General features: G+C 40.0%; 5 protein-coding genes across 18 annotated transcripts; 1 reads left to right on the top strand and 4 right to left on the bottom strand.

Annotated features, from left to right (window-relative positions):
* Positions 1 to 2,567: 2,567 nt before the first annotated feature.
* gc2 (guanylyl cyclase 2) lies at positions 2,568 to 16,520 on the bottom strand. 9 transcript variants are annotated; one of them, XM_047584787.1, is made up of 25 exons: positions 16,330 to 16,520; positions 15,122 to 15,598; positions 14,557 to 14,685; positions 14,287 to 14,466; positions 14,064 to 14,181; positions 13,594 to 13,895; positions 13,371 to 13,502; positions 13,032 to 13,135; positions 12,778 to 12,896; positions 12,514 to 12,598; positions 12,312 to 12,408; positions 12,043 to 12,165; positions 11,462 to 11,542; positions 11,034 to 11,210; positions 10,794 to 10,950; positions 10,566 to 10,715; positions 8,531 to 8,679; positions 8,270 to 8,433; positions 7,878 to 8,070; positions 7,621 to 7,795; positions 7,119 to 7,217; positions 6,869 to 6,963; positions 6,693 to 6,778; positions 5,489 to 5,589; positions 4,002 to 4,138 (listed from the first exon to the last, which is right to left on the bottom strand). In XM_047584787.1, exons 2-24 carry the CDS (start codon positions 15,524 to 15,526, stop codon positions 5,490 to 5,492), a joined length of 3,420 nt encoding a protein of 1,139 aa, XP_047440743.1. In that variant the 5' UTR covers positions 15,527 to 15,598; positions 16,330 to 16,520; the 3' UTR covers positions 4,002 to 4,138; position 5,489. The 9 variants fall into 9 exon arrangements, with proteins under 9 accessions (XP_047440657.1, XP_047440577.1, XP_047440290.1 ...); XM_047584701.1 differs by lacking the exon at positions 5,489 to 5,589 and having other exon boundaries at positions 2,568 to 4,138; XM_047584621.1 differs by lacking the exon at positions 5,489 to 5,589 and having other exon boundaries at positions 2,568 to 4,138; positions 10,566 to 10,950.
* A 15,852-nt stretch (positions 16,521 to 32,372) lies between these two features.
* Positions 32,373 to 39,647, bottom strand: rasl11a (RAS-like, family 11, member A). The gene is made up of 8 exons (XM_047583100.1): positions 39,138 to 39,647; positions 36,666 to 36,722; positions 36,483 to 36,565; positions 35,139 to 35,179; positions 34,930 to 35,059; positions 34,670 to 34,745; positions 33,801 to 33,877; positions 32,373 to 33,018 (listed from the first exon to the last, which is right to left on the bottom strand). The coding sequence occupies exons 1-8, from the start codon at positions 39,295 to 39,297 to the stop codon at positions 32,872 to 32,874; spliced, it is 771 nt and encodes a 256-aa protein (XP_047439056.1). The 5' UTR covers positions 39,298 to 39,647; the 3' UTR covers positions 32,373 to 32,871.
* Positions 39,648 to 42,289: 2,642 nt separating this feature from the next.
* usp12b (ubiquitin specific peptidase 12b) lies at positions 42,290 to 64,697 on the top strand. The gene is made up of 10 exons (XM_047595496.1): positions 42,290 to 42,433; positions 47,238 to 47,318; positions 47,488 to 47,571; positions 49,300 to 49,429; positions 49,879 to 50,174; positions 50,331 to 50,407; positions 50,518 to 50,601; positions 52,696 to 52,893; positions 54,527 to 54,605; positions 58,755 to 64,697. The coding sequence occupies exons 1-10, from the start codon at positions 42,386 to 42,388 to the stop codon at positions 58,854 to 58,856; spliced, it is 1,179 nt and encodes a 392-aa protein (XP_047451452.1). The 5' UTR covers positions 42,290 to 42,385; the 3' UTR covers positions 58,857 to 64,697.
* Positions 64,698 to 66,694: 1,997 nt separating this feature from the next.
* Positions 66,695 to 135,419, bottom strand: arhgap36 (Rho GTPase activating protein 36). Of its 2 annotated transcripts, none has more exons than XM_047599794.1 (12): positions 135,204 to 135,419; positions 97,082 to 97,238; positions 88,689 to 88,757; positions 79,810 to 80,123; positions 75,410 to 75,620; positions 75,231 to 75,286; positions 73,984 to 74,134; positions 73,465 to 73,613; positions 72,324 to 72,494; positions 71,430 to 71,518; positions 71,080 to 71,306; positions 66,695 to 69,205 (listed from the first exon to the last, which is right to left on the bottom strand). In XM_047599794.1, the coding sequence occupies exons 1-12, from the start codon at positions 135,219 to 135,221 to the stop codon at positions 68,880 to 68,882; spliced, it is 1,938 nt and encodes a 645-aa protein (XP_047455750.1). In that variant the 5' UTR covers positions 135,222 to 135,419; the 3' UTR covers positions 66,695 to 68,879. The 2 variants fall into 2 exon arrangements, with proteins under 2 accessions (XP_047455750.1, XP_047455758.1); XM_047599802.1 differs by lacking the exon at positions 135,204 to 135,419 and adding an exon at positions 107,106 to 107,854.
* A 7,009-nt stretch (positions 135,420 to 142,428) lies between these two features.
* On the bottom strand, positions 142,429 to 260,182 carry nhsl2 (NHS-like 2). 5 transcript variants are annotated; one of them, XM_047590021.1, is made up of 10 exons: positions 259,580 to 260,182; positions 179,686 to 179,931; positions 162,622 to 162,764; positions 159,720 to 159,969; positions 150,316 to 150,498; positions 148,845 to 149,937; positions 147,592 to 148,750; positions 147,155 to 147,464; positions 145,893 to 146,010; positions 142,429 to 145,265 (listed from the first exon to the last, which is right to left on the bottom strand). In XM_047590021.1, the coding sequence occupies exons 1-10, from the start codon at positions 259,878 to 259,880 to the stop codon at positions 144,929 to 144,931; spliced, it is 4,140 nt and encodes a 1,379-aa protein (XP_047445977.1). In that variant the 5' UTR covers positions 259,881 to 260,182; the 3' UTR covers positions 142,429 to 144,928. The 5 variants fall into 5 exon arrangements, with proteins under 5 accessions (XP_047445977.1, XP_047445985.1, XP_047445992.1 ...); XM_047590029.1 differs by lacking the exon at positions 259,580 to 260,182 and adding an exon at positions 245,319 to 245,719; XM_047590036.1 differs by lacking the exon at positions 259,580 to 260,182 and adding an exon at positions 209,587 to 209,903.
* Between the last annotated feature and the right edge of the window lie 4,068 nt (positions 260,183 to 264,250).

Below are 264,250 nucleotides of genomic sequence, written 5' to 3'. Positions count from 1 at the left end.
AGGAAGGCTGGTTCTGCTAACCTCTGTCTGGCGTGAGACCAGTCAATCCCCTAAAAAGTCCCCTCAACGTTTCATCCCTCCAACTCCACTGCTGGAAGAACAACTGAACTCATGTAGCCTCCCACCTTTCACCCCGTTTTGGTCCTGACGCTCACAAGGGAGCGTTTCATATCCACAAAACCACCTTGCTTGAGGTTCAAATATGATCAATTTTATGTATGCAGTGACTCAGTTGTGCTGTCATTTTGCGGTTTGTGTAGCTGTCTGTGGTGACTTTAAAGAGGTGTCTATCTGCAGACAGCAAGCCTGAGACGACAAAAAAGTTTGTGTTTTCCTGTGCCAGTCAATCTGTTCTTGCATCGTGGCCTTTATTTGGTGAATGTGTTGCAGACACCCAGGAAAGAAAATTTCACTCCCAAACCATCACTTCTAGCAGAATAATACTTTGAGTATGTGTCAAGGACAACTGTCTGTACAGACATATGGGATGGTAGCCGCTGATCCATGTAAATCAAACAATAATAAATGGTTATTGTTAATAATTGTTTAATAAAAGTGTCCTTGTTCTTGGTGTTGTGTTATTAGCTAATTAAAGTCTATTTATCATGCGCTTCTCTTCCTTTCATTGACAGTCACCAGGGTGCAGCTCCCTCTGCTGTTCAGCACCATCCCCTGCAGTACGCCCTTGGCTGCCATTGTACCCCCAACAAAGGAGCAGAGCCAACAAAGCTGAAACACACATACACACACAGGAAACACAAAGGAGAGCATGCTTCCCTTTGTTACAGACTCTGCCTGTTATTTCAGCATAGTTGCGACACTGTTTGCCGCTGTTGACGTTGCAATTTAAACAGTTTATTGAGGAACAAACTGTTAAAATGTCCAACATGTTCAACAGCAGTCTCCACGATTTGATGCTGTTTTGTTAAAGAAACGTCAGTGAATTAAAGTCATGCAACAAATATGTAAAATAAAAACATTAAAAAAAAAGAAAAGAAAAGAAAAGCCTTTCCCTGTGTTCATTGGCTACTTTTAGAAAACAAAATAGCTCTCTATGGAGGCACATTGTTCTTTGCACCCTGCACTACTGCAGCAAGCGCTTAAAGTAGATTAATAATAGAATACTTTTGCATAACATTTACAAAGACACACAGACTGTATAGTAGAAAGAAATGTAGGTTTAGGTGTTCATTAGTTAAACTGTTCATAGTTTTGTTTCTTTTTGATATGTTGTGGTTGGTTGTTTCACTTTTTTCTTAGTTAAACTTAAAAAATTCAGTTTTTGCTTTTCTGACCAGACATTGTCAGACATTTCCACACTTCCATGCTAATACTCATTTTCTTCAGTTTGATTGACATGGGTTCTTTAAGATGTTGTCTCTTTTTTTGTAGTTTAATTTGAAAGGTTTTGCTTTTCTGAGCAAATCAGCAGTTGTTGTATCTGTAAAGTCACCCTGGATGTATTCCTATTGTTGTTTTGTGATGATTTTGTTGCACATTTCCACATCTTTGCTCAATTTTCTGCAAGATCCACACACAAATGTATATTTCAGGATCCTATAGTAGGAATAGTTTTAGATAGCACTGAGTTTAATTTTTAATTTAAAGTTTAATTTCAAAGCATTTGCCTTTCTGACCATATCGGCAGTGTTCCAAGTTTTTGTTGCACAATTCCACATTGTTGCTCACACAAATGTCTCTTTCAGGATCATACAGTAAGAAGAAATCTGGATTTAAGCCTTCACCTTTAATTATTTTGGTTCGGCGAACCACTGACATGTTTTTTCCATAGTTATTATTATATTGCATAGAAATTTATTGCCTTTGTTACAAGATCAGACCCAGTTTCTGTCGCACATTTACACATTATTGCTCAGTTTTCTGCAAGATGCAACTACAAATATACATTTCATCATCATAAACTATAAAATAAATGTGAAATCATGTTTTTATCTCTTTAATGTTTTTCTAGATAAATAATTTTCAGTGACTTTAGGTATATATATCTAAGAGAGCCAAATTAAAAAGCATCTTCCATCTTACTGTATGATAGAAAACTCTGCTGCGCACTTGACTCAGGTCAAAATCACCTAAATAACCCTGTTCTAATCTGACTATCTATGTATGTGGTATATGATAATCTGTGGTTCTGTAGCTGTGACACATGCCAATGATTTGCTAAAAGAAAGGTGAACGTGTGAAGTTACAAAGGAATCATACATATAACTCCTGTTTTTCTGCATGACACGGTACACACTGAGCTGAACTAATACGAGCATGAGTAGTTATTTTAATTAGTGTTATTCTGACAATTGGCCCATGATGGCAGAGACAAGGATTTTGAACATTTGTTCCTCAGGACACTCAGCTCTACAACGTCTCCCTGTGAGTACACGACTGGACTTTGCTTACCAAATCCAGACTATAATCCTCCAGAGCATCCAGTGCACCAGCTGTTGCTTGAAATCAATTTATTCTCTATTAGACCACTAGAGTCCACTGTTGGCTGGTTTGAAAATGAAAAAAAAAAAAAAACTGCTGGCTTCCCTGACACTGTTTATCAGTTTATCCAGATTTATTTTTAGGTATCAGCACAGATGTGTTGAATAAACATGTACAGTATATTTACATGAGTCTGGTACACAAAGAGGAAAGCAACAACATAAAATTGTAGTGGTGGAAATAAGACTGTTTAAATTAAACCCAAGGATTACAGGTACATACAATAACACAATTGTCTACATGCAATCTGGCTAGTTCAGATGTAAGCTCAAAAACTATAGAGACTCTTATTATTTTCTTAAAACGTCTGACTTTGAAGAACAAGATACAACAATCACTTCTGTCTCATGGGAGCCTTGTCTGGATGTTTTCTTGATCCTCCTGGAAAGGGAAAGCATGAACTTTTCGATCACAAACTCATCATGTTTTGGGTACTGCTGGTTTGTGGCCATGCAATCAGAAAAAAAGACCAACTCAATCAGAACAGAAAGGTCTGATTCAGTGAGATGTAGGAGTGATGTAAATCTTGATGATAATAACCTTGGTGACAATAACTCCTAATCATCAAGTAAACACTTGATCGGCTGGTTTCTCTCTGGTTGGAATAAATCCATTCTTTCTGAGCTTGTTTACTCCACTTGGGATAAATATTAGATCATGAGTTTGCAGGAGACTGAGAAACACCATTGTCATTTTCTTCTGTTGAATGAACTCAGCGTTGTCCATAAAGTTGGGCAAAGTTCTTCTTCTTCAGTTACTTTTATGATGGTCAAAAGCTCATGCTTTGAGCTTTTTAGTCTGAACCCAGATCATACATGGGCAGTGTGGAATTAATCCACTAACAGAAAAACTAAATGCCCCAATTTGCGGGGTGCACTGTGGTGTAGTAATTAAAGAAGCAGCTTAGGACCGACCAGTCTCAGGTTTGCATCCCCTTGTGTCCATGGCTATAGTTTAATATTGTTGGGTTTCTGAAGTCAAACTAAACTATTTCTGGACACTCACTCTAATTGTCATGTTTGAAGGGATTTCTGTCACTTCCTGTCATCTCTCTATTCAAATATATTTATAAATACCTACAAAAGAACTGAAGTAGTTTAAGTACTTAAATTTGCCTTATTTTGTTTTTCTATTAATCCCACTGGGTGTCGCTGCTGACCTCCTCCAAGCTTCCTCCTCTGCCCTCCAGTCTCTTCTTGAAGCAGGTGGAAGAAATGAAGGAGAGATTATTTTTCCTCTGCTGCTGACGTTCCCTTCCCGCAGATCCCGGCTTTGCTGAGTCACCACTTATCGGCCTCCACGCACACTTCCACATTCAACTACATCTCCTCATGCCACACACACACAAACAAACACAGTGACTGTCATTTATCTGAAGTAACCATTTCACTAGCCTCCTCCTGACTGCTGAGTTTTGGATGGACATTAAAAATCTTCCCCCTTAGCAGTGTTTTGAAGATAAGTCTGTGCACACTTGAAGGTGCAGGTCGGTCAGTGGTGTGTCAACATGACGTTGCCATCGTCTTCAGGAGTGTAGAGCTGAGTCACGACGCGGACGTGAGCGATCTTCTTCACCGCCTTGTGAAAAACCTGCTTCATGTCCTTGGTCTCGCTCGGCAGGATGCTAATACGGGTGCTGAGAGGAGGAGCAGGAGGAGGAGGAGGAGGAGGAGGAGGAGGAGGAAAAGAGAGTCAAGGGGAAAAAGGATGGAAGAAGAAGAAGAAGGAAACGCAAAGTTAGATGGGAAGTAGGGACATTGTTCCCTTTTGAGAAGAAAAGGATTCATCAGAGGGATAGTTCAAGAATTTACTTTGGATTTACTTTCAGTCTGGAAGCATATGGAAATGATTCTCACTGTGAGGTTTCTAGATGAAATTCAATAAACAGTTTTTTGTCAGGTAAAAAAAAGATAGAGAATCATCCATTTTTTTTAACAATGCATCAAAAGATCATGCATCTTTAAAAGTGCACAGAGTCCATCTTCAGCTAACTGAGACTTGATCATTTGTCAAAGTCTTGAACTATTCCTTTAACGAGCAAAAAATAAGTGCCATGACCAAAAAAACAGGACGTCCAACAACTATTCAGTGTAATATCATTGAATCAGGGATTTAGTTGGAGTGTAAGTAAGAGATTTTAGATAAAAAAGGGGAAACGATGGAAAGCCGGTATGGATAGGTCATCAGGAAGAACTGACAGCTTTTAAGTCGCAATGGAAAAAGTTTCAGTATGTATTTCATTTTGTTATGAGCATCATTTGTCATGAGATGACAATCATTGTGATGGGACCTTTGTTTTTCAGTGCCGTAATAGAGAGGATCAATAATAATAACATAGAAAAAATGTTAAAGAGCACCATGGCATTTCAGACTTTTCATTTCAGCTCATCTCAGTCAGTGCTGCCACATTGCTGCTATCAAACGAAAAGCAAGTGTGAGGAAGTAACGAGACGATAGGACGAAAAACTTGTAAAGTAGAAGAACTGAGTTTTGTCATTGATAAAGAATAATATTTTATGAACAGAATTCCCCCACTACAGCCCTCGCCTGAACTGTCTGTAGATGTCGCCGCTGTTGTTTGCACTTCACTCGGATGTGACCCGTTCCAAAATCTCACAAGAAATCTCCCATAAATACACCGCAGCAAGAAACTACGAATCAGAAAAGGAACATGGTGCAAAGGCAAGATGGACTTAACTTGAACTGAAAGAAATTTTTAGTTAAAATGTCTTGACGTGTAACAATGATTATCTTTGTATCCGTGAAATGGAAAACAGTTAAACAGCCATTGCACCAAGTTTATCTGTGACAAACTTCTTGAGATTTCTTCTCAAACTTTGAACAGGTCACATTCAAGATGCAGCCAAATGCAAACAGACCACAGTGACACCTTCAGACAGTTTGTCCGCAGACTTTGCCAAAGAACGAGTCACGTTGCCCAACCAAGCCAGTAATGTTATACATTTTTTATAATGCATAACATTACCTCAGTTTTTCTTCTTTGCAAGTTGTTCCTGTTGTTGTTTCTCGGCTTTCCGTTTCTTGTACTGGGCTATCTCGGCCATCTGCAGCCCGTGGGCCATTTGCCTGTTGAGACGAAGCGAACAGTATGATCACAGAACACACACACATCTATAGTTGCTTTAAAGTTTTTGTACCCTTCAGAACATTTCTACAAAAAAATTACATCTGCTTTCATACAAACCATGAAAGTAGGCAAAACCCTATCAAACAATTGAAACAGTAATATAATGCTTTGGTGTTTATTCAAGAAAATGTTTGTGAGGTACAAACATAAGTGAACCCTTGTTTTTAGGTATCAGGTGGGTTTCCTCACATGAACTGCTTGCTTCAGGTCCTTTTGACTGGATTGAGGACAAGAGTTAGCCGTTCCAAAATCTGTGTACATTTTACTATTCATTGGCATAACTGAGAACTCTTTAGAGATGTTTTTGTAACCTTTTCCAGCCTGATGAGTTCGTCTGAGCTCCTTAGAGAGTTCTGTTGTCTTTATCATCCTACACTTCCACATACATGTGTTGTGAAATGATTGAGTTCTCTTTGTCTACTGTCAGTACGTTGGTTTGTAGATATGTAGACACGTCTGAAGGGTCCAACTCCTTTTAAGTGTATACTGTATTCCTGCAATGGTTGTGATCAGTGAATAATAGATGGATTCATATTCACAAACAACTTCTTCTTAAAAGCAGCCCGGAGAAGTTACTTTACATTGCTATCTTAATTTTGCAGTACTGTGTATGCTTATCTATCTATCTATCTATCTATCTATCTATCTATCTATCTATCTATCTATCTATCTATCTATCTATCTATCTATCTATCTATCTATCTATCTGTATATAACCCTAACATACTCTCAGTTAAGTATATTCGTATGTATTTTTTGGCCTGTATGACAACAACCATACAACCAGCCTGTATGTTTTTGGTCTTCATTCTAACTACCAACCCCTAACCTTAACCCGAACCCTAATAAAACATACCAAACCCATAAAAGTGAGGTTGCACCAAGAGCAGTGTAAAGGTATTTTCAAATATTAGCAATAAAGTGATGCGCTTAATTTTCAAAGACCAGTGCAGGATTCAGAACTTGGACAATACCGGGTGCAGAAACCTGAGGTAAATGAGGAAGAGGGAGTAAAAAGTGGAGAAAGGGCTTTCATTCCTACCCGGACTTGAGTTCTGGAGGAACAGGCAGGGGTTTATTGAATCCATCTTTACCTACAAGCCAGTAGGTCTCCTCTATCCCTTTCCCCTGAGAGAGAGAGAGATAATGCAACAATGAGAGACTATATTTCCTTTATATGTGATCACGAAGTATTGATTATCTGTGGGAGGGTTGTACCTTAACTTCTGTCCTGCCTCTTAACTCCAGTTTGTAGCCAAGGTGTAGTTCCTGCAGGACTTTGACTGTACTCTGGTGGACATGGATCCTGTAGGCTGTGGCAAACAAAAAGGATGAAGTGGGTGGGAAGGAAGACAATTTGAAAGTCAAGTATCCGCTTTACAGACAAACACTCCTGTCTGGCTATTTCACTCACAAACAGAGGATCAAAGGGATTTTCAGTCCTACATGTAGCAGGTGTATAACTTACGCATGCCGCTGGACTCCATACGAGAAGCAGTGGTCACCGTGTCTCCGAACAGACAGTAGCGAGGCATAGTGAGACCTACTACCCCTGTTACGCAAGGACCTGTAACACAAAAAGATTTTGTCTAGACCCAACTTTAAAGCAAGTTTTCAGACTCCAATTTTAAACATTTTGTGCCTCAATGTGACCGTAAACAGATTTCAGACTATTTATCAGTTACTTTTAGTGAGCTTTGTTGCCATTTCTTCTTTCTTGCCAGGCTGTTTTTACTGTGTTGTTTCCATATGTTACAACTGACTCAATGTGTCATTGTCTGTCTTTATGTCAGCACTGTTACTGTACAGTGAAGCCACCTGTCCAGCGAAGCTAGGATCAACTCCAGTCTGCAGCAACCTGCCAACAATACACTTTTTACACGTAAAACCCCTAACAACTGCAGGATTACACTTTCACCATACACTGTAAAACTGCCATAGCAGTAAGACATCATGGCTTCAATCCTCACCTGTGTGCAGTCCTATGCGTATCCTTACAGGAACATCAGGCATGTGTCTCATTTTGAATGTTCCCACAGCGCTTAGGATATCCAGAGCCATGTTGGCTATTTCTGCAGCGTGACGGTTGCCATTTGGGACAGGAACCCCTGAGGCCACCATGTAAGCATCGCCAATCGTCTCCACCTACAGCAGAAGGAGAGAGAATGAGCAATAATGCCATTGTCTCCCCCTCAACAGAATCAAATCAGCGATTCAAACTCAGCACCTTGTAGACGTCGTGGTTTCCTATGATGGCGTCGAAGATGGTGTAGAGGTCGTTGAGGAGGTCGACCACCTCTATGGGCTCGCTGTTGGCTGAGATGGTGGTGAAGCCGACAATGTCACTGAAGTAGAGCGACACGCTGTCAAAATATTCTGGTTCGACTACTCCGCCCACCTTTAAAGCCTCAGCAACAGACCTGTGGGAAGAAGGAAGACACGAGTTTAAAATATGATGTGTGCCATGTGAAAACCAGATGTAATAGCATGCACATTTCCTGCAGTCTAAATGTGTGACAAATGCTGACCTTATCTTCTGCCACAGACCCAAGAATCTTTATTTTATGCTATCAAAAACATCTCTACATGTTTAAGTTTTAACAAGCTTGTCTAACTTACGGAGGCAGCATTTGCGTCAGCAGCTTCTCTGTCTTCTGTTTCTCTATCTCCAGTTCCTCTGTTCGCTCTCTGATCAACTCCTCCAGGTTAGATGAGTACTGCTCCAGCATCCTCAGCATGGAGTCTATGATGTTGGTCTTCTTCCCCTTGTTGATGTTCTTAAACTGAGAGAAGAGTCCCCCCGCCCCCCCAAACAAATATTATCTCAATTGTCCAAAACAGTAGAAACAATAAGCTACTACTCCGTTAAACATATTGTACCTGGTCAAAGATCTCGTCAAAGCATGGTCTCTTGTCTGGTTGCTCATTCCAGCATTGCTTCATCAGATGGATACACTCTAGTGGAGCATAGTCTGGACTGACCACTGGGCGGCATAGAGGAGGAGGTTTACGCAGCTTCTCTATTATTTCTGCAACACAGAGAAGAGAATCAGCTGTTGTGTTGGGATGCTAGTTTTTGCCAGATGGTCCAACACTTCGATCCACAGCAAAGTATCATGCCTGTAAGAGATAAAATGATGTAAAATGATAACTCCCTCACCACATTCAAAACCACCTTAAAGACCCATCTATTCACTTTGGCCTACCCCCTCTCACACTAACTATTTTGATTTTATGGTCTCTCTATATTATTGTCTTCTTATTTATTTAATTACTTCTTTATTTATTTTTGATGATCTGTTATATATTACTGTTTTCATGTTTATTTTATTTTATATTTCACCTTAATTTTATTTCATTGTAAAGTGACCTTGAGGTTCCGAAAGGCGCTTATAAATAAAATGTATTATTATTATTATTATTATTATTATTATTATTATTGTGATTACAAGCGGATGCGTTTAGCTAAATGTAAAGTGGACAAACTGATTTATGCATTTATGCAATTCCTTCAATGTACCAACCCTGACAAGGGCTAGTTGTATCTACATTTTATCATCAAATAACTCAATCTGCTGGTGAAAAAGAATAAATCCCAAATCCCAGAGTTTTATGATAATCCATCCAATAGAGCTCTGAGTGTCACGTGACTTTTTGTTGACATCGCCATATTGGTAGGAAAACGGAGTGAAATGAACGGCGTCAGCGCTGACTTCAGGCTGTGTAGTTTACTGCACTTTAAACAAATTCAGAATGACCAGTACAAGGCAAAACTCAACAGGTTACATATCACGGACTGTTATCATGCTCCAGGTATGCTTTTTTCGAGCATTAAAACAGCCGGCAGGGTTGACAATGTCCCTGATCTACAGTATTTGGATACACAGACCTACCCCATTAACTTTCCTCGGTCCTACTCGGGAGTTACTGAAAGGAGTCCAAATGGACACATTCAGGCTTCCTGATGTACGTCCAGTTTTGGGGTTTGTTGGCTGAAACAGCGTCTCTTCGTCAATGTTCCGCTGTCATAACGACATCAGAATGTAACGAGCTAATCACTGAGCTAAGTAGCCTCTGTTATATGCCGTATCTTTTACGATGTTAACACAGTTTAATGTCTAAATGTACCACAACATCCTTAAATTATTATTATTATTTTATTTATTAAACAAGTGTATTTATTAGGTATACGTTGTAACGCAATCACAATAGCAAGTAACTGTTTAATCCCGAATTTCTTTCTCAGTTTTGATGCTGAATGAGCAACATCTCTGTAATCCGTGTTATAAACATTACCCTTACTTGACTTTATGAAAAGAAATCTGTTGGACATTTTGTTAAAAACATGCTAAATAAACAGGACATTACGCTTGGAAAACTCTGGATTCTGTACCTGATAGAAAGTGATCGCTACACAAGTCCAATCCGTATCTTGAGGGATGTCACTGCTCCGTTTTCTCGTTTTATTGTATTAAGTCACCTCTGCCGTCTTGCGGGATATTTGGAGATCCTATAAAACGATTTTAACTTTGCTTGCCCCTGACTATTCTGACATCCTGGGGCACAACAGTCCCAGGTTAATTAGTTAGTTGCTAGCAGTTGTCAACCGAATAGTCATTAGAGACGCGCACCTTCCTGCCAATATGGCGGCGTTGTGACAGACATCGGCTCAAGGAGTTCTATACTTGCTTAAATATCTTTAAACCACAGTAGTGGATAAGTAATTTTAATTAAGTGGATGTGTCTTAACATCCTGATGCTTTGACTTACCAGAAAATCTTGATGATAGATTTGCTTTGATTTATATAGTTTAACAAAACCAATTTTTGTGATCTGAAAAAAAACAAACAAGAGTCTGTCTATTGTCCTTCATACTCAGGTTTGTGGATATCTGTTTGTGAAGCAATGGTCTTGCCTGCATCGGATTGTTCCAGCATGCAGAACGGAGGCCCTCTGATCACCACTTCCTGCATTATGATGGCAAAGCTGTACACATCACCAGACAGGGTTCCGTGGAGCCCTGGCTGCCCACTCCTTAAGATCTCTGGAGCTGTCCACAGCAACTCTGGAAAGCAAAGACGAGTGTGAGTTTGCTTCTGTTGAGACATTACAGGACGTGATCGTGCTACATAATCTGTCTCACCCTCTGGAGGTGGTTCAACATAGGGAAACCTCTGGGACTCCAGAACCTCATTGTAGCCATAGTCTGTGATCTTGAGAACAAAACGCCCATCCACCACACAGTTACGAGACTTCAGACGGGTGTGGGAAACTCCGCGATGATGGAGATACTTCATTCCCTTAAGACAGAAAACAAATCAGCGTAATATAGATGAGTCTTGAGCAACTGCTCTAAAAGTAACACATGGCACCATCCACTCACCTTAATTAGATCAAGCAGCAGAGATGACTTGAACATCCAGTCGAGTTTTACATCATCGTTCAAGAGCAGGTCTTCCAGACTGCCTCTGGAGCAGAACTCGGTCACGATAGCAAACACGCCACAGTCATGAAAGAAGCCCAGGAAAAGGTTGACATTCTCGTGACGCATGTCCTTCATCTGCAGACAGAAACACCTGGGATTTTACTTTATTATTTCCAACAACAGGGCAAGGAGACAAAACATTACTTTTAAATTACTCGGTCATTTCAGTTCACTGTTTTGGCAAACTAAAAAGTGTCATCTACACACAATAAAATGTTTCATATTGTCAGTTAGTAGACAGAAATGTGCCTGTTTGACTTGCTAAAAGTTGATGTATGAAAAATGCCTGTGGATAAATATCTTTGTCTCTCAATAAGGGCATGTACCAGTTCAAACACATCACTGGTTTTGGGGTTGATCCTGCCAAACGTCCCATAAGGAAGTCTTTTCAGCCACGCCCAGTCACCCTGGTGGACAAAAACAGCAAACAGAAGTTAAAGTTACTACTAAACTCAGCTGATGGTGCTACATATAGTAACTGTTACCCTTTCCATTTGAGATGTTCTAATTTTTGCTCTTAAATTGAATGTTTATCGTGCTGAGACAGTTTTTCTTTATTTAAAAATTGCACCTCAGCCAGTATATTCTGACAGGTTTGTTTGGGTCATAGCTGCAGGCACAGTGTGAGAATGTGGTTATAAACACCTGACACCGTCTGAATTTTCTACAATCTCTCAGAAACCAGCCTGACGCTTTAAGACAGTAATGACATGTGTGTGCTATTTATAAGCAATTCTATAAATGGGTCACCATCTTTCAACTCGTTTCTCCATAACCATGATGGACCATTGGTCACCTTGACTCACATTGCCATTTAAGACTGTTCTTGATGACAGATTTTACGACATTCCTCTAATGACTTGCTGTATATTTGATTATACTGTATACTGTAAAATGAGTGTCTGACCTCATAAATTACAACATTGGAGTTTTCGTAGGTGGCTGGGGATAGGGTGGAGACAGGTGAAGCGACGCTATGTTCAGAGACGCTCTTCATGCCACTGGCCCTGCTGTCATCCAGGCTCATCTTCTGTGAAGAGGAAAGAGTTTCTAGTTTCCTCAGTAACACAGAGGACTGCCAGTCTGTGGACAGTTTTACTTTCACATTTGATACCCTTACTAATCCAGCTATCAGAGGTAAAAGTAAAACCAACAAGCTCATGGACAGAGGTTCACCTTATTGCTTAGTGATGGATTTATAAAAGTGACATCATCCAGAGTCAGCAGGATCTTGTCGGGACCTTGGACCAGTCGAATCTGGTTGATGCGCCGCCTAGGCAACAAGAAAAAAGGGAGGTAGTTAACAGTCTTGCAGTGTGCATATAACTTAATAGAAACATCCCTACAACATGGTTTAACACAACCTGTTGACTTGTACCTGATGAAGTAACTGAAAGGCACAGAAAGAACCAACACGACAATCACTCCAACAAACATGCTGATGGTTGAGAAGAGATCAACACCTGGAACAGATAAAGACTTCTTTAGTCGGCAAAGGATTGTTGTGGCAAAGGAAAAACAAGCAGGTTAAATACTTTCCCAGGAATTGTTCATTGGTAAATGTCCTAATAATGAACCTTAACATCCAAAAAACATAGATCCATGTTTTAGTCTGTATATTATCTGTGTGTTTGGCCCTCACCCCCTGAACAGATAACTCCAGGAGTAAACCAGCAGGAGGCGTCCTTCCTGGGTCCATACCCTCGAGGAAAGTGGATGTCTTGACCCAGGAAGTGAACCATTCCGATCTCCATGTCGACCCTGTCAATAATAGTTGGATCAGCGGTTTTCCCAGCTAGCTGTCTTCTTTGACTTTTCAATCTCCTCAAAGAGTCATTTTGTATGTCATTATTCCTTTGGACATTTGCTTCGTCGCGTGATGAAACACTTACATACCTGTACGTTGGCTTCAACTGCCAGGACAATCCATCAGTGTCCAGTATGAGATAGTTGAGCTGACCTACTCCAGAGTCACTGGTTTTGATGGGGTGGCTAAAGCCCTGCAACATGAAACATGAGTGTGTCTACAACTGTTCTTTTTATGGACTTGTCTTAATTTACTTTGCAAAGGCAGAGAAAACAAAAAATAAAAAAGCTTTGCACATTTATTCCACCATAATATGTATACAGAGCTGGAAAATGATGTAATAATGTAAAAATAAACGTTGGAAAATACAATCACAATATTTACAAAATAATATTTTGTGTCCTTTGGATGTCACAAAATAGATATACCTGGAAGTCCAGATTCCGGGTGTTTCGTGCCAGGTTTCCTCCTGACATCCACTCCCTAGACTTCCGTACACGGTGCACAGCATGAGCCATGAACATAACAGAGTTGTAGATGGTACCGAACAGAGGAGACACCTGCAGCCCATACAGAGATGTCAGCCTTGGTTGCCTTGCTCAAGGAAGTCAAAATAAAAATACAGAAATACAACAGAAACCTTTCTTTTACCTGCTGTGGCTTGAGAGTTCTCGCCACCTCTCCCCTTTCCATTGCCTCTCTGTAGGCCTCGTAGAATGACACCTTGGGGGAGTCAATAGTGATGGTCAGCACAGAGTCGTAGGCGCGGAGCAGTTTGCTGTTGCTCTTTAGAGCCGGGTAGGTGACATTGTGGTAGGGCAGGCTGTAGAGCAGGGCGTCATAGGGCACAAAGACCAGGGAGCCGTCGATCATCTGCATGTCATAAGCCGTCTCCAAGAGGTGCTTCTGGGTTGCCCCGCCAATCAGCGCAGAGTGCATGCAGAGGATCACAACTAGGACAAGACACTAAGCTTGATCATTGGCTCTTTTACACTAAAACAAAGGTCGAGGTAACAAAGTAAAGCAAGAAACACAAAATCACAAAAACCTTTCACACTTCAAAAAAAAAAACAAGACGATCCACATACACAGAAGCTCCAACGAGGCCGATCAGTACCAACCTCGTATTTCTCTCATCTTGCGGACCTTGGCCAGAGTTCGTCTAATACCGTGAGGTGTGTTCTCCATAAAACTGACCAGTCTGACTGACATACCGTGGCCCCTTAAGGAGTCTGCCACCTGGAGGAGACAGAGAAATGCAAAACAAATTAAACTGGACAGTTCCATCTTCAGCAGAAACTCTATTTTTATATTTGAGAAACATGAGAAGAGGAAAATTCAAACCTTGTTAGCTGTCTCCACCCATATGTCATCTGAGGAAGAGATGATGCCAACGTGGGCCCACCTAAAGTAGCTCAAGACAGTGTGCAGTACCGAGGTTGGCCTTGCCATGGAGCGAGCAAATGTTGGGTGACTCCGAACATCGTCCAACTCGTAACCAATGCAACCCCAAGGAAACAATGCCTGTGAAGATGAAAGTAGAGGAGAATAAGTCACAAAAGGAAATGAAAAATTATTTTCCACCCTTATAAAATAACATTCCCTCAAACCTACTTTGTTCCAGCCTTTGCTCAGCATTGAAGCAGCATCACAGTAGCCTGGGTTGGCTGGTCCAACGTACCCCGAGGCTTTGGTGTGGAAACCCACAAATGCCTCGAGTGCCCTTGATGTCTCACAAGGCTCCTAAAAGACATTCAGTCAGTCAGTCCAGCTGAAATCGAAGTTTCAACACCATGGTGAGGGCTACAGACTCAGGTTATTTATTTGCCCTAAAAGGTGTCATTCATGTTCCACTAAACATTTTGTGTAGTGGAAGTTTAAGCTTAAAATCTTCAGTAAAGTCGTCAAGTTACATGTTTTCCCTTGTTCCCAGCCGTACACTAACCTACACTTAATGCATTCATTATCAAATTAAACTAAGATTTTCTAAATGCAGCAACACAGAAATATTGAGCAATTTCTATACTATGAGATTTTCATGGCCCCTGCACATCTTTTTGTTCCCGATATACCTTGCTGCTACCACTGATAACCTACAGATGTTAGCTTATATAGTTTTCTTAGCTTCGATGATGTCCAACCATGACACTGTGCATAATAATGCTGATAATGATGGTACCTGCAGCACAGCATAGTCGAATGTTGCTGCGTAGGACAGCGAGGGGTCCCTGTTGATGCGGTTGACTGCAAGTTGGGCCGCCACACTGGGTAGGGCTTTAGCAAAAAGAGGGTCACATCCCCATGGTCCTACCACCCCAACCCGAAACACGGCTGCCTGTACCGGACATGGTAGTAACCACAGGAGAAAGAGAAACCCCAGGAGGCCATTAAGAGATGTATGGATCAGAGAGAGGGAAAGAGGCGAACGGAAACAAGGAGGAGGGTGATGAGTTAAAACAGGGTACGAAGTAGAGTGCAGATGAGGGGATGAAGGAAAGGTGGGAAGGTGGACGTCAATAGATTTCTCTGGTGTGCAGTTCCATGTTTGAGGCAAGGAGGTGAAGGCACGGTGCCGTTGTCGCATTTCAAGGCTCAGTGCCTCAGGAGGTCACAGGAAGTAGGGTGGAGACAGTCTAAAGGTGAAGATGGTGCTTTCCTGAAAGGAAGGATATGAATCAGTCTTTACTAAGTTCCAACTTCTAGGGTTGCAGTTCCACAAATTACCACTTGAGGGTCACTTCAATGGTGAGTCTATCCCCATAGACTTCCATGTTAAAATGCCCAACTTCAAGCTCATTCAATTTAGCAACACAAGCGCAGTGTGCCTATGCTGTTTATATACATGGAAAGGATCTGAAGACACATTATGTGAGTATTTTTTTTAAAATTTTTTTTTAAGCTTAAGTCCTGGCAGGAGTTGGATCAACCATCCGAGCCTGGCTTTTTGAAGCTCCACATATCATTAACATTTGGTAGGTTTGTTCTTAATCTGTTTTTAACCTGAGTTAAAAACTGTGTACACTTTGCACTTTATTTTCTCAAAGAAGGACCAGAGCATTAAAGTAGCATGAACTCAGTATCACACAGGAACTGTTTTAGTGACCCTACTCCGTCAGCTAAATCAGGATTATCTGGTGACCCTCTCACACTGTCTCATAATCCTCAAGGCTATGCAGAAAGAAAAGATAAACTGATTTATTTCCTGATTGTTACAGGGTGAAAACATGTTTCAGATGTTTGCAGTTGTTTGAATTTAGCACATTTTAGGATCCTGTTGTTTAATTGTACAATTTCCTTGAATGATGATGTTTTTCTAAGATCTTGAGGCAGTAATATTGAAATGAAACCACTGGTTTGCTGTCATTCTTTTTATTTAAACTTCCCTACCTTGCATTGATGATGTGGACAGGTGTGTCTTCTGCACCAAATCGCCTCAGTGCTGACTTGTTTCATCCCTTCTTCTACTGTTTACATCCAAATGGCCACCAAATGTTTTCTCATATTCACCTCTTCTTCATCGCTAACCAAAAAGTATTGCTCTTTTATGAAGATGTAAGTTAGTCGGTGCCTCTACTGAAGGTTTATGGTTCACGCGTTTGTGTGGATGGGATGACCTGGATCAAGTGTGTCACCTGCCCTGGCAGATTATATCAAATCCAATCAGGACCTCTACAGCCATAATCTGCAATGACTGAAAAATATTCATTGTTAACATCATGCATAAAAACATACTGATATACATGTTGGCTGCAGCCTGTGCCCCACAAATGAACAGTTTGAGTACATAATTAGCAGCAGTGGTTTGGACTTGAAAACACACTGTTAGATTTTTCACTGTAAATTTACAGCAAATTTAAGTGTGATTCATTCGCAGTATATTACTCACTGTGAAAGTAATGCAAATATTCAGCCCAGTCAAGGAGGGGGTAATGGCATTTTTTTAAGGAAAATAAGACATAAAATGTTTATGTCCATTATTTTCTATTATTTCTCTTTTATTATGCATCAATACATACATTTTTGTTATCTTCAAAACCAGCTGAACATTGCTCTCTGTTGCAACTCTGGTACCCTTGGAATAAATACAGTAAGGAAAGTAAGTAGTAGTAAGGAAACATGAGTATACACTTCATCTATCTACAATGTTCTCAGTTTTATGGGAAGGAATCCAAGGATGTGAATGTTCTGCACTGATATGTTCAATAAAATCTGTCACAGAAGGAGCAGCAAATAATTTAAGGAACAATAACTTTCAGTAAAGGCTTGTTTGTTTGTTTGTTTTATTAAATGTTGGATGCAGTTTTAAGTGTATCCCATTCAGGCCTTTTCCACACGAGGAACACTGACTTGTTTGGCATTGCCCTTTAAGATCTGAGAGGCAGGCGTAGAATCATGAACACATCAGAGTTTGTACAGTTGAACATGAGGAGATGTTTGATTATTTTGTATTTTTCCAACCCCATCGTCAGACCCAGTAAGTGTCAGGAATGGAGCAGCAGCAGATGCCGTGCAATTCAGCGGAATGCAGTGTTTTATATGGGCACACATGTTTATGAAGTCATTCTTACTTCAGGCAACAGATGTCTGGCATGTCTGCAAAAAGGATAAACTTAAGTCCAGTCAAAATATTTTAATTCTGATTTCCTTAAGACATTATGTCATTATTAAAATTATCCATAAATGACAGAACACAGGTAAAAGGTTTTAAATTAACCCTCAGGTGCTCTTCAGTCAGGGAGCTTACAAACAGAGAACTGAGGCACTTGTGAGGGTTATACTTAAAATAACTTTATTGATACATGGCTAATTTATTAAAAGCGTGCCTATGCGTTTTAAATTAAATGTTTGTTTTAGTACTTAGCAACATATCATTTATTGCTGTTTAATGTGCTATTTAATAATTAAAATTTGAGGTTAATTACTGTTAAAATGTCTTTGTCAAATGTGTTTATGATAATGATCAGTATCCCTGGTAAAGAACACAGCAGATAAACCACATTGGATGCTATGAGCATTGGAAAAGTACAGAAAAATAATGATTTGATTTAATTTTAATTCTTTTCTCTCTGATGCTCTTATTTTGACATTTAAAGCCTAAACTCTAATCCTAACCCTAACCTCCTGTCTGGTACAACAGGAAATAAGAACTTATTTTTTCACTAAATGAATACACACCGACTGACTCTGTTGTTGTTACCCCCATACACGCTAGAGGGCAGCACAGTCTAGAAACAACAGCTTTCTGTGAGAAAACACAACATTTATACAATTTCAATCCAAATGGGATCATTATGAAACAGATTTTGCAAGGATTTTATCCCTTCTCTGCTCTCCTTCAGTGTGAGGCAGTTATTGCAGAATGTGGCTGCACATATATGATAAATGGCGTTGCTCTTTTTATGTGGTTACTGGGTCTAAGTTGATTATCTGACTCACGGTATTAACCTTTTCTCTTTATTTCACATGTGTAACTCAAGAACGCAGTTTAAGAAAGCAAAAAATAATAATAATAAATAATAAGAAGAAAGACACTGTATAACAATAGGGCCTCGGGCCTTGCCCCGTAGCCCTCATTAATGTTAATGCAAGTAAAAGTGTTACTCTGTGACGCTTTTTAATAAATGTGTGGGTGCTGTGTGCTTTAAGTTGCAGACGATAAAGCCAACGTCATCAACTGTTTTCACAATAACGTTAAACTACTTCACCATAATCTCCCTTTCTGAACTCTGACTCTGACTCAAAACCAAGACGAATCAGTCCAGATGTTAAGAGGTGACCTGCCAGATGAACCCGCTGACACTGTTGCAGTAACAACACACAATCACATGCTGCTTTAAAAAACAAGTTTCTTTCAACTGACTGATGTGCAAAATATTGTTCAGCAAAGCCAGAGTATGGAATCAATTGCTGACAAAAGAAATAGTTGAAAGCTGCAGGGGATATGCAGCAAAATGAGATTGAGTTTCTTTTCTTTCTTTTTTTTTTTTTTTTTTTGTTGATGCTTTCACTGGAACTAAAATCAGGACTATGGTGTAACGGTTGGGTGTTAGCTTATGGGTGCATTATGGGGTGGGTTTTAACCAATAAAGAGAAAAAAAATACCTTCACTATTGGTAGTCCTATTTATTATTTTACTTTATTTTTTAGATTTACCCTGCTGAAAGGGTACTGGGAACACTCCACAAGAGCTGCAGTGCTCTAGTCATCACAATTTGGCCCTTGTCAAACTTTTACAAATCCTTACATTTGCCCATCTTTCCTGCTTCTAATGAGAGCAAACTGTTCATTTTACTGTCTAATATGTTGTGCCCACTAAGAGGTACAGAGAGGAAGAGAAAATCAGACTTCTTCACTGTCAGTGGTCATAATGCTCTACCCGACTGGTGTAAAATGTGTCACAAAATCAGCACTAACCCCTCTCTGCAGCGACCCCTGGTGTGTGGAGGCCAACATCCAGAATGTGTTTATAAGAAGTTGCTTAGAAACCTAAACTAACATACAGTCCGTCATGCAACTGGTCTTAAGCGTGTTAACATTTAATAAAGCAACAATTTTCTAAATTCAAAGCTTGTAAGTGAAACTACGATTTTGTAATTTATTGGTGTTTAATGTGTATTCTTAATAAAACAGTCTTTATCTGAATAAAAAAAAGGAGGTCAGCCATTTATTGTTGTCAACGTGTCAGCATCTTGGGCTCTAGTTTTTCGTGACACTAATTGGACCAGATGATCAGCCCAGAGAACCAGTTCTTTAGAGGAGAGACAGAAGTGACGAAAGCCAAACCTACACACTATAATTTTGTTCATGAGTTGTTCATCCGTACATTCATCAAGAGATTACGTCCACTTCTTGTGGATGACTTCTAGACAGCGATGCAACACTTAAGTCCCAAGCAAACATTACTTCATTTTAAGAAGACATATTATTTGGAGCCGCAGTGTCTGTGTAGAGACAGTCAATGTCATCTTGAAGTCTTTATTTACAGAATTGTTGCATGATCTAATAATTTTATTATTAGTATAAGTATCAGTACATTGTGAAACAGCACAACATTGTAGGATTTCCAAACATTTACTGTAAACTCTTTCAATGTTTAACTTCAAGGGAGTCTCTGTACCTCAGGTCTACCACAGAGTTCAACCACAGGTTACTGCACTATATAATATGTCCAGGTGTTGACAGTCCCTGACATATGCAACTCTTTGAATTGATCCTGAACTTTTTCCTTTCTGAATGGCACTTATCTTTATGAAACGGCCACTTAGCCATCGCTGACTGAGGGCCCCTCATTCTCAAGACGGGCTGGCACCGTGGTGCAAAGCTGGAGGTGTTTGAGGAGCTGAAGGGGTCCGAGGAGGCCTGACGAGGTCACGAAATGGGTTTTCACATTCCACCAGTGGCGACAGCGGCTGCACACAGGCCTCTCAGGTGACAATGCAACACTGCCGCTGGAGGCCATATTGACCATATGAGTGGCTATGAAACAACATGTACTTCAAACACTAACATCAGTGTTTTAGTGGTTCGAGGTAAAAACATCTCTTTTAGTGCAATTGTGGACCTTTTGTTCTTATGGTTAGCTCCTCTGTTATGTTTAGGCACAATCTTCTTTCTTAAGCTTAGAGAAAGATTGGTATAGATGTTGTATAAAGAGCCTCTTTGTCACTTTACTGACGTGTCCATCCACACCAGTGTTGTGCACGTTCACAGTAAACAAGAACTAGTTCAAAGTTCTGTTAGCATAGATTAAAGTGAACTAGTTCACGTTCATAGTTCACATTTTGTAAGGTCACAAAAATATGAACGCGATCAGTGAACGTTGTTCATGTAATGCATTCATGCACAACACTGATCCACATGAACCACCTTCTTATAAAGTGTCACACACAAGTCACTGACCTTCCTGGGGAAGACAGTTCGAGAAGTCTATTGCTGACATTTTTATGTACTAAAAATCAAAATAATGAGGTCAGGAATAAACCGTGCTTGATGTCAACCATATGGTTCCTGAAGAGCAGTTATGAAGCTCAGTGTGGCGTCTCCTGCCGGCGCCATCTTGGCAGCGCCTGAATCTTTTCCACTTTTTAAGCCAGCTGATCAAGTGGACACCTGAGGATGTGCTTTTCTCTGGTGTTTCCACATGATTTAATTTTTCAGCCATATGCATATTTTCTGTATTTTTCAGAAAAACCCAAACTATCTGAGACATCTTCTTTGTATGCAGAGGTCAGACATGCAAGGGTATATCTTTAAAAGACACCTCTTAGTCTGCGCTCTGCAAGTCATTGTAGTTTGTAAGTTTAATATGTAAGTTCTTCATGTAAATTAAATTAATGTGTGCAGCTCAACCACAAGTTTTGCTTTTATAAAAGCAGGACAGGATTTGAGACTCAGTCTATAATGTACATCTTGTGGAGTACTGTATTTAAATGGAGTCACTTCTTACATTGGTTCGTGTTGAAATATCCATTCACTGCCTTCCTATTCTTGCCTCAGTCGCCTCGGTCAGTATAAAAATTGTACTTATCTGATGTAGGCTGTAACTTGAATGCACATCAAGAGAAGAATGACACAAGGTCAGAAAAGTCGACATGACATGAGAAAAAAATCTGAATGGATTAAATAACAGCCCTGACGCAAAGTAGAAACCACCTTCAGGCCCAGTTTAAATGAAATAACATTTCAAGCTGTTGGAGGCCACTGCAGAACACTATTATTATTGTATGTGAGTTTCAGAACAAACCTCTCTCATAGAAATTCCTCTTTCCTGAATAATGCGTTTGATGAATAAGTAATCTGACTCATCCTCCAACTCCTCTCTGCCTCCCGTCTCGGCCTGTTTATGTTGGAGAGACAAAAAGACAGAGAGGTGTGTCGGTGTAATGGCCCTTGTGGAAAAGGCAAAATGTATCAGTGGTGAACTCCCAAACTTGCAGCAAAAGACAAGAAAACACTGAAGGCCAAACATAAATTTGGTGTTTTCATTTCCCTTTTGTGTGATCTTTCTTTGGCTTGTGAAGCCCCACCACTCCATCAGATAGACATGAAAGTGTCTGTGAAGCACACACAAAGTTGCAGTGGTTGCTGTTTATTTGTTATGGCAACTGGGGGAATCTCTGAACCTTCTCTCTAATCTCTCTCGTAGTTTATGGAAAGCACACACACAGCACTGACACCTATCTTAGAGTAAACAGAGTTATCTGAAAGGCTTCTCGTTCTGGGGGGGTGATACGATCAGATGTAGAATCTATGCTGAAGATTTAAAGAACTTCTTACGCTGCTTTCGGTTTCTTTTAGGAATCGCCATAAAAGCCTGCAGATTGTCCAGATAAAATTGAGATCAGACACTATGCTTTAGGCGATTTTTCTTTCTTTCTTTCTTTTTTGCAATGAACAAAGGCATGTTGCTCCTAGATGTTAATTTAAATGTAGCAGCCTTAACGTTTTGGCTTGGTTTTATATTAATTTTGTTATACGGATTATCCTGTTTTTATCATGTTCTGTATTGTTATGTCAACAAAGTTAGTTTTTATTTGATGTTAGGATTTAACTTTTACAAAATAAAATTGATAAAAAATAAATAAATAAAAAAAACTCCTGCTGTTGCATGATTCCAATTTTAGACAGCAGGGGGAGTGGTTTTTATCACAAGTTTTACTAAACCAAAAAATATTTCTGAACAAAGCAGCTTTCTCTATCATCGTTTTAGCATTGACTGTGTTTATGTAATTATTTATGTTGTTACTCCCACTACCAGCGCAGTGCAATGTTCTGCACTGCAGCTTCAACCTGACCTTTAAAACAGGGTTCTTCAACATTTTTCAGGCCAAGGACCCCCAAACAGAGGGACCACTAACCTACTATATGTGTTCTTTATTAAATTTAACCTAGTCTTATCTCCTCTTCTACTACCGCTTATCCTCACTAGTGTCATGGGGGTTGCTGGAGCCTATCCCAGCTGACATCGGGTGAGAGGCGGGGTACACCCTGGACACCAGTCACCAGTCCATCGCAGGGCTAACACTCGGCTTAGTGCTATTTATACATATACATCATTGTTATCATCCTTTTGCAGTCAATATTAAGCTATCCCTTATCCCTCTACTAAAATACGTTGGATACATGTTAATGTGTATTTAAAGTAATTTAAATTTGTGGGGGAAAATTAAAATATATAGACTTAGACTTAGTCAGACTTTAATGATCCACGAAGGAAATTACTTTGTCACCATAGCTTTGTTGCAAAATAAATCAAGAAATATATATATATTTCTTGATATATATATATTTCTTGATGGTGGTCATACCTATGCTTGTGGTTGCAGGAGCGGCTAGATATTTGCAAGTCAGGATCGCCAGCTTGTCTTTGTCTTGGTTTGTCTTCATTTGTCTCAGGCTGGGCAAGGCATTAGCCAAAGGGTATCCCAGACTACCGTATGCTTTGCATTGAGTATTTTGTGCTGCTTTTAAGCTACTTTGTTTTTCATCTTTATCGGTTGGTTCTGCTGTCTGTCACTACCAGATCACCTGCGCATATGTGCATGCGTGACAGAAACTCTACTTGGACAAACTGTCTGAAATGCGCTGGTTTATATTTGTCTGACAATACTTACATTTTATGTTCCTTAAACAAAGTAGAAAATACAGTGGATGCTAAAAAGTAAATATTAAGTTTGTGTGTGTCATTCCCTTAGTAGTATTTGCAACAGACACAAAACATAAGGAAATGTATATGTGTATACTTTTTTCCTAAGTGTTCAATAGTTACAAAAAGAAAGGAGCTCCTTTTTAAGTCTCCGATCTTTTTAAGCTAGCTAAAAGCTTGTTAGCTATAACTACATAGCTGGCAAAGAGACATCAAAGTGGTGTCAAAAATGAATTAGAACTAAGAATTTTCTAAAACAAATTGTCATGTCAGCAATCAGAAGCCATATTTTACAATGAAATGTGAGTAAATGCTGTAACTATGATAACACGAAGACTCCACATCTTATGGGAGCAAAAGTTCATACAAGAAGAGGAAAATATTTGTCACAGGGAAGTGGTGAAGTCTCTTAATGACCCTTTCAAAGCACACCACAGCTAACCACAGTTCCTTGCAATTCATCATCAGTTTCCAACTTGAGTTGTTTATCTTGAAAACAATCCAGAGCATACAGAGCAACTCAGGATTTGAGGTGATAAATCTGGCTCCTTTAACAACCATTAGCTTATCTTGAAAATATGACGTAAGATAGACAAGAGATGAAGCAGACAAAGCTAGGATTTGGATATAAAGATTACATTGCAGTCGGAATCCCTTTGAAAACTGTCGACCTGAGTGACTTTACAACCCCCGTGTTGGGCATTGGATCTCCGTCTCTCATGAAATGCAGCATGAAGAGGGGATGAGTGAGAAAAATGGCCGGCTGGGAGAGGGGAAATGGGAGGCTAAATGGGTTGCCCACTGGGAGCTTTGGAGCCAAAAATAGAGACAACAAACCGCAGACACTGTTTGTCCATTAACCCAATCCCTTTAGCCAGTAAGGAGAGTAAGAAGCAAAATGACACAAAAAAAGAAACATGGAGGTTGAAGTTTATTATCAGGGTGTTCTTGACAATGCTACACCAGATAAGAAGATGAATAATTTTGTAGTCTTTTGGGGAAAGTCCAATTCTAAGTTTCACCTTTCATCTCAAGCTGTATGCGAGAGATCTTATTCCAAGCCTCTAAATGCTATCACCCAACAAGTCTAGTTGCCATTTTTTTCTTATGGAAGGTTTTAAGTTTACAGATATGGTCAAGTCTCAAGTATGCCGGGTCACTCCCAAGGAAAAAGAACAATTGAGGTTTTATTTACGTTTATTTTGGCTGTTGTTGCTTTGCAGGTCATGCTAGCTTCGCTCTCTGGACTCCTATTGTAGACATTTGGGAAAATAAAAAATCTCCTGGACATAAGAGCAACTACTTTAGCTTTCCAGTAATTACCTTAAATGTATCTTTTTGAACAAAGACATCAGCCATCTTACTGGAAAAATGGACTTCGATATCAGTGTTGCCAGATACACCTGATGGCTTCCAGCTCAAAAAGCTGTTCAAAGATTACCATCTGGCTACTACGAAGCTATTTAATGACGTTATGTGGTCTACTGATGGGTCTACAGAGCTTTTGTAGTCTTCACAAAGCGATACAAGTGTGAACTATGTACATTTAATGCAATCAATTCAGCATTAAAGTAATTAGAAAGAAAACACAAATGATCCCAAAGAATTTTCTTTGTTTTTTCTCCAACAAAATAAAATTCAAAGTTGCTATGCTAGGTCGGAACTTTGTATCATAAAAAACTACATGCCTCATGCATCATTTCTTGCATTTAGATGCATCTCTTTTAATGTATCATTCCCCATCATTCTGTTGGCTCCCATTTTCTTTCAGTTCTCCACTGTTGCTGTTTGATAAAGGAGTTTAAAAAGCACCTACCACAAGTTGGCGATACCTTATCATGATTGAACTTTATTTCCTTTTGCATTTTTGACTCCTTGTGTATATCTTTCTTTTATGATCTGGTGTGTGACAATGTTTATATTGTAAAACATATGATTTATTGGATCTATGGCTGCAGCTCTGGGAGTGACAGTGTGATTTGTCCTTTCTGTTGTTCTGCTTCATGAAAATATTAACACTTCAAACGATGCCACTTTGCAGATTAAAATCATCAAGGACTGATGGTATTGATTTTTATCATCAAAAAGCTGCTGTGGCCTTTCACTGCGACATTTAGCTGTCACTAATAGCATTGTGTTGGGTAGCTCAGCATTTCCTATCTTGTCTTGTGCTGAAAGTCGACATGTCTGTTTGTTTTACGTCTTGACAAACAAGCTGCTAATCTTCCTATTTCCATGTTTTTCTGTCTCATTTTTATCTGTCTCCCTTCAGTGCCTGCCATCTTCTCTCTCCTCCTCCTCCTCCTCCTCCCTGTTTTCAGTCTCCCTCTCATTTCTTCTTCGCTGTCATGTTTTGCTTTAAAGTCTCTCGCTACCTATTTGTGCCTTGCTCCCTTTCTGGTTTGATGGTCTTGACTTCATCCCAGACGCGACCTCAACTTCCTGCTGCCTTCTACAAGATAACAGAACGGGGCAACACATACACACACACAGCTGGTTTCTGTCCTCCATACTGCTGTTGCCGCTGAAGTGCTTTCCCATGGTGGTCACCAGAACAAGAACACGCACATATTTGAGTTTGGTTGCCTTGGGAGGTGGGGGTGAGCTGTTGATAAGCTGATATAGTTTATCTCTGCTTGGGTTGCTCTCTACCGCTCTGTTTTCTCTCTATCTCTCTGTCTATTTACCCAATAATTGTGTTCCTCAAAGTTGTCGTGATCTTTTTACTTCTTTACGACTAATACAGCGTATTACAGAGTATCATCTGAAAAATGTGTCAAACCAAAACAAACTTTTCTCCTTGTAACTGCTCAGCAAAGCTATTTTCAATTTTTTATTTAAAGTTTTGATGTTCATTGTAGTGGTTCCCAACCATAAAGTCAAAGTCAGTGTTCCCACCATAATAATGTGTTCACACTGGCAGTGAGACAGGGCAACGGGAGGGCAAGTTATAATACATTTACAATAGAAACTAGCAAAAGCAACAACTGACTTCAACTGTCAGTGTCACAGTGAGAGAAATTTCACAGCAGTGGTCACTGTAGGACCCATTAACAACTCATAAGCAACTCAGATTGTCAGGGGTTGGTGGAGGTGAGGATCCGAATGCAGGACAAAAGGAGGTGATGATGAGGCCGGGGGTCAAACAAAAAAAAGGTATTTAATAAGCACAAAACTTAACAAAAGGCACTGCAGACGGCAAGTATTTCAAAACACAAAAACAAAGGGAGTCATGAACATGGCACAAAAAAAGAACAAAACCTTGGCAAGACAAGTTGAACATGAACACTAGAACATGGAATCTTGGACATGGGGAAAGAAACGATGCAACAGGGAACAAAGGGAAAGGCATGGCTATGCACACATGGGTAGAGGGATGACAAGACACAGGTGAAACTAATGAGGACAGAGCACACAAGGAGAAACCAATCAGCAATCAAGGAAAATACAGGCAGTAACACAAAACAGGAAACCAAGAAACTCAAAACGTGATCATATAAAAACAGACAAAATCTGAATCATGACACAAATACATGCTTATTGTTTCAAAACATACAAACTTAGTGCAAAAATAAATAAAAATTTGAGTGGAAATTGGACTGCAGCAGAAACTGGCTAAAAACTCTCAGCTATGTAGATGATGCAACCTTCTATATTGGTCAAAAACCAATTATGTGTTTAAGCTTGTTTTAAAATTAGCTATTATTAGGTTCCAACCAGTCTTTGCTATGCCAACAAGAACACCAAACTGGGACACAAAACAGAAGTTGGCGGCACATTTTGAAAAAAAATCATACTTGTTTGTGTTTGGCCAGGACAGTTTTCCTATTTGGGACATAAAGGCTAACGCCAAGGAAGTTCATGGGAACAGATTAGTTTTGGAGATTTGGTTCTCATCCTCTTTTTTGTTAGTTTCACACTGATCCAGTAATACATTCTAAAAACTGACAGTAAAATGCTTTAAGACTAACTCAAAGGCTGTGAATGGAAAGATGAATGACTTCCATACGCTTCTGACTGACCAGCTAGCATGAGTGGCATCTGTTGTGTACTTCTAAAGACTTGGAGCAAAGACGAAGCATTTATTAAATACACTCTTGGGTTTTCTGCTGGTATTTCTGTAGAAGCTCAGGCTGCCTAGTCAAACGCATATTAAGGAACCTTTCAAATGCCTGCACGTGTTTTCAAATCCCTGCAGATGTAGAAACCAAAAATTTTTTATAGGGAAACACTTTCCATGCAGTCAGTCAATGCTCGGTTGATTTTTCCTGGTTTATAATCACCTATAAGTCCTGTGTATGGATGTCAGTCTTCGCTTAAAGATCTGAGAACTAACACATTGGGATTAAACTTTTGTTATTGCTGTGCTTTGGGGATTTATATTTCGAAAAAGTGTGCCATACATTTTGGACAAAAATTTGACACAGAAATGTGAGTTTGGCCAATGGGTCTGAAATGTCTTTGTGTGATTACTTTCAACCCTGATTTTCCCTTGGCTTTTGTGAAGCTTCATGTATGGATGAGGATGGGCTCACAACTGGGAAAGAAAGCAGGGGTTCCAAACGCCCTATGTTCCCTCTTTATGAGTGCAGTCTGCATAATTTCATTAACAGCAAGTTTGTAGGAAGTTATGTTGAAGAACTGTGTTGTACACAGTGTTGTACTTTTTATAGTCCTTGTTTGATGCAAGAAATTCTGCTTTACTATCAGCTATTGCCATCATCATCACACCTGGCAATTATTGTCTTTAACAATCATAATTTATTTCTATTCTTTTCAATTAAACAACAGTAATGTGAAAAATGCTTCTGAAGTTTGAAAATATTCCTTTTAAAATCTCTGTGAAGGTTCTCATCCAGGTCATAGTATATCCGCAAAAAAAGGAAATAAAACAAGCTGAAACTAGGGCAACTGTTTCTTGAATACATTTGGCCGACAGGTCAAGTAGCTTCTTAATATATTTTAAAAATATTTAGCTTTCCAACTCTCCAACTGTTGTGAATTCTTAAATATCTTAATGATGACATGTTAAGTATACCGGTTGCTCTGTGGATGCTCAAGAAAATAATAAAACTGACTTTGTGTTAACAGGGTTAATGTTATAAGGTCAATCCGGTAATGTCGGTGCAGCATCCTGTGTATGTGAACTACATTTCCCATATGTTCTTTGACGAATAACCCAAAGTTTTGTTTTAAACTTTTGTCATCTCCACAGACAGCTGAGCAGAACTGGAAATTTAGTATTTTATATTTTTCTTATTTTTATAACAGAGCTCAGAAGTTCAGTTCAGCTCTCCACTTCCTCACCCAAAAAGGAAACAGTAAGCAAAGGCTGTTTCCTAAATCTAGCCTCATAAATGTCACATTAACTCTCCATCTCTCAAATAAACTCCCATTTAATATCTGGCTTCTTACTGGCTTCTAGGGTAAAAAAAAAAAGGAGGGCCACCTCATATATTCATCTGAGAATGTAGGAACGTTTGCTTCAGTGGCCCACAGGAAGGAGGTCCTTAAGACGGACCTCATGTTTGTCTATCTTTGTGAGGACCACGCTGGCCTTGAGAGTGAGGATATTTTTAGACAGTGACATCAGACTTATGAAGAGAATCCAAATAAGAAGATGAAACAAGGGCAGCGGGACTTGTTGGGTTTCTTGAAGATGTTTCATCTGAGTTTTCACAGAGTGCATTATGTGAGTGTGTCTTCACAAAGACATAAATACAGATGCGTGCTTAAGGAAAGTCAGATACTCTAACAAAAAGTGAAGAAATTGGATCTAAAGTAGCTGAAAATTACTATATTCACTTCATAGGACATTGCAGTGACTTGCATTAATTTAAAAGATGGAGAATTACCTTTAACCTGACCTTAAACCTCATGGTCTGCATACTTTATTTTGAGGATTTGTGTTATGGGAAGTTGCTTTCTGTTCACAGAAGGGAGGCTCAGATTTATATTGCCACAACAAGGGCAATACACACACTCATTGTCTTTGCATTCATCAAATAGAATCTCTGGCTTCTTCTCCTTTTTTTCCATGACTGATGGAGTGCCTCTGCATTTGGAGGTCAAAGGGTAAAAAGGTCATGAGTTGGGGTCATCAGACAATTTTTAAATCTGTGTGTGTGTGGAGTGCCAAAAGGTTAGAGTGGTGGTTCAGTGACCAGGAAAAAATTCCAGATGCTGAGGAATTTGTCTTCACTGGGAATCTTGTGTGTGTTTCAGTGAGAGTAGAGGTCATGAGAACAGCAGAAAACACACACACACACACACACACACACACACACACACACACAGATGGACACACAAACAACATGCACCCCAACTTCCTTTCAGTCAATTCCTGATTCCTCCCAGAGAGCACAGGCTCTGTTTTGCAGCATTAATTCGTAAATACAGGATTTGTGTTTCCTGTGACCGTTAGGTTCAACACGGTGTCTCAAGATACCAAGAAGCTGTGACTAGTGGAAAAGTTTACTTTATCACAATTACATGGAACCAAGGGCTTGTAAACGAGAACTGTTTTGGTTATAACCCTACTTAACTTGAAACTGTTTAAAATGTCTGATTCAAGCATTTAGAGGATCCTGTAGAAATAATTTTAAAGAAATAGCTGTAGTGTATGGAAGTCCGCGGCTGACAATATTGACATCAATTTAAATGTTAAAAAAGGAAATGCTGTTTTAGTTGAAGAACCGGAAAGAAACCGGAAGAACTTGTATTATTTTTTAACAAATCAGGTATCCATTGAATTTTTACACATCATCATAAATCATACTAAGCCATAGGTGGTAAAAACAATGTCTGTAATGATAAGAATGAAATTGATTATTTTAATAATTATTATTGTTATAATTAGATGTAAAATCGCCACCTGAAAGAGATGTGTAAGGTATTAATATGCGTCAGAGTTACCTACATGTCATTGACATTAAATGCGTAGCTGTTGACTTTAATTCCAGGTGTGCAAACATGATCATCTGCTGCAACTCATTTCCTTTGCACATAGAAGCAGTTAGCCTTAATAGCCTTCTGCCAATAGTTCTTTATGGCAAAAACTTTGCTACTATCACTGAAGACATGATTTGTTTCTAGATTTGTTTCATGTCACGATTATTGTGACCAAAAATATCATGGTTATCATTATTATCATGGTATTGTTGAAATGCTCAAAAGATTGAAAAGGTACTTGTACACACAATAAAATCATTTAACCAAATTTTATTTTGAAAAAAACAAAAAACAAAAATAAATGAGCACAATAAACCTGAGGATGTAGTAGCCATAGCATCGGTGTGTTTGCCTGCTGCACGCCCACTCTGTAAATAATGGAAAAACAAAGTTATCATTATTATTATCGTTATTATTATCTGACTGAGACACACACATTAACGTTCCTCCTGTAAAAACAAAACACATTTCAGTGTTTCCTTTAGGACTAGTTTTTAACAAGGAATGTTTTCTACTCAAAATTTACCTGATCGGTTATTATTTATTTTAAGGATCCCCAAACAAAGCATATTCAAATACCTGGATAGGCATCTGGCTGCAGACCTGTGGATACCTGGTATTCATGTTCATGTTTGAGGTGGAGCAGAGCTACTGCAGCACTGGAGCAGAAACAGACCAAACATGCATAATGAAGTGTCAGCGTTCATACACAACAGAAATACATGCTGCTCTGCTGCTATACGTGTAGTGTCAATAACATGTTTTTACATGAGTAATGTTACATAACACTTAAAACATCAGTTTCCATTAATGACGAACTCTAGGACAAACTATGACATTCTCCACTATTCTAAAGTCCCCACATCATGCATTCAGCTACAAGTTAACTTACCTTGCACTTGCTGTATAGTTGTGGGTGGTGTTCATGAAGATGTCTCATCACATTAGAAGTGTTACCTGCACCATACAGGTACCTTCCACTTTCAGTGCTAACTATTACTGTAGACACAAGTCTTGTGTATTGGTGTATTAATCCACGTTTTGATAGGTCTTATAGTTTTTGATCAAACACTGTTCAATGATCATGATCGTTTTTTGGAGAAATTCTGAGATTATAAAGGGGGTGTATTGCGCGGAATGTTCGTGCTAGAGTGGATGACCTCATCAGTTAGAGTGGGGGAAGTTTTGATTTTGTCCACAGTTGTAGACAAACTTGTTCTGTCTCTCACAATGTGCTCGTCAAAGCAGTGAGATGAACAGAATTGAAACTGTGAGCCTCTGAGTGCAGTCACGTCTCTCTCTGCTCTCTGGTGATTCTAATGACAGAGTTGGTTGGAATTTTGTTTTTTGTACTCCTGCTCGATCTAAGGGGTTTTAAATAGTTTAAAACATATCTGATTAAAACACCTAGAGAGGTGTGGGTTGAGCAACGCTGCTGGCTTTTCTTACAGACAGTGGTGGAGTTTTGCTACACTATATGGACAAGTTGTCAGCTGCCTACCAACTTTCAAATGTTGTACATGTGCATGACAGCCAGCATATTAGATGTCTTCAAAACAGCACTTTATTGGATTTTATTATTGGCCATCCTTACGGATCAGGAGTGGGACCTGTGTTTGTTTAGTTTTGATAGGATTTCCTTCCCGCAGTCAAATGTCATCATTTATCTCAGTGTTCATCCTTGAACGCTTGAATTTTTGGGGTCATTTCCTGTTTTGGTTTAAAACGCCTTGTTTGCAACAAAAAGGGCAAACTCATTTATTTGGTATGAAACAGAATTATGTCATCGTTCTCATGTGAACTGACTTGAATTGCATTTTAAAAAATCCAGACGTGCTTTGAGTATCATTTAATTCCCGAAACAAAGATAAAAATGTCAGTTAAAACAATGAAACAATAACTGTTTGGTGTCGTGATGAATTCGGCGATTTGCAGCTTCAAGAAAACAGCACATGAACTAAAACTTTGCTGACGCATTTGGTGCCCTCCGTGGTGAACACGCCAAGTTTCTGACACAACACAGGCTGTTTGTTTAGCAGTCTTTGACATGTGTGCCTGGAGCTGCGTCCTCGTTGTACTTGAGCCTGGGAAGAGGTCATGTTGACCGTAAGGCTTGTCTAGAGGAGCTCGACTGTCTGAGAGGCCCTTCAGTCTATGCCACCCATCTGCTGAGCAGTCCTTGTGCTCCTTGTAACGTTTTGATCACTGAAGAGACGTTCAACCAAGTCTTTTCATACAATTAACGCCGTCAAAACCCAAAATCGCATCACTTTAATACTTCCTCTTGAGCCTTAATTTTGACAGGTGTTGCCGTCTTTTTTCCCTTCCTGTGATCAGATGGTCGTGGCTGACTTGACTTTGGAGGAGAGGACCTGCCTGAACCGCCTCTTAAGCTCCTGCATGTTGGGAGATTTGGGTCTGGCCAGGTGGAGGCCTCCTCTCCTCTTCTCTCCATTTCCTCCTCCCAGAGCTCGGACCACCTGGAAGACATAGAAGCGAGGGACCCATGTCGGGTTAGAATGATTTAGGAAGAAAAATTATTTCATAACAATTTCTGAAATCAAATAAACGTAAAGTGTGTAATGGGTATATTAAGCCTATGTTTTGTTTTTATCATTGAATAACTCATATTAATCATTTTTCTTTTTGGCAGTGAAGTACATGTACAAGCAATTTCTGTTTTTTTAAGAGTATGTGGCTGAGACAAGGAGGGTTCTGTTTAAGAACATATTTTTAAAGTGGCTAATATTTCTTTTTTACAACTAAATGAAAGGACTAGGTGAAAGGGTATGCTCTTAACGGGTTGTCCTTGAGCAAGACACTAAATCCCCAGTTGCCCCCAGTGTGTGGCATTGGTGTGTCAGCGTATGGGTAGATGTGTCCGTGACTGTAAAGAGCTTTCAGTACCAATAGGTAGAAAAGCGCTATATAAAAGCAAGACCATTTACTATTTACCAATAAAGTGAGTTAAGGCTTGGGAATCTAGTCTAAATATATCCAAAATACAATCAGCTGCCGGGCATGAACTTTGACTACACAAAAACAAATATACAGAACAGAATCTGTTGTAGTACTCCTTTCTGGACAAAAGACAAACATGTGGTATTTCTGTATTTTCCCACAGAAAATCTCTGAGAGTTGTTTTAAAATGCACAACGCTCTGATTTTTAAATGAAGCTCTTCCGTTAAAAAGGGTTCTTCGGTCCTTGGTAGTCAAACATTTAAGACAAACTAAAATGCAACAGCAAATGAAAAAACCCACCTCCTGACAGAGATGTAGGAAGGCTGTATGGACTCCCTCATGGTTCTCTCTGGCCGAAGCCTCAAAGTAAACGCCTCCTGTGGTCAGAAGCAGATCACTTATACGTCTGAAAACATTTCCTGATTGATCGTGCAGGTTATTATAAATACACAGGGGAAGGCAAACAAGTTAGAAAAACTTGACTATATTGTCCAACTTCTGTTAATTTGTTCTATGGGAGAGCGAATCGTATCAGTTTAAAGTGATGTTCGCCAAGTAAAGGCTGTTGTGGTTTATAAGTTAGGTTTGTTTTCATATGACAAAATGTCACAACACTGTAACACTGACCAAAAGGAGTGTTCATGCCCTATGTCCATTCACTTTGATACATTACAGGTAAACCCAAATGGAGCGGCGTTGTCATTGACAATGTAGTCACAGTAAGTGCTATGTATATATGGGTACACTTTCCCTAGTTTCCCAACTAGAGCCAACTAGAGCCTGGGACATCCATTAGTGAGTTTGTCTATGCATGGCATTATCTCCTTTACATTCTCCTTTCCTGTATTCAGTCTTTGGTGATGAGCAATTTATGTCACAGGTCTTCAAGAGGGGGTCTGCGACCCCTAGGTGGTGTGAGGGGGTACTGCATTGGGGGTCCCAAAATCTTTGGTTGATTAGATATTTTTATATAATTTTTAATTTCCCCCCCATCTATCTATCCCTGCCCCATGTAATTTGAACCAGATAACATCAACATCTCAAAACTAACTTTAAAAAGTGTCTGCTTGCATGGATGCACAATAGTCAAATGTAGCTCCTGTTTTAATGTGTCATGCTAATTTCGATTAGAAGAAGAAATAAGAAAAAACAGCAGGAGGATGCCCCACCTAGTGAAGTTGCTAACGTCTCGCCTTCGTCTGCAGGCACTTGCCGGGCTCGGAGCAGGTCGCTCTTGTTGCCAACCTGGGAGGAGATTACAGATTACAGATTATATTGGATTATAGGATTAGGGTTAGGTAACTGGTATTGCCTACTGTGTCTAGAATACATTTTAAATAATGTCAGATCACAAGAGAACTGACTGTAAATCATAACATATCATTAAAGGCCATTTTTTCGTGCTCATGGCTTGACTTGACACACTGACCAGTATAACTGGTATGTTTCCAGAGGGGTGTATGCGTCTGACATGCTGGTACAGTGGTTGAATGGTTCTGTAGCTGTTGTGGTCTGTGATGGAGAAAACCAGCACGTAACCGTCGGCCCAGTAGATCGACCTGGAAGTCCAGTTATTAGAATAAGTTATCTGAGCATGTGAAGTTTACATTTATATTATGCATGTGGTTTCAATCCAACCTGTTGATCTGTTCCTGGCAATACAGGCCTTCAGCATCATCCTGCAAAACCACACAGACACATTTAGTAAACAGCAATGCTGGAGGGTCTTTCTCTGAATGTCAAGGCTGTCATTAGCAAAACACATGATTAGTTTTCAAGGATGTATCCACAATACCCACGATCATTTCAGTGCATCACTTAGAACCAGGTGGTGGTTTTCCTGAAAAAGCTCATTGCCAAGACAGATGTTTTTTTATGGACACACTACAGCTGTTTCATTCTTATGACTCCAAACCCATCAGACCACCCAGTTCAAGACCTAAGTCACTCTTTCTATTTTCAATTCCTTAAACTGACATTGCCTAGGAGTCTGCACACATGCCTCTTTTTGTTGTCTAATCTATCCTCCCTCCTGCCAGCAGGGACCTCCTCACCCTCCGTTATCTCCCCAGAGTAGGAAATGAGCAGTTCTGAGGCCTGGTTTTGTAAATAGACTGCCAGTGTCGAGCAGGGTTAGCAGTATGGCACGTTGCAGTCATTAAGCTCATCCGAGGTCACTTCCTCTCCCTTCAAATGCATTCCTGAAATTGCTTTGAGATAAGCTTTTTTTTCTTAGCCATCTCTTTGGGAGTTTTAGGAAGCTGGAATTTTAGATGTAAGAAAGAGATATCAAATTTTGAACTTTTCAACTTTAGATGTACATTGTATGCACTCTATCCAATTCCATGAACAATTCGTATCACCCACATCACCTCCTGCTAACTATGCATAATTCTGGAGCATTTATAAACAAGCAACAGTTAATACTTTTAACATGGCCAAAGCTAGCTTGCTAGTTATATGGCTCGCTCTGTTTTGGTCTCTTCAGCTCTCTACTCTATAAAAGCTCAACTGTCAAGATTGCACATCAGTAATTGTTCAGAAGCTGAAGATATACTCCGTATGTTTAATAGGAAGCTGTTCTAGACACCATGAAGTCATCTAGTTCATCTGATTTCAACTTAACAAGATGTCAAAATCCAGTTCTAATTGTACAAAGACAGCAGATTTATTGGACTTCAAGGGAAGCTATTGTATGTTTAAAGGTTTGTGTTGTAGTAGGAGTAGGTGTCCCGGTCAGAAAGTTTAATCCACCTGAACAACTGGGTCATAACGACCCCAAACAACACAACATTTTAAAAGAATGCCTTTTAAACTCTACAAGCACATTCATAATTTCCTCTTGTTAGCTGTATTAGCCCATACCAACAGTTATGACTCTATAAGGATAATGTTTTATTGTAATCACTGAAAAGAAACATTGATGACATATCTTTTCACTGGGATAGTAACTTGGCTGCTGTATCTGTTTCCATGAGTTACCTGGAGAGCGACGCAGGGTGTATCCTGGATCTGAAGCGACACTTCCTCCCCATCCAGAGTGACCTTTCTGGAGTAGAGCGCTCCTGTAGAGACAGAAAGATTCAGGTGGATGAATAGATCAATAGCTGGCTTTTTTCTACAGCAATCAGTGAGTAAATGCAAAATAAATGGACAGAGACTCACCTGTGTTTGCTTCATAGTCTCCAATGAACCTCTTAGTCAGAAATCTGACAATCAAAGCTAAAAGGAAAAAGAAAAATACATTGGTCACACAGGAGTAATATGGTCAAATAACACAAAATGTTCATTGAGTCAGTGTAGAGTGGCCAATTAAATGACAGTTTTTAAATCTCCCTAATCTGCTGCAATCTACTGACCTACGTAACACCCCAGTCTTACTGTGTATTACTGGAATTTCCCCTTTCACCGACACATATTTTAGATTTTCAAGATGTTAGTATCCGTTAACACAAACCAGCCCTAAAGTCTGAACAGAGAAAATGATTGACCAATACTCAGAATCTTATGTTGCATCATCTTTTATTGACAAAGGTTTTGCTCATGTTTGGATTCTGGCCTGTGTTTTCCCAACACAGAGCTTTAGGAGCTCATTTTATATAGCCATTTGTTTGGTCCCCCGGTTAGCTTCATTATCTTATGCTCCAGTACATACTGAATGGAACTCCACTGCTTGTTATGCAAATGATTGCAAACCTTTTTAATTATCTTGTGTAAGCTAAAATAGTAAATGGTAAAGTTAAAATGGTAAACCTTAGATTTGCACTACCACGGAAACATGTTTTAGCCATTTAATTAAACGTGACCTGTTTTTCCAGTACCTAGGCCTGGATACTTTCCTACTTTCTACTTTAATTACCTGTTTTATCTCACTACTTCAACATTTAAAAATATATATCTCTGATACATTCATTCACACCTCTCCTAGCATTACAATCAATGTAGCTATCCATATCTATTACTTTCAGCTACGCTAATTAATTAGCGTTAGCTCTGCAATGCCCTAGGCTAAGAAAAGAAGCCTTAGCCTGAAACTGCACTTCTACACTTAATACAGCTCATTCATTGCTTCTGGACTTCTCAGGTTTTTTGTTGTTTAGTTGTCATGGTATAGTGCAGACTAGCAGATATAGTAGTGCAAATACTATAGGGCAGATTGGTTAACCTAATCTTAATTAATCTTATTAAATAGAATTGGAAGCTACCAAATATGCACTGTTGATAGTACAAACCAGTAGCAAAAAAACTGGTTGGGGAGAGAACCAAATGTTTTCTTACACAGAATTTAAAATTTAGCAATTATTTAAAACAATATACTGAAACCCATCCTGAAGTGGCATAGAAAAATGTGTGAGCTTACCAGTTGACCAATGATGTGATATCTGACAAACAGGAACAGGAAATAAATGTGGGAATATTTTGTTGTATTTTTTTTGTTTATTTTTGGTATGTGTGCTTCTGGCTTGTGTTTGAATTGCAGTCATTTCTTATTTTTATATACTTTTTATTGAGAAAGATGTGATGTGATACATCACTTATGTATGTAAAATATACTAATTGACCAAATTTCTGCAGTCTTTTATTGTGTGTTGGACTATGGTCTTTCACAGCTACAGCAGTTTTTTTGTCACTTTGTTAGATACATTAGTCACTTGTTGTAATGTAAACTCACTGTTTTGACGTGTTCAGTCTATCACAAATTAGTGACAGCCTCTGTTTTACCTTTCTGAGCCTGATAAACCCCAGATCAAATCTTTCTGAAATCTAAAATTACAGTTATCGATTCTCTTCTTTCCCCATGGTGGACATTTTATTCATTTGATGGTTAGATTTCCTTTAGAGGTTGTGATTTAAAAGACATTTCTAATGGATAAGTCATGGCAATAAACTGGCTTTTTAAAAATGTACTTTATCAGAAGGTATTGTAGATGTCAGTGGTTGTTTCTCTTTTGTGCTGCTTCATTCTTCCACAAGGGTTTCAAAGGATAAACTCACTCTTATGACTACATTTACATTTAAGCATTTGCATGCAAAACTAATAAAATATTATGTTCTGTTATGCATTCAACTAACAACTAGTATTAAAAATCAGCTCCATCTCGACCTGAGGAAAGCTGACTCTGTGATCTTCTTTCGATCAGTCAAGCATAGTCAGAGGTTGTCAGAGGTTCCCTGGTTTTAAATGAGATGTTAACTGAATTTGTGTTTGTTTTTAGTTTTTATTGTTTGGTTTTAATTAACTTTGTCACATGCTTCTGTTTATGTGAAGTACTTTGTAATGTCAATTTGCAAAGAAACGTGTTAAATTAAATAAGTATTATTATTATTATTATTATTATTATTATTATTATCATTACATAACTGTGAAATGTGCGAATTGTCGCCACCTACCGTTCAGGATTTGTATTTTTATTGTAATTTTTTACTATTCAGTTTTTTCAGTTCACACGGTTATCTATTCCTTGCTATGTTCTATAGGATATTAATAATCATGACAACTTGTGTGCTGGGGTTGACATCATGTTTTTAATCCCAGCCACCATTTTAATTCCCGGCAAAGCAACAGGTGAGCTTTAATTTAATTCCGAATAACAAATTTAAGCACATCAGTTTCTCCATACATCCAAGCATAGCTACCGGTTTTCCCGACGTTGCTCGCTCCCAGCACCACAATCTTCACCGTCTTGTTGGGCACGCAGTCTAGCAGGGGATACTCCGGTATGGGGACCAGCAGAAAGTTGCCAGACCCGCTGCTGTTCATGGTTCCCGGTGCAGGGTCGCCGCCAGTCAGCCGCATTTAGCTCCCCTCTGCCCTCGGATCAGCTCCGCTCTGTGTGGCAAAATAACAACAAATCCCTGCGCGGAGAAAGAAAATCACTCCAGTACTCCCATTATTTTCTTGCAGGGCGGAGAAATTATTCCTCTGGATCTGTTCTTTATCCACAGCTGGAAATCACAAACGGAATACCAGTTTGTCTCAACTGTTAGTTTTCCATGTATCCACCTCAAAGCCTTCGTCCACTTCGAAAAAAACTTCGTGGATCTTTTCTTGTCTTGCTCATTTAACTCATGTCAATGTTTTGACGCCTAAATAGTGAAGAAGTATTTCGGTTCCAGATGCCTCTGAGCGCAGAGAGTAGAGAGAGAGAGAGGCGGAGAGGGAGGGATGAACACTTTGAACCGTCCCCTCTAATATTCCCGTGAGACTTGTCCAGACTGGGCTCCATTTTCCAGCCATCATTATGGAGCTCATAAACAAATAAATTACACTAAATAATAGCAAAGCTAAAAACACGGAATGTGCCAAGGTTAAGAAGTAAATTTTATCATCTAAAAATTCTTTCAGACTTTGAAGCGTAAATGTATGGAGACCCTTTAGTGGCAGTTTTAAAGTCAAACAAGTGAAATTCGCAAGTACATTTTGGCTGACGTTAATCCTTAGTTAATACGTCAAATATATAACATTGATTTATGACTTATTTTTCCTGTTCTGTAATTCCGTGTTTTAAATATATATTAAAATAAACTTGAAATATTAAAGGATTTGTTAAAAGTAATTGTGTCTAAAACTATTGTAGCCTTAAAGCTGGCTGAAGTAGTCCACTTTTCAGCAACAGTTATGGAACTAGACTTAATAATAGTATTATTGGGTATTATCATTAAAATATACTTAAATTATTAAAACCATTTGCTAAAAATATTCTGTCTAAAATTGTTGAAGCCTGGAAGCTTGCCTGAAGTTCTTTTCCCGGTATGTCTAAACAGTGAAGAAGTGTTCTGGTCCCCTCAAATGTTCCCATGAGACTAGTCCAGACTGAGCTCCACTTTCCAGCCATAATTATGGAACTCCTAAACAAATAAATTAGACTTAATAATAGTAAATAAAGTGAATGTGCCAAAAAACGAGGTCAATTTTGTCATTCAAAAGCTCTTTCAGGTTTTGATGTGTGGAGGCCCATTAGTGCCTGTTTTAAAGTCAAGTGAAATTCCCAAATACATTTTAATGGACAGTAATTTGTATCTCATACGTCAGATGATATTTCTGGAAAAACATTTATTTGTGACTTTTTTCCCTTTTGTGTAACCCTGGATATTATCATTAAGCTGTAATTGAAGTATTGACCGCATTTCTTGAAAGTAGATGTGCCAAAAGCTGTTGTAGCCTGGAAGTTGCCTGGAAGCGTATTTCTGGCAATGTGAACAGTCCATGTTTTAATGCCTAAATAGCAGGAAATGTTCTGGTCCCCTCTCATTTTCCCAGAGGACCAAATAAAAACTGGGCTCTACTTTCTAGCAATTTTTAGGATTCATCAAGTTAATTAACGAAGAAATGATGGTTAATAATAGTAAAGCTACGAAACAGTTGATGATTTGTTGATTATTTATCACGTAGTATTTGTGTGTAAAACTTTTTGTTGTTGTTGTTTGTTTTTATCCCTGGAAGCTGGCTCATAATTCCCTCACCCTCAAAAAGGGGAACATTTTTGTTTTGGAGTTACTCCAAAATTCACATATAATTTAGCAATACAATCGCTGCAATCCAAAAGTGAAATGTTTGCATTCTGCTGTCACTCTTATACAAATCACAATGACTAACATTGTTAGTTTAGACGTACAGTTAACAGCGATTGCTCTGACTGGTAGAAGAACTATCCAGTTGCTTGCATTTTTTGCGCCTCAATTGTATTCTTAAACATAGTATTTTAAATATGCTCAGGTACATTCAACCATTCAACAACAAGAGTGCGCCGCCCGCCGAAATCGGCCCCGTACGAAGAATCCAACTGACTAAATACATCTGTGTTGTGCGTTGGCGACACTCCCTCACAGCTTCACGGGCTGGACGGCAGGAAGCTGTAAAGGCAGTCACAGAAATCACAAAAATAAAGGAAATCACTTGATATCACCTTCAAAATAAGGCAAATATGGCCATCGAGTAATCATGTTTTTGACTTCAACCCTCTAGGTTGCTGCCAAACAAAAATTCGTTGTAACTTAATCTTAATTTTCTCTGTTACCATTATAACAGTATAATTAAAATACAAATTAATGCTAACTAGAAACTTGACACAGTTTGAATGTTTGTTGTTTATGTTTACTGTAATATTCTGAACTGTGGATGTGCACATTAGGTGGAAAGCTGTTTGGGTTAGTTTTGCACGAATATTACCTTGCGAGTGATTGTTAATGGCGATGCAAGTATAGTTATCCAAACTTTTTAAAGTTTCAGCTGATATAAGCATTTCTTCCCCTTTCAGGTCTGTGCTTTGCTTTCTGAAGGAAGAGCACATGGTTCTTGGCTAATGACTAATTCACAAATGTGTGTGCTAGTGAAGAAAAATAGCGCGAGGTTAACCATCAGATTGCCTTTAAATTCTCTTTTTGCGTAAGTGTTTTTGCACAGAGCACAGAGTTCAACACTTTTCAAGTTCATCTCCTGAAAGTAAAACAAGATTAAGAGGTGTATCTGCAAGGATTTATGAACAACTACTTCTTAATTTTTTTTTCTAATGCAAAAGGTTATAAAACAACTGTGATATGGCAATTTGAAGCTTAGATAATAAAGATATTATGTATATTTTGTTATGTATATTTCAGCTAGACAAGGAGGGGGTACTGTGAAAAATGTGTAAATACATAATTAAACTTCACAAGTATGCATTACACAAAAAATATTAATTAAAGCAGTGTTTTTAAGTTATGTTAAAATATAAGGCAAAGGGGAGTTTGTTATTCTGAAATAGGAAACCGGAAGTGAGCCCTGTCATTCCGCGTAACTTGACAGTATTAACAGCCAGGGGCAGAAGGCTCTCCCGGAACTCTGCAGCCGCAGCGGCTCTGATTATTTCAACATCGGGGGTTCGGTCCAACATGGCGGCTTACGGATGGAAATACTGATGACAGTCCGCAAGATCGCCTCGATTTGTACGATGGTGAGTACGCCGAGATTCGGCTCTCGTGGGTGGTATTTGTGCCCCCCCTGTCCGCGCCTGTGTCCGGTCCCCGGGGCCAGTCAGCCAGGACGCTGAGCTAGGCTAGCTGCTAGCCTGTTTGCTAACCTCTGAGAGCAGCATGACAACAACACACCACGGTTTGCAGAAAGTTAGAGAGCTTGCCCTGAAAAGAGAAACTGTCTACCCCTTTGGGTAATATGGTTGGGTTTAATAATAAGGCGGCTTTAAGCTAAAGCCGAGCTTCCTTAATAGTTTATCAGCTAGCTTGTAGTTTGTTTATATGAGGGCAGGGTTGACCAATGGACGAAACTACCTAGCTTAGCCCAGCGTTATCCCCCTGTGCTTGTCAAACATGGCTGTATGGCTAAAGTAGTTCACTGTCACGTGAAAGTGTTTTTGTGACAATTTCACGCCTATTAAAAAGACGAGTGAATCGCTACATAGCAGTGGATGTAAACACCCGCTGTCTCTTATGCCTGATGTATACTACTGCGCTAAATTGACGCAGATGATCCTGCGTTAACGCAGACCCTGAGCGGAAGTCGTTGGTAGCTGACTTGCGCCTGGTCACTATGCCCTGCTGGTACTCAAAGCACATGAACTGTGATTGGTCCGCCTGGTCATGTGTTTCTGCTTTGGTATTTCAGGCTGATATCCATGTCCGCGATATTCGCATTGATGGATTTGGGTTAACTGAGGAGGTTTGGCGATACATACATTTGTATGACTCGCCTTCAGCGAAATTTATGCGAAAGTTTCTGCACCATTTTTGAAAGTGAAATTGCAAATAGAAACAAAAATGAATTCACTGGCAAAAAAGACACAGCGCTGTATAGCGTTTGGGTGGCAAAGCGAGCCAGCTTGACGACCGGCACAAGTATAAATGACTCACACTGGCAGAACATTCGTGCACAAGTTCCTTGCATTGCCCTGTGCAGTAGTATAAATTAGGCATTAATCTGAAGAAGTCTTTCCTACCATGGAATACTCCCTGGATGTTTTTTTTATGGCTAATGTTCAGTTTTTTCTCAAAATATTTCAGCCATTATAATCAGGACTGGAATAAAGAGACAATTAGAAAGGGAGCAATTACGTGAATTTAGTCGTTGATTGTCTCCACCTTTGAACCAAAATTAACTGTGATAGGGTCTTGGCATGTAGACTCCAAATTTTCATTTTTAGTTTTCTCACGCTATAAAAACAGCATGTGACATGATGATGATTGACTGTTGCCAGTGGAAAAAACTGCTCCATGAAGCAGCCCCATAGGACATGGAGTAAGTAATATGGAAATAACAGTTTGAAACATACAAAATTAGAAGTTGCATTGTAAACTGTGCTAACCAGTCTAAATGATCTGAGAAATCATTGCAAACTTTTGTTTTGTGAGATTGTCAGTGAATTGAGATAAATAACTAGCTAGCTAAAACAATAGTCCAATGTAAGCTCTGTGAGGAAAAAAGTTGGCAATAAGTAGTTGGCATTTACGGTTTGAATCTCTAATGGTGCTTGCTTTAAAAAACAAAAACTGGCAGAGGTAGAGCAGGACGCAATATTAACCAAACACCAGTGAGTCTAAAGGAAGCTGATGATGTGACTCCACTCTTAGACAGTACCACACAGACTCTGGCTTCAAACTCACAAGATGGCGCCGCCCGTATACATGGAATTCTAGCCTCACTTTGTGAGGGAGGAAGGGCAGACTCACTTTTTAAGATTAATTGACTACTAAGAAAACAGTTGACAGATTAATTGAAAACATAATCGACAGATGAATCAACTGATCAGACAGCAATCGAGAAGAAAAATCACCTTGGATTGATTTATAAGACATATATTTTGCTGCATTCTCCCATATTCACATACGCAATGACGACATTAGGTTAGTGTTCAACATTATATATATATATACAAATATATATATAATAATATATACATATATACACACCTACTGACAAGATATCAGTGTTATGTCATGATGTTATGGCTGATTGGTGCACAATGCCGGGAAAAAGAAGCCTTTAATTACACATTGATCCTTGGACTGAGATGTAGAGTTCAGAAGTCAACTGCTTTAACACACTTTGTTTGTTCGACACCGAGATCAAGAGGTCATTATTTAGCTTTATTTCCTGTCTAATGCGATCGCTCTGTTATGTGTTGCAGAAGTCACAGTGCAGTTCAAAGCTCAAACAGTAACCTCTGCCTGTAGCGTTTCCTGTTTCCACACGGTACACCTTTCAGCGCTGACACACGCCGCACAGCAAGTCTTTTTCAATTTGTCGGCCGCTGTGTGCATGTATGTGCGTGTGCTGGAAGCAGTAAGCTTTTACTTAGCGAGCGTAACCCACTTAGTAAGTGTGGAGGTAGCATCATTTACCAGCAGCTTCCAGACAAATACAAGCTGCGCTGAACATTAGTGGGGGCTGACGAGTTTGTTTGCCTCTTTGGCAGCCCACCAGTTTCTGCCCATTTGTTTTTTTCCAGATAATCAATTTGGCTGGTGAAGCCGTGAAAGTTACAGACGGGCCTGCACAGTTCAGAGCTGAGCAGTGATGAAATCCAGTGTTTAGATAAGTGATTTAAGTATGCTGGTAAAGTGGTATATTAGGAAAAAATGTAGAAGATAAAGGATTATTCAGAGCAGTTGGAGACCATCTGATCATAGTAGGACTGAGGCTGAGAGACGCTAGCCAAGTCAACTTTATTTATATAGCACTGTATTTCATACAGCAGGCATATACTCAATGTGCTTCCAAATAATAAATTCTGGTTCTTAAAAACACATGAAACATTTAGTCTGAAGAGGGCAGTAATGAGGTCATTAAATCAAAATTTACAAAACTGGAGAAGAACTCAAGAAGACGAAGCTGAGAAGAAGACGCACCCAAAAGGAAGACAAACCTCAACAACCTGAAGAAGACACACCTGATATGAATCCAAAACGAAAACGTTAAGAAGGACCAAAGAAAGACTTTTCTTCATAGCGTCCTGTAGACTTATTGTCATGATAAATAAGCCTCATCGTAGAATTTAATAAAACAGTATCTCATCTCTACCATGCGGCATTTCCTGTCATGACTTTAAAGCTGCCTTCAGCAGCCGGCAGATTTCACTTTCACCTCCCTCAGTTCAGAACTCATTTCAAAGCAAAAACCTCATTAGCGTGTGCATTCTGAGGGTTTCTTGACAACTTTGTTTCTGCCTACCATACAGATATTTGCCGTCCCCTCCTGATTTGCCTCTCTATTTGTTGTACACACGCGTTTGGTTTACAGCCCGCTGCGTTTGGAAGTCATGTTTGTGAGATAAATAATCTGAGCCAGGCTTTCCTCCGCTTGCTCTCTTGATGACTTTACATGGACTGCAGTGCCAGTGATGTAGTGATTCAGTCCTAAATGAAAAGCTGAATCACAGTTATCATCATCAGCATCATCATCAACGTCATAATTTTCTTCGTTACTGTCTGGTTCTCTCTGTCGGCTTAATATAATACGCAAGTTTCTAAATGCTCAGTCTTAGTCACAGTCAGAGAAACTGTTTATGATTTAATATTTTATTTGGACACTCTTTTTTCCAAATCTTCAGAATTTTTTTTTTTGTTTTTGACCTGAAGCACTTGTTAGAGCTTAGCCTGTTTATGTGCCTATAAAAACTGTCACCCTGTTCTACTCCTTTTATTACTTAAACTAAATCATGATTTTTGCCAAGCAATGGCAAATGATTCAAAACATAATGTAACAATAAGTGATTGTACAGATATTCACCCACTTCAAGTCAGTATTTAGTTGAGGCACCATTGGCCAAAATCCCAGTACTCAGTCAGGATTGTCCTCCAGGATGTCCCTGTGTTTTGCTGCATTCATTTTGTCACCTGCCTTCATGTCCTCACAGCATGATGCAGAAAGCATTGCTAACATGCTAGCCTTTAGGATCTGCTCTAGAATGTAGAATGTGTTTCCAAAACACAAACTGAAACAAGGGCAACTGGACTTGTAGGTTTTCTTGGAGATGTTTCGCCACTCATCCATGTAGCTACTTTAGTTCGACTGAAGAAGCCCTGGTTTCATATTGCCTTTTGGATATTCCAAGACCTGAATAACTCAGATCGTAAACAGACATATTGCCACACACTTTGGGACAAGCACCCTTTGACTCGTGTGGGACTATGAGAGGAAAGATGGAACTTGCAGATTAAAGGATCCAAAGAACTAAAGCAGCTACATGGAGGAGCGGCAAATCATATTCAAGAAAGTCTATAAGTCCAGTTGGTCTTCTTTCAGCTTTATTTTTGAATGACTTGACCTATGTGACTGAAAACCCTCATAGTCATCTATAAGGTCTTAAGTCACCAGATGAGGACAAGCAAACACTTAGGCATTGATCACCCAACCAACAATTAAAATGTAATTGTCCAAATATGGAGCTGTCCTGTTGTTTTGTGCGTGGAAAGCTGACTTTTTTGCCAAGTTTGGGTTTAAAGAATTCCCACACTGTTGACAGTCATTTTTGGTGCCAGTGCTACTTTGAATGCATGATAATGTATGAATGTACAAACAGAGGATACGAATCAGGAAACAGATGGCTGAAAAGCTGGATAGAGACAAAAATCAAGCTGGAAAATGGAACACATTGAAGAGGAAATGAAGCACAAAGGAGTTTTTTTAAATGGACGATTGTACTGGTGTTTAACAGACTTCAATGTAAAACTGTGCTTTGCATCCACATTTGTGTGTTTAATCACAGACACTACAATAAAACATGTCAAAATGTTCTTTTCCAGGGCGCCAATGCCTCTGCCTTGGAAAAGGAGATTGGACCGGAACAGTTTCCCGTAAATGAACACTACTTTGGACTGGTCAATGTGAGTATCAGTCATTACACTGTGTATGGGCTGATTAGCTTGATTACCACTCTAAGAAATGGCAACTCAAAGTGCTTCAGTAACGGCACACACCCCCATTTAGTTGTTCATACTCCCAGTGATCTCAGACTCAATCGTTCTGTTTCTTCTTCTCTATTTTCTTTTCTAGTTTGGCAACACCTGCTACTGTAACTCAGTGCTGCAGGCTCTGTATTTCTGTCGACCGTTCAGGGAGAAGGTGCTGGCATACAAGGTAAGTGATGAGAGAAAGTCTGCATGGTGGTCCACCTGCTCACGCTTTAAGAATGCACTTTAGTGACCAAAAATACCACGGTGCTGTGGCTATGAGAAAATATTTGATCTGGGTCTTCGTGTGAAAAGGTTTTTACGACAACAGCATCGGTGCTGATGATCTTGTTACTGTGCATGACATGTTTGTAGTCTTAATGCTGCCGGCTTAGCTACTTCTTGTGCTGTTTTAAGAGACAGCAGTAGAAGTAGTCATAGTAGTAGTAGTAGTAAGGAATGCTGAGATTAAACATATGCATAACTTTTTTTTTTAGGAGATTATTTTTCCCAACTTTACTGAGAATACTTTTTTTTTGATTGTTGATGTTCATGGTTGCTGCCCACTTGGTTTGATATACATTTTTATAGTTTAACAGAAGAAACAAAGGACACAACTGAAGTTGAACAACAACTTGGTCTGTTCTGGTTATAACTAGTGCCTTTTTAAAAGCCATTCTTCCAAGTGGCGAACAAGTTTGACATTAGCTCAGCCGCTTGTGATGTAGAACGGAAAGCAAGCATGACTGAAATCTGGCTTATAGTACTAAATGTGAAGAAACATTCTAGGTAGGAAACAGAAGCTTCTGTTATATCAAAGCCACCACCCGGGAAGCCCAGAAATACAATGTGTTGAGGACTGTTTGTCTTCTTTAAGGAAGAAGTAATTTGTCATAATTTGTCTACATGATTGATTTTTGCCCCTACAAGACCCTTTTTAGCTATCATTCACTGTTTCTAGAACTTCTTTGTCTGTCATCGAGACAGACGTCCTGACTTACTGACTAGAGAAACTTAACCCTTATGCTCCAGCAATCAGCCAAGAATCCCTGGTGGAATTTCACTACCACTTCACTGTTTAGAAATATGTGTCCAAGGAATCTTTGTTGCTCTTGGAAGTCCACTTAGACAACCTGCACAAATGTGGAGTTCACAGAATGACATTGTTTGGTTTTGTTTTTATGAGTAAAATGCCGTTAGGAGTGAGAGGGAATCTGATAAAAGTCTGCTTCCAAAAGACTGTCCTCTCAGGCTCAGGCCAAAACAGTTGTGGTAATAATTCACAGACATTTCCTTAAGCTGTTGTCTTCTTGTTCTTCAGTGAGCTCTCCCTCTGATTAATCAGTGAAATATAAACTCCATAGAATCATAGAGTGTGAGTGGTGTGGTTCCATAGACAAGATAAAAGATCAGATATCAAGGGTCAGTCTGGCTGGATGATGGACCTGAGGACTGAGAAATAAAAAAAACAGTTTTTCTTCTTCTCCTCATCATCCTTTGTCTCCATTTTCATTTGTCATCTTCACTTTTTCTCCTTTTATTTCCTATTCTTCTTGTCCTTCTTCTTCTCCTCCCTTTTCTTCTCCTTCTCCCGCTTGTCCTGTTCCTTCTATTCCTTTTTATTCATCTCTTCCCCCACTTCTTTATCTGTCGCTTCTTCTCCTCTGCATTCTCTTCATCCTCCTTGTCCTATTTCTCCTCCCTCTCATTATCGTGGTCCTTTTCCTTCTTCTTCTACTCATCCTTGTCCCATGTCTTCTTCTTGTTTGTCTTCTCCTCCTCTTCCTCCTTATCATTCCTAATCTCCTGCTCCTTTTCTTTCTACATTTTCTCCTCCTCTGCCCTCATTCATCTTCATCCTACTTCTCATCTGCATCCTCCTCCTTTTCCTGAATTTCCTCCTCCTCCACTCCAGGTGCAGCCTCGTCGTAAGGAGTCCCTCCTCACGTGTCTGGCCGACTTATTCAACAGCATCGCCACTCAGAAGAAGAAAGTTGGAGTCATCCCTCCCAAGAAGTTCATCTCCCGGCTGAGAAAAGAAAATGGTAAGGATCCAAGATCCCCATAAAGAAAGATGTCTTTATATGTGGAAGATTCCTAGGACACTTGAGAATGTGCAGCTGCAGCTTATGTCAGACCATATGACTTCCTGTCACCAGGAAGACGTCTATCCACCACCAGGTGTTTGGAAATAAAATGTTCTGTCATGGAATCCTTCTTCAGATCAAGCTCAGTTTAGCAACGGTGAAAGGGATGAGGCGGAGAGCAGAGGAAAAGGAGTCTGAGCTGAAGAGAGGAGGAAAGGGAGGGAGGGTTATCTCGGCTGAGAAGTTAATGTCTCAGCCGAGGAAATGAAATTGCAGCCAAATCACTGAGCGGAAAGCAGATGAAAAAGAACTGATTCCTCTTATTGGCTATTTGCTGGTTTGTTCGTTTTCTTCTCCTCTCTTTATTCAACTATTCAACCTCTTCTTTCCACGTCGCTCCCTCTCAGAGCTGTTTGACAACTACATGCAGCAGGACGCCCATGAGTTCCTCAACTACCTCCTCAACACCATCGCAGACCTGCTGCAGGAGGAGAAGAGCCAGGAGCGACAGCAGAATGGAAAACTGGTACAGAACGGAGGGGGAGGAGGAAGTGAAGGGGGAGGAGGAGGAGGAGGAGGTGGTGTTGGTGGTGGTGGAGGAGGTGGTGAAGGGGAAGGTGGAAAGGAGACGCAGCAGACGTGGGTCCATGAGATCTTCCAGGGAACTCTGACCAATGAGACACGCTGCCTGAACTGTGAAGCTGTAAGTGTACTATTTTAATTTATTAACTTTTATTAAATTTTTTATTAGTATTAATAATGATTCTCCACAATTTGAGAATTCATCAGTTCATAATGTGGCTTCATCAATCATTTTTGCAAGCATCTCCATTGTTTTCTCTTTGAACTCATGCTGCAGGTGAGCAGTAAAGACGAGGACTTCCTGGATCTGTCGGTGGATGTGGAGCAGAACACGTCGATCACGCACTGTCTCAGGTTTGCTTATTGATCAGTCTGCTAAAGTCAAAGTATCCTTTCTGTCACCTCTTAAGGAAAGCTGTGGAAAAAGGGATCATCTCAGTGAATGAGTGTTTTCTGCTCAACAGGGGCTTCAGCAACACAGAGACACTATGTAGTGAATACAAGTATTACTGCGAGCAGTGTCGCAGCAAACAGGAAGCTCAGAAACGGTGGGTGACTTTTCATTTATTTTAATGCCTTCTTCTCTCTCCTCTTCTTTTCCGGCCTTAATTCTGGTATTTTAGATTTGTAAATTGCTGTCCAATGACAGTAAAATGAATTTATAAAAAATGTCAATATAGTATTAAACTGCTCGGGATAATTTGTCAGTAACTTTTTTGATCTGAATTTCTGAGTGGTGAGTTAAAAACTTCACCCTTTAAATAGTGGAGACAACTTGCACCATTCATCACTAATTGAAATATTTTCTCATAATGACATATTTAACAAGTCTACAAATGAATAACCTATTTCAAACGTTAACCTTTACCTGCTGAGTATGATTTAACTTTGATGACTGTAAGTGCAGCTGCAATATTTATCTAGCAAAGGCTGCTCTGACCCTCGTAGAGCACAACTTTAGAGGGAGTCAACAGAGTTCAGTTTTATAGGTCAGCATGCAGAAACAAACTGTTTACATCATATAAATTAACTGGAAAACCAGTGGTGCTATGCTAGCCGTTAGCATCTGCTCTGGAAGAGGTCTTTCTGGAAAAACATTAGATGATGTCTCGACTGTAAGTCCCAGATACTTACCACCAACCGATAATCAAAACCAGCGTAATAGTCCAAATACTGGCAGTGGTTGTGTTGCTGTGGTGGGTCGATGAGACACTTTGTGAAGCCTCTGTTTTGTTAGGTCCATGTTTAAAGATTTGGGGCTTACAACTTGGAAATGAACTGGAAAGCAACGCTGCCATGCTATCCATTAGCATACGCTCTAGAGTGTCTTTGTTGAGTTCTTTGTTGAGTCTAAAAAACAACAGAGGAGGACACAAGAGCAACAAAGCTCTGACCACCAACCAACAATTGGTGTCTGTTTACAGAATTGTCACACTTTTCATGGTCAGGTTTAGGCCTTTTTGGGGAATTTGTTGCTATCCTGGCAGTGACAGTGGCCTGGATGCAAACACTGCAATGTGTCAACAAATTCAGTGTATTTACAGACGAGTTGTCCTTGGAATAAACTGCTTCTGCCATGAGCAAAACTTTCCAACTTCACAGTTATGTTTGTCCAGTACCTAACAGAATAGTGTTTCTTGCAACATCAGTCGACAAAATGAATATAGTCGCCCATACAAAGATGGAAGTCCAGCTACGGTGTGTAAATGCCTTTTTTCAAATCCGGGTTAAATAACTATATTGTAAGTTTATTACAGCCTAAAATATGCAAGATCATACATTTAGTTTGGATTATTCCAGAAAAAAGCACGGTCATGCTAATTTACGTATAGTGTGATTTTTAAATCCACAAAACATCTCGATGCATCTTTCGCCATTTTGAAGCACGAACCAACATTGTGCGGTTTTATTTTCTGTCCCCTGACTCTTCATAGCCACAACGAGTGGTTGTCACCATCTATCAACTTTAACAGAGCTGTTACGACCTCAAACTTTTTTTTTCTGAGCACACAAATATGGTTAGAGTTTGTTCCATTAGCACCCCTGAAACCACATCTGATGTTTCTATGCCAACCTGTCTCAGACTAGTTCATGATGGTTGTTGATCTGTTGAGATGTCTATTTTTAACTACTGCGTGACAGTCTTTAATTTCACTTTTATGTTACTGTTTTCTGTACAGTTAACACAAACAGTCCGCTCACAAGTGCTATGTCTAGGTTCATACATACCAGACAGTGTTTTTGGAGCACCAACTAAGCGCACCAAGTAACATCCATTAAGGCCATGCCGTCATCAGTGACTGCAACTCGCCATTAACAAGGAGCAGAACCCTGAGAGTGCAAGCCAGAGGTCTGACCAAATTAGATGGAACACAAAGTGTCTAGAACACTCTTCTTGTTCCTGGTAGGAGGTCTGGAAACAGTAGTGGTGTCAACATGGAAAGCTTTTATCCCCTTTGAGTTTTTGTCTGGAACAAATGGCTCCAGTTTCAGCTTCCCTTCTGGTGTCTTTCCTATGAATGATTTTATTTTGCCTCGTGACAAAAAATACATTACAGTTCTGCCGAGTTGTACATTATATTCTGGCATTCCCTCACAAATTCTTCAGAACGCCATTAATAACATCTTCTTTTCTTTCCCAGGATGAGGGTAAAGAAGCTACCTATGATCCTCGCCCTCCACCTAAAGCGCTTTAAATACATGGACCAGCTGCACCGCTACACCAAACTGTCGTATCGCGTCGTCTTCCCCCTGGAGCTCCGCCTCTTCAACACATCTGGGGACGCCACCAACCCCGATCGCATGTATGACCTGGTGGCTGTCGTTGTACACTGTGGCAGGTAGGTGTTCAGACAAGTATTCCCCGTAGTTTTTCAGTCTCTTCAACAGTTGGAAAATAATTCTTTATCTGGGAAGGATTTTTGTCTTAGACTTAGACTGTAAACCATATTTAATGTCATTTACAGCAAGTTTTTGCACTGTAGTTTTTGATTCGTTTACATCCATTTCCCCATGAGATCAGGCTCCAATCTGACATTCTAATCTAAATAATATCCTGTAGCGTTCCCTCTGTTCTTTTCAAATCTTGTAGTGTGTCCATTTTGAAATTAGGTTGAAGAATGTCTGTTAAGATTAAGATAAGTGCATGATGCAACCAGAATCCAAAATCATGTAGGATTTCAGAATTCTTTAGCAGTAAATACTTGTGCGTTAAGTTGAAGCAGAAGCTACGGTGAAAACGCAGACACCTACGTTGAGCCTTTGCAGACCTGAGCACCACAACCTCCCCAAAAGTGTAACTACGCGCTGCGGCAACACAGAGTGCAAGAGCTGTGATTGGTCCATTTGGTTGTGTATTTCCACTTAACATTTCGCTTCTCCATCTCCGGTATTATCAAATAGTTTTGGATCAATAAAGATGGAACACATCAAGGAAAGGTCAACAAACATTTGTATAATTCCCGTTCGGCAAAATTTCGGTGAAAGTTGTCACTGTTTTAAGTGAAGCAGGAAGTAGAATCAAAATGAACCCGACTGGCAAAAGAAAAAAACACAGTGGTGACTACTATTTAGGTGGTGTTACAGATCCAGTCACACTGACAAGCACACAAGTATAAATGGCTCGCACCGGCACAGGTTACGTGCGTAGTTTACAGCGTCAGGGTTCCATAGTACTCAGCTTTACTGGAAGTTATCCAACACCAATGATTATTTCACAACATCTGGTTAATCACCCAGCCCTGTGATTAAGGTATCTAAGGGTACATGTTGTCCCATACCATGTTGAGGCATGAATGACACCCCCACCAAGCACCCACCCATCAAGCGGGCCGAGGCATGGTTACTTACCTACCGACCTCGTCATCACATTGATTATGACATATTCTTAGTAACTTAGTAACATTACCGGACCCCAGACCTCTTTTCAGAAGCTTTAATGCATTGAGTTTATCCATGAACTACTTAGTGGATTAAAACTGAGATGAATAAAAACAACTCAATAAATCCATTTATTCTCCCATACATGGCTCTGCGCCGCCTTCCTCAGGCTGCTTGAATCACTTTTGATTCATTGCGGGAGCCTCGTGGATGTGGGACGTCGTTTCAGGCTGATTACCTGACGTCAGCTGATGTGCAAGTTATTAGTCACCGTGCTGCAGGTGAAATTGATGTAATCTAACACCAGTGTTGTCCTCAGAAGGATATACATCATACATCAACAACGAAAACAGGCAAATCAAAAACATGTCACTAGCAGAAGGAGCAGCTAATTCATCACATACACATTTCAAATGGGGCTGTACGTTTCTAAGTATGTCTTCACCTTTTAAACATCTTTTGCTGACATGTTGATTCCAGCAGTGAAACATTTTACGGACTTTGCCGCAATAAAAGCCAGAGTCATAAAAGCACACATGTAGTTCCATTAAGGTATTATTTTCCTGACATGTCTCCTTTGGTTTTCTTCTGCAGTGGTCCCAACCGCGGGCACTACATCACCATCGTCAAGAGCCACGGCTTCTGGCTGCTGTTTGATGACGACATCGTAGAGGTGAGACAAAGGCTTTCACTGTCTGCCTCCAGAGGTGCACGACTCCGTTAAACTAGCCGTCTAGGCAAACCAGACACCCTTTGAAAGCTTTTTGAGATTTTTATTACTTCTCTCTGCTTCTATCTGGTTTCATTTCTCTGCTCCTCACGTCGTTCCTGAACGGAAAGACTGTTATTTAATAATAACAGAAATATGTCCCAAAATTACAAATGTAGTTATTAAAACAGCGGGAGAGTTAATATTTTATAACAACAATAGTTATTCTTATTGGCAAAAATAGCAATTGTACATATAGTATAATAATATATTATATTCATCTATACAGTTATTAATTATTTTTATATTTTAGATTAATTAACTTCTTGAAATAATAATAATGATATCAGTAATACTATTTCAATAGTATAAGAACATAATGGTAGAAAAAAATCATTTCAAAAAGATTAAAAAAATAGATACCAAATAAGACAAAACAAAAAGATTATATAATTTACATAAAACTAACATGAATCTCTCTATATGAGGTGTAATAAGATGAATAATAACAAGATTAGAAGTACATAGCAAGATTCACGCAGTTAAAACAAGTGTGACTGTATAACTAAACTGAATGTATCAGTTTGGTTCCCCATCTGACTGAGGTTAAGTCCTGTCATTGTCTGTCAAAACTCTCCACGCAGACGTTTCTCATCTTGTCCTGGCCCAACAGGAATCTCAAATAGCCGTCTTCCAGTCTCTGTGTACATCCTGGCCCTCCTGAATGTTTTGTCTGCAGTTGCTACGACTGGGCCGACCTAGATACCCGACCCCCTGTTAAATAACGAGACGGTAGTATTTGGTTTAGTGATGGCTAAATGGGTGAAAGTGGGAGATAAAACAAATAAGAAAACACCTGTTTTATGAAGGAGACGTGCAAAGAAAATAATGTGTAGCAGCTTGTCTGTCTTTCTCAGGGTCATCAGTCAGCCCAGTGCTTTCACAAAAGGTGAAGTTCTGTTTGATAAAACTAGAATAGACTGCTACCTTGTGTGCTCCAGCTCCAGCCCCCGTCGTCCGTTTAATTTTTAGAGCAGGTGATGCTGATATGGAGATCAGGCTCGTGACGAATGTTTCGGTTATTTTTGAGCTTGGCTTTTTCTCGCTCGGATGATTTTGTCGTGAAATCGCTGCTCCCCTGCTGCCTCTGCTGCCTCTGCTTCAAAACCATCTGCTTTTCCTCTGTGATGTGGCTACAGGGGAAAACACGGCAGCATATATAAACAACAGTCTGACAGCCTCGTAGCATGTGCTATAGCGCTCAGTCTCTGTTGAATGATTTCCCAGCCCCACACACACGGCAGCGGTCAAAGATGCAGCAGTTTAATAATTGAGCAATCCAAATAGGAATATTAGCCGGCATCTCATTCCCCTACAACATATAAAAAGCAAAGCTCTATTAGTACATAGTTTTAGCCAAAAGCGTGATGAAGCTTCAACACTACAAAGCCTCGGCGTGCCGCTGAGTTTCAGCTGCAGCCAAGCGACCTTTCAGTTTGTTGTTTTTCTTTCTTCACGCCAGACAGGACGAGCTGCCACAGCCTTCAAACTGACAGCAGTCGAGTGGCTATGCAGCCGTAGTAATGAGACATTCCAGGGTTTGTCAGTGTTAAGTCAAACTACAGAGACTAATGAGTTCTTTTGTTCCGCGTTGCTGCCGTATATTAACTCACTATCACTATTTTATTCAGACGCAGTCTGTTAGTTATTGAGGAGAACAGAGGTCACACATTCACTTAACTTAACCAAGTGTTGCAGATCCTAGTGGGTAGGCACCAGCTTGTGGGGGTTTCAAATGCAGCTTTTTGTAGCCAGTAGTTCGTTAATGTCAGTTTGGTTCGTGTCTACCTTTAAGATTATTGAAATGATTTCGAATGTTGAAATTATCCATCTGAGGATTATATGAATTCTCCTGTCTCTATCCAGCTGGCCCTAAGCACATGGGTCCCTCCATATGAGGTCTCAGGCTGGTTTTTGTTAAACTTTTTGAATTGATTATCAGATCTTTCAAGTCAAAGTCAATTTGAGTTGACCCGTCCTTATAATGAAGATAGAAACATTAAATAGCTTGTGCACTGTTAGTTTCCTCTTTATAGAGGTGAACTGAAGTTTAATGTAGTTCAACACAGCTGTCTGACATTAACAGTTATTTAACATTCATTTATATTTCCTCATATTTTCTGTTCAAACCCAAGGTCGTTATTCTGTCCAACACAGTCTTTCTGATCCAGTTCCATTTAGAGACACTGGAAGGATTTATTTACTCCTCTTCAGAAACATTTTCTCAATTAAAGCAGTTTATTTGACTTTAAAACTCCCAGGCGGTGGGATACGTCGCCCTGCTGGTGGAACACAGCTCAGTCGCAGTCATTGGGGAACTGATGTTTAAAACTGATCCCGGCACTGGCGTATTTTTCCACTATGGTTGGAACGAGGCCCGCTCACACATCTGGTCAGGAAGATTCTGCTGAGCTTGCAGGGCCGAAACACTAACTTATCATTTTTTTATGGTTTGTGGAAATTTACTCGCTCCGTCTGCCTCGCTGCTCTCTATTCATGCTTGAACTCTTTTGTTTTATTTTTGTGTCTTTTTTTTTGGTGCTGTGAAGCTGGTCTTTCCACCTGTAAAAGCTTCTCCATCGTCTTACGTTTGGTTTAAAGTTGATCATTTTCCCTTTTAAGAAAACAAACTGCTGCTCTGTATAAGAAACACTTATATAAGTATAAGCCTTATATGGGTATAAGACCCCGTGAATATTCATGAATTTGTGAATATCTGACTTGTCAGCTCAAGCCAAACGTCATTCTTTATATTATATATTCCAAAAACAGAAATTAAATCTAAAAAGTATGAAGAAAGACAATATTAAACCAGAAATACAATATATTTGTTATTAAATGGTGGTTTGAAAGGAAATGAAAAAATGCCTTAGTTGTACGAACAATTGTTCCAACCCAGACCTCCTCAAAGATCTTCAAGTCATTTTTATACAAAGGTTATAAAAGCTACTGGATGTCAGGCAAGGCTACTAGCTCCATTCTCTCTCTGCACAGAAATATGTATATTTGTTTTTCCAGTTATGTTCTACTGTATAATGTTACATATAGATCACTTTTCTCGGTTTAATAGGAATATTTTACAAATCAATTGATAATAGATGATTAACTAATTGTATTTTTTTTGCCAAGTTTGAGGTTAGTAATCAGAACGGTTTGTCAAAGCTACAATAAACTACGGTATAAAAACACAAAACCAGAATTATATAAATAGAAGAAAGAATAAGTTCTTCAAATTGTAAAGTCTGATAACCACAGGTACCGTGGTGCAACTTTGTCTGGTTCTTCCCCTCTTTTCAAACAAGCTCTTTGGAGACTAGGGATGTCCTCATCAAGCTTTTTGCCTACTGATCTGATCTGTCATTGCTTTGTGATGTAGTGAGGAGAGGCTGTCTGACTTCATATTCTAGAGAAAGAACTTCAAAACTGAAGAAACCTTTGTCTTCTTCTTCCTCCTGCTCTTCTTCTTCTTTGATTTTTGGCAGCTCTGATAATACCCAGCCACAATTAGGACAGAAGAAGTTGTTTTGACATTATAAGATGTGGTTTTGTTGTATAGACATTAAAAAACAATGGCAGAGTGAAGCGTGGAAAACAGGCACAGATGAAAGAGGCAGGTAGATGATGTGGGCATTTTTCAAAATAAAACAACTTTTTTTTTTTAAAAAAAAATTGAAATGAAATGTTTTTTCTTTCTGTCTGATCCAGTACCAAAGACTTACCCGGTACAGTAGCCGGTTGTGGACTTTTCATGTTGTTTTCAAGTCTATTGTATACTTAACGATACATGATATATTTTAAAACTTAAAACAGAACAAGGTTTTCCGGTTTCTCCTCCTTCTTGTTTTTCTGGTGCTTACTCTGCTACCAACATTTGGTCTCACTGTAGAAGAACTATCGATCACTACCAATGAAAGTACATGAAAGGGAAAGCTTTTAACAGCCTTATAAGCAGGAGGAATGATGACTGCTGTTCAGTTGCCAATAAAAAAAAGTTCTGCAAAGTGATGAGATCACTGATTATGTCTAATGTGGAACCTTCTTCTTCTCTTGTAGAAAATTGATGCGCAGGCGATTGAGGAGTTCTACGGTCTGACATCAGACATTTCCAAGAACTCTGAGTCAGGATACATCCTGTTCTACCAGTCCAGAGACTGAACCGGCCAGCGGTAAATCCCCAACAGACTGTCACTCAACAGATGGGAGGAGCTAATGGCGACCACTGGCACGGCCCAGTATGCTCACATAAGTATCCAGGCTTTATTTCCTGTAGGCGGAGCTTTGCACTGGAGCGCCACTCGGATGGGTTGAGTCGTGTGCAGGTGGCGTGCCAGCCTCCTGGATTACAGTCATGAAATCAGCACTGAGTCCACACTGCAACAAGCACCTTAAAACGCAAAAATGGCCGATTCCGCTCGCTTTGCACTGTGGTATCAGCTGGTGAAGACTTGGGTAACACCAATCCACGAGGCTGACATCGCCGTGCCCACTGTGGTTTGGAGGTGAAAGCAGTTGACACAGAGTAACCAGTCGACTGTTTGGAATGAGACGCGTAAGCAAATCGTCTCGGACGCCGCGGTTGCCATGAGTGTCATCAGAGTCTTCTTTAGCAGTTTTTCGTGTGACATATTATACCGTGCTAATTTAGCTCTCCACAGCGGCTGTAAAGCTTCTCGTGGCTTTACATTAACATACCTGTGTTTACCCTCAAAGCAAATTCCCAAAAGTAATATCTGAAGTTCCATTTGTCACAACAAAACCACTGACCCTACGTTCAGTGACTGAACAGCTTGAATGTGGGTTCGTTAGCTAGTTAGCGTTTGTATCATGAATTGGGGTTAATAGCAGGTGGTGTTACAGACAGCGTGGAATGAAAACCAGCCACCAGAGAGCAGTTGACACATCTGATCAGGATCCGTTATTTTCAGTTTGCATTTGTCTTTATTTTGAATAATAAAAACCTAATTCACTATAATTATCAGCGGTTTGTCAGGAGTTGATTTCAAATTATCTGGCATGTGTAACTCCACGGTTCAGGCTTAAATTAATAACAAGCCTTTTCTACTTTCTGTGGCTGGTTGTTTCGTGCCACAAAGGTGAAAAACTCAACAAGGGACGATACTGAATGAAGTATTTCAACAACATAAGCTAATTTTTTTCTTTCTTTTTTTTTTTTTACACAAACTCTGTGTGGCTTTGACAGTGAATCTCGTTTGCAGTTAGCTTTACAGGCTTCATGTTTTAAAATGCCAGAATATGCACATTTTTACCACTTTTTTTTTTGTTAACGAAGGCTTCCGATCTGCCACACTACATCCATGTTTTGTTGTGTCATGTGCAGCTGTTTCAGTACTCCTCATAAGTTCAGCCACTCTCTGGCAAATTTCAGGGTCTGTCTTGCAGCTGCAGCCCTGGCAGGAACTCGGATCTTTTACATAACTTGTTTTTCACTCCGGAATCATAAATTGCTGCCCTGTAATGCTGAGTGGTGGTAGCGGTCTGCTGTTGGTTGACTACATGGAGCATTTAATGCAGTACAACTGTCTCAGCAGTTTAAAATGGCTTTCTCTTCCTCTAAATATAACAGAAGAATAGTTGGAGTGATAGTTCTTCAGATTGTCTTTATGTATAAGCCTCTTAGTTTTCTCTCAAACTCAACTCAAGCAGAAAGTCCTCTTCATCTTCTACTTCTTCCGTACCTCTTCCATCTCCTTCTTCCTCCTTCTTCTTTAGATTATTCTACTCTTCTTCTTTTTACTCCTCTTTCTACATCTCAGCCTCCTTCTTTTTACTCCTCTGCCTACTTTCTCTCTTCTTCCAACTAACCCTCCTTGTTTTCTTCCTCGTTCTTCTTTGTCCTCTCCACAACTTCTCCCTCTTCCGCGTCCTCGCCTCCTCCTTCTTTACCGCTCTCTATTTCTTCTCCTCCTCTAATTCTTTGCATCCCTTTTCTCCTCCCTCACTGCCTCCTCCTTTGTCTCCTTTGCCTCTTTCTTCTCCTCCTCCTCCTATGCTTAGATATATGTATTCCAGACCAGCCAGCTAGTGTACTATGGGGAGATATTTACTGAATTTAGTAAAACCTCTATTAGATTACAATGACTTACTCCACCTTTAATCAGTTACATGATTTAACTCAAATCTGAAAAATGACTGTGAAAGATTTGTGTCGTTGTACTGCTTCCATTAGCATTATAAAGACCAAATATTAAACAGTCCCTGGCTGGTAATCCTCACGTTTTGTGTAATTACTGCGCTAGGAGTTTAGAAGAAAGCCATTTTAAAGCCTCTGCTCCCTTGAGCCTGCTGATCGGATCATTTTCCACTTGTGTTATTTTTTTTATCAAGTGCACAAGCTTAGTTAGAGTATATTTGACACTGCCAAGCCCATGAAGCTCCACCCAACTGGGGCTGTCTGGATTAACAAGTAAGCTCACCCTTCTAACTTCTTCATCATGACAGAGCTGAAGCAGATGGAAAGTGAGTGGAAAATTGTTCGCTGTGGCCTTTAACGTGTTTATATTATACAGTAGTTGAGCGAGCAGCCAGCAGATGAAGTATTATCTGAATGTTAAAATGTACAATTAAATGGAAATAGGAGTCCTGTAACAAACAGTGGATTTGGGAGCATTTCAATAAATCTGACGTCACGTCTGTTACGACGAGAAAAACTCCGACCGCAGCAGGTGTTGGGACACCTGGATGTTGCTGGTTTTGCTGACCGTTTTCACTTTACCGTATCCTCATCTGGGATGGCCATCCTCCATATAGACCCAGAAATCAAGCATTTTATAAATTAACCGAGATATTAAAAAACAGTGTGAACGGTGCAAAAGCTGTTTTTAAATACCTGCATGACCTAGGAAGTTGTAGGTTTTATCCTGCCTTGTTGGATTCAGGAGGGTTTAATGCAGCCCTAGCTTTGACCCAGTATGGCAAACTAGAAATTATTTGCGAAAAAAAAATCAAAATAGCCTCTCTACTTCATTTACTTTGAAGAGTATAATTAGCGCGATTGCTCTATATCTGCCCCGGTAATGTTAAAACAGTGGCTACGTTTACCTGGCCAATATGTTTTCAGTAAAGTCAAATTTATTCTTTTTAGATATTCCAAGTTAGCTGGTTAAGTGGGCATGGAGGGGGAGGGTTTTATTTCCAACTTCATTGACAGTGTTTTCAGTGTAGCTGCCCACATGGTGTTGTTGTTTCTCTCTGTCCTGGAACCTCATCACCTGATGTTTACCCCAAATGGTGCAAACCACCTCAGAAAAAAACTGACGCATTCCAAACAGAGAGAAACCAGCACACAAGTTATATTTTCCAAAAGAACAGATTATCAAAGGTGTACACCACCCCTCTGAACCTGATTGAGGTAGTTACATGAGGCATTTTTATTCTGATTGGGCTATTATTAGTGGAACATATGTGTTCATATAAACCTAGCAGTTGTCATGAAACACAGCCACAGTTTTTTAATTCAGACTACACCCGTCTCAGCTCTAAGTCTTGAACTCAGCGTAAATCACTGGAGATTTCACAAAGACAGTGCCTCCCAAACACTTCATTCACTGGGCTTTAAAATCAACCCTATTTCCTTTTCACATCCGTGCTGCTCTTAAACGAACTAATCAACACCAAGGAAACGTTCCTACGTTAAGGGAGCGTGTTGCGTTATAATTTCAGATGTCAGAAAAAGTTGTTTTTTTCGTTTGCTAATGACTTGAAGCACCAACAGAATCCGTGGACTTGTTAAACAGTTGCTTTAATGCATACCAAATAATATTTATACTTTAATCTTTTTAAACATTATCTACATGTACTCAAAGTATACTACGAACAAGAAACAAGCACAAACTTGCATTATTTGGGAGAGAGAGGTCCACAGATTCAGCTGGTTTTGGTTCTTGATGAAAATCATCAGTTCTCAAAATTGGTAGATTACTTTTTATTTTTAGCTATAAAAAAATAAGGCTCTTTTTTATTATTTAAATCCTATTAATATTATTATTCTGAATGTTCTTAACTTTTTTTCTTAGATGTTTCACTTGTTTTTGATATATTTTACTAATTTTACTAGTCTACAATTTGAGCGTAGGCAGCTGGATATTTGAGAATTTATTCTGGGAGGTATGTGATGAGAGATGTTGATGTGTACATAAATACAGATGTTATTATTGGAATATAAATAAGTTGCTTGCTTGAAATAATTAGCAGACCTAGATCAAAAATGTTATAGAGGCACTATATACTGGAGGTGAACCAGTACGCCTGGTGCTTAAAATGTAACAAGCCCCACCCATCTGGCATTGCAGGCAGCCTAAACCAAACAGCCCAAGGATATTCGCTCATATGTAATCTGACAGATGACCTGGAAACGGCAATCAAAATATATCTCTATATATATTAGGGACTGCAGAGCAGAAACTGTACTGCAATCACTGTGTTAAAGGAAAAATCCACTTTAAAAACATTGATACATTGTTTCTGTTTCTTTCATTTCTTGACCTGTCTTCAGTTTGAATTTAGTTATTGTTATCTGGTTATAATCAGTATTAGAACTCAATACGGCCTTCACCAAAACTTCAAATTCAAAAAGAGTATTTCAGTCTGAGTGTTAAATAGCAACGTTTAAAAATGTCTAGCTTCAAATTCCTTGATACCTCCTATTGCACATGTGTTGTATTGCTTAATTTGAATATTAATATACATATTAGATCATCTATTTACAAATATCAGGTTTTGCATCTGCCAAATATTTTCAATCGTTTCAGAAACGTTTCAAAAGTGGTTCTTTTCAAATGTTATGCTATATGCTATCATATTTTTAAACCTAATATTAATATTATTATTGACCTTAAATATTCATTCTGTAACTTAAGAAAATTATCTAAAACCTTTGACAGATTTAATCAATAAGATTTGGTGGAGTTCTGAAATCTCTTACAATTAATGTACAGGAATGCATTTAACCTTAACAAACTACCAGCCAGATAAGGCTGTAATGGATCAAATAAAAAAAACTATTAATAACTGTCCAAATATTTGTTAATCCCAGAAATGATTTTACTTAGAAACACAGTTGCACTTCAGGATTGAGCCACTAAAAAAAAATGTCTAATCAAGCTGTTCAGGGTGTTGTTTTCTGTTCATAACTCCAATACATAAAATGAAGTGTCATCTGCAAGGAGTGAGAACTTCTGATTGTTTAGCTGTTTTTTTTTTTTTTTTATTTACCACCACAGGCTAAATATTCAGTGTATCTTGTAAGTTTCTAAGCTTATATATGGCCGATAGTGGTAGACAGAATCTTCTCCTGTGGTTTTTAAAAAAGCATTATGGGAAGAAAAATTGTTATGGAGAGAATCGCAATGTAGTTGATGTCTCAAAGCATCTCGTTACAGTAGAAAGACTGACATGTGGTGGATTTTTTCTTTAACAAATGTTCCTTCAGAGCTCCAGTCATCCACATCACTCCTCTTTTTCACACTCAACAAGGATTGTAAATGTCTTAACATGACATGTGACTGAATGTGTCTTTAACACTCCAATATTGTATGTGAAAGCTAGAATGAAAAGCAGTAGCAGCCTCATATTCACTAACAGCAAATTTTCAGGATTAGAGCAGCTCATTGCATTTAAACTTAAAGAAAACTAAACCATTTGAGTTCATTCTGAAACCTCTGCTCTTACTTTGGCACCAGTCTCATACCGAGATCTGTGATATACCCTTGTAGTTGTTGTTTTTTTTGGGCTGACATGTTGTTGGCCATAAACTGTGCGAAGCATCGCAGAGTCTGTTGCTTCAAGCTACAAACTGATCTGAAGGACCAAGAATTGAGTCGTTATCCTGTTTTGTTTCCTCTGCGTGGGGCTGCTGCTGCTGTTTGAAGTTCATTCATTCTAATCACATGTAGATGCAATTAAGTTTGGAAGCGACGGGTGGTTCTGATGGTGTCCTAACTGTTTGAGATTAAACACAAACTGCTTTTGAAGATGGAATGTTCTGAGTGCTCTCTTATTTCTCTTAATATGTATATACTGTATATATTATTTTTTTTGGTGGATGAGTTGAGTAATTAAAAAATTAGGTACTTTCAATTACATTTATGTAGTTACATTAATCAGGTAAGAGTTTCATATATGTTTTACATACATTTATAGGATTTAAAAAAAAGTTTGTAAAAGTTATTTATTGTCATTGGTCTGCTCCAACCATAGACCGTATGAATTTGGACAGTGGAACTGCTCCTCAAAAGTGAAGCTAAAGCAAGTAGAGCTCCCCCTGGTGCCTGGCTGCAGTATAGGTCAGACACTCCACCTCCTCTGTGTTAGTGTGTGGGACTAAACACTAAAGTACACATCAAATTAACTTTTTTCAGGGATTGTTTCAGTCATATTAGGTAGTTAATATAATGCTGATGCGTGTTCAAGTATCAGTTTTTGGGATAAGTTTCATTTTAGTTATTTGGCGCTATAGAAACAGACTGTACTGTGCAGGCTCTGACTCCAACGTCACAAGATGGCACCGCCCGTGTCCCGAGAAAAGGTACTGTCAGTTTGGCCAATGCAAGGAAGTGGGGACATGAAAACCATATTTATCTATCTATCCATCTAGTTTATGGTGTCAACATACATTATCTATTACTAAAAATGTATCTAGTACTTTTAACTTAATCTCAGTACAGTGGTTTGATAAAACATACATATACTCAAGTTAGGTTGGGGAAAAAACGGAGTTGCAGTAAAATCCCAGACACATACCCACTACTTCTTGTTTCCAAAGCTATAATTGGACTGGCACCAGAATAGTGCACAGTTTTTGATGGTGTTAGTGTCAAGGAAACAGTGCTGCTTAAAGATTTTTGAGCCCTTTAGAATTTTTTACATTTCTTCATAAATATTACTTAAGACAACATTTTCACACAGTTCCTGAAAGTAGTAGAAAGGACTATGTGAGAGAGGCCTGTAGAAGTTATCCTGGGTTACTTTGTGACCCCTTGGGCTATTATGCGTCTTGCTTTTGGGGAGACTTTTGTTGGTCAACCACTTCTGTTGAGGGTAACGGTCACCTTAAATTGCCTCCACTCTATCGCACTGCGGATTTTTAGATTCCAAACTCTTTAGAGTTGGTTTTGTAACCTTTTCCAGCCTGACGAGCCTGATGTCCATGACATGATACACTTCCACAAACATGTGACATATCCCTGACACCCGGGCCTCATAACATTGGAGGAATACTTCTGAACAGATGGACTCTAATTTGGTCTTAAAATTAACTCCTTATATTACTTTTGCACCTTGCAGATATGTAATATTGGCTAATTTTGTGCAGAATAGACAAATACTCAGCAGTGTAACAAGCCAAAAATAACAAAAAAAACATTTAGGCAACCGAATGCAACATGGACATGAAAAGGAATAATATAAGAATTTTTTTTCCCTTTCTCTTGTGTTTTGAGATTGTAATAGGCCTTTAATTACTTAAACTATTAGTATGTTTCATTCTTCTGATGTTTTAAATGGTAAATGGTGTTGCTTTTATATAGCACTTTTCTACCTATTGGTACTTAAAGTATTGCTGTTTCATGGGAGGTGACCTTGAGCATATTAAAGGTGCCCACAAATAAAACGTATTATTAGTATTAGTAGTATTAATAATAATAACAATAATAATAATAATAATAATAACCTACCATCAGAACAAGTGATCCAGCTCCCAACTGGGTGATTTTGGCCTTAAGTTATCCACTATATTTATCTCAATGATCAGTTATGTGAACATATATATATATGGAAAAGTGAAGAGTTTCAGTGCCTGCTTATTATTGCAGGTACTTTTTAGCATTTGTTTTTTCTCTCTTACCCACAGTATTGCTTCTCAGATTCTCGTTTCTCTCTGAGCTGTAACTCAGAGAAAGCCTTAAAACAATACTCTGACTCAGTGCTTTCATCCCCGATCTCTTGTCGCACATTCGACAATAAGCAAGAACACAAAAGGCAGTATGACATTTAATTCTCTGCAGGTAGATGGTACATTCTCCAACAGCAACCTTAACGCCTCATTGGTTTTTAGAACAATATAGAAAAAATGTGTCAATGACAAAAAACTGAAAATATACATATCTTGTTTTCTCTACAAGGATATCCAAAAGAAAAGGACGTTCACCTGCTGAGATGATGCCAGACTGTACAACATCTGTTTGTAGAGAAGAAATAAGAACAGGATGTAGAAAAATCTCTGTACAACAAGAATAATTTCTGTTACAAAGAGGCCAGAAACAAACATCTCTACATTCTCTAGTTGTTTGGCACTATTTCCAAACCTAACACCTTGTTTTGTGACCAGATTCTTGTCCACAGGAGGAAGTGGAAATTAAGTGGTAAATGTCGCCCTCTTGTGTTTGGAAAAAAAAAAGCGATACAGATTTGATAAGAAATCAAAAATGCAACTTTGGGCATTTGAAAGTTTAATGTTCTATATACAGGTTTAATGCAAGTCATAAGATGTCCATAATTTTATTTGAAGTGGTTAGCCTGGTAGGACTTACATTTGGCTGCTTGTTTTAACCCCAAACCTTTGCCTACTTTTTATGCTATGTTTTACTTAAAAACATACCTAGAATGATACAATTCTCACTTTCAATTCGAAGATCTTAATCCGAATGACGTCCTCTAAGGTGCAGGTGAATTTAGGGTCTTTAACAGACATATTCATGTACATATTCATCAACTCAATCAGTTAAAGGGATTGGGTAGGTTCCCAAAAGAGAGACTCCAGGACAACTTTCCTCCACTAAAGTTTTGTTTGCAAGGGACGTCAGCTTTAATTTGTGTTAGTTTTATGAGTCACATAACTGTGCCTATGAGCAAAGGCTGAGTTGGTTGCATGTCGGCATCATTCTGCGTCACTGAATACGAACATAGATCACAAAAGGGAAAAGATGTTGGAGTAGATGGTTTTAGGAGGCAGAGGGAGGAAGAATTTTCTTGTGGTCAAGAAAATGCATTTTGTTGTGGTATGTCGCGGCAACACATGGTTACATTTCAGCTTCAGTCCGACAGAAGCATATTTATGACTTATGAAGTGACAAAGTCAGTGATTAAGAAGGGAGAACACTTTTTTTTGGATGAGAACTCATAGTAGACGTGACTTAAATACAGTAGTAGGGGTATCCTGACTCATGAACCAGATCTGGGCCTTTTTAACTTGCAAATTGTCAAACACAAGTACACTTAGATGTTCAGCTGTTTCTAAGTACGGAAACAATTTGATAATACAACCACACAACTAGCACAAAGTTTGCAATATTGTACAGTATGCTGACCGTACCTCAAGCACTTTATATTTAAGTAAAAAGTGAAGTAACTTCAGCACAGAAGTCAAGTTCCTGCATCGAGGTCTGTGTGTGTCTTGCACACAGGTGTTATTTTCAAATTGAGTAAATGCATTAAGGTTTAAATTCAACATTTTTAGGTCAAAGATGAATTTAAAATGCGGCAAAGTTTGCTTAAAATTAAAGAACTGAGCCATTTTCATTTAAATTTGATTTAAAAGACTAATTTAAAGTACATTAATCTTAAGTGCTGTTGTACTTTCAACCAACTTTAGTTCAGTTGTAATTAAGATGAATGTTTTGACACCTTTCAAACTTGCATTTGGAATCAGGAGCATTGAATTCTTGCTGATTTGCAGTGAACACAGCATTCAGGTCTACAGGACAACATTCAAAGGATAAAGGTTAAATAACGTGTTAGCAAAGGTCATGCAGCTACATTTAGGTATGCAGTCCTAGGTAGTACAGAAAAGGTGTGTAAAGAAAAGCAGGAATACACGTTATGTACATTATTACTGCATCTTCTTCCAGTCTGTCCTTCACTTGTTTATGTCTGAGTGATATGTACTTTTTGTACTTAAACTCATTTATGTGACTTTTCCTTCTTCATTTTTATTTCTTTGTGCTTTCTGCCAACTACACGTTGCTGCATCCCAGAGTGGGCAAAAAAAAGGACATTCGAGCCTCCAACAGGGTGGTTCTGAACAACAAAAATTCAAGTAGTCAAACTTTTGAAGTGCAACGCATTTCTCTTACAACATTTAATTTTGACCAATTGTTTTGGGGAGTGAGTTCTGACCAGCACACTCCTCTTTCCCTTCATACTTCTCCTCTTCTTGCCCTTCCCTCATACCATCGTCTCTGAGCTCGACCCTTTCCCGGTGAAGAAGTCCCAGAAATTAGCGGCTGGCGACGGTTTGCTCTCCTCCTGCGGCGTCTGCCTCACCCAGATGCTGCTCTCGGTGGAGCCGCTCAGGCTGGAGCAGCTTCCCCCGCCCAGAGCGAAGCTCAGTGTGGAGCTCAACGGGCCCCTGCGCTCTTGGTTATCCAGGTCCTGACTGTGGAGCCTGGTGGTGGCAGAGGACGAGGAGGTTTGCTGGGCCAGGCTAAGGAGGTTGTGGTGGGAGTGGAACTGCCGCATGTGGCGAATGGATTTACCCGGAGGAACCTCACCTGGAGAAAAAACAGCAAAATCTGTTAAATGAATTAAGGCTCGAGGGTGTCTGCAGGTCTCGATAAACCTTAAAGATAAGTGAATTTGAATTCAAAAATTAAAACTAGACTTCGTGCTGAAATTGAATTTGGTAGCTTAAAACCTCACAGTTTACCATTTTAAGATGGAAAGGAAAGCACTGTTAACCGAAAAAGGCTGTTGGCTTGAGACCACCCAGGAACAACCTAGGAGGAAGCAGCTTCACAACCAGAAGGGTCACATGTTTGCATCCCATCCTGTTCACGACTGAGGACCTAACCCCCAAACTGTATTCACTTTTATGTGAATGACTGTATTATCGACTCTCTTGCCAGTAAGAAAAGGAGACTGTATTAAATGAGGTATTAAAATAGTTTAAATAGCCTTAAGTTTTATTGGGTGACTTTCTATAAACTAAAGAGAAACAAATACCCCATAAAAGATCTGTTTCTCCATGGACTGGGTTTAGTTAAGGGGCCATAAAGGTGAAAAGTTTAGGTACACTAGAGAAAATATTGTAATATAACTGCAGTAAATCTTTGCTTTATCAAGGTTTTGGTATAATATTGGTACATTTTATTAAAATAACTGAGAGCTGCTGATTCAGCCGTGTTTTCATTTTGGAGGCTGTTGTGTGTGGTACTACTGAACTGTATTGTTTTTGTTATTTTTGGCAACCTCTTTTAGTCCAACAACAAAAAAAAACACTTTTAATTCAATCCAGTTTAACAGTCAGGCTCATAATCATCCACCTTTCTGCTGCCTTTTCAACATAAACATCAGTATAGTGGTGAAGCTCAGATTTAGTGTAGGACTGTTATATTAGAATGCATTCATTTTCACAACTATAATAAACTGGAACCAGCACATATAAAGGGAACCGAAAACAAGTAAAATCAGCTCAGAATGTCATTATGAATTGATACAGGCAGGTGGTGCTGTTGCCACGTTTAAAAATCCTCAACAGGCCAAACGTGATCTGAGTTATAAGCTTTAACAGAGGCTTTGAAAACATCCGATGTCCTTTCAGGTCTGAGTCCACAGCAATTTACACACACGGAACAATATAGATAAATACATATCAAAATTACAGAATGTATAAGATGTACATATATATAGGCTACTCTATATCTATATCAACAGCTGTTTATAAACACGACTAACTTAATATTCCTCATAGAACTGTTCCTGTTATAAATACATACAGAGATAATTTGGGGGAAAATGACAGACAACAATAAGTGTCTCTAAGTTTAAAGCCATCTTTAAACTTTCAAAGCCATCTTTAAACTTAAACTGTCAACTAATTAATTATTGACAATCATTTCATCATTAGTGGTTAAACAGTACTGGTATATTTGTAGCATTTATTATTTTGTTTATATGCTTCCATCTCTGAAAACTTCACCACACGCTGTCCAACAAAGAACCGTCACAATTCACCAGATTCATTTTTTAATATCTCTGACAGACGTTTAACTTAAAAAAAAAATATGCTGTATTCAATGAAGTTATTACGCTTAAATTTAATCTGAAACAAAATTAACCAATTTAAGGACAATGCAGATAATATTAATAAAATAAAATAAAAAATAAAATCTATTTTTGTATATATCTGGTGTTTGAGATTTATTTTAACAGCTTTAAAATCGTTGCATCTCTCAACATTCAGCACTACATAACAATCTAAAAGAAATAAGATTACTGATATGTATCATTCATTATTTGTTATTATATTTCTTAATGAATGATCACATTTATTCGCAAAAAATCTAAAATATATCTACAGTACACATATGAGATAAAGAAGGTATAACCTCCCGCTGAACAGAGCACAACTTCACACCAACAGTACCGTATCTTGTTTCCTGACGCTTCCGGTTCTGATTCAGTTTCAGGACGTTGAGGAAGACCTCGCTGGTCAGGCTTCCCTCACCACCACTGCCATCCGGAGGGAAAAGAGGTGACGGGGGCTCCAGGGGCGACAGACTCCCGCTGGAAGCTCCCACAGAGTCCAGAGATGCCCCCGTGTCTCGACGACCCCCTGACTCACTGCTGCTGTCCACCGTCAGGTGACTACCACTACGAAGAAGCAGAAACACTCAAAGTTGACGCTTTCAACCTGATTCTTTTTTCTTTTCTTTTTTTTTTTTTTTTCAACCTGTTTAATTCAACAGTCAACGTGATTGTGGTCGCCATGGTCACCTGAGTTTCCTGCGCAACAGATAGTCGATGATGTCTGGGTCGGTCTGGATCAGACTCATCAGGACTTCCTGCTGCAGCTCTGCAGATACCTAGAGGAACACGAATCAGGTTCATGAAGTAAAATACTACTAAAACTAATGTGGTCAACTTAAAAAAACTGTTATCAATCCTTCCTTGGCAAACTAAAACATTAAACCTAAATAACTCCTATATTTAGTCTACAAATCAACAATTTATGTCTCCTTTGTTCCTCAAAAACAGTTCATCAGAGAATGGACATGTTCCTTCTGAGGGTGTCCTGTGGTGTCAGGTAACAGAATGTTGTTAGTGGGGGTCTTTGGATCCTATGGGTTGAGGAGAGGGGCCTCTGTGGATCATCCCACAGATACTTGATCAGTTTGGGATCTAGTGAATTTGGAGGCCAGGTCAACACCTTGTGCTGTTCTTCATGTTTTTTTTTAGTTGTTCCTAAAGTCTTTTGTGTGTGTCTGTGTCAGGCTGCATCCTGCTGGGGATGACTGCTGCCATCAAGGAGTGTCATTGCTATGGGGTGGGGGGTTCTGGTCTGGTCTAGGATGATGGTACATGTCTAAGTAACATCCACATGAATGAATGTCAGGTCCAAAAGTTTCCCAGCAAAAACACTGATCTGTTACAAGATGGTCAATGTTATTAACTTGTGGCTGTTTGGTCTATGAAGTGACTGCTTGTGGTGGAAGAAGAAATTTAAACACCACGAAATCTGAATGAGAAGTTGTCACCACACTTAAATTAGAAAACTGTCTTTATTTTTACGTGGCTGCATGCCTTCTCCTTCTTCTGACTCATTTTCACAAGTGACTGAGAGTTGCAGTAATGAAAAATGGCAGCATTGCGTCTGAATACACTCTGTACCGTGAAGAGTCTCCTGTAGTTCTGTATGAGCACCAGAGTGACGCTGATAATCGCTGTGCTGTCCTCGATGCCCATCGCATGAGGACTTGTCTCTCCTCCTCGTTCCCTCTGGAGCAGATTCGGCCCGAAGATCACGGCCAAGTTAGCAGCTGTCATCTTGTTACCGGGGATCTGGAAGGAGTCAGGAAATGACATCAGAATATTTCAGCTAAATGACTTTTCTGTGCCATGTTCAGCTTTGTTCTTATCTTGATACTGTATCCTACTTTGGACAAACTATCAATACCACAACATTTAAAGTTTAGATGGTAAATGTTCTTGGTTCACAGACACCAGTGAATTTAATATTTACTCCAACTGCTCCTAGTTTTGAGTTTTTTAAGTAATGAAGTGATTGGATTAACTTATTATTAGTAGTGATGAAAAAAATATAGTTTATTTCTTAATTGAAAGCCAGACTTAAGTCCCACCTACAAATCTTGGTCTCATCATTGAGGACTGAAAAGATCTGCCAGGCCAAACAAACCATTTGGGCAGGCTTTACGATTAGTCATACGCATATACACAGTATTTCTGCACCATGGAGTTGAATTTGTTAGCACCAAAATAGCTACCACCAGAGAAGTGAGACTTTTAGAGTGTATCACATCTGTTGTAAAAGATGTTGAAAGCAAAATACCTTACAGGGCAAATAATAATTGTGAACACTCTGGGAAATTAGAACTCACCACAACAGAGATATATTGTTATACAGGTAAAAATATGGACACTTTAGCTAGCAGTGCCATCTTTACACATTAAGTTCTTACTGAACATTAGCATTTATCATGTTTCTGTCGGTTTGTCAAGTAAATCCAAATTTCCCCTTCAATTTAGCTCCGTTTTGGTCTCCACCACCTGCTGAGATTTTGCAGCTAAACATTGCACTGAGTTTGCCAGCTAGTTGCTAACTCTGTATTTGTATGGAATTCAGCTGTTTTGTACTTGACTTCATGAAGTGTGTTTTATGATCAGATTATCAAAAATTTCTTCCTATTATCCTAGAATGTTCTAACTGAGGTGTTCACATGAAGCATTTTATTCAGATTTTTAGTGGAACACACATGTGTGAGGGCAGTGGCCTTTTAAACTGGAAGCCTACCTCCTCGTCGTTGGTCCCTATGCTGTCCTGGGCGAAGCTCTGCACGGTGTGTAGCAAGGTGAGGAGGCGCAGCAGTGTGTCGCAGTTACAGGCAGGGAGCAGATAGAGGAGGTGCTGGAGATACTGAAGCTGGTCTGCTCCTCTCAGCACTACAGGAGGAAGAGATTTGTTTAATTGTCGTGCCACACCCTTGCAGATAAACTAGGAAATCAGAATTCACTAAATGTTCAGCAGGTGAAACATTGTAACATTGTAGCTCAATATTAATACTGAAATTCATCTCCATGAGTGTCTAGCGTCTGGTTTTTCGTCACATTTATCAATTCAATTCCGTTTTCAATTTTATTTAGCATCAATAACAATACAAATTGTCTCTCTGAAACCTGCCAATGGCAAAGGCTGTCTAGAAACCTTGAGCAGAACCCAGCTCATATGGAGGGACCCCTCTGCCTAAGGCCAGCCAGGTTAATACAAATTCTTCATCAATCACTATATATCCAGAGTGGCGTGTGAACATACGGTTGGCATGAAGGAAGGCTGGGTACAGCTCTCTGGGCAGCAGAGGATCAGGTATGTCCCTGAGGAACTCCTTGAGCAGCGCCGCCACATCATGAACACTCTGCTCTTCATCGAGCTGGACATCCACCCCCATGTCAAAGTCTTCCCGCAGCTGAGGAGGTCAGACACAGACACACACACAGATAAATCATAGAGTCATTCACATAAATTTAGAGATGAAGAAGAACAGACCAGGACAACCACGGGGTCATTCACACACACACACACACTAATAAAAAGTACACTTGCTTGGGGTCGCACAGAGGCTACTTTCCCCTGATGGACACAGTGTTGCAAAAACAGGATGTCACACATCATCTGCTTTCCATCCAGAAATTATTTTTACGTTTGAGCTTCCAGTGAAGAGTGACAGGAAACACGAGGCAGTGAATCAAGGAATAGTTCACACCGAGTGTCGCCAGCCTCATGCTGGTAATAATCATACGTTCTTCATTGCAGACAGTGAAAGAAAATTTGGATATGTCCAATTAATACCAGTCAAAATCATCACACTCAGTTCAATTTGACACCTGACATCTGTCCCCTGGTGGATTTGTCCATGCTCTGTGTCTGATTGGTTGAGAGAGGAGCCTCTGTGGATCAGGTTAGTGATCTGGCTTTTGGCAGTCATTTCCAAGAAGGCTACTAAAAGAAGGGCATCAGAGGGGCTTTCTGAGTGTCTTGCTCAGAAAAAGTTATGGTAAGAATATAATTTATATTGCTGCTAATATTTCAACATGAATATTTACTTTATTTAACAATGTATGTTTTTCACTACGCTTAATTTATACATTTTATATATTATTGAAGTTGTTTGGGAACGTTATGTATCAAATACGATACAGCATGTATCAGCAACATTAAAATGCCATCTTAAAATAATAATTTTAAATATATTTAAATGTTACATCACCAGTAATAGATTTAAAGAGTACTTCAGTGTGCTAATGGTATCTCATGAGTGTAACTGAAAACTGTTACCTTAAAGTTTACCTGAATGCACACAGAGGATGGAAATATTAAATTATGAATGTACACACACATTCATGTACAAAAATGTACGTATTCATGAAATTATGTTTTACTTATTAAAGCTCTATCCATGTCCATGTTGTAATCTTTCGCTTTTAGCTACTTTATTTTACATGGGACATTTTATTCAGTTGTGATTTAATTTTCATATCTTAAAATAAGAAACACATCCTCACCTGTCTTACTCTCTTTTTAGAGCTCCCAACTCTAAAAATGCCCACTGTCTGAAGACCTGGGGACACAAAATAGTACAGCACATGAATTCAGACACTAATCTGCTACTTAATCCCTTTTGGCTACAATTTGGCAAAGTGATTAAGGGATAAATCAAATTTAGGGACTAGTGGAATCTCACCGTAGTTCTCGATGTGACTGCAGCACCTCTCCAGGACTCGAGGCACCTGTCTGTAGATGGGGTTGAGGCTGAGCTTGGTCTGCGTCCGCCCTTCTGATGAGCCCGGTGACTTCTTCAGCTCCAGCTCGGCTGGATGGGAGAGCTGCAGTGCCTCCAGCAGGCGAGACTGGCTCTCTACAAGGTCAGAGATGGAGTCCACAGACAGGCCACCCTGCGGATGCATTGGCAGACAGATGTTACACAATGTGGCTGCAATATTTACAATGTATTTATTTATGTGTTATTTGGACTTGAAGGCAAAACTCCTGCATATCAACTCTGAATGAAACTCAAACACAAAAATTACTTCAGTCTTGCAAAATCAAAACACGAATCATGCATAATAATTGTGAATAATTAAGTGAGGCGGTCCATACAGGTATAACGATTTTAGCTTGCAGTTTCCTCTTTACACAGCTGCTACTGAGCAACATAAGCATTCATTAGGAGGTTAACTTTTAGCTCCATTTTGGGTGAAATGTGTGTCTTTTAATCTGCTAAATGTTACACCATATACATATACTATACATCTATTTGCTAACTACTGTCTATGTACTGTCTGTTTGAGGTTTCATTTCCAGAAGGTTTAGTAGAGGTGTTGTTCTTAAAACATCGGACTACAGCAAGTTTTTTTTTTTATTTTGCTGTTTTCATACAAAAACAAAAAGCCTAAAGATGCTACAACGCCTGTGAAGCAGAGAGAAACTTCAAGACGCTTTAGAGAGATTATAAAACTTACATGAAGTAACAAATAGATGAGGTGACAAAGGCAGATAATAAGTTCAAGAATGAAGGATGGGAAGGCAAGAAGAATTCAAAGGGAATCTGATGGCTGAGAATTAAAGGTATATTTTAAGATGAATGGCAGGAGAAGCAGGTCAGCTGGACTTTCATCACTTCTTGACATTACCATCTGAAATGTATCAGAGGAGCTCAAAAAACAATTGCCACTGGACTATAAATCACTTGATGACTTGGAATTTTTTTCTAGTGGAGGAACATCAGGAATGCTAGAGGAATCTCCCACAGCAGCACACTCCAGCTAGAAAATAAAAACTCTGATGTGAGCAGGTTTATTCCGTCTGAAAAGTGTGAGATGTGCTGATGTGTAAAGGCACAAACAATTTGTACTGGTGTGAATAATTTATTAGTGAAACCTGACGCGTCCTCGTGCAAAGCAAAAACAAATCAGTTCAATTCAATTCAACCAGAGATCCACTAGTTAAAGTTTTGCTTAACAGTACTATACCTTCGTTTCAAACTATTTTTTTTAATTTTATTTATTTTATTTTTTTTGGCCAGAAATGGTGCCAAAACAATTTATTTATGTTGTGGACTAGAAAACAAGACCTCTCTGTAGGTGTAAGTAGATTTTAAGGGGTGGTTTTGATGCTGTTCTGGCTTATACTTGGCCGAATGTTCATTTTAAGTCACTAAATAATCATCAGGTGCAACCGTAATTCATGTATTGTTTTTGACAGAAACAAAGACTGATCGCATACAAGCCTCAAGTCTGGGAAGACGCTTGATACAAAGTCCCAGTAGGGAGGTTTAGCCTGCATTGCTACATCAACTCTGAATTTTAAGGAAGAAAAAACATTTACACTGTAATTCAGAACGCCCTTTCAGCAGTTCCACCATTCATTTTGTTTTAGCCATTACTTTTAACCTTTACTCCTTCTGTGTATGTTATCTGTCGCTGCACAGGACAGCACACAGTGACGACAACACAGAGCTGCTGCTCCTTGACCTTATGATGTAAACACTGAGCACCCGCTGTCCAGATATTTATAAGAGACTGAGTCAGAGTTCCAACCAATTCGGGGCAGTTAGAAAATCTTTGCCCTTCTTCCCATCTTTTTTACCAAACAGCTACATCTGTTCTCCTGCTAATGAAAAGCCATCTGTTGTCTTCCGCTTGTCCGAGGTTGGGAACAGACATGAGGCTAAGCAAGGAATTCCAGATGCTTCTCTCTAGATCAGTGTACTCCAGCTCGCCTCTCCCAAGGCATTCCCAGGCCAGATGAGATAAATAATCCCACCAGTGAGTTCTGGGTCTGCCCTGGGGTCTCATCTAAGCTGGACATTTTCGGTAAACCTCCAAAGAAAAGTGCCTAAGAGGCATCCTCACCAGATGCCAGGACCATCTCAACTACCTCTCTTTCGATGCATAGAAGCAGCAACTCTGAGCTTCTTGCCCTGTCTCAAAAGACTGAGGCCAACCCAAGCTACAGAGGAACTTACTTCAGGTGCTTGTATCTGCGATACCATCTTTCTGGGCGCTACCCAAAGTTTATGACCACAGGTGAAGGTTGAATCAAAGATCGACTGGTGAATTGAAAGCTTTGCTTAAAAGCTGAATTCCTTCTCCACCATGACATTCTGATACAGCGGCAACTTTACTGTTGTTTACATCAACATTCTAATTGTTTTAAGATGCTCTCCAGAAAACAGAATCTGAAAGAGCACAAAATGATGGTGGTGAGGCAGAAGTCTGAGACAGAAGAAAATCAAGAAGTAATCTTGGCAGCTCATTCTGGACAAACTGTCTGCTTAAGGCCCGGTGGGGTAGAGACAGGAAAAACAGGGGGATGCAACAGAAGAGAATGAAGGAGAGGAGGAGAAGCAGAAGCAAGCAGACAGATTAATCTGCATCATCTGCATATAAACATGACTTGTGTAAACAAGAGTACATAATACATTGGGGATCAGTAATTTATAAGAGAATGGACAGAGCCAGGATTCAAAGAATTCACAGGAGAAACAATTAAAGGAGAAGTTTTATGTGCGTTTGTGTTTACTCATTTAAATTTAACTAAATATATAATTTAATAGTATATTTATTCAAGTTTTGGGCTCATTTACTGCTCAATATTACGTAATACACAATCACAAAACTAATTTTGGAGCTACAAAAGTTGAAACCATCAGCTAAACTATTGTTACTGGCCTTGATGAATGCTTACAATATGTCAACTAAAGATTTATGAAGCTGCTGAACCAAACCTTATTACACAATGTGGGTCATTACACACATCTGGATGCACACGGACTGTGTTAAGACATGACGAGTAGTACAATTCCTATAAACCGTAATTCAGGAGATGGAATTTATGTTTTCATTAGTGTCAGGAAAGAAAAAGTTGAACATGTGTGGATTTTCTTTAGATTTGCAGACCTACACAAGGTGTTTTGGGCCATTTGTGGGTGAACTATACTTATATCTAATAAATAAGGAATATAATCATCAATCAAAGACTCAAATAAAAGTGTTATTATTATTAAATGTTTCCAATCGAGCAGGACTGTGTGTTTACCTCAAACACTGTTATGAAACATGCTGGATAGCCAGTTCTAGTTCGATTACTGTTCTCTGTGGCTGTAATGATACTCATTACAAGCTTTGCATAATCACTGGTTTTAGATCAGCGTGAGTACAATCGCAGTGTTTAAGAGACGGTTCACAGACATAGACAAACAAGGAAAAAGTTGGAAAAGTCAACAGACACAGACCCCCCCCCAAACACAAGACTGTGGAAACAAGTAAATGTATTTGCTGGGAAAGTGTTCACAGCTTGATGTCGTCAGAGATTAGCTAGCTGCACCGCAGAGAACAAATACTATTCCCTTGGTGTTACTGATATCATAATTCAAATCTGTCCACACGCGCCAACAAACAAATAAATACTGAATGTGTAATTTTGGGAAAAGCATTTAAGATATTTAAAACTTAAGTGTCGCACTTGGAGTGAGAAGTAAAACTGAATGTTAACCCTTCCGAACTGAACGTGTTCTAAAGGCTTGCGGTATTAGAATTACCAAACCTCACAATCGTTTACGCTACTGACAAAATTCAAAGTGTGGCTGAACACTGGGAAGTTGTGCTTTTGTCTGGAAGACCTTCGGGACATCTCAAAGTGACATCTATAACTAACTAACAACGCCCTCTTCCTGGGGCTCCCCAACCTGCAGCCAACATTAGCATTGTGTCATCATTACCGTAATGGCAGTTCTTTTTGTTTTCAAAAAGTGCAACTTCCCAGTGAGTTACGTTAATTAAGTTTAATCAGGTATCAGGATAAATCAGGATTATAAAAAATCTGTTGTTTTTTGTTATCCGTGGGCAGATGTTTAGGTCTTAAATGGTTAAAGGTCAGATTTCCCTGATTTACAAGTCAGAAACACCTGTTACTTCTATTGCACTGACTTTTTTAATTGTAACTGACAAGCATTTCTATATTTTTTACTCCATCTGTTTCTAATTTGTTTGTAATTTAGATTGAAATGAAATATTAAATTTAGTTTGACAAGGTGACAGTAAAAGATCATGAAGAGTTGCAGTCAGTAGAAAGCTTTCTCACCCTCCTCTGTCCTCTTCCGGTGTTATCCAGAAATGTGGGCGACAGTGGTTTGCCGTGGGCGCCAGAAACCGGTGCCGGTGCCACAGAATTTGCGGATGGTGAACTGGGGCCTCCACCCGTGAGCGACGAGGAGCTGACCAGGGGCTTGTTCCCATTGAAGAATTGGCGCTTCTCGGCCCTGAAGCGCAGAACGCTGGCTTCCAGGTCCAGACAGTCGCGCCTGCTCTCCTTCAGGGCGTCCTGCCGGATCTTGTAGGCTCGGTCGTTGGCGATGACCTGGGAGAGCGGGATGCCAAATGCCTTGGGAGCTGATTCTGAGGAAGGAGTACAGAAGAATTTTCTTGTTAGCACTTAGTCTAGAAACCAGCCCGAACTTAAGCTCCTGCAAAGACCTGTTGGGCCAATTGTATCATTTCAGTGGGCTTTATGTAGTGATGGACAGAACAGCGACATAGTCATACAAGTCAACTGAGCACCATGGAGATGAATTTGTTTAAACAAAATAGCCCTGATAGGTTGGAGGACTAGGTTTCTGACCAGCCCTGCATGTAATTGGTACAGAAAGTGATTTAAAGCTCTCCGCGTCTGTTTGCTGATATTAGCAGCTTGTTAAATTTATCAAAAGTGGCAAAAATAAAAGAAAACGTGTTAATGCAACTTTAACTTCATGTTATCAAAGATCCTTATGGGGACTTATACATATTTCTCGCTATTGCTTCCTATATTTTAGCCATAAGCTACAGCAACACTAGTCGTCATCAATTAATTTTCCTCAGAACTCTGTTGTTGTAAGGCAGTATATGACCGCCCAGAGTAAGTCTTATTTTATTTAGAGAACACATTCCTCCCTGCTGATACCATCTTAAACTCCAAACAGGAAGATGATTCACTTTCATCTTCCAGGCGACACACAGGGTGAAGACGGAGCAATAATGGCCAAAGTGGAAATACAAAAGTTTTTGATGTTGTGGGTTTTGCACTTGTACTGTACTTGTTTGTACTTACGGCACTGATAGGCGCTGCTGATCAGCTATCAAACAACTATATTTTTGACACGATTTATCTTTTATTAACAGTGTTTCTATTCTCTAGTTGTTGTTTGTTTATTTTATTCTTTAATTGTGTTTTAAATTTCTTTTTCAACATTTATTTAATTGAATTTTCATTCCCTCACATTTTCATTTTTAATGTTTATATATATTTTATGTTTATATTCCCATTTGTTTAAATGGTAATTTTATAATTTTTGTATTTTATTTATATTATCTCAACTTAAATCTTTAAGTTTATTTTCATGGATGTTATCTTCATTACTTACATTTTTTATTTATTTATTTTAATAAAATTGTACCTATACTTTTTGTATTTTGATCCCTTAAATTGTTTCCTTTTTTTTTTTGTTTCTGTATTTTCTAATTGCTCCACTCGATCACCAGAGTAATATTCTTTAGTTGACTCTCTTTTTGATTTTGAAAGATAATGGAGTTAAGTCCTACACCTGTTTATATGTGATGATGAAATGAACTTGTGAAGGCCATCATCACTCAGCTCCAAGGGAGTGGAGTTCAAGTAGACAAACGGTATAAGAATAGACAGAATGAACGGCTAAGCAGACAATCCTGTTAGAGCAGCCACAGTCACAAACCAGACAACATACTCAGACTGATACAGGCTTACTGCAGTGCCACTGATAAAGGCCGCAGGTAAACGCAACGTAACTCAGGTCACAGGTGCAGAACCTGCAAATCCTCCACTCTGCTACATTACATGACGCCCCAGCATGCGCCTTGATCTGGCACAGCACCGAGTCAAATATCCGGTTAGGGGAGGTGCACACAGTGCACAGTAACATAACAATGGCGCGGATTAAAGAGTGACAAAGCTGCAAGTCAATTTAAGAGAACAGAGAAGTCAGTTTCATTCATGAGGTACATTTAAAATCATCAGAAGTTGATGAACTGAGCAAACACAAAGGAAAATAAGAGAAAGACATTTAAAATAGTAATTTAAAACATACAATAAAAATATTTTAAAAAAAAATATGAATTAAATGCTAGAGGATAAAAAAGGGTTAAAAGTGACTTCAGCTATTTCAGACTTGTTGTCTGTGGACCTGAGTGAATAGAAGTCATATGTAGTTGCAGTAAATCAGAGAGATCCAGGGTATATTAAAGAAAAGTTTGAACATTGGCACCGTTCAGAACTTGCGACAACATTCGTCGCGGGGATTCAGATCACAAGTGTCCAGCTTAAAGAACAGGTGTGATCACACCCAGGACGCATTTAACATATCTGGCGGTCTGGGATGCATTTGACCTCATTCCTTTCAGACACAAACAGTGATGCCTGGGTCACATTCAAGGCCTCCTACTCAACAGAGGTCTAGCATGAGCAGAGGTTTGCCTTATTCAGTTTCCATTGGTGGGAGTGATGAGGGAGTGAAGCAGTGTATATTTAGTCATTAAAAAAGTTATTTGTTCAAGAATGAGCACTGCCCATACAGTATTTACCATCATTACTGCTCTTACCACTGATACTTGATAGTGAAGTTATGTTGTGTATGGACATTTAGTTACAATCTACAAAACAGAAAGACCGCGTGTCTTTTAGTTTTAGACCGAGACAAGGGAGACATGTTTAAATTTACATTCAGATTAAAGCAAAGAAACATTTAATGACTCTTAAAATTCCTCCAACAATAACTGTTATTTTACGTCCTTTTTAAAAGTAGGGAAAATAACAAATAAAAAATGCTGCATCATAAAGAAAAAAGATGCCCTTAACAGAAACTGGTCACAATAATTTCAAAGTGCTGGCATACGTTTTGCACGTTGTTTGCATTTCCTACATGACATCATGGAAAAATCCCACCCAAAGATGTGATTGTTTCCTCATGGAGGTCAGATGTTAACTCCAAAATACATCTTCTGAAATGACTTCCACCACGAGGTGCCTACAGGGAAATTGTGGTCTTGAACTCTGTTTGTGGAGTTGAAGGATGATCTGTTCACGATGGATATATCCTTTAAGAGTGGCGCCTGCACTCTACAACCCCTAAAATACACATGCACGAACAACTGCGCAGCGGAACCCACTAGTGGCCTTCCGCTCACTCTGCATGTGTCGCCCACATGCGTGAAACAGGAAAACGTTGGGTAGATAAATTTGGGTTGCATCTAAACTTAAGAGCTCACACTCACAGAATCGTGAACACGCACAAGATTGTTTGAATGAAAACACGTGGACGACACACCCGACGAGAAGTGTCTGAAGCAGGTCAAACAACCAAAGCAGGCTGGCAGGATGCCCTGTGAAGCCTTAAAGATACAGGATACTGGACTCAGCTTGACATACAGTAACTCTCAGGTTGTTTGGGTCATCATACACAGATGTTATGAATGAGACCAGAGTTTGTAGCCGAGCACATCCCCAAAATAAGGTCAAGGTTGCCCTGGACAATTTGAGGAATATTTCAAATCCTTCCTCCATATTTATAACTAGGTTCATTTGAATAACTTGACTTGAAATTCAAGATTTGGAAGTTTCTCAGTTCAGGCTTTTACTGCTGCAAAACATCTCTCGTACTGAAACCTCTTGGATTTCTGAGGGACTACAACCCCTATCTGTGTTTTGAGTGGTAACTCAGCTTCACAGCCCTTTCCTGGTGTTATCTGTGGTATTTGACTAGAGGCTGAGCTGACCAGCCTTCTCCCTCCACGTGTTCCTTCATGAGGTGCCAGGCTCACATATAAGCTCCTTTAACAGATGCCTTGTTGGTGATCTGCCAGCTAGCGTTAGCTGTTAGCCACTTCCGTACTGTTATCCACCTAAAAAATAATATATGAATGCCTTCTCCTGAGAATTATCTGGTTTTTAAGATTGTCTCAGTAGTGATATAATCCAGCGATAGCTGTCAGTACATCCAGTGGTTTGTTCTAAATATGAATGGCTGATAGTGATTCCTGATTCCTGTGAAAGCAGAAGTAATTCAGAGTTGAATTTGTCATCACCAATGGGTTGCATCCAAATTCAACAGCTCTTACTCAGAGAATTGTGAACACGCACATGATTGTTTGAATGAAAACACTTGGACACTATTTTTTCCTGAAAAATTGCAGTTCCATGTAATTTTGGTAAATTTGTCCCGCAGCCAGATTGGACTCTGTGTTTGGTACCCCTGCACTGAACCACACGTTGCTCCAAATGGAAATACAAGCAGCTTGCTTGGCAGCTAATTCACCACTAGTGATTGAATTAGAAAAAACATTGACTAGCGCTAAGGTTAGAAGAGCACTATAGACCATTTACTATATAAACATAATAAGTGAATTAGATGAATTTGCCTCGTGTTGTAATTGCTTCCATATTTAGTATAACAGTAACAACTTGTTTGCTTTCGGTGCAGCTCTCCAGGAATTTCTCTTTAAGTAAATCAATAGCTGTAATGACCACATTTACCTCTTATTACCATGTTTGCCTTCCCCCATCGTATTTTCAGAGCGTATTTTTGGTAACAGCAATCCTTATACCTGCAGCTCAAGATGTTCCAATCAAAGAAACGTCTGTGAAGGTTCTCAGTCATCCAGGTCATGGTAATCCAAAAAAGCGTTGAATAAGGTCAGCTGGACTTGTAGAATTTCTTGAAAACGTTTCGCCACTCATCCGAGTAGCTTCTTCAGTTCTGATGAACTAGTGGGAAATTGAGGTTTAAATAGGAAAAAACTCTGTGGGTAGCACCCACCAGAAACTTGCTTGACCAGAAGACTGGGGTCACTAATTACCATAATGGCTGATACTTACCTGTCCTTGAATGGGGGGAAACTGTGTGCCTAGGCTAACTTACCCTATGAATAGAGCTCTAACGAGGCTATTGTCCATGGGAACCTGGAGGCTCAGTGTGTGAATGTTGTTGAAACTTCTTGGGGACAGAAGTCAAAACTGAATTATAAATAGTTGGTAAATGAAATCTCAGTCCACCTCCTCTGTTTAGAGAAGGTTTCTCCATTTTGACATAGATGGCTTCCTTAACTCATTAGTTAAGGAGTTAGAGTTAAGGAAGCCATCTATGTCAAAATGGAGAAACCTTCTCTAAACAGAGGAGGTGGACTGAGATTTCATTTACCAACTATTTATAATTTATAATTTATAATTTATAATTCAGTTTTCAGTTTTGACTTCTGTCCCCAAGAAGTTTCAACAACATTCACACACTGAGCCTCCAGGTTCCCATGGACAATAGCCTCGTTAGAGCTCTATTCATAGGGTAAGTTAGCCTAGGCACACAGTTTCCCCCCTTTCAAGGACAGGTAAGTATCAGCCATTATGGTAATTAGTGACCCCAGTCTTCTGGTCAAGCAAGTTTCTGGTGGGTGCTACCCACAGAGTTTTTTCCTATTTAAACCTCAATTTCCCACTAGTTCATCAGAACTGAAGAAGCTACTCGGATGAGTGGCGAAACGTTTTCAAGAAATTCTACAAGTCCAGCTGACCTTATTCAACGCTTTTTTGGAATCAAAGAAACACAAGATTCCCCGCCAACAACAAAAAGCTGGATACATTGAATAGATGTCGTCTATTAAAGCGACTTACGTACTGCACTTAATGGCCTGTTTGATCAGTAAGCTTCAGGCTTATTCCTCAGCCCTGACGTCTGTTGGCAGTGAACGGCCAAGCTGACCACTTCACGCTGCTTCCTCCGGACATTTGCCGTCATTCAGTGCGAAGTTCCACAGTACTCATGTGTTTGTTTAAAGGAAGCGGTTAAAGATCGAGATGTATCAGCACAAACAGTCAAGCTACTGGGACTTTTAGGTGTGAGATGCTGTAAGTGAGGACATAAAACTTCAGGTTTTCAGCTTTTAAATAAATCTTTGATTGAATTTCTATTCCACAATTACATACTAAATACCCTTGGTGGCTGTTTTAAGGAGTTTTGTAATTGAAACTTTTTGGTTTTTCAATCAGCCGTCCTAGATAACCCCTGATTACAGCTTCTGAGCAGTACAAATTTGCTGCTTTTTGAAAGAAGATCCTGATCATTTAATACTGAATAAGTGGCAAAAAATGAGACTCATAAAAGATTTTCTTATCTTCTTTTTATTCTCGTAGTATGGTGTGTCTGTATTAAGTCCAATAAATATTTCAGCTGAAGTTTAGAGAGGTTAGCTCATACCCTGGCTCCAGAGAACCTGTGTACTCTACCCCAGAAATGTTCCGGTCATCCAGCGTCATAAACTCCCTAACCCTCTCTGGAATACTTTTCTCTCTGATGCTGTCTCCAGGAAACTTTTTCTTCTTTAAAACGCAGGGTTCAGTGTTTGTTGTTGTTGTTTGGATGTGACCTTTAAGCCTACTTGACACATCTAGTCCAATTGGATCCATTTAAAAATGTCATGACATCCGTATTTTTTATAATGAAATTATTACATAAAATGTAGAGAGAAAAAAGTATTAAATACAACTTTTATACACTTTCAACAAAATCTTGCCCCTGCATCCAAACATCTGTAAAACCTCATATTTTCATAACTACGGTACGGTTTTTCTCAGAGGTACCTGGCAACACTCATTCATTTTACGGACACTCTGGCTGACGAGTCTCTCTGGTCGAGTCCTGAATTGACGGTAAACAAACACTAAAACTCAGACAGGAAGACAACTGTGTGTGAAAGGCTCATTGTTCAGGAATTTCACTTGCTTTCCATCTCAAGTTCTCGGCAGAGATTACTGGGAGAGTGAGGGAGGTATATTTAGATACTGTCTATTTATCTTTTAGCAGACCAGCAGCTGGACGACAATATTGGTCCTCCGGGGCGTTAGACTTTATTTAACTGGGGCTGTCCTCTGTGTAAACCCTACTGCTAACAGCTATTATGCAAACATGTGCAAATTAGATAATGATGACCTGTTAAACCGTATCACAGTTTGCCTTTGAAGCAGATTACAGTTACAGATGCATAATCCCGTTTCATGTAATCTGCTACCTGTCGACTTCTTAGGGTCACAGAGGCCCCATTCAGACGCTGCATTAACATCCAAGCTGGGCAATCCAGGCCACTTTTTAGTACTTGTGTTCACACTTGGTTAAAATGTATCTCCAGCCAGGTTGTTAGATCCAATATCAGTTTTGTGCTTTGTATGTACATAAAAAAAAATCTCATCCTTTTGGTTTGCAGTATCATATTTTGACAGCTGCTGTCATGGATGGATGGATTGACACTTACTGCTGTTTCAGAACCAAGAACAGTGCTCTTTTCTCTGTGTGCATCATGACTTTGGAAGTTATTTGGTGATTATTGAGGCAGTGCATCTCTAATTTTTCTTCAAAGGAAGAGGGCAAATGCGTCCCAGACCACCTCCAAATGTGATCTCAATGCACCCCGGGGATCACGCCTGCACTTCAAGCTTGCACTTGCAATCGGACTCCGATCTCCTGGACGGAAGTTGATGTAGGGTCTGAACACAGCCATTCCCTCAGTAGTAGAGCAACAGAGGCAGGAGGAGCACTGCCAGGTCCCAATGTTCTTTGTTTTGATTAGCAGCTAAGTCTGTGTGTGTGTGTGTGTGTGTGTGTGTGTGTGTGTGTGTGTGTGTGTGTGTGTGGTTGGAGGCAGGATTTAAGAGTGTGTTTTGGCTGGTATCCTGCATGGCTGAGAATAGAGAACATCTCTTTATGTGAGGTTAGGGTCACACTGGCAGATGATTGGCCACAGGGCTTACAGCAGAGGCAAGAAGAAGATGATGGAGGTAAAAAAAAAAAAAAAATATATATATATATATTCGAGGCAGGCAGTTGAAATTAAACAGGCGAAAGAAAAAAAATACTGATAAGTGCAAACAGTCTGTGTTTACAATTCCTCACAACTTGTTGGTCAGATGGCAGCGTGGAAGGAAAACAGAAGAAAACAAGACGGGAGGGGAGGGTTTAAAACATAAAACAGTGCCTCTGAAGATTTAAAGGCTTAACAGACAAATGTGTGAATGTCCTTCGTACTGGGTGAGATTTATGAACTGCCACGTCAATTGCCAACGTTTACACACAAATCTGATTTCAGCCTGTTGCAGATACGTGGTTTTTGCATTGGTATGCACAGCTGCTGTCTCCAAACAAACTGCCCATGTACTCTACTGGAGCCCGCATTTATCCCTGAAAAACTCAACCCTACCCAGCCACCTTGCTTGGCTCTTATCTGGTGAATTGAGAGGCTACATGGAATCAGTTCAGAATCATTCAGACTGTCATGACTATGTTCAGTAACATAAAGAAGACACTTTTACAATCTTACAGTTACTTGAGGCCCTTATGGACTCCATGGCTCTGAAGATAAACAAACCAGTTGCCCACTTTATTTGGTTGGTGGGAATTTAGCTCATCAACACATGACTTTAAGCTGTCAGTTAAGATGCAGATCTAAGAAAACCCTCCCAGTAATCTTGAGGTAATCAAGACTATCATGCCAATCCAGAGCTGCTTACTTTCACTGCTTGCTTCCAGTAACCAGTGTTCTGATGTGATAATGGGTGACCTTTAAGAGCCTGGCAGGCTTTTTTGTTTATTCGCTCTTCAGCAGTGACAATGAAACGCAAGCTTGACGCAGCGAAGTCTCTACGATGATTCAGTCGGCAGCCCTCAGCCACTTGGGCTTTGCAAAACACAGCATTTCAAGTATGTGAGAGTGTTAGCGGCTAGCGGTGGTGAAGGCCATTGGACGTCAGCAGTGGTGATGCTTTAAAAGGACAGAAGGGACATTGTGTTCACTAATAACATTTACAGTGTTGTAGTCTGCAGGGTAATACACAGATAACCACAGGAGACAAACTGCGGCCGTAGATGGTATTAAGTTTGACCACTTCTGTGCTGGTGTGCTTCGTGAACTCACCTCGCTCTTTCTTTTCCTTTGAAAAGGAGTCAAACTTCCTGCGCAGAGACTTTCTCCGTTTGCGTATTTCTGTAGGAAAAATAGAAGAAAAGTCACAATGAATATGGTGTGAATGATGCTCAAGTATGTGTGCGGTTTAGCCTAAAATATAACGTTTTTTGTATTTGTGACCTGTATTATTGAGATGGTCACTAACATTTAACTATCCCTAAACAACCGTGTCTCATTCCTTTCACATCCAGCCCCTGTCAACTCAAACGGCCCTCAATTTCCCTTTCACTCATTACCTTGTGCTCATACAGAATAGAGTGGACAGTTTCAACAGACCTCGTTATTTTTATAAAAAGCAGTTAATGAAGACAAAAGGGAAATATGTAAGAAAAGGTAAGAAGACGTGTACATTTTTGCTTTTTTTTTTTGCCAAAAACAGGATATTTTCACATCCACATGCTACTGGCTAATAAGCTTGTAAATAAGCATGTCTTGTGTGTCTGTTTTTCAGTATGTGCATTTAGTTTTACAAGCTCTACATCCTCTCCCCCACTGACAGGGTTTATGTGGAAGAAGCCATTGTTTGTGTTAGTAAAGCTGGTGCTTAGAACTCACTAATTCAAGGTTGGGCCTTTTCCCTAGGAATGACAGGAGTTACCTACAAAGTTTCTAAAGTGTACATATTTCTTTTTTTTCCTCTTGATCCCAGAAAAATCTGAAGAAAATGAAAATGACAGGGGGAAAGAAGAAGAAGTAGGAGACACAGTGTATGTGGAAGTGTGTGCTGTTGGGATAACGGGGTCAAATTCCCATGACTGCAGGAAATTAAAGTTTATTTCCAAAGAGCACAGCCCCTCCCTCTGCACACACGCCACCTCCAGCTAAGGCTCAACTCCTGCTGGTGAGTGTGTGCACATGTGAGACCTCTGTGTATGATTACATATCACACACTAACTGAGACCTAGTGTGACAGACCAAGACGAACATGAACAAACAACCACAGCCTCCACCCATCAAAGACTCTGTAATCTTTGATTTACTGTTTGTTACTGGTTACAGTGCAACTCTGGTGACAGTCTTCATTGGATTCCAAAGCTTTCCATCTTACTCTTAGGGTTAGGCTAGAGACGAGGTAGAGGTAGAAACAAAAGGACAATATATTTGTTTTAATGAAAGTCTAATATAGAAGTACAAATATATTCAAGTGTTCAAATAGTGTCATAAAAATGCTGTATTTGTTTTTTGTTTGTTTTGTTTTTTAGTTAAATCATCTCTATTCCTCCACTATGAAGGGTTTTCACTGCCATGCTGATGGTTGTTTTTGTTTGCCACGTTTCCACCACACATACTTTCCGAGGGGACCAAGAAGCCTTCAGGGACCATTGGATGTACAGAGGTCAAGACAAAATTCACATCCACATCCACACGGGTTCTCATTTGAGGTTTAAGGTTAAAGAATGTTATCAAAGTGGGCAACTGCAGACAAGTTTATTTAGTTTTTCTTTTCTTTTCACTTTTTGGCACAATGAACAGAAAAAATCCTTTGGATAGACGGGCCGGATGAAGTCTTGAGGAAGATCCATCCGATGATCCATTCGAGTCGTGGCAGCAACTGGCTAAGCAAGGAATTCTAAACATCCTTTTCCCTAACAACGTATTCCAGGTGTTCCTGATAGATCCTGAGACCTTCCTATGCCAGATGAGATATAAAATCCCTCAGGGAACTCTGGGTCTACCCTGAGGTCCTGTCCCATCTGGCTAGTTAACTTCCAAAGGGAGGTACACAGGGGACGTCCTCACCAGAGGCCTGAACCACGTCAACTGGTAGTTTTACACAGAGGAGCAGTGGCTCTTCTTCAAGTTCCCTCTTGACCTCTGGGTCTGAGCCCAGTTGCACAACAGAGGAATCATTTCAGATGCTTGTAGCCATGATGCCATTCTTTCGGTCACTACCGTAAACTGCAAAATGACCATTGGTGAAGGTTGGAATGAAGATCATCTGGTAAATCCAAAATCTTTGCTGATGCTTGAAGAAGATATCCAGCTATATTTTGGCACAGCAACATTTCATTTTAATTTAAAAAATATGTTGCTTATCACTTTAGTCTTTGCCCGGACATTACAACTTCAAAAAGATAATCAGTCTTGTTAATGTATTGGCCCTAAACATGTCAGAGATTTATTATCTAATCACCTGGTTTCTTTGGATGGCATTACCTTGGCCTCCAGTACTACTGTGAAAAACCTTGGTGTTATATTTGACCAGGATATTAAGACTTTCCTTTTTGACAAAGCTTATAGTTAGGGCTGGACTTATAGGCTATAGGCCTAGGCTATAAACAATTTACCACCCTGCCCATGAATCCTCTTATAGTTTCAAACTGTCACAAAAGATCAATCATCAGCTATATGTTGTATTGTTAAATTCTACATGTTTCCTTCAGCTTGATGTATGTATCTATTAGAGAAGTTTGTTTATCTTCTCCTGTTCTTGTTTTCTCTCTATCTTCTCTGTTTCTACCAGGCTGGCCTTCAGCAGATGGGTCCCTCCATGTGAGCTGGGTTCTGCTCAAGGTTTCTTCCTGTTAAAAGGGTTTTTGAGACAATTTGTATTGTTATTGATGCTATATAAATAAAATTTAATAAAATTGAATTGAATTAATGTTTAGCTCTTTGCTTCCACTATATATTGTGATCCGGTTATTCAAGGTCTCAACAACGCTCACCTGGTTTAATAAAGGTTTAATACAGGCTTACAGAGAGCAGGAGAAGCATGGCAATGGAAAGAGACAATGGAAAACAACAGAGGGAAGCAGTTAAAGCTCTGTAAAGTTAGTTTGGAATCCCTTAGAGAAGCAACTCTGAGACCGGAGCATGAGAAAGAAGATGAAACCTCACCAAATAAGAGCAAATTTGTCACATGACCACTGACACATTTCAGCAAGAATTCACTGGGCCTTGCCAGTGAAACCAACAAACCCAGACTTGTGCACATGGATACAAGCATGAACATAAAAATGAGGTCTGCACAAACAAACCAGAGAGAGCTTGTGGCATTAGAGATAAAGCAGAGCAGGAGAAACCCAGTGGAGAAAAAGCAACAGCCGACAAGTAGGGAGGGCGGGAGCGTGGCGGGAGGTGATGCTGAGACCCAGATGTACTGGGTGGACTGGAGAGATTTCCCCCCAGGGGAGAAACGGAGAAGGAATATTCCCACACTTACTCAAAGTGATCTTTGTCTGTGAGCCAGGCAGAAGAAGTTGACTGTTCCTCTGTTGATGTTTGAATTAGAACTTAACAGGACAGAATAAACATCTGTCAGTAACCTTGACCTTAAATGAATCGTCCTTAAGGGTTAATGATGTGTAACATTTAGGGTGAGTATGTGCTTCATAAATCTGGTAGTTTCTAATTTCTAAGTTCTAATTTAACTTGACATCATTCAGTTTTGAGCTTCAAGCTGCTATTTTTTTGTGACTAATAACAGATTTTTTTGAGATGTCAATAAGATCGATAACACTCAATTTACACTTTAATTCACAATTTATGAAAAAGGATCAGTTGTTGCAGCTGAACTAGAGACATATGTTTTTTTCCAGTCTCTTGCCTTGTCATAATTTAGTACATATATTACACACAACACAACTTGAGTGCCCACCGATATGCAGGTGTGTTATGCCAGTAGCGCACAATTAGACTTGAAAAGCTAGGCCCAAGCAGAAATTAGCAATTAGTTATGGAGTTGGCAAAGTCAACTAACAAATGTGTAAATGTGAACAGACCGGCATGTTAAAATGTCCACCTTTACAGCAAATAAACATGTGACTGTGAATGTGTGAATGTGACTGGGAAAATCACAGTCTATATGCCTGTGTTTGATATTATTTATCTATTTATTTGTTTCTGTAAAAATATGTATGCTGTGTTTAATTAGTCCTAGCACGCTGCTCATCACCCAAAAGCTTCACTTTTACTGGAACCAAGGAGAGAATGAATGAGTCCTTTGTTTTACGAGCTGCACATCCTCCCTGTCCGACTAGATTTACGAGGGTTTTAGGAATTGTTTTGTTCAGTGAAGTCTGTGTTTACTAACCCCTAAAATGCAAGGTTGGAGATTTTAGGATTATCACAGAATTCCAGACGGTTTCGTTTGGAATACATGTGATCTTCAGGAAGTCGGTTTTGCCATGGTTTAAACAAACAGTATTGTTGAGGAAATCTTCAGAGATCATGATGTCTCTGTGCCATGTAAAGTCACAAAGCAGTTACTGTAAAGGGATTCACTAATATTTTCCATGAATTGTACTGTTTAATTAAACTCTGACCTGATGGGAAAAGAACACAGTTTAATCTCTAAAGATAAAAAAAAATAATAATAATAAAGGCAAAAGGGAAATGAGGATAGAGTCCAGTCTCACAGGATGTGTCAAAAGAGAGAACAACATAGACACACAAACCTACCACAGATTACTAAAGGGAATGTTGCCTTTAATTTATAAGTATTCCCTTAAGATGCTCATCTTAAGAGCTGCTACACAAGATCCCAGATCCCCAAGAAAAAAATATCTAGTTACATTGGGGAAAAAACAAAAAACACATATGATGTACAATCTGGGTAGTATCTGCCTTAAGTTACTGCAAGTACTGGACACACACTTACGTACAAAAAATAAATAAATAAAAATACAAATAATAATCTCACACCCCACAAAATAACAACGTTTTAACTTCCACAAAACATGTGCCAAAAAAAACAGGAGGCAGTCTAGTTGCCAGAATCATTCAGAATCATGATTTCCATCTCTCATTTCTGACACAGTAACATTCTGAAAACAAATGGACATATCTCGCACTTTTGGGAATTTCCGCTGTGAACATAAGTAGGTATTTGTAGACCTCTATGCCCAGATATACCAAACTATTTTGGACTTTAGTAGACAACCAAAAGAAGTCCAAGACAAACGTACACATTTTTTTTTAATCGTGTTAGGGTATCTTAAACCCCTAAAAAAGGTCCTGGATGGATATCCTGAGATAGCTTTTTGTTTTTTTCTCCTTGAAATATCAAAGAACATCAAATATCAACATAACAGACCTATAATAGTACTTACCCTGTATTACACATGCATAGACACCCAAATTAAGTCCTAACCGAATGTCTGGATATTAAACCTTAATGATATTACTCACAAATATATAAAAGGAGGTTTAGAGCAGCCGGCGTGATATTGGCATGGTGCACCTTCACATATTTAAAAGGTTTGCTCAGATTATTTTAAAATCTAAATGCTAAAATCCAATAAATCACTACTTTCCTCCAGCAGAAAACATGCCAATTTATTACGAACTTCAGCTTTTTGTTGCTAGTCTTGTGAAGTGATGTATTCTATTTTAGAAGTTTTTATCTCAACAGTTGGAAACCAAGTGCACTAGGCCCCAAAGTTGGGCAGGTCAAGGGTTAACAACCCTTTAAGAGAACAAACGTATGGGAGAGAGCATTTAGTCTGAGAAAAGCAGCTGACATACCAACTGGTCTCTTAGGAGAAACAGCTACAGACAGATCTTCTACATCCAAACAAACTGCTTTAACAAGCAACTGTGATTGTTCCTTAGCATCAGCCTCCATGATCCTCCTGACCTTAGTGAACGCAAGAGAAAACCTCCCTGTCTGCATTCACGAGGTCTGTGAAAGATTTACAGTTTATTAGTAAATTGAAACTGAAACTATCACACTTCATCAGCTGGATTTAGTAATTTAGAGTTCAGATCGATCAAATGTTTACGCACAAATAATACTTTAAAGTGGGGAGTAGTCCAGCATCAATGAGGAATGCTTGTCCAAGTAAACAACAAGGACTGAGCTATTTCCCAGTGTTATCAGAGATTAATCAAAGGTTCGGGCTTGGCGTTCGAGTACAAAAGTGACCTTGTTCTTTATTTATTTTCTACATAACTCCTTGTATTGTTGATCTCACAACTTAAACAGAAAGTACAAATACATGTCCTAAAAAACTGAATGGTTTAATGGGTCCGAGCAGATGTAATATAAAATTCATAAGTCTTTGACAGGTTAATCTTCAAGCAAAGGTCACATTGCGTACTAACTAGCAATTAATCAGTTAACATGTTCTCCCCAACAGGTGATGGATAAATCTGGGTTTAATTAATCAAACACTTCTCAAAGTCAGAACTGTTTGGGAAGCAGAGATACCTGTATGGTGAGATAATGCTGTCTGCTTTGCACAAAGTATGCAGGCATAGTTTACGCCTCTTTGCTTTTGCCAAGCAGAAATACAGTTGCTACTGTTATGCTGGTGCTGCCTTCATTATATCAAACTCTCAAAAGACAGTAGTTAGGAGAAGGTTGGCTTAGAGTGAGCTCAATGAAAGCTAATCTGAGAGTGACTGTGTGAGAATCAAATGGCAATGGCAAGTGTCACCAATCCAAGTAACCAATCCAAGTTAATCGAAGGTAAACTAAACTTTAGTCAAGCATAGCATTATTTAGAAGGTTCTGGCAAAAGGAAATATGTTGTCACCCTTAGCTAGGCTTGTGTTTATGTACAGTCAGGGGTCCGGATGCATTTCCTTTAAGACTGACAGAGACAGATGCTCAGTCACTCAGTGCAAATTTGAGAGTGATTGTGTGAGAATATAACAGCAACATCAAGTACCACTAGATATACAGATTTCATCTCAAAAAAGTCAACTTAACTTTTCCTCATTCTGATGTTTGTGGCAAATGGAACATATGGTGCCAACCTTTGTAGTGGTAGACCAATGCAAATGTGATGTTACCTTTATCTGGGCTTGTGTTTATGTGTAATCAGTGAACTAGATGCATTTCCTTTAAACACTATTATGTTTCTGATGTTTGCCTAAATATCTCGAACCAAAAGGTTCTGGCAAGTGGTAAAGAGGCATATGGTGTTCAAGTGAGCTTTGCACAAAGCTGGCTCTTTCTACTTTTGCTGAACTAAAAGTTAGTTTATGAAAAGATGGTGATGCTTGCGGACCGCTTCACGGTTGTGCTCAAATGACATTAAAGTACACCCTCGGGTAATATTGCTTAAAGATAGAACGAGCTTGTGGTGATGCTAGGAGTTGGGAAGTCAAATAAATACTTCCATCAACATAACAAACTGGCAATCAACTGGCAAACATAATCGGCATGGTAATCTGGCTGCTGGTAGAGCCTTTTTTAGACTGTCAGCTCCAAACAGAAAAAGGAAAAGAACACCACAAGTCTCATATTATCTCACCAAATTGAAAAATGGCTGAATCCTATCAGTGGCGTTTGAAATATCAAGTGAGATGTGGGTGAGCAAACAAATCGTATTCCACCCTTTGGCCCTTTCTTATCATAACTCACAAGCTGGATTTCTTACACATGAATGTTTTCTTTGACCAAAAGGCAGAGTTGACGGAGCACACTGGCTTATCCAGAATGTCTTCCTGCTTAACGCTCATTCCTCAGATTCACCCACAGAGCTCTGCTGAGTTGTCTTTACTCGAGGGCAGATCAACCTTCGTTTGTAAGGGAGTGTGGTTCCCCTGATCAGATGGTCTTAACTGGCGCCAGACTGATCATGTCATCATAAGCTTGCTCTTCTGACCTCTAGACTCACTCCTCCTCATGACCAACACAAGGAAGTGCATTGTAAAGGGGCTATACTGATCAAGAGACACGACAAAGTCACAGTCATTATTTGTTATCTGACCACCATTTGGAACAATCATGTTTTAGGCCTAGACTTCAAGAATTTAACATCATCAGTGTATTTACGCCCTATGTTTTAATTCATGTAGTCAGTGGCACCTTTTCTGTTTAGTCAAAACTATGTGACCTGTGTCCAGTATTTATATTAAGGTAATTGACAGCATTACGTTACTAAGCTCCCTTGACTACCGTCACATTAATGTAACCAAAAATGTAACATTCCAGTCTCACTTCTAAAAAAGAAAGGTAACTGTTGCTTTAAACCTGTTTGAGCATTTAAATTAAGGAAAGTGGGAATGAGTTAAGTATTAGCCCTGTGATAGACTGGTGACCTGTCCAGAGTGTACCCTGCCTCTCGCCCCATCACAGCTGGGGGCTCCAGCACCCCGCAACCCTAGTGAGGATAAGTGGTAGTAGAAGATGAGATAAGATGAGATGAGATGAGATGAGATGAGATGAGATGAGATGAGATGAGATGAGATGAGATGAGATGAGATGGAAAATTTGCTACATAAGTGCCAAGCACTCGGATCAACAGAGCAGTCTCTTGCTCAAGGACACCGGGGGGTATACTGCTAACTCTCTGGTTTGTGGGCAACCTGTTCTACCCACTGAGCCCCAGCCATCCGCAGTACATCACTATTACAATCTTTAAAAAACATCATTACTGTCATCCTCCCACCTCTAGGGATGCTGATCTTGAAGTCCAGGTCCCGCTCCTCCAAGTGGTACAAGGCGACTTCCTGTAACCTGGCTCGCTCCAACTCCGACAAGCTCTGGATGGGAACAGGTTGCAACCGCACGCTCTGCCCCAACATGGTCGCCCACGTGTGGTCCCCCTGTCGACAGGAGACAATTTTAAACGTTACCCAGAACTTGAATGATAGCTCTGGCCATTTATTGCAATCACCAGTTGCTCTTTTATCGAGAAATGTTTGCCTCTGTGATAATTGAACCAAAAGACAGAATGGAAATCTCTATTGGCTGCAATCAGTGAACATTATCAACCAACCATCAAGTTCTCGAAGGCCAATAACCCCTACGGAAAAATCCTAGTAAGTTTAGATCCTAACATTCACTCACAACCTCTCGGTTCCATCCCATCGTTTTATCTCTCTCATCTAAGAGGTACACAAAACCACTAAAATATCCTTCTTTTTCTCAGATGACATAACAAAGTCAGATAGGCCTATTGGTTTCACTTCTTGTTATTACTTTGTGTAAGAAGCAGTTCTGGCGTCTTATTCATTAGTGTATTTTTATAGTTACCTATTCTTTGTAAACAGCTATTGTGATGCATGTTTTGTCTGTTGACCTTGACATCCAAGAAGTGGAACAATGAAAGTTAAATTAGGTCCCTCTCTCTAGCTCTTTAGACAAAAAAGTTTAAAAGGGAAACTCCAAGAATGTACTCCAGCAATGAACTTTCCTTGTAACCACCCATTTCATGTTTTTTTATGACTTTAGAGGAGCTTTGTCTAGTCTGAGAAAATCACCTTGAAGATTTTTGGCCTCAGGAGGGTCCAAATTAATAACAGAAAGCTTGTGGCAGCATTCACCGGGCATGAAGAGTCACTAGGTATTAGAACATTTTATTAATCAAGAAGAATGATTTGCATCCAGATTTTACCTTCTATCCTCCACCAGGATGTTACAAAGTCATGTATACAGACCTCTATGAACTATGATTGCACACAGCAAATGCTGTGGAGATAAAATTCTGGTGTTGGCAAAATTTCAAGAGTTACATGTGTTATATATAGCTCTCTGTGGTCAAATGTTAAAATAGAGTGTTGGTAAATTAACTCTGTGTCAGTTCAAAACATTTAACTCTCATTTCTACAATGAGCTCTAAACATGGATATGACACCTCAGGTGTTAATTTATCAGCCCGCTGATTTATTATACCCGCACCTGGTCAGTCATCCTGAGAAATACAGACTGACTTTCTCTGATGAGAAAGCTTTGTCTGGTGAGTAAAAGCGATTTGTTTTGTTTATAATGTTGTTTGATGTTAGTATTGACTGTTCATCTCGCATGACCCATACAGGGCTATATCGGAATACCAAGCTAACACATTTGATTTGTTCAGCCATAATAAAGTCAATAAATGTTAATTCATGGACAGTTACACAGTTAACATAAGTATACTATCTCAGTTGTTACAGCTGATGACAGAAACAGTAGTTGATCTAACAGTTAGACAGTGACCAAGCAGTCAACTCAAAATTTGGAACCAGGGAGAAAAAAAAATACATCATACAGTGTAAATATGGATTACACATCTGTAATAATTAAAAACTGACACTATGAATGAGTTGATATCTAACACTATACACTAGTGTTTGGAGAAACTAACACTGGTTAGTGTTGAGAAGTGTTAATTTTTAACTATGAAAGGAGTCAATAATAACATTTTGGGAGTGTATATACCAACACTTCAAAGAGAGTCAAATTAACACTCCGTGGTGTGGGCCCATATAGACACCTTAAAAGTGTTGAGATTAACTCTGATGGTGTAGATTTGGGTATGCTGATTTTGCTGTGTAGCTCAGCTTTATGAGTCTGGAGACACGCAATTTGGATTTCATTATGAAGTTGTACAGAGAAAAAAAATTCTGCACACAATTGGATAGTCTGTGACATTATAACTAAGTCACTAGTAGCTGTTCATTCCAGAATCTTAACAGCTCACTTCCATAATGGCAGACATTTTGTTGTAAACAAACCGGACTCCACGACACAATGACTATGTCATTGTGAGACTTTAGCTGAATGTTTAAGAGTGGTAAGATTATGTTAAAGATAACAAACAAATTCAAAGCGGCACATTTTTTACCAGCAAAGGCAAAAAAAGAATACATTTCAAATGTTCTATTCAGCCCCGTTCAGCATCGCTCTGGACAGGGTATGGCTTATGCTAAACTTCTGTAAACTTTGTAAGATGTTTGACTGATTTGATGAGCTGAGATTTTGTTGAGCTCTGGAGTGTCCGCACAGCTGTTGGGATTCAGGTTGAGCAACTTAGGAGATGGAATTTAGTACAATCATGCATAAATCACCTTTAATGTTATTTCAAAACTAAGTCATCCTCATCTTTCCCGTATTTTATTTTCATTTGGAAGTGCAATATTAGGTTGCTTAGTACCCCTATAAGGAAGTTCAGCTTGGTTCAACTGTGTAATTCCCCACACAAAGTCATAAAAGGAATACACTGTAATAGTTTTACTGTTTACACACTCATACTGTCATTCTCCATTGTTTACTTGAAGACTGGAGTTGTGTGTGTGGTGTGTTGTGTGAAATCCATTAACTACTGACTAAGTTGCTGCAGAATCCAGCTCATATGGATGGACACATCTGCCTAAGGCCAGCCAGGCAGAGACAGAAAAGATAGTAAAGAGAAGAGCAGGAGAAACAAGATGAACATACATTGGTCATAGATACATACATCTAACTAAAGCAAACATGTAGAATCTGATGAATATATCTGATGTTACATGACAGTTGAGAATATAAGAGAAGGCAGGTTGGACAATTGCTCAATTGCAGGCCATGAAGACTGGGCAGGATGATGAGACCAAGACATCAGATGTAGTATGGAGCTCCACAGGTCAGAAACACACACAACAGTAAACATGCTATACAGTAGAAACACAGAATTGCATGACTAAATCTTAATCTTAAGAATCAAAGCTGGATGTTTATTTTTCCGCTATACTCGCTATACAGTTTTTGGCTTCTACTCGCTGCAGAGGCTGGAATTTGTAGATTGACTAATTGACTGAACAAAGTTGCGTGTAAGAGTGAGGGGTTAGGGGTCTGATGGAGAGATGCAGCGGCCACAGGTTAACAAGAACCAGACAAGCTCACTCCAGATCTGAGGACTGTTCTCCAAGGCCCATTCAGCACCACCACCATCAGCAAAAATGTGTGTTTGATATATGTGTGTTTTGGGATTGTGCAATGAAAGGCCTGGCATTTAGACACATCAGAAGGAGGAATTGTACATAAAAGAAATCATCCTGCACTAAATCCACAGACCAAAGCTACCTTCATTAATCTCACATGGGCTCACATACAGGATGTCAACAACATCCTTCACTTATGTTAAAAAAAACAACTGGATACAACTGGTACTGGATCATTTTACATCTTTGCGCCTCAAATATTTGTGGCATGTGGTTAAATGAAACTTCATGGGAAGTTTAGAGGGGTGATGTCTCTTTGTTAACAACCCACAGACATCGGAGGCAGGACAAGAACCCCTTGTAGACCCCTGGATGAGAAGGTTTGAAAACTACTGGTTTAATCTTTGAAAAAATGGTAGTATTTTGGATGAAAAAGCAGCATAACTGTCAGATACTTAAAGTGGTGTATAAAGAACAACATGACACAGACATATAGGACTTGAGCAAATCTATGTAGCTAATATACCTAGAGATGCCTTCAATAGAAAATGTACCAAATGTACAACTTGGAATTTGAAGGAAACTTAACATAAGCACCAAACGACGAACTGGTGCAGTAATGATTTTTTTTTTTTTTTTTTGTAATGTTTTTTTGTAATGTTTTACTTTGCGTACTTGAGTTTCTGAAACGTAAGGTTACTTTAAAGTTAAAATGAAACACACACTATTTAACAAATAAGATCACCGAAGTCATTGACTTATCCACACCTTCTTAGCTGATGGTATAATGAGAAACGTCAGAGGATCATCAAATTTGTGAGTGATTAAGCATCAAAATTGGTACATTAGTCTGTATATTGACGTGGGCTGAGAGCATCATGAATTCATCATTTTACATACTAAGACAAAGATTATGTTATTTCCCTTTTCCTTTCAAAGGAACCGACGAAAGATCAATGCTTGGAAATTTCCATTAGATGACAAACCATATGGGTTGCCTACATACAGTCACTCTATTGTAAACAATTAGCCTCTGCTGTGCATTATGTGGACATGGATGTATAGCGTCACATGTGGGTGACTGTCTCATGTTTACAACCAAATTGGCCACAGCCCACATAGCACACTGTGATTGGAGAAAATAACTCTGACCTTTATGTTAAACACAAACAGACCGCAACCGAACTTGTTGAGGTTATGGATACAGCTAAAGCCTCAGTCATGTTTTCCAAAAAAAGGCTAAAGCACATTGTTTCAAAGCAACATTGTTCAGTCCATTTAAATGTTGGTTTTGAGAAATTTCAAAACTTAGAGCTGACATTTAGGTCTGTCTGGAAACCTATTAGATGTCTGAATGTTCACCACATATGCCTCTCAGCATTGCACCACAGTACAAATCTGATATACAATTATACATTTACTTTGCCTAAAATATGCTTTAACCAACAAAAGAGATGTTTTTTCCAGTTCTATCTGAGTCAACAACATTTAGCTCACAAAAAGACAACACTATATTGATTATAACAATCAAATGTATATAAAGATGGATGCTCTTGGGCTGGATTATACACTGTTCGGTTGAGCATTTTATTAACTACCTAAAAAAACAGAAACCATGCTTGAAAGAAAATATATTTGAGTTGTATTTGAGTGTTTTAGCTCGATCTTAGTCCTATCCACTAACATGAAGGGGGTGGAGCTTATGACCTATTCTGCAGCCAGTCACCAGGGGGAACTCTACTTACTTTGGCTTCACTTTTGGGGAACAGTTCCGCAGTCCATCTTTCTACTATAGGATTGACTCTTGGAGCCAGTCTCAAGAGATCATTTGAAGAACTGCAGGTTTAGCCCCTTCTAAGTTAGCTCTATTTCTCATCCCTGGAGGTTGATCATAATGACATTTTTTGATTACAAATTTTGATTAGCAAATTTTCATACTCTTGCTAATTACATCGTGCTCAGATATTGTCAATTTTAAAGCACATTTGCATTTTTACCTTTGAGTTTATCGCTGGTACCTTATATATGCTAACATAATGGTAGGAAGTTAGTCACCTAATCCTATGTGATCTGGTTTTCAGCCCAGATTTTGTAAAATGCCTTGAGATGGTTGTTTTGTTATTGTTGCCAAATAAAATTAAATTGAATTGAATTGAATTGAATTGAATTGAATTGAATTGAATTGAATTGAATTGAATTGAACTGAATTGAATTGAATTGAATTGAATTGATCCGCCAAGTCAACATTTACTGTGGGTCCTGTTATTTGCACTAGAGGTGACGGTGACTGTTTGTCCAGGTGTTCCACGAAACCCATGCTGTGTCTGCGCCTGTTTGGCTTCTGTGGTTAAGGTATTAAATCCAAACTGGAAAACTGTTTTGTTTAATAGATAGTAACAGTGCATCAGGTAATATTCCTTTTCAACCGCAATCAGCTGAAAAAGCCTCTATTTCAGCAAATAGAGTCAGGACTCAGGTTCCTCTTTGAGGTTTTATGTCCAATTGTAAGGTTGTTGTCAATACCAGGAACTAGAAACAATTCACGCCACATGACAGCCAAACCACACAGGAAGGCAGCAGAAAGGGGAGTACAATGATCCAAAACTACACTTCACTGAGCACTTTGCAAAAATGTGCAATTTTTTCCAGATGCTCACCAAATCATTTGTGATTTTGTTCTTTATTTCTGAGATATGAAAGAAGGTGACAGATCAGGAATAGGCTTTAAATTGTATATTGTGTAACAATAACAATGTTCAAAGAAGCACACCAAAAAGGACGGAGGACATTAGTGCAATAAAACACAATTCTGTACAAATAAGTAACTGCTTAAAGTGGGTGCATATTTTTGTGTTAGCATTGAAAAAAAAAGCCTATTACTTGCAGCAAAATGTGTGTTTGTATACACGAGAAAGAAATGTGCGCACATAATCTTTGCATGTTGTTGTACCCCCTGTCTGATGAGGTGATAAAGTAAAAGAAACACAGTCTGATAGCTAACAGATGCCTTTCAGTCCTTTCTTCTCCTCACCAGACCACACTCTGTTTTTTTTTAAACATCTCTCCCTCCTTACCTCTCCATCAGACTAGTGCTGCTGCTGCTGCTGCTGCTCGTGTGGTTGTGTATGTTAATTCTTCCATAGGTGGTCGTCATCGTGTGCTGTTCGTCATTAACCTCGGCTTTTTCATTGTGACCCCTGCATCTTGGCCAAGCGGTGCAAATGATGCAGAGATGAATGCTGCCTCTCATTCTCATTCATTAGCAGGAGACCGAATGGTTGAGTGTTTTTCATGAATCACTGGAAGATTTTAATTGCTGCCATTGATATTATCATAATAAAGCTGATTTTTTTTTTTCATTTGACAGGATTGAGTCAGTTTCCCAGTAAAAAACAAGCTGAGTATCTGATGTCGGATGACATAAATAAAGCTGTAAACTGAAATGTATTATTTCTCAGATTTAAATTCAAATAAACATTGGACCAGTATTTCAAAGAACCTCTGAAAATCTAAATATAATATCTTTTAGTTATTATGATGCCTTACTACATGTTTATGTTTCAGATTGGTGCAAATTAGCCTGGAAGTAAGACCCAACTTCCTCGCCCATTAATTTTTATGTGCTGAAAGGCTGGTCTGGAGTCTCTCTGTTGTCTGTTTGTCTCTCTGATCTGCTGGACCAATCAAACCCTTTGGACAGGATTTATGTGCTGATGGACAGAGTTTAGAATATCTTTACAATCAAGGTAGCTGGCATCTGAGAGGTGAGCTGTTTGGGGCCTGCTATCACATTTGTTGTAAAAGATACTGACAGCTAAATATCTTTAGAGGACAAACAGCAATTAAGGTAATTGTTCAGAATGTCTTAGTAGAAGAAAAATGTGGAGCTTCACACTACCCTCCCGTGGTCCAGTCCTCATCAGCCTGCCCAGTTTTCATGGCCTCTAGTTATCCATTTCCCAACCTGTTTATGGTAACTCTAACATTCAGTCTTTTTACCAGCTAACTCATCCTACAAATGAAGTCAGTCAGACAGATGTTAGTAAATTGCGCGTGTTGATGTTTGGTGAGGTGGTAGTAAGAGATCGTCATTCAGTGCTATCATTTAACTCAACGCCTACAAAAAAAAACTTATTCAAGAGAGGGTTAGGACGTTTATGGCGTTGGATGACCAGAACATTTCTGGAGTGGAGAACACAGGTTTTCTGGAGCCAAGGAATGAGCTACACATCAGGGATAAAAAATATTCCATTCATTTTGACAGAAATATGTATTGGACTTAATGCAGTCACCTCTAGGAGAATAGAGGTAGAGAGAAGAAAAGCCTTTATGAATCTAGAGAGGCACAAATGTGTTTGTTCAGATCAGATCGGACTGATCTCGGACTCAGATTGTCTGATAATGAATATTAAAAAAACGGTATTGAATCGGAGGGGCTAACCCACTAAGCATGTCTACGGTGAATATTATGAAGGCAAACTCAAACCAGTCTTTTGTTATTCATCGTCAGTCTCTCGTTTAACATGCATCAGCTTTGTCTTGTACTCTCGTTTAATCAGATGGCTTTTCATGGGGTTTCAAGCTCTGGGTTCCATGAAGTATCTTGAGACAGTTTGAATTGTTTTTTAATTGAATTGAATGTGTTTCATGTACATACATAAATGCAGTACACTGTAAATAAAAATTAGGGAATAAAGACCATCGGGGCCCCAGAGCGGTTCAAAGGGGTCAGCCAGGGGACTAAGATTGAAACCTTTTTTACTGCTGCCTAGATGTAGTAATTTGAAGCTACAATGTAAAACTTACTATGGTTTCATTTATGCTTTAGGAAGACGGGATGGTCACTATTACACAACGTATTTCACCTCTTGTTTGCTGCTCCAATAGTGACAGACAATGTGTTCACATGGTGCTGAATATAAGCCACTAAAGTGAGTCCTTTTTCCGTTTTTTGCCTTAAGCTTGATAAAATAAGCACATGTGTGTATACGACGCATGATTTCCAGTAATTCCTACTTTGTGCCTGGCTTGTTCTAATGAGGGAACATTGTCCTCCCTTTATTCAGCTCCTCGTCTGTTTTTCTTTTTTTTTTATCTTTTCTGGAATTAATAAGGAACGGCAGCTCATCTCAAGAGGATAAAAACACATTAGTATGCAAAGGTACTGACAAAGAGGAGCATACGCCCACACACAGACAGACACACACTACGTAAACAGATGGGCAGCGCTAATAGGCCCCTTGGCACCACTAAAGACACAAAAACAAGCCGTGTGTCGGAACAGCAGCCTGATTGTGTCAGTCCCAACTAAAGTGGCATATTACCACACACACGCAAACACACAGTCATGTTTATATCACTTCTGAGGTCTTTACACTGACATATACACTGACTCATTTCTCAAAGTATGTGAAGACATTTTCATGGAAAGAAAATGATATGTGTATATATATATATATATATATATATATACACATATGTATAGTTTTTCTTTAACTTATCTACACTAATTTGTCATTTCATCAGGTACACTGGTGAAGAAATTCCAATATAACAGGTCTGCACTAAATCCCGTGTTCATGAAGGTTCTGGTATTCAGCATATGTTTGAACTAACAGAGAGCCGCTGATTGACCTGTGTTTTCAGCGTGGAGGCTCTGGTTTGTAGTACTTTTGAACTGTATTGTGCTGTATTATTTTGACAACCCCCAAGAAGAAGGAAAGCCGGAAAGGAACTTTCAGCGTTTCTTTCAAACTTTTTTAGTTGTTTTCCTGTTTTCGACCACCTTTATTCTAACCTACACTCTCTTACTCTCTGCATTAGAACGCAAACCAATGCATTCTAAAGTAACAGTCCTGCACTTAATCAAGGCTTCATGAAGGTTAAAGCATTTTGGTATTTGTTTGAAATACCTAAGGGAGCCGCGTTTTCATTTATACTGTGTTGTAGCAACAAACTATTTTGGCGACCTTGTTCAGTCAGTGGGTCGGGCTGCCACACACAACCACTTTTTAATTCAATCCAATTTGGCGGCACCACAAACTCCAAAATGATCATCCAGTTGAATCACCAGCTTCCTGACTCTGCTTCAGCATCAACTGAACATTAGAGCAGTCATGAAGGAAGGCTGAGTGTGGCACTGTTATGCTGGAAGGTATTTACTGGTGTACCTAATGTTTTGGCAACCAAGTGTGTTTCTACTCCATCTTTACTACATGTTTGACAGCTTTGGGTAACACTGTTCAACATCATATACCACGGTAAGAGGTTACGTATTAATGAATCAGAGATTATAATCCAAATAGTCTATATAACTCTAATTTGTATAGAGTTACGTACATTATTGGGGATTTATAACAGGGCTGTTATATTACAATGCATTTGTTTGCACTCGTGTACCTAATGAACCTATGGAAAAGTGACTTATGTTCAATTCTCTCTGTGAAGTGTGCTTCTCAGGAGATTATATATAGATGCTTGTTTATATCTAAAGCTTGACCTAATTGAGAGGAATTAAAGAGATAACCTTGTTCTTTAAATGAATGAATTAATGCTGTTGCCCTATTTTAGCTAATGGAGCTCCCACAGAAACATTTTGGAAACATAAAAAGAAAAAACATTCTATTTTTGGCGTAAGATAAGACTTTTATGGGAAATACCGGGCTACTTCAGAGCCTCCAAACTCGAGACAGGAAAAGTTCCCTGAGTTAAATCTCTCCTCCAGCAACTTTCTGACAAGGATGCAACAGCAGTTGGAAAGACCAGAGACACCAAACACACACACAGAGTTTGTACCTGTATCGGGGCGTCACTTGCTTTCAATTAAAATCCCTCTCAGTGGGTCCAGCAGCTTTCTGAGCCTCCGCTATCCAGACTTTGGTCAGTCAAACAAATGCATCTCAGCTCTAGGCTGAATAAGGACTAGAGACGGTGGGTGGGAGGTAAAGACAGAGTGAGAGAGAGAGAGAGAGCAAGGAGGAGGATTGGGGAGAGCTGAGAAGTGAGTTAGATTAAGAGGAGGAGGAGGAGGACTTCTGGTGCATACTGACTTGCAGGAGTTGACACCCAACATAAACACAGGAGAGAGGGGAGGAGTGAATGGAGGGAGGGAGAGGAAGTTGGATAGAGGAGGAAACAGGAAGGAGGGAAACAGCAGGGAAGAGTGGATGAATTAGGAAAAAAGAGGAAACAGATAGCAGAAAGTAGGGGGAAAGGTAGGGAACGGGAGGATGGAGGGATCCGTGAGAAAAGAGGTGTGGCTTCAGGGAGAAAAAGGGAGGTAAAGTAGGAAGTGGCAACGGAGAGTAGGGGAAACAAAAGGAGATATTACAGAAAAGGACGAGGAAAAGGAAGTAGAGCATGAACAGAGGAGTGATGGTTCCTTGGTCCAAAGTGATGTGAAACTAATGTAAGAGAGGGAAAGAGGAGCAGGAAAGAAAAAAATGAAGGTAAGTAAAAGGAGAAGGTGGCAGAGAAGCAGACGGAAGGGATGGAAAGGGGGGCAGGGTGGAAGAGGGTATAGGGGATACGACTCAAAGAAGGGAGCTTGAGAGGGAGCGAGTAAAGGAAGAGAATGATGGAGGAAAGAAGCAAAAAAGAAAACAAGAGGTAAAGAAGAGAGGGAGAGACTGAGCAGGAGGGGGAGGAGGAAGTGGGGGATTAAAAGGACCGGATAACAGCTCTATAAAAAGGACAGACCTGAGGGCAGAGAGAGAGAGAGAGAGAGAGAGAGAGAGAGAGAGAGAAGAGGTTTGAGGAGGAAGAAACGACAGCAGAGTGGTTGATTTAGTGTTGCGTTTACTGTCAGTTTGTTTAGAAGGATGCCTGACCTCACATCTGACTTCCTGACTCGACCTTTTCTCAGCCCTCAAATTACATCAGAAGAGGAAATACTTCAAGCTCTGAACAGTGACTTCAACACTTCTATGAGACATCCAGCATTATGCCATATTTCTCCTTAAGTCATATTCCTCTTTATCTTCCCACAAATTCATGCTTCTGTGTAGGATCTATGCTGTAGCATGACGTGCACCTCCTGGGAAATGTAAGCACACAACACAGTGATGTCAACCATGACTGGTCCAAAATGCATTTTTCCACGTTTTTCAGTGAAATTTCGTCAAGCAATTTTTTCTTATATTCTCTTTTTAATTATGGAATGATGCCACTGCCCGAACAGAGATCATAGAGATCTTTGTTTATGCACCAGTCAGAGCTGAGTCAGTTGTGAGTCAAAACAACCAAATGCAATCAAGCTAAAAGATGTTAAAATACTCAAATAAAATACAGAATTGGTCACAATAATCTGTCTGTGTGAGCAACCACTTTCACAATACATAATCATCTGACCCTTTATTGAAATAAATGTAGCCGTGTCATAGATTCTTAAGACAATATCATTACATCTCGAGCAAACAGTTTATTCCCTTTAACAGTTTTCATTTCTATTTAATGCTGCGTGTTTTTGGTTATTGATATTAACGTGATGATCCGCAGTGTAAAATTTGTAAAAATTTCCAATGTTTTACCTGATGTTGCTAAATGTGTTCAGAAGGTGGCAGTGTTGTGTAGTATGATATGATGGTAACTCCTCCCAGATTTCCCTGAGTGCATTTCGGTCTTGATCGTTCTCCTTGGAGATCACAAAGTGCCATTTTGCATGCCACGGCAAATACTGCATCGCGCCACACTTGCGGTGCTCTTCGCCATACTTGATGTTGATGCTTGTGAGCTCATAGTCTGATTGCTTCTATGTCCTGCTAATGAACTCAAAGGTAATAGGTGTGTCTAGTTTAAAATGTTGATTGAGCCACTTGGTTAGTACTCTAGTTATTTCTTGCCTGTTGAATGAAGCATTTTTATACAAAACAGTCTAAAACATTTAAAAACACAGGGAAATGAAGCCATGTATGCTTTGAATAAGTAACAGCAATCATGGTGGCATATGTCATTTCCCTATGGTACACTTATGTCTGGCATCTAACCTCATCTTTGAATTATTTTACAATAAGGATTAGAAAACCTTTATTTGTCCCACAACGGGGAAACTGCAGTTTGCAACAGCATACATAAGGGCAGAAAAATAACAAGAATAAAGAGTGGACTGTATATAAGATATAATTGAATAGAATAAACAATATACAAGTACCGGTATATATACAAAAAGTATTCAATTGCACAGATAATGTTTGTTCGATACTGCACATAGTTGTACACAGTACAGAGTAAGTAGTGAATGGTGCGAGTGTTGAATCTCGAGGAGTAATAATATTGTACATATTCCAAATGTTCATTGTGGAGCCTAACAGCAGCAGAAATAACATTAAATTGTATGTATATACCTATTACAATGATTAAGGTCCCTAAAAACTACATTCTGTATCTGCCAGGATATGCACATTTAACAACATGTTCCTGCTCTGGCTGACAAAGTACTAACTACACTGAGTTAGGTGCTAATCCGGTGGCTATATATTGGCATTTAGTTTTAAATCAAACTGGCTACCACGACTAGATTAGTGTAAATAGCCTATTAGCTTAAAGTAAATCAGCAGGATACAGAAGCATATTCAGACTGTGAACTCAGAAACTACACGTCCATGGGTTTAACAGCACTGACATGGGGCGGGGGTTAACTTTTGTTTCTGTGTTTTACTGTGTCACTAACTGTCCATGTTTTGCAGATAAATGAAGATGATGGATTTAATTAAGCTTCTTGTTAAAGTGTTTAATAATAATGAATGCTGCAAGATACTTGTGTCTTATGTGACTACCTACTTCTAGGGCTACAGAAGTGAGTGATTGGTTTTAATCTTTAATTTACTTTAATCACATCAACTCATTCATATATCTTTCAGTCTTGTTTTTGGCACCAGCATTAAAATTAAAGTATGCCATCTGTTACACACTGACATAGGATTAACTCAAGTAATTGATGCCTATATTTGCTGCAACATTCAATAAACTGATTCTGTAAGACTATTTCTGCCTGCGGCTCAGATTTCTTCCTAACTGCTTGTCTGTGTGTATAGATCTGTGGAAACTCGTCTGGAAAATGTCTGTCAGCACTCCAGCTGTGCAGTCCAAAACAACAGCAGCCAAAAAGGATAACACTGTGGCCTTCTGACCTCCCAAGTGAACCCTGACAGAGTTCAGGTTTCATATCTCCGACAGTCTAATAAGGGTTGACTCTAACGGGAGATAAAGACGTCAAAGTGGCTGCGTGGGGAGACATTAGAAATAACACAGCCACAGCAAGAGGAAGACTATACACAAACACATAAGAGCAACACAAACAATAAAGGAAAGAATGAAAGAGGTGTTTGACCTCTTAGTAGCCAACATATTTCAGAGCCCCCCCCAACACACACGCAGACACACACACACACACACACACACACACACACGTCCACGGCTGCCATAAATATCTGGAAATATCTAGCTAATATCCGAAGATAAACACCATTTGGGTGCAGGCGGGGAATGATTCTGATTTTGGATTTCCTTCCATTTTCCAGAGTATCCATTTAGGTTTAGACTTTTTACCCCTGATCTTGATTTGCTTGTCAGTCATCTCTTTGTAGTTGTTGGTTGTTAGTGGACGTGATTGCCAAGATATTTCTCATGCATGAATGTAACAGCTTCCTATTTGATGAAAATACTGACCTGCCACTCTTTTCTCTCACTTGCTCTACTTCCTACCTTTTTACTAATCTTTATCGGTAGGGTTCCCTGCTTTCTTGATCCACATACCATGGTATTTATAAACACCAAGAACTGAATGTTAACATTTACATACTTAGGAATTCAGACACAATAGACACGGTAGTAGATTCGGAAGTATGGACCCTTCATTCTCATGCATTCTGGGATACCTGGCTGTACCAAAGTCCTCACCAGTTACCTTCTAGTGCATTGTCAATAAGACGCACGTAGCAAGAACCTATCCGGGCATTTGGACTGTTCTTGGTCTAAACGTGTACTGATAAAATGCTCCAGGTCTTCATCAATCCTGTCACTGTGGTTCACTCATGGTCCAATCAGAGTTTTGGAGTTCACTTGCACACCATGACATTGTCCAATAAGATACTGCACATGCCTTTGGATGTGTAGTCGCACCTGTTCTCACAGTTTTGTCACCATCTAGGGTTAGAGTTGGGACTAGATATACTGCTTAAATGCATTGTTAATCAACATCCACCGATTAAGGGAATAACTTGTGGAATTTATAGTTCGTTGCTGGTTCCAGAATTATACAACCAGAACATTAAACTATTGGTAGAGTATGGACGGGGCTAGCTCTTCATGCTGTCACAGCTCTAAATTTGAAAAGAAAATGCCATCAGTGATTCCACTGCACCATTTTGGTTCATCCAGTGCTCCAAGACAGTTATCAACACAGTGAATTTGGTGGTTGTAACCAGAGACATGGATGACGTTTTCTTGCAGTAAACATTTCTTCATGTGCATCATAGGTCAGTCAACTATATCAATCTTTCCCATTAAATTAAATTGATTATCTATTATTATTTACTGTCATCTGCTGCTGTTTCTAGATTGTTTTTAGTCATGTCCGCTGTATTATTACTATAATAGTACAATATGTAGGCAACACATTTTGCCCATACATTTTTGCAGACTGCACAACCTTGAAGTTGCTCTTAGGGGATAATAAACAACTCCATCCATCTGCTGAAAAACTTTCTCATGACAAAAACAATTTTACTTGAACATACTGACATCATGTGCTTGGTATTTAGTTTTTGTTGGAATTTGGGATTTTTAACGACCTGAAAAGGAGTTTATGGTCTATGGTAAAACAAAACAAAACAAAACCAAAGACGTATTCCTGGCAGTGTTGAGAAGAAACAATTTAACCATCATGTAGGGCACTGGCTCCCGAAATATAAAAATAAAGGGCAAGACCCCTGGAACGCAAGAAAACATGCTGTACAAGAATTTATTTTTCCCTGTGAAACTCTTACATAGTTTTACCTATTTTGGTCTCTGAGAGTCAGTTTTTTTCCTTGTTTAAAGACCTAAATACTTCCGTTAATCCTGAGAATTCAACCACATTCTTATTTTTCTGGTCATGGACTCAAATTTTAATCACTTAATACTTAAGTATTAAGTTGAAGCAAAAAATAAAAAACACCTGTGTTAAACAAGCATCAGTTTATAAATCATATAAACCATACACATAAGTTTTTAGAGGATCAAACTTCTCTGTCAGCATTCCTGTCTTTTCTAATGTAGCCAGAGGTAAATGTCCAGAAATACAATTTGGGAACAGCTAACTTTCTGTTGCATAAAGCAGAAATGTGCTTATTAGTGTAGAAATTATCTTGACCTTGGACCCCTGGCCTAACCTTTTCCACTGATCTCATGGATATCTTACACACCACTCCATATGTGCATGTCAGCTCATTCTCCTCCTCTTCCGGTTTCTCCCCATCATCTTTGATCTGTCTCACTTCCTGTAAGGCTGCCATACATTTCCAGGTCAAAGTCACAGGTGGCATCACAAGTTTGCCTGTGTGCTGACTCTAACTGTCTCCTTCAAAACAGGATGGATGATGAACAAGCAACACACACACACCCACAGTAACACACTGCTGTAGCAGGATATCCATGTCAGGATTAACACTGCTGACAACATCGCCATCTACAGTCCAAACTACATACAACAACACAAACATTAGGCATTTTAAACAGAGAGGAGCTATTTAAACAGACATTGAAATGCTTTATGTCAGCACACCAATTCTCTTTCTGTCATGTTTGAACCTGCCCAGTGTTCAGGGCCTCCTGCAGTTGTCTACTCCTACTTGGATGAACAATTCTCCAACCTGCCAACAATTCCTCTTACTCTCTCCCACTCAAACTGTCACATGAGATCATCAGCTACATTGTGTATATTAGATTCTACACGTTTCCTTCAGCTCTTGTTTATCTTGTTTCTCCCGTTCTTCTTTACTCTCTATCTTCTCTGTTTCTACCTGTCTGGCCTTCGGCAGGTGAGTCCCTCCATATGAGCTGAGTTCTGCTCAAGGTTTCTTCCTGTTAAAAGGGAGTTTTAAAGCCTCTTGAGACCAGTTGTATTGTTATCGATGCTATATAACTTAAGATGAATTGAAACAAACTAGAATATGAAGTACAACTTTTTTTGTTACAATGAATAGAATACCTTTATTTAGTATAGTCCCTGGCATGATGGCTTTTCTACATCAGTTATTTGAACAACATAGACATGTTGGACAGGATAACAAGGCACTTCCTATTTAATTTTACTTTCAAATACAGACCCTACATCCTTTCCATAACTTTAACTTATTTTTCATTTACTCTATGGGCCCCAAAACACATAAAACCACATAGATTCAACCAGAGTTAAAAGTTGTGACCACAGTTACTACGCTAGGCCTGCTATCTCTTTGGTAGTTTACACTAGCTTAAGTAGTTCTTTCTTTTATGACACAACTTAGGGTGAGAAGCATTATCAATGATGCATCCCATCGTAACCATGGACTGTTCAGTATCCTACCATCAGTTAGGCGTAGCAGGAGCCTCCTGGGGCTCTTCTTGAGCTTGTTGGTGCAGGAACCAACAAGCTCAAGAAGAGCTCCTTCCCTGAGGTGGTAATGCTAATGGACTCCATATCACACCACTTACTGACATAACCCCCACATATATAATGATTCCACTACTCTAGTTTCTACCATCAACAATTTACATAATGTTCATAATCGGTATATTACAGAGGGCCTATACCAAAGTCACTAACGCACACGCTTAATTCTGCATATATATTTACTCCCACTCTCAGCCATCTATATACTGTCCATATTTGGTTAAATATCCTGTTCACAAGCTGCTATGTACGTTCTATACCTAACACTACATAATACAGTAAATAACAACAATAAAGTTGAATCTATTCTAATTGCAGAGCTCTATGTTGTTGAAGAGACACCAGTGAGTGGACTGAATCAACTAAAACAATGAACACTCCATGGAAACTTAGAGTAGTTTCATTCAGAAATAAATTGACTCGTGCAGCTCTAAGCGGTGCACTCAAGAGTTAAAAAAAAAAAACCACTGTTTAATGTGATGCAACTCTGATATCCCAGAAGGCAGAAAGGACATAGTTCAATATGAATTGTTTTAAGGTGGGCCGAGATGACGCCTTCCTTGACTGCAATCAGCTCCTGTAAAAAGCTATTCATTACAGCAACCGGAGTAGATGCTCCATCTATTCACACTTAAACCTGACACATGCGGAAGTGTGCAACAAGCCATTTTCGTTACACACACTAGCACAGATGGACAGCAGAGCTATATATAGAAGCACACCCCAGGCAGTAGTTAATGTGGCCCCCTTGGTTATAAAGTTACCTGCACTGATGGCTGTGGATCACGTTTCTCATGCTGCCATGTAACTGAGCATTTGGAGAAGTTGCTTATAGTGTGTGGCAGTTGTGTGCCTCACTGGTAGAGCTAACAATGAGGCCCCATACATGGAGGAGGTCCAGAGACTAGTGACGTGGTGCAGTGATAACCACCTCATCCTAAATAGAAGAAAGACCAAAGAAATCATCATTGATTTTGGGAAGTCTAATAATCAACGGAGAGGTAGTGGAGCAGGTCATAGACTTCATGTTCCTCAATCTGCATATCTCAGAGGAGTTGGGCTGGACAGTGAACACCACCCACATTATTAAAAAGGCCCACAAGTGTCTGTTTTTTTTTCTGAGAACCCTAAGGAAGAAAAAATTCTCTCCACCTCTCCCCAAAGACTTTTACCACTGCACCATAGAGAGTGTGCTAACCAGCGTATGTATGTGTGGTGTGGAACGCTAGCTGCACTGCGGCAGAGAAAAAATAGCTGCAGCAGGTCATCAAGATGGCCGAGTGGATTATAGGCTCCCCACTTCCACATCTGGACAAGATCTACTCGAGCCATCTCTTCCAGCGAGCCACAAAGATTCATAGGGAACCCACTCACCCAGAACAGCAGCCTCCCGTTGACTCAGAGTCATGAGGGTCCGAAACAAACAGACCCAAGCACAGCTTTTTCCCCAAGGCTTATACTTTTTATATATTACAACCTTTAAACACTGTTCTCAACTGTTGCTAGAGATTGCTACAAAACAAAATTTCTTTGTAACTTGTGTGCAATGTCAGTTAAAGTTCTTCTTCTACTTCTATTTCACGAACCAGGGTGAGTGTTCAATACTTTTACAGCACATTTTATACAGAGCCAGTGAGTTTTTCTTATGTAATTTTTATGGCTCCAATTCCATGTACTAATATCCAATATTCATCTGTCAGACATTTATTGAAGCCTTTAATGATTCCTTCTGCAGACAGATATGAATGGGTTGCCGTGTACTCTTTATCAGCGGATAGTCAGGACCATAACAAGGTTATTAGATAAGGACTTACTGGCTGCTAGATAACAACCAGATAAGTCAACGTCATATGACTGCACTTGAAGTGACATAAGGATGTCACAGAGAACATTTCAATAATCAGATAGCTGAGTGTTGCATAAAGAGATCATGTCTGATAGCACTTTATACAACCAGGTAGAAGTAATAGAAGATGAGGTCTGATTTTTATATAAGTAATTTGGTTAATATGTGGATGGAGCATTCCTTTCTGTTTGACTTAGTAATAGCATGCTAACAGTGTATTAGCACCTTGCTAGCAGGGTCTGAGGTGGTGCACAGTTCAAAATTTTGGATACACTCAAATTACTCATTAAAAATTTCTTTAAGATCTTTTCAAATATTAAAAAGTAAAACAATATGCTAATCTACCAAGACAAGGTCTAAGGCCAAGGGGAGTGTGGAAATTAGCTGACAAACTGTACCTGACAAAAAGTGTAAAATGGAAACATCATAAACAACACATCACATGAATTCCAACAATATAATACCGTTATAACCTGTTAGCCAAAACTTAACTAACTAGTTTAGCTAACTTAACGTTAGCTAAACTAGTTTAGTTATGATTCTCCTTTAATGGGATGTTGCTAATTTCACTTCTGCTTAAAAATAGCATGCTAACTGTTTATTAACACCTTGACAGCAGGGTCTGAGATGATGACAATTAAAAGAATGTTATTTTAAAATAATTATCAATTACGCACGTACAGAAATCATTAAAAGGGGAAACAACATGCTAATCTGCCATGCAAACACTGAGGCTAACAGAGCAGAACTGTATATGGCACAAACAGTGTTATGTTTAAGTTGCTTAAAAAGGAATAAAATGGATATATTACATGAAATAACATTTGTGAAGTGCTTGGCTAGCTCTTGTTAGCTTAGTATATTTGTTCAAGCTCACTGATAACGATAGGAAGGCTAGCACGGTAACCTTAAATAGCAAAAACCATAGTTTTGATAAGCTTTGACATTGCCAATACTTTTACTGGTACTTTTATTCCTTTTTTTCAATGTATTTTCACACCACTGTTTCAGCAACATCTGACAGCCTCATCAGCACAGCAGAGATATTTGAATATCTCAGTCTCTTATCCTCTGACACATGCTTTCACATCGAAAATCCCAGGTCGATTCAACTTTGGTGTGCTTTCACATCAGCAAAAGTCCCGTGTCAGACTTCCCGCTGTGAGAGGTGCGTGCCTGTTTTTTCCTCCCTCATATGTCATCACGTAAATTGCAGATAACACTGCAGTTTGTTGATGACCAACTGTATATAAACACAGTCGCCGTTAAACTATGCGCTTCCATTGACGATCATGTAACAACACATTTGATTTGTCTGATTGGAAAAATTGGGAGAAGACAAAAAATCCCAGGTCGGTTGGAGAGTCGTTGACCCGGATCGAAGGGGCTTATTTAAAAATCATTTGTTAGCACATTATAGTAAGCAGGACTGTAATCCGACGTTTAGTAGAACAGAAGGTTTTTAATAGTCAATTTTTCACGAAACAATCGCCCTTGGCCTTAAAAGCTGAATTGGCAAATCCTGTGCACTAGAGTAATTTCTGCTATCGCAGTTATTTTGCAGCTTAAATTCTTGCTTTGCTGATTTAGATGTGTTTTTTTAGCAAAGCTATTAACTGCTAAAAAAAAAAAAGTTTCAGCTCAATCAAGTAGCACAGTCGTAATTATGGCTTGCTTTTATTCTTTTTTACAGCTATATTTCTGTAAGGCTGAACACAATATATGGAGTAACCCTAGTGCATTTCAAGTGTGAATTTGTTGTGCTTGGACACAAAAGTCAAAGATCTTTCCCAGTAATCCTACTGCCAGTTTTGCTGAGTTGCGGTATTTGATCTCTCATCCATGACAAATAACTGGGGTATAAAAGGAAATGTAGCCAGTTTACAAGCAATTATCTTACTCTTTATCTTCTTAATGAATGGATTTAAAGAATGTTAATGGACTCTCTTCCACCAATACCCTGCATCACTGGATCCGCCGTCTCACCAAAATTATTTCCAAATTGTGTTATACTGAACCCCGTCCATCACTCTTTTGAGTCCCTTTCCCAGAGGATCTGAGAAAGCATAGGAGGAAATGCCAGTGCTGGCAGAGGAAATGAGATTCAAGCAAAGGCATTGATAACAAGTGTTTTCTTCTTTCTCCGTCTCCCTCTCTCTGTTCTCCAAACAGGACGTTAAAATCCACACCCATCGTCATGTCCACTGCCACAATTTCTCTCTGACAGCTTCCATCCTCCTCAAAATATCCTCTTCACTTGGTTCCTAGTCTGCCTGGGGGACAAGTGTGCTGTAGTCATTCAGTGCCTTCCTGCTGAAAAGAGGAAATTGCACTAAGCCATGACGTCAGCCTGTCTTGTTAGATAATAACTGTTTAGTGTAAGGTTTCACTTTGCAGCTCCAGGGGGAATATAAAGAAGACTTAAATGCAACAAAAAGCAGTGGTCCTACCGAGTGTGTTGTTTTCTGTGAGTTAAATGCCATTGTCAACACATGTTTCAGTCCATGTAAACCCAATAGGATATGGGTTTTCACTCATCAAAACATCAATCAACCCTGACTTTTTCTGACGTCTATTTTTCTGACCATCTTGTGACCATTCAATGTTCTGCTAGGAAACTCTTGGACCTGGCATCCACCTAAACCAGACCAGACGCCCCCATCCCATAGCAATGACACTCCTTGATGCAGCAGTCATCCCGAGCAGGATGCAGCCTGACACAGACACACACAAAAGTGGTTTTGGAACAACTCAAGAAACGTGGAGAACAGCTCAAGGTGTTGACCTGGCCTCCAACTTCACTAGATCCCAAACTGATCAAGTCTCTGTGGGATGATCCACAGAGGCCATTCCCCTCAACCCATAGGACCCAAAGACCCCCACTAACAACATTCTCTTACCAGACATCACGGGACACCCTCAAAAGGCCCATGTCCATTCTCTGATGAGTCACAACTGATTTGCAGACAGAGGAAAGAACTATTATGAAGGTGGCCATAATGCTACATCTAATTGGGGTATTGAACGTAGCTGGATTTGGCGTCGTTCAACTTTTCAAACACTCTTGAAACTTATCACCTGATGTTTACACCATGTGTAGCAAACATCCCCAGAAATAATGGATTTATTTCAGTCAATGAGAAACCAGCAGGTCTAGTGTTTACGTGGTTATTTTACACGACCCATATTAAACAGATTTTTTACAATCAAGTCCCTCTGTCAGACTTGGTTGGCTGATGCATTTTATTTTGATTTATAAAATTAAATTAAATTTTATTTATATAGCGTCAACAACAATACAAATAGTCTCAAGATGCTTTAAACCCCCCTGAGGAAGCTGAAATTCAACAGTGACTCTTTAACAGGAAGAAACCTAGAGCAGAACCCAACTCATGGGGGAGCCCATCTGCTTGAGGCCTGTCTAGCAGAGATTTATTTCATCTGGTGGCAAAGGAATAACCTAGAACTTCAACTTGGTGAATCTTAATGAACCACAAACAGATCATGAAAGCTTTGTGGCTCAAGAAAATAACTTCAGTGTGAACCAGCCATATAAGGACAAGAGCATGTAATCTTCATTGACAGATCTTCCTGTATCTTTGATCTCTGGCTCATCTCTGTCCAATTCCTTCGTCAAAATGTTTTCATATCATTTAAAATACTCCCTCTTTGGGAGTCTGGGATTACCCACAATGAGGAATAAATGCAGCGACAGAGAATGCCTGCAAAAGTCATGTAGAAAATATAACAAACAATAAAAGGTGATTCGTGTTTTTTTGCTTCCAGCTAAATTTAAAAAAAAGGCTGTAACTGCATCTCCCAAATGTCTTTGTCCCCAAAATCAACTCAGCAAGTCAACAGAACAAAGAGATTGTCTTTGTCTGAGGAAGAAGAAGAAGAACTCCACTAGGGATTCTGGCTGAAAGAAGAACATATCAAAAGACTTCTACAGTAATTACATCCCTTATATTATGGTTCCAGATAGAAAAAAAGATCATAGTAACGGATCAGCTGAATGCATTTTAAAGTTTTTCACAGAACCTTTGTATTATACCAAAAATATATTAGGTTAGAAATACTCACTGCTGTAGAATATACTTTATCTGCACATGTCTGAGCCTGCTTGCTAATTCAAACGTATCTTACACGGATGCCTGATACTAAGATAACAGATCTGTTTGTTTTTGCATGATAGCCATCAAAAAAACAACAAAAAAAAAAACAACAGCCAATCCAAAATGACTACACCTATGTTTATGTGCAATTAACAACAAATCTCTGATGGCTGATAGATGAGTCCACAAAGCATGCAACAGCTTGTTTGCTGCATATTACGCAAAGTCAGCATTCATTTTGCTGTTTTCAATCTATGGTTTTAACCCAACCAAGAGCTTGAGCTTCAACATAGAAAACACTGACTAGTTCTGCTTAAAAAAATCCTCCACTAATACAGAAAAATAACCAGCTAGTCAAGCTATAGATAACATTTCTGTCCAGATTATTCTCTCCATTGAGAACTGATCATGCTCCTGCAAAGATCTGCCAGGCCTGTCACATCATTGAGGTGGTCTTGTTTGGATAGAGATGGTGGATAGTCACACGTGTGAGTGCCGTGGTATTTGTTTCAATTAGTTTACAACTAAATGGCTAAGATTGGTGGAAGACCACCCAGAAGTAATTTTCTCTGTATGGAAGGAAACACAAGAATGAAATCCCAATGGTGTGTTCCCAGAGTCATATTTCGTCAATAATTAATTCAGACTACACCAAACTAGTACCAAATGGCAATACAGTTCACCCTTGAGTCAAAGTGAATATTTGTACCAAATTTGAAAATGTTTTTTGAAGGCATTCCTGAGATATCATATTAGTATTAAATTCATAATAAATAACAGGCAGATGGATGACCCGGAAACATAATAACCAACAACAAAGGACTTTTGCAGAGAAGAAATCTGTTTCCGTATTTGTTTCTTTTTCATGAAAAAAAGACACCATAAAATGATCAACTAAAACTCAAGGGGATTGAAAGGCTTCCTCAAATGCTTTCTGTTGAACCTCAGTCTAAGCTACAAACACCTGCATCCTCTTCTTTTGTTGTTGAAGCGACAAACATTCCCCAAGTTCAGCTGATATGTAGGCATGAACTGGTAGATTAAAAACCTGCCCATCACTCGAAGGACACTGTGTCACAACCAGAACTAACCTTATTAGATAAGGGCGGTTCTTTTTGACGTTCCTCTGCATGAATTCAGATTGTCCTTTACATTTAAATCTTTCCTTCAAATCTGATTACTTACCTAATATTATCTTACGTCAAAGTGGTTACTGTAGGGTCACTTCTCTGCACAGACCAAATGTACAGAGCAGTCACTGCTGTGCAATTTGTAGAACCTGCTTGCATTATGTAACATAAAGAATCAGTCTGTCTTAAGCATTAGTTTAAAGAAGCTGGAAATAGACCAGTACGGTTTGTTTGACATGAGTCATTAATCAGCAGTGGGCTCGTTTGTTCTCATCTCATTACACAAGGTTTCACATCTTTTTTCACTCACAGCGGTGAAGCCCCCCCCCCCCCCCCCCCCCCCCCCCCCACCCACACCACCCTACCCCACCCCCCTCCCAGAGGACAGAGCAATGCAATGGGGCAGGAATCAGCTTTTTCATGATGTAACCACCATCTGTTGCCGCGGCTGTACGACATACGTTTGCTGTTGTGTAGGCCTACTGTAGCATGACAACATACAGCGATACATCTTGTTTCTGTCAGACACCATTCACTTTACTGAAGTTCATACAAGGCCTTCATTTTTGCCCCCTTTGATCCACTATGCTTTTCCTAGTTTGTTTTATTTATTGCGACAATGATGTAAACCAGAGGCGAGGAGGGGGAGAGATGGGAAAAATCTGAGAGGCAGACAAACAAGCAGCTGATTGTGTATTTTCTGTGTAAAAAGGCATCTAGAAATTGTTAAAAACCCACTTCCAGTGGGAAGAAGATTACACGAAGTGCAACCACAAAAAAGGCAGTTACAACAACCGCAGTGAAACCACTTCCTATTCATCCTCTATTTTTAATAAAGGCATTAGATAGCTAATTTTGCTGAGGTGTAATTATCTCTCACTGACACGAAGTAAAGCAATATGGACTCCGATAATAGCAGAAATGGGTTGAAAATGTAGAGCTGAGGTGAGGAGGTTGGGGTTGATGGTGAGATATGATAAACTTTTACAAGCCTTAAGCATTCCGACTCTCATCTGTCATTACAAAAAACTCAAATAGGCAAAAAAAGGCACTTTGAATAGATTCTGACATATATTTCTTTGACCTGCAATCCAACATATGTGACTGGAATATTTAAGGAGTGGGTGGATCCCATCTTCTATAACCATTTGTCCTCTAGAGGGTCACGGGGGCCTGAAGCTTTTCCCAGCTGATATTTAATAAACTATGAGGGCTTGTTTTGCTCTCTTAAGGTGCACTGGTCTATGACCATGACAAAGGAATTGAAAGCACAGAGATGTCTGGAGGAGATTGGGGTAAGATATGAGAAGTTCTTACATTCTGCAGTGCAGTTTATGCCTCTGCGGGACATGGATGCAGTAACCTACACCTGTGAAGAGCCATTTATCCTTAAACTTCAAACTTTATTTATTGTCATTTTTTGTTTCTACTTTCTGCTTCACTTGCAACAATGGAGACTGAAACGTTCACTTTGTATTTCTGAATCTCCTCGGTTAACCTTTCTTCATTGGGTTCCATCTTATTGATCCAAAACAATCAATTTGAAAATTGTAGAGATGGACAAGCAGATGCAAACACTAAAGCAGAAATACATTTCTACCAAGCGGACAAATCACAGTTCGTGGGGCCTGTGTCAGCATGACACGTACTTCCATTGGGAGTGTACTTATGTTCCCTGGGTCCTATGTTCCGGGTCCCTAACCCTGTCCCTAATCCTAACCCTAACCCTAACCCTTTTTTTAAAAAAAAACATAGGACCCGGGGAACATAGGGATGATCTCCTTCCATTTCTGGGGAGGTGCATGTCAGGCTACAGTGTTAGGGTCTGTGTAGGGTCTGCTCTATCACCTTAGCTACGCCGCCAAATTGACACAGACGCGTAAACTGTGCATTATCATCCTGCTAAAACAGCTGCTCGGTGGTTAGCACTGATGCCTCCCAGCAAGAAGGTCCGGGTTCAGGCGGAGTTTGCATGTTCAAGTGAATGGTTGTTTGTCTGTGTGTTAGGCCTGTGATCGGCTGGTGACCTGTCAAGGGTGTACCCAGGGTGTACCTATTGGGGGATAGGCTCCAGCAACCCCCGTAACCCTAGTTCTCTCTTTTGATTAGACATTCTCTTTTTGATTAAAACAGATAAAAAAAGGTGAGGTGCAGTATTCTGTGACTGGTACAAAGGGCAGGAGTTAGGATACAAATAGGAGCAGAAATGCTACAGAAATATGATAAAAACATGGTGCTGACAGGAGGAGGTAGGGGTATAGTGGGCATAGAGGTACAACTCTTGATTGTTAGTTTTTGATCTTGAAAATGGAAACCACCTGAATTTTTAGAGGTGTAAAACTTGTGTACTATCCCTTTGAAGTAGCTTTGAAGTAGTATTTCAGACACATTTAAAGGTGCCTACAACAAGTTCACATAAATCTGCACAGTTGGTCAAACTTATCCTCAAATTCCCAGAGAAAACATATGAATACACACCATACACAGTCAAAAAATAGAACCCAGAGAAGAAAGAGAGATTAGGGAAAATCTCTTAAATATCATTGAACAATGAGCGAAAATTAAGTCCAATTAAAATCAAAGCTACATGTGACATATATCTATGTAAGAGGCAGATTAGACACACAAATCCCTGCTGTACTCCTGTTGATTTGAATTTATATAAAGGTATTATACAAAAGCAGAATGTCTAGTTTACACCAAGGTTTAATTTGTTTCCTTAAAACTGGCTCATGAGGGAAGGTTCGAACAATAAATAAAATATGGTAGCCATACTGTCTTTGGCTTACTGTAAGTGAGCACAGCAATAGGAGATGACAGTACGTGACCTGCCAGCAGCTGGGAGCAAACAAAGCCATGAAACCAACCAGAGCTAAAGCATCACCTGACAACACAGCAACCGAAGCGTAAATCTGAAGACTGCATATGATCAATTGTGTTTAAATTATGTGGGGTTGGCATGAGAAAAAGAAGCACTGTTTACATGGGCATTAAAAAAAAACCTGTCTGATTAGATTCATGAGTTTATGTGCATCAGAACGTCAATCACTATGGAACTTGCACCAAATCTGACGAAAACAGAAGTTTTCCCCCACCTTTACTGGCAGAACTGAATTTTTCAGACACAAGGGTGCAAATATTCCAACCAGAAAGAAACCACTGGATCAAGAGTTCATGGTTATTAGGCACTAATACTTTTCTTATGAAGAAATGATCAAAGGTTTACACCACCTTGCTCAGACAAAGTTCCTTCTGATCGCACAGCCACAAAAAAGGAGGGTATTTGTGCTTGTTATGGTACCAATTACAATTGATTTATTCCAAGAAGAGGGGCATCCCTGCCCATGCACTGATGTTGCATCCAAAGTCATGGTTTCACTTTGTACTGGCCACTGCTTATTTACGGAGGTGGTCACATTTTATCCTCGATAACAGAAATCAAAAGGTAAAAGGATGCAACACAGAGATGACTGCTCTGACCCTGCCAGCTCTGGATCCAGCCATCCATCTTAGGATGAGAGCCATGTTGGGATGTGGGCATCAGTCGTGGACGGGTGGGGATCCTCTACAGGGAATAGACAGGAAATGTGGAAAATGCCAACCAGGGCTTTCACGATGGAGCCCTGCAGTCTATGACATGAAGCATCCTGTATCCTCAGAACTGACACTGCAAAGTCATAACTGTCATCAGATTTAGTACAGCTTTCAAGTTGAATTTCTTTTCTTCAACTGGTCCCTCAACTCTCAAGGATTAGTGCATGTAATCTTTTTATTTCTCTGAATTCAGCGACTCGTTATCCCGTTCGGCAAGGATAAATCCATGGAAAGTTCCACTCTCAGCTTTGACAAGTTTCCTGCTGCTTGTGTAACAACACTAAGTCACATTAAGACGTGGATTTTAGAGTTAACTTGGAATGATTGAGGCCACAGCATATCTTCTAAAATCGTCTTACAGTGGGATCCAATAATTTGACTGGGGTGTTACGTTGGATTCGGTCTTTTCAAGTGATTTGTTGACAGTAAAATGATGAAATGCCACATGTCTCTGAATTTCTTATCCAAATTGGTTCATACATATTATATAGATTGTTATAATTGTTATGCCACTGTGTTGTTTGGTGGAAACAGAAGACAACAAATGACAATAATTACCAAGTGAACCTCACCAACATTAGATTACAAAGAAAAACCTAGGTAAATATCTAAAACATTAACTAATATGGAATAAATGAATGCATTTTTATGATGACATTTTAATGTTTTAAACGGTTTAATTAAATGAGGAAATTTGGGAAAATTCACAATATCAACATGATTATTATTATTATTATTATTATAACACTGTTGTAACTTCCTACATGGCGGCTAGAGGCTAGCAGTCATTACTGTGGTGCAAAACAACAAAATACTGTTTGAAACAATTCCTCTCCTTCATATGACACTTATAGGTTATTATTCACTGAATTATGTTCGAGTGAATAATTTGCTGGTCACATTTACCCCAAGCCAATATTGACTATTGAATAATTTAAAATGTATCAGAGTTAACAGAGGGAGGTTGGGGTGGATGGTGGGCAGATTGAAGAGGTTCAACGGCATTTGTGTGACTCGTCTTGGAAGAACTTTTGGCATATTTTCAGCAAAGGTTTCATGTGAAGCAGGAAGTCGAAAAAATTCATCCGACTGGCAAAAAAGACACAGCGCCAACTAGTGTTGTGGTGGTGCTTTCACAGAGTGAGACAGACTGACGAGGGCAGTATAAATGGCTCACAGTGGTGTAGGCTATGTCCGTAGGTTATGCTTCGCAGGCATAAACTGTGTGTAAGGCTCACTCAGCATGTTTACAAGCATCCACTTCAATGATATTGTCTAAAGATCAAGATATAATATTGTATTAGTGCTCTCATATTTGATAATGTTCCAGCACATTTTATTACTATGTTTGCATCTTCACGGGCCACAAGCAGCGCCTTCAAATACATATTTGCTATATTTTCCTGCTTTAGCTCGGCTTGGTAACCATCTTCCTTCACATTTAGTCATATTTGTATGACATCACTGATCAATTAAAAAAATTCCCAGTCAGTGGCTTTGTGTAATCAGCTGCAGGTGAAGGGTTTTCCTCTGGATTACCCCTCCCCTGGCAAGGTTTCTGACGTGACTGTCAGGCTTTAAGGGAGTGCCAGAGACAGGATGACATGTGTGGCGAGGTGCACAGCGATCCTCCAGCTTCAGAGGTCAGTAAATCAGCCAGGCGCTGGCATTTGAGGTCGACAAGCGGACGATTCATCAAGTCTGAACTCTGACATACACACAGAGGTACCATGGCCAAACCCATTGAGATATAAACATGTTGACCGACAAGAAGACTGAGGAGCCACTCAGAGATGTCTCAGAAAATATCTAGAAGGTAGGCATAAAATCATCTCTAATGGCTGGATTTCTGACTCACTTGCAATATATAAACAAAGATAGAGGAGGAAAAAAAGAAGGAAAAAGTATCGTCCATGTTTCCAGTGTTTTCTTTCCAGCTCCTCCTTCCTTCAGATTTACAGACGAAATGCTGATGGTTAAGCAGTGGGAATCCTGTGGTTTTCCTGTCATAATTCACCAAAGGATCTTCATAGGACAGCGTTAAGCTGCTAACACACATGCACGCACCTCGACCAACGTTGGTTTATTGCCGTTTATAACTGTGTAACTGTGTCATTAAAAATCACGCATAAGCCAGATGTTATGTATGGTTTCTGGAGTGATTAGCGTTTCTTTATATTCAACCACTTCCCCATCTCTGCACGCTGCCAACTTTCTGTTTTTAGAGACTTTTATTTCTAATTTTAGCAAATTTATCTCAGGAGGCTACGCAATCTGTCGACTTATTCCTCAGTATGTGCTATCTAGGATATTGATCAATAGTCATCAATAGTTTGAGCACAAAATTAAACTAACAAATCCCTTTAGGTCCTTTGCATATTTAGAGTGAAACTGACAGGAAACTGTGCAGAAACTTGTCAGGCGATAAAAACAGAGAGAAAGAGACAGCTGTGTTTCAACCCAGTTTTACTAAAACAGGAGGAAGTAGAGCAGTATTTTCAACACTGTGCCTCTCTAATGTGTTTTCAATACAGTATAACAATGGAGCCAGTGGAGACAGAAGAATCATCTGAAATCTGAAAGTTTGGCTTCGAACTTACTAGATCATTTCATTGTTGGTTTTGTCTCATTAATGAGATTTGACAAGACAAAACGTTGTCTTGCTTATTTAGGATGCAAAGTACTTTAATTCACTCATATATCCCTATTCTACAGCAATGAAGCTGACAAAAATAATATCATCATCTGTAAAAAATCAGGTGCTGAAAACAATTTGAGACGCCAAAACACTTAATCTTCGGTCTGGCGGGCTGCCACATGGAGAGCAGTACGGCTACTGTGAGTCTTAAGAAAAAAATCAATCAGCCATCACCTTCTGCTAGCTGGAGAAATAATAATACAAAAGAAGCTCAGGTGAAGAGTTTTAGCTGTCACATGTGCGACGCAAACACCAGAAAAAGTAAAGACAACTAGGTTTAGATTTGCAAACACTACAAATTCTGCTAGGAAACATAAAAAGGTCTATTATTTGCGTCTTTAAAGTTTTTTGTTTTTGTGCAGTGGTCTTCCAAGCTGATCATCCAATCAGAGAAATCTCTGTGACTCACTTAGTCCAACTAGTGCGAAGTTACGAAAGTGCAACTCCTGCACCAGCCAATTGTCTGTTTAAGACTTTATAAAGATACTGTAGAAGGAAGTGAAACACAGTAACACCTAAACAACAGTTTCTGCCACCATTATCGTTGCAAAACAATTAACTCCTAGAAAATTTCTAACTTCCCCTCAACTTTGAAATGTTTACTGTAAAAGCAAAATGCAGAAAAAAGACAAACTACTCAGTGAGAGCCAGTGCCAACATTATGAGCAGGATGATTAGTCAAGACTGAACCTGCAGCTGGAAGTGCCCGGCCTTACGTAACTCCAAGGAAGGCTGATGAGAGATTACAAACTGTTTATAAGGACACCCTGAAGGCATTGGCACTCACTCGTAAACCACTGCTGCAGCGACAAACACACATATATTCAGAAAAAGCTTGAGGGCATCAACTGATTCAGTCAGCTGTATGGAATTATAGCAAACTGGGTGATTTCCAACAATGTAGCCAGATACAGCACATATTTGCACTAAAAATAGAGGGAAAATGGAAGCAGGAAAAAAATTATCAGGAGAACAGTGCTGAGTACTAGAGTCAGTAGGAAAATGAAGCAACAGCAGGTACATTAAAAGCTGTATTTTCTCTCATATGACTGTTTATGCATATGACAAGTTATAAAGGTCTAAAGATTGATTTCTTGCATGTGTGATAAATTGTATGTAATAAATCATAATCAAAAATAATCATAGCTCGATATACACTAGGGCTGCATGATTCTAGAAAAAATGTGAATCATGATTTTTTTGCTTAGAATTGAGATCACGATTCTTTGGCACGATTTTTATTTTTTTTTTTACAAAATGTTTAATGCACTGATGAACTTAAACAAAACAAAACAAAAACATTCAAATGGTCATTCAAGTTGCCTTGCGGTGCTGCAACGAGGGCAGAACACACTTTGCAATGCACCTCAGACTTTTTGTCATCCTCTGGCTTAAATCCAAAAAACCAACCGCCAAATGTGAAACTTTTTTGGGCACAAGTTTGGTTCAGGTCTATGGGTGACTCTCGCCACTACCACCCTGGGTTTCTTCGCCATCCATTTAATTCTCTTTACCGCTGACTTTTCTCTGCTTCTCTCATTCACTGTTTCGACATACTCAACTGCAGGCAGGCTTGCGCCACTGATGGAATCACGTATTGTAAAGGCGTTTAGGTCGAGGGAGGAGTTAGCGGCAGTGCTGCCTATAGGAGCACTTGAAAAAATCTAGGAAGAAGCGGCTATCATGGATATCAATGGCAGCAGTTTGTGATGCCGCTCATGATGTAAAATGCTTAAGAATCGTCGTGTTTCGAAATTAAATTTTGTGTCACTGTCAATATCTTTCACAGAGATCCTACTCTTAAACAGCGGGGGTTTTCAATGACAACATTTTGTTCTAATTCAACATAATGGCGCCTAGGTGACGTGGATGACTACGGCACTTTTGCGTCCAGTTCATCCAACTGTTTTATTGGCTTGGCAGATCTTTGATGGAATATAATCAGATCCCAATGGAAAGACTTCAAACCAACTAAAAACAAGGCATGGAAGTTGTTCTGGCTTCGTTGTCATCATGTCATTGGAACGAGCTGAAACCTGATTTGTGGCACGTAACTTTGTTATGCAGAAATATCTTCATATTGGCAGCTTGTGTTACATATGACTTAGCCACATTAGCTTGTAGCCAAATGAGTGTATTTATACCTGGAAGACATTCAGGAGCAGTTCAACTACCCTATAAAACCTCTCCAACAAGAGGTACAACTGACGGGAAAAGCATGCACTACATGGTAGTAGTACCATAAGTCTCTCATCGAGCAGAAATGGGCTTTGAGAACATTTGGATCCAATTATGAACTTGCCCACTGGAGCTTCTTGAAGAAATATGGTCTGTTCTGGTTTCATTTGGGTTAGTTAAACAGAAAATTTAATTAAATAACTAGATGAGGATCATGACAACATAACAAACAACAATAACCTGAAGACATTAAAAGATGCTTCCATGACACAGAAAAACAGAAAAACCAATGCAGTTTCTACTGTTAGTGTCAACTTTTCTTATTAGTGCTTGATATCAGTGAGCATCCAGAGTACTAATGTTTGTGTTTGACCGGACAAAAAAGTGCAACAGTGGATGCCTAATTGTAGTGATGAGATTTACTTGTGTATCTTGCTTTCGGATATTTGTTATCTGCTGATATCAACCACGTTATTACTACCTAAATTTTTGATTTTAATATATATATTTCATGTAAGATTCCTATATTTTCTTCTTCTGTGACACAGTCTTGACTAGGAAAAATAGCAAATATAGGGAGATCACCAGGTGCACTGCTGCTAGAAAACTTAATAAATGTGTATTAATCTGCAGCTGGAAATAGTCCCTAAGATCTGCATTGCTTTAGGAATGTAGACTTTTTGAAAAAATTTAAAGACCTGTTGCTAGGTCTTCATGGGAAAAAAATAAAAAATACCCTTGAGTTGGATGACGTCAGGATTTGTTGACAATATGAAAAATGTGAAATAAAACAAACTTTATAAAACTGAATCAATCATAAATGTTTAAATACAGTATTAATTTTAAAAATTGTCATGACCTTCCTAAACTGTTTAAATTATTAAGAGATATTAAAGTTTTGAGTCTTACCTTAGAGCGACCAAGTTTCATCATGTTTCAAGATCTGTGGTAGCCCTGGTTGACTTTGGCTCTCAGAGCTTGTGTTGCGATCCAAACTATGAACTGGGTGTATTTTTCTATCTAAGACAGAAACCTGAGAAGAACAGGAGGAGAGACACCGGAGAGGAGGCGGTGGAGATGTTGTGGTGGGATCTGAAACTAATCCATGCAGAGAGAGAACGGGGTCAAAAATGAACACGCCATCTCCGAACCCGTCACACCCTCCTCAGCTTTCATTGCTGATGGAACTCCCTCTCCATCCTTCTCTAAATCTTTGAGAGTTGTTTTCCACTCATGACATGTGGTGTACATTAGCGAGGAGAAGAAATCAGCAGTGGCCACGTTTACATGGACAGTATTCGTTCATTCTGATCAGAGAATCCAACTTAACCATTTACATGGACTATACATAAAATATTCTAATACCTGTATGTGTTAATGCCTCAATCTACCAGAAATATAACCAAAGAATGTCCACATGAATTTCAGCCACGTTTATCTTTTATAATACCTTATTCTTTCTGTCATTCCTGAAAACCCGTCATCCTCCAACCAGAGAGAAACGATCAGATCAAGTGTTTACATTGTTTTTAGGCACTTACATTTTCCTACTGAACAGATCATCAAAGATTTACACCACCCCTTCCAAGTGAGCCAATCTGTTGAGATTGAAGTAGTATTATATGGTATTATATAATTATTATTTTTTTTTCAGACTTTTAGCTGAAAAATAGTGTCCTTGTAATGTAACCACAGACGACAACACACAAACACAGCCTGCAGAGTCTCAGATTAATTGTCATGTTTCCTACATACAGTACATTTGAGCAGATACAGGCCTCATGTCATAAAACAAAGTTGAGAAGGAAGTCTGCGCAACGCTCCGTCCTAGTCAAAGAATCAAATCCGGAGCCTCTTTTAAACTGATAAAAGAAGCCTTTTATTGAGTTGCAACGGAGCATTTGTGTTGTTAACCCATTTTAAGCAGCTTTTAACGTTGTCGGATGCAAATAAAGCTAATAGGAGACGATAACTTGTCTTAGTAAATACAATCACGGCTGCTGTGAGGATAAAATGAACTTCTTAGCCACTTGAACTTAAAAAAAAAAAAAAAAAAAAGCCAGGATAAAATTAAAGTGTGTGAAATGGTTGTCAAACTGAGACTTCAAACTGAGACTTCATGTATGTTTTCAGTAAGAACAGGAAGCAGCAGGGTGACATCAGATTAACATCAGATTCACCCTCTCTTATCTATTCTGTCATTTTCTGAACATTTATCTAGTTACAAGAAACTAGTAAAGACTGGATGATCAAATACCGACGGCTGGGTTTTAATATTTGTGTCTGCAACAGATGACAGTTGCTCACAGGTGTAGCTACTGTTACTTAGCCATCAGCATTTGATTGGCATTTGATGGAACAGATACCTAACCCATGTGGTGTTTAGGCAAGGAGATAACTTTGGAGTTTGCTTTGGATTGCTTCTCCACCAAAAATGAAGTCGCTGATACATAAAAATCAAATCAAACCAAAACCATAAAGAATGAACTGATACCTTATCGTGGGTGTGCTATAACTGACTTCAAATTAAAAACAATCCCTCTGCACAATCAAGCAACAATATAAGTTACTGCTTCTGGTGAAGAGCTCAAAATGTCCCCACATACTTTAATGGGACAGGGCCTCTTCAGGGAACCAGTAAATCATAAAGCTGGACTCACAAATCAAAAAGACAAGCACGAAATATGATTGAGCTGTACAAGCTGTACGAAACCAGGATTGTGAGGCAGCGGTGGAGCGAGGGGGGGACAGATGTGGCAACGGCATAGAGAGGGGGAGAGGGCTAGAGAGAGGGGAAAGAGATGACAGATGCAGAAATAATAGCTTGACAGAAAAGTGATGCAGCTGTCTGGAAATGTCGGAGAGTAAGGGAAAGGGAAGATGGAGTGCTAAGTGCGAGCTATTAAGTTTAAGATTTAGCTGGACTCACTTCTGACATCCGTGGCCAAGTGATGCTCCAAGGCAAATGGCAGAGGCTCTTTATGTTCGTTAAAGAAAGAAATGACCACACCGTTGCCAAATTAGGGCATCTTAAACTTGCTTGTGTGTCCAAAAGCACTTTGGCAATACAGCAGATAACATAAAAAAAAATCAAGTGATCTTCTATAATTTAATCATAAATTCCTTCTCCAGTCATTGACCTTGATAAATTGCTCGCTTTGAACGCGGTGCCCTTTCCTGCCAAACACAAACACCCACATCACCCTGTACACTTTAGAGCAGCCTGGTTTTACAATCAATAATCAGCTCATAAAACGTGTTGCACCTCTACTACATTGCATCTTATCCCAGACAAAGGTCAGTTACAATTGGAAGGCAGGCGCCCGTTTAAACATCTACCACATACAGCGCAGCATTAACCATTCGTCATTTTTATCCATTACCTCTCCCATGTATCATGTATCACCTTCTGTCACACCAAACCAACTTCAGAGAAGCGACTTTGGCGTCACCTCATGCCTGCTGAGACAAAAAGTTGCACTTTAACTCACTGGTGATTACATACACCAATCAGCCACAACATTAAAACCACTGTCAGGAGACATAAATAGCAACAAATTGACAATTCAGTGTTCTAACAGGAAACATTTGGACCTGGCACGATGTTACTTAGACATGTACCACACATCTAGACCAGACCAGGCACTCCCACACCATAACAATGACACTCCCTGATGGCAGCAGACATCCCCAGCAGGATGCAGCCTGACAGGCACACACACAAAAATGCCTTAGGAACAACTAAAAACACAACATGAAGAATAGCACAAGGTGTTGACCTGGCCTCCAAATTCACTAGATCTCAAACTGATCAAGTATCTGTCAGATGATCCACAGAGGCCCCTCCCCTCAACCCTTAACATCCTGTTGTCCACAGGACATCCCCAGAAGGCACGTGTCCATTCCCTGATGAGTCACAACTGAGTCACAAAAACTAAAACAACAAGCTGAAACACTAAAACCTGGAATTGAACCACTAAAATACACTTCATTCACTTTATTAGGTACACCTTGCTAGTAAAAGGTTGGACCCCCTTTGCCTTCAGAAATGCCTTAATTCTTCGTGGCAACTTTCAACAGGGTGTTGGCAACATTCCTCAGAGATTTTGGTCCATATTGACATGATAGCATCATGCTGCAGATTTGTTGGCTGAACATCTATGATGCCAATCTACCGTTCCACCACATCCCAAAGGAGCTCTATTGGATTGATATCTGGTGACTGTGGAGGCCATTGGAGTACAGTGAACTCATTGTCATGATCAAGAAACCAGTTTGAGATGATGTGAGCTTTAAACCATGCTCAATTTGCACTCAGTGGCCCAAGGTGTGCCAGGAAAATATCCCCCACACCATTACACCACCACCACCAGCCTGAACCGTTGATACAAGGCAGGATGGATCCATGCTTTCATGTTGTTTACGCCAAATTCTGATCCTGCCATCTGAATGTCACAGCTGAAATCAAGACATGTCAGACCAGGCAGAGTTTCTCTGTAAACCCTAGAGATGGTTGTGCATGAAAACCCCAGTAGATTGGCAGTTTCTGAAAAACTCAGACCAGTCCATCTGGCACCAACAACCATACCACGTTCAAAGTCACTTAAATCCCCTTTCTTCCCCATTCTGATGCTCGGTCTGAACTTCAACAAGTTGACTTGATCACCTCTACATGACTAAATGCATTGAATTGTAGCCATGTGATTGACTAATTAGCTATTTCTGTTAAGAAGTAATTGAACAGGTGTACCTAATAAAGTGGCCAGTGAGTGTATATCAGTGCAGATTTAAAGTGATTCTATAAGCTGGTGGTGAAGGTTAAATTAACACACTGCTTTGTTGTTAATGATATTATTTAGCTATTTTTCTTGATACAATGATTTGCTGTTGCACTGCAGGCAAAAGAAAAGAATGTATAACTAGCAACATAAATACAATGCAAGGCTTTCTTTATTTCAATCGCATAGCTGTAACTGTTACAGTGAAAATGTTTTTCTTGTACAGCCAAGAAAAATGGGGAAGAATTACAAGCTAGTCTTTTTATTAATAAGCAGAAGTGGCTAATTTTACCCTTGTCTGCAAACACAACACTTCCCAGCTACTTTTTCCAGCTTCGCATGCATCTCTGGTTGTCTTATTTCTGAGATTGGGAAAAACTGATTCAGCATGTTTTTTCTTTGGATTTCTTCCATTCAGATGATTGATTTTATTTATTTATTTATTTTATTTATTTTTTTAATTTGTCTAACCACAAATATGAAACCAACAGAGGGGGAGTCTGGATTACTTTACTGTCTTTTCAAGCCAAGAAAGAAGTGATTTTAATTTCACAGGAATGATTTGGGTGTGACTGCAGAGAATTGGGGTGGGGAATATATAGGGCATTTGGGAATACTGGGAAAAAAGTTCAGCTGAGTTTAATGACATAAACGTGGAGTAAAAACATGGATGATAAACAAAGTACCGCGTTCAGAACGTGGCTGGTAAAAATGCTGAAACACATCATAAATTTTATTCTTTGACATCATCTAAGGACTTTTTTCTCCTTTAACAGTTTGTATTCTTCTAAGTTGTAGCTTTTACTTCATCCCTGGGTGACATGATTCACTTTATGTTGGAAAATTGAACACCAAATTACAGAAAGAGAAGAAGAAGCAGGCAAGCACATGTAAGAATAAGACATAGAGGTCCGTGTTACCCACCACGTAGAAGAAATGCATGTCTGCTCGCACAGGTTGGTCTCACATGTGCACAGCTGGGAGTGTTGATGTCCGTCCAGCATTAGTCTGGCTCAGGCACAGGTACTCCAGCTCGTCAGGATGTTTAAGAAAGAAATCTCCTCCTCCTCTTCCTCCAACTCCTGCCGCTGCAGCTGCCTCTGCTGTCTTCTAAAGTTGCTGCTGCTGCTTTCTCTCTTCCCTCCTGCACTTGACTGTTACTCCTCCCCCCTCCTTCTTTTCCTCCCCACATGACTTCAGTCCCATCGCCCCTCCCTTTTTTCTGTTTTGGTTCTACTTCCTCTAATTTGTTTTACACCTATCCTCTGTTATTTTGTTTTCTTCTCCTCTCTTTTAAACAGAAGTTTATCATTTTTCTTCTCTGTTTTGCTTTCTTAAACTGCTCCCTTCCTTCTCTTCTTGTTTTCTAAATATTTAAATTGCGTGACAGCCTAAAACCTCTGTCTGTTTCGCTGTGTTAATTGCAGGTTGCTGTCTAGGGTTAGGGTTAGGCACTTTAGGGTTAGGTAAGTGTAAGGTAAAGTGCTACAGAACGTATTATGTCATTGCGGCACCCTCACAAACTTGAGTTTGCGTGTGTGCCATAGATAACATGGCGTGCTCTCGGCTGTCACAGACAGGAAGGATGGTGTTTGGTAGTTTGCCCCCGACAAGAGAACTTTACCCCATGTGCCTGTGCTCTAAAATATATCTTTGTCAGGACCAGTCTGAGTTTTGGACCTTGGGGACTCGTGGTATTTATAAGAAAGTGCGGCCCTTTAAAAGTGAGAGACCTTTAAACGGACATTTGACCAATCTCACTTCAGAGGACATTCCATTTACTTCCATTCATTTTCTGTAGTCTTGTTCTAATCTTTAATGCAGGCTTTATATTAAAAATGTTGTAATTTAATTCATGCTGATTTAATTTTTGCCTACCAGATTCATGTCCTCACAAGAGTAATATACACCGATTAGCCACAACATTATGACCTAATATTGTGTAGGTCTCCCTTGTGCCTCTAAAACAGTTGTGACTCATCAGAGAATGGACATGAGCCTTCTGAGGGTGTTCTGTGGTGTCTGGTTAAATGCTTCACTTGGCTGACCAGCTAGTTGCTGATTTTGTCTAGAAGCTATGTGCTGCTGGGTGGCAGGGAGGTTTGAGGCTCTGGATCATGTAGATCTAGATTCCTTCTTCTTAAAGCTCTACCTTTGGTCTCTTCCAGTTTGAGAGAAATGCGTGGCTATCCAGGGGTTAAGGCTCTGAATTTTAGATTCTGATTGATCTTGATTTATTTTCCATTAATGATACTTAAGTAATCGGTGCAATTTGTTGGTTTTACATCTATGGCATGCTGTGCACAGTTAAGTGACTGTGCGGTCAAGGTGAACACAAACACACAATAAAACAAACTTATTTCAGGGCCAGTAAGATTCAGATTTTACCTTAATTTATATGCATAAAAAAGCACAACATAAACACCTAGTATATCTAACATGTATTATTATATTATATCTCTTAAAGTTTGCTCACCGTACACCACAGAAAACAAAGATGTTCTAATATAACAGTGCTGCACTGATTCTTTGTGATTGTACTAATGAAGGTATTAATTTGTTTTTTTCTTTTGTTTGTTTGATTGTTTATGGTGCTGCAAACCCCAGCCTCCACACTGAAAACACTGCTGCATCAACAGCTCTCAGCTTATTTAAACTAATGCCAAATCCTTCAGGAAGATAAAACTTCATTCAAAAATATTCAATTAGATGGCACTAGATTAGTGTGCCTAATGTGATTGAAGCTCTGGGCTGTTTCTATAATGCTACAAGAGGTCGCGTTTACATCATTCAAACACTAGATGGCTCTAGAGGTCAACAAGAAAATAATAGTGGCACAACAGGGAAAGCGTGTGAACACTTTGAACTGAGCAGATGTGAACACCTACCTGAATGCACACAAATAAATGTGTTGTGTTATGCATTACTTATAGATATGTGGGAGCTTGAGATCAAACATGCCCTAAACTTAATCTGAATCCAAAAAAACAACACAAGCAATTTTAAAGAAATGAAAGTCAGATTTAACAATGTCCTGACAAAGTAGGAACACAAGCGAGGCTTCAAGGGCAAAGAATGAAGTCTGATGCAGGTAATTAGGTGAGTTTGTCTTTGGAGTGAACACAGACTCTGGAGTGCACATAATGATGAAAAAAAGCATCCTCCCCCGCAGCCTTCACAGTCCTAATGGAAATGCTGATACAAGTCATCCCAGGCTGGAAATCTGAAGAAAACTAGGAGCGGCAGTGATATGGAAAGATCAAACCAGATATGAAGTGCATCAGAGATAACAAGGCTTGGGTTGTCGGAAGTTAAAGTACTTAATGGTTTTGTTTTGAATCAATAGACCATTCAGTAATGATAAATTACTCCAGTCAAGCCAGACATACGTAATATGAAACTGAATAAACCAGCTTTTGTAACACACGGGGTCAGAATGGACAACCTGAACCATCTGAAGGTCATTGTTTTACCTTGTGCATATTGTCACACACAGAAGCCTCTTATATTCTGATATAAAACTGGTCTTTTTGTTGCAACAGTATACATATTGTGTCTTCTGCTTGGAATCAGTCATCAGTCATTAATGGTTGAAAATGAATAAGTGAACTGGGAAATCACGTGTTGCCTTGTAATGTGGTTAACACAGGAATTCGTGTACAAAAACCAAATGAAAAGTTCTACTTGAGGTTTTTGCTTTCAAATAACACGCACTTTACATATCCTGTGTGGATGAATAATGATTAAATATTTACTGTGTAGACATGAACATCCAATTAATGAGTTGTTGTCTCACCAGGGAAAACTCGCATCGGGAGCATAACCTCACTGACTAGCAGGGCAGGAGGTAAAGCAAACACAAACAATACATTCAGAGTTTTTTAAGCAAGAAAAATAATTTATTTATACTGATATAATAATTATTTCATCACACTGGCACAGTGCAGCTGCGGAGGGAAGCGTTTATGTGAGTCGCCTCCTCGCAGCCACAGGTCACGCCATTGGATGGGGCAGGAAAACAAAGGGTATTCAATACATACACGGAATATTCCTTTAAATATGTCTTTCTTTTTTCAGGGAGGATTAACAAAAATAGAATAACTCCAATAAGTCTTTCTCTGTGAGAAGTTTTTCTCTTTAAGTATCATCTCTGTGTCTTTATAAGCTGCCTGTACAACACCGAAAGGTTTTAAAATGGGTGTTTGTTTCACTTTGCTTGGAGTGGCAGAAGAGTGGAGCTTGCTAGCACTCCAAAGTCCTGCTGAAAAGCCTGAGTGAGGGAAACTTCACCCACCTGCCACTCCAGAAATAAAAGTCTTTGAACCCAAATCTGCAGCTGCATTTTTCACACTCTTTCACTCTCTTGTAAAGCCACACTTTGTAAGTCCATATAGGGAAAGTTTTTCTAAAATACAACACTTACATTTAACTTTCAATTTGATTTGTGGTTTAGTGAAGTCTGGAGATATCGATTGAATCGTCTGAGAAAAATCTGTCCTTCCAAAATGTACAGTTATGGTAATTATGTCAGAATTTTTTGAATCGCAGTATTGTAGGGATTGTAGGGAGCTAAAGTGAAAATCTACACTTCATTAAATTCATAAAATTTTCATGTCTATCTAAAAGTCACCCTACAAGGAAAATATATGTTTACCTCTGACTCCAAAACCTGTTTGGTACGAACACATTCGACACAAGAAATATCCATTTCTGAGTGTTAGCATGCTATGCTAACAAGCGTGCTATTGTTATATATACATTGACTAATTAAAACCGCATATCTTTATTTTGGCTGTGATGATTCTGGGTCATCCAGGCCATGGAATATCATAAAAACCAAAACTGAAACAAAAAGCAACTGGACTTGTCTAACTTTCTTGAAGACGTTTCACAACTCATCCAAGTGGCAAATTCCTCAACACACAGATGAGTACTGGGTTGTTAACAGACCTTAGTTATGTGAGTTTCAGGCGGTCACCACCCCCATCTGTTGGCAACCAAACTCACAACACAGCTCAGTGTGCTGGCATGTTCATGTGTTTGCTAGCAGGCTCAGGCTCTGAGCATGTCTCTGTTACAAATTATCAGACCAGATTATCTGATGGATTTTATGTTGCCTGAATCCCAGAGCCGGATGTTAGAGAGAGTCTGGCCAACTACGGAATGGACGGTCTGAGTCATCGCACTTTGCTAGTTGGTTCTGAGCTGGTCACGTGTTTCATGGGCGTGTTAGCTACGTCTAACTAATATTCACACATAGATAAGGGGCAATGACAGTAAATAAAGTTAGATTAAAAGTTAAAGTACGCCAGAGTGCTCAGCCTATGACTGCAGCACAGGATCAGGAAAAACACCACTGTTTTATTATGGGAGCAGAAGATTAAAAGGAAGAACTGGAAGTCAACTGACTTCTCCCTATTATGTGAGGTAAATGTCAATGTCTCTCTTTGATGTTTGTTAAGATTTTATATAGGAAATATAAAGTCATAGCATCATTAATGTGAACCTTGATCTCGAAAACGCCCAACACTGCTTTACAAACGAATGAAGTTTGAAGTTAACCAAGTCTCATGCTAGCCTTATGCTAGCTAGTTATCTTGATGCTTAGAAAAATAGCAGCTAGCATCATGTATACTGTGAAACCTATGTGTGGATGTAATTTATGTCCTTGTAGACAGACAAATGAAATTGATACGTAACTTTGCCTCGGTTACTACTAAGTTATTGTTGCTATGTTATAATGATAATACTACTTATAATGCTAAATAACAGTAAGACTAGTTTAATTTACACTATTTCCGAGTATTTATAATTTTTCTGAGTAATTTCGAACAGTGATGGATGAACATGGAGACTGAGGAGAAGGTAAACACAGCTCCATGACTGATGAGGCGATTGGGCTACAAAGCATTTTACAGGCACATTAAAGATATTTAAAGTAAGTAATTGCTGGGATATTTAAGTGAGGGCCTTATACATATTGACAGACGTTGGCAATAACATTTATAGGTCCGTTAAATGGTGAAAATAAGACATTTTCATTTCATTTTCTATTTTCAACATAGCACATCCACCCCATAGGGTTACACTGTAGAATCTCCCCTTCGACGTAGCAAGCATGACACTCATGTTTGGAGTTAGCCAGACTCTCACTAATATACGACTCTGCTGATCCCTGTCCGCAGCGCTATCTGGTGTGTGGATGCCGACATATACAACTCTATGTGATATTAAAAATATAAAAGCAATGGGGCATCTAATTTTTTGTATATATTACAAATGAGTGTATTTAAAATATGTAATGTTTGGATAGAAACCTGAAACTTAATATTCACTGTTAAAAAAGAATGCATTCATATTATAGATTGGGGTCAGACAGACAAACTGTATTTGCAAGTCCTTTGCAAACACTGGATGAGTTGTGGACGGCTTGGCTTTTCGCTTACCACACTACTGTCAACTTTGCACTTACTTTGGCTTTAGAGTAAAGTATCCTTGCCAGAACTCCAAGTCTTCAACTCAACTCTGTTAGCTTTTCTCCACTGTTGTTATACCGATTTCTTAGCAACAGGTTGGTTGTTATGTATTGGCTGACTGTAAATTAGGCTGAAATTAATACGTGAGCCATTTCAGTGTTCCCACAACTTTTATCAATTTGGAAGCAAGCAAAAGAGAGTGAGAGAGAGGGGAACACTTTTAACTTGATTACGTCTCTCACTCACAGGACAGCTGAGTTGAAGGGAGAGAGGAGGTGCAAAGATGATGGAACATCTATAAATGTCAGTGTGGTAATCCACACATAAAGATGCGATAATCATATATCCAATATATTCCTCTAGTCAGCTCTCTTTTTACACTTCACAGAAATGTTATTGTGAATATGATGAGCTGTCAGCATAGTTTAGAAATTGCGTTTTACAGACTTGGAGGCAGAGCGGCTCTGTTGGCAGAAATATGTCTTTGGTTGCTAAAAAACCCCAATCAGATTTTCCTGTGCTGTGCTTGGGAACAATTCCGTATTCCCAGGAAATGTGTTGTTAGTTGCCTTTCAGAAAAAGGAAGAAATTTGTGCAAAAATGGCACACTATTGGCAGTAATAGATCTAGAGAATAACCCAATCAATGCCTCTGAAGCAACTCTGACTCGCAAAAAACTCCATAAAATGACAATTCTCCTGAATATTACTGTACATAAAGGATAGCATTCTTTTTACCAGTGTACCCATATGTTTTTGTCTCTACCTCTCCTTACATTCCACTTAAAGGGAATCTGCCATCTGTCAACATACAAGTAAAAAACATAGCTGATCCTCGACACGCTCTACATTTCTGTGCTAAGACATCCCTTCCTAACACCATACTCACATCTTTCTTGTTGAGTCTAGCTCAAAAACAATCTTTGTTGCTTTGTTATCAAGTGGCCATCTTTCTCTCTCTCTGAGAGATATTGCTCCCAAGGAAAAGAGTGCCATCATCTGCATATAAATGCAGATTTGGGCAAATATTTGCAGTTGTATATGCTCAAATTTCTTATTTTGGCCGGATTTAGCTAAGGTTGTTTTTAGGTGTGTACTATGAAGGCAGCTGAAATGATATTAATAATAAAAAAAATAATAATAATAATAATAGTACAATAAAAATAAAAAACACAACAGGCGCTGAACCAACACGCCCATAATTCAGTCTACAAGGCAAACAAACACAGAGTTTCATAGGTTTATCTTTTTTCATTCACTAAATATTTAAAACAAGCGTCACTTGACTAATCATCGTAGACGGTGATAATTTGTCTCTTTTTCAGGATGATGGAATACCTGAATGGATTGTTGTAGGGAGAGATGTGTGTGAAGGAGTTTTTTTTCTCTCCTCTGCACCGCTGTGTGTGTGTGTTCGTGTGTGTGTGGTTCCTCCTTTTCCATCCACAAGAGGGAGCTATGACTCAATAGCACCTAGAGATAGTTTGCAACTGGGAGTCAGGATGGAATGGTTCCCTCCTCCTTTTCTCCATACAGGGGGTAAGCCAGGTGTTGCAGCCAAACCACATCTAATCAGAGTGACCACACTGTCCACACAGCGATCCAGGTTAGACAAAGACCGCAGGGCGCATCGTTCACAGTCCAAAAGTCAAGGTCCTCTATGCAAAAACCATGTCCATTCATTCATTTATTCAATCTTCCATGGCAACCCCATGTTACAAGGGTACTAAAGAAAAATATAAAAACTTAAGAGAGCAAGAAAGAAAGAAGGCAGAAGATAGGTACTGATAGAAAATGTTTTTTGCACTCTCAAACGAAGAACAGCATCTTTTTTTCTTAACAGTCATTCATTGACATTCATCCAGTGTCGCGTCTTCTGCTGAGCTCAGATGCATAGACTGAATGCAGAGAGAGGTGGAAGAGAGGGAAAAGGAGATGGGAGGGACAGGAAGATAAAATGGAGGAAGGGAGGGCAGCGAATGGATGAAGAGAAGGTTTAAAGAGAAAGGGTGGACAGCAGGTCAAGTTAGAGAACAAGAGAAAGGTAGTGCTACGAGAGAGAGGTTGGAGTGTAAAGGGGGAGGAAAGAGAGTGTGCTATCTGTCAGAAGAGAGAAATAAAAAGAGACAGATGGAGTATGTGCTCCAATCGTGCTGAATGGAGGAAAAAGGGCAGCATACGCCATCACCTTCTCTCTGTGACGAAAGACACTGAAAATGTGAACGGAGAAGGGCAAAACAAAGAGAAACTGCACACAACACTCCCTACTGACAGACATTCCAGAACCTTTCAGGCCTCTTGAACCTGCTTCCTTCGGTAATCTATTCCCTGGAATCCTCATGGTTCAGTAATCCTTTAGGTTTTGTAATCTAGAATGCATGGTATGAAGAGGGGGACAGCTTTATCCTGATTCCAGAAATGCACTAGTTCTAGAATCCTCTTGGCTATGGAGTCTCTTAGATTCCAAATTGTTTTATGCTGTTTATAGATGAATTGCGGGTGCTTAGTCCTGATCCCGGAAGCACACTGGTTTTTCAATCCTTTTGGTTCCGGAATGTCTTAGGTTCCTGAATGTTGAGGGGGGATGCTCACTAAAGGAAGGGGTGTTGTGAAGCTTCTCTCTCACACACACACACACACACACACACACACACACACACACACACACACACACACACATACACCATGAGAACTCTCTTCTGTCTCTTTCCATCACTTTGTTCTTGGCATTTCAGTCTATAGACACATACATATGCACACATGCGTACACGCCACTAGGTCCCCTCTGGTTTGTTTGTAGTTTTTAACATTCCTTTGGTCCCAACACCAGAGACCAAAATGAATAAAAACCCTGTTTAATCACCAGGCCTGCTTCATGCTCTCCATACAGAAACTCCACAGGCATGATTTCATCTGCACACATATACACACACATGAACACACTCACTCTTGTGTAGACTGGACTTTGCTTGTCTCTTCATGGCATTACTCTTCAGTCTTTGTGTGAGTTTTCCCTTTATTTTGTGGGCAGTTTGTAGTCCAAGCTTCTTGCTGCTTTGTACACTATTTTTAGTCTTTGTGTCTGCAGGTGAGATCCATTGATAGATGTTACATTTATCCTTTTTACATGGTACATACAGTATGAGCCAATTAAACGTGTACAGTAAATGGCCACTTGGCGTGTGGATGGAAAAATATATGCAAAAAAAAAAATAAACAACATCTAAACAGAGAACCAAAGATAATGACTGATGAGAAAAATATAGCAATGACTGCGCCATGTAGACGGTTTTGAATGCCAACAAACAAGAAAAGCGTCGCCCATTTGCTCGGTGTCTCTGTGGAATGTTTTGTGAAGGTCCACGTTCTTGTGTGGAGCACAAGCAACAAAATGTATAACATGCTCATGCCTCATCTTTGGTGGCAAAAAGCCCCCATGTGATTTCTCTTTGTAAATCCTTCATTTAAGTGTTTCTTTTGTTCGTCCAAAATGTCAGGGTTCCTATGGAACTGCAGTCACCATAGAGATAGAGAGAAGGCAGAGCCACGGTGTCCAAGGAACAGGCATATTTCCTTTTTCAGTTCATGTAGTGCTACTTGCTGGAGGAATTTGGTTGAAACGTGGATGTGTAAGCCTCACATGTATTTAGCTCCATTCAGTTCTTGGATTTATTTAATTGCTGATCCTCTGTGGTATCCCCGTGCATCAATATGGACACAGATTCAGATATATTAACCACTGTCGTCTTCAGTGTCATCTTTTGTCGTCGACATTCAGAAAGAGCCAGGAGTAAAGATATCCACTCCATATTTTCAAATTCCCAGTTTCTACTCCACCCTGACATCCACACTGAACACATCCCCAATGAGGAAAACAACTTCCACCTTACACTGGATATATAGTGAGACCAAACTTTACTCTGCACTGATGTCTTGTTTTCCTAGAGGGGCCGTTTTGACAGGGAACAACAACGCTCCAACCATGGGAGGGACCATTTTGTCCAAAAGGTGCTCCAATATTAAAGGATTGGACAGTGCAAATGGTCAATCAGTAGTTGGAGCGATCCAATTGGGTATATTCGTTGGAAGGCCCCATCCCCAGAGGGTGGCAGATTGTGGAATTGGTGGGTAGCTTTGTCAACGGCAAGCTAGTTAACATCTTCTAACAATCAGTTCACTGATCGTTGGGTTTGTCATTCCCAGATGTCGCCTCTCCTCCCTCTGCAGTTGATCCCGTGGTGGTTGAAAACTCTGTCACACGTCGTGCTAGGGGGTTTGTGCTTTTTAGAAGCTCCATGGCAGAGACCCTTGCTCCACTGGAAGACTTACTGCCTTTCTTCTGAAGCAGGGCCATGAAATTCTCATTGCGGGAGCTCGACCTCTGGCTGCTGCCCAAGGTGAGATTTCTTAGGTCACTGCCGCTAGTGCTGTGCTTCACTGGTGACACCAGGCTCTGCCGACTGCCGAAGGAGTCCGACGGCTCCTTGCGACCCAGAACCTTTCGCTTGGACCTGGAAGAGTAGAGAGTTTATACGCAAATGTGAACAACGAGAAGATAAAAAGTACATCTCAGTTATTAAACTGAATGAGTCCCACTTGGATTAACACCATGGATTAACAAATGGATTTGTAACTACAGCTGGGACTCCACGTTCTCCTGTACGATGAGATAAAAACAGTGTCTTCTTTTTCCCCTCCTCACACATTCTTCTCTGCCTTTCAGACTATTTTCAGAATCAAGCAAGGTAAAAATCATGAACACTTGTTGCTTAGAGACCAGCTTTCTTGCATTTCCGTACGTGTGGCTCTGTTCATAAATGTGTGTGAGAGACAGAGTAACTCAGGAGAAAAAAAGGACATAAAAAGAGCCACTGGTCGTGCAGTAACGCACTGTATGCAGTTGTTGCTAGGGAACCTTATACCCCGCTCACCTCACACCTTTTCAACAAGACAACATGCACTTTGTCAGATCAGATGCTCCGGGTTTTGAAAAGACACCAGGCGAGCTTTGTGATGACTGAAAGCATTTGCACTGTGAAAATATGTTTTTTACTGCCAGAACAGCCCAACAACCATTTGGGGAAAGGCATATGCTGCAAAATCACAGTTTATACCGTAATCTGTGCTTGGATGCATACCTGTGTATGATGGTGAACAGGTCTTCGGTGGTGTGTGTTGTAGGTGTGCTGGCCAACAGGTCATCATCTGTTTCTTCTGCAATGTGAAGAACTGTCTTCTCATCGGCTGTGGACTCATCTGAACGAGACAGAGAAATCATATTAAAACTTGAAATGATATGCATGTATTTTATCCACTGTTTCTGATTTGTAAAGGTTTTGCTCCCTCTGTCGTGTTAAAAAGCAAATTCCTTCAATACACAGGAATATGTGAAAATCTGTCTAGATTGCATGCAAAAAGAGGTAATAATGAGATAATAATGATAAATGTCATGTTCACTGTCATAAACAGTATGAACAGTTCTGTGTTTTGATTCAGTACAATTTTAAAGCAATGGGTCTTGATTTGATTCAAAACCTAAGACATCTCCTCTAGCAGAATCAGGAGGTTATGCATTAAGACCAGCGGGGAAGGTTCCCAATCAAATGCAGAAGCTCTGACGGGCTCATTAACACAACCATATCAACTCTTAGGAAAAAAATTGTTAGAATTAAACAGCCTCTGTCAAAGATAAGAGTGTAAGCGTTAAGTAAATCCTGTTTAGTCTGGGACTTCTTCCCAGATTTTGCTATAGATACTTTATAAATGTACTGTACAATCTCCATTAAAATGAGTACCAATGTCAATACCCACATCTGATCTTTAGACAGTGCAACATAGCGGAAGTTCCCAAAATGAATATGAATGGATTGTAGATAGTATAGTCCCTGTTATAAAATATCCAAAAGAAGAAAAACATGTTTTTGAGTAATACCATAAAAATCTAAGACTGAAAGAAGAACACAACTGGATATTGTATTTTTACCAAAATATGGAAAGAACACCTTCCATTAGACCCTCAGGGTTAGCCTTGTTGAATGCAACTATATTTGATGCTGAGGTTTGTAGCCATAACTTGGACTTGATACCTGAGATTGTTTGGAACGTATCTGTAGTAAAACACAATTGAGGCAGATCAGTGGAGCTGCCAAAGAAAGCACCTTCTGGTGTTCTGCCCAAGGACAAAGCTTAAAGGGATTTAATCAACAACCCTGAGATTAGTGGATAACCTGCTGAACCACAGCAACCCAAAAGTGTGATTTCACACTTTCACACAGTATCATTTTGTGATGTAATAGTTATACAGTCTGACCATGACAGATCTGCCATAGAGATGAACTTTGGTCAAAATGAAAGAGAAAAAGAACACACAATGATCAACACGCAATCTTAATTTCCATACCTGCCCCAACAGCTGTACTGGCCATCTTCCCTTCCAGCTCTGTGAGAGATGAATCTTGGAGAGATGACTGCAGAGATGACTCTTTTGAACTGTCCTCCTCCTCTGTTCCCATGTGGTTCTCATGTTGCTCAGCCATGTCTGCAACAGTAGGAGTAGTGGGAATATCCTCTGGTGAGAATGTTCCTATTGGAGAAGGCAGGCCCACAGGGCTCTCGGCCAGTGGTATCTGGCGGTCTGTGCTGCCATTAGTGGAGGAGGAGGATGTGGGAAAAAGAAGGACATTTGGCTTCTTGGGAACTGGAGGTGGAACCTGTAAAGCAATGAGACAATCAATTACTTACTAAGACACAGGTTTCTACGTTGTTATCCACCAGGTCATACTTGTCCATAAGAACACCCATAAAACAAACCTATTTCCTGAAAAATATCTTCCTCACCTTGGGTTTCTTCTTATCTGACAGCTCTGATAAGCAGGAGATTGTCATCCTTGAGGGTAGAGTCTTGCTTTTGTCATGGAGCTCTGGTGTCTCCTTGTTACTGCAGGGAGAGGGTAGTGAACCTCCGTCTTCAGGCCCAAGATGAATCTCTAGGTCAGCATCAAATTCAGGCTCCAACACTGGGTCTTCCACGAGAGGCTGTGGATCTGGGAGAGGAGGGAGATCAAAAAGGGACTGGGAGTGGGGGAGGAATGGGTGATCATAGGCAGTCTGTGGGGCAAAGGTACAATTTGAATCTGGGAGAATGGTGGGACTTGTTTGTGGTGGAGGTTTTTTGGGTTTTGGCTTTTTCATGACTTTGTAGATGTTTCCTAGAGGAACTGGTCGGTCCACAGGTGAAGCAGGAGGCGAGTCAAGGGCTAGGGGGGAGGTGGAGGAGGGAGAAGGAGACTTAAAAAGGAGGTTAATGGGTCTTTTGGGTAACGGAGGCTTGACAGCAACAGGTGGTTTGGGTTTAGGTAGGGTGGGTGGTGGGCTGGGATCCTCGCCTATGTCTCGACCATGCTGTTCTTCTTCAATGGTGTCAGAGGCCCCATCAGGGCAGTCCTCTAGGTCACCACGAGAAACAGAACGAAGCCGTACAGTCTTCAGTTCATTCTGTGTAACCATAGGCAATGCCTGTGATGAACTGGGGCTGATTTTTCCTGGTTTTGCTGCTGTTGAGGTGTCAGAATGTCGCCTGCTGGCCTTTTGCTTTGGCTTAATTGATGACAGCTCCAGATGTGCATTCCCAGGCATTTCGAAGGACAATCTGGACCTAGCAGCTGGGTCCTTGGGTGATGGTAGCGATGACTTCCGCTCTGGGATCTTGGGGCGCATCTTACACCCTGTTACCCCTGCTGTCCCTTGACCTGCCATTTGACTGAGTGGAACGGTTGGGGTGGGGGTCTCTGACTGACTGGAATAGCCACTTGATGGGGACATAAGCCCTGGAGGTTTGAAGGGTGAGGAAGCCTTGGCATCAGTCTCTATGGAGAGCTGTGAGGGAGAGGTGGCTCTTGAAGTGGAAGGAGAGTCAAGAAGCGACTCCGAGCTGCCTCTGACTTTCATACATTCAATCACTGTGGTACCTGTTGCTGTGCTGGAGCCTGATAGAGATCTGGAAGAGAAAATGAGAGAAAAGTGCTTAATAAGTTGCGTAAAACAAATGATAACAAGGAAGTCAAAAACGACTAACTCCGTAGAGCAAACACCTGTAGGGGTCATTGCTCTTCCACTCCCCCAGCTGCCAGTGAGTGGGAAAGGTCATCTCGGTCTCTGCTTCCCTCTCTGGTGCCTGGACCTCAAGACTTGGTGGTCCATCATTCCCTCCTTGGCACAGCCCCCGCTCACTAACACTAGGTTTGGAGGAGCAGGATGAGCTGGGCAGAAGGAAATCTGGCTGGAAGTCTGGGAAGTGCTCTCTGGGGATGTGCAGGCTCTTTGGCCGGCCATCACGGTAAAGCCCGCCTTCATGGTGGATTCTCCCTTCAGCTTCTCCGAGGTTCTTCATGAGAGAGACGCTCCTCACAGGAGGTGGTGGCTTGCGCTTGGATTTCTTCAGCGAGATGGAGCGGGAGCGGAGGCGCAGGCGGCCCTCTGTGCTGTAATCTGAAGCTGTGACTGAGATTGTGTCAGTGGTACTAGTGCTGTCTTCAGAGCTTCCTCTTGGGTAGAGGAGGGCATAGTTCTCACCCAGACCCAGGAAGTGCTGACGCTCCTGATGGTGGTCAATAACCATAGTGTTCCCGTTCCCTGTCGACAAAATATTACCATCTGGCTGGCAGAGGCTACCATCTGTAAAGCAAAAAGAGCCAGAATCTGTGGGCGTGGAAAGTGATCGCTCTCGGAACTTGAAGGCATTTTGTGCTGCTATAGAACGCGCCGACCTCTCCCGCCCTCTCCCTGCTTCCCAACCTCCTCCTCCTCCTCCTCTTCCTCCATCTGCTGCAGCACCTTCAGTCTCGCTCCGCTTCCCCATCCCTAGAACGCTATTCCCAGCTCTCCCAGAAGGGTCTGTTACAGATGTGAATGAGCTGGAATGTGAGCTAACAGACTGTCCTGAGCCCACAAACATCACACCATCCTGTGTCCCTCTGGCATTGCCAATGACACTGTGCTGCTTGGGTGGAACTGCGGGGGCTTTGTTCGTGCTATAGCTGTAGGGTTCGTTCCACGCTCCAGGAGAAAAGGTGGAACCCTTAGGGCCATTCCAGGAAGCAGAGGGAGTGTTTGAGCATAGCAGCCCAGAGTGGTCCATTGCTCCTTGGTGAAGCTGGTCTGGCACACGCTGCCCCAAATTGTTATCTGTAATGGAGAGAAGAGAAATTCAACAGACTGTACACACTAAAACTCTCTATTTAGTCCTAGCTGCCCATCTACAGAAATAATCTCTTTCTTATCAATTAAGGCCTTATTCGGGTTATGCTGTTTGATTTTTTCCCCCAAAATTAATGACTTTTTTAACTTCCCCAATCACCAATTTAAAACAACAAATGTCCAAAAACCAGAGTCACAAAATTACGGGAAATGGGTATTGAAGTACAAAGGAATTTCCTTCAACCACCACGTGCAGTAAAATCAGTGCCAGTGAGTACACTGTACACTTATCTGCACCACAGAAAAAAAGAAGAAACTGAACTAAAAAAAAATATCAGAGGAGGTCCACTTAATGTTCACACACACCTGTAGGTAAGGTTGTATCGAGGTCAGAATGCGTCTTCCTAAGTGGAAGATTCTGGTGTGGTGTGTCCGTCACAGGTTCCAGGGAGTGGGGCTGATGGGGGATGGGGTCCCCAAAAGAGGGGGATGGGGACACGGAGTGCTGGAGGAGGTCAACACCGTGGAATTTCAGTCCTCCCCTTTCACCTGGAAGAGAAAGACAGGAACATGAAGGTCAGCAAGAGGAAGGGAAGACTAATTTACCTTGACATGCAATAAATTTAATAAGACATTAAATACAATCATGTTTTTGACATGGCAGTAAATTATTAGATTACAGTGTTGAGAGATGAAGACATGAAGGGGACAATAGGATTCATGTGAACGTCAGCTGATCTAAAATCATCCTTAAAAGGTGGGCAGTGTTTTCAAGTCACAAATTCTAAGGTTAGGACAGAACGGTCAATGTCAAAGTTTTATAATTGCATTTAAATAATACAAAGCAGAAGTCCACGTTGTCGATAAGAGCTATTCCAGCATGGTTTGCCTCTAAAAGAAAACAAAAAATAATGTCTGTCCATCTCTTCCCGCTTATCTGGGCCTGGGTTGCGGGGACAGCAGCATCAGCAGGGAAGTCCAGACAGTCCTCTCCTCAGCCACTTCCACAAGCTCCTGCTGGGCTGACCCCTAGGCCTCCTTCCAATGGGACTTGCCTGAAACAACTCTTACAGGAGGCCGCCATGACGCATCCCTACTAGATGTCAGAACCACCTCAACTGTCTCCTCTCAATGTGGAGGAGTAGCTGCTCATCAACTCATTTCGGCTGCTTGTATTCACAATCTTTCAATCATTTGGAAAAATATACCAATTTTGTCAGCACACACAGTTCTTTGTTTTTTAACAAAAATACTGTTTTGCTATTAAATTAAGATTTCTAGTCTGGGGTCATTGCTCATCCACCATCATTAAGATTCAACACCTCCTTCATTTTATTAACTGTTCTTTTTCAAAGATCAAACTTAACAGCCTCACTTTCAGCTTCTTTTTCATTTTACATTCTCATGTAAAACAAAAACAAATGTCATCTTTTAATGCAAAGTGGCTTACAGCGGGCGCTACTGAGGATCCTGCTGTTGTGTTGTACTTCCTGTCCTCCTGATGTCTTGTCTGGGTACAATAAATCAATGAGTCACTGGAGGCAGCAGGTATCTACTTGATTACCACAATGACATGCAGCATAGTCTTTCTCTCTTCTGCATAACTCTGTCAGGCATCTATTAAGGCCTCAGCCTTGTTTTATTGTTGCATGTCATTCAGCGAAGTTCTGTCTTCCTCAGGGAGTGAAAACTTGAAGAAGCGAACCAAAACAACAATGAAATAGATAAAATGAAGCCAGATTGATTAAACAGGTGCGCCAGAATAATAATAATAATAATTTGAATTTCTACAGCGTCTTCCAAAGTAGGCCCCATTCTATACATAAGCATGGACAATGGATAGGGGAAGGAGGGGTGAAGACAAACAGACAGAGGGAAGGCAAACTAGGCATGAGAGAAGGGCCATGGTGAACAGGTTAATCTGTTCAGTCTGGTGAGGGGATGGACAGTAGGTCCGTGTCCAAGGACCACAAGTTCTGAGATATTGCGTGCTGATGGAGAAGGTCGGACAGGTAGCTGCGGGAAAGTGCAAGAAGGGTTTTGTAGGTGAGGAGGAGGAGTTTGTAGAAAATCTGATATTTGACGGGGAGCCAGTGGAGATGGATGAGGGTGGGGGTGATATGCTGCCAGGGCTTAGTGTGAGTGAGAACCCTGGCAGCTGAGTTCTGCACATGCTGGAGCCTGTTCAGGGTTTTGCTGGGAACCTTGGAGAGGACTCCATTGCAATAGTCCAGACAAGAAAAGATGAATGGGTGTAGGGTTTCAGCAACAGAGTCTGAGAGTGAGGAGTGGAGATGAGAGATATTCCCGAGGTAGCAGAAAGCAGACTTTCTGATGGATTTGATATGAGACTGATAGGAGAGGGTGGAGTCCAGGTTGCAGATCTCATGAGATGATGAGATTGAGCAGCCATTGATGTGGAGGAGGAGAAGTTCCCCAACATTCTGCAGTGCTGAATTGGGGGGCACAACCATGAGCTCTGTTTTGTTACTGATGGAGTAGGTTGGTTGTCTTCCAGGCCTTTATGGCATAAAGGTAGTTGACCTAAGATGGTGGAGGGAGCGGAGTGGAAAGTGAGGTGCTGAGGTACACCTGGGTGTCAGCTTAGCAGTGGAAATCTAGGCTGCACTGACATAAATGGTGAACATGATGGGACAAAGCACAGAGCCTTGGGGGACTCCGTGGTTGATGTGGACAGAGGGAGAGAGAATAACAGAACTAGGGCCAAAAGAAAATTAAAGCAACAAATTTTTGTCAAAACACTGACATTGATGGTGATTGGTAAAATATCCTGCTTATTCCCTCCCTGTGAAAGAGGCACTGTTTTGGCAAATTCAATGGCATTATATTTTTCAGACTTTAAATCATTGTGACTCAGAATGGAAACACCTGTATATGTGCGATTTGCCTATTGAGGGGTTATATTGTCACTTTGCCCTCCTTCCGGTTTGTCTCCAGCTGTGTCCTTTTGCAGCAGCATGTATAGATTACAATCACCCACTGAGCTGTCTAAGCCAGAAATGAAGACCAATTTACCCAATGTTGACATGCGAGTATGTGATGAGTTGTGAACAAAATGCTAGAGAATAATTAAATCAAATCAAATAAATCAAATAAATGGTATCTCATAGCTAGTTTGTTTAAACAGAAGAAAAAAACATTTGCTCTCTTTTTTCCTCTTTCCAAATGTCTGCTTCACTCATTGATGATGGAGGCCTGTTGTTTTACTTCCATAGCTCTCCAGTGGTCTATTCAGTGCGGCTAGTTGTCCATTGTTTATTTTTCCTACAATTTAGCTAATTTGAGTCTCACCTAATGTCCAGTCCTCTCCACGCACGGATAAATACGAGTAGAAGCATCTACAGTTGTCAATCAGAGACTAAGCTATGAATCAGCCTTTGCACTGAGCTTATTATGCATCCTCCAGTCCTGGATATTACAGGTGTAACACGTTTCAGTACTGTACTATGGTAAAAACAGGTTTTATCTAATTTCCCATCTACATTCATGTACCTTTGATATACTGCAGCAACTTGAGAAGCAAAAACAATTCTAGCCATGCTTGTTTAACAAAAGACAACAGGTTCATTCAACCTTTCTCCTCCTTTGACATGCATACATCCATTTCTGGGTAGCCAAATCACTTTCACAGAGGGAAACAGTTATACTGTATTTGCGGAAATTGCCAGTGATCTTAATCCCAAAAAGAATCTACCATGTCTGTAATGTGTGAAGTAAAAATTGCATTGTTATCCTTCCATGTTTACCGGTGATCTAACGACCCATTATAGGCTTGAGGTTCCAATCTCAAAGTATGAACAAGACTTTTTGGGGACTAATGCTTAGACTGTGTTGTAGATTGATGGCAGATTATATCTCAGTCCATGTCCCCTGTTCAGAGAAGGATTTTCAATTTGACATAGATGGCTTCCTTTACCTCTCCTTCAAACCAACTGAAAGAAGGATATTTGGTTAGATATTCTGGTCGTGTTAGTTTCAGGTGGGCAACACCCACAAATGTTGATGTTTAAACCCCAACTCCCCACCAGACCCTCAGAACTGAAAGAGCTACTTGGATGAAACATCGTGAAGAAACGCTGAAAGTCATGTTGCCCTTTTGTCAACTTTATCATGACCTGGATGGCTGAGAATATATATATATTTAATTATGCAATATTAATGAGTTAAGGCAAATTTGCAGCACAAAACGTTTTGATGCAGGAAATGTTCTGTAAAGTTTTTGCCAATACAGCACCTTTAAGGTTATTTAGGTGAATATTCTGGACATTATTTGTCATTTTGTTGGATTGTTGCAATAATAATTAGGTATATTAGCATTAATTGATATTGATCAAAGTATTAAAACCTTAACAAATATCCTGTTATGGTATTTGTTATGGTATATTTAGAATAGACTTAAAAAAATGAATCAGGCTTTCCCTATGGATGATCAATAATTACATTCTACGACATTAATAAGAAGGGCATATTAATAGTCAGTGATGGACTGAAGAGAAATACGTATTTCTTGAGCTGTTGGTGAGTATGTGTCTCAGGCTGCTTTCCAGACTGCTCTTGATTCACCTCTTTCCGTCATTCATGAAAATTGCTGGAGCGAGATGCACAGGAACGGAGACACAGCGGAAGGACAAGAAAAGGAAAGTGGGAGGAGGCAGCTGTGAGAAAATAAATCTCCTCTCACAACCGTTTACTCATTATTTTCCTTGTCTTCAATCCACCTCTCTAACAATCCCTCCTTCATGGTTTCTGTTTCACTCACTTCCCCTCTACCATGTTTTTTTCTTCTCTTTTTTTGGAGGGGGGAGAAGGAGAGCAGGGAAGGAAGAGTGGGGAGTTACCATGGCAACAGCAAGCTGGCTGCAAGCTACCTGTTCACTTACAGAGCAAGAAAATGAAAAAGAGAGCGAGAGATGGAGTAAAAGAAGTGACAGAAGGTGAAACAAGTTGAAGAAGTCTTGAATGAATTGATGCTAGAAACAAGTGTTATTTTGTTAAATGTTATCTATCTATGTATGCCACAGAACTATTTTTTGTCTACTCAAAACTATATAAACCATGCAAATGTACAGGATTACGTGGTCATTTATCAGGGAACATCAGTTTATTTGATTTAATCACGCACTCACCATCCTGCTGCTGCATTCATCCACAGCTAAAAATAGTCCCAGTCACACAGTATTTACTCCTGTTTAAGGCAAGTTTGCTAAAAGCTGCTTCTATAAATGAACTGATATATGGCCTATAATAAAAGTCTTCGGTATTATCTAAAGGGTTTGGGTCTGACAGGTTGATCACATGAAAAGCCTGTTGTTGTTTTTGGCTTTTTATAAGGATTTGTTGACAGTAAGAACAAAAATAATATTTTCAGTCTTATCCTCTGAGTCCTCTCTTTCTCCCTCTCTTCTCGGAAGGAAGTGGATACCCACCAAGTACAACGCCACGGGCATGCATCATTATACCTGACCTTCTCCTCCTCTACACAGTGGGTGAGGAGGAGAGAGAGAGAAAGAGACAGATATTTAACTATAGATGGATATGCGCAAAAGAAGGAGGGGGGAGGCACCCGGTGACGAAGCAGTTGCTATGCCAAAAACCAGGAGGACTGCACACACATGCACGCAAAGTAAACAAGGAGGAGGCTCGGTGGAGACAAGTGGAAGCAGGAGTGTCAGAACGATGTTGCAGAGGATGACCACAGCATACTAACAGCTCTGACAGTGCACACCACAAAGACAAAGCAGAGCAGAGATGGGCGAGGGCGATCACAGGAAGAAAATGTTCTCAACGTCAAGTCTCATTTCTGCAACAGTTTTCTCCCTTAAAGCTTGTGTCAAATGAGAACCTGAGTGTGTTTACGTGTGAGAAGCTACATCCCTCAGTGTGATCTGCGAGTTATGACTTCTGACGTGAATATACACAGAGCTCAAGCAGCCAAGGAAACCTGCGTGCAGAGAACATAAATTTATAAAAACTTATAAAACTGTACATCTCCTTCAAACCTAAAAATATCCCTTCATGATGCCAATGGAAATGGAAGCGGTGAAACTAATCCATGGAGGATATTTTAACTCTCGTTTAAGTCTTCTTTTTTTGTTGAAAATTTTACACATACAGCATACAGCCATCTAAAATGGCTCCCGATCTTCACATCTCTTGACGCGGTTTTTGTTTTTTGTTTTCCTTCTCTTACAGAAAAAAGGGAGCTTTGTCACAACTGAGTCGCTAAGTAGCACCTGGGGACATCCAATGCATTTATGTGCTCTGATTTCATTTAGCAACGGCAGTCGATGCTTCTAACAACTCCAGGAATAAGAGAACCTTTATAAGGTGAATCATCAGATGTGAAAGCAACTACAAGCTAGAAGTGTACAGCCTCGCAGATCATTTTATGTGATATATCCCAGGGTGATTGAAAGCTTTTAAAAGCTTTGATTTAAGCTAAACTGATCCCGACACTGACATAAGCTAAATCAAAACTGAATCAGGCGGCTTATTTAAATTATTGCAGCCTAAAGCTTGATGTATGCTTTTGCTTCTGAGTTTCGCCAAACGCCTTGCCCTAGGCTGTGCCCTATGCTGTGCCTACGTTATGCAATATGCCAAACCCTCACTCCAAAATCCTTCAATGTGCCATGCACTGTGCTCTGCCTTGTGCCCTACCTTGTTGCCTTTGTCATGTCTTTTATTGTAAACTATGCCAAAACCCAGCAAAACATCATTCCACAGAGACAGCACTGACGAAGGTGGTTAATGACTTATTGTAAAATGTGGATTCTGATCGAGCTTCAGTTTTATTGTTGTTGGAACTCAGCTTGGCTTTTGATACAGTAGACCATGGCATACTTCAGCATCTCTGGCCAGGTGCTGTTGTGGCTTAAGGCCTACTTGTCAGACATATCTCAGTGCATTTTGTTTAATAATGTTCTGTATGAGTCTTGTGCACTTAGGCGTGGGGTTCCACAAGGGTCTGTCCTGGGTCCTCTGCTCTTCTCTTTATATCTCACACCACTTGGTGAAATTTTATGGTCTTTTGAAATTGCCTTCCATTGTTATGCAGATGATTTACAGTTATTTATGCCGATAACTCTTGAAAATGGGTCTGACATGTCCAAACTTGACAACTATTGGGAGCTGGTTGTCAAATTCTGCTAAAACAGAGATAATGATTATAAGATCCCATAAATTGCCTCATCTGTTTGAGGATTTTGCTTTGTCTATGGATGACTATGATATTCATTGCAGAGACAGAGTGAAAAATCTTGGTGTTATTTCAGACGCTTGGATTTGATTTGCCATCAAGGAGGTGACAAAGGTCCTTTTTTCGTCTTAGAAATATTGCAAAGATCGGATCGATCCTGTTGTCAGAGGATGCTGAGGTCTTTATTTGCTCCTTTGTGACCTTTCGCCTCGATTACTGCAATGCCCTTCTGTCAGGATTGCCAAAAAAAAAAGTTTTTGAGGCCTGCAGATGCTGCAAAATGCTGCAGAACACGTTCTGACCGGAGATGGTAACTACGAGCACATGACCCCAGTGTTGGCCTCTCTTCACTGGCTTTCTTTTCAGGTTAGGGCTGATTTCAAGGTGCTTCTACTAACCTTTAAAATTGTACATGGCATTGCACCATCTTATTTGAATGGACTTGTGATCTTTTATGCACCTTCTCGTGTACTTCACTCCCTGAGGACTGGTTTGTTGAATGTTCCCAAAGACAGAAAAAAAGACAGTTGGTGAGCATGCTTTTTCTTACTGTGAACCAATGCTATGGAACTTCCTCAAGACATTAGGCAGACATGTTCTGCTGAGGTATTCAAATCAAAGTTAAAGACCCACTTGTTTACTGCTTCTTATTTATTTTAACTGCTTGCACGACAACTTGATTGTTTTTATAAATAAAATTATTATTATTATTAACCTGTTGCTCTGATTCATGTATCTGGACATTCGTGTATCTATTTAACAAGCACAGAAAATTCTCCATCTACTCATGACGTCTACTCTCTTTTTTTCTGACTTGCAGTGATTTCAAGACATCATGTATGACTAGTCTCCTTGTGTTTCAGCTTTCAAGGCCCCTGTTTTAGGCTACGTCATCTTAGGCTCGGTGTATATCCGTTGCAGAAATGTAAACCAAGTTTGAAACTTTGGATCACTGTTAAACATGGTTGTCTCAACATGGTGGTCACTACTGACACAATACATAGGCTAGCAGGATCCGCCTAAACTACAGTTTAGTTTTATTTGGTGTTATTATTATTGGAGTTTTTCTTGAGATATTTCAATTGGAACCAAACTGGACAAAAAAACACTCTAATCTGTACAAGAATACTAGCAAGGCTAATAACTGTCAGTAGTAATTTCATGTTGTTAGAAACTCAAATTGGTGGTACAGGGGATTCAAGGGGATAAGCGTCATTTTCCACTTATTACATAAGCAGAAAGCCATATTTAGAGGGATGTGATGTCTAACGAGATAAAAATTCACATGTATTTGCTAGTTTCCCTTTCAGTCTAATTTCCCATGACACTCACACTCACTTGTTTGATTGTCACAGGAAAGACTACGTCCCATGAGTACAACACAGGAGGAATGAATGTTTTAGCGCCAGAGAGAGTATATAGAACTAAGTCAGAAGATAATATCATGTGGATTCTCAATCTCTACGAAGGACAATTTAAGAACTGCTAGTTTATGATTAATTTTCAATAGGGTCTCATATTGAGATTAATCTATTTAATTTTGGATTATTTCTCAGCGAAATTTCATATTGAAGCCATGAATTTTAATAAAACCAAGAAAAGCTCAGAGGCAGCTGACCCACTGCCAGCAAGCATCTTGCTTCCCCTCCTGACAGGAAATTATAATTAACCTTTATCCAACCCCTTTACTCACTGAGGATGAGATTTTTTGAACAAGACTGCAATTAATAACAGTTTTGATTACAGGTAGTTCTGCTGATTGCTTTTTTGATTAACCAACCACCCAGCCTTGTTTAAAATGGTGAAAGTTAATGTTAAAAGTAATGTTTTTAAATTCCTGGTTTTGTTCAATCAATAATCAAAAGCCCAACGATGTCCAAAGACATAAATACTCACATTTGTTGTTGTATTGTATATGATTCAAAGTGAAATGTTGTTTGTTATTTGTCTCTTAGTCAGTTATTTAACTAATAATTTGTGGCCTACTTTTGAATAAGACAACTTGAACATCCCACACTTTCAATTGGAAAAACACCACCAACTCATAGGCTGCATGCCAGGCGCATGTGTTTACAAGTATCCATTTAAATACAGTGAACTCTTTGATGGATGAGGATCACTCCGGTTCAGGCAATGAAACATTCATGAATTTCCCCGCATACTGTAGCTGTGCCAGGCCAAAGACTTCAAATGCAACATCTGGGAAGTATTACGCTCACTATACTGGTGCTGAAAGACATTCATGCGGCAATGTCTCACCAACTTTGCCTTCATTAAAACATCTCAGACACTTAGTTGGCTGTGTATAATACCACTGCCATGACTTTTAATGATGTTCTATCACCTTTGTTGTCTGTTCCCTAACAATGGCTAAGCCCACCCCCAAAAAACCTTCATATTTACGCAAGAAGGGGTTCTTTTCCATTGTGCCTAGGCTTCAAATTCTTGTTTTTAAGTCCATTTGCGATTCATTTGGTAAGAGTAATTTAAACCTACATCAACCACTCATAGAGGTGCAACAATACAACCCCAAACACAAGTTTTACTGTACCTGTGACATCGAGTGGTATGAAGTGGGATGGAGTGCGTCTTCCCAGGTGCCAGCGGGGCTTCTCTGCCACCGGCGGTCCAGTGGTAGCAGATGTGGCTGTGCTACTGCTGCTGTTGTTACTACTCCAGCCCAGAGGGGGGCGATCTGAGCTGCAGGGGGATGGGGATGGGGAGGGAGACGGGTTGGTCACAGACCTAAGACCAAACACTGAGGAGGTGGTTTCATCTTCGTAGAGCTGCTTGGACGCCGGCTATTGGAAGAAGAAAGAGAAACCAGTGTCATGTTTTGAGCTACTTGGTTCCAGTTCAACACCTGATAATCTTGAGATGAGGTTAGCAAACGGCAGACTTATGTGGCCTGACTTCACATATATTTAATTCGATTCAGTTCAACTTAACTTCAATCGTCCGAACTTTTGTTACTTTTGTCGCTTTGCATGTATAATAAATGTTTGGGATAGAGAAATGAGGGAGAAAATATTTAAAGGTGGTAATGATTTCTAGGGGAGAGGAAGCCATATGACTGAAGACGAGAAGGTAGAAGGAAAGTAAAAGAAGGTTTAGCTGGAAGGGCAGAATCTGACATGTTCCGTCCCTGGTGGCAACAGGGAGGGAAATGTCATCTGTCAAGTGTCGGCTGTAGCCTCTGAGCAACCAGCAGCCATCTCTGCAAACAGCGCTTAAGCAAGGCACTGAAATGCAAACTGCTGAGGGGTGGCGCAATGCAGGACACACTCCAACTTATCCTCTCTGATCAAACACGTCATGTGTAACCTCTGCGGAGGAAGCTGTCTCCTGGGAATCTGCCACCTTCTAATTGAAACGAGCCCAAACAGAGAGAAAGGCATTAACTCAGAGGAGATATTTAACAGCTTGGTGGAGCTAACAGCACGGCCATATGCAGAGAATGTGCAGCCATCTTGCAGTAAAAATCACTGCGGGAGATCGTCAAGCTACCATAATGACACAGTTCAAGGGAAAAGCCTGAGAGCTATAAGCAGGATGAGAGATGAACCAGCTACAAACAATAGATCTGTTTCACATATTAGCACTTTATACATTTTTCAGCTCCACAAATCTCCTGTTCCCATCCTTCCATGCTTTAAAAAAAATCCTCTATGCATAGGCGACAACTGACAACTAGCGATGTCATTTGATATTTTGATTTCTTATCAAGTATTAATGATATTTCCATCTGGGAGACACAATCGCTTGGTGTTTGTTTATAGAAACCTGCTGAGAGTGTGAAAAGCATGATGAGTAATTCTTACAGATTTGAACGAGGGGGTGAGACGTACTGCTGACTGCGGATCATTCGGCTTCGGTCTTTTGTGTACGAGGGACGATAACAAAAGCAATCAGGCACTTTGTCACAACACAACTTTTAGCTGAGTTACAGTGAAATAGCTATTTGTTAGATTTAGGGGAAAGGAATAAATGTTAGTGATTAAGGGCTAAAATGACAGCACTCAGCGTGAATAAAAGTTGTCCAACAGCCAATCAGATGACTGATACACTCACTTGACAAAACAGTAGGTACTAGGGGTTTAACGATTCATCCACTACATCGATGAATCGATTTATTTTCCTATGATCCAACTATATCAATCTGTGCTTGGCAAGTTGGCTGTCCAGATGACATACATCAGTCTAATATCGATTTAAAAGGTAATCAATCGATTGTATCGATATGAGGAAATAACACATTGGATCAAGCACGTCAGAGGATCCGCTAAGAGTACTTTCTTGAGAAACACTGTAAAACTGGACAAACAACATTTACAAATTAGTTTCTTATACCGAATACACTGTTATACAAATATGCGTTATCTGCTAACATCAATGGCAAAATTAATGTATATGCTAATGCTAATATTCGCCTTCACATCTCCTTGCCTACACGAATCGTGAATCGAATCATATCGAATCGTTGTTTAAACGAATCATTACACCCCTACTTGGTACACTAGTGAAAGCGAATGCATATTATTGTTACAGTCTGCATGAAATCTTAGCTTCACAACTCTTCTCATGTTCAGCTGGTGATGTGTGAATAAAAATCCTGTGAAGTAAAAACTTGATGATGAAGATCATCTTTATCCTCTCTCCTTCCACTTCTATAATCAAATCCAGGTCAAACTCCACTCTTCATCCTGTCTAGATCTTCAGCTTTGTCTTCTTCTCATCACCTCCACAAGAATCTAGCCTCTCCTCCTCAGTTATAAAGCTGTTACGATTGGATCTAATTACCCAAAACATTCTCACATTTCTCCAATTGTGCATGTGGTAAAGTAAAAGAAATATAAGTTTTGATTCACTCAGAGGAAAGTCTGTCCTGGCTGAGCTTTGGTTTAATTTAGTTATATCAGTTGTAGAATAATATGTAAATTCATACTTCAATATAAGGCGTGGACGGATTTCTGGACAACACAAAAACAAGCTCAAGCAAAGGCAACTGGACCTAAACTTCCAGTGATGATGTTTAAAAAAAAAAGTTATGAATGTAACCCTAGTTCTTTGTTGAATGTTGCCTAGCTTGTGCAGCGACTGACCTGAAAGCAGATGATGACATGTCTCCATGTTTAAGGAGCTTATTTCCTTGTATACCCCTTTTCTCAGCTGACGTTTACAAGTGACCGAGCAATTTGATTGGTCCAGAAGGTCTTTGCCAGAGCATAATCAATTTGCAGTGGAATGTTTTCAGACCAACTTTCTGCCATACAAACTGGTAGGCAGTATAGTTGATCTGGCTTCCAAGCTGAGGTTTGACAGTTTTACACTTAATAAATCACTACAAAGTGTGTGCGGAAATAGACATGTATAATAAAATGTGGGAAGTATATTTATATGTGGCTTAACAAGTGACAGGTGTGAACATGTACATATTTGTGTGTATAGTTTACCAGGAAGATGAAGTCAGGTCTCTTGTTGTTGAGGGAGATGGGCGACCGGCTGAGCGAGGTGGACGTGTCGTCGGAGCTCTGCGAAGACGGATGCCGGAAAGTCTGACCGGTCAGCTTTGTGTCGTACAACTGCTCCTCAAATTCTGCACATACGCATACACAAAGAGACAGAAAACAAAAATAAATTAATACTTGCTTACACGTAACTCGCAAGACCCAAACTCACACAGCAGATATCTTATGGCTTATGCCTGAGAGCGGCTGCTGCTTTGAATCACCATGCAGTTTCCCTCCTGTGAGTCCTGGTGCAACATTGGGAACCTTTAAGAGCTCCATCTGTTTGTATTTAATCCTCTCATTGGCTCCAACCATTACTCTTCTTTCATTTATTCCTTCTGTCTATATACAGTATATATCTGCCTTTCTCTCCCTTCTTCTCTTCCACTCCTTCTCTCGATAGTCTGACTGTTTCTCCTTCTCCGCCAGCTTAGACGACTCTCCCTCAGGCCATTGTAAACAGATTCCTAACCCCCACCTCTCCTTCACTCTCCTGCTGCAGCACAACACAACCCGGCAGCCAATCCTTTACCCCAAAAACACACTCCCGACCAATTCCCCACTCTCCACTTAGCTCTCACACACACTCATGCTGACAGCGCTAGTGCAACAGCAGCATCAGGGAGGTAAAGAGTTCTGAGTTGAACTCGCTTCCTGGGACAATATGGATTCCATTCCTGGTGGCTTATTGTTGCCTAGCGACACAAGGAGGCAGGCAACAGCAACAGCTCCACCGACCAAAGAAGTTTAGGTTTAGGGTTAGGGATTAGCTATTAGTGTCAAATAGTAGAAAGGCAAGTAAGGCAAAAATAAAATGAGATTTTAAAGTGAACAGCTTGATTATTTGACTACTGGAAGAGGTTAAATGCAATTAAATTAAGATAATTAACTAACTAATAGTATTTGAGGACAGTTCTGAGGACAATGCAGACGAACCCTCCATGACATCACCCACAAGTCTCCTAAAGAGCAGGTTTGAAGCTGGTGGCTCTGGCCGCCGCCATCTTGGCATTGCCAGATTCCAGCTAACAAATCTGTACAAAGAGCAGGAGTATGGACTGAGTTGAGGCAGGGGGTAGAAATTAGGGTAACACGATGAGAGGAAACCCATCTATCTGCCTTAATTATGCATAGCTTTAAGGTATAATTTAAAAGGGCCTGTGTACAAGTTCACCTCTTGTACGATTGCTGGGAATAGAGAAATCAGATATCATGATCAAAAACATTGTTTTACCGGGCAGTAAACACATCTATTACTGCTGGAGAGCTGGACATTTTAACATGGAGGTCTATGGCAGTTGACTCATTCCTAGAGCATGCCTCAAGTGTTATTTAAGGAACTGCAGCTTTTGGTACTTTTTATGTTGGCTTCATTTTTTCACCCTAGAAGTTACTACTAGGTTTGAATTAAGTTTGAATTAGGTTTGTTGTTTTGAGTATCTAAGAAATAGGGAAATTGGAAAGAAATCATCATATAATGGTGCTTGAAAAATTATTTTTTTATTCACTCACTCTCATCAAGTATATCTGCACACATAGAGCAAAAAAAAAAAAAAAAAAAAACATTGCATGTGTGTCCAACACTAAACAGGCAATGAAGAAAGTTAGATAATTAGCTATACTTTGGTGCACATGGGAAGGCATTTAGAAGCCAAAGAAATACACACAAAAAAGATTATACCACTTAACAGAATACACATGCCATATGCAACCACCTCAGTCAGTACAGACTGACCAGGTCAGATTGAGAGGGGTGGTGTTATCCATTGTTTAGGAAAATGTTCTTACTGAACATGTTTGTCCCACTTGGGGTAAACATCTGGTTATAAGTTTCCAGGAAGGACAGAAATACAGATGCAGCAAAAAAAAAAAAAAAGAAAAGAAAAGAAAAAAAAGGTGATTGGAGCCGGAATCAATGTGGACAGTTGTTAATAAAATTGAGAGTAAAATTTCTTTGGGTTGAAAATTGTTGAACGTAGCCATTAAACTAACTAGTTAACCGAAACCCTTCATTTAAATGCAGTATGGGGTAAAGGAGAAGAACTTACAGACTGGTGGCATCTGTTTTTACACTTTTTAAAAATGGCTGCTTTACAACGTCAGTGTCTGGTGAACTCCTTCTGGCAGGTGTCATATTTGAGCCGATTCCATCAGCGTGGGAGTGTTTTGGAGTCAGCCTCCCATAGTCATGAATAGAAATTAATATACAGCAGTACAGCCAAAAAAAAATAAAAAAAAAAAATACAAAAAGATAACGATGTTTTTTTATACCAGGGTAGGCAGTCTACCCACCTACAGCTTGTGCAGTTTCTTTAATGGCATATGGGATCATTGCTGTTGACACCTTCCCTCTTCTTTAACAAAAAGCAGCAGCTGAAAAACGCTATATGATATCACTCATTCTAAGCACAATTATGCACCGGAACTTCACAGGAGACACAGGACAGGCTTTACACCCAAGAAAGCCTTCACAACCTTCAGCATGGATTAAGATGAAGCTGCAATATATGTCGGCTGTCATTTTTTGTCATGTTTTGCAGGTTATTCAGCTTAATTTGAAAGGCTTTTGTAAACTCAGGGGCATTATTTCACAGAAATACAACTGAAGTAATACAATGAAAAGATGGAGCGTCAAGATTTCACAAGAGGAGGACTGCAGCCGAGGTGATACTGACACATGTTTTAATGTCCAGAAAGCTGGAAACAACAAGGCACAGGATCAGAGCAGAACTAATCTGTTGGGATTAAATTCCTGTAAATTTAAGAAAAGTTTGGGAGGATTTGGGAGCATACCTGCCAGCAAGGACCAGGATCTGACTAAGCAAGCTGCCTTTTCTCAGCCTGAGGCTAGCATTCTTCTGTTAATCTGGTTGGTATTAACCCTCCCACATGAAAACTTTCTCATTAATCTCAGTGGGCATCATGCAAGCTCTTGCTAACTCATCCACTGATAGTGTTACACTGCTACAACACAACCCATACTAGCAGTTAGCAGTGCCTCAACAGCACTTTCTAATAATTCACCCTTTACGATTAATTTGCAACTCCTAAAATAGTTTTATTATGGATAAATAAATTGCTAGCTAGCTAACAAGCAACTAGATTAAAGTAGGAAATTCAAATCACATTGAAAGGATGAGGCCATTGGGAATATCAGCATCTTACTAAAACATATAAATTACCACATATTAATGTTTCATCACCCCTTACAAAGTCATGAATATCACAAGAGGGTGCCGTTCCTGTGGACTTTACTTGTAAACAACAGCAGTATTTGATGGCAACTGGTGATAAAATCTACCAGACTTACGGTTCAGTTTTGTATAAATTTAAGAAGCAAGCTAAAACTTATGGAAACATTCATTTTAGAGGTACTATAAGGTCTTATGATGTTTTGGTAACATAAGACAGAACCAGACACAAGAGGTTTGATGCTAACTCTTCACATTTACAGATATTGAACTGGTGATTTTTTTTTTTTTTTTCCCCCACAATCTGTCAATCTATTTTTTGAAGGAATACCTAACTGGAATAGCAATGTGCACAAAATACACTCTGAACCAAATCTATCCAGTTCACAATTAAAAGTGCTGATGTAAATCTTTATTATTATGCAAGGATTTGTTTGATCACTGCTTTTGTCCGTTCTCCAGGAAGCTATTAGGAAATTCTCTGTGTCGGCACTTACTGAAACTCACTTAAGAAACTTTCCCTGAGAGTTATTTCACCGATAGAGCTGTGATAGAGCACTGTCGATTTTGCAGTGTTAAAAATAATTGATTAAAAGTGCTGCATGCAAAAAAAAAAAAAAAAAAAAAACAGCAGGATCAGCTGGTTAGTAAACTGTGAGCAGAAGCCAAAACTCATCTCATCCAAACTGCAATGGCTCAGAGAAATCAGGCGTCAGCAGGTCCGAAGACATGGGAGAGGTAAACAGACTGATAAAAAGGAGCGAGAGGAGGAAGAGTTGACGTTAAGGAGGAACAGATAAAGATGACAGAGGAGGAAAAGGTCACAGTAGGATAAAACAAGGGTGAAGAAGTAAGGAAAGAGAATAAAAAACTCCTTTGAGACATAGTGTAAGAGGAAAGCTGCAGTATAATGAAATAAGGAGAAAAGAAATCAAGAAGTTCAATAGGATAAAAAGGTAGGAGGTAAGAATAAGCAGCAAATGATTAGGACAAGGAAGAAGAAGATGCAGAGAAAATGAGAAGATGTAGGAGGAGAAGAAGAGTCAAGACGAGGCAGTAAATAAAGACATGATGGAGAACCTGTGCTGAGACTGGAAAACACAAAGTAGGTGGAGAAAAAGAGCAGAGCAGAAGAAGAGGAGGAGGAGGATTAATTCACACAACATAACACCAGAGAGGCCAAATCTGTCAAAACTAATACCACTTACCGCGGAGGAGAAGATGCCAGGGTGGGTCCACGGCTCAAAGTCCAGTGATTATAAGATAAAACTAAGATTCTTTCATTGATAATTAAGTATTAAGGCTTCACTCAAATTACTAACTTGCACCTGAGAACTCACCAATTACAATTTCTTCTTGTTTTAATTAATATAAAAATAAAACTATTCTTTTATAAGTAGAGTAAAAGTTATGTTGATAGATAGATAGATAGATAGATAGATAGATAGATAGATAGATAGATAGATAGATAGATAGATAGATAGATAGATAGATAGATAGATAGATAGATAGATAGATAGATAGATAGATAGATAGATAGATATTGGAATGTAAATGAAATTAGAATGTAGGTACACTGCAACCCCAATTTTGTTTTAATAAATAGTCAACTGCCTGCTTATTATTATTATTAAGCTATCACAGTCATTAAACCTTTTGGTCACAAATTAAATGAAGTCTTCAAGTGTTGTACATGCTTATTAGATTAAAGTAACCTGTACCGGTTAAATTGTATGCCTTTTGAACATATACAACTAACCATAGCATCCTATTAGCTTAGCTTAGCTTAGCTTAGCATAAAGACTAGACAACTGGGGGAAACTGCTAGCCTCGACATGGTCGCTCCCGTCAAGTAACACTCAGGAGCTCATGGTTACAATCTGCAAAGTTGTATACACAAAATGCTTGCAGTTCAAGTGGTAAGATCAGCATCAAGCTTGATCATCATCAAGCTGTGGGAATACCGCTGCTAGGCAATTGTTAATATCTAAGCCAGGAAAAGCTAGCAAGCTAATGAAAACTAACTTAATTTACGTGGTTATTATTGTATAATATTAAAAAAAGACGCTGTCAAAAAATGCTTGCCAACACGTCGTAACACATGAACTCTGACCTCTCCAAGGTTGTTAATACCACAAGAGGGCACCAGAGTTTACTCCCAGATGCGATAAACTCGACACCATTTGAAGGCAGCAGGTAACAAAATCTACCTACCACACAGTGACAACAAGACTCCAGGAAGTGATTGCACCCTTCCAAGACATGAGATATTACCGATCAAAATAACTAGTGCCAGTTAAGTTTTGAATATTTACACAGCATACACAGTCATACATCAGACTCATAAATAATATATAACGTACTTAACTTCTTTTACTAACCATAAATCTCTCGTTTCCTTTCCACTACTTTCCATGTACCAAGGTATCCCACACTGCCACTGCATATTCCCTCCAGCAGCAATATACATATATATATAAACAGCATGCAGTCCAATAGTAAAAAGTCAAGAGTTTGAAACACTGTACACTGACCGGCAGAAGTCCAACAAGCAGCAGGTCTAAAGCAGTGGGAGAAGGGAATGTAAACAGTTGTAGATTCATGCTTCAGATAGCAGCCAGGCCCCACTGCTCAGCTATATGACTGAGGGGTACTGTGGTGGGAAAATGAAGGAGGGGGGAGGAGGGACGCTATTGGTGTTTGGGGTGTAAAGGTATGCCGATCACTCCCCCTCATCCACACTCAAACACATTGGTTAAGGACGCCCTACCCCACCCCCTTCCTCTGTCCAGACAAACAGGCCAAGCACTCATGCATCACTAACCTGTGTATTGTGTGTGTTTGTGTGTGATTCTTTCATTCAGGTGTTCATCGAAGTGCACTCCCGGACTTCCCATGTTTCACACAAACATGCAGGTTATTTGCACAAGTCATTGTTTGTTTAAGTTTAATAATATTTTTTTTCTACTCATGTCCCCACGAGCAAATCTGTATTGTTGTGTGTTTGTGTACAGTGCATCCATTCATGGCTAAACCAACCAACCATCCTGGACAATATGCACCCTGCTTGTGTCAAATTTGGGTCACTCTTTCTTTTCCCCTCCAGTAAGACGAAGGGGGGAAGACAGGAATTAACAATACCTCTCTTTCACCACAGCCAGAGTGCTGCTTGTTTGTCTGTGTACCCTACATGCACACCGCCACATACTGTATGTGTGTGTGTGTTTGCACGCGCCGACATTCATGTCGTGTCTTCGTCCTTGTGATTTAACATGCACAATTGATCATCAATCCGTTACATAGAAAAAAGGGGCTGTGTGTAAACCAAGAAAGCGCATCGTTGTGACCTAGAAGGACACGCTTTGGCGGTTAGCGGCCTAGTTTATGTTGGTCATGAGAAACCTCAAGGAGGGTTCTGATCCAATTATCAGGTCCCCTTTGTAGAGGCACAAATTTTGGCTCCAATTCTTGTCAGATATCCAAGGAATGTTTGCAGATCATAAAGAGAGATTCCAGGTATCTTTAACTCATTTGTGTAGCAATGTCCCAATCGGCATCAGGGCATCCGGCCATTTTAAAAATTGGATTGGATTGGAGCACAATCTTTTCCAGTAATTTGTTTTATGTCTCACATAAACCTAAACCAAGTTCCTGAAGTGTAGTAATGTCTTCATCCTCTTCCCTTTAAGAACACAACGACCACATCTTTTGTCAAGAATTAGAGTTGACGTTTCTGTCAGTTAAAGCTACTGACACCTGAATCCTGTGATCAGTGGTTTTGCCAGGTTGACTCACACATGCAAATGCCACTGAATTGTAGCATTTAATGGTGTCACACCTCATCCTGTTTTGAAAAATGTTCCTCTAAAAGCCCTGATGGGCAAGTCTGTCTTTCCTGGTTGACAGCAATGTCACACCAAGGAAAAGCTACACAGAAACTCCATTAAACAAATGACCAGGCCAAATTGACTCTAATCGAAGAGACAAGGCAATAATGTCTTGTACTTGAGAGGCAAACAGACTACCTGATTATAAAGGTCAGTAGTAGAAGTTCAAACTATCTATAAATTCCCTAAAAATGTCTCCACTGCCCAAAGGTACTGCTCCAGACAATATTCAGTGTGACAACAAGGACTCGTTCTAGCTCTCTCTTCACAAGCCAATTCTGTCCACAGTGCTAAACGCCCGCTTTAATCAAATGTGGTATCAAAAAAAAAAAAAAAAATTATAATACTATAAAAAGCATTTAATTTAACATGTACAGTATGTGAGATCACTTAGGACTTTTGAAGATTTTTTTTTTTTATGTCATTATTACCCTAAATGTTTATAATGATACAAAAGTTTAAGCTTTTTCAAAATTGTGAAGATGTTGTGTGCAATTAAATGAAATTCAGTCCATGAGATTACAAGCTTTTCTTTATCAGGATTCTCCACATGATCAATGTTGCACCTGTTCAGCAATGTGTATCGACCGCAGCAAAACCTTATCAGTCCGTGTACATCACAGCTAGCATTGACTCAGGCGTTCTCTGGCACAATTAAAGGGCTTCTGTGACATTTCATTGTTAAGTTAGTACAGACAAAGAAACTTTATCGGGTTTGCATCACATTGACTCAGATCTTCTCTGATACAATTAGGGGGTTACTATGACATTTTAAAGGTTGGTTGTATCACACCACCTTGCATTTTCTGTGGTGATGAAAGGTTGCTTCATTGGCACTTTAAGTGTTTAGGAGACTGCTACCACCTAGGACAAGGAAAGATACAATTATGTGTAGTGATCCGCAGGTAGGGAATCAGGCTGAGACCACTGAATGCTGATGAAATTCAGCAAGTTCTAGTGATGAAAGGTACAAAAACCTTTGGTAACTTGGAGTACCGAGTTCATCATCCATGACTTTGGTTCTTACCAAATTCATCATGCTGATAGAGGACTTGGAGTGTAGGGTGAGGCCAGATAGAGACAGTATTTTCTTTTCAATCAACAGTCAAAGGCAATGACCTAACTGACCTTACGCTTGCTATATTTTTATATTCTTCTTGTCTTGGGCCAAATCATTTGTAGTGGGGGTCCAGTCAACCCTGGAGCATCCACTAGTAACGACCTGTCAGGTACAAAGCAACAAAGCAATGAGCAAATCACTGTATATGCGGACAGGACTTAATGAGCCTGTTCAGACTTTGCATTAAGATATGATCAGGGCTATCCGATTGCGAGTGAGTTCAGACCTGGCATTAATATGTGTTTCCAGATGCAATCTCAGTTTCACGTTCTATGCAAATAAACCCCAACGTCTAGGCTAATGACTAATAAACAGACTTACTTATTACTTAAGGTGTTTTATATAAATAATAATATAATATGCTGCCCTACATGCCAGGAGGCATAATGGGCAGTAAGTAAGTAATTTATAATGGGGTGTTTTTGTTTTTTCTGATTGAAAGCGTTAAAACTCTGCTGATACAGGAGCACTCCTGTTAAGTAGAGGAGGTCTTTAATGTGACTCATGGTGCATCGTCTTCACACTGCACTCGGCCACAAGCAGCCACAAGCGGGGCATCAGCACTGCCCCGCTTGTGGCCGAATGAAAATGGTATTTAGTGGAAAGCCTGAAACGAGAAGGCTGGATCTGAAAATCCACATATTCATTCTGTAGCAGGTCAATGAGCAACAATCTTCCAGACAAGATGGAAAAGGATTCCTGAAACAGATGGTATGGTCCCCACAAAGGCTCGACATCACGGAATCAAACCGAGATCACATGATGCAACTTAGACCAACTAAATCCTGTAGAAACTTTGCTCTCTTTATGTGTATATATAAATACACAGAAAAAACGAAAACATTTTTTTTTTCTTTCAAGCATGGCTCTATGTCATGAATGACACACACTTGTATACTCGTATCACCAGCAGTGCAGTGTAGCAATCAACAGCTTGGATGGCAGTAAAGAGCTGTCGGCCCTCAATGACAGCATCAATGTCTGCGTCAAAGCCGATCAAACTCACTAAAGTGTGTCTCAGCTAGCTCTTATCATCAGTTATTTAAAGGGTATCTTCAGTAAGGAATCCTGTTTGGACAGATTAAGATATTCCTGCTATCTAAGTTATACCAAGAATGCATCATGTATAAGAGAGAACTGATAATCAAGTTTGTCTCAAATTCAAACAATTATTATTCTCAGGACTGGGATAATGGTGTGCATGTAAACACTGTCTGCATCACTGTCTGGTGTTTGCTGACATAACTTGATCTCTGCATAGATCACGTCTCCCAGACCCTTTCGTCTTCCCTTAATTGTCCAGTAACATGCAAAGTGGTGTCGTGCATCTTCGAACTGCTGGATGATTCTTTCAATATGACACTTCAGATGAACAACTACAGTAGTCCTCCATCTTTTCAGAAACTCCCTCTAATCTTCCTAGCTAACGCAAAGATTCTCTTCACCTTCTGCTCGGTGAACAAGAAGTAAAATCTAACCACTCAGACACAAACTGAGAATTCAGGAAAGAATTCATAAACAAAATGTTGCCACATGATGCACCTGACGCGTTCACTTCAATAAATTAACAGAAATTGATCCTTCAACCTTTCAAGCTTTTCTTTCATCCACTGTTAATGCTGGTAATTAAATATTAGGTTATATAAAGGCAGGAAAAAGACTTTATTTCAACACATATAGCAATATACACTATTTCATTTATAATTCATATTAATAGCCCATAGCCTGGTGTAGCCAGACTCAGTTCTTATCATAATGTGAATCTGATAGCAGACCATTTGGATTTCATTTCATTGCAATCTCTGCATGTATCTGAAAAGTCAGAGCTATTTTGTTGTAATCATATTCAAATCCATCGTGCTCAGATGACGTTATTCTTCTGCCCATCACTACATAAAGCCAAGAAAACGGTTTGAAAGATTTGGCAGATCTTTGCCAGACCATAATCAGTTCCCAATGGAGCAACTCCAGAAAACAAAAACAAGTGTCACAATCATTTCATGAAACAGGCTAAAAAATATTTCCTTCCACCTTTTTGGACAATAGTTTCCTTGAGCAAGACTCAATGCCCAGTTACTCCCAGTGCAACTGGCATTGGTGGATGTGTGTGTGCTAGTGTGAGTAAATGGGTAGATGTGTCTGTCTGTCAGAAACCTTTTATTCATAGAACCTTGGTTACATTTGTGATATTTTTCTGCCATACTTCTAGTTGCTTTAGACTGGCTCACAACAGTAGCTTCCTACAACCACTGCAGTGACTTTCAGGTCAGTTAAAGCATCTTGAGACAATTTGTATTGTTATTGGCGCTATATAAATAAAACTAAATTGAAAATTGAATTGAATAGATTTAAGTTAAAACGCATCAGTAATGGGTTGCTAGCAAGGGAATATGTTGAATACCCAAATGAAAGAGTTTATTCAAACTAAAAACTAAATACTTATCCACATATAAGACTAACACAGGAGCTACAGTAAGTCATGGAATCAAAGCAATCTATGACAACAACAACATTTTACACAATGTTATTGCAGACCGAGTCTTAAGCGGGGCAGTGGGCCAATACAAGCTGCCAGAACCTCAATGTCCTCCCAGACAACTCTACTCCTACAAAAGACACATCAGTGAACTTCAACATCACTTGGTGCAAGTCTTCTTATTCTCTAACTGAATACAGTACATCTGCCTTCAGTGGTGGGACTCTCTCTGTCTCTCTCTCCACACACACACACACAGACACACACACACACACACACACACACACACACACACACACACACACATATATATACACATATACATATTACTGCAAAGGAGTAGCATATGAATATTTTAGCACTGCAACCAAAAAAAAGTTCTTTGATCACAAAATGTTTCTCTTTACATCTAAATCTAACTTGAGATATAGCACCTCGGTTGGTCTGTACTGCTATTCAACAGATAATATGAAAAGTTTGCTATTATTTAAACATTAAGCACAGATGTGTGGAGTCTTTGCATTTTGCATATTTGCAACACACAAGCACCAAGACTCAGAGGACTATATGGATGATCACGACTTTAAAGGTTGTGTGACACACCAAGTCAGCTGCTGGCAGTTATAAGGATTTCAGCCCAAGCCCTAGCCATCATCCAGTGACTCCAGCTGTCATCGTTGTGTGTTCTCTGAACAAGGGAGTTCGACTGAGATATAATCCGCCATCAGTCTACAATACAGTCTCTGTCTCCAAGAAGTTTCATCCCCGTTTACACCTTGAGACTGGAGTAGCTGGCTGACAATGAGTCAGTACAACAAAATTCACTGGAATGGAAAAAAATAAAACTACAGGTAAGTATCTATCTCCAAATCATATGAGTTGATGATAACACCCACAGATGTTCATATTGAGATCCCAGCTCCAGACCAGTCTTTCAGAACTGAAGCAGCTACTTGGATAAAATGTTTTCAATGAACTCTACACGTTTTGTTGTCCTTGTTTCAACTTTTTTGGATATGTTCAAGTACACCTTTCTGCGCCAGACACAGGTGACGAGAGGCAATATCAGTTGGCCTGTGTTGCCAGTACCTCTTTAAAGTCAGTTTAGCATGTCTAAGTCTTAAGGTAGCTCTGTGAGGCTCAAAAAAAATCTAACAATTGGTGAGGAACAATCATCAGTGAAACACAAGGATGTTATAATCTGCAATCTCCATGTAAACACTGCCACAGATTAAGAGTCTATCTGATAATCATTCATGCGAAACAGGCCAGAAAAAACACTCTCATTGTTATCTATCTGGCATTTTTTGGAAGACTGTATGCAGACTTTCCTCTTCCGCATCAGAGGTTTGTTTAAATGCCTAAAGCCGACATGTTGGAGTATATTTGATGAGCAATTTAATCATGTATTATGACTCAAAGCAAAGGCTTATACAGAGTGGCGGATTAAGTTAGAGCCAAGCTTCACACCCTTAACCTGTCCAACATTCAGTACGTTTATATGTACATGAAAAAAAACTAATTATTGCCTTAATCCGACACTAACTGGACAACTTAAGCGTATGTAAACGCGTTACTCTGACTAAAATAGGAGTTCTCCTTATCCAAGACACCCAGTTGTTTATTATACAGTATGATGTAATAAGTCAACCTGAAAGGGGGCTGTACTAACCCGCTGAAAAGACACATATCGCCACCTAGTGTGGTGGAGGAGGAAACGTTTCCATCAGTTATTCAATCTTCTCAGTTGCATTTAAACTGGGACAAGGACCTAAGCAGACCTAAGTCAAAGCATAGCTTGATAAATGCAATTCATGTAATTAATTTATGTAAACATACAGACTGTCCAATCATTTGTGCCTAAACATATGCAAACTTGACCACAGCCATAGCAGATGTATAACATTAATTCAACAGCATTATACAAAGCTTGACAGAAAATGGTAATTTTAAACACAGTAAGAAACAACATGTTGTGTCCTTGAGTTTGGAGGGCTTCTTTGAAGGCAAGTGTCTTATGATTATACTCTCTAATTATAATGGACTTTTCATATTAAATCAAATTTACTCATTAAATAAAATTTGTACACATGACAAATCTAATCAGGACTAAAAGAGACACAGAACAGTTAATCACCATGAAGGCCCAGTATGCTAATCATTTCATGGTGGGGTGTTGATGATGAGAGGGGTCACTGTTGCCCACTTAGTGGCAACAGTGAAATAAATCTGGAATAAATCTCAGAGCTGTGTGGAAGCTGAATCTCAGCGCGGCCGATCCGTCTAACACCAGAGGACGACAGCCAGCTTCATAAATATGGAGGGCAGAGTGTTGAGGAGCGGGGAAGAGTATGAATATTTTACTGAGCTGAGGCCAGTGGGAAGGAAGCTGACGGTGAGGATGGCCAGAGAGGGAGTTATATAACACACACCCAAACAGATGGACACACTACAGCAGGAAAGCATGCAGGACACTGGTGTACAAACTGAAATCTCACACGAAGACACACACATGGACGCGCAGCTCTTTGCTCACGCACAGACAGGCGGCAGCGCTTGAACACAGAGCGACACAAATGAACACGGAAAAAAGATGAATGGCCGCACACACATGTTCTCTCTCTCTCTCTCGCCCTGCCGTTGTCCACCCACGACCATATTCATCCATCTTATTTTCACCGTACACAAGATGCCAGCCCATCTGAGAAAATAACTGGCTTAATACACACATAAACACACACAGACAAGCAGAATAAAGACAACAGCTATGGAGAAAACAAAGCGAGTTGATGTACGAGGCTCCATGGTGTACTCTATAGCTTCACAAAAGCGCGTCTTATATCGTGGATTGCAGTAACAAGTGATACAATTAAGAAATTCAAAGGAATAAATGACAAGAAGATATGTTTTCTTCCTTAAAGAAATCCTATGAAAAGATAAAAACAGGTAGCTTCTCTACCTTAGAACTCATTGTTTTTAGTTCAAAACCTATTAAATGTAGGGCTAGGCAACAATGCCAAAAATATAAAATATAAGATCTCCATTATTTTCAAGATTAAGGCTATTACTTTAAACTTGAAATTATCTTGGCATTGGCATTTGTTTGGGGACGTAGCAGTAGTAACAGTCTGGCAACATGCCATTTTGTTTTCTACACGTTTTGACCTAGAAAAAAAACTCTGCCCCCCTTTGGATAGTATTCAACTCCATGGTGCTCAGATGATGTGTTTGACTTGTCCATCACCACATGAAGCCTATCCAAACGATTAGATTGACCCAGCAGAGCTTTGCTGGGACGTAGTCAATTCCCAATAGAAAGACTCCAGATCATTGACTGTATATACTATGGATAAACCCATCGTGACGTCACCCATTGGATTCTGAACCTCAAAAATCAAGCCTGAAGTGGGCGGAACCTACGGTCACCATGTTGGTGGTGCCCACACTCAGATACTCCAATTATGGACATGGGGGTCGTGTTGGGGCACAGCTAAAGTAGGCTGGAGGTTGAGACCCGCCCACCCAACTCTCCGCTACCTGTTAGCTTGGTGTAAAGTTGGGCTTGTTAACAATGGGCTCTATGGGGATTTGCTCCGGTTTGGAGCCGCACTCGATGAACTGCAATTTTTTGCACTTCGTATGGGCTTCATCGCTCAGACCAGGAGGTTGTCATCTTCTCCAGATCAACTTTCCACTGCAAAGAATGAGGAAAGTAGTCTTCTGTTCATCCACACATCAGCATCCATTGACCGTCTTCTATTTTCAATTAAATATTTCAAATAATTCTGCATGTCAATCTGCAAGATGTACTTGATAGATCTTCAGCAGGCAAACATATATTGTACATACATATGTACTGTACATATACTGGACTTCAACTACCAGACAGAGTCCTGCCACTCTCAGAAGTTTTCTGATGACTCTGCAGTAGTAGGACGTAGTATCAGTGATGATGATGAGGCTGAGTGCAGAACTGTAGGGTCGCATGGACAATATACTGCAGATATGTGTACAAAGACAAAGAAGCTGGGGGGCCAGTGAGGACATTGTCGAGGAATATAAGTATCTGAGAGTGCACATAGTCAATAAACTAGACTGGTCAAAGAACAGTGAGGCACTCTACAGGGAAGGCCAGAGCAGACTCTACGACACTGAGGTCCTTCAACATCTGCTGGACCAGTGTCCTCCTGCAGACTGAGAGTGTCAGACTCAATAAACTGATATGCAAAGCCATTGATGTTGTAGGGGTGGAGCTGGACTCTTGGAGCTGGCAATAGTGTATAGTGACTTATCCAACCAAAATGCACCATAGAACACCCCATCAGACTCTCTCTGTAGATCACACTCTGTAGGTCAGTCTTAACACTCTTAACATTTCAAACTCGACTATTATTTAGTGTAATCATTCACTGCAGAATGTAAATGCTTTGTGCAATATTTAAATTTTTTTTTGTTTTGTTTTTTTACATTTAAAATTTTTATATTTTTATATCATTATTTTATTAAATTTGTATTGTACTCTATCTCTTTGGAAATGTCAATTTATGGAAGCAACAGAACAAAACTGTTTCCTTGAAGGATTAATAAATTATTCTGATTGTAATTAGTCAAGTGATAGTTTAACATGCTTGCTATCATTTAACTTATTGTGGCTGGGAGTTTCACAATGCATACATTTTACACATACGGCACAAATTTGGTATCATCAAACCTATATAAGTGTGCAACTGTGTCATGTTAAGAACTGTAAAATGTGGACACATGTGCTAACATGCTCGCAAAAAATGTGTTAAACCACACATTTTTTTTTTTTTTTGAATTAAAATGTGTTTTTTATGATGTACATGAAACGCTACAAAGCTCCTATGGCTTCGTAGCTGACATTTTGAATGGCTGAGTCCAAAATCGTGTACAGCCTTTCCCCGCAGACAATGTTTGAGGAACTCCGTACTTGACTCATATATTTCAATCAACTGTCAGTTGCTCCCTTTAGTCATCAGCTCAAACTTGAGATTAGATCAACTTGGAATGCGTCACCAAAGGATTTCATTAACATTTCAGGGACTAGTGTCTTCCTGTATGTATGCCCATCAAATACAGTTTATTCAACTTTTTACACACTTGCAATTAGGTACACATCCAAAATATATACATTTTAAACATGGTCAGAGACAAAGCAATAAATACATCAGTATCACAGTCAAGTTAGACAGAATTTGGGTACTGCAGTTTATTTTGGTACAACAACACAACAACACCCTGCTACCAGCAGTAATCAGTAAGCAACAAATAAGACACATCAGAAAATAGTGCCTGACATGTGCGCAACTTTGTCCATGAACAATATGTTAAAAGCTCCAGTGCCAGGGTGTTTAGGCAAACTTTTTGTGCTCAGTGGGAAGCGTTGTCAATAAGAACAATGTAGACCAATGTAAGGATTATCCACTGACTTTGAAAATCTCCAGAATCAATCAAATGTAAGCGCATGGACATTAAAACCGATTGGTCATTCATTCCCTCACTCCGGTGTTCAAGGTTGCCATGCCACCATTCAGTCCACCTTGTTCATTCAGCTAACAACAGACTATGTCTTAATAGAAGGGACGGGCAAAGGGCGAGACGGCATGACTCACACAGAGAGAAAATGACAGAGAAAGAGAGAGAGAGGTGTGTGTGGGGGGGGGCAAGGGAAGGGAAAACAAATACAAACTTCACCGGAGAACAAATTGAAACCCTTGTCCCCTTGAGTGCTAATTTACATACAGGTTGAACACTACAGCGTCATCCGTAAACAAGAGATCAGCATTGAAATGACAGCGTTCCCCCTTAAAAGACAAAACCCTGACTACTTGCTAAAATGTAAACACACCTTCTTCCACACACACTGCAGAAACCACAAATATTAATAATGTCCACAGTGCATTAAATCACAGAACACCACCTTAAAAAAAAAAAAAAACAACCCTGCAAGGTGAGTCCAACGCATATCGTCAGCACTACTGTGATCAGCCAACACACGCCCTACAGTGCACTATAAACACAAGACAAATACACCAATTCACACGCAACATCTGCATGCAAACACACACATGCACACATGCACACAAGGTGGTCGACACACACCCATTTCAGCGCAGTCCACATGCGTGTAAACACTTTCCCACACGCCTCCGCTTCTGCTTGTACTCCCACCCACTCAAAACACAGCCACACTCTCACCCACACACTCTCACACACACACACACACACACACAACATCCATCCATCCATCCATCCATCCATCCATCCATCCTATCCTCTTCTCTCTCTCTCCTCCTCTCCATCCATCCTTACCTTGCAGCAGGTTCTGGAGGTTGAGCTGCGCCTGCTGGTGCAGCTCCTCGACACACTCCGGCCTGCTCCACGAGCCGAACACGTTCACGCTCTGTTGCCATGGAGACCTGAAGTGGGCCGCGCCACTGCCGCCGCTGCTGCTGACGCTGCCTCCTCCACCGCCGCCACCGCTGCTGCTGTGGTTGCCATCGCCGTGGCTGCTGCTGCCGCCGCGCCTGCCGCTCTCTGCCTCTAGACCGCTGGTGGCTGGAGGAGAAAACAGAGGGAGAGGGAGGAGGCAAAAAAGGTTGAGAGGAAGTGATGGATGGAGGCGGAGAGGAGGGGGGGAAGGAGGGAGGGAGGGGAATGGAGGAAGTGAAATAAGGAGGGAAATAAGATTATTGGGAGTGAGGTTGGGTAGGAAAGGGAGGAGAGGTAGATAAAGGTGGATGGGGAGACGGAAGATGGAAGGAGAAAATGGAGAGAAAAGGGGAACAAAAGAGAGGAATGATGACAAAGGTGTAGGTAAGTGAAGGAAGCCGAATAGAGGAGGGAAAGGAAGAGATGGAGGGAAGAGAGACACACAGAGATGAACAATATGTAAATAAAAATGTATGAATTTGCATAACTAATACCCAGAGACGTAGATTACATAACGCAGTGTGTTGTCAGGGAGAACAAGGACCCAGGAAGGAAGGAGGGAGGGCGGCAGGGATAGGGGGTGATAAAATGAATGAGGGATTAGAACGAGGGAAGAGAGTTAGTGAACAGATTTGGAGGGGAAACAGAGAGGAGGAGCACTTAATTAGGAGGGGAGAGAAGTGGGAGAAAGATAGAGGGGGAGAGGGAGGAGGAGAAGAAGGGATTAGGGAAGGGAGGTATGAGGAGGAAAAAGAGACAAAAAGGGATTGTGGCTTTATGGAGAAAAAGAGGAACGAGAGTGGGAGGTGGTAGAAAGCAAGGATAACATTTAAAAGGAGGAGAGCGATGGAATGAAGGCAGGAAAGGAGGGAGTTCGCGTAATTTGACTAAAGAGGACAAATAAAGCAGAAAAAAAATAAAAAAAGAGAAGTAAACGTCGACCCCTGTCACTATCAAAGCTCCAACACAAACAGACAATCAAAACAGATCTCCCCGAGAGATCGCAAATGGCCATTCAGCGTCGACATGAATGAGACGTCGCCTTGAATCAGTGCTGATGAAATAATTTGACACATCCAGCAGCTGATAAAACATGACTAACAAACAGCAGTTGCCGTCCAAGCGAGCAGCCAGGCTTTTAACGGAAACATGGGTGAAAGATAGTACAGTCATTTACAGAGTGTAATTAGCACTGAGGTGAGGAAAGATGGTAGCTGAGTCTGCAGTTCATTTTGCTGCCTTCAAACAGAACTCTAGGACACAAAATGGTTGGCATTCCAAATAAATGGTAAGTTGTAAAAATGCCGCTGTCACGAATGGTTGGATATATGGAGAGAACTGTTGGAAGAATTTAATTTGTCAACCCCAAAATTAACACAACATTTTTGTCAACGACACATGTTGGAGACAATTTAGAACAGTGAAAGTAGATCACTCACATATAGTTTGTTTCTGCCCTGGTACAGTTTTGTGAGACAACTAATTTTAATGACTGCAAAGTTTCTGGGGTGTGATATAGCCAAGTCATGTATTTTGTGCTGTATTTTGTCAGTATGATTGGAAATTATGTGCCAGAAGTGGATAAGCATTGGTCCAAAATTCTGTTAGCAGTTTGTAAAAAACCCACCACGAAAAGATGCAAGCCATGTCCACAAAGAAATACATTTCGGACCAACTACGACACTACTTCTGGAAAGGTGCACATCAGGGTACAGTATGGGGTCCAGTTTATTTTGACATATTAATCATATTTAAACATATTTAAACTGCTAATTCTGTAATGTTAATAGCAGCACGACCCCCTACCGTAATAACTGTTGTCGTAGTTTGTGCACAACATGCTACATTTTTTATCTTATTCATAATATTTTAAAATCAGAGACATCTTCGGAGACAGCTTTAGCCAAGGAACAGGTCATTCAAAATGGGGACTGTCCCCAGAAATCAAGGACGAAGCCATGGCGTGGAAGTGAACCATGACTATAAATAAAGCTTCAGGGTTAAATTCTGCCTTCAAATGGAAGTCGTGAACTTACAACAGGGGATGCACACAACATGCTTGGCTTTCCACTGGTAACATTAGTGGTGAGAACACTGCTGCTAGGCTAGGCCCAGCTAAGAGTAACAGAGGAAGTTAGGCTAGCTAATGCCCAGCAAACTTAATGTTAGACATGTAATAGCACACTGAAAGGATGAGGCTGTTGGGTGTACCAACATTTTCCTCAAACATACCACATAATTACTCATTTCAGTGTAAACCCAACTCACTTTTAAGTCTCCTTAGCTCCATTAGCATTAACTTTTATAATATAGGTACATGTACCTAAAGTGAAAGCCCAGGATTAGAGTCACACAAACTGAGGACATGAAGGCATAGATTCATAAGCACACACCTTGACATGCTACTTCTTCCACTGGCAGTTATCATACGATACAGTTCAATTTGGCCAGAAACAAACATGGCCCCAAAATAGGTCGTTGTGTCTCAGGATTAAATTCAGTTCTTTTCTGAACTCAGCTGACAGAAACTTATACTGAACTTCATGTTATTTGAGACAAATTGTCCTGTAACAGAAGTGTTAACTCCTGCTAAGGAAAATCCAGTACACATTCATGTGAGGCTGTTCCTGAGTAAGACACCGACTATTGTCCGTTAGCACCTTAAATCCAAAATATAAATATCAACTGGAAGGTGTGTGTGGGAAGTATTTCCAAGCGTGTAGCACAGAACTACGTCTTGATTTTAAGCAGCGCTGAAAAAGTGGTTAAAAATTTAAAGAGCGTTCGGCTCCCCGCTGACACCCATGCAATTCTTCTACAGTGATATTACGTCTTGTTTGCATCTAAGCAGACATCTCCTCACAGAAAACCCACCACACTGTATGGAATCACAATTTACTGGGTTCATCTTCCTAAGATGCCTTTCTTACAATCGGCTTCCACCACAGAGAGATACTGTCTATGACACAGACATACATGCCAGTTAGTATCATCCTCAGAGAGGAGAACAAAGGCGACCCTGCATGATTTAAAACATAATGCTGAGTAGTCATCTACTCTCACTTTGGAATACATGTTTGTTTGTCTTTTCATTTAAAGCCATAAATACATTCATTTTGAGCAAGTCTGGCCTTCTCTTTACATTGTTTCTTTCTGAAGTTAATCTGTGTTTTCTGACAGAGGGTATTGTGTCGTGAGGCTTGCTTTAAGCCAAATGTCCCATTAGAGAAACCGACTTTGGAGAAGAGGCTCATGCTATTCAGTCGGAAGTAGTATTAAGTGTCTTTTTCACTATTTATTATAATTATTAATAACAGTATTAAGTTTTAAGACTGGCTTTGTGCTTTAGTTAAATAGGTAAATAGATATTGCAGATATTGTGTGGTGCTGATCAGTGTTAAGAACAAGTTGATGGAACTCTAAGGTGATCTGGCAACTGGAAAAGAAGTTTCCTACTCTGAAATATGCACAAAGAAATGAGAGATATTTTATGCCTGCTACTCGTGTCAGAAATAGACACCGATGTATGACTGAATGCATGCTGGGAACATCTTTTTAAAGCGCCAGCTTCCTTTTCTCAGGGAAAAGGGATGCACTCTTAAGATTGCTCAAAGCAGAGTGAGTACCAAAACAGGAAATGTTCCAGCCTCGTAAAAGCAAAGAACTTCAGACTTTGTAAAGCTAGACGGCTATGTCTGTGTGGGACTTTAAAAGTTTGTGTATACAGTATCTGTGTATCTGCGAAAGTTAGGTAATATGTGCTTAAGTCACACAAGACTCAGGGGTTTCTGCAAATGTGGCACAAATGACTAAAATAGACAATCCAGAGAGTGTCTGTGTGTTAACTACTTTTGATTCGTCATACCTTTGAGACATCTCAATGACTGGCCACTCAGGGCTTCTCACTGTTCTCACTGCACATCAACAAAGAAAGACCTCATCGTCTGTCTAACAAGATTTTTTACTGTCTTGAGGCCTTGGAGGACACAGACTCATGTCCAAAGCACACCACTGCAACACAATGGCACATCTTTGACAGTCTTTAGAAACAGTCAAAATAAACCAAATAATCAGTGTGGTTATTGAGTTCTCACAACTACTCTACCTTGACGCTGAGTTCTTCCTCCTGTTGTTACAGGCAGAAGACCTTAGAAGAATGTGCCACTTGATTCAAGAGTATACAAGAAGACAACCTGTCACCTCAAGAGAAAAAATCTAAGCACATCGGCTAAGTTGTGTCAAATCAGAACCAAGTTATGACAGTGTTTTTGAGTGGTGCTGATATCAGAAAATAGGACAAACCCACACAGGTAAAAGGGGGAATTAAAAAAAAAAAAACTTATAAAATGTGTCAGTTTTCAGGGCTCTTGAGGTTTGTATTTAGCTTGGAGTGGCATTATATTATCAATTTTATGTCTGACAATTTCATCTCCCACATGCTTACCACAGATTTCACAAATGCATGATAATAAAAGAACGCTTGTGTAGCTTACACTATACCCTACCTCACAGTTGTTCCAGAAATAGCTATCAAGTTTCTGTTTTTCTTACAATGCACCCATTTTAGTGTATAAATATAAATTCTTTATACAATTGTGGAATCCATTTAAAAACAGTGACTCAAAGTAATTACTTCATAGTATCTAGACAGATGCTCTCATTTTTCCTATGTTAAGTTGTCCAATGTTTAATCAAACGATTATAAATGCTTGATATATATATATATATATATATATATATGTATACATATATAAACACACAGTCAATTTAGAATTGACTAAAGTGCTAGCTAACGTGGCCTAGCCCCTCCATTGGCTAACACGCTTAGCTAGGTTAAACTGGTACAGTTCACAATGTACACAATGATTATAAAATTAAATCGCGGACAATACAGGAAAATAGTTGCCTGACTATCTGAGAAGCACCCACTGAAGCAAAAAAGTTAAATAGCTATCTCTTGGAGATGATTTATATAGCCTCCAATGCTGTCACAGTGATAATAGCTGTGACAGAACAGATTTAATGGAAGCAACTTTAACTTTGCCCCATAAAATTTATGTATTTCATAAATTCTCTAATTTAACAGGAAAAGTGTTTTATTTCAAATGATCAGCTGTGCAAATATTAGCTAAACATCTGCTATTTGCTAAATGAAGAAATTTCACTGTTAAATGTAATGGCAATTTAGACCGTCTGGAAAGAGAAATGCTTCTCTGCTGCTGATGGTATAATAAGGACCACTGAATGAGTCAACTCAGTGTTTCTTTCTGTATATAGCAGCAAAACCTAAATCTAACCATTACTACACAAAAACAAGCTAGGATAGCCAAGGATAGTGGGAATCTTTGACCACATTGTACTACTGATGAATAAATCTACAGTAATTATTGTTGTTATTAAAACAGACATAATTGTGTTTTGGTTGTATCAGCTTTTACTCCAATTTCAGACTTGGAGCAGATGACACAGGCTGTTTTGAAGGATAAAAGAAACAGAGGGGTCTTTGGGGAGACTTGTTTCCTTTTAGGTTGACAATTAATTCTTAATTAAAAGTTGAGATGCAGCAAAACGCACACAGACGCACAAATAACACAGAGCATTCCTTCCTCCCTTATGTAACCGCGGTGACATGAAAAGGAATGGAGGATAGAGGGATTGGATGAAGGAGAGACGCCAGCCTCGGGGCATCACTGGGCAGATTTCGGTTCTAGATTACTAAGTGGTTCAGTGTTTTGGAGGAGTGTGAATGTCAGGTCGAAGATGATGTGTTCGGTTCCAAATGACTATCCAAAGGCCTGTCAGGTGCTGTTGATTTCAACACATAGGTGCAAAGATGAATCCCTGTCCCCTGTTTCTTACTAAGGGAAAAATTATTAAAAACCATACAGAATTCCAAATTTAAATGAAGAAAAATATAATGGAGTATAAATTGACAATTTCATGGTGTGTTTTAATAAAAGAGAGAGATTAACAGACTTTTGGAAATGAAGAAAATGATAACTTTGCACAAATCATGTGCTGTATACACCTACGTGACCCAACTACAAACTCTGATTGGGTTCCAAACATAGCAAAAACAATGGTAACTAGACTTGTTGAGTTTTGTTGTAGACCTTTCACCACACATCCTAGTGGCATTGTCAGTTTCTCAATGGGTGGTGCAATGGGTAATATATAATATTCAGGTGGGCACCATGCACAGATGTTAAAAATCAAAACTTCCCACCAGTCATTTAGGACTGATGAAGCCACTTGGTTTGAACACCTTCAAGAAAACCCAACAAGTCCATTTGCCTTAGTTTTAGCTTTATTTGTAGATGTGCCTGGATCTCTGAGGAACTTTACATACATTTAGCTTGGTTGCTCTATCTAACCAGCAAAACAGCCTCCAGTAAGTATGAGAAGCCCATAAAAGCCACAACACAAGACAAAATGCATGAAACACAAAGTAGCTCTGTTGCCTGCCAATAAAACTTAACATAAAATGTTGGTGATTACTCATTGGGCTGTACATGGAGAAGCTTCTTGAGAACATTTCTAATGTGTATCTGAGATCAATTAACCAGTCTCTGATGAAAATGAATGAAGGCCAATTTCTTTATCTTTCAACTATGGATTATTCTACGTCTTAATATGAATATGGAATAATATCTGAATCACTGGAAAAACGTCTGATGAAAGCAATGAAAACTGACTATGATAGAACCTAATAAAATAAGTTAAGATATGAGAATTGGGCATCAAAACATTTTCGACTTCAAACAGGGGCCGGGAGAAAATTTGGAAACTACTTACATAGATGAATGGTTTCAATATCTTCAGAGCATCACAATATGGATAATTTGGAACTGAGTAGGACTCAAACTTACAAAGTTCTGCCATCCACAACACTTCAGTGGAGATTTCTGGTTCCAATTTCATTATGCTTAAGCTGCTGCTTAAGCTTTTTTTAGGCGGAATTTTTGCGGGGACGGACGAAAGAGTAACAGTAAGATAGTCGTACGCATCATAGGAGCACCTTAGAATTGATTTTGTTAACAACAAGATGGCTACCATCCCAGAGGCATCTCGTGGTTTAGATTCCACTGTTGAATCTAGCTTTAAAGGACAAACAGCTAACAGTGATTAAGGGACAAGTTGAGAACCCACATCATTTGCAGCTCTAATTGGTTCATAAACCATCAAATTGTGTGCAGGAGCACTTATTTTCTCTGTAACTGTTAAACATGATGGAATCCAGATCAATGACAGGGGTTGTCAGAGTCTGGCTAAAGCAGGTGAAAATCAAACCCACAACACTTGCAGTATATAGAGATGAGGAGTAATTACTCAAGCACACATGCATGAATCATTACTGGTGGCAGTGAACAAGTGCACCTATTGACCTCTATCATTAAACACTGACAAAGACAGAGAGGTGGAAAACAGTTAAGTGAGAGGATAGCTGACACATAGAAAACACCATGGTGATACTTTTGCTGTTCCCACTCCCACAACAGGCAGCCAGATCCCCCACATCCACAACTTCCCTATGCCCAATACAGTCGAACTTGAAAAGAAAAAGAAAAAAATGCGCAGGCAAGCATACACTGAAAATAGACGATCACTTTCACTATACACCTACTACAAACCACACATGTTCATAAATACACATTTGCATTAGAGAGGTGCAGGAAGTGGCTATTTTCCGCAAAGGCATATTACTAATTCATTTCCCTCTGTGTGCGTTGGAGTGTCAGCAGAGAGGACACAGATTTAGAAAATCTGTTAACACTGGACACACAAACACACACACTCCTGATCCCATCTTTGTGAGGGCCTTCCTTCGACATAATGCATTTCCTAGCCCCGAAGTATCCCAACAAAGTACCAAAGTCTAACCCTAATAGCGACCTTTACCTTTACACTAAAACCTAGTCTCAAAGAGTTGTAGGGCCCAGAACTATTTAAGACTTGGTTTTAGTCACAAAATGGCCACAACATTAGCATTCCATGAAAAACTGGTCCTCGCCCACGCTATCTGCAACACGAAAACTAAGATGAATGAGTAAACAGTTAAGTTATTCATCACTCATATTTTTTTTAATTTTATCTCCCACATGCTTACCACAGATTTCACAAATGCATGATAACAAAAATACACGTGTGCATCCTTCGCATGCTTGCGTCAAAAATGTAATGTAGTTGTTAGAGCAGGAGCTACTGCAGTGCTATGCAAACACTGACCTGCAAGTGTGTGTATTTGTGAATGACAGGCTTATGAGTCACAGTTAGCATTAGCCTGGTGCTCAGCGGATTCGTTTATGTCCGCATTGAATAACACTGTTGATTCCAACCAAGAGCCCAGCTAAACCAAAGTGTGTGTGGGCCTATTTGAGTGTGTTTGTGTGTAGGCCTTGTGTTTTCTCCCAGTTAATAAAAGGTGTGCAGTAAATCTGATTTAGCGACTACACAGAGGTCTGAACTGAGCATTTGCCACCCTCCTGTGTGTCATTATCGAAATGAACCAGGCTTCTTGAGCTGCGACATCATCCGGAGTGACCTTTGTTGTTATGACCGAGAACAACAAAGGTCCTCTAAGTCTAAGTGCTCTGAAGGTATGAAAACTATCTGCAGAAAACAAATCAAAGAGGTTTAAGTGCCACAGTCTGGCCAAGGACATTGGCCTTCTTCTTCCTCCTTCTTCCCTGCTATGTCTTGTTTACAGGGACCAAAGTTAATTAAGGCTAACTTGTTGCGGAACGAATCATATCAAAATAGCAAGCAACAACCTTTAGATGCTGCCAGCCCCAGTGTGAGTCACACTGGTAGCTGCATGGAGTTGCCAAGGCAGCCCACTCGCCCTGGTGGCTAAACTAGCAATTCTCTGTGTGAGAATCAGAGGAGCTGCACCAAGAGAGGTTCACGAAAGCCGGGGGTGACTTCCTCCTGGGATGGACCAATCGTGACGCATGACCAGCCAAGACAGGACGATTGGGAGGAGTATGTCAGGTTACTGTAGACGTATAATAGGCAGAACCCATTTGAATTCAACTAGGGTTGTCTTGTATTCTATACATATATAGATGGACAATGACAAATGATAGCTGTGATACACAAGGTTCAGTATAGGATCCAAAGGTTGGTCGATTGAATTGTTTCAACCCCAGTTTGGCCATTTATATAAATGATTTTGTCCTACTTTGGTCCAGTTACATCATAATACTCATTTATGTTTTAGTCCTAGTTTGGTTCCTTATTTACAGGAGTTTCAAGTCCTACTTTGATCCAGTATTTGTGCTTCATCCTTGTTTGGTCCAATGCTAACTTGTTTATTAGACACACTCCATAGTGGCTCCATAGTTATATTTGTTTTGTTTAACTCAAGCATGACTAAATGTTTGAAGGAGTTTTAACTGTTGTTTGGTTCAGTATTTATAACTGCTTTAGCACTAGTTCACCCCAGAACCTACAGTTGTTTAAGCTCACTTTCAACCAGAATGAGAGATCTTTTCCCCCATTTTCTTGCTGGTAGGTAGCATCCAAACAGTTTCTCTAACTGTGGAAAATCATATGCATATGGGTTGATACTATTTTTATCCATAATACAACAGAAAATTCACATATTTCAAAGAACTGGCTGGTAATGGATGTCACAAATCACCCAACAGCTACAGCTGCCCACATAGGACAATCACACATCTTCACAATTCAATGAGCAGAGCACTTATAATTTCCTACTGATAATCCAATAATTTTATGGACATTTTATTAATTGAAAGTGTATTTCACCTCTGAGTGTATATCATTTTTTATCCATATACATGAGGGTTGAACATTCTGTGCAAACTGGCGGTGAAAGCAAGACGAAGAGTGTTAATTAAACCGCCCAATGGCCTGGAAATATATGCTCAGATCAATGGCTGCACATCTAATTCAAAGTATTTTCCAGTATATTTGTTAATGAGCATCCGCATGCAATCCCTAAAACTGCTGTAGCTGGAGGTCTTTTTTTAAATAGCCCAGTGCTGCCCCCTGCAGGAGGACCCAGTTTAAAACACTGATAATCAAACCAAAATAAATTATTTAGAACGCTGTTACTTTCTTAATTCAGTTATATTTCTTAAAGCCAATCTTCAACAATGCTCAGTTTTAATGCATTTTTTGTCTAAGTATCATACAGTATGAAGTAGTTTTTTTAAATGAAGGGACTTGTTTACTACTTCGCCCACTAATTTCAAACACACTGTAACAATGAGCAGTGACTCAGTGACAGATGTTTCTAAGACACATGAAACTGCACATAGTGTCTGTCAGAGGAAAAAACTTGTCATCTATCTATGTGGCATGTCATTAATGCTCCCTAAATTCTCTCAAGAGCACCAAATATAGATCAGTCTGCCACATGAATAGGCTCCAACATTGTCATATGAGTAATATTTGCAAAAATAAAAACAAATCTGCAGCAGCTTTAGGAAATTGGAACATTTTCCAAAAAACATATTTCTGTGATGGGGCCAAGAGCCACAGACAAACACATTCATTATTTAAGATGGGAACATAATCAAAGATACACGCAAGCTAAGGGAAGAATTTACTGCATTTTATTGTTTCCCTACCTTGATAAAGGTTTATTAAAACAATGCAGTGTCTCCAGTTTCTAAACCAATCAAAGGCAAATGCAGTCACATAAATACAGTTCCTAAATCAATACACACACACTCACTCAAAGAGCGCTATATTCATTCACTCTACAGACAGTGCTGGCTGTCTGCAGTGATTAGACCCTGGAAGTAATTTATAGTGACATGAGCCACAATTCATCCTCGCCCTCCCTCCCTCTCACTCCTTTCTCCTCCTCCTTCCTTTTTCTCTAAATCACTTTCCTTCTTCCTTCCTCTCTCTCTCTCCACGTCTTGCCTGATTTAATCCTTTATTCCATAATTTGACTTCCTTCTCTCTACTCCTTCGCTCTCTTTCTCTTCTCATGCGTTCCTCTGAGCTTTCCATCCTCTCCTTCTTACTTTGTCATATCTCCTTCATTACACACGCACACACACAATAAAAGAGGGATGATAACTGAGAGGGTGGAGTGATAGAATAGAGTGTAATGGGAAAGTGTGTGCATGTTTGCCTGTGTGTAATCTCAACACTAATCCACCTGGCTCAGCCGCCATAGTGAATAAGCTCTATTGAACTGTGCTCAAACGAAAGAGTCAACAAGCCAAATGGTCGTTTTGTGTGTGTTTCTGTGGGTACTTGAATGTGTATTCCCGAAAGTGTGTGTGTGTGTGCTTGAAATGTGTCAGTCCAAGCTGACGTGCACTAAATGCGCGTCCTGATCCCGGTGTGTGTTTGCGTGTGGGCCTAATTGGAGAGCGGGATGCGTTCTGCCATGTTTGCTAACAGGAACAAAGATCCAATTTTATGCTAATTACCGATGCAGAGATTTGCGTCACTTTGATTGCGATGGTTAGTCGGACAAGGAGATCGTTAACGTGACTCACAACTGGCAGGACACACCAATACACACGGCGGCTTTGCCTCCAAAACCCGCCACATGAAGACACTCTATGTATTTTTAGAATTAATAGCCATTATTTTCAATGCATGCTTTTATTGTGCCGCGGTTGCCGTGGATACAGCCAAATCAGCCTGGCGGCAAACTGCAATGAGGCACAATTCACACACACACAAACAGGTGCACACACACAGACATGGGCATGAGTGATGAAGTGTTTCAGTCAAGTACCTGAGGGTGTAAGTGTAACTGTGTACCTGTGCTCATGTGCGTTGATGTGTTAATGAGAATCAATGCTAAGACATGAGTTTTACAGAAACTTTCACAGTTTCAACCAGAGTAGTTAAAAGGTCTCTGGTCCCCAAGGAGCATTTAATTCTGTTATATCCCGAACATGAATCATTGAACCTATGAACAGTCTCCTTTTATAAGACTAAAAGCTTGGAAACATTTTCTTTGTTGGGCTAAAACGGTGTGCAGTGACCTAACAGTTACAGATATGTGTCTTAAGGACAATACTTTCAGTTAACTTCAGTATTATTAATACAGAAGAAGAACTTTACACAAGTTACAACAAAATGTGTTTGTCAGCAATCTCCAGTAGCATCCATAACAGTACAGAATGTCTCAGAATGCTTTACTCTAAATCAAATGAGATAAACACAAAGCACAACAAACATGGGGAATCGTATTATGACACAAACAAAAGTACAAGATATCTCTGATGATGTCACATGAGCGAATGTCCATGAATAAAAAGAACAGATATAGTCAGTATTCAAAATATTCATTGTAGAAAGGTTTAGGTAAGGAAAGGTAGGTATGCAGAGCACTCAAAAAGTTAATGTTGTAGGGATAAGCGAGAGCATAAAACATACAGTGACAATAGTAGTTCCATTACAGGCGAGTTAGCTGCTATGATAGTTGCATAAAAGAGGTGTCATTAGTAGGTTGGACAATTTCAGGTAGGAGCTGCAAGTTGATGAGGCCAGGACCAGATATGAGTACAATAGAAAGTCACACAGAAGAGCTAGAAGCAATGAAACTCTGCGTACCAGTGGGTGTCAACACTCCATTTTCCTCATTAAAAAGGGCAAATGGGAGTTAGGTGGGAGGATAGTTGGAGTGACCAGACATATCCTCTTTCTTTTTCAAACTTATACGGAACTTTATTGTATTAGAGCCTCAAACATGTTCACATTGAATTTGCATTGGACATTGGAAATTTAGGGTTCGGTGTCTTTTTCAAGGAGATTTTGGTATGAGGTCTGAAAAACGCACCCTACCTACTGAGCAATGACCCTAAAGTCCATAATCTTTCATGGTTATGTAAGAATATCTGTGCATGGCCAACAGAGGTAAGAAAAATGGCAGCGGTGCCAGACACCTTGGCTTAAACCAAGCTTGTTGCTTGGCTTGTCATGTTATGGCCTTAAGTAACTGATGTTGCCTTTATTCAATTAACTATTAGTTAACTGAGTAAAAGCTAAATTACCAAGGATTTAAGACTGAAATTACCCATAATTAAATCTATTTTCCATGCCTTACTCAAAATGAACTGTCTGATCTAGCCACTGATGCCAGACTAGCTGATATCAGTATAATTTCCTCCCTTTCCACCTTTGTTATGACCTAATCTATTTTGACTCTACAAGTGACAAAGTGTGAAAACTCATAAGATTTTTTTGACCAGCGTTGTGGTCTTCCTAATTAACACAAAATGAACACACAATGTGATCAATTAATCACTGTCAGATCCTCTCATTTCACATTCTATTTCTCATCTATGCTCCTCCACAGTGCAGCCAACAGCAACTTTAGCTCACACTCAGCTCTATGTGTTGCTGCTATACATCAGCACTGTCATGTTACATGACTGGACAAATCGTTATCACTGAAAGGTGCTGTTGGTGTGGAGAATGTTTTCTTGGCACACTCTGGGCACCAATCAGTCATGGTTTAAATGTTTTATATACCTCTGCCCATCTGTATGTGAAGATTATCAGTCTTCCAGGTTATGGTGCATCTAAAATGGATTTCAAGTGTGCACCACCACACATGTTCCTTATAAAAACCTAGATTTCCCACCAGTCATTTAGAACTGAAGAAGTTAGTTGGATGAGTAGCAATACATTGTCATAAAAGTCACACAAAGCCAACGGTTTTAGCTGTAGCTTTGATTAAGAGATAGCCCCTCTGAGTATAGCTAATTATGTGCAAAGCTTCATAATAACAACAACAATAATAATAACAATAATGCCTTGGTTTTATATGGTGCCGTATCATAGATACTCAAAGCGTTTTACAATTGAAGGCATTATTCATCTGCTCACACACTCGCACTGTGATGGTGTTAAACTACTTCCTTAGTCATAGCATGCACCAGAAGGATCGATCTTAGAGGAATGGAAACTGTAAGGGCAGAGGAAGTGTTTTCAATTAAAATACTTGGCAGGTGGTTGGACAATCCATCTGTCAATCACTGTCCATCATAGGTTAATTGCAACCAATGAGATCAATGAACCATAAGAGGTAGTAGGAAAGGACAATACCCAAAAGGTGACAGAACTACCTGTTCAAGGCTAGCAAGCAGTTAGTGAGATTAGATTTGATTTTATATTCTTGACTGCTCCCAGGAGAGAGAAGGCTCAACCATACAAATACAAAGCAGCCTGTTGTGTAGTCCACATGCTAGGCATGAATTTCACTCAAAAAGTAGTTATCCTAAACATATCCAGATTGGTTAAACTTGCCGGTTTGCCAGGCATATGGTGGGGAATATCTAATACCCACAATGATCTAATACTCGACACTGCCAACAAATGAGTCATATTCATTAGAAAATCCTGCTGTGCTGCAATCAGCCTCAAGAGCCACCTTAAAACATGAGAGAGACGATTTCAAACAGTTAAAAGGCAGTTTCCCAAAGCAAGATTCCTCAACTTTGATGTCATTTTATATCTGCAGCCGCACCGCTGGCTGTGTGTGACTAACTTTGTGTTATTTGAGCTTCCCGATCCAAATATGAGCTTTATCTTCAGTTCTACTTGTCTTTAAACGACAAAATCCTTTCAAATCCCTTTAAAACTCTCCTTTGCTGATAATCTCACATCATTTAAGTTGAAATGAGGTCAGCAGTGGCCCCGGCAACCACACACGTTGTGGTTTGCAGGCATGTAAAGTATTTGAAGGTGTCGCTTGGAGCATTAAACAGTAGATTAGTAACACATATGATGAGGCACTGGTTTGATTACCATAAACAAATTAGATTTTCATAAATCCAATAACATTTTTATTCAGTTAAAGTTTTAGAATTGGGTAGAAATCTTTTTGATGTTTGGTCAGAAATATGAGAGTGGAGTCCTGTGGCCTAATGGTTAGGGTTTAGTTATGGTCATTATGTCAGTAAAATAGGACTAAAGCCCAACTCTCCGCCTCATGTATTTTGTATCATCAGCAGTAGTAGAGTAATAATAGACTTTGAGATAATAGTCAAGGCCTAGAATGAATTGTAATTTTTGACCCACTCATTTTATCACATTTTCAATTAAAGTCACTCCAAAATTCACTGTCATGCATTTTTTTATTTTTTTATTTATTTTTTTTATTGAGGACATTTTCTCAGCTTTGTGTATTTCTTGAGGTGTATGAACTGGAGTTTATGGTAAACATTAAATGGTAAATGGCTTTTTATAGTTGAGAAACATATGGCAGAAATGTACAGAGATGTACACAGGCGTCCATATGTACTACAAGTTTCAAGCACTCCAGGAAACATGAAGGTCACGTTCCAAAAGCAGAGATGTCAAAAGCAGGCTGACACCAAAAGTGAGTCAATACCCATAGACAAGTCGAAATGTCCATCTTTATAGCAAAAAAATAAACATGCTTACAAGCTGGCACTAAAAACCATTTGGTCTGTAGCAATTTCCTCCGTTTATAACAACATTAAAGGGGAGACGTTTTGTATAACTCATGTGTTCAAACCATAACCAGGTGAATTAATAAGGGATGGGGTTACTTTGAGTGGCAGGTAGGTGCCATCAGAGGTTGCTGGATGTCTCTTTAGGCATAACCTGCCCACCTGAGCTACATTCACACTCCATCTATTTGACAGCTTCAGAATTAGCTTGGAGTCACATAGGTGGACCATTGCCAAGATGGTGATGGCCAGAAACACCACACTGAGCTTCAAAACCATTGTCCAGGAAACTTATGGACGATGTCACATAAGGTCCTTTGCCCTTAATATAAAGTAAAGAAGTACAAACATCATGAAATTAACATGAACCTTGCAAATTTGGCCTTTCACACTAAACTGACTCAGTCCACTCTGCTACTTCAACTTCAACTCCATCTACGAACTAATGTGTGTGTCACTTTTTCAACTGCAGTTGCAAATTGAAATTGAGTTTCAAACTCCACACACGCGCACAGTGCAAAAAGATCTTATTTATAACTTTATTTTGTGACAGTGATTGATAACCCATACTGCAGATATCGCTGGGCAAGGTCCACTAGGCTGACTCACCACTGTTGCCAGACGTCAGGAAGTCTGTCTGTGCACATGAGAAGCACGGTGAGAGTCTGTATTGCTGTGCATGTGTCCGTTCTCTCGCTCCAGAGGAAAAGACTGCGGCAAACAGACAGGAAGTGACATCACAGGTCGTCTAAGGTCAAAGGCTCTACCAGTTCCTCTTCACAGCCCTGCCCAACACAAATATTTATGTCTGCATCACTTCTAACCATAACTACGACTTTCCTAAGCCTAACGTTGACTTATTTCTTCAACCTACAGTCAGCGTTCAGCATTATGTCCTCAGAAATGAGGCAAATAAAAAACAGAATGTCCCCACAATATGAGCAGTACAAGTACACACACACACAAAGGTCCTGTCTTTCACTGTTGACCCCATCCACCAAGGTGAGTGCACACTCATCCTGTTGTATATCATCAATCTTCATTTATTACTTTACCTTACACACACACACATAAACTTGAGTTTCTGTGTCTAAAAGGACCTTCCATTGACATCACCCTTTCCCTACCCTTGAAACACTAACCCGAACCACAACCTAATCTTTACCCTTTAACAACGGATCAAGAAATACATTTTTTTTTTGTTTTGTTTTGTTTTGTTTTTAAAAGGTCTTATATGCACTTCACTTAAAAAAAAAAAAGTAAACCAACTATTATTTTATATACCGGGCTTCAAAGGGTTAGTCATCCGCTAATATTGCATCTGCCAAGAACAGAGCCTATAGAATGGATTTCATAATTACTGAATACTGATACAGCTGCCATACAAGCAAGCCTGTAGTCACTTTTTCAAGCCCTTGAGGTTTTCCTGTTCCACTTCACTTCATCATTTACTTCAGTAATATTTCAAGTAATTAAAATGTGTTGTTTCTTTTCTTATAATTGAGCAGGGACATCTTTAAAGTTAAAATAACACTGGAAAGATGTTATTGGAGCCCACTGTATGACAGCATGTTTACATCCACACACTTTCTGATCAAAAACTGGCCCCCACAACTCAATAAAAACTAGACCACACAGACACTGACCCTGCGCAGACAGACATGACCTACTGCTGCAGACACAGATGGTCCAAGGTGTACTCTACACCTACACACTCGCTCAACAGCTGTCGGATCGCGTGAAAGCAGAAGAAGCATCTGCAAAGCTCAAGCAGCTGTGAAGAGTTTCAAAATAAAAGTTTAAAAACTTTAGGGAAACCCAGTTTCCCTGAATGAAACAAGACAAGCAAACAGCTACCGCAGCGCACAGTCTCATGAGTAGTACATGCGAAGTGTGCCTTGGCTTTTTAGCAATACATGATGTCTCTTTAACATTTTATGCTGAACAACACTTGGCGATGCGCTGCATATTTTATTTTGTAAACACCATAGAGGACAGCTGCATCACTTACATTATGCATAGCATTGCTTTTACGCTGCTCTTAATGCCGAAAAATGTTAATCTTGCTCTCACTGCAGTGTTTAACTTGAACAGCACACTCGCCGTATTTAGAGGTGCGAATACAGCTGCCATTTTATTTATAAGAACAGATGTGGGATTATTTACGCTGTGTTTTGAGTTGTGAGCATTTCGTGGTCATGTCAGAGAAGTAGTTTTAACATCGTCACATGTGGAAGTGACAAAACTGAAACTAGGAGATCCGGTATAATGAGCTGCTTCAGAGGAGATACTCTCGAAAAAATTACCAAATGATTTAGTGTTTGTGCCCTTCTGGATGTTCTACGTTACTGCACAAAAATGAGTAAAAACTTTCACTGAAGTTTTGAAAATTGACAAAGAGAAACCAATCAAACAAATGAAACAGAAATATTAAGCTTTTGAATTTGTTTATTCAGGAAAATGAGATAATATTACATATCTGATAATAGGCTCATTTCAAGGTCAAATTAGAGTCCATGTATTCAAAACACATGTACAATCAACGTACATTCACTGAGTGCATTCATAAGCTAAAACCTTTTGTCTAACAAAAGCTCCAATCTGGTCAGCATGACAGCTACATAATCGCAGAGTTGCCACTGAAGTTCAGGCCCAATGCTTGTTAGCGCTGTTGGTGATGTTATTATAAAGGTTAAGTTGTGAAACAAACACTAACAATTGTCTGTCACATCATTGGAGAACCTAAAGAAGTTTATGCTGGCTCAACATTGATATGTAGCACACCACACCAAGTGTCAGCCATCAGTTCATGCTTCACATGACCAGCTAGCAGAGAAAACTAATTGTAGCTTGCCGCTCTAGCATCGCTAGTGTAAATGTAGCATCAGTACAAGGGACGAGCAAGAAAAATAGTATTGTATGTTGTTGATGTATGTCGGAAACAGTTTTTGGAATTTTTATGGATAGATAAACATAGTAACTAACTGGTAAAAATACAAGAGCATTTAGAAGCTAAACAGCCCAATATTTGCATATTTGGATTTGGATTGGAGACCAAAATGGAGAAAAGAGCCAAATATTTCAGGGTATTAGAAAATGTATTATATGAAATATTCATTATTTGCTTCTTGTGCACAAACCAAGGAACTATTGAAATTTCCAGTTAAATACATTTTTTATGACAGTAACTTCTTACCTGTGGGGCTGTACTCACTGTCTGGTCCACATTAACAGGTATCCTCATCTGTCAGAACAAACTATCCCCAGAGGCCTCTTATCATCAACTGCAAGGTATTTGGATTTGTTTTTGGCACACTTACTATAGTTTCAGCTAGCAACAAACTAGAACCTACACCGGTACCAGGCCAGGTAAACTTTACCAGCTCCCACTCTGACTCACATCCACAATGCTGCTCATAAAGAATGTTTTCTGTTCACCCCAGCTCTCAAATAGGCGTATTCCCACACTGGGCCTGTGCTCTCACTGGTTTGATGTTGACCAGACCACCTTGCCATACAACACAAACACTCGTTGGCTCTTGAGTGCTGCACTGCCTCAGTCAGATTACTTCCAGCAGCCATTGTCTCAAAGGAGAATTTGACAGGAAACAGCACTCCATCTATTTCCTGTTGGCTTCCTGTTCACCAGACAGACAGCTCGAATAAAGGCAAACAGCACATAGGAGTCGCAGTGCCCTGTGATGATCTGATAAGCTTGAAACAAGACAATCTTGTTAAAGGCAAGTAACCAAGAGGTCAAAGCCATCATTTATACGGTCATTTAATTTAGATTTGCAGTCTGTCAGATATGTAAACATTACAGTCCCTGGAGTACAAATATTAAGTTCATGCACGGGTCTCTGCAGCGAGATGGAGAAGAGCCGGTGGATGTAGTGTTCCCACTTTGGACCTGCAACAGAAAATTCATTGCATCTGTCCAACGCCCCCCTGGTTATATCTCTGAACAAATCACCTGCTCTGTCTTTCCATTGTCCCTTCTGTCACCTTATACTAAAGCTCCTCCTCCTACTGCTCCTATGCTCCATCATTCATGACGTGACTGCCCAGTGTCTGTGTTCAAACCTTCGTATCTGCACATAAAGCTGCCCCTCATGCCTCCATCATGGAACACAACTATAAAATTAACATTGCAAACATGCCTCCAACTGCTTCCCCCTTCACATCATCCACTCCTTCTTTTCTCCCCTATTCACGCTTGTCACTCCGTCCATCGCAGTCGGTTTGATCCAGCAATTGTGGCTCTGCATTTAGAAGCTCATCTGCATAAACGAAGGTCGGCTGTAGAGTTTTGCTCCTTTCATTTTCATATTAAATTGGGAGGAAGATGGAGAAAGAGTGAGACACTAAGAGACGTTTAGAGATAATGAGGGAATGTGTGTGTCTGTAATGTGTCTGTGCAGAATGTACACCCACATACCAGTTCATTAGGTATGCTAGTGAAAACAAACATATTCTGTTGTAACAGTCTTACATCTTATCTTCGTGAAAGTTGCATTCAGCATTAGCTTCAAACTACTGAGACCCATGTTCGTAATATTTTGTCAGCCCCAGTAGTAGTCACTGGGCAAGGCAAAATAACAGTAACACTGTTAGTGAAATCCAGTTTAATGGCACCACAAGCTACACCCTCCACAATTATCCATTAGCTGAATCATCAACATTTTGACCCTCTTTCAACATACACTGAACATTACAACAGTCATGAAGCTGCAGGAGTCTTATATTAAAACAGATGAAAAATATTTAATTGTAATTAATCGCATTCTCTGATCATACGATTAATCGCAATTTTCTTTCGATTTTGCACCATAAAAATATATTTTTAATGCTGTTTTGCACATGGGAGTGAACACATATGATGGACTTATGTAAAATGAAGTAATTTTTATTGCAACAATCCAAAAAATAATTCCAAACACTGTCCAGACTGTTTGCCTGCTTGTAGAGCTATCCAGGCGTATCGGTGGCTAAGACCAGCCTGGCCTGGCTTTGGAGTGGGGGGAAGTAGTGCTCCCTGTGTGCTTGACCAGCAAGTGTTGAAGCTGAACTTGCTCGTTCTGCTTGCTTTCTCCTTAAGCTTCCTTTGGGAATTTTTTCAGTTGTGACCCCAGAAATCCCAAAGGGTATTTAAGATTATTTACAACAGCCAGACTTCAGATTCGTCTTGCTTTCCTCCTTCTGATCACTTCCTCATTTCCTGAGCAGCAGTTTGGCCGATGTTTTCCAATAACACTAAGTGTTTCTTGTACGTAAAAATAAAATCACTGCTATTCAGAATGCATTCATTTTCACGAGCATACCTAATGAACTGGCAATAGAGTGTATGCGTGCAGCAAGCATGTTTCTGTGAGTTTGCTTTGTTTTAGTTTTCCATACCAGAGGGTGAAATGGTGGAAAGAAGAGCCTCAGCTGTGTGTGTGTGTTGGATAACATAATAGCTGCTCTACTGGAAACCACAACGAAAAGTAGTCGAAATGCACAACCTGTGTGTGTGTGTGTGTGTCTGTGTGTCTATGTGTGCGCATGAACCACAATAACACACACACCCACAGATGACCTCGTCTGGCCTTGTGGCACCTTCTCAGACATGTGTGAAGACTGTCTGAAGGTGGAAAGGACATGAATGTGGACTCCCCCACATACAAAGACGCTTTCAAAAGTCAGGAGACACACTAACCTCTTTCTGCTAGTTTTTCATCACTGATTAAACTACCAAACACTTCCTTAATGAATTATTAGTCATTTTGTGTGTTAAAGCAGCAGAAAAAGACACAAAGCTTAAATCATACGGCCACCAATAGTTATTTACTATCTTAAGCAATTATCAATTGTCTGTCTATTTGTCTAAAACATAAAAATCTTCACATCCGAGGAACTTCAAAAGTCTTTTCTTTTAGAACAACTGTCAAATTAAGTAACTTTAAGAAGCTGCTTGGAATTTTTCAAATTTAAAACCAAAAACTGTGAAAGTTTGCATCGAAGATGATCCAAAACTTTTTGATTAATGGGTGTAGTTACACGAAGAAGCCAATTCAGTGTAATAAAACATCATTTAAGGAGAAGTAAAATAGACATAGTCTTCCTGAAACAAGAAAGGTACTTTAATGCTTTTTCTTTTCTAACAACCTGTGAAATACTTAACGTTGATGCGAAAGCTCCTGGACGTTTACTGCCATGTTCCTGCCATGTGTGACGTTCACAAAAAGTACACTTGCCAGACAGCAGCAAAGCCAGAGCCTTCTTTAAAAAAAAGAAAAAAACGACAGAAGCGACCCAACAGTCATGTTACCCTCGCAAATGTCAAGTGTAACATTTTTTTTCGAATCACGTGAAGCAGCTGCTCTCCTCGCTTTGGTACCACTCCGCTCTCGGCTCCAGATTTTCTACACGAATCACTCATTCACCGCTCAGAAAAACTCGGTGTTTCTTACCCAGCCTGCTCCAGAAAACCTCCATGTCTGAGCCCCTAGATTCTGTCCAGCAAAGAAAGTTTCACGGCCATGTAAACTCTGGAGGAAAAGAGGAGTGGGAGAGAGGAGGAGAAGAAGGGGAGGAGGAGGAGGAGGAGGCCAGCTGCCGACTGAGGTAAACCCAGTGACTCATTCAGACTGTGGCTACGAGCGTGTCAGCGGGCAAATATGAGAGAGGCGAAAAAAGATACGTCAGAAGAGGAGGGGGGAGGAAGAACAGTGTTTTCGGTCCTGGTGTGAGAGAAGAGAAAGGGAGGAAACTGATGGAGGCCTGGCTGTAGTTCCTTTACCCTTTAGTTTTTTCTCTCTTCCTCTCCCTTCCCACCACTTCCCCTCCTCCCTCGCCTCCAACTCTAAGCCTAAAGAAAGCCTCAGAGAGTTTAAGGGATCAGTCAGGTGTCAGTGGAGCTGAGGAGTGACAACAATGATAAACATTACCCATGCTTTTTCCCGCAGGTCGGATCTTTAGATTTTTAGTTCTTTATTCTGTCAACTTCCAATGTGGGATTATTTTATAAGCATGCAGAAAAAAACTAGAATGACATGCATCATATGAAAAGACGGACATATGAAGAGGTTTTTGTGCTTTAAGCTGAACAAATCACACGAGGGACAGCTTGAATATGCTCATGTTTATCAGGCACTAAAGTTGAAAGTAACAGTGAGACAGCTCACACTGGCTACGTTTACATGGACAACATTCAGTTTCAGATTCTGATGTTTTGTTTTTTTTTTTTGGGACATTTTAAGGCACATGTGATATGCAAGAACAGTTTTAAGGAACGTAGAACACAACAATACAAAGTATATACATAAAACTACTTTTCAAATCGTCCATGGGGGATGTAAACATGACTGTGAGAGTAAAGTGAAATACAGTGAAGTGCACATGTAAAAAGGGATTACAGGGATTATATATTTACATGTTTACATGTTTTCCACATGTGGCAGTGAACTGAATTATCTCAGCTAGGGCTGTCATCAGATTCAAATATTTAATCGCGTTTTATCATGCGATATCCAGACGATTAACTCAGATTAATTACCCATATCCTTTGTTGTCTGTTTTAAATGTAACTTTGTAAAGTTTTTCTTCCCCTTTCCAACATGGGAGTGGAAAAATACGCCTCCGTTATGCAATTCATCTACCTAATGGTGCAGATAACTTTGTTGTGGTGGACAGAACCATCTGGCAGTACTTTGAAGATGGACTTCCTGCTCAAATGACCAATTGCTTTATCCACTTCTGCTCTTTGACTTACACATTTGGATTTTTAAGGTTTGACACTACAGCGCACATTTTGTCTTTCTGCAGGCCAAAACTGCATCACTTACCATTCGTAGTATTCTTTCTTTATACCACGATACCATTGCATTGGTCACATCCTGATTTCCTAAACTAGGATAGTGTCATAGGTTATAATAACAGAAAATGTCTTTATCTCTTAAAACTAAAATTTGTGGAGAAAAGGAATTTGTGTTAATGGGTTATGAATTCACGTTGGACGGCCCATTCCAACCAGAGAGAAACCATCAGATCAGGTGTTTCCATGGTTATCAGGAGCTAATATGTTACTATTGAGGTAATTACCAAAGGTTTACATCCACCCCTCTACATCTGAAAATTCTTTTTTTTGATTGAACATCTAGTGGAATACTATTGTCCATGCAACTGAAGTTACTGCTCAGTGTGTTCAAAGTTTCAGTGTGTGATATAAAGTTCTGTTAAGTCTGCTGTTGCTGCAGCTACTTTCCTTCCTCTCCTCAACAGCTACATCCTGAAAGCATTGGAGGTGACAACAGTGAGCAGCAGCCCACATTGTGCTCATTCATGCATGCTGACTGTGAGCAGGGGTCAAGTAAGTAACCCAGAGAGTGAAAAATCCTTAAACCTTAACATACTGGGGTCACTTTAACACCAGAAAATGTTTTGTAGCAGAAACAATTAACTAATTATGAAAGGAATAGTTGTAATAATACAGAGTTAAAGTGTGAGTGGCAATTTGCAACATTCTACAAAGGTGAAGTGAATAATCTGATTCTACATATGAGTCTCTCCGTTGGGAACTATCTTTATGTGGTGGCAGTCATCGTAGTCTGAAAGTTTTGAAAGAATGTAATCAATTCTTCACAACTGTTGCTTCTCAAGCTCGTTTTTAAATGAGTCTCCATATTAGTTGTATTCCAAGTTGGAAAAATACTTTATGGTGAACTGAAAATTGTAAAATCTGTAGTGCGCTATCCCTACAGATTGAAGTGATTTCTTTATATTTGTAACATGGTAGCTGTAAATATAGTGCTACAGCTCTGAGGAAAAAGATCTGCAAATAGTTTTTTTTTTTTGTCCTTTAAACTGAAAAACCTAGGACTCTTGCTAAATTTTTATGCAAATTAGATTTTGAGCTTTTCAAACAATGACTCCCAACCTTTGACACTATTTTTTTCTTCTGGCACTTAAAGGACACAGAGGGATGAATGTGAACACAAACATGTCCAAGAGAAAAGTAAAGTGCTGAAGCAGATTCAAAAATAGAAAAGAAAGAAACAAAATGAATTCACTGTGAAAGTAACGAGTTTGCTTATTTAAACAAGCTGCTAATTAATTCTCCACTTGACACCGAGCCACCTTGTGGGTCTTGGCATGAGCATTGTTGAATGTTTTAGATGAATCGTTTGTAGGGTTACCAGGAAGAAACCAATGCCCCACTATGATTAAAAATAAAACCCATGACCAATGAAATGACCACAAACTGGAGTTTCTACTGTATACGTTTGCAGTAGAGATCATCAGCTCACAAAGAAAAGAAGAATTAGGCCAATGAAATCAATGGCCAATGTTATAATGTCAGATATCTGGAAGTGTTACAGATGCTGGCCAGGGACTATGAGGGCACTGAGTATGCAGAGAGTATGATTAATGCTCTCTCCACCTTCAAACACATCGACTGAGGTTCCTCTCAGCAAGGCACTAGACAGTGCTCACTGCTAAGATTGAAGCTGTAGATCTGAGCACAGCGGTGCAGTAGAATACCAGTTGAGGAGTCTGGCTGGGATAAATTTAAAGTTAAAGACATCTCAGCTGGTTTGATACATATCTGAGCATCCAAAACACACTGAAGGTGTTTCACTGCAGGTAAACTAGCCAGACTGGGAGTTGCTATGCAACCAAAATAAAGTAATTTTAATGGCATATTTTAAAACTGCTGTAATGTGATTATATGTATGGAACCACTGAGCTGAATAGTGAAAGACAGAGACAAATGAAGACGTATATTTTCCGATAACCAGGCAAACATTTGTTTACAGCGACAGGAATTGTGCATGGTTGCTTAGCTGCTGTGTGTGTGTGTGTGTGTGTGTGTGTGTGTGTGTGTGTGTGTGTGTGTGTGTGTGTGTGTGTGTGTGTGCGTGTGTGTGTGTGTGTGTGTGAACCTCTGAGCTTTGTGTACTGTGACTCAGCAACAACCATTGATTTTTCTCAGGGTTCTTTTTTTTTACAAACTCCGTTCCAAACACGGTTCAGACTCAAGATGCTGAAACACTGAATTCATGTGGATAACAAGGTAAGCGCAATATGTAGCTTACACTCAGAACAGTGCACCTCTGACCTTATGGTCCCAAAGCTGCTTCTCTAACCACTACTGCAAAACCAGGCAGTGCTTGTTCCCCAAAGGAAACTTTGGACGGAAAAGCTGGACATCTGAACACAAGTCCAACTTATTCTGTTCTCATTTGTTATTCTTACAAGATTCAACGTTTTATCATGCATAATGAAAGACAGCAAAATGTGATACAATGGTTTCAGCTTTGCTGAATCGTGGGAAGAGCTACTTTTGCTTATAAGGAGGCTAGGAAACTAGGAAGAGCAACTATTTGCTAGGAAGCTAGGAAGACCTACTATTAGCTGAGAGGCTGGGAAGAGCTACTATTCGCTAGGAAGCTAGGAAGAGTTACTGTAGCTTGGAAGATCTACTATTAGCTGGGAGGCCAGAAAGCTACAAGGAGCTACTATTTGTTAGGAAACTAGGAAGAGCTACTGTTAGCTAGGTCGCTACGAAGAGCTACTATTAGCTAGGAAGCTAGGTAGTGCTACTGTTGGCTGGGAAGCTGGAAGATGGGAAGCTCAAAAGAACTATACGTGTCAAGGCTGAATCATGCTGATCAGCTGGTCACTTTATTCCTTCTAGATGATAATGTCTTATCATAGAAGATAAAACAAAGGAGAAGAGGCACACTGGGTGCACCAGATTGATTGATTTTGTTTGGTTGTGTATATTTGGGTAAATGTCAAGAAAAATGAGGATTACACTGCAATCTGAAGTGAACAAAACCCTCACAGCTTTCAGGATGAGCTGGTGAGACACTCTCGTCAGGTGTGACACGCCCACCATACGGCAGACACATCAGCAGGTGACACACACTCTGTTGTTCATGAATGGACTAACCAGTGAACGCATCCACACACATAAACAAACACACACACACGTGCTAGCTGGTTGCTGGCAGAGCGCCGACTGGCATTCAATTGACCTGCTTTAACACCTGTGCGGTTGCCGTGGTAACGGCAGCCCCCTCAGCCACCATGTACTCCCACCGTTTCCTGCCTCCTCCCATATTCTTCTGTGCTTTCTTACAACATCTCCCATCTCCCGTTTGCTTTCTCTCCACTACTCCTCTTCCTCGTTCTATACCCTATCGTTCCACATGTCTTATCTCTCAGCGCTTTCTCTCTCTCCCTTTCTCCCTCGTATTTGCCTCTGTTCTCTCAATCGCCTCCACTAAAGCCCTCCCCCTCACCTCCATCCAATTATCTCTGCACACACCCCTTCTCTTTCCCTCCCTCTCTCTCTCTGCTCCCTGCTGCAGGATGAAAATGACATCATCCATTTGAAAACGTATGAATGAACGCGTCCAACATGTTGGTCATGCCTCTCAGCGTGAGAAAAACAGGATATGTGTGTTTTTTTGGTAAAAAAAAAAAAAAAAAGCAAAAACATTATTTCCTTCGTTGCTAAATTGTGCACTGGATACTACCAACTTGATTGTTTCCTGGAGACAGCATAGAGGAGAAAATTATTCCAGAGAGGGTTACGGAGTTTAAGGAGTTGGATGACCAGAACATTTCTGGAGTAGAAATAGACAGAAACTGAAATATTCATTGGACTAAGCTTTTAGGAACCTGTTAGATTGACCGATATTCAATATTAAAAGACCACAAATGGGATCACCAAGATGCTTAAACGTTCCAGGTAAACAATACTGAGCTAATTCTAGTACCACTAGAGTTGAGAAGACATCGTATGGATCTTCATCATAGCTGCTTTATGTTCTGGGACAATAGGTTATGTAACTGAGTCTCACACAAAGGAAGCTACACCGATAATTTTCTGCAAGTTAATTGAAACTTAACACAGGCTACTGTCAGCCGCAGCCTGCGCCAACACAATCAACGGCCCCGGCCTCTCTCATGGGACCATAATATGCGGCTCTCCAACAGAAAAGTTGCCTTCACTGTCATCAGGAACGACGAAACACACTTTGTAGGAACAGTGTCACCCAGTAACAATGTCACTGAACATAAATACAAGCTAATCAAATGTCACCCAGGCCCTTAGAATATCTACAATGGATACTTTGCATGAAACAGGAAATGACCGGCTGACACTTTGTTGACCCAGCCGTCCGGCCCGGCCTCCTCATCGTCCGCAACCAACGCTGTCATTTCATTTCTTCCTACTTCCGCCCATTAAGCATCAATTACGCCTCTTTTCAATGACTATATCGCCATCGTACTCAGAATCACAGTCAGGTGTTTCAATGCATCACCTGGTGGCAGCAATGATATCGTCGTTGTTGTTGTAGGCGATAAATGTGCTCGAGATTCAAGTCAAGGTCAAACATATCTGGAAACATCTTGTGCTGATTACTGCACCACAGCAGGTGTGTGTGTGTGTGCAGTGTCAGTTTGCGTTAAAGCCTACATACTGCTCGTATATCCAGTTTTCTCTGGAGGATATAGTCATAGTGTGTGGACAGAAAGGGAGGTGTTTACTCTCAGCTGATCCTATGTGCAGATGTGTGCAGCTCTGCAGCATGACAGCTACATTTTGTTTTTAATGCAGCATCCTCCCCTCCCTCCCTTCCTCCTCATAGTTCATCATGCCTGTCAGCCACTTATCTCCAGAAATGTCCCCCTCAAATTTGCTCCATCTTCCTCATCCTATCCTCCACTCATTCTGCTTCACCCTCTTCCTCACCTCTGGCTGCAGCCCTCTCTCCCTTCTATCGTTGCCTTTCTCCATCTCAGTCGTTTGACGAGGAAGCGTGCAAAGAGAGGGCTGTAAGCTCTGCTTCCCTCTCTCTCTATCTTTCTCTCTCCATCTAGTTTCCCTTCCTCTCTCTCTCCAGCTCTCCATCCCCACCTCACTCGTTCTATCGCTGTCCCCTGGAGATAATTAAAGGGCCCACTAGTAATCCCGTCCAGCCGAGCGGGACGGGGCTGCCGAGCGGTCGCACGCACGCTCAGACACATGAGACTGCAGCGTGTAGCAGTCATATATACGCAAAAACCTGGGAAACAGAAAAACTCAGTGTTTGCACAAACACTTTCAGCTGAGCAGCACCAGAAAAGCCAAAGCCAGAAGTATGTAGGGTACAGCAATTCACACACACACACACACACACACACACACACACACACACACACACACACACAGTTTCTCAGCCCAGTCACACGCCAAGAGGCAAACGACCAATTGACCTAGTTGATCCAGACCTGGAAAACCAACGCAAATGCTGAAGAGAGGGTGGATGGATGGATGGATGGATGGATGGATGGATGGATGGATGGATGGATGGATGGATGGATGGATGGCTGTGAGATAACAGAATATGAGAGTAATTTTTGATAGAAGGTCAGAGAAACACAATATATACAACACAAGAAAAATTTTATTAGAGGAATAAAGGATAGAGTGAAAGCTAAATGATGAATGGCTTGATCATAGATCATAGGAAAATTGATGGAGGGATGAAATGGATTAGATGGATAGCTGGAGGTAAATGAACCGAGCAATGGTCCCAATGGCATTCCGATAGTAGATGAAGAGATAGGAACGTTCATGATTGGAAGGGGGGGGGGGCTGAATGGATGGATGGATGGATGGAGGAAATCGCAGATGGGCAAGGGCAGGAAGAGAGGCATAACAATACTGTTTAGATTAATGGATGTGTAACAGGAGACACTGGGTTTGGAACAAACGAGTTGACGAACGGTCAGGAGCATGGACTGAAAAATAATTTCAGAGAGACTGATGAATGAATGGAGGCGGATATGTATGCAGGAAAAGAAGAATGGGATGGGTAGATTGATAGAAGGACGAAAAGCGGTGACGCCAGACACCTGAATATGACACATTCGGAGACATTCACCTAAGATGCAATAATTGGAGACTTATTTATTTTACAGACACAAAACAGGCAGACAGACTGAGAGATGAGGTGAATACATGGAAGCAAGTCAGCTGAGGTTCGGAGAGAGAGGTAGACGAAAGGATGGACGGGTTTGAGGAGGGGTGAAAAGACAAAACCGTGCACGTGAGATGACACATTGTGGGTATGAGGGTGCACAAATTGGAAGAGGAGCGTGAGGTAAATGGGTAAAGGTCTGCGAAGTGCATGTGCAAAACAGGCAGGAGGAAGATGAGTGAATCGACAGACGCGTGGACGTGAACAGGCAGAAACTGGAAGACGTGAGGGTGGATGTAGTATAGAGACGAGTGTGACCAGGTGCTGTATGGATGAGTGGGAATGACAGGATGAAGAGAAGAAAAGGCAAATAATGAAAACAGACAGAAGGATTAAAGTACCTGTTGCCGATTTGGGTCTGTGTCTTCCTTTGGGCCGTCGTTGGGAATTGCCCATACTATTCTTTCTGTCCCAAAACATCACCGCCTCATGCCACCAACACACACTACACTGACTGACTGACTGACTACCAGAGAGGCTGCCGAGGTCGTCTCCTGCGTTAAAGCATGTGCTAGGCGATCGGCGTGTGTGAGCTGGAAGGATGGACGGAGCGTCACAGCATCACCCGAGCTGCCTGCCTCCCAGAGTGTGTGACTGCATGTTCGTGGTGCATGCAGCTCGGTGTGTGATTGCAGATGAGGGCTGAGAAAGGAGTGTGTGTGTGTGTGTGTGTGTGTGTGTGTGGCGAGCTCGGGTGAGTGCACCGCTCTACGTGAGCTGTTGACAAAGCAGGCGAGTGTTCAAGCATGCAAGTGAACGAGCAAGAAAAAGTGTGTGAAAGCAGCTGCGCATATTCAGATGACACAAGTGAGCGTATATTTGTGAGTGTGTTAGGGACAGAGAAAGAGAGAGAGTGACAGAGAGAGAGAGAGACCATTCGTTGTGATGATTAGCTCCCAGCCAGTCGCATCCAGCTGCTGCCGTTCAATTCATAAAGAGCCAGGAAGAGCACAGCCAATCAGAAATCAGAGACCGAGAGAGAGAGAGAGAGAAGTACTCCGAGTTAGAACCAGAGAGAGAGAGAGAGAGAAAGAGAGAGAGAGAGAGAGGGAAGGGGGTAGAGTGAGCAATAAGAAAAAAGAGGAGGGGTTGATGAGAGATAGATCCATGAACAGCTATGTGACTAGAAAAGAAATATGAGCGAATGCAGATGATCCAGTCCTCATTTCATATGCATAAAAAACCAAAGTTAAAAAAATGACCAAAAGCCAGGCAACTTTTAACCAGTGCTATTCAGTAAAACATGAATTCTATGTTTTATTAAATAGCACTGGTTAAAAGTAGCCTGTCCTAGCAGGACTGATAAGATGACATTGTGATTTCATAATGTTTCAACCAAGACAGAGAAAGAAAATACCTCTACACTCAATCGGATAGTCCTCCAACAAATAAGAGCAATTTAGTCGTAAACAAATTCAACTCTACAGCTCTCAGATGTGTGTGTGACTATGCTGTTGTTGCCCTTATTTCCATCACCACAAAAAGATCCAACCAAATAATCTGACTGGCCTGGCAGACCTTTGCTAGTTCTCAACATTTGTCCATGGAAGATTTGTGGTCTGGGTTCCAGGTTAGGATAAAAACAGCAGTTTTTTGATAATCTCCTGTGTCTGGACCAAAATGTTGTATTTGGACACAAAAAGACTACAGCCAACAGCGGGTGCATTCATGTAAGATAATAAGGAGGAAACAGGAAAAGCTACTAGTAGCTGGGGGCTAGGAATCATGTTGATCCGTTGATGTTAAGTTTATTCATTCCAGATCACCATGTTGTGAAGATATCTGTGCATTGTGTATTTGGATGTTCAGATGATATTAAGATGTGATAAAGGAGCTGTTTCGTTTTGTTTACTTCTGTTTTGAGTACATTGCCTTGTCAAAGCTCTCAAAACAATGGTCCCAAACAGTGAAACCTTCCCACAGCTTCTCAAGGATGTCCTGATACTGGAAAATCATTGTCTTTGGGTTATTAAGGTTTACGATATGAAGACTTGTAAAAGACTGAGTCGATAATAAAATTAATTTGAGACCATTATTGAGAATTGACTTTCCTTTTGATTGACTGTTGCCCCAGGATGTAGCTGTATTTGTTTTTGATCTTGAATACAGTGGTTGACCATGAACCAAAAACAAGGCCAGTGCAGAGAAGGTGCACAGAAGGGTGACAAAAGACAGCAGGAAGACAGGAAAGAAGCTGACGAAAACAGACAGACAGAGAAATGAATAAATGAAGACGGGGGAACTGGGCTGGTTCATATGGGGGCAGAGAAATTGAATGTGAAGTGAGCGGTGAAGGGAATGAGATTGAGGGGACGAAGGAGAGCAAGAGAGGAAAGTGGAGAATACACAATGAGGAGACGACAGGATTCCTCTTTTTTTTCCTCTCCACCTTACCCTCCTGCCTTCTGTGCCGCTCCCTTTATCAAGTCAACACATATGTCTAGTAAACCACAGGTGGCGCACAAACACACACACACACACACACACACACACACTCACAGATTTTTAATGCACAGAAAAAGCAGCTAGCCCACACATGTCTATTAAAGGGTTGATGAATTAATTTCCAATATAAATACCAGACGTGTACCACACAGGGCAAGGAAACAGGATCTCTCCTACAATTACAGGTGAGTATTTGATCGTTACCAGACCCTAGTCATGTAAGCGCCAGGCAACACCCACCAACTACCCAACAGTATTTTAGAAATGAAGAGGCTATTTGTAGGAAATGTCTTCAGGAAACCCAACAAATCCTGTTGTTCTCATTTCCCATTTGCTTTTTTGGATAACGCAATAAAATGTTTTCCTCGGGTGCATGGAAATAACAGCAACTGTGGCAAAATGCCTCGCTAACACAATAGTCCAGAACCAATAACAACTTTCTGTTTTGTTAAATTTAATAAAGTACTAGCATGCTGCATCAGTTAACTTCAAATTGGAGTTGTTAAAAACTGCCTGGCACATAGTGCGACCTCTCCTACTACATACAAGATATTCCTTGTGTAAAGGAAATAGAATTCCTCCTCCAATTACAGGTATCTGGTCGTTAATAAGTCAATTTACTAGCAAGCTGCTTACTAGCTAACTGCATAACCAGCAAAGAGCACTAGAGACCATCTTTGTCCTGACTCCTCTCACCCTCCTTCTTTTCCTTCATATCACAAAACTTTTCACCCTCCCATCTCTCCAGCTTTGTGGTCTCTGTATTTCCATGACCTCCAGCGTATTGTTTGTCTTTCCTTCCTTAGGCTTTTTCTTGCCGTCATATTTTATACCCAGCTAAACAGAATTCAGCGTATTTACATATTTAATGCCACTGTAATGGTTTCATGGAGGTTAAATGGACCTCTGTGTCCTTATATTGATCCGTTCCAGGGAGAGCAAACCCATGCCGCATTATAAATCTGCCACATCTTCCCTCCTCCTCCAGTCACCTCTCCACCCCTTCTCTGCTGCATCCTGATAGAAAAAGGTGCTGAACACACTTCAGAGCTGTGCTGTAAATTATCAGCTGTCTCGAAAAAGATATCACATTATATTTGGATTGAGAGTGGATTTTGAGCAACCTGCATGATACACGAAGCCAACAGTTGTCCAACGGTCAGTGCCAGGAGGGTCATCTTCTAATTTTTATCTTCTATAATCAGAAATGTTCTCCCAACAACATGATCATTAAGATCAAATAAATTGTAAACTGATCAGATGATTCAGACCAGCTCTGTAGGACTATAGGTTGTAGCTCTTCCTTGCTTCTAACCCTCCCAGTTAATAGTAGCTATTCCTAGCTTTCTAGCCTTCCACGTAGTAGTAGTACCTCCTCCTAGCCTCCCAGGTAGTAGTAGTACCTCCTCCTAGCCTCCCGGGTAATGGCTCTTTCTAGCTTCCTAGCCTCCACCAATGACAAAATAAGGGGAGGCTGTGGCTTAGTAGGGAAGAGCGGGTTGTCCACGAACCGAAGGGTTAGCAGTTCGATCCCCGAAGTGTGCCATATACTGAAGTGTCCTTGAGCAAGACACTGAACCACCAGGATGTGGATGTGTATCTGACGGTAAACGTGCTTTGAGTACCTGAGTAGGTATAAAAGCGCTATAAAAGAGCAAGACCATTTACCAAAATCTCTTTCATAACCAAGCACAATTGCTTTTGAAATGACATGATTCTGAATCCAGTTGATTCAGAAGATCAATGACCCAACCCAAGTACTTTCTATTTAATTAATTATTTTTATTTATTTATTATACTGTTCTTGATATGAACCTGCATGAAACTAGCAAACTTCTTTGTGAGCTATTTTGCATCATGGTTTAGTAGAAGTTTAGCAGGTTTTATGAAAGATGACAAAGATGAAAAAAGTAAATGACTGCCATTCTGATATCTTGGCTTATCATACACATCCAGTTTTGTTGACATTTATTTTTGCGCTGACACCATCAACAATGAGGAAATTAAGATTCCAGCCCAACGAATTCCGTCTGTTCGTTTTGCAGAGAAATGAGAATGGATTCTGCTCTGTGGTTTCATAGAGATGTTTACTTGCACGCTTCCGCCAAAAGCTTACATGGCAGCAACAGCTTGAACAATAAAACTGAGAAAAACTACTTTACAGCTAATGTCCTATCCCCAAAGACACGTTTTAGTGGATTATTTTCACTTTATTAGCTTCATCATGTCCTTTCTTTAACAAAAGGCTTTGAGTTTCAAGGGCATATTGTTGTCTTGAGACTAAAACATCCTAATATAACCCTTAAAATAAAGCAGAAACCAACTGAACTTGTAAAGTATATGAGATTATTCCAATTACATGTAAGCCCACATATGATCCTATTTATAACCCAACTCCCCACCAGTCTTTTAGAACTGAAGAAGCTACTTGGATTAAATTTCTTCAGGAAACTCTATATGTTCAGTTGTGTTTGTTTAAGCAGTTCACATACTCAGTTCAACTCAGGGACCTTTGCTTCAGTCAGTGGCCTTCGTTCTACTCCAACAACTCCTGTCTGCACATGGCTTCAAAATTAAACAAAAACATTCCGTACGGACACTGTGCTGGATTAGTTTAGCAACTCCGACAAGGAAGTAGAGACGGAAGTTGGAAAAAACTCAACTAGACCCAGTTCCTTGCTCATGGACTCCTGAACAGGTATCTGAACCCTCATCTGTTAACTTCTCCTTTTCCTTCTATTAGTGTCTAATCTTCCCTGACAAATGAGAAACATATTTGTACAGTGAAATCTGCTGGGATTCCCTATAACAAATATCCCTAAACCATCACTAATCCACGTCTATCCCTGGGCCTCCCACCAAGTCGCTTTTAGCTTTTGCTCATTTTCAATCTCCGCCGCTTATGTAACACCGCCAAGGGCCGGAGGGCTAGAACAGAGCGCCGTCACAGAGCGAGATGTTCCCTTTCTTGCTGATTTGCCGTTTTACCAGCCATTTCTCAGAACATCTCATTAAGTCGACGCCATCCATTTCACACGAGCGGCCACTTCGTGTCAGCTATTGCTCTGAATAACGGGAACGTTCGCTCCCTTTCTCTCAGTTTGAAGCTCTGTCTTGTGCTGACAGCTTGTTCTATCACACATTCTTCTTCCCTCTGTTTTTTGAGCCACATCTTTCTCCTGTCTGCATCCCCTTTCATCTCCGTCTGGTTTTCTGCCTCTATCTATTCTAGAAAAGCCAAACAAGGTGAGAAACCTGCCCATTCCCACTCTTCCTTTGCATCTTTCTCAGGTCAGATTCCCATGAGAATGACCACAAGATCATGCTTTTCCTTCAACAATCCTTCAGTTCTCACAGTTCGCATAAGAAATCCAGCTTTCTGTCTCTTTGCCTGTCCAAATCTCAGTCCAACACCCATAATATTTACTGTCCTCTTATCTGGTTCTTGGCTCAACCTTGAGCTAACATGCAAACAATGCAGACTATGCCAAGCCAAACCTTGTCATAATAAGAAAGTGGTTGCTTTGAGTGAAACAAAGAATCAAAACAAGACAAATGAATGCATTTTTACAACACTGTTCAAGTTTCATCTGTTCTGTGGAAACAAAAACAAAAGTGATTTACCTGTTTGTCTTGTCCAGGTGCATTACAACTATTTGGTTTTGGTTCTAGCTACACACAGCTAGTATTACATTTCACTAAAGCCTCAAAGCAACTCTGGTTTCAGAGCAATTCATTTGAAAATCATTTGCTCATTCTGACCACAGGAGGTTTATTTCCCAGTCGACTGTCAGGTTATTCAGGGACATGAATCAGCTTTTTTGGAAGGAAAACCCTCGCTCAGAAAACCTTTAATCAGAAGTTGTATGATGAAACGTCACATGTTAGCAGTAGGAGTCAACAAATTCTGACAGCTTTATACTCTCAGAAATCATCAATTGATTTAATACATTGCTTCTTCTCTGTGGCTACCCAGGACACAGACATGGTTCAGCCAGACTTGGTTAATCCAGCTTTTGACCAGATTTAAATTTCATCCTTAATTGTCAATAAATCTTGTCTGTTAACAAGGATTAAGGCTTTAATCAAGAAAGTGCCATAACAGACTCATTCTGTGCATCTATAAAAACTACAAGACAGAGCTAAAACTCACTAGGTTAGCTGGTGACACGTGCCTGATTTTGACTCAGCACTGTTTGTCACTGTATATATATATATGGTCCACTTTAATTGAACTAATTTTTATTGCAAAAACCTCTATAGCAGATGAAACATAAATTCTCTTGGCACCTTCAACCAGTATGTTACTGAATTTATATATATAAACTAAAAAACTAATGACAGAAACAATGGACCTCAACTTTGAAGTAACCATACACAAAGACCTCAATTAAACCTTCAACAATATGCTATATAGTCATGGAGCTTGTGTGCTACAACCGAAAGCTACAGCTGGAGACCCTCAGGTGAGTTGCTTTTGATTACATTGTCAAAAAACATTCAAACTCAAGGCTTTTGCATTATCTGAAGAAATCTAAACTAAATCTTCCCGCTTACTGAGCAAAACTTGGGTTTAAGTAAAAAGGTTAGCAGTAAGGTTATACTAACAAAAGAGCAGAAATTGGTTAATGTATAATTTCTTCAGAAAGTTGAGATATCCATGAGAAGCTTGAAGCTCATTTGGCCCAGTTATACCCACAAGTTAACCAAGTTAACACCAAGCAATAAAACACAGTTGTATAATTTCACCTCTGCAGACATTTCAGTTCACTCAGTGCTGCAAAACAAGACTCAAACTGAAAGTATTAAGTTGCACACATGCAGACTGACACAAGCTCTTACAATACCTTAGAGTGGATGGAACAGTAGCTTTGGAATAAAGTTGTGATGGCTGCAACAACTCGAGTCCCTCTGGGTCCAAGTGAGTGTGAACCAAAAAGAGAGGGAAGGCAGAGGGAGGAGAGAGGAGGTATTTGTGGGCAAAGAGAAAGAGACCAATAAAGGGCGAGGTGGAGCAACACTGACAGAGGACAAATCAGATTTACAAAGCATCCACAGGGGAGGAAAGCGAAAGAGAGTAAAACAAAAGACAATAAGCATGTGGTGAAAATACGAGGAAAAGGATGGCAAATACTGACAAATTCAGACCACTCCTACAGAGCAGACATCTGGCCCAGAGTGGATTATGGGTAATTAACTGCTCTTCAGTGATTCCCACTGAGCGAGGACTCTGACAGGACGAGTGCAGATTATACTCTGATACACAATACTGTGTGCATGTGTGTGTTTGTGTCGGGAGAGAGCAAACCAGGGGAATAACTGAGATTACACTGCACATACACTGACATAAATACAGATTTATTCATCCACTACATCCTCAAACCTTTGGTTGCCTTTATATGTTGTGGGACCACGTTGTCCCTGTGGGTCCCCATGATCTTTTGAGTATAACAGTAACCTGTTCAGATATGTGTAAGGGCTATGGAATACATTATGTCAATGGAAAATCTTCACAAACATGCTTTTGTGTGTTTCTTAATCTATAAATAAATACCAGAGATGGTACTGACTATGAACACCAAGTCAAAAAACACTGAAATGACAACGACAACAGACAGGAAGTGTAGAAAAAGGCAAAGACGGAACACAAAGAATACACATATGATATAGCAAAGAAACAACAGGGTGACACATTAAAGGAAACACCCAAGTTAGACAAGTCAGGCTCTCTCTGAGCAGAGAGATTTGAGTGGATGTTAAGCTTAGAGAAGTAGAGCATCCAGAAACAAACTAGTATTTCTTGAAGTCGTTTCAAAGTAGCTTCTTCAAGATCATGGTTGAGTATCCAGTTGATTTTGTTTCAACTTCCAACTGTCTTTTGGATAAACCACGACCTGGACCAAGACTTCCTAGCTAACAGTAGCTCGTCTTAGCCTCCCAGCTAATAGTAGCTTTTCCTAGCTTCCTAGTGTCCAAGCTAATGATAGGTCTGCCTAGGTTCCTAGCCTTCCTAGCCTAATAGTAGCTTGTTCTATTTCCCTGAAGAGTTATTTCCTCTCAGGTGATATTTTCCTATTTTATTTTCTCATTTGGGCTTCTCTGGTAAATGTAATGTTTGTGGCTTCCTGTTTTACTTCAAATTGCGGTCAGTCATCACTTAAAAGCTCAAGTGAACATATTGTCTCAACATCTTCCTCTTTATCTTCTTACTGTTGACAGGGAGTTCTTAGCCGACCACTGTCACCTGCAGACTTAAGTGTGCTTTAATCGTAGCATGCAGGCAATTTGCACTGATACATGTGCACACACACTATGTCTGGGTGCATTGTGGAGGGTTGTTAATCTGCTAATCCACCACCCACAGAGCCAGATTACTGTTTGGAGTGTGATAAGTAAATTGTGGGAAGTATTAACATATATAAGTGATCTTCTGCTCACCATAGAAGGAACCAGACAAATCCTCTATCTCACAAGAAGATGCAGCTTTTCACAGGCCGAACATTTTAACGCTACAAAATTACATGGAAGTTTAAATTTTTTTTGTATCTTGAGACTCTTTTCTTCCTTCCATTACAGTAATGTAGACTTGTTTTACTGTTTTGTATAGCCCTACTACAGTGTAGTAAATGATGAGCAGGGCAGTTGACTAGTGTCAAAGCTGCCATATATCACAGAAGAAGAAGAAAAAAAAGAAGAAACAAGAATAAAGTTAATATAGTCTCAAGGTGCACATTTGATCTATGAAAATACAAGGAAGATAAGAAAAGCCTTTGAAAATCTTCAGACATTTGGTTTATTTAAGATCGGTTGTGGACAAGGTCCCGTCAACACTCAATATTAAAAGATTGGTCCAGGAAGTAAAAAACTTGATTGGGACATCCAAAATATTTCTGGTGCATGGACATAGCTAGCTCTTCTTGTTGTCACTAGTCCTACTCCTTTTTGAAAATAAAACACTTTAAACATCACTAACACTGCCACAGTGGTGTAGAAGTTGGCACATTGGACTGTACATGCATGGGTTTTCTCCAGGTATTCCAATCTGTCCCTGAGCCCCTTGATTCGACTGCCACTAATGATGGCTTCAACATGATAGAGATTTGTTAAATGTTGTTTTGTCTTGTCTACTCGCTGACTGGATAAGGAACTCCAGCTACATCTTTTTGCCATTTTCATTATGCAACAATATCTTCAGTCATACAATTCTTCATGGCTGATGTTACTTGGGTGAAGTCTGAGTTACAAATGTTCTAAATAAACTGTTATTTCAGAAAACTTTTAGAGAGTCATTTTCCACTAACACTGGAATAGGAAACCCTTCAATTATTACCACAAGTAAAATATTCAGCTGTTGTCACAGTGTGGTGTGAGAGAATGGGCTTACATAAGGAAATTTCTGGCTCAGGACCCCAATCTAGTTATATAACTCTGGTTTGGGACAGATAATGTGGTCACGGTAATAATGTGGAGAGGGGACCGTGGAGGAACAGATTTTTGCGGGATGAGTAGGACCATACGGGCCAGGGGAAAATATTAGATATCATTCCATATCTACCCATCCTGTCTTTCATTTATTAATCCCATTTATTAGCTGGTGTTTTCTAGGCTATTTTGTCTTTCTACCATGCCAAAGTAAGCTCACATGTTGATGTTCATATCCACAGAGTGCAGTTTTTTCATTGCTCCCTTGTCTCCCTAAAATTGCAGTGCCTTAAGGATATTTTCTTTTCATCGTTACGCAGATTACACAGGGTTCATACTAAAATGTCTTTGCTTTTTATACTTTCAAACTGCAACAATAATATGTAGATCAGCATTTAAACAAGCAAAAATTACAAGTGACTACTAGCTCCTACAGCACCCATGATGCACTGAACCCCTCAGAGAACAGTTTGTACTATATAGTTCCAATAATAAATGACACCACAGGGTGGTTCCATCATCCACAAGCAGAGGTCATGACTGGTTTAAAATAAACTTATAAAATCAAAAGGTTGCTGTAGTCACTGACTAATGCTAACATACCTCTGACACCTGGACACGCCCATAAGGGGTGTGGCTCTAAGCCACCTTTGTGCTTGTTATTGGTTCTGTCATCATGACATCATCAAGTTACCAGTAGGAGTTTATAAATAGGAGTTGTTTCTAACAATCACTAATAGTTTGGAGTCAGCGGAGGAGGTTGGACCTTTCAGCCCAACCTCCTCCGCTGACTCTGGTCTGTCAAACCCAACAGCCAGATGATCAGCCCACTGTGGCTGCAGGTGGAGGTCTCAGCCTCCTCAAGCTAGCAAGCTAATGCTAGTAGTAGTCCTCAGCCAATTCAGTGGAAGGCCATTAGTGGTCCTTATAGTATTGTTATACTATAATAGGCACAATCTCTTTGTGTCTGGGTTTTCTCTGGGTCTTTTGCATTCTCCCACAGTCCATAAAGATGCACGTGAGGTTAACTGGTGATGCATGTGAGTACAAATAGTTGTTAGTCTCTTTATGTCAGCCCTGTGATAGACTGGAGACCTGTCCAGGGTGCCCTTTTGTTCAAAACCTCATGATGTCACATTCTGCTGAGGTCATGACCTCATGATATCACATTCTCCTGTTCAGTAGTTATGGAAGCAAACTGTCACTCATTTACCAATGTGCAGTCTGGTGTCACAACTTTCTAGCATCCAAATCTGGGAAGCATTATAATCCCCTACGTTTAACAACTACACTGTGCATGTACATTACGTAGCTCATCCCAGAGTTTCCCTTCTTGATAAGTCTGAAGACAATTTAACCAGCACAGAGTGACTAAACGTCATTCGTCTGCTGTGCAAATGTGCTACCTTTTTCTCAGACCCACTCTGCCATGATGAAAACAAGTATCTGTATGGTAGTACTAATAATAGTAGATTATATCCCAGAATGCACTAGGTAAGAAGTAGAATCATTGCAAAATTACAAATTAATTGCAGGGCACCCACAAATTAAAGTATATCTGAAGAAGGAAAATTCAGTCTGAAGTGTTTTGACTCAAACACTATAATCAGTAATCAGTAGCACAAGCTATTTCTAGTTGGCCTTAGCTATGGTCTCAACCATAAATGTTTTGATTGGTGAAGAAGAGCAAACCCTTTTTTCATTATCACTCCATTCTTGGCAGATATTTTACCTCCATATGTAAAGAAGTACATCAACAAATGGGCACAGAATGCTCCACAATCCTCCTTCAGCTCTACATTGTTAAGCTGAGAGAGGATTAGGGCGACCCAGTGTTTTGGTATTTAGTTCTGCTCTATTATGCTGTTTAATTTCATTTGCCTCCTGCTGTCGTACCCTGTAGTCTCTTAATCAAATAATAATCAGTGTTGTTAGTTGGTGGTTAAACATTTAACTCGCCTCAAAGCTGAAGAACAATACAAATACATCAGGAAACCACAGAAATTCATTCCAAGACACGCCGAGGCTGTGGTGGCGTCTGAGCCAGGTCACTTTTGCTTTTCCGAGGGATTTTGTTACAAAATGCGGGATGTTGAAATAAAATAATAGCTGTTCATTACCAATGAATCATAAATGTGGAACAATGCTATAGTCAGTATTTAGTTGGTGAAATGAAAACATTTTTATTGAGCAGATCCTAGAATTGCTAAGCGACAAGCTTCAGGGGGTGATTTTTGTTTCTCCAAAACTCTGTGCAGGGTAAATCTTTCTTAAGGTTTTCTGAAGCAAGGGCATGAAGAGATCATTTAAGGCCATCTGAAGATGAAATAATGGGACTCTCACAAAGGATTTGAGGCTTGCTCGGATACAGAAACCTCAAGCCATTTACGGCTAGTGCGGGCTAAAACTGGAATGCAGAAATCACAAAATTTTTTTTTGTTTTTTGTCTTGTATTAAATTTTCATCTATGAACTCTGAAAAAGGCTCAAAAAGTGAATTTCCAAAGAAGGGTGATCCCAATAGATACATAGATACATTTTTCTGTTTGTAATAGTTAAAAACCTTCTTTTGTAAGTGCAACTTCCTCTATCTTCCTCTATCTACCATGTTTTCACCATCTATGTCACATCAATGGAAAGTTCTGGCAGCCTCTAACATAAACATGATATCATTACTGTGGGATGCACTGCTGCCGCTGCTGGTTGGTGAGATCACCATGTGCAGAGATGGAGAGCATGGGAAACCACATCACACTTGGTATAATTTGATAAATGCAGTCAGCTATGGGGAGTTGTAATCTGACAAGGGCTGCACAAGGAAACTGATAATGTTACTTTTAGATAATTAATGAATATGGGGAAAAAACTACAGAAGTAACTTGTGTCCTACAACAATTAAAAATGCATGAATCTTAAACTTTTGGAGATGGTAATGCAAATTGCCTACAGAAACAACCATACGTGGAAACAGGTTAAAGAGATCCCAGTCCAAACAATGGCGAATGGTTTCTCACCAATAAATAAGTCAACATAGTTCAGCTGTTTGTTTTCTTTGTCTCTTTGTACAGGTCTCCTGTATTTTATTTTTGCCTGATAAGTAAGTTAGAACTTGTGGTGACTTGTTGTTTTGTTTGTTGTGTTGGCCACACTCATGCCGAAGTTTGATCTATACAATTAATCTGCAGGTAACCGTCCCTACCTTACCCCATTGGACTCAAAATATTTTTAAACCTTGCATGACTCAAGCTGTGAGCTAGCCTTTAAACAAATACCCCAACACCACCCCACGGCGCTCAGATGACATGGATGGCTATGGCTAAGATTACACTGTCTATCACCACATAAATAAACTATTTCATTGGCTCGGAAGATCTGACCGAACATAATCACTTCCCAATGGAGCGACTCCAGACCAACTTTCTCATAAGTTGGCAGAGCTTCCAGAGTAGAATGCCATACCCCAAATACCAAGATAATTGACTCTAATGTGAAGAACTATTCAAACTTGTTTTGTTCATATGTATATAAAACCACTGACTAGATTATAAACATTGTATTTAATGCACTATGATCTACGAACTTTGAGTGTTTACAGTAGGAAAAAGTTCTAAAACTAGTCCAACAGCCGCAGATTTGTTGTTGCCCAAGCACTCATCATGTTGGCAGCTATTTAAGAATGAACTGATGGTCCAAGCAGATACAGTTAGGTCCATGACCACACAAAATCATTAAGTCCATGATTTTAGCAGTTACCAAAACCATATTCAAATTACAGTTATATGGTCAAAATAGGCTTAAAGTGCAGATGTTAACTTTTGATTTGAGGGTATCCATGTTAACAATTGTAAAGTGGAGTGAAGGAAACTATTCATTCCTTAATTCATTATCTACTACTATCTACTGGACTAAATCCTATTCAAACCATTACTTGGCGAGAGGCGAGTAATACACTGGACATGGTGCTAGGCTTTCACAAGATATGAACCCATCTATGTAAATTTAGAAAACTAATCTCTGAACAGGGATGAAGGATTGAGACACACTATGCCAGCTACTTACAACACAGTCTTAACATCGTCCCCCAAAATTTTCACCACCATTTACATCTTATCTCTGGAATTTCTCACATGTAATGAATTGTTCGAGTACTACTAACTGTTTAACCACTAAACAGGACTCCAAATATGTTAGAACTGATGATACCACTTTTTTTTTTTTTTCATAGTACTGCACAACTGTACAATTGGATCACTCTTTACCATGTCACTGGAGCATTGACAAGGTTCAGGAGTAGCTTCATGTCACCTGCTTACATTGAAATTAATTGCTTAAGAAAACGTGAAATTTTGGAACCTACATCACAAGACTCCATTTTCAGATTGCTTGCAAGATGCAATATAGAGACTATATATCCTGAATATCAACTGACTAAAGGCTCACTGTGAAGTCCTGGTCTCTGAATCCTCCGGCGTGGTGAGTGCAGTTTGATCCAGAGCAGTTCGACTCCCACACATTCCTCCAGCCCAAAGAAAATTGGTTAATCCCTCAAGAGCGATAACCTAATGCTGCTGGACACGCTGCGGTCAAATGCCAGGGACAACAAGTTCTCAATTGAACTCCTGAACTAAAGAAGATGAAGACTTTCAAAAAACCTACAGACTTTGAAACCAATCTGGGCTTTACATGTTTTTTTCTTCTTTTTTTTAAATGTCACCAAAATGCATATTAGATATATTGCATGCATATTATTTGTGTATCAGTACAGCATAAGTCTTCTTCATATATAAGTATTTCAATAGTCATGAGCACTTTGCAACTAAATACTGGTTCAGGGAAAGCTGAAGGATAATTATTCATTGTCAAACTTATAAAGGAGAGTATATATTGTGTATATGTGAGAAGGTATCGCAGACATAAATGCTGTGACAAGTCTGTGAGTAATTTTCTGTCTCAATGGAGGTTTTCCATTGGGAGAAAAATGAGTTTAGTCAGGGATGAAGTTTAATCCTTGGCTGTGAAATTGGCCTTGCTCTCTTTGGGAGGTACTGAGCTACAGTGATGGACCAGAAATCTATACTTAAATAACAAAATACCTTCAAGAACCAAATACTGAAAGAATGGAGTGTCTTAGAGAGCCAGCAGGCTAGAAGTGACATTATAATTATGAGCTCAATGTGTGACCTTTATCACAAGTTAAACCGCTGCAGAAAGTAGAATCACGAGACTGCCTGTGGTTTAGGCACAGCCACAAATATAACTCTGTGTGACACTAAAACTGTGAAGAAGCATTTATATACATGGTGGAAATGTTCACAATGTAAGAGAGGTTGTGCTGTACTACAAAAAGGAATGTTGTAGAAAACTTGGTTGATCATCTTCGATACAACGACAACTCAAGTCTCACATTTAAAGGCCATTCAAAGGATAAAATTTGTAGACAAGTAGGATCTATGCGACATTTAGAGGGAACTCGGAATACTTGGTTACAATAACATGCTTACCGTTGAAGTGGTAACATTGACCATAGGTCTGCTAGGCAACTCTCTGCGTCCAGAAGCTGGTGGTTAACATCCAAGCATTAAATAACGCTACTGTATGCTCAACTACAAAGAAAACTCAAATAAAATATATGAATTCACCACCCATCTCCGATTTTTCTGAAAATCCTGGTGAACATATCAGCTAACTTTTGACTAGCAAAGGTGACACCCAACGATGGCTAGTTAGCTTAGCTAGCTAGCTTCCACCAAAAGAATGATGAAAAAACACTTCAGTGGTGAAAAGAGAAAAACATTCATTCAATCTCATGTCATAATCACAATCTGTAGGAGCAAGAGATAGCAGCAACTAGTTTTAGAGCACAATAACTCTTAACTCCTGGTTCCTGTCTGGTTCGAGTGTAGTCGCATTCCCATCATCTCTATTACCTACTGCTGCTGGCTAGGTTAGTTAGCAGCTGACCACTGGTCTGCTGGTTGGTTTTCCAGTTGGACTAGGCTTCTAAAGGAGTTTTGTCTTAGATCATGGCACAAGGGATTGTAACATCTTGTCCTGTGTATTAATGAATAGAGCACAATAACTCATAACTCCACACAGGCAGCAAAAAACTGAAGCAAAGAACTAGAACTACATGATTCCTTGATAGGGAATGTAAATAAAGTAATAAAAATAAAATGAAGCAGCAGCCAACAACAAATGGTAATTTGGCTATTTTGCTGAGCAGAAATGAGACTCAAAACATATTAATCTAAGCAAGCTTGTTAGTTTCCACCAAAACAATAAGGACATTTTTATAAAACAAACAACTGCAGTGTGAAAAATACAGTGCCTCGATGAGGGAAAAAAAAGAATAAGAACATCAATGCTACAACTAGTTTAGCAGTTTTTTAGAGGCAAGTAAGAATAGTATACGAGGTAGCAGTTGCTTTTAGAGCACATTAGCTTATAACTCCACATGGCTGAAGGCAAACTGAAGCAAAAAGCAGCTTTATCAACTGGAAGGTACATACTTCCTTCTAGGCTGGAGTAAAGAGAGCTTCCCCGTAAGTATCAGTCCACAGCAAATGATAATTTAAGTATGCCTATTACTACATTTTAAGCAGTGCTGGGCTTGACCCTGAAATGTGAGATGTAGGTTTTTCTAGGCTTTTTATCAATATTGTGCAAGTGTTCCATGTTGATTTGTCTCTGCAGCTCTTTATCTGATTACATACCCAATACCCAATGAATGAAGTGATTTTGATAGCGCCGTTTGTTTTGACAAAAAATTTTTAAACTTAGCTGGAGAAACCAGAGACTGTTTTCTGAATTCTAAAACTTAGTGAGGCAGAGAGATCTGACATAGCTCTCCTCTGGGATTCTGGCTTACCTCCAAACAGCTGACACACATAACACAACACTACGCAGAGTCAAGTGTTGTAAAACCATGCAAATGAGCCCAACAATGGAAAATAACTTTTGCAGCATTTGTGCAAGACAAATCAGTATGTTTCATGGTAAGACTGCACATCCCATGTGATTTTGTGCCACTAGGCCTTCAAGTCAAGAAATGCAGAATGGCACATTTATGTCACTGAAATGACAATCTTTGTTGACATACACCAATGCTATTTGATACAGGTTAAAAATGATCTTACACATATGCAAACTTGTTTCATTGTCTTGTAGTTGCTAAGGCATCAACGGCGGGTGAGAAGCTGGAGGTGGTGTTCACCCCATGGCAATCAACACTCCTTAAAACCAAATGTGAAGCACTATATCCTGATGTTAGCCGCACCCGACCCCCCACTGTCCTTAGCACAACCTAAGCTGAAGCTACCTCCCTTAAGTAGCTTCAGCTGCTGAAATTCAACAAGAAACAACACATATATTAACAATATGACTTGTTTGGACTTGTATGCACATGGAGATGTATGCACTATTAGAAAATTAGCAGCTGACATTGTTCCTCCAGAGCTGGATAACTTGTAAACAACTACTTTTCTTAACAACATCTTCGTTACAAAGACCCAACGAGAACACAAGCTAAAGTGGACATATACAAGTCTTTGCAGCTTCATATGGAGTCAGTAAACAGAGAGTGCAGAGATTCATGTTGTCTAATAAGAGACAGTTAGGTTCAAATACAAGCAGAAGGACACACTCCTCCCCCACCTCCCTCCTCACCCCCTTTGACCTCCAACATACCTGAGTGCAGTTCAGCTTGATCGTGCAGTGGCCAAATGCAAACAGAGAAAAAATTGCTCGATGGAAAGAAAGGGACAGTGAATGTACTGCCGTTCCTTTCAGATGCCAAATGGAGGGAGAAAGGAGGGAGGACGAGTGTTGGGGTAGGAGGGGAGGGATGGATTGACTGTGTGTATGTGTGTCCTCTTTCTTCTGCATGGCTAACCGAAACCAGACCTTTTCTGCTCCCTGGAGGGATGGGAGGATTGGAGGAATAAGAGGATGCTGCCTGCTCTGTCTCTCTGTCTCTGTCCTTATTTCACTTTAACATTATTAAATGATGGCTTTTGTAATTTTGTTACTTCCATCTTTGTTCACCTATCTATCATATAAATGGTTAGTTATAGGTTCATGGTTGTAGAGGTACAAAATACAGAGGTAGAGGTACCTGGTCCTGTTGGGTTAGACACATCTGATCATTTCCACTCTGTCTCTTTAAGGTCAAGAGTCACATCAAGTCAATGGTTAGATGCTTCCAGGTGTCAAACTTCTGATGAACAGCTGTGGCCATATGGCGTTTATCAATACGGTAAATGTCTTGTATTCATCTACTGGTGCACAAATCATTATACAGGCTGTTGGCTGTAGTCTTTCTAGGGGTCTAGGGGTTGTACCGACTTGTCAGCTTTACTTTAAGCTTTAAGCCTAAGTCGCAGATCACATGACAGTACATGGACACCTCTTAGAAGCTAGGTGAGGAGCCCAGTGGGAAATTGCAGTAAACTAGCAGAATTAGCAGCAGTTCATCAAGTGTGAGGAAATACTGAGGACGAATGACATTTTTTTTTTGTATTAGAAGTGTTGTAGTACAACAAAAGAGGTGCTAAACTAGGCAAGAAAACAAAAACTTGAACTGACTAAGGACCAACACAGGACTTGAAGACACAGGAAGGCCACAAGGTATACAAAGAAACAACACAAAGTCCAAAACCAAATCTCATGACAGAATAAACAGTCCTTCAGTAATTCTACCTTCCTGGAACATGTAACAAAAACAAACTGGCCAATGAGTCGCTAATAAATCCTAACATGTTTGTCTCTCAAATGCTGGAAGACTCTTGACAATAGTTGTAACGTGTGTGAACAAACCAAAACTACCTGTCCAGCTTTTTAAAACGAATGGTGGGAACCGAGTTACAGTAGCGAGGATAAATTGAACTAGCCCCAGGTGAATCGTAAAAATAAATGAATATCAAAATAAGCCAGTCTTTTGAACGGCTCTTTAAAAGGAATGGATCCACAAGATCCAGCTCCTTTCAAAGAGTCATAATGGGCATATGTTTTTTGGGTACTTTTATGTTGTAGTATGTTAAGTATGTTGTAGTCATTTTTGTAAACCTGAAATTATCTCAGTGTTAGAGGGTTATACGTCAGAAGTTTTCATTACATATGCAACAGAAATATAATATTTTACTTCAATTTTATTGTTTTTTCTAATCTTGTCTTTCGTCCCTGTCCTCTGAGTAAACATCTTTCTCTGTCTGACCCCACACAAGGTCAAGTAATTCCACACCTGGTATCAAAAGATGCCCATAAGCGCAAAGAAGGCTCTCTTTGTCTTTCTTATCATTACTGTCATAAGAGCCATTTCCAGACAATATTGTGAGAATATTAAGGGGGCTGGAGGTGATGGAGGGAGGACAAAGGGTGAGAAGTGGAAGAAATGGGAACTGCATCCCTCTGTGAGCTCACTGAAAAATGAGGAATTCAACCACATTCAACAGCCCAGTCCTCCCGTCATCCACAACACAAATGAGATCTGACATGTTTAAGTGGAAACAGATGAGAGTTAAACGTGAAAGAGAGCGAACGGGAGGGGGGACAAGAGTTAGCAGGTCTTCGCGGTAGCTTCTGTATGCATTTGTTCAGAACAGGCGTGACCAGAGGCGAGGAAACCGAGAGATGGAACAATGTTTGTTTTCTTTTCATCAGAGGAAGACAGAAGGAAATGGGCAGGGGCACAGAAAAGAAGAAGATGTTGTAAACAGATACAGCATCTCCTAAAACATATTTGACATCTGTGAATTTTGGATTATTTGAATATGGTTGGTACTCCCCAGAAAAATCCAGCTAAGTCTTTAGGGAATTTTACATCTTTACATGTCACCCATGAATAAAAAAATAATTTTGAATTTGAAACCAAATCATTTTTATCATAATTTTATAACTTCTTGCCTTTTAAAAGGGTCATGAATAACCAAACTTCCATTATTTCCAAGTTCATGTGAATATATGACCGATTTTTCAGTGCTGACATTTGGACCTTGCTGTATATTAATAAGCACTAGGTAAAAAATAAAATAAAATGGTTTCTTCCACATGGACACTATAACAACACAAACGTATGAGTTCTACAATGCACTGTTCCTCCTTAGATTTGAGTTAATGCATTAGGACATGAAATGACATAAACACAGCAGATATATGTCAAACAAATTAAACATGGACTATGAAGGTAAAATCTGGAGGGTCTGAAGGAGGAATATCTCTTTGCTTCCTCGGCCCTGCTAGGACACAGATGACCCCAGTTGATAGGTGTAATTCAGTAATGTCAGTATAAGACAATTGTCCTGCGGTTTAAGCTCAGCGCAGAGCTCCACTGTTTCTACTAATATGGGCAGAAAGGAAATTCAGTTTTATTAGTTTAAGTTGTTTTGAGACACTTTCCATTTTTGGCGGTATGTGCACTTTACATTTGCACATAGTTGTCCTGAAGAGTCTTAGGGCTCAGTATGATGTGTCTGGGCGTTGCCACCTTTTCAGAGTCTGACTCAGCACCTTGGGATGTCCCAACAGCTCACCTGGTTAAGACCCTGTAACTGAGGCTGACGCACACTGCATCGGTGATCCTTCAATTCCTTTGAATTCAGGTCGTGGTACATATGGAGTTGTTGTTTGTTTTAATTCAAGGAAGCTACTTGACAAGTGGTGTCCAAGTAGCTTCTACCTGGAAGTAGCTACTACTTTGACGTAGCCTCTAATTGGATGAGTAGTGTTGAAGTAGCTTCAAATAAGATGTAGCTTCTTCTTGGATGAGTGGCATCCAGGTAGCTTCTACTTTAATAAAGTAGCTTCTGCTTGCATAAAGTAGAAGCTCCTTGGATACAGCTTCTACATGGATGAGAAGCATAAAAGTAGCTTCAACTCGGATGTAGCTTCTGCATGGATGAGTGGAGTCCAAGCATCCTCTGCTACTCCATGTCTCCACCATGTCCTGGTAGCTTCTTCTTAAGAATGAGCTTTTCATTCAAGTATATTCCACCTATGTTCAACATAGTTCCACTATGAATTAACTTTTTATGAAGAAGTTACTTGGATGAGTGGTGAATAATCTACAAGAAAACCCACCAATTTCATGTCCTAGTTTCAGCTAGTTTTATTTTGGGCATGTTCTCCATGTGCCTACGTGGGCTTTCTCTGGATTCTCCTACATTTCATACATTTCAGAGACAAGCATGTGAAGGTTAATTAGTGACTCTAAATTGGCCATAGGTGAATGGGCGTTTCTCTTTGTTACGTATTGCAGGAATGTATTATATGTATGAATCTATATAACTCAAATGCAGGACATATGCAAGGACTGGGGCAGAGAAACAATAGAAAAGAGAAACAATGCACTGCAAAGATGAGGACAAATTCAGAGTCCAACTGAAGAGTGATCCAACAGAATTATGTCCAATCCAAGTAAAAGAAAGAAGACTCAAAGTTGAGAAAACAAAGCAGACGAATTGACAAAGGACCAAGTGGAACACAGGATTGTACTCTGAATGTGATCTCTCCTCTATCTCGCTCGCTACTACAGATAAAATAAAGAAAAAAATAAAAGTGGAGTGGAGCTGAGACAGACAGCTAGCAAACTGTGATGGATTCCATCTGTCATCCAAAGAAGTCACGATCTTAGTTCTGCATAACTTTAAACCTAGATATGACTGAAACAGGTGACTTGGAGGAATTATATTTAAAGCCCAAGCCTGTTTTTGGAACAGGCTATACACATGTTTCTTTTCTGATGCAAGGTTGGACATTTTAACATGGAGGTTTATACAGATTGACTCACTTTTGGAGCCAACCTCAAGTAGTCATTTGAGGAAAAGCACTTTTCCATCTTTATTACCTCCTTGTCTTGCATTTACTCTCCATTCACATTATTCTCTTCCCTTCCCCTATTGTTTTCAGTGTTATTCCCGTCTGTTTCTGCCTTTCATCTGTTCCTCCAAGCACTACCCTCCATCGCAGAGTTTCCAAAACTGCTTTTATTCCATTTTGTTTTATATTCTCATGGTTTCCTCTCCTGCTGCGAGCCTATCATAATTCCCCTCCCTCTTTCCGTCTCTGAGCCAGAACCCACTCCCTCCTTCATCATTATCCCCTTCTCCCTGTAAATGCTTTTGCCGCCCGGAGGACACACACAAGGAAGCTGGATACAAGCACACACTCCTGACTCTGTGAGTGTGTTATGGTCTTTCCAAAAGCTCCATCCCGCTGCAGATAATGAAGCCAGAGAGGAGCTGCTCCGTAATCCCTAAAAGGAGTGGAAAGAAGGAAGGAAGAGAGCAGCTCCTTTCTTTCTCTTCATATCTATTTATCTCATTTTGTCTCTCTGGTTTCTGTCTTTCACATTCCCTGAAGTTGCTCGCTCTCTATAAACCAAAGAGATTAAGCACATCTACATCTCTTATGTTTATCTGAGCTTTTCAGGCATTTTATTTTAAAATCCTGTTTTTACAACTCATAGCTCCAGTTTGACTCTCCAGTGAGTCAGGGAGGAAATTAAACCTCTCACCCTGGTGCTCCACTAAACAAAGACAATCGGCAAGTCATTTCCTACAGCTGGGAGAAGCGGGGAAACTGAGCCGGGTTGCATTTGGCTGAGAAAAGCCAGACACCGCTGAATTATTTCCAGTCTGTGCCCATCAAAGGTTCAATTCACATTTAACAGGATCCAGATCGGCGACAGGTGCCTTTGATTCAAACTTAATCCAACAGGTAGCATGGCAACCGTCTCATTCAGTGGCCACGGTTTAGTCTGGTGGTTTCAGAAGAGTGCATGTAATGATTTTGTGGGAAACCTATCCAGCTTCATGGTAACTGAATTGTGCCCTTCAGTGGAGAAAGTGTCCAGGACGACCAGTTTGATGTGTCGTGGTGCAAAAACAGAGGTACAACTATGTATTTTTTGCTTCCTTTAGCTAATGTTCACATCTTTTTGTTGAATAACAATATATATGTAGAGGATTGAAAACTTTTGACATATGTAGTTATATATTTGTTGATCTAAAAACTGACCTAAAACCACAAAATGAGTTGAGCAAAATGCACAATTTTATTCAGCAACCTTCCAAGGATGTCGATGTAACACACTTTCTTTCCTCAGTTGTCACCTCTCACCATCTACAGGAGTTTAGACGGACATCAACTATAACTCCAGCTGTGTCTGGTCTGAATCCACAAACTCACAGTGTGGCTTTCTTTACTGAACCTAAATCTTCAGGCTCTGTACAGCAAATAAATATTCTATTATATGAATCAGAACTGACATCAGTTGTTGTAAGATTCATCCTCAGAAACTGAGGGGGAATCTTACAATAATAGCTTACAGGGCTACAATAATAACTGCACTCTAGTGCACCCTAGTGGCCATGACATGGATTGAAACTTTTACTTGGCGCAAAAACCTCAAAAATATACACAAACGAATCAGTTTTGATTTAATCACTGCTGTAACGCTCAAGTGAGGCATTTTTTTTTTTTAAGTATAAATGAATGTAAAAGAAAAGAAATACAGAAAAATGTGGGAAAATAAAATGTTGATATATCTAATAGCTCTGCTTGTGTAGTTTCTGTCCCTAATGGCTGTTAAACGGACCCCGAGCTCTGAAAATAAAATCAAGAATGAACATTTTCTTTCATGTCGATACCAAAACACACATTTCTATTAAAGGTAGGAATCTGGTGATGAAGATCACACAGGAAAGTCAACAGTTACGGAATGGACTAAAGGGATTTTTCATGCCACGAGATTATTATGAAACTCAGAATAACACAGTGGCAAAAACTCTCTGAAATGAGGATGCATGTTTACTGTGGAGGACACCTGTGAAAACGAATGTGCACATTTTTGCTGTTGTTTGGTCTTAGCTGTGTTGATATGTCGAGGCAAGACTGCGTAGGCTTTATATTGAGCTGTTATGTGAGGTTTTATTTGTTTTTGGATGCATTTTTCTTCTCCTGGATTCTATCAAACTGGCCTGTTATACTAAGACACCTTGACAAAGTTACTCTAAGGCCATTATTTCATTCAAAATTGAAACTGAGAGATGAAGAAGTTGGACAAGAATCAAATACAAAAGCTAATTTCCTGAACGGATTTTTTTCCCCACATCCTCCACTACTTAAATCTATGTTATTGTAAAGGCACTCACATATTTTCCTGACTTTATGCCAAAGCCACTCTGCTTTGTAGGTTTATGAACCATGCTAAAAAATACTTGAAGGCTATAAAGTCTCGCTTCTTATAAATAATACATTTAAACCCCACACTTTAAGGACATTCTTGATTTATAGAGAAAATATAAGAAATTCTAATACTATATTAAATGTTTAAGAGGATAGAAACTGGCAAGAAAGTTTTCCCACATTAGGACTATTTTCTTAATCATACCAGACTGTTTTCCTTTTAATTAAGATTGCAAACGGCTGGAAAGAGTGAAAAAAAGAGAGAGAGGAGGAATACCGAAGAGAAAGGGAGGAAAATCATTAAATTAAGTGAAGGAGTATAAGAAGCATAGCTTACAGAATAAATGAGAGAAAAACTGTTTGAAGGGCTGCACCGCTTTGGTTTCATTTTTCCGAGCGCAGCGCCAACTTCCTTTCTTGAAAGTTGTTGTGAGAGTTGTAGAGTAAAATCCCCTAAAAGCTCCCAAACTACTACTGACACAAAACCAAAAAAAAAGTGTTGTAAGGAAAAAGTGTTCAGCCAAAACCTTTGAAAAAAAGGTCAAAATTAACGATAGCAATTTATTGTGACTTTAAATCACAAAAGTTTTTGGAGTTGGTTCCACTTTGCTCTTGGAGGAGACTAGTACCAATATGACGACAAGAAAGCGTCAAATGTTATTGACATTCAATGACTTTTATGGATAGGACATGATAGGAGAAAAACTTTAAGCAATGCAAAGTGGGCGGATCCTAAGCTGAAGAATGTGGCAACCAATGGGAGAAACGGATACAGTTGATTGACATATGATGCAAAGTCGGTTCCCCACACATTTAGCTCAAGGAAACACCATCAACAACTTTGATTAAACATGACGATCATGGCCTTGGATCAGGTGAACCCAGATAGAATGACACTGTTGACAGTGTTCTCTGTTCAGATGAAGCCGGTTAAAGGAGTTCCCTCCATCCAAACACTGGCAACATTTTATATGCTTTGCTAGTTTAAATCAGAGACATTTGGGTTGGTAACTATGCAAGAGGGTTACCTAAGCAACCAGACACTAAAGCATCCATTGGCAACAACTATCAAACAAAGCAAAGGACAACAATCACTATACATCAACAGGTATCCTCTCAGTTCCTTTTGGTGCACCTCAACTAGCGACAGTATGACAGATAGAGATGATGAACATTTAAATACAGTCAATTGAAGTATAAACTGATAAAAAAAAAGAGAAAGAATTACAGTAATACGAAGGCCAACTGTGACACCGTCTCACATCGCCTGTGTCTCAACTAAAACATTGCACTTGACTACACTGCAAAGACTAGGCTACAGTTTACAGCCAGTAGTCAGCCAAGGTAAATGCATCAACACACCAAACCAACATAAAAAAACAACATCCGGTAACAACAGCCGACTTTGACAAAGCCTCACATCAATTGTGACAAAAAGTTGCACCCATGAAGACTACAGCTGACTACGTTTTGCACCTGCGCTAAAGGAAATAACTATTTATGTCAGCCGGTGTACCTAGCAGTCGTCTTTATTCATCATTCAAAAGGGAAAACAGGAAGGGCTACTACTAGCTAGGAACCTACGAAGATCTACAACCAATCGTAGCGGAGCTGGCCTCTCCTGAATTCATGCTACTTTAATCATTCTAGAATATCAAGTTGCAAAAATATTTATGTATTTCAATGTTCAAATGAGATCAATTGTCCGTCAACAATGGTCAGACTATGTGGAAAACACTGTAAAAAAACTAACAAAAAAACTAGGGCTACGAATGCTAATTAACTGCCAAACACCAGAAAACAACTTTAACCCTTTATAAGGCACTCATTAAAATACTTGGAAATTCTAACTTTCAACCCTAGAGTATTATTGTAGGGCAAAAAAATAACTTTTGTGAAATGTTTCAACTTCCATAGAGAAAATCAAGATTAGTGCATTCTCTATATTTGGTTCCTTGCCCTTCTGTGGTAAACAAATGTAAACATTTATTTGGACCATTAGAACGTAAGAGCTGAGTCAGGCATTTGTCAATATTATCACATTAGACAACGTTAGGACACTTCTTTGTGGTACCTAATAAAGTCCTTATGTTCAGAGTTCATGTAGAGGTGGACCTTGAAGACCACAGAAGACCTGAAAATCGTCCCTTGATCTTCCCTGATTGGCTAAATGAAAACCGCATGCTTCTAAACCTCACTGAGAGGGACAGAGCGCCATTTAAAATGTGTGCAGAAGTGACCATAGATAGTTTCTTGCCATAAAGAGTTAAGAGGTAACTCTACTGAAGATGTTAACACAGACTGGTTCCTGTCCAATCAAAATCTAAACAACCATATTTGATTATTTTTACTCCTTAAACATGAGGATGTTCTGTGTGCTAAACATCCACCCTGACCTCATTCTCCTGACCTTAGTATAAGGATGTCAGCAAACATTAAAGGCTACAGTTTATTTCCAGACATTTTTGACCATAAAAAGTGCTGAAAATCTTGTAGCTCAACTTCCAGGATTACAGCCTCTTCCAAACATAAAGACTCTCTATTTCACACTGCAGCTGGACGAAGAGAGGGATGACAGAAGAGAGATACACTTTAAATCATTTGCATGTGAAATGGACTGGCACTTAGATCAAAAACTGGAGCTTGGAAGGAGGTGCACACAAGAGTCCTGTTAGTGTGTGTGGAGACAGGAGCAGCCCTGTGTGAGAAATGAAACATGTGAGGCTGATTACAGAATATTTACTGCTGAGTCTGTCTAGACGGAAAGCCAGAGAGCAAGAGAGGTATGATGAAGACAGAGTAGCGTAGACAGAGTAGGGAAGGAGTAAAGAAACAAAGAGCAGTCGAAAGACAGGATTGAAAAAACAGAAACAGCAGTAATGTGTTCACAAGAAAGAAAACTCATTGTATAGGAGGGACTTAAAGTACTCTGAGTAGGTGAAAGAAAAATAAAGGGAAGATAACGGTGAGACAAAGCAATGGTAAAGCAAAGTAAATAACAAGAACTGGACAGAAAAGTGTCTGTAAAATAAATTTAAATGACATAACAATAAAGAAAAAGAAATGTGTCTGTATCAGCAAGGAACCATGAGGCAAAATAAAAAATGTGGGCCGCACAGGAATGTAGGAAGTAAGGGGGATCAATAAACGGCCACGGTACAGAAATGAGATCAAAACCAAATCCGAAACAAAGCTGGAGAGATTGTCAGAAGAGCCTTTTCACTTTACAACAAAGAGCTGCCGCATAAAATTTCTTTTTGAGGTGTCAGATAGAAACATCACAACATAAGCTGATGGTGTAGCAAACAGAAAAGTCCAAAGTCAACAAGTCATGTTAAAGATAAAAAAAAAAAAAAAAAAAAAAACAAGAAAACCAGCGAGTTTCAGGGTTGTGCCTTACGTATGAAGGAGTTACATGTGCTAGCTTGACGTCTACATCGCAGTGACACAGAATTCAACAAATATGTTTGGTCTCATCCATCCGACTTTCGATATAAGAATGGAAACAAAAGACTCCCTTGTAATGGTCAAATGTTTTGTTGACCCATTCGTCCAGCCTGACCTCCTCCCATTATGCAGTATGAAAGCCATGGCCGTGTGTTTCCCTGTCTGGTTGGCTGTCTACTGTCTTTTACAGGTGTTTGGCTAGGGCTATGGCCTCTATTTGCCATGTTGATCTCCTACCTTCTACCTACATTACTGTGGGTTCATGACTTCACATGTTACATGGTTTCTTCATTTACTCTCACCATGATTACTACACCCACTAGTGGACATTGTTACAATGACATGTAACTGTGAGCTGCTTACATGAACAACCTGTGGGGTCACTTTTGTCTTCATAATATTTATCATGAAGTGTTACTGACACTGCTATACGTAGCACATTAAATACATTTATGTATAACAAATAAAATCAGAAAGACTTTTCAGATACCTTGCATAACCATTCTTGACAAACAAAGTGAAACAGCCGTCCGGTTTTGAATATTAAACCTAGAATGACCTTCAGTTGACTTGCTGGAGGGAAAACTGCACCGGCACACAGGACACACAAACAGCAGACAAGTGTGTCATTGTCAGCCAGGCTCGTAGTATTAACCACACACACACACACACACACACACACACACCGGAGGTAAGTTGTAGATAGGCAGCATTCCTCTTCCCATGAACTGTAATTATAAAAACAATACACGTCATCGTCATGTTGATATTTAAGGCATGACATCAATGTGAGAATGTCGCATGTTTTGCAGACACTTATTAACAGTAACCACATGGCACACAATAAGAACTTTCCTTAGAAATCCACACTGAAAGCCTGAAGCAGCTACATAACTCCAACACACACACACACTGAGGCTAATAGAGAGGCTGATGAATGATGCACTCCACCACAGAGGGCATCGCACTACAGTAACACCCTTTCATTTTCAGCCGCCCACTCACCAATTTACCTTTGTCTCTTGCTTCTCCTTTGTTTCCTCATGTATTCTCCCAGTGCATTTCTCCATATTTTTATTCCATTAATAGCGAATCAATACTTAAAATGAACGTGATCAGTTTATACTTACTACCTCGTGAGTGAAAAATTTCCATAAGGTCCAAGTTCACGAATTCTGACGTTTACTAATGTACTCAAAAAATGGCAGACATAGATGTTAAGTACTTTATCGTAATTTAGTCGTATAGAGTTTTCTCAGCAATTTTATAATATGTCTGATATTCCCAACAACCTCATCCTTTAATTACGGCATTGCCTACATTACGTTATTCTGTACTAACTTTTAGCCTCATGTTACCGCTTGAAGGTCAAGCATTTTGTGTATGCAACGCAACTTCACATGTCATAACCATAACCTCACAATTTCCAGGTGGAGGCAATAGAGCTAGAGACAAGAAGCAATTAGTTTATCTTAGCTAGTAGGTATAAACAGCTAGCTATGCTCCATTTACAAATCAAATCATTTACAACTCCTACAAATTCAGGTCAGTATTTTACATAATAAATCTGGTTTATTTAGTAATGTTACATTAACAGTAATGTTAATAACGTGTTAATCCAAATTCTTTTTAACACACATATTTAAGGCGCATAGTTAACCAACAAACACAGGTTCTGTTTTGTTGTCTGTTCTGGTTCTGCCCAGTAGTTTCGGAAATCAAGACGAAATCAAAGCAGCAGTAACACTTTGGAAAGCAAGCAGAATCTGAAGTGTGTGTTTTGAATAATTCACCCTGTGCAGTGTAATACGCTCTGTAGCATAAAATCTTCTAAAATCTCAAGGGCAAACACAAGAAGAAACAGCTGAGAAGTTGATAAGAGTAAAAAGTTGAACAAATGTGCCTTCTGCGTACATTTAAAACAGATAAAGAAGTATGATACATTTGGGTTAATCACATGTTAACTATGGAAATCCTGTGATTAATCACAATTAAATATTTTGATCTCTTAACTCCCCTAGTATACTGATGCAGAAAACACAGAGGAATCTGTATGTAATTACAGCATCACATGACCTCATGACAGTTTCAGGGCTACAGGTAGGAAATGCTTGACTCACAAAAGGTGCTCAATGACACCTGTCTAGGGGTAATTTTTTAGCTATGTGTAATATCCCAGCTGATCTGACCCTGAAAAACAAAAACTTCTCTGGCCTGTAGGCAACTGCTGGCACAGACAGAGACAGTCTCGTGTTCAGTCTGTTTCTCAACAGCAGGAGGAACATGTTTTATGTTAATTAAAGAGTTTCCCTCAGCTGGGTTTCCCTCGATTTAGATTAAGTGTTTTTCATGACCTCCCATCCACTCCAGGCAGCTGCACTTGTGTGTGCCTCTGTAGTTTAATGTACATATCTTCCTGTTAATTCGTGTATCAAGTGTATCAAACTATCGTATAGTATGTACGGGAGAACATATAGTATTGAATAGGATCACACACACACATACATATGTACATATATGTGGATGTGTGTACAGTAAGTCACTTTTGGACTTGCTGTTACAATAACAATAAAAATATCAATGTGCTTGCTAAAAATTATGTTTTTTTCTTGTTTACCGAAAACATAAATACGAAATGCGACTTAGCTATTATGCTATTAAGCTAATGATGCACTATTAGTCAAAAATTTGGACACTTCTCAATCAGTTCAGTGAGAAATACACTGTTGCCCATGAAGTTGGAATAATTTTGTCACGGAAAATTATTGTTACTGGTTTTTTGTTATTGTTATTTTCATGATCTGGCATGAATTACTAGATTTTACAGGGCAGGGACAGTGTGTTCACATAACACACTCATTTACTAACTATGGCAACATTATGAAACTTTTTGTGGGCCAGCTTTTGTGTTGTTTAATGTCTAAAAATATGTTGTCAGACGTCAGTAAATCATCGCATATTGACTTAACAGATATGAGTGAAAAACATCATGATCATTTTACATTTTGTGATGAAATTCGGAGATTCAGAGATTTTTTTTCCACTTTCTGAATACCAGAACAAAGTAAAATAAGTTAAAACCCCAAATCATGCTTTAAATCTAATCTAAACATCTAAATTTTTTAGTGCACTGTGGGAGGAGGTTGGGGCGGATGTGGTCGCACAAAGCACACAGCTTTAACCATAGAGACCAGTTTTCAACTCCAGACTTATGTCCACAGACAGGTTTAGGCAACAAACATGGCATCCTGTTTAGGCCTCTCAAATAAAGAGGCTGCTAACCTAAAGGTACACAGGTGGTAAATAAATAAAACATTTTATCTGAAGTCACTGTGGAGCTCCTGTATCTTTCCCTAAACTGATTTTTCAGAATCAAAATTTTCTATATATATATATAGAAAAATAGAATTTGTGGCTTCTCTCTAGAGTATGTCTGCTCACATATGATCAGAAAAATAAATTAAGACGCAAAATTGTCATTTAAACCTATAATCTGTCCTGGGACAAGTGCTTTTTCATGCCAGTATCGTTTGTGGTAAATCTTTATCTCTCTCTTTCTTCTCCCATCTGCTGTTAAGTTTTAATTTTTACGACAGAACTTTGTTTGAGTCTAAACCAACTTAGTGGATAAATCACGTTCAATTCAGCTAATTGGAGGTTGTGCATTACTGTATGTGCTTGAGCGTAAAGTCCCAAGAGGAGGAACTACTCCCACTGCTGCCACATGACAGGAATGAAGTTAATGAGGGTGAGAAACTTCAATAATATATATATATACACTGTATATACATATACACAGCTGCAAACAGCTACAGCTTCATTTTCCAATTTGAGCATAAAACAAGAAATACTGAATTCAGTTGGAAAACCATGTAAACCTGCACCCAGTATATATGGGAAATGAAGGCTCACAGAAGATCACTTTTATTTTATGAAACTGAGACCTTTCTGACACCTGGAAGATTTTATTTGATTATATAACTGCAGATTGCGGCGTTGAGTTTAACATGACAACAAGCACTGCATATGTCAGTAACTTCTCCCATGAGAACAAGACGCTCCCTCCTTCGTTCGGGCTCTCCAACGACAGAATTTCCAGAAGACACAGACAAACGAGCTCATTTAAAAGTTTTGGGTACACTGAAATGTCAGCCTGAGGGACGGCGGCTCCAGTCAGACACACAATAGATCCAACAGAGAGGCAGATGGCGAGCTGATTAGTCAGGCTCGTCTCCTTCTTTTATTTTCTCAGAAATCTTTCAGGAAATTTCCTCCTGGGCAACTAACACTTTGAGGGACATTATAAACTGAGTAGGCTACGTACAGGCATGTCACATGATGTAGGATACATTGCAAAGTCTTATTCAGCTCCAGGCCTGTTAGCATAACGTTTGGGGTAACAATTATTCCACTGATGTACCTAATGAACTGGCAAGTGAGTGTATTTCCCAGTAAAGCACCGGAAACTCAATTTTCTTCTTCAAAAAGTGCAGAAGTACAACCTTAGTATAAAAACAAATGTTAAACTTGTGAAACAGTTCAAATGAAGAGACAAACATCTTCATGGTAGTAGCGACCTTCAACAAACAACATTAACACTCATAGGCCTTCTGCTTCAGACATCATGCTCTGAGTGGGTGTAAAGGACCTTTAGCAGATAAATAACAAAGCTGCGTTTCTTATTACAATGAGCACATGCTATTAAAGTTAAAACAACACAGTCTTTGTGAATTAATACTGAATTTACAGTGAACAACCCATTTTCTGAACAGTTGTTAAACTCATTGAGGAGTTTGAGTGAAACAGGTTCTTTGTTCATAGATTTCATGTTAAAACATGTCATTCTGATCGTGTTTTAGTAAAGTTCAGTTTTGATTGTCGCAGCCCTGAATCAATTATTGAACTAATTGGTCAAAAACAAATAATGATAACTTATTTGCAGAAGTGGTCATAGTAAGATGTTGTATTATTAAATCAATACGTTTTGGTGACATTTACACTTTTAAAGTGTTTGGTGATATGGAAAGATAAAGTTGTGTTTATGCTGCTATCAAATATGTCACTGCAGATAAAATCAGATACTTTGAGGAAGAGGAAGTCTTTATGACGATCAATGTGCCAGATAAACTGACAGAAATATGGAGACAGCAGTTCAAAACAGCACTGAAATGTTTGTTGATCAGATGAGTGACACTGGTTCGCTTCAACAAAATCAAATTAAAGATTGTTTTTCTGTTAAATGAATCCCTCTACACAGCTGCACTGTCTTCTGGACAGAATACAAGGTTCAATTCAGTGATCTAATTCTGCAATCCAGTCAGACCAGTAACAGTGTTTACACAGAGAACACAGAGATAGCATAGACTCACTGAGGCATCTTGTATTTCAACTGTGGTTCAGATATAAAGACATTTTCATATTCCTAATGTTGTGTTGTGACTGGTTCTGGAGATATGTGGTATTCCAACGATATGACCCCTAGTTGGCAAGTCTTACATACATGCAGCTCTTCCCTGTTGTCATACATTTCAAATCCAGTGTCGTCACTCATGTCATGTTTTGGATCTCCCTCAGACATGGACTAATCTCATTGTGCAGTCTTCCAGATTTGTCATGCGAAACCACTTGGGAAACGTCATAAATTTAAAAAATCGATCAAAGATTTTTCAAAACATGATCAATTTCAGTGTTTTTTAAACCCACCCTTAACATACAAATACAGATTTTATATGTATTTTATATGTAGATCTACCATATTTCACAGTGCAGACTGCAATATCACACACTATGTTTACAAAATGAAGGTTAAAGCCAGATGTTCACTTTTATTTTGAGAAACTGGAACTCTTCTCAAAACCCAAATGATTAAAGCATTTAAAGTTTCTGTTCCATCGGTGGGACTGAGTTTAACAGCACCTCCTAACAATGACGAGCTCAGCATTTGTCTGTAACTTGGGATCAGACCTAAAAAAGCCCAGTTGGTTTAACAAGAAATGAATCACTGGACACAGCTGCACTTTCTGTGGATAAAGTAGAAGATGAGTTACAAGCCAGCGATGAATTCTGTATGACAGTCCAGTAGGTAATATACTTGTACACTTCGGACACAGAGCCAACACAAGCAGATGTTTTGCATATGTGGATGCTTGACTCATCCCCAATAAATGAGCTTAAACGCGGCAGAAGAGGACTCGTGTTCAAGCTTAGAACAAATCTATGTGGACACTTTAACCAAACCACAAACCATAAACACACACACACTGGTTTGACTCATCCTGCTATCAAACATCTGTTGCTCTTATTATGTCGCCATTTCCCATCGATCATCATGTGTCTTAATATTGCTGGTGGTTTGTTGAGGGTGCGGTCAGACACATGGAACCTGCTCAGAAACAAAAAATGAAATCAAGTGTATCCTCTCTTGCAGCTATGGATGGATAATCTCTAAAACCTAGACCTGAAGAAAGCCAGGTGGTTTTGTATCGTGTCTTTATGTTTTTTTATGATGTTGGGTGGTTTGTCACTGTCGGCCATATTTTAGCTTCTGTGACTATAGCTTTTGGGGTTTGTTCCACATAGTTGCTGTAGAACTAGTGTCGAATCGGCAGGAAAATAAGTCGGTAAAAGAGACATCTCTGATTGTCTGATCAGAATGATCCTTAGAAAGGGAAGGGACAAATGTAAACAAAACGACAAAGTTCAAGTTCAAGAAGACAAGAAGACCAGCGTAGTACATCTTTTTGTAGCTCTTGCTAGCTTCCTAATATGGCTAAGCCATGTGACCAAAAAATAAGATATTGATTTTTGTCAGTGCTATGGATGAGTTACAATTTTCAAAAAATGTTTCCTTAATTAAATCTATATGGCGTATGTGATATTTAATATCAACAAACAAGAACAGGAACAAAAAGGCAGCAGTACAGTTCCACTCCAGTTCTACTGGTTGACAATGAGCAGAGAAGCATTCATAACGAAAATATTACAGCAAACTTGTTATAATACACCCTCTATTAATCTTCATCACATGGGGTGATGTTGGGAAATGAAGCCGCTAAAGTTTTGCTAGGACGTAGCTAGCATTGGAATCTCGTAGAGATCCACATTTGCCCCATTCACTAGGCTCTTTAGTTTCTGCCATTGCTTTGTTGTGCCTTTGACGATTGAATAGGAATTAACTAAGTTGGAGAGTTCGAGTACCAAATTAAAAAATTATTTTCTTCAAGGTTTTCCTGAGATGTTTTATCACAAAGATGCGACTTACCCACAGTACATTGGTAGGTAAGGACAACCTGAAAGTATGATGCATTTGACTGTGGCTGCCGCAAAAGCTTAGTGACGACTTAAGATACTCTTCATTAAAGGAAAAACCTGCCTCCCACTGAGAGTTATAAATTATATTCAAATGGAAAAAAATATTAATAGAGAGAAAACACATCACTTTCATCCAGAGAAAGAAAGTTGCCGTATGTAAGCAAGGCATGTAAGCAAACACAAGTCCCAGTAGATAACTTTACAACATGAATATCAACAAGTGTTACAGGCTGGCATATGGCTATTTCCTTATGTTATATTACATAACATATAAATACATCAACATTCCATTATGAAGCAGCACCCCCTTACTACTGCGTAACGCAGGATTGTTAAGAAAAGTGTTGCCTCATAAAACAACTATAATATTTCCATGAGTTCATTGTGTGCATTGTACAGCTCATTTACTGTTTGCCTCTTCAAGCGCTAATCATTTCCAACAGCAGGCAGCTGTTTTCTGCAAACAAGCCCTCACTGTATGCCTTATAAACAGCAAAACAGCAACGCCAGTGGCAGCAGATACTGTAGCTCCTGATATGAGCATGGATGAAGAATATTAGGGAACAACTACAGGATGTAGTTTTTGATGACTTTTTTTTATGTCGCGAAACATGGGACATTGACACCCCTAGGGACTTTGGTAATATTTTCCAAAAAAATTTAAAAAACAGCTGAAATGGGGGCAACTGGACTTGCACAGTGTCTTGAGGACATTTCATCCAAGTAGCTCCTTAGGTAGTTTCCTTCTACAATGAATGGTACTCTAACAACCCATGACTGACCAGTCTCTTCGGGTTTCTGATGGACAGCATCCACAGACATTACTACTTAAACTCCCCACCATTCACTTATAGCAGGAGAGGCTACTTGGATGAAATGTTTTCCTGAAACTCAACCAGCCCAGTTGCATTGTTTCCACTTGTTCAACTGATATACCATGCCCTGGATGATGGAGAACCTTCACTGACAAATAAGCCAAATGCCTCAGTGTTCATATAATGTTATTTTAATACAAGAAGCCAAATTATATGACTAACTCTTTGTTCATAAAGTTCAAGTGTGAGCTGAAGCTCCAACAACAATCACTGTCGTCATAATCCTCCTGTGACTGTGTGATGCTGCAGCTTTCCTCTTTAGGATTTTGGAACCCGCACTGCACGACAACATATAGTATTGATGGTCAATTGAGATGACAGTGCGGTAAATCGAGAAGCCGGCTGGGCACGTGCAAAGGGCGGACACACAAACACACACCGAAAAGATCCTACCTTTAAAGAAATGCACTCTGAAGGAGGTGTCCGTCTTCTCCTCATCCTCATCATTGCCCGTCCTCCCCTGCGCTGGGGATCGCCTCCTTTTCCAACGCATCTATCTATCTATCTATCTATCTATCTATCTATCTATCTATCTATCTATCTATCTATCTATCTATCTACGTCTACTCCTTTACCTCCCTCTTTGCCTCCCTTACTAACTCTCCCTCTTTCCTCACCCCTTTGGTTACACTCCCTCTCATGTGGTCTCGCTCTCTCTCTCTAGCAGCAGCAACAGCCCACATAAAAACTCAATCCCATCTCATCCCGTGTGTGTGTGTGTGATTTATCTCTCCGCGTATCTTCGTAGATGCCCACATTACACTTGTGAGTATTATGTGTCAGCATTACATATCAATATATATCGGTGTGTGTGCGTGTGCGTGTGCGTGTCCTGCCTCTGCCTTTCGTCACACTGCAGTTAGTTCTGCTGCATCAGCCTGCCAACACACACACAGTCCAGCAGAGACAAACAACCATAACACAACACAGAAAGCAACAGATGCCACACAAACAACACACTTCGCTAACACATCCTTGATTTTTGTACTCTGGATTTTGAGCAATAGTTTCTAATGCAGTTGTCTTACGTCACAAGTTCTAATACCGTGTGTGTTCATGTAACTCTTGTTTATTGTTAGGCCAGGTGCCAAAGACTGCAGTTCCTCAAATGGCCACTAGATGCCCCATAGACCTCCATGTCCAACTTTACAACGGAAATAAACATGTTTACAGTCTGGTACAAAGCCAGTTCTAGTCTAGTTAGTTGTAAACATATGGACACAGCAAGTCAATACAAAAGAACCAAGGCCAACTATGGCGTTCCCTGTGACCAACAAGCTGTACCCACAAAGACAACAGCTGACGACTATGGCCTTTGTTGGTATGTACTAACCGAAGTTTCCATTTACTAGTAACAATGTGGCGACAAGAGACCATGGAATGTGAACAAAATTCAGTGAGTTGTGACAATAAGCGAAAAAAACTTTAGCGGCTTTTGGTGAGTACCAAATTGAAGCAATGAGGTAATGATCATGGGGAGCAATTAATACAACTGACTGACATATGACACTAAAATAAATGCTACAGACAAAGAAATACATTCTGCATGTAATTTGGTATTCCTACAACCAATTAGAGCCAATTTCTTGCAAACAAATTCAACTCCATGGCTTTCGGATGACATTGCTTTCGTGGACATGTGTCCATTTCCATGTCTATGTCTTCTGTCCATCACCACATAAAGTCTGCTCAGAATGATTTGACTGGCCCGGCACATCTTTGTAGAAGATTATCAGCATGGAGCATAATAAGCTTCACCAATCAGGCACAAAAGCAGAGTGAAAACAGAATAAGTGTGCAATGTGATCTAGAAATTTGGATTTTAACCCTGTCCCTTTGTGTGTTGCTCAGTGGTTAACCACCTGCATGATAAGAAATTCCTCACATACCGTCCTTAACTATGTCATAACCTATAGTGTCGCAACTTTAAAAAACATTCAGATGCTCTGCACTATAATCATCAAAAGGAAAGGCTGTCTGCAGTGTAATGAAACAAGTCTGAGTGTGACAGGGCAGAGATCCTGCTTCACACAGGGCAATAATGAATACAGAGGGCAGATGGAGGGCATGCAGCATCACACGCATGCACACAAACACAAATACGTCCAAACACACTGCACAGTTGACTAAATAAGGCTCTATTTATACCAAAGTAAGCTCATAAATCACAGTAAAATCCCGCTAATAGAATTTACAAACACAGTTATTTGCTTCTGCATGCTTTGTCTTCACTGACTGTCAGAGAAAACACGTTCAGCTGCATATGTCGCCCTCAAGTAAACATATATGCAACAACAGACTGAATACTGAAAGCAAACCAGGGTAACCATGACTCATAGATGACAGCAAACTCTGAGTGCGAACAGAGGATATAACAGGTCTGCGTTGTGTTTACAAACACACACAGTGTTAATTCACACCACGTCCAAACTGCAGAGCATCGTAGTTGCCAGGTACTGGTAGCAGGAGTCATGAACACGGGCCTCGCCGGGGTGTCTGGGTCCATGTGTTCCGTTTCAGAACTGCATGTTCTGTAAAGCTCAGCGTCCTCTCCTCAACGTCCTGCCAATAAATACTTCCTGATGGCAGCCAGGCTTCAAACTCTCTCTCCTTCTCGACTTTCTGGTTAGATATATAGACTGTACATAAATATGGACAATGCATCCCCACTACCGTGTATTGGTCAAACTGTTGCTATTTTCCCAGGGATACGGGCAGTGCCTTGTGAGTTCTGAGTCACACTCTGATTAGTAAGATCTTAGAGTGTAGCCACGAGGAATCACGACATCGATGACCCACCCACACTTCCATGAGACTCACTCACTTTTTTATTTGATTAATAGTTAGTCCTTTCTACCTCCACCGATTACAGGGAAATGTTTTATTAATATTTTTCCTTTTTTTTTTTATTCTCACAGTCTAACGGAAGCACTTCATGGAGCAGTTGGTATCATGTAGTCATCACATCCTGTTTCTATAGCATCACAAAACTTATCGGAAAAATGGTCACTTGATTATGCATCAGTATTATATTAACTGCCTAAAATTACCTTGATTTGCAGCTTGTTTAACATGTACTTTAGTGTTCTAGTTTGGTCCAAGTCTCATCCACTAACATGGAGAGGGTGCAGCTTATGACATATACTGCAGCCAGACACCAGGGGGGGCTCTACCAAGCTCTGGAGTATCTGGTTGTTACAGACAGTGGTCATGTGAGTTGAAGGTGGGCAAAACCATTTCCTTTCACATTGCAACTCTTTTCACATTGTCATTTGAGACAACTTTAAAGACAGGTTGATTTTACCATTTAAAATGGTGATTTGTTGTGGAAGATATGGGTGTGCATATGTCAATGAAACCTAAACAAAACTTTAACGTCTATAAAAATATCTTTGTCATTGGTGATTTCTGGCTGCACCTTAGGAGTAATTTGAGCTTATCACAGAGACTGTGTTGTCCTGGATATGAGTGAGTTAATGGAGCCATCACGTGTATGTTGTGTGTATTCAGTGTTAACAGTGTGCTTCTCTGCCCAGTTTTTCTCTCAGGGCCGTCATGGACAAAGGGCTGGCTGTCAACACCAACACGCTTAACACTGGCCAAGGCATGCTGTAATGGTGGACGCAATCACTTCCAGATGACGGACAGAGAGGAGAGTGTGCAAGGCCTTAATTTGAGAAGGGGAGGGAGAAAGAAAGATGGGTATAGGAAGATAGCTGGATGGCACAGGAAAGAAGATGAAGTAAAAAGTAGTAGAACGAGATTATACACTGATCAGCCATAACATTAAAACTACTAACAGGTGGAGTAAATGTCATTGACCATCTTGTGACAATACAGTGTTCTGCTGAGATCTGGCCTGTTGGTCTCAGCCTTCCTGTTGATGCTATCTAGACATGTAGCACCCACCTAGACCAGACCAGACCCCCCCACCCCATAGCAGTGACACTCCTTGATGGCAGCAGCCATCCCCAGCAAGATGCAGCCTGACACAGGAACAACTCAAAAATGGTTTAGGAACAACTCAAAAAACATGAAGAACAGCACAAGGTGTTGACCTGGCCTCCAAATTCACTAGATCCCAAAGTGATCAAGTATCCGTGGAATGATCTACAGAGGCTAAAGAACTTAAGTCATAGGCGGGGTTTCCTGGAGGTGAAAGTCTGGGGAACTTTGCATCATATGTCAGTCAACAATATCACTTACACAATAAATCATACTATAGATTGATTGTCACCCCAAAGTTGAGATTAGTTCAACTTCTTTCATGGTCTGTTCTGTGTGTACGGCACCCTAAAGCAAACAGGACACCAAAGAACATCAAAGCTACATGGAATTCCACTTGCCTGCATGCTTCACCATATATTCCTTTTTGTAGTGTAGTCTCAGTTGTTGTGTTTACACTCTGCTGCCGTCATACGGTCTACATCTGCTCTTTGAACAACATGTCTCCAGTGAGACACCCTCTCTCCACATCCACCGCCTCCCCTCTCTGATAGGAATCTATAGGAGATAGTACAAACACTGTCCTTGGGTTAGCACCACAGAGAAAACACGGAAAAAGAGAAAAGACATGTTGAAGGGAGGATGGTGGAATATCTGCACACATCTGCGCTTGTAGGAAACTTGCTCATCTGCACATGTACAGTATTTCATCACAGGGCCTCTTCCTGCATTATGTCACTGGAGTTGCTCAATCTCCCCACACTCATGTGTCGTTTCTTATTTTTCATACTGTGGAGAATTTGTAGAATTTTGGGATCACTGGAACGATGTATCAGGCAATTTTTACTCAGAGGACCTTCCAACGTTCACTCTTTTAAATGACTGGAAGAAAATTGATTTTGATTGAGTCCGTGAGAGTAAAACTCTTTGGCTATTACTGAATAATTTGTGAAAAACTAGATCACAAACAAGCCAGAGATGGAAAGCAGCTAAATACTCAAGTCATTTAAAAGTCTCAGTCGTACAAAATTTAGCATTCAGTTGGAGCTAGTGTCATTAAGCTAAGCAGGAAGATTCATTCAGATAATGATGATGATGAATTAATTAAGTCCAACATACAATCCATTTCTCATTGTGACATTTTCATCATTAAATAAAGGATTTCACTACTTTTTTTAAAACTTTATATACACTAATTTCAGGTCCATTGCAATTGAGATTCTTGGCATTTAAAATTGGATTAAAATAAAAATATTCCTAAGGGATTTTTATTTCTTTGCAAAGTAAGTTACACATTTCATAACTTTTCTTCTTGTCAGTCTCTCCCCTTCGTTTTACTCATATTTCTTTGTCTTTCCCCTGCCATTTTGCTCTTATTACGTATTTTTCCACCCCTTTTGACCTTTTTCCGCTCATATTGTTCCGTTCTCTTCCTAGACGTACAAGTGCGTGTATGTGTCTATATCACTGACAAATTGCTTCTGATATTAGAAGTCGAAAAAACATTGCATGCACAGCTAGAAGGCAGGAGGTTGAGAGAGACACACCCACATTGTCTGCATTTCAGTCCTTCAAACGATACACAGGCCTGGGATTGTTGCTTTGGCAACATGTCCAACAAGATAAGTGCAGTGATGAAACCGGATGTATGAAAAGTTTTATCTCACTGGTGTGTAAGCTAAAATGTCAGTGTGTTTTTGTTCACGCGTGTTGTGGGGACATAAATCTGTTTACAGTAACACTGCGAGGACCCGCCTCAATTTTGGGGACAGGAAGCAGGGTCTGTGTAAACCTTAGGTAGAAGAAGGCTATAAGGGGGACACACCAAACTGACTAGAAATAACTAGTGGAACTGAAGGCCGACTGTGACGCTGCCTTACCTCTCCAAAAAGTTGCACTTGAACACGCCACAATGACTACAGCTGACTGCCAGCTGGTGCATATACTTCTGCACCTGTATCAAAGGAGATAAGTCATCTCACCAGCATGTGGCAGTAGTCTAAATGGGAAATGAGAAAAGCTACTGTTAACTGGGAGGCTAAAAACCTGGAGGAAAATAGCTAAAAACCATCATACAGAGCTGGTCACTCCTGAATGAGCTGGTCTACAGCTCATGAGAAGAGCCCATTGTTTGTTATATAGTATTTATACTGTTGAGTGCCTGTGCATTGCTGCTGCAAGTGTGAAATTTCACAGTTTGGGATGAATAAAAGATCTATCTATCTATGTCTGATCTCATCTTCTACTGCCACTTACCCTCACTAGGGTTGGGTTTAGGCAAAGATCTGGGTCTGGGTTGAAATAGAACATCATTGTTACACTAGTAATCATGCGGTTATGGTTGTGAAACAGTCATAGTTTGCATACATTTGCATATTTAAATGTTCAGATGAGAAGAAGATTGATGCAAAACGAGAAGAGCTTTCTGTTACTTCCATTTCTCTTCTCGTACACTGGTTCTCTAATTTGATCAGTCAATCAGGGTGATCTCTCTGACCACCGAGTCAACATGATGAATCATGTGAGAAGCAGCAGACATAACGATGTTGGAAACATTCAGTGGATTTACACGCACGTGAGAAAAACAAATTATTGCCTCAATTGGACTCTAACTGGACAACTTAAGCGCATGTTAACACGTTACCCAGATAATGCGATTGGAATTCTCCGGCATGTATGTGCTTAATCAGACTTCGAGAGGATGACACGTGGGCGCATGTTCCACAACCGCTGTGCTGACATGTAACCCCGGAACAAAAACATCCAAGAAAGCCGGAAGAAGAAGAAGAAGAAGGTAAACAGAGCCGGAAGAAGAACCGTCTGATAGCGGCATCTTATCTGTACCAGAAATAGCACGCACATTGCGTGCAGATGTAATCACGAGATAATTACAAGATGTAATTATGAGATTAAAAAAAAGTGTACTATTATCCGTCTGGTTGTTGTTTAAAATGCCAGTCTACTGCATGAACGACTCTTTTTATTAAATGATGTAACAGGTCAACTGGAAAGGGGGCCATATTAACATGGTATTAACCCGCTGAAAAGATACATATCGCCACCTAGTGTGGAGGAGGAGGACATGTTCCCGTCAGTTATTCGATTTTCTCCGCTGCATGTAAACTGGGATAAGCACCACAATCAGAAAGTCGAACTTCGAGCATAGCTCGATTAAGCTGTGCATGTAAACGCACTGTCAAAACTAAGACCACAGACTGTCTGACACTAGTTCAACTGTCCAATCAGGACATGAACTTAAGTCCTTAAAATGTCCTCTTAAGTGATGGAAACATGAGTCTGTGTGTGTGAAAGGGAAAGGGCCAGGCTTTCAGCCAAGACAGGAAGTTGTTAGTAGGTTTTCCTCTCGTTCTCTTTTTACCTGAATCCAAAACTTGATTTATTTTTCTGCGGAACAACACACACTCAGAGTCTTTGAAGATCCTTTCATTGACTTAATGCATTCCCTAGCCCCTTAAATTAACCCTAACCTAATTGCAACTTTGCCCTTAAACCAAGTCTTAAAAGGCGTCAAGCCTCATATAGTTGCTGGGCCGAGAAAAATGGCCCCACAAGGTTAGTACTCCTCTAGAGTTTGGTCCTCAAAACCTGGTAAAAACAAGAACATTCTCTCTCCCTCTGTCTCTGGGAATAAGACCCAGTGAAAGAATCTAGTTTGATTTTGTGCTGACTTTGAAAACACACATAATCACACACATTATTAACCTCCAACTTCGCCAAGAAAAGTTGCAGAATGCACTTATTTCCGCCACACTACACCCACCTCTTTCAGTTCCTTACCCATGACACCTTTTGAATATATTCGTGTACACCAAGGCCCTTTTATTCAGTATTTATAAGCTGCAGTGATGAATGGTAAGGGTTTAAAATAGAGGTTCACTTCTGCCACTCTGGCAGCTCTGAATACCAAATTAAACTGAAACCCAAATTAGATTACTTACAAAAAAATAAATAAATAAAAGCCTTTCTCCTGTAGAAGTTTCTGCCACTGCTGTCCTCAGAATCACCGGCAGATGAGATACTGTGCAGGAGGAGGACCTGGAGAAGTGAACATTTTGACAGCAGAAAAAGGAGTTGTTCAATGGCCTCAGTCTGTGATAAAAAAGAGGCAAACCTGTGGGATTACAGAAAACCTCCACAATGGAATCAGTTGCCACTGAATGCATCGTTCTGTGATGTCAGAGCCTGCATTAATTTTTTAAAAAAGCAGCTGAAAGCAAATTTCCAAAGAAATTTAAAGAGGATTTGTTTTTGCGTAGGGGATGGAGAGAGGAGGAAAAGAAGTTAGAAACGAGTAGAAGGGGAATTTCAGAGGGGCCAACAGAGAGGGATACTGAGTCATGGGGTTGACATCCACCCGTGGGAACGAGGGAGGAGAGAGGGAGGAGAAAGAAGGGGGAGGTAAAGCCTCTTTCTCATCTATTCATTGAGCATTTGATTAACAGGATTTGGAAGGATATGGAGGAGTGAAACATTCGCTGCACAAGCTGAATGTAAGTTTGATGACTTCAAGTGTAAAGTTAATCCTGACCGTGACTATTAGTTTTACACCAAACTTCCTACAGAGTCAGCAACAGACAAAACATAAGTGTAAGAGAGTGTAAGAGTGATATCTAATCCTGTGCAGCATTCAAGTAGAAGAGCAGAAAAGAGCACAAGATTTTTAATACATTTTCATTTGTATTTTAAGCTAAAATTTAGCCACAGCATATGCTTATTTTGACGTGTTCTTTTTTTGCTGCTTACTACAGCAAATGTCTTTAAAGTTTAAGGTGATAAACCTCATAGGCTATGATACTGCCACTGCGCAAAGCTAACACCAATATTGGTATGTTACTTAATGTTAATCTTGATAAAAGACTGCCTACCCCTGACCTTTTCCTCAGCCAACAATTGTGTTTCATCCAACAACATAAAGCAACATGTGAAAAGCTTGGCGCGAGAAGATGTAGCCTACTATTTCCTTTAACTGAGCTGCCCAACAGCTTTACTGGTTTGTTCATCAATGGTTAAATGGGTAGGTAAAACCCACCATCCCCTAGACATCTGCAAGACCAAATATTTGGGGAGAAAGCAGAAAATCATGCAATTTCTAAACAATCATCCATCCATTCATGTATTTTTACCAGGCCGGTCCAGAGATTTCTTGGTCTGCTCTGGGGTCTTCTAGTAGCTGGCTGTGCCTGGTAAGCACGGGATAATGGTAGGTGTCCAGGATGGATCTTCACAAGAATTCAGAACCACCATAACAAGCAAGGAGCTCTTCTACCAAGCTCCTTTTGAAAGTCCAAGGTCCTTATCTCAAAGACTGAGCCCAGCCAACCTCCAGAGGAAGTTTTTGGCTGAAACCAAGCTTTCAGTCAAAGAAGGTTCAGAGGGCTGATTCAGATTCCTGTCCTTGAGACTAATGTTGTGACTGTGACATGCCAAGCCAGCGGTCAGGCTTTTTCTAGCATCAGATGGTATGTGAGCGCCTGTGACCCTAGTTTCATCCACACATCTATTTCCAACCTATTATCCAAAGTTGGGTGGCAACAGGCAAAGCATGGAATGCCAGACCTCCTTCTCCCTAGCATCGCTTTCTACTTCCTCCTGAGGGATCTCGACGGGTTCCCAGGCCAGTCCAGAAAATGGATTCTGCTGGTAGACTATAAGGCCAGGAGGATCTTCACTACATCCTAGAACCACTTCAACAAGCAGTAGCTCTACTCCGAAGCTCTTTTCCTAATCTCTAAGACTGAGCCCAGCCAGGAAATTCCTTTTGACCAACATCAACCTTTCTGTCAAAGAATGTGAATTCATGACCATATTTCATGACTAGAACACAGACTGACTGCTAAGTGATCTGCTTTTGGAGGGCCAAATATACCAATTAGCAAACAAATGTGCACTACTACTAATTATAACCCTGTCAGTATTGTACTTACTGTGGCTCAGTAGCTGAGCTAGGTTCACCATGACGAGAGTTTGCGGTTCAGTCCCACACACTGAAGTTATCTTTGAGTAGGACACTGAACCCTGATTTACTCCCACTGTCTGGCGCTGGTGTGTGAATGTGTGAGTGCTTGTGTATCTACTAAAAAAAAACATTTATCATTTAGTGATTACAAATGCATTCTAAGTTAATGAATGCATTAGTTTAAAATAACTGAGAGAGCTGTTGATACCATTGCGTTTTCATATTACAGGCAGCAGTTAAACGCTTTTTAACACCTTTCTGATGCTGTTTAACATTAACTGAACATTAGAGTCGTCATGAATCTAAGATTTATTCGCTGATATTTTCAGACTGTTGTACAGTCAACAGTGCAGTTGAAAAGGGTCCCTGTGAGGCCACACACCTGCAACGACATCATGAAAAGGGACGTGGCCTCTGAGACCACTGAGGGAAAACACCGGCTGTGATGTCAGTGATTGGGGCTTGGGACTCCCATGAATGAAACGTGCTTATAAAACAAACCCGACCAGGACTGTGAGACTGAGTGGAGAACTTCTTTTAAAACTGATCAGAAAAAAACCCACCAAACTCCAGTTCCCATTCACATACTTGGGTTATTCCTGCTCCACTTAGGGTCAACAGCAGCCAACAGCAAATGGCAGGAAATAAGCCGAGTATGAGAAAGTTAGAGAAGAGGTGTTTCAGGGGACAAACTCCTCAAGTTCAGGCCCTTCTGAGTGACAGCTTCCAGTGGAAACTGGACATGCACACATTCCCTCCTGCTATCACGCTTTCCAAAGTGACGACTGACATCCTCTTCCTCTGTGTATCAGTGCGACTCCTCCCCTCCTCTCCGTGGGGAGGAAACAAGCTGCAATCCCTCCGCCGCTTCATTGCGCCGAGGCTCTGGAAGCAGCTCAGGAGATCTGACTCCTGTACAAACTCTGAACTTGGTGGAAAAAATCCTCTCATGCAGGATTGGATCATCTGTTTCAGAGTACGCAGCCACTTTTGCTGGCAGGTGGACGGAGGGGGGGATTGTCAGTGGTTGCTACTAGAGGAAAGGCACACTTTCTCTGCACAAATGAGAGAAAAAAGAATGCACATTTTACTCATCCTAACATGTTTAAAGACCTTAACATCTGAACCTAAACAAACCACAACCACAGCTTGCAGTCACATGAACCATTTAACTTGTGCAATCACAGATTAGCAACCATAATTAGTCACAGCAGGCCTGTCGAACCGGATTTCCACATGTTGAGGTGGTGTACATGGGGCAGCAGTAAAGGAGCTAGGCCGTTTATAAAGAATTAGACTAAAAACTAAACACACAACAGCAAAGGTAAACATATTACATATTAAGGATTATCCACAGCCTTTTATCAAACATCTTTTTAAATTTTTTTTAATTTTACCCATTACAACAAACAGAAGTACAGTGTGCATGTGTACGCCTACTTAAAGCTAATTAAACAATCAACTATGCAGGCCACTTTGAATCATCCCCATATTTGTGTAAAATTAAAATAAAAACTAGCCCACTTTAATATAAACTAAATATTAAACCTCAACTTAGCAGCTTTAAAAAGGTAAACATAAAATTAGGAACGTCCACGTCTTTTGGCAGTGGATAAAGACGTGGATGTGACACATATTCTAGTCTTGACAAATTATATTTAAAAAAACTAAATTAAAAATTCTGTCTTAAAGTATCACCTCATACTCCAAAATACTTGTGCAATAAACAAAAATAAAATAATATATAAATAAGAATTAAATTAAGAAATAGTTGGCAACCTCTTAACCTCTATTCCAGAACATGTGTCAGTCCTTTAAAAGTGAAAATGTACAAGCTAAACTTGTGTAACCAGTAGTTAAATGAATATACTGAGAACAAAGTATTGTTGACTGTCGTGCCGTCTAACAGCTGATGAGGCTGCCTCCATCGAGCGCATAACCCTTCAGAGAATTCCGGCTCTACCCAGGGGTCGCGTTCCAGTTGGTCATTTCTGGTAAACCTCCAAAGGGAGGTGCCCAGAGGGAATCCTAACCAGACACCCGAACCATCTCAACTGGCCCTATTCGACTCAAAGCAGCAACAGTCTGCCCCGAGCTCCGAGAGATGTCTCCATCTCTTAAGGCTGAGCCCAACTACCCAACAGAGGAGCCTCATTTCAGACACTGGTATCCGCGATGCCATTCTTCTGGTCAGTTCCCAAAGTTTATGGTCATAGGTGAGGGTTAGAGCCATGACAGCGCCCGCATTACTGCAGCCACTAAACCAAATTGTCTGTTAATCTCCTGCTCCATTGTATCATCACTTGTGAGCAACATCCCAAGATACTAGGAGCTCAGTCCCAACTCTGGTGATAGGAGGGAACCTTTCCCCATTTTCCGACAGAACACCACGATCTCAGACTTAGAGGTGCCTCAGAGTGATCTCTCTGGCCGAGTAACTCTGCCACTAAATCAACCTGCTGAATTGGCTGAAAAGGCGCTGACAGAAGTCCAACTATAGCCTACAGTGCAGGACAAACTGCCAAAACAAGGGTCACTAGTGCTCATTGACAGCCCAATCTGGTATTTGGGTCAAAAACGTTCAGTTGCCCTGAAGCAGTAGAGCTTTTAGTTTGGATTGTTAAATCAGCAAACGAGGAAATCCAAAATTTGTTCCTTATTAGTGCGTTGTATGTTTTCCATCTTTGCTCAGACAGTTGGAGAAAGAAAGAGAAAGTGAAGTGAGGATGACGATGAGAGATGAAGGCTCAGGCCTTCTCTATTGATTCTTTAGCCATGTGCTGCTGCCCACCTGTTAGCGATACAGTAAGAGCCCACACAAGGTTTACAAAGAAAAAGAGTGAGGATGTTTGCATCTAACACAGATGAGCTCATGGACAGAAATACACTCCATACATACACAAACACACACACGTAAACATACCAACACCAGTGAGTTTGCCTCTGTAAAGTACACTAAAGGATGAGCTGCATTTTGCTTTATCTTTCCTCCTCACGTCTTTCCAGCTCTACATCTGGTCTGTGTTTAGAGGGACTTTCTCTTTTTGTCCTATCATACTGTATGTGATCTCACACACACACACACACACTGCTGACAGCCTCATAAACTCTTGTTCACAGTCAGCTTGCTTTACTTCACGTGTTCACTCTTAAGCTTTAACACAAACAAAGAGAGTGCTGCCTGCAAAAAGTTTGTGCAAACTTTGCAGAGTGAAACAGGTTGGCAGGCACGGTGCAGATCTCCCATCATGCATCTGGGTTACATCTTACTTGCCTGGGAATTGTATCCTGGTGACAATGACGTCACATGAATCCTCAAATGTCCTCTTTCACGTGCATCTCCAGATACTGTTGTGGTATTGAACTAGGGCTCAGAAAGGACTTGTATCATACTCTAAAGTGATAATGTATTGATTTTTATTGTGAAGAACCATCGATTTAAAACCAACCAACTGCTAGAAAGATCACGTTAAATACAAAGGCTTGTACCAAAGGAGCCACAGTATGTGAAGCAAGGCACATCAGGACGTTAGAAAAATGGAGGCAAATCATTTCTGTATAATGAAATGTCACATTGTGTGTTTTTACAAGCTGTGTTATCTTTTCTTTGACCTTTTCTCTTTTAATACATATATTTTCAATATATTGATTTACTAAATATTCTGCTTTTAATATATGTGACCTACAGTGTATCCAGTTTAAACTGAAAAGATTGTTTCAATTTATTATATGCACAAGCTTTGTATTTTGACATGTAGTGTAGTGTATGAAAGGTGTGGACCCCAGGAAGACTAGCTGATTGCTGGAGCATTAATGGGGATCCTTAAACTAAATAAATAAATATGCAGTCAAACCTGCTACTTCCGAATGACTCCTGGAGACGGTTGTTGCATCTTTAGCAGCATCCCCTCATAAGCTTTCATAATTGGTTAGCACACTGAAGACATGAGGCACTTGATTTATATATGTATATATACATAAAATGAATGACATAAATGGTGCTCTCAGTGGGTGGAGCAACCATGAAAATTTGTGTTTGAAATAAGGTCTGCATTCATAGATTTTATGATAAAATATGTTTAGTATTCAAACAGACTAATTAAGTCAGTTACAAAGAGGAAAGGAAGCCAAAAAGGAAACACACATAAAGTGACAGGTAGACTGACAAAACTCCAAAGCACGCATGACATCTCTGCGTTGTCACATTCCACTCTACACACCCACAACAACGTGTTGCCTTCAGGGCCATCTTGTAAACCTGTACATCCCAAGAGCCTAGAGTAGCCTAATACAAAAAAGTGAAGTAGTCTGAAAGAAATGAATCTTATATTCCTCAACAATCTAAAAGCATTCTTACATCAGATGCTGTTTACTGACATGACATGTTTAATGACATGAGCTCCAGCTTCTTTTATATAAAACTAAATTTGTTTAATGTCATTTTAGACTCTAAGTCTGATATTCCCCGTAGTATCTGAGACACCTCACTGCCAGCTGACTGACACCCCTCCAACAATGATAAACCTCTCACTTGCTCACAATCTGAGAATCAGTGTTTGCAGCCACGAACATAAGTCTCCACAAAGCCATGAGCTCATTTCACAAAGTTTGACACAAACAAAAAAAGCTGCTTCAGCTCTCCTGCATCTGCAAGCTGTGCAAACCGACTCCAGGTGTGTTTTTCTAGAGCTGAAAACACTTTTTTTTTTTTTTTTTTTTAATTTCCTCTTACTTCTAGGTGGAGGTTTGCTGACCAGCTCCGCGACGCGCCTCTGCAGGCGGACCACTCTGCCCTCCAGCGCTCCTGACCGGTGGCAGATGGACACCAGCTCTCCCTCCAGCTCCTCCAGGATGCCCACCGAGTGCCGGGACAGATCCGAGAGCTGCCGGAGCACCGAGCACAGGGAGAAGCCGCACACATCCGCCAAGTCCCCGAAAATCTCCGGCTGCCGCTGCGGACGCGCCTCCGGCAGCCTCCTGCCATCGGGCTTGCACACATCTTTCGGAAGTATCGTGCGTTTGCAAAAAGGCATGATTCCTTCCCTCTCCAAAAAATAAAAAATAAATAAATAACAAACTCCTCAGATTGTCAAGTTATTTCCCTGTGGTCCTTCTCCCTCCGGGTGGCGCACACACGCATGCTACGAATCCTCCAGGAGGGAAAACTCCGCCGCTGTTGGAGAGCCTTGGAGCGAGTTGCGCGTCGTGCGCCCTCATTGTTTTTGACTGCGAGCGAGGGTTTCAGTATTTTTTTTTTTTTTTCCTCAGTGGAGAGGAGAGTCTCAGCTGCTGAGAGGACTGTTGTGAAAGCAGGCGGAGTGAAACACACGAGGCTTCCGGTTTAACCTTCAAAACCAAAGCTCGAATTTAGGTTCATCCAAACCACTCGAGCCAAAAAACGATTTGAGGGTCGCTTATGAACAGTTTAACCTATTTCAAAGAGCCATGTAAGGCTGAAGTTAAACCTCTCTTGTTTACCACTGTGGCTCTAAAGTGAAGGAAACATGACCTGTTAAAATAAACCTGACCATCATATGTGAAGGTCTTTCATATGCGTCATGGTTTTTGGAAACATAAGAAATTATAAAACAATTGACAGTATATAGGTGCTAGTTTTTGTAACTTTATGTACATTTTGCTGCTTATTCGTGCTTTCATTTTGAAAATATCCAATCCTACGTCTGAGGTTACTTTTTCCAGCTTGACACGCGACAGAGGGCGCAACAGTCTGGTGTTTCCCGGTGAGGAATCCTGTCTTGGAAAAGAGAAGGTAAAGCACAACGGCTCATCACCTTCATGCACCACTGGACTAAAGTAGTTTTGGTTTCTCAGTCTGTTTGTTCCAAAGTTTGGTGCAGAATAACTTGTGTGGAAGGTCTGAACCGACAGCACCTGTGAGACTACAAGCCAGGTTCCTAATCTCCTGGAAATGTTCATGTCTGCACACTTTTGCAAACATATATGCTAATTGTCTGAACCTGTTGGTAGATTAATAAATCATTGTTTAAGTAATATTTAGTAACCCCTGCTTTCTTAATGCTATATCTTCAAAATGAGTATCTTCTACTAAGCATGGAAGTCACTCTTCTCATGTGGACATTCCATGCCCTGGTTGCCTCTCTTACCCTCTTACATATTTCTCACCTTGAATATAAAACTATTGCTTGTGTATGGATGGAGATAGTTCTGAATTTGGCAGCTAAAACACCGTCAATAACCCCACTCCGTCTGGGTTCACCAACGCTTCTAGTCACCTGTCACTATAGTGATGTTGGTGGTAGGAACCAAAGTTGTGGACTGCGTTTGCAACAACTTGGCTCCATGTTTGCGTTACATGTCAGGTAACTGCATCAATATGACCAATTAATGTAGCAATATGACCAGTTCATTTCCCATGTGGATCATTAAGTATGTGTAAGTCTAACTCTTAAAGTAGAGATCAGTTCAATTTAGTATCCAGTTACTTGACTTGTCAAATGTGTTTTCTGTTATCCACTCTCTTCATGACGCATTTATCATTGTGCATATCTTGTCTGTTCTTGTGAAATGTCATCAGTCATTGTTCAAGTACTGCCCCAGCTCTACACTACACTACACAACAGACCAAGTACAGTCCAGATATTCATCAGGGACGAATCGGGAGGTAACTTTTTTGGACTTGGTACAGCCAGGTATCCCAGAATGCATTATCGGTTGCTGTTCCAATTACATAATGTTTATGTTATGTATCATTAAAGCTCAAACTACCAAGTATGCAAGTATTCAAAACCATCGTTAGAAAACCTATGGTTTTCTGAAGAAACCTGTGTTTGTCCACTTTACACAGTGAACAAAGAAACTGTCATACAGTTTATTAATGGTTCAACATTTCTTTAAAATGGCTCTCTTAAGGTATTGATTAGGAATCAAAGAACCTGCTGCAAATGACTGCTGAATCTCTTTGTTTTTCGGTGTTAAACACAATTAGGTAGTCTGACCTTTAACCTTGTTATTGTTGGGAATATTGATCTGAGAACAAACTTGTTTTTAGTTGCTTCTAGATAGCCTCCATGTTGAACTGAACTCCCATAATCCTTCACTCTGCCTGGATGTACGCAAATGGACACCAATGCAAAATATTGACCTTCATGTATCTCAATTAAGCCCCTTTCACATTGCACCAAAAACCCGGCACACTTTGACCCGGCTCAAATGACCTAGGAATCGACCCGGGATTTTACATGTGTTGCGTGTTGACTCGCTAATTTACACTACGACATTGATGTTCATATAAGATTTTGGTCAAAGAATCAAAAAAATCAAAGGTGTTGTTACACAATCATTAATGGAAGCGCATAGGTGAATTAGCCCCACATTATGTTCAGGAAATCGCACCGATTGGGAAATGCATGCGCAACTGTGTTTTTAGGAGGAGATTCGGCAGCAGATATCGGGCACTGTGGGGGACACAGTGATTTATTCGAATAACACCAGCTTTGCGGGGGTTTGACCGGTCCATTCGGCAGGTCATTAACAAAATGAAAGCGAATGCCTCCTGATAAATGACAGGATGAGCAGGAGCAGCATGGGACACACCATGCTGTCCGTTTAACTTGCAGTGTTGTGCACTTAAATGTGTAATGATGGCGATGTCGACACAATGACGTATGAGAAGGTAAAAAACAGGCACATAGCTCACACAGCGAGAGGACTGCTTTGCAGTCTGAAAGCATACTAAGGTGGGTCGACCCAGGTCTAAAAATCCCACGTGAACCTGCTATTTTCGATGTGAAAGTGGTATTATCAAGTGTCTTATACTGATCCACTTTTAATAAAATTAAACCTGAATTTCACAGTTTTATCCCAAGACAACCAATAAATGGCATTAAACCAACAAGATCTAAAGTGATGTTTGTCGGTGTAGAGAACAGTGTCCAAAATATACCACTTGGGGTAGAGCACTCAAATAAAAACAGAATTAATATTTTAATTAAAATAATTTATCAAGGCCTCAAAAGCTAATTTCCCTCCATATTCACACCAGCTAACGGTTATTAGCTTATTTGGACTCTCAGTTGTGTCACTGGTTTTGCTTAACCTTAGTTTCCCATGAGTGACATGCAAAGAATCAGGGCAGGCTGCTCATCAGATACACATCAGATTACATAACACAGTCACAAGTTCCTCATTAGAACTGAGATGTGTCTTTTCCTGCCTGTTTTCTCCCACCGCCCCTGAATGCATCCCTGACCGAGCCAAGTCTGGTCAACCACCATTACCGGGCGGTCACAGAGAGGATTCTTCTTCTTCCCCACAAAGTGACAACAAGTGTGCAGAGAAGAAAAACAAGACAACAAAAGTGGTCAGAGTATCTCTTTAAGGCAGGAGCCTCTCAGGCACATGACGTGGCCCCACGGGCTCCGTGGAAGAGGAGGAGGAGGAAGAGGAGGAGGAGGAGGCTCCATCCTGCCTCTCTGGAGCCGTTTGACTCGTCTTTGGTTTGTAGTTGCGCTGTAAATCTTACAGTTACAGTTTTGTCCTCTGTTCACCTCCTCTCAGGAGAAATGAGATCCTCAGAATCTTATGTTTGCTGGGATTATATTAAGACTTGCTTTAATTAGTTGAATGTTGGTGTTTTGAAGTCTCCAGTGCTTATGCTGGCTTTGGTTAAGGAGATGAATAAACTGAGAAAACTATGTATCTCAACAGTGCGTTCTGACATTTTGCTTTTGAAACTGGCAGCATATGAAATGCGACTGGCTGTGAACCTCCAACTTTTTGACCATTTGCAAATGACACGCTAAGCTGATGGCCAGCCATTGGCAAGTGCTGGGCTCTTGGTCTGAGCCTCTGTGGTCCTGGTTTTGGTGGTATGTCCTTCAAACTGCAACTAGTGCATGTTGGCACTAGTCGGAGCGGCTTTTCAGACGATTTGGCATCTTGTATCAATAGTGGAATGAGAGATCTCTCTGACTGGTTTATCAACAAACCAATGCACAAATAGACAACCAAAATCACGTCCTTCATAGTTTCCATCTTTACCTAATCTTGTTATTCAGAATCAGCATGTTTCAGGAGAGGCCAGCTTTGTACTACAGTTCGAAGATCTTCCTAGTTTCGTAGTTAATAGTACCCTTGCCTCCTAGACTCCCAGCTAACAATAGCGTCCTAGCTTCCCATCTAACAGTAGTTCCACCTAGTTCCCCCTGCTAATATTAGTTCTTCCTACATTCCTAGCCTCACAGCTAATAGTGGTTCTTCCTAATGCCCTAGCCTCCCACTAACAGCAGTTCTTCTTAGCCTCCCTAACAGTAGATCTTACTGTTTACCCGCTTTGAATTGCGAATACAGACCACTGCAATTGTTGGTATGAAAAGCAAAGATGGCAACAGTCAGGCACCCCACACTGAGCTTCAAAACTGCT

The sequence above is a fragment of the Mugil cephalus genome, chromosome 1 (genome assembly GCF_022458985.1).
Source record: "Mugil cephalus isolate CIBA_MC_2020 chromosome 1, CIBA_Mcephalus_1.1, whole genome shotgun sequence".
Lineage (NCBI taxonomy): Eukaryota > Metazoa > Chordata > Actinopteri > Mugiliformes > Mugilidae > Mugil > Mugil cephalus.
Note: the sequence above shows the minus strand (reverse complement) of the source record. Positions and strands in the feature narration are given on the sequence as shown.

Bases quoted from the DNA above. Each gene is read 5' to 3' on its own strand.
- gc2 (XM_047584258.1), bottom strand. From the start codon at position 15,526: ATGCGACAACGGCACCGTGCCTTCACCTCCTTGCCTCAAACATGGAAC. The intron at 13,136-13,370 runs GTATATCTATTT...TTCATGTTGCAG, and splicing joins CCCGGAATCTGGACTTCCAG to GGCTTTAGCCACCCCATCAA. The intron at 11,543-12,042 runs GTCAGACACTCA...TTTGTCCACCAG, and splicing joins CCAATGTTGTAATTTATGAG to GGTGACTGGGCGTGGCTGAA.
- rasl11a (XM_047583100.1), bottom strand. From the start codon at position 39,297: ATGCGGCTGACTGGCGGCGACCCTGCACCGGGAACCATGAACAGCAGC. The intron at 34,746-34,929 runs GTCAGTGTGTCA...ATCTCCTCCCAG, and splicing joins GAAACATACCAGTTATACTG to GTTGGCAACAAGAGCGACCT. The intron at 33,019-33,800 runs GTGGGTTTTTTC...TATGTCTTCCAG, and splicing joins TCCTACATCTCTGTCAGGAG to GTGGTCCGAGCTCTGGGAGG.
- usp12b (XM_047595496.1), top strand. From the start codon at position 42,386: ATGGAAATACTGATGACAGTCCGCAAGATCGCCTCGATTTGTACGATG. The intron at 47,319-47,487 runs GTGAGTATCAGT...TTTCTTTTCTAG, and splicing joins ACTACTTTGGACTGGTCAAT to TTTGGCAACACCTGCTACTG. The intron at 54,606-58,754 runs GTGAGACAAAGG...CTTCTCTTGTAG, and splicing joins TTGATGACGACATCGTAGAG to AAAATTGATGCGCAGGCGAT.
- arhgap36 (XM_047599794.1), bottom strand. The intron at 88,758-97,081 runs GTGGGAGGATGA...TTTTTCCTACAG, and splicing joins CAAGATCAGCATCCCTAGAG to AAATACGCAAACGGAGAAAG. The intron at 71,519-72,323 runs GTACAGAGTGTA...GTGTTCCTCTAG, and splicing joins ACTACAGGAGACTCTTCACG to GTATCTGCAGAGCTGCAGCA.
- nhsl2 (XM_047590021.1), bottom strand. From the start codon at position 259,880: ATGCCTTTTTGCAAACGCACGATACTTCCGAAAGATGTGTGCAAGCCC. The intron at 162,765-179,685 runs GTAAGGATGGAT...GCGTATGTGCAG, and splicing joins CCTCCAGAACCTGCTGCAAG to AATTTGAGGAGCAGTTGTAC. The intron at 159,970-162,621 runs GTAAACTATACA...TTCTTCCAATAG, and splicing joins GACCTGACTTCATCTTCCTG to CCGGCGTCCAAGCAGCTCTA.